The 273,336-nt window shown below is 49.2% G+C and overlaps 79 protein-coding genes and 4 non-coding genes across 83 annotated transcripts; 44 read left to right on the plus strand and 39 right to left on the minus strand.

The window, feature by feature from the left end:
* Positions 1-2,109: 2,109 nt before the first annotated feature.
* ColSpa_06350 (sorbicillinoid biosynthetic cluster transcription factor 2) lies at positions 2,110-3,755 on the plus strand (the record flags this gene model as incomplete). Its single annotated transcript, XM_049272562.1, has 4 exons — positions 2,110-2,446; positions 2,559-2,671; positions 2,733-3,470; positions 3,528-3,755. The coding sequence occupies 4 exons, from the start codon at positions 2,110-2,112 to the stop codon at positions 3,753-3,755; spliced, it is 1,416 nt and encodes a 471-aa protein (XP_049128519.1).
* A 3,410-nt stretch (positions 3,756-7,165) lies between these two features.
* On the minus strand, positions 7,166-8,092 carry ColSpa_06351 (uncharacterized protein; the record flags this gene model as incomplete). Its single annotated transcript, XM_049272563.1, has 1 exon — positions 7,166-8,092. One exon carries the CDS (start codon positions 8,090-8,092, stop codon positions 7,166-7,168), a length of 927 nt encoding a protein of 308 aa, XP_049128520.1.
* A 1,146-nt stretch (positions 8,093-9,238) lies between these two features.
* On the minus strand, positions 9,239-10,417 carry ColSpa_06352 (FAD-linked oxidoreductase sorD; the record flags this gene model as incomplete). Its single annotated transcript, XM_049272564.1, has 2 exons — positions 9,239-9,803; positions 9,954-10,417. 2 exons carry the CDS (start codon positions 10,415-10,417, stop codon positions 9,239-9,241), a joined length of 1,029 nt encoding a protein of 342 aa, XP_049128521.1.
* A 1,245-nt stretch (positions 10,418-11,662) lies between these two features.
* ColSpa_06353 (uncharacterized protein) lies at positions 11,663-12,031 on the plus strand (the record flags this gene model as incomplete). Its single annotated transcript, XM_049272565.1, has 1 exon — positions 11,663-12,031. One exon carries the CDS (start codon positions 11,663-11,665, stop codon positions 12,029-12,031), a length of 369 nt encoding a protein of 122 aa, XP_049128522.1.
* Positions 12,032-12,161: 130 nt separating this feature from the next.
* On the plus strand, positions 12,162-12,875 carry ColSpa_06354 (putative 6-phosphogluconolactonase; the record flags this gene model as incomplete). The annotated part of the gene is made up of 1 exon (XM_049272566.1): positions 12,162-12,875. The coding sequence occupies one exon, from the start codon at positions 12,162-12,164 to the stop codon at positions 12,873-12,875; it is 714 nt and encodes a 237-aa protein (XP_049128523.1).
* Positions 12,876-13,387: 512 nt separating this feature from the next.
* ColSpa_06355 (FAD-linked oxidoreductase ZEB1) lies at positions 13,388-15,348 on the minus strand (the record flags this gene model as incomplete). The annotated part of the gene is made up of 4 exons (XM_049272567.1): positions 13,388-13,561; positions 13,617-14,519; positions 14,570-14,975; positions 15,041-15,348. 4 exons carry the CDS (start codon positions 15,346-15,348, stop codon positions 13,388-13,390), a joined length of 1,791 nt encoding a protein of 596 aa, XP_049128524.1.
* A 4,355-nt stretch (positions 15,349-19,703) lies between these two features.
* On the minus strand, positions 19,704-21,104 carry ColSpa_06356 (NADH kinase pos5, mitochondrial; the record flags this gene model as incomplete). The annotated part of the gene is made up of 2 exons (XM_049272568.1): positions 19,704-20,247; positions 20,440-21,104. 2 exons carry the CDS (start codon positions 21,102-21,104, stop codon positions 19,704-19,706), a joined length of 1,209 nt encoding a protein of 402 aa, XP_049128525.1.
* A 2,216-nt stretch (positions 21,105-23,320) lies between these two features.
* ColSpa_06357 (glucan 1,4-alpha-maltohexaosidase) lies at positions 23,321-24,805 on the plus strand (the record flags this gene model as incomplete). Its single annotated transcript, XM_049272569.1, has 1 exon — positions 23,321-24,805. The coding sequence occupies one exon, from the start codon at positions 23,321-23,323 to the stop codon at positions 24,803-24,805; it is 1,485 nt and encodes a 494-aa protein (XP_049128526.1).
* Positions 24,806-26,625: 1,820 nt separating this feature from the next.
* Positions 26,626-28,975, plus strand: ColSpa_06358 (peptidase S41 family protein ustP; the record flags this gene model as incomplete). The annotated part of the gene is made up of 2 exons (XM_049272570.1): positions 26,626-27,069; positions 27,131-28,975. 2 exons carry the CDS (start codon positions 26,626-26,628, stop codon positions 28,973-28,975), a joined length of 2,289 nt encoding a protein of 762 aa, XP_049128527.1.
* Positions 28,976-30,637: 1,662 nt separating this feature from the next.
* Positions 30,638-31,858, minus strand: ColSpa_06359 (uncharacterized protein; the record flags this gene model as incomplete). Its single annotated transcript, XM_049272571.1, has 1 exon — positions 30,638-31,858. One exon carries the CDS (start codon positions 31,856-31,858, stop codon positions 30,638-30,640), a length of 1,221 nt encoding a protein of 406 aa, XP_049128528.1.
* A 1,673-nt stretch (positions 31,859-33,531) lies between these two features.
* Positions 33,532-35,148, minus strand: ColSpa_06360 (acetylcholinesterase; the record flags this gene model as incomplete). The annotated part of the gene is made up of 1 exon (XM_049272572.1): positions 33,532-35,148. The coding sequence occupies one exon, from the start codon at positions 35,146-35,148 to the stop codon at positions 33,532-33,534; it is 1,617 nt and encodes a 538-aa protein (XP_049128529.1).
* Positions 35,149-42,989: 7,841 nt separating this feature from the next.
* Positions 42,990-45,070, minus strand: ColSpa_06361 (dehydrogenase citC; the record flags this gene model as incomplete). Its single annotated transcript, XM_049272573.1, has 4 exons — positions 42,990-43,541; positions 43,601-43,746; positions 43,805-44,834; positions 44,978-45,070. The coding sequence occupies 4 exons, from the start codon at positions 45,068-45,070 to the stop codon at positions 42,990-42,992; spliced, it is 1,821 nt and encodes a 606-aa protein (XP_049128530.1).
* A 2,502-nt stretch (positions 45,071-47,572) lies between these two features.
* On the plus strand, positions 47,573-48,130 carry ColSpa_06362 (uncharacterized protein; the record flags this gene model as incomplete). Its single annotated transcript, XM_049272574.1, has 1 exon — positions 47,573-48,130. One exon carries the CDS (start codon positions 47,573-47,575, stop codon positions 48,128-48,130), a length of 558 nt encoding a protein of 185 aa, XP_049128531.1.
* Positions 48,131-50,788: 2,658 nt separating this feature from the next.
* On the minus strand, positions 50,789-50,869 carry ColSpa_tRNA_176. The gene is given in 2 exon segments: positions 50,789-50,823; positions 50,834-50,869. It is a non-coding gene; the product is annotated as a tRNA-Gly (tRNA).
* A 3,019-nt stretch (positions 50,870-53,888) lies between these two features.
* On the plus strand, positions 53,889-54,708 carry ColSpa_06363 (uncharacterized protein; the record flags this gene model as incomplete). The annotated part of the gene is made up of 2 exons (XM_049272575.1): positions 53,889-53,929; positions 54,021-54,708. 2 exons carry the CDS (start codon positions 53,889-53,891, stop codon positions 54,706-54,708), a joined length of 729 nt encoding a protein of 242 aa, XP_049128532.1.
* A 3,078-nt stretch (positions 54,709-57,786) lies between these two features.
* On the minus strand, positions 57,787-58,629 carry ColSpa_06364 (pathogenesis-related protein 1A; the record flags this gene model as incomplete). Its single annotated transcript, XM_049272576.1, has 3 exons — positions 57,787-57,811; positions 57,864-57,966; positions 58,053-58,629. 3 exons carry the CDS (start codon positions 58,627-58,629, stop codon positions 57,787-57,789), a joined length of 705 nt encoding a protein of 234 aa, XP_049128533.1.
* A 4,259-nt stretch (positions 58,630-62,888) lies between these two features.
* On the minus strand, positions 62,889-64,448 carry ColSpa_06365 (sphingosine-1-phosphate lyase; the record flags this gene model as incomplete). Its single annotated transcript, XM_049272577.1, has 4 exons — positions 62,889-63,506; positions 63,560-63,847; positions 63,902-64,215; positions 64,304-64,448. 4 exons carry the CDS (start codon positions 64,446-64,448, stop codon positions 62,889-62,891), a joined length of 1,365 nt encoding a protein of 454 aa, XP_049128534.1.
* Positions 64,449-65,257: 809 nt separating this feature from the next.
* ColSpa_tRNA_168 lies at positions 65,258-65,329 on the plus strand. The gene has a single exon. It is a non-coding gene; the product is annotated as a tRNA-Thr (tRNA).
* A 1,012-nt stretch (positions 65,330-66,341) lies between these two features.
* ColSpa_06366 (uncharacterized protein) lies at positions 66,342-66,915 on the minus strand (the record flags this gene model as incomplete). Its single annotated transcript, XM_049272578.1, has 2 exons — positions 66,342-66,680; positions 66,748-66,915. The coding sequence occupies 2 exons, from the start codon at positions 66,913-66,915 to the stop codon at positions 66,342-66,344; spliced, it is 507 nt and encodes a 168-aa protein (XP_049128535.1).
* A 1,345-nt stretch (positions 66,916-68,260) lies between these two features.
* ColSpa_06367 (sterol uptake control protein 2) lies at positions 68,261-69,993 on the plus strand (the record flags this gene model as incomplete). Its single annotated transcript, XM_049272579.1, has 4 exons — positions 68,261-68,422; positions 68,533-69,024; positions 69,071-69,344; positions 69,395-69,993. The coding sequence occupies 4 exons, from the start codon at positions 68,261-68,263 to the stop codon at positions 69,991-69,993; spliced, it is 1,527 nt and encodes a 508-aa protein (XP_049128536.1).
* Positions 69,994-71,205: 1,212 nt separating this feature from the next.
* ColSpa_tRNA_175 lies at positions 71,206-71,311 on the minus strand. Its single transcript has 2 exons — positions 71,275-71,311; positions 71,206-71,241 (listed from the first exon to the last, which is right to left on the minus strand). It is a non-coding gene; the product is annotated as a tRNA-Met (tRNA).
* A 2,163-nt stretch (positions 71,312-73,474) lies between these two features.
* On the plus strand, positions 73,475-74,440 carry ColSpa_06368 (SH3 domain-containing protein; the record flags this gene model as incomplete). Its single annotated transcript, XM_049272580.1, has 1 exon — positions 73,475-74,440. One exon carries the CDS (start codon positions 73,475-73,477, stop codon positions 74,438-74,440), a length of 966 nt encoding a protein of 321 aa, XP_049128537.1.
* A 23-nt stretch (positions 74,441-74,463) lies between these two features.
* ColSpa_06369 (uncharacterized protein) lies at positions 74,464-74,688 on the plus strand (the record flags this gene model as incomplete). The annotated part of the gene is made up of 1 exon (XM_049272581.1): positions 74,464-74,688. One exon carries the CDS (start codon positions 74,464-74,466, stop codon positions 74,686-74,688), a length of 225 nt encoding a protein of 74 aa, XP_049128538.1.
* Positions 74,689-75,542: 854 nt separating this feature from the next.
* ColSpa_06370 (26S proteasome regulatory subunit 4) lies at positions 75,543-76,997 on the minus strand (the record flags this gene model as incomplete). Its single annotated transcript, XM_049272582.1, has 3 exons — positions 75,543-76,049; positions 76,096-76,902; positions 76,956-76,997. 3 exons carry the CDS (start codon positions 76,995-76,997, stop codon positions 75,543-75,545), a joined length of 1,356 nt encoding a protein of 451 aa, XP_049128539.1.
* Positions 76,998-79,423: 2,426 nt separating this feature from the next.
* On the plus strand, positions 79,424-80,296 carry ColSpa_06371 (ubiquitin-conjugating enzyme E2 15; the record flags this gene model as incomplete). Its single annotated transcript, XM_049272583.1, has 3 exons — positions 79,424-79,683; positions 79,800-80,045; positions 80,122-80,296. 3 exons carry the CDS (start codon positions 79,424-79,426, stop codon positions 80,294-80,296), a joined length of 681 nt encoding a protein of 226 aa, XP_049128540.1.
* A 3,198-nt stretch (positions 80,297-83,494) lies between these two features.
* ColSpa_06372 (uncharacterized protein) lies at positions 83,495-83,716 on the minus strand (the record flags this gene model as incomplete). The annotated part of the gene is given in 2 exon segments (XM_049272584.1): positions 83,495-83,551; positions 83,567-83,716. The coding sequence occupies 2 exon segments, from the start codon at positions 83,714-83,716 to the stop codon at positions 83,495-83,497; spliced, it is 207 nt and encodes a 68-aa protein (XP_049128541.1).
* A 1,919-nt stretch (positions 83,717-85,635) lies between these two features.
* Positions 85,636-86,238, minus strand: ColSpa_06373 (putative permease; the record flags this gene model as incomplete). The annotated part of the gene is made up of 1 exon (XM_049272585.1): positions 85,636-86,238. The coding sequence occupies one exon, from the start codon at positions 86,236-86,238 to the stop codon at positions 85,636-85,638; it is 603 nt and encodes a 200-aa protein (XP_049128542.1).
* Positions 86,239-87,299: 1,061 nt separating this feature from the next.
* Positions 87,300-88,009, plus strand: ColSpa_06374 (protein hob3; the record flags this gene model as incomplete). The annotated part of the gene is made up of 3 exons (XM_049272586.1): positions 87,300-87,445; positions 87,501-87,559; positions 87,615-88,009. 3 exons carry the CDS (start codon positions 87,300-87,302, stop codon positions 88,007-88,009), a joined length of 600 nt encoding a protein of 199 aa, XP_049128543.1.
* A 528-nt stretch (positions 88,010-88,537) lies between these two features.
* Positions 88,538-89,245, minus strand: ColSpa_06375 (mRNA-decapping enzyme subunit 1; the record flags this gene model as incomplete). Its single annotated transcript, XM_049272587.1, has 1 exon — positions 88,538-89,245. One exon carries the CDS (start codon positions 89,243-89,245, stop codon positions 88,538-88,540), a length of 708 nt encoding a protein of 235 aa, XP_049128544.1.
* A 1,166-nt stretch (positions 89,246-90,411) lies between these two features.
* ColSpa_06376 (type II inositol polyphosphate 5-phosphatase 15) lies at positions 90,412-93,477 on the plus strand (the record flags this gene model as incomplete). Its single annotated transcript, XM_049272588.1, has 1 exon — positions 90,412-93,477. One exon carries the CDS (start codon positions 90,412-90,414, stop codon positions 93,475-93,477), a length of 3,066 nt encoding a protein of 1,021 aa, XP_049128545.1.
* A 2,304-nt stretch (positions 93,478-95,781) lies between these two features.
* Positions 95,782-97,308, plus strand: ColSpa_06377 (uncharacterized protein; the record flags this gene model as incomplete). Its single annotated transcript, XM_049272589.1, has 1 exon — positions 95,782-97,308. One exon carries the CDS (start codon positions 95,782-95,784, stop codon positions 97,306-97,308), a length of 1,527 nt encoding a protein of 508 aa, XP_049128546.1.
* A 723-nt stretch (positions 97,309-98,031) lies between these two features.
* On the plus strand, positions 98,032-98,747 carry ColSpa_06378 (uncharacterized protein; the record flags this gene model as incomplete). The annotated part of the gene is made up of 2 exons (XM_049272590.1): positions 98,032-98,531; positions 98,648-98,747. 2 exons carry the CDS (start codon positions 98,032-98,034, stop codon positions 98,745-98,747), a joined length of 600 nt encoding a protein of 199 aa, XP_049128547.1.
* Positions 98,748-101,384: 2,637 nt separating this feature from the next.
* Positions 101,385-102,197, plus strand: ColSpa_06379 (uncharacterized protein; the record flags this gene model as incomplete). The annotated part of the gene is made up of 2 exons (XM_049272591.1): positions 101,385-101,715; positions 101,947-102,197. 2 exons carry the CDS (start codon positions 101,385-101,387, stop codon positions 102,195-102,197), a joined length of 582 nt encoding a protein of 193 aa, XP_049128548.1.
* Positions 102,198-108,002: 5,805 nt separating this feature from the next.
* Positions 108,003-108,275, minus strand: ColSpa_06380 (heterokaryon incompatibility protein 6, OR allele; the record flags this gene model as incomplete). Its single annotated transcript, XM_049272592.1, has 1 exon — positions 108,003-108,275. One exon carries the CDS (start codon positions 108,273-108,275, stop codon positions 108,003-108,005), a length of 273 nt encoding a protein of 90 aa, XP_049128549.1.
* A 1,115-nt stretch (positions 108,276-109,390) lies between these two features.
* ColSpa_06381 (UPF0587 protein) lies at positions 109,391-110,574 on the plus strand (the record flags this gene model as incomplete). Its single annotated transcript, XM_049272593.1, has 3 exons — positions 109,391-109,399; positions 109,468-109,581; positions 109,636-110,574. 3 exons carry the CDS (start codon positions 109,391-109,393, stop codon positions 110,572-110,574), a joined length of 1,062 nt encoding a protein of 353 aa, XP_049128550.1.
* A 15-nt stretch (positions 110,575-110,589) lies between these two features.
* ColSpa_06382 (uncharacterized protein) lies at positions 110,590-112,512 on the plus strand (the record flags this gene model as incomplete). Its single annotated transcript, XM_049272594.1, has 1 exon — positions 110,590-112,512. The coding sequence occupies one exon, from the start codon at positions 110,590-110,592 to the stop codon at positions 112,510-112,512; it is 1,923 nt and encodes a 640-aa protein (XP_049128551.1).
* An 812-nt stretch (positions 112,513-113,324) lies between these two features.
* Positions 113,325-113,507, plus strand: ColSpa_06383 (uncharacterized protein; the record flags this gene model as incomplete). Its single annotated transcript, XM_049272595.1, has 1 exon — positions 113,325-113,507. The coding sequence occupies one exon, from the start codon at positions 113,325-113,327 to the stop codon at positions 113,505-113,507; it is 183 nt and encodes a 60-aa protein (XP_049128552.1).
* A 729-nt stretch (positions 113,508-114,236) lies between these two features.
* On the minus strand, positions 114,237-114,440 carry ColSpa_06384 (uncharacterized protein; the record flags this gene model as incomplete). Its single annotated transcript, XM_049272596.1, has 1 exon — positions 114,237-114,440. One exon carries the CDS (start codon positions 114,438-114,440, stop codon positions 114,237-114,239), a length of 204 nt encoding a protein of 67 aa, XP_049128553.1.
* Positions 114,441-114,787: 347 nt separating this feature from the next.
* On the plus strand, positions 114,788-115,232 carry ColSpa_06385 (uncharacterized protein; the record flags this gene model as incomplete). Its single annotated transcript, XM_049272597.1, has 2 exons — positions 114,788-114,858; positions 114,920-115,232. 2 exons carry the CDS (start codon positions 114,788-114,790, stop codon positions 115,230-115,232), a joined length of 384 nt encoding a protein of 127 aa, XP_049128554.1.
* A 1,854-nt stretch (positions 115,233-117,086) lies between these two features.
* ColSpa_06386 (uncharacterized protein) lies at positions 117,087-118,103 on the minus strand (the record flags this gene model as incomplete). Its single annotated transcript, XM_049272598.1, has 2 exons — positions 117,087-117,700; positions 117,887-118,103. The coding sequence occupies 2 exons, from the start codon at positions 118,101-118,103 to the stop codon at positions 117,087-117,089; spliced, it is 831 nt and encodes a 276-aa protein (XP_049128555.1).
* A 1,654-nt stretch (positions 118,104-119,757) lies between these two features.
* ColSpa_06387 (uncharacterized protein) lies at positions 119,758-121,001 on the plus strand (the record flags this gene model as incomplete). The annotated part of the gene is made up of 3 exons (XM_049272599.1): positions 119,758-120,209; positions 120,290-120,515; positions 120,675-121,001. 3 exons carry the CDS (start codon positions 119,758-119,760, stop codon positions 120,999-121,001), a joined length of 1,005 nt encoding a protein of 334 aa, XP_049128556.1.
* A 2,091-nt stretch (positions 121,002-123,092) lies between these two features.
* ColSpa_06388 (ankyrin repeat domain-containing protein 50) lies at positions 123,093-124,715 on the plus strand (the record flags this gene model as incomplete). The annotated part of the gene is made up of 1 exon (XM_049272600.1): positions 123,093-124,715. The coding sequence occupies one exon, from the start codon at positions 123,093-123,095 to the stop codon at positions 124,713-124,715; it is 1,623 nt and encodes a 540-aa protein (XP_049128557.1).
* Positions 124,716-127,983: 3,268 nt separating this feature from the next.
* ColSpa_06389 (oligopeptide transporter 2) lies at positions 127,984-131,160 on the minus strand (the record flags this gene model as incomplete). Its single annotated transcript, XM_049272601.1, has 10 exons — positions 127,984-128,277; positions 128,337-128,586; positions 128,650-128,826; positions 128,890-128,964; positions 129,016-129,116; positions 129,175-129,254; positions 129,309-129,986; positions 130,042-130,239; positions 130,299-130,812; positions 131,104-131,160. 10 exons carry the CDS (start codon positions 131,158-131,160, stop codon positions 127,984-127,986), a joined length of 2,424 nt encoding a protein of 807 aa, XP_049128558.1.
* A 2,303-nt stretch (positions 131,161-133,463) lies between these two features.
* Positions 133,464-135,277, plus strand: ColSpa_06390 (uncharacterized protein; the record flags this gene model as incomplete). The annotated part of the gene is made up of 3 exons (XM_049272602.1): positions 133,464-134,143; positions 134,172-134,289; positions 134,354-135,277. 3 exons carry the CDS (start codon positions 133,464-133,466, stop codon positions 135,275-135,277), a joined length of 1,722 nt encoding a protein of 573 aa, XP_049128559.1.
* A 34-nt stretch (positions 135,278-135,311) lies between these two features.
* ColSpa_06391 (uncharacterized protein) lies at positions 135,312-136,114 on the plus strand (the record flags this gene model as incomplete). Its single annotated transcript, XM_049272603.1, has 3 exons — positions 135,312-135,479; positions 135,525-135,608; positions 135,662-136,114. The coding sequence occupies 3 exons, from the start codon at positions 135,312-135,314 to the stop codon at positions 136,112-136,114; spliced, it is 705 nt and encodes a 234-aa protein (XP_049128560.1).
* A 3,112-nt stretch (positions 136,115-139,226) lies between these two features.
* ColSpa_06392 (uncharacterized protein) lies at positions 139,227-139,644 on the plus strand (the record flags this gene model as incomplete). Its single annotated transcript, XM_049272604.1, has 2 exons — positions 139,227-139,247; positions 139,312-139,644. The coding sequence occupies 2 exons, from the start codon at positions 139,227-139,229 to the stop codon at positions 139,642-139,644; spliced, it is 354 nt and encodes a 117-aa protein (XP_049128561.1).
* Positions 139,645-144,079: 4,435 nt separating this feature from the next.
* Positions 144,080-144,905, minus strand: ColSpa_06393 (putative oxidoreductase YfjR; the record flags this gene model as incomplete). The annotated part of the gene is made up of 2 exons (XM_049272605.1): positions 144,080-144,500; positions 144,562-144,905. The coding sequence occupies 2 exons, from the start codon at positions 144,903-144,905 to the stop codon at positions 144,080-144,082; spliced, it is 765 nt and encodes a 254-aa protein (XP_049128562.1).
* Positions 144,906-148,627: 3,722 nt separating this feature from the next.
* On the plus strand, positions 148,628-149,471 carry ColSpa_06394 (FAD-dependent monooxygenase OpS4; the record flags this gene model as incomplete). The annotated part of the gene is made up of 2 exons (XM_049272606.1): positions 148,628-149,032; positions 149,100-149,471. The coding sequence occupies 2 exons, from the start codon at positions 148,628-148,630 to the stop codon at positions 149,469-149,471; spliced, it is 777 nt and encodes a 258-aa protein (XP_049128563.1).
* A 185-nt stretch (positions 149,472-149,656) lies between these two features.
* Positions 149,657-150,356, plus strand: ColSpa_06395 (6-hydroxynicotinate 3-monooxygenase; the record flags this gene model as incomplete). The annotated part of the gene is made up of 3 exons (XM_049272607.1): positions 149,657-149,798; positions 149,851-150,075; positions 150,130-150,356. The coding sequence occupies 3 exons, from the start codon at positions 149,657-149,659 to the stop codon at positions 150,354-150,356; spliced, it is 594 nt and encodes a 197-aa protein (XP_049128564.1).
* A 618-nt stretch (positions 150,357-150,974) lies between these two features.
* Positions 150,975-152,260, minus strand: ColSpa_06396 (lactose permease; the record flags this gene model as incomplete). The annotated part of the gene is made up of 4 exons (XM_049272608.1): positions 150,975-151,208; positions 151,269-151,673; positions 151,749-152,080; positions 152,137-152,260. 4 exons carry the CDS (start codon positions 152,258-152,260, stop codon positions 150,975-150,977), a joined length of 1,095 nt encoding a protein of 364 aa, XP_049128565.1.
* A 416-nt stretch (positions 152,261-152,676) lies between these two features.
* On the minus strand, positions 152,677-153,142 carry ColSpa_06397 (high-affinity glucose transporter; the record flags this gene model as incomplete). Its single annotated transcript, XM_049272609.1, has 2 exons — positions 152,677-152,785; positions 152,844-153,142. 2 exons carry the CDS (start codon positions 153,140-153,142, stop codon positions 152,677-152,679), a joined length of 408 nt encoding a protein of 135 aa, XP_049128566.1.
* A 2,378-nt stretch (positions 153,143-155,520) lies between these two features.
* On the minus strand, positions 155,521-156,312 carry ColSpa_06398 (uncharacterized protein; the record flags this gene model as incomplete). Its single annotated transcript, XM_049272610.1, has 1 exon — positions 155,521-156,312. The coding sequence occupies one exon, from the start codon at positions 156,310-156,312 to the stop codon at positions 155,521-155,523; it is 792 nt and encodes a 263-aa protein (XP_049128567.1).
* A 1,392-nt stretch (positions 156,313-157,704) lies between these two features.
* ColSpa_06399 (MFS transporter fmqE) lies at positions 157,705-158,727 on the minus strand (the record flags this gene model as incomplete). Its single annotated transcript, XM_049272611.1, has 1 exon — positions 157,705-158,727. One exon carries the CDS (start codon positions 158,725-158,727, stop codon positions 157,705-157,707), a length of 1,023 nt encoding a protein of 340 aa, XP_049128568.1.
* Positions 158,728-160,476: 1,749 nt separating this feature from the next.
* Positions 160,477-161,013, plus strand: ColSpa_06400 (uncharacterized protein; the record flags this gene model as incomplete). Its single annotated transcript, XM_049272612.1, has 2 exons — positions 160,477-160,823; positions 160,869-161,013. 2 exons carry the CDS (start codon positions 160,477-160,479, stop codon positions 161,011-161,013), a joined length of 492 nt encoding a protein of 163 aa, XP_049128569.1.
* Positions 161,014-161,542: 529 nt separating this feature from the next.
* Positions 161,543-161,872, plus strand: ColSpa_06401 (uncharacterized protein; the record flags this gene model as incomplete). Its single annotated transcript, XM_049272613.1, has 2 exons — positions 161,543-161,561; positions 161,631-161,872. 2 exons carry the CDS (start codon positions 161,543-161,545, stop codon positions 161,870-161,872), a joined length of 261 nt encoding a protein of 86 aa, XP_049128570.1.
* Positions 161,873-163,234: 1,362 nt separating this feature from the next.
* ColSpa_06402 (extracellular exo-alpha-(1->5)-L-arabinofuranosidase) lies at positions 163,235-163,986 on the plus strand (the record flags this gene model as incomplete). The annotated part of the gene is made up of 2 exons (XM_049272614.1): positions 163,235-163,904; positions 163,928-163,986. 2 exons carry the CDS (start codon positions 163,235-163,237, stop codon positions 163,984-163,986), a joined length of 729 nt encoding a protein of 242 aa, XP_049128571.1.
* Positions 163,987-164,824: 838 nt separating this feature from the next.
* ColSpa_06403 (heterokaryon incompatibility protein 6, OR allele) lies at positions 164,825-166,455 on the plus strand (the record flags this gene model as incomplete). Its single annotated transcript, XM_049272615.1, has 2 exons — positions 164,825-166,377; positions 166,398-166,455. The coding sequence occupies 2 exons, from the start codon at positions 164,825-164,827 to the stop codon at positions 166,453-166,455; spliced, it is 1,611 nt and encodes a 536-aa protein (XP_049128572.1).
* Positions 166,456-166,939: 484 nt separating this feature from the next.
* Positions 166,940-168,941, minus strand: ColSpa_06404 (N amino acid transport system protein; the record flags this gene model as incomplete). Its single annotated transcript, XM_049272616.1, has 7 exons — positions 166,940-167,214; positions 167,369-167,664; positions 167,715-168,133; positions 168,242-168,374; positions 168,432-168,523; positions 168,577-168,612; positions 168,669-168,941. 7 exons carry the CDS (start codon positions 168,939-168,941, stop codon positions 166,940-166,942), a joined length of 1,524 nt encoding a protein of 507 aa, XP_049128573.1.
* A 206-nt stretch (positions 168,942-169,147) lies between these two features.
* ColSpa_06405 (uncharacterized protein) lies at positions 169,148-169,342 on the plus strand (the record flags this gene model as incomplete). Its single annotated transcript, XM_049272617.1, has 1 exon — positions 169,148-169,342. One exon carries the CDS (start codon positions 169,148-169,150, stop codon positions 169,340-169,342), a length of 195 nt encoding a protein of 64 aa, XP_049128574.1.
* A 2,149-nt stretch (positions 169,343-171,491) lies between these two features.
* On the minus strand, positions 171,492-172,763 carry ColSpa_06406 (meiotically up-regulated gene 113 protein; the record flags this gene model as incomplete). The annotated part of the gene is made up of 1 exon (XM_049272618.1): positions 171,492-172,763. One exon carries the CDS (start codon positions 172,761-172,763, stop codon positions 171,492-171,494), a length of 1,272 nt encoding a protein of 423 aa, XP_049128575.1.
* A 2,320-nt stretch (positions 172,764-175,083) lies between these two features.
* On the plus strand, positions 175,084-176,169 carry ColSpa_06407 (methylsterol monooxygenase; the record flags this gene model as incomplete). Its single annotated transcript, XM_049272619.1, has 3 exons — positions 175,084-175,094; positions 175,157-175,412; positions 175,525-176,169. 3 exons carry the CDS (start codon positions 175,084-175,086, stop codon positions 176,167-176,169), a joined length of 912 nt encoding a protein of 303 aa, XP_049128576.1.
* A 1,868-nt stretch (positions 176,170-178,037) lies between these two features.
* Positions 178,038-178,784, plus strand: ColSpa_06408 (uncharacterized protein; the record flags this gene model as incomplete). Its single annotated transcript, XM_049272620.1, has 1 exon — positions 178,038-178,784. One exon carries the CDS (start codon positions 178,038-178,040, stop codon positions 178,782-178,784), a length of 747 nt encoding a protein of 248 aa, XP_049128577.1.
* Positions 178,785-180,510: 1,726 nt separating this feature from the next.
* Positions 180,511-181,224, plus strand: ColSpa_06409 (uncharacterized protein; the record flags this gene model as incomplete). The annotated part of the gene is made up of 3 exons (XM_049272621.1): positions 180,511-180,694; positions 180,752-181,068; positions 181,123-181,224. The coding sequence occupies 3 exons, from the start codon at positions 180,511-180,513 to the stop codon at positions 181,222-181,224; spliced, it is 603 nt and encodes a 200-aa protein (XP_049128578.1).
* A 673-nt stretch (positions 181,225-181,897) lies between these two features.
* Positions 181,898-182,173, minus strand: ColSpa_06410 (uncharacterized protein; the record flags this gene model as incomplete). The annotated part of the gene is made up of 1 exon (XM_049272622.1): positions 181,898-182,173. The coding sequence occupies one exon, from the start codon at positions 182,171-182,173 to the stop codon at positions 181,898-181,900; it is 276 nt and encodes a 91-aa protein (XP_049128579.1).
* Positions 182,174-182,181: 8 nt separating this feature from the next.
* On the minus strand, positions 182,182-183,702 carry ColSpa_06411 (high-affinity methionine permease; the record flags this gene model as incomplete). Its single annotated transcript, XM_049272623.1, has 5 exons — positions 182,182-182,341; positions 182,394-182,568; positions 182,630-183,082; positions 183,134-183,373; positions 183,444-183,702. The coding sequence occupies 5 exons, from the start codon at positions 183,700-183,702 to the stop codon at positions 182,182-182,184; spliced, it is 1,287 nt and encodes a 428-aa protein (XP_049128580.1).
* A 911-nt stretch (positions 183,703-184,613) lies between these two features.
* On the minus strand, positions 184,614-186,036 carry ColSpa_06412 (taurine hydroxylase-like protein SAT17; the record flags this gene model as incomplete). The annotated part of the gene is made up of 4 exons (XM_049272624.1): positions 184,614-184,785; positions 184,865-185,170; positions 185,235-185,721; positions 185,781-186,036. The coding sequence occupies 4 exons, from the start codon at positions 186,034-186,036 to the stop codon at positions 184,614-184,616; spliced, it is 1,221 nt and encodes a 406-aa protein (XP_049128581.1).
* Positions 186,037-186,519: 483 nt separating this feature from the next.
* On the minus strand, positions 186,520-187,865 carry ColSpa_06413 (monooxygenase aurF; the record flags this gene model as incomplete). The annotated part of the gene is made up of 2 exons (XM_049272625.1): positions 186,520-187,335; positions 187,584-187,865. The coding sequence occupies 2 exons, from the start codon at positions 187,863-187,865 to the stop codon at positions 186,520-186,522; spliced, it is 1,098 nt and encodes a 365-aa protein (XP_049128582.1).
* Positions 187,866-191,661: 3,796 nt separating this feature from the next.
* ColSpa_06414 (major royal jelly protein 1) lies at positions 191,662-192,663 on the plus strand (the record flags this gene model as incomplete). Its single annotated transcript, XM_049272626.1, has 1 exon — positions 191,662-192,663. The coding sequence occupies one exon, from the start codon at positions 191,662-191,664 to the stop codon at positions 192,661-192,663; it is 1,002 nt and encodes a 333-aa protein (XP_049128583.1).
* A 1,983-nt stretch (positions 192,664-194,646) lies between these two features.
* On the minus strand, positions 194,647-195,615 carry ColSpa_06415 (uncharacterized protein; the record flags this gene model as incomplete). Its single annotated transcript, XM_049272627.1, has 1 exon — positions 194,647-195,615. The coding sequence occupies one exon, from the start codon at positions 195,613-195,615 to the stop codon at positions 194,647-194,649; it is 969 nt and encodes a 322-aa protein (XP_049128584.1).
* Positions 195,616-198,341: 2,726 nt separating this feature from the next.
* Positions 198,342-198,674, minus strand: ColSpa_06416 (uncharacterized protein; the record flags this gene model as incomplete). The annotated part of the gene is made up of 2 exons (XM_049272628.1): positions 198,342-198,582; positions 198,658-198,674. 2 exons carry the CDS (start codon positions 198,672-198,674, stop codon positions 198,342-198,344), a joined length of 258 nt encoding a protein of 85 aa, XP_049128585.1.
* Positions 198,675-199,670: 996 nt separating this feature from the next.
* Positions 199,671-200,468, plus strand: ColSpa_06417 (superoxide dismutase [Mn], mitochondrial; the record flags this gene model as incomplete). The annotated part of the gene is made up of 4 exons (XM_049272629.1): positions 199,671-199,718; positions 199,769-199,821; positions 199,882-200,284; positions 200,346-200,468. 4 exons carry the CDS (start codon positions 199,671-199,673, stop codon positions 200,466-200,468), a joined length of 627 nt encoding a protein of 208 aa, XP_049128586.1.
* A 2,626-nt stretch (positions 200,469-203,094) lies between these two features.
* ColSpa_06418 (uncharacterized protein) lies at positions 203,095-204,192 on the plus strand (the record flags this gene model as incomplete). Its single annotated transcript, XM_049272630.1, has 2 exons — positions 203,095-203,108; positions 203,184-204,192. The coding sequence occupies 2 exons, from the start codon at positions 203,095-203,097 to the stop codon at positions 204,190-204,192; spliced, it is 1,023 nt and encodes a 340-aa protein (XP_049128587.1).
* A 440-nt stretch (positions 204,193-204,632) lies between these two features.
* On the minus strand, positions 204,633-205,532 carry ColSpa_06419 (flavin oxidoreductase hxnT; the record flags this gene model as incomplete). Its single annotated transcript, XM_049272631.1, is given in 4 exon segments — positions 204,633-204,887; positions 204,903-205,034; positions 205,065-205,186; positions 205,511-205,532. The coding sequence occupies 4 exon segments, from the start codon at positions 205,530-205,532 to the stop codon at positions 204,633-204,635; spliced, it is 531 nt and encodes a 176-aa protein (XP_049128588.1).
* Positions 205,533-211,098: 5,566 nt separating this feature from the next.
* Positions 211,099-211,338, minus strand: ColSpa_06420 (uncharacterized protein; the record flags this gene model as incomplete). Its single annotated transcript, XM_049272632.1, has 1 exon — positions 211,099-211,338. The coding sequence occupies one exon, from the start codon at positions 211,336-211,338 to the stop codon at positions 211,099-211,101; it is 240 nt and encodes a 79-aa protein (XP_049128589.1).
* A 5,146-nt stretch (positions 211,339-216,484) lies between these two features.
* On the plus strand, positions 216,485-217,201 carry ColSpa_06421 (quinate permease; the record flags this gene model as incomplete). The annotated part of the gene is made up of 1 exon (XM_049272633.1): positions 216,485-217,201. The coding sequence occupies one exon, from the start codon at positions 216,485-216,487 to the stop codon at positions 217,199-217,201; it is 717 nt and encodes a 238-aa protein (XP_049128590.1).
* Positions 217,202-217,431: 230 nt separating this feature from the next.
* ColSpa_06422 (3-dehydroshikimate dehydratase) lies at positions 217,432-218,457 on the minus strand (the record flags this gene model as incomplete). Its single annotated transcript, XM_049272634.1, has 1 exon — positions 217,432-218,457. The coding sequence occupies one exon, from the start codon at positions 218,455-218,457 to the stop codon at positions 217,432-217,434; it is 1,026 nt and encodes a 341-aa protein (XP_049128591.1).
* A 6,489-nt stretch (positions 218,458-224,946) lies between these two features.
* On the plus strand, positions 224,947-225,135 carry ColSpa_06423 (quinic acid utilization activator; the record flags this gene model as incomplete). The annotated part of the gene is made up of 1 exon (XM_049272635.1): positions 224,947-225,135. The coding sequence occupies one exon, from the start codon at positions 224,947-224,949 to the stop codon at positions 225,133-225,135; it is 189 nt and encodes a 62-aa protein (XP_049128592.1).
* Positions 225,136-225,616: 481 nt separating this feature from the next.
* Positions 225,617-226,537, plus strand: ColSpa_06424 (pentafunctional AROM polypeptide; the record flags this gene model as incomplete). Its single annotated transcript, XM_049272636.1, has 1 exon — positions 225,617-226,537. One exon carries the CDS (start codon positions 225,617-225,619, stop codon positions 226,535-226,537), a length of 921 nt encoding a protein of 306 aa, XP_049128593.1.
* Positions 226,538-228,225: 1,688 nt separating this feature from the next.
* ColSpa_tRNA_174 lies at positions 228,226-228,312 on the minus strand. The gene is given in 2 exon segments: positions 228,226-228,260; positions 228,276-228,312. It is a non-coding gene; the product is annotated as a tRNA-Glu (tRNA).
* A 3,263-nt stretch (positions 228,313-231,575) lies between these two features.
* Positions 231,576-233,433, minus strand: ColSpa_06425 (MFS transporter prlL; the record flags this gene model as incomplete). The annotated part of the gene is made up of 5 exons (XM_049272637.1): positions 231,576-231,848; positions 231,910-232,173; positions 232,228-232,770; positions 233,166-233,195; positions 233,251-233,433. The coding sequence occupies 5 exons, from the start codon at positions 233,431-233,433 to the stop codon at positions 231,576-231,578; spliced, it is 1,293 nt and encodes a 430-aa protein (XP_049128594.1).
* An 8,553-nt stretch (positions 233,434-241,986) lies between these two features.
* Positions 241,987-242,262, plus strand: ColSpa_06426 (uncharacterized protein; the record flags this gene model as incomplete). The annotated part of the gene is made up of 1 exon (XM_049272638.1): positions 241,987-242,262. One exon carries the CDS (start codon positions 241,987-241,989, stop codon positions 242,260-242,262), a length of 276 nt encoding a protein of 91 aa, XP_049128595.1.
* A 4,651-nt stretch (positions 242,263-246,913) lies between these two features.
* ColSpa_06427 (delta(14)-sterol reductase) lies at positions 246,914-247,595 on the minus strand (the record flags this gene model as incomplete). Its single annotated transcript, XM_049272639.1, has 2 exons — positions 246,914-247,026; positions 247,097-247,595. 2 exons carry the CDS (start codon positions 247,593-247,595, stop codon positions 246,914-246,916), a joined length of 612 nt encoding a protein of 203 aa, XP_049128596.1.
* Positions 247,596-249,380: 1,785 nt separating this feature from the next.
* ColSpa_06428 (uncharacterized protein) lies at positions 249,381-249,890 on the plus strand (the record flags this gene model as incomplete). The annotated part of the gene is made up of 1 exon (XM_049272640.1): positions 249,381-249,890. One exon carries the CDS (start codon positions 249,381-249,383, stop codon positions 249,888-249,890), a length of 510 nt encoding a protein of 169 aa, XP_049128597.1.
* Positions 249,891-273,336: the final 23,446 nt, after the last annotated feature.

Genomic DNA, 273,336 nt, shown 5'->3' on the forward strand with positions numbered 1-273,336 from the left:
GCAAAGCCAGAAAAGGTTCCGAACGTGACTTGCTTTCCTATCGGAAAGTGAGACCTCATTGCTCAAAACTTGTTGGGGTTGGTAAATGTGACCTCCAAGTGTATAAACCATCCGACAGGCAATCGAAAGGAACGACTCGGCTTCTTGCCAGAGACCGCTCAGCAAGCGCTGGACATGCTGCAGACTGACTTCAGTGGACTGTTTGGTATGGATTCCTGAGATAAAGCTCACCAGTATGATCACTGCTTGTAATGTCGTCAAACTTGCATTTTGGGTTAAGTGATTCAAAAGAAAATGCGACTTGCGTGCGTATGAGTCTGTGTGTTCCATGGGAGTAGATCCAGGTAGGAAAGCTATGATACTGAGAACAGCAAATACACACGCCTGGGCTGATAATCGTGCTGGCGGACAAAGGCCATGGTTGATATCTTCATAGGCTAGATCAATAGTCTCTCCAAAGAGGATCGTGTCGATGAGAGGGAAGTTTAGTTGGAATGAAGACTGGAAAAAGAAGGCGACAATCTCTCGACATATATCCTGATCTGGCAATTCAAAAAGCTCTGGTGAAAACTGTCCATGCGATGTGGTCAGTGACGAGGGTTTGGCGGTGAAGATATCCAGCTTGGTCCAATCTGGAACCTGACCGGTCTTAGATGAGATCCACAGACGACCCTCATCAGAGAATGCGTGTACACCTCTGAAGAACCAGTTTGGTCCAATATGGCTTTCAGATTGGAGTGCCTTCGAGGTTGATATCGTTATGCCACTGGTATACCCACGAGTTTGTGAAAGAATGAGTGGAGTGTGAGAAGGTTCGGGAAAGATATGGGACACTGAGGCTGCTGTGGTGGGACTTCCAATAGCTCCCGTGTTCGAATCGGAGAGCGAGACTGTCAGGTTTGGATCGCTGAAGCTTTCTCCTTGAGTCGCTTCTCGTGCATTTGCTCGGGACAGCGCATCCTCAAGTTGCCGGATACGCTCGTTCAGACACTGTACGTCGCTCACAGCCACTCTGGTACGGCGAATCAGCAACAAGACTTGACGTTTGCTTCACGCAGAAAAAAAAATCCTCGTAGTACTACACTTACTTGGTGCGTTGCTTCCTCCTCGGTGCTTCTCGGTTGAATGAGCACACAGAGCCGTGGTGACCACACCAGTCGCATGGAGGACCTTCTGCAGGAATAGAGCACTGGATCTGTGTGGAGTTCGGACTCAGTAACCAATCATACTAGCAAGATTGGTGCATATCTGCTGAGAATGACCATGGCACATACCTTCCTGCGATAACATACGTCGCACGCTCGCTTTGGTGGCATTCTTGGAATTACAGTGTGTGCCTTGCTATATTAGTGGTCATCGTCGTGAGGCCCAATGAAGGAACAAGCTGGGCAGACGGAGGGGCGAGGCTCCGTCGATGATGAGGCCTGAGCTTTCGGAGGGTGGAATCGTGACTAAGCGGAAGCGGTTTCTCGCCCAGCTTCCGATGACATAATACATCAGACAGGGATGATCACCATTTGTCTTGTCAGTATGATACAGCTTGTTCTTAAAAAACGTAAAGAGTTTTAGTTCCCTCATACGTCAGAGTCTGCAAAGTCACTTTTCGGACTAATAACAGATCAAGATAGTACTGGCACTGAAATCCCATCTATCAATATAGGCATTTTGGTCGATGTGAGCAGCATCCGCATCTGGCGCAAGCAGGCTAGGATTGGAGCTTGCAGCAAATGGAGGCGGAACCCCATGAGCCTCCGTCTACCCACATAACAATAACTCGGTGTAACATGGCGGACAGTGGGGCCATAACTCCGATAGCTTTAAATCCCTTGCACGGAACCCATCACCGCCGTGCCCAATTACTGGGAATGCTAGGCTCAGGGTTGACTTCACGTTCATTTGCTACTAGAGATCGTGTTTATTCACCGTATGTCTGGTTTTAAGTCTGCAAACGTAATCTGGTTGAAATGTCTAGATTACCTACATCGTCCGCCCTCAAAAGGACACGGATCTACTACCTCAAGGCCCCAAGCTCTACTCAGCTGACATAACAGTTTCTCTCCGTTCGTCGACCAATCAGCTATCTCACTCTCGCTTTCGTGGCCAAAGACAATGTCTCGACCTCTTAGTAATGAAGAGGTCAATCGGCTCAACGAGCAAACTGCGCTCCTTGGCAACCCAGGAGACCATGATGATGGCTCGACTATCGTTATCCACGTGGCTCCTCGCATAACACGGCAACTCTACCTTTCGCATTTGTTATCCACATGGAATTCCCGCATGTTCGAGTTTGGTGCTGTGTTGTACCTCGCGACTATTTTTCCGGGCACTCTGTTACCCATGTCGTTATACGCACTCACTCGAGGCCTCTCAGGTCTGGTGTTGGCCCCAATGGTTGGGCATTACATCGATAACAATGACCGTCTAAAGGTTGCTCGGGCATCAATAGGTGAGCTCCGCTTCTGCCTCTGTATTTATTGGTGGTTGAGCCAACTTCTTCTCAGTTTTCCAAAGACTTGCTGTCTCGGCTTCATGCGCTGTGTTTTACGTTCTTTGCACAGGCCTGCCTCTTGGCGAGTATGGCCGACCGGGCCTTCTCGGTCTCCTCTCTGTGTTGGCTTGCGCCGAGAAGCTGTATTCTATTATCAACATGGTTTCAATAGAAAAAGATTGGGTAGGTTTGAAACAAACCGAAGATTGTAAAAAATCATCTTTTAACAGATTTCTCTCGCCAGGTTGTCGTCCTTGCCAAGGATAGCACAGAAGCTCTCGCGACTCTGAACGCACAGATGCGTCGGATCGATCTTCTCTGCAAACTGCTAGCACCTCTTATCATCGCTTTCATTGATGGAATCTCTACAGAAGTCGCCATCATTGTCAATTTTGCCATGAACATAGCGTCGGTTCTGGTAGAATACTACGCCATTGCGAGGATATATAACGACGAGCCCGATTTGCAAGAACGCAAACACAAGCCGTATTCCGAGCTTCCACAGTTTGACCCGAACTCAGACATTGGGTTGCGGTGTGCTGATTTAGAGTCCAAAATGTGGCATGTGTTCAAAAGGTCTGTGTCGGACTTCGAGTTTTACTTCAACCACTGCGCATTCCTGCCCTCATTCGCAGGATCTCTGCTCTATTTCACCGTCCTCAGCTTTGCTGGTCAGATGGTGACGTACCTTGTTGCGTCTGGCTACAACACGACATATATCGGCATTGTAAGGACTATCAGTGTGGTCTTTGAGGTGTTGGCCACATGGGTAGCACCTTGGCTTGTTGGCCGGATCGGACCAGTAAGAGCGGGTCTCTGGTTAAGCAATTGTCAAGTGCTGCCGCTCATCAGTGGGCTGATAGTCTTTTGGGTGTTCATGCCGAACCCTCTGATTTCAGCAACAAGTCTAGTCGTTGGCACCATTATTAGTCGTCTTGGTCTCCGAGGCTTCGACTTATGCACACAAATCATTGTCCAAGAGGTAGGAAGACCAAAACTTAGTAGTAGATGTCCAGTACTGACTTAAGTGGCGCTACAGGAAGTGGAAGCTGAAAGTCGTGGCCGATTTTCAACCATCGAAGCAGCCTGGCAAAACGCGTTTGAGCTCCTTTCATATCTTTCAACTATTCTTTTCTTTAGGCCTACCCAGTTCAAATGGCCCGCTCTAATTTCTGTGATTGCTGTTACTTCGGCCAGTCTTGCGTATACGATGTACGTTGGCCGTAGAAGAGGTCATCTGATTCATTTCGAGAAGTTTGGTTTCTAGCAATGCAGTTCTAGGGTCATAGGGAGATCATATTGCTGTGAAAACTTGTATGAGAATAAGATAGAACATAAACTCTCGGCCAATGCTGTCTATTCACGTAAGTCAATAGAGATGGTACTATATTGACCGCCCAAACCTCAAACGTCGTCAAAATTGCCGCTCATGCACTGGTTGGCTCGCTTTGCTCATTCAGCCGCGAGTAGAGGCGAATCTGCTGCAAAATGACACCATCCTCTAAGATCGTCCCCAGCGATCCCATCAGCCACGGCATGCTTGTGAGGAGATATTCCCTGTCTTGCTTGTACGCAATAACGCTGAGCCCATATGTCAAGTTACCAGTTATCGACAAGAGCAAAAACAAGGGGGCGAGGCCTGGCAGGAAGTTAGCAACAAAGAATGCAGTACCTTGGGTGTTAAACCAACCCTCGCAGGATTTCCCTCGGTAGTTCTTGATGATCTGGGGTATGCGAGCACTGGATTCGTTAGTTGTAAGTCGAAGCATACTCCACAACCGGATACCCTTACCAGAGGTAACAGATAGCCCAACAACCCCGAGAGCCGAGCCGAAAGACTCCGAAATACCTTGGGTCCTTGTAATGCTTACGCTTCCGGAAGGCTTATCGCCTCCAAGTAGACCAACCGTACGAAGTATAAACCAGCCAGTAACTCCAAGCAGCTGTACCGCTAGAATGCAAGCCACGTTGAAGCGCCAGTCATGAAGAGTTCTTACGGCCTCCACAGAGATCTCCTTGTCTTCCTGAAGTGCGACGACCGATTCGCTGCCAGTTTCTTGGGGCGACCAGAAGCACTTGGATCTCCAGAGGAAAGCGAGGGATCAAGTAGCGGCTGGCATTCGGGGGATTGTGATGTTGTCGAACTTGACCGTTGTAAATTGTTGATCTGTTGTTTGGAGTTATAGTAAAGACATTGGCAAATGAGCGTGGAGTCCGAAAAGCAGAGGTAGCCTGTGACCGCGATGCTTGCCGGAGCAATGTGGTTGGCCAGTCCACCTGTACCGGTTATGACGAGTATCAGTTAAAGATGAACGAATTTAGAGTCAAGATGCCAAGCCTTGGGGTATGGGAAAGCTTCTCACCCAACAGATTGGTGACATCGCCTAAGAGCCAGATGAAGAGAAATGCCATAGACAAGCTATCGGCGCTCTTCAATCTGTAATTGGCAACAAGCTGTGGCAGCTAGGTTCCATCAGCCGACGAAGCGAGGACTGAACCCTGCAATAGAACCGCTTACCAAAAGGCACAAAAAGGCAGCCATGCTAATGCTGCCGAGGATCTCGGATGCGTCATCCCGCGAGATAAAGCTCTGGGCGATTGGCGCAAGCCGGCCAGAACTGACAATGGCTTTAATTGAGAACATCGTTAGAGAACCGTGACAGTCATAAAAGGACAATTAGCAGCGAAGCTTTCGAGCATATAACCTTCCTTCAAAACGCAAGAGGAGGACCGTCGTGGGTATGAGCTCAAGTCTTGTGACCAAGAGAGGTTGCAACTGCGGCAGGCGCGCTGTTATCAATGACGATAACAGATTGGATTGTTAGTGTTTGCCATGTGCCGCTGTGGCTGACTCATCTGAAATTAGCAGGGTGACCCAGGCATTGTCACCCGCGCATAATTCGGTTAGTGTTCCTTGCCCTAGTGGATGTACAGTTGGTCACTAGATGCGAGTCGTCGTTTAAAGCTGTGAGATCAACCATTCCCGCGTGCGCTAGCAATGGAGTAAACAAACCAAATGCGGACAGTTGCAGCCGGGCGCAGTGTTTTGACATCGCTATGCAGTTTGATGCCATTTTTAGATGTACTAGTATAGGTAAACATTACATGCTAACATCTACTGATAGCAGCTACCAAGGCGCTGAAACTTGTGAAGATCTTAGCCACCGGCAACAACTGGTAAAGAAATAGTAAAAAGCCTGCAGAGCTGTCGAAGGCCATTGAGGATAGATCTACGTGCAATCAAGCAACAGACAGATTGTCAGATAGAAAGGAACTATTTCCACTCAAACACCTAACTCCACGGGTACATGTTTCCCTTGGCCCTTTCAGCTTCAACTTGCTCTTCAACCATGTCGTGCAGTTTGTAGTACTGCGTTAACAGCTCCGTCAATCTGCCTGTGGGCTCAGCTGCAACTAAAGTCATTGCGTTTTTGCGACCGTTCTTGGAATAGTTGCCATCCTTGTCTTGGAGACTTGACGCCAGTTGATACACTTTTTCCGGTTGATCTTTCCAGAATTCCTGTAGAAGCCCGCTGTTCAGCAGATTGGTTTTTATGACATGGCGGGGCACAGGGTACACTCCTCAGTACTCACATCTGCCTGCCTTACAATGAATGGCGCCGCTCTGACCAGCTCCCAATCTTTCCGTGGACGGTATGACGTCCTGGAAATGCCGTGTGCACGGCAAAGAGCAGCGCTTGCGACAGCCTCGTCTTCGGGAGTCTCAAGGGGGCTTCAAGAAACTCTCTATAGATTTCAAGCCATTTGACGTCGTTTGCTACGAGGATGACCTCGGCGAGCGCGGTCTGAGTATTTGCAACAGGTACCTGCTTCCATGAGAACTCGGAGATTAACCTGTTAAACTTATTGACGGCGAATTCCGCTTCTGTCCCAGCTTGCTTTCGAAGACTGCCCTGGAATTGAAATCATTCTTCAAGTCAGTTGAGTGTATCTTTCATGGACGTTGATATGTGCATTTCCTAGAGCTGAAGATTTGGACAAACTGTAAACTCATCATGCTGGGTTTGAAAGGCATTCATTTCCTCCCTAGTAAATTCGTACTCAACCATGTTTACGAGAGACTGTCTGTGGGCAGTTCTCAGTATTGGCTGGTCACGTCGACCAGAAAGAGGCGCTGAGGTGAAAAAGGCTGTAGACTCAGAATATAAATGCAAGGAAAATTGCGAGGCGAGAAAATTTTGTAATGATTAGGGCAGTTGTTGACGGACATGTTCAACACACTTTGGATTGGATGGTAAAAGAACGCATTGTCTGCTTGGCTTTAGTCGATGATTCTATCGCCAAAGCACCGATGACGCGTAGTGATCCAACAGGTTTCTAAGCGCTGTGAAATGGGGGCTGGCAACGCTTCGGGACTTCCCCCTTGCAACGCCACTGACTCGCTTATGACTTCAAAGCACAACTACTGAGCACTTTGATCAGTTTGCTGACCAGTTGCATTGAGGTTCTGCATAAGTTGTTTTCCCCGGTAGTAGCACTAATGAAGACATTTACACGCAAGCAAGTCAGTTGCGTGAAATGTGAAATTACATGACGCTGCCCGACCAGATAGTAATCGCGCGAATTGTTGAGCTTTCAGACGAAGTGACCATCGCTAGGATGTCTGCCATTCCACGATGGTTTGGTATTTCTAATTATTCGCTCCTTCTCGTTAACCTACGACAAGAGGGTAACGTCTCCAACGACAGGACGATGATCGCTAATGAGCATACCATCAACGTTGTTGTTAAGGATCTCATACCGCTGGACCGAGTACTTTTTCGCAGCCTTGGGTCCTAGCCAGATAAAGTCGATGCGGCTACCCTGTTTGGTAGTATCGAACGAAGTGTACGTCAGCTGGTTGGTACCAGCCCTTTGGTCTGGTGTAGCCAGATTATACAGCTCCTCCACAAAGCCCAATCCCGACAGCGTCTTGTATGCATCGCCATTGGGGTCCGAGTTGAAGTCGCCGGTCAGCGAGACACCCAGAGGGCCATATGTCGTCTGCACGGCTTGGATTTTCGACACGACAACCTTGATTCCCTCGGAGCGGGCTTGGGAGCTAACATTGTCCAGATGTGTGTTGGCATGGATAAACTTTTTCCCACTGGCGATGTGCTCGAAAACAGCAATGGTGACGATGCGTCTACTGCCGGCGCCCCAACCGAAAGACACTTGGTCTGGCGTGGGCGACAGCCACTTCGTCTCCTCGTACACCAACTTGAGCGCGTCGGTGCGATAGAAAATCGGGCTGTATTCTCCAGACTTCTTGCCATCGTCGCGCCCAACACCGATATGAGCCCAGCCGGAGCCGAGGCCGCTTTGGATGTCTTTCAGTTGGTTATCGAGGACTTCCTGGAGACCAACGACGGTGACGGCACCAGACGGTGCGCCGGAGGCGGCCTTGGAGATGGCGTCAATGACGTGAGGTTGACGGCACCGGTTCTTTGAGATTGAGCAGAAGAGATCCCACCATGGCTTCTCGCCTGTTTCACGAGAGCCAGCGTCGTAGCGAATGTTGAAGGAGACTACTCGAATCGGCAGGCCTTGCGCCAGCACTGTTTCGGTGAGGAGGATAGTTGCGAAAAGAGCCTTTAGCTGCATTTTGAGCGAGTTACGAGCGACTGAAATCAGAACAAGGGCATCTCGAGGTGACCACGTTTTATTCCACGTTCCCAGCTTCGAAGAGGTCTTATATACACTGTTCCTATCATAGGGCCGCCTGCCAAGACCACTCTGCCGAATAGGCAGGTAACTCAAAAACTACTAACAAGGATCCCCTCCAAATGTTACCATCCTTGCAGGGTTCACAGCCCATCATGGATACCCAATTTGCACGTGGGTAGCATTTGCTGCGTGTCGATTCCAAAGCGGCGGTTGCTCCATGCGAATGGGGGTTGATGTCCGCTCCATGCCCAGAATGCACCCTTCAGAATTGGTGGGATCTCGCTTGTCATCTGGTAGAGACAAGCCTCTTCCTTGTCCATTGGGTACGCTCGGGCAACCTTAAATAGCAAGTCTATTGAGAGTCCACTCACGGTTTCCTATTTCCGTTGGTCATAGGCGATCCCCGAGTCAGAATCCTCTATTTTAGACACGCGAGGTTCACACATATTTACTGAGTCAACCATTGACTCGTGTCATATCATTTCATACATCGCTTAATCCCTCAATGTGCCCTTCTGCTATATTGCAAGTTCTCTATTGCTCTCTGTTTACAGCGAATGGTGTTCGTTCAAGTGCACGAAACAAAGCTCCGGCGCACCAGCTTCAATCCCGAGCTGATACACGTACTGGTCTCACACTCTGAGGGAAAAAGAAAATTTCTTCTGGATCAATCTTCTCTTTAATCTCCTGCAATTTCGCAAGATTTCTCCCCCAATATTTCACTTGCGCTTCATCTTGGTCCATATTGGGGTCTGGGTAGTTGAAGTACATCCCAAGGTCCCCTGCTCAATACCTGCGGTAATGTTCCCAGTAAAGTCCTGGAGAAACGAGAAACCGTCTCTGGGATAAGTTGCGGACACGTCGACGCGGTCATAAAGTTGGTACAGCAACAGTCTGTTTCGGTGCGCGTATGCCGACGAATTAGCAGCGATTCGAGTAATTGCCGAGTTCTTGCCTCCGTGAAGATCTACTTGGATATACCAGTCTCTTTTTAGACTCTTGCCAACGGTATACCAGTAGCGGACGAACGACTCGACTTGTGGGTCTAGAAGCTTGTCTGTATATAAACTCGAAGAGTAGAAATTATCTTGCTGTACAGGTCTCAGCAGGTGTACCAACACGGATTGTGTAAGTGAGATAGCTAACCTTCTGGTAGTTGTCTTTCTGATCAAGAGCCAAACCGTTACCAAAATGCTGCAGGTTACCAAACCAGTCTGTCGTTTGCGATGTGGTCAATCGTCCCCCTATTGTCGCCAATAGCGGATCAAGTACAGTCTGTAGATCTGTTTTGTCACCATAAAACATTCCTTCCAGGTTTGTGAAGCGTGGTGTGATGAATAGTCGCATGTTAAGCTCATTTGGCATCGTGCTGTCGGCCCAGTCTTGCAGCTTTTTGAAACCATCAATTGATTTCGCTGCATCCCATTGAAGTGTGGCTAAGAAGTTCGTAGCCTGTTTAGGGGCATCAAATGTCTTGAAATAGAATTCAGAGACAACGCCGAAGGAGCTGCCAGCACCCTTCAAAGCCCAGAAGACGTCTGGGTGCTCGGCTTCAGAGACGATGATGACACTACTATTAGCGAGGACGACCTTGGCCCCCACCAACCAGTCCAGAGCGAGACCCTTGGTATGTGAGCTCATACCATATCTGGAAAAGTTCTCCAGTCAGTCGGCTTCCAGCCGCACACCGTGAACTTGTGGTAGGGCTTACCCACCGTGGAGAACGTGACCACCCACACCAACACTGCTTTTTGTAAGGTGGTTGACAAGAAGCGAAGACTACAGGTAGTCAACTCACCCAGGGCATGTTCCGTGACTTATTGCCTTTCCACCTTGCTTGTACAACTCGCTCGCCACGTGACCAAGTCTGCTTCCCCCCTGCACGGTGGCAATACCGGTGGCATTGTTGAGACTGACATTGTACATGTGGTCGAGTTCGAGCACCAGGTGTCCGTCCTCACCCCCGAAGCCAAAGTTGGCGTAGCTATGGCCGCCGCATTTAGGGGTAACTTTAACGCCGTTGTGTCGGCCACATCGGATGGTTGCTTGGATATGCTCCGTCGTGAGAGGAACAGCTACTGACACTGGTACAAATGGAATCCTGACGTTGAATGGAGCTGCATCAGTAGCCCACTGAAGAGTACCCTTTTCATCGTATGGGACTTTGGCTGCGGCCAGACAGTCGTCAATGATGGATTTCTTACTCAATGGAGAGGCAGAAACAGTCAGAATTACCGCAATCAAGGCGATTCGTGCGATCATCTTAGCTTCAGATAACCAAAATCATGTATTTTGAATTAGTCCAGCCTCGGAAATCTGACCTGGGCTAGCCCAATGCTTTATCGGCATTCAGGAGTCAACATGGTTTGGATGGCATGGTTCTGATTTTAGAGTCCTATTTTTAAGATAGCGTTTTTGTTCAGGCTAAATCTTTTTTAGGTGAAACTTAGACCGGGTCGTTCGAGGGTCTGATAATGTCAATCGACGACTGCTACTTTTGGACCTCCGGGTTGCCAACTTGGGTTGTTGAACATGATGTTGAGATGGGAACCAGAAGAGGTATTGGTGGGAGTGCTATACATCTCGCAGTTGCAAACAATTATTTCATCAGGGCTGCACGAAGCTTTAATGTAGAGTTCAAGTTCAGTTAATTAAGAAGATTGACTGTTGTGACCAATAGGGGTTGAATCGCTCTCCTTGATCGTCATATTCCTGAAATCAAGCTATTTAGCTACATGGCAAACATTTTTAGGCTATTTCAGACATTAATCTATACCACGTATATCAGTTACTTGTCGAATTATGGTCGTACGTCAACATCGAACAGCCATCATGAAAACATGTGCCGTGTTTCTAGCAGTCTGTGTTTGTGAAGTTACATTTGCCGATCATTTGCTTCTCCGGAGATACATGACTATTAATTTATCGCAGGAAGCCTGGCGTCGAGCAATCTTCATCATTTCTTTCATGTTAGATCAAGTTTTAAGCGTTTGTACAGTCAGCTGCGATCAAGACCCACAGAGCATTGCTATGAGTTATCCGATGACAGCTGGTGGAAATGAATTGATTGCATCATTTAGCCCCAACGCATACAGGGTAATATAGGCTTACAATTAGAAGCAAAATCGAGGAGTGGGATGTTTAGTGTTAATCTGATCTGCAATTAGCCGTGGCCCGGCTGTATAGAAAACCACGCGATCCGCCTTCGATTTCGGTACTGTCTTCCGCAATATTACTCAATCGGGTGCCTCGGAGGATGCACTAGCCCGTATTGTCTTACAATGAAACGAGGCAATGCTTTTCAGGAATGGCGTTGTTGCATTGGCACTGTAAGAAGACAGTCTCGTGTTGATGGCCGGACACGAGACTTTACGAGAAACTCGGACAAGTAGTGACTGCCTCTCGTGGGTGTTGCTTATTGAAGTAGAGAAAACAGTCAAGAAGATAGAACGTCCATCCGATGATTTCCGGAAGATTTCTGCTACATGCTAATATACGGTTCGCATGATGGTTAGAGTTGCTTTCGTTTCTATCTGCCTGGCAGCCATTCCCGGCGCCATCGGGGCCACTCTCATCGCTTCGCATTACAGCGGCCAACTGTACACTCTCAACTTGTCGTCCACAAACCAGCTTACTATCGCAAAATCAGTCAGCTCTGGAAACCGCATGCCAGCATGGCTCGACCTCGACTCTACGTCAAAGACTGTCTATATTCCCGACGAAATCCAATGGGGCCAGCCGCTTCTGAAAAGCTTCTTGGTCGCAGCTGATGGTAGCCTGACACCGAAAGGCCAAGTGCAAACGGCTGGTGGCGAGCTCCACAGCACGCTGTATGGAGGATCGGATGGCAAGGGATTCGTCGCTTTAGCACAGTAGTGAGTCTAAGAGACATGTGATTCAAGATGGTATTATGTTGACGCTAGTAAACAGCGATGCTTCGACGATCTCCACTTATGCGCTCCCACTGGGCGGGACAGGTCAAGCTTTGCAGAAGTTGTCGTTCAGCATGTCCCAGCCGGGCCCGGTTCCATCTCGCCAAGATAAGCCTCACCCACACTCCGTCTTCACCGACCCTTCTGGGCGTAATCTTCTTTCAGCGGATCTTGGCGCGGATCTTGTCCGCGTTTTCAGCATCAGCGGCACAGGGACACTCACCGAGTGTCCTTCTTTCAAAACCGGCTCTGGCGACGGACCTCGTCATGGAGCGTTTTATACTCAGGGCAACACGACGTTTCTTTTCACTGTCAACGAGTTGTCAAATTCGCTCACATCCTGGTCGGTCACCTACCCAACTAACGGCTGTCTCAGTCTTGTAAAGAAACAAACCATTTCCACATTCCCGGCTGGAAAGATTGCCCCAACAGGATCCAAGGCAGCCGAAGTCCACGTTAAGGGCAACTTCGTGTACGTGGCAAACCGGTACGATCGTTCTTTCGGCTCGCAGGAGGACTCCGTCGCGACGTACACCATCGATCCTTCGTCTGGTCAGGTTGCGTTCGTCGAGATCACGAGTGCCTTCTCGTACTTCCCACGAACCTTTTCCATCAACAAAGCCGGGAACCTGGTCGCGATTGGAGGGCAGACAAGTGCCAATGTCGCTATAGTCGAAAGGAACGTCGCGACCGGCAGGCTTGGAAATCTGGTTGCAACACTTAAAGTTGGTAACCCAGGAACTGTGAACCAGGAAGACGGGCTAAGCGCGGTGGTCTGGAACGAGTGAATGAGTGATGTGCAAAGACAACAGGAACACTGGCGGTCCTCCTCAAGTTGCACACCGTAGATTAACGCTAGTCGCCCCCATTCGGGTTACCCCAACTTGAAAGGGCATTATAATAAAGGCAATTAATCGATAGTAGACATCCTCTGTATCAAAGCGCCGATCTGAATGTAAGCATATGACTGAGTTGCCCCATTCTTAGGCTGTCTACTGTGGGCTATGTCTATAACTGACAAATAGGAAATTTTGGAGAGCTTCCTATTTTCTGGATCAACTAATTGATCCAATGAGAACCTACGTAAGAAGAATGATGGTAGTTTGATAAAAATAGGAGATAACCAAGCATCGTGTTGAGGGATGAAAATGTGCGGCGGGGGGGGGGTTCGGGATGCCTGGATGCGGGCGATCAAAAACAATTGTATTATCGCAAGTTTCAATGGTCCGAGGTTGTTGTTTGCTTTCACAGGTGGTATCTATAAAGACCAAATCGTATTTCCGTTCTTCCAAGAGCAAAATCATTTCGCTTTACAAAGTCGGTTGGCGTAGTCAACAACACTCCATTCCTCGCTTCCGGGAGTGGACCACGAGAAGAAGACACTGTTGGGATCCCACTTCTTTTTGGTGGCGACGAGCTTAGGGTAGATTGGTCCCCAAAAGGCGTCTTGCCAATTGTTCATAAAGGCATAATTCTGCAAATGTTAGCCTGGTCCGGTACAACAGTAGATGAAATGTTGGCAGGCCTACCTCGTTTACGTAGGCGAGTCCATTGGGTCCGGCTTGCTTGAACTTCTCGGTGATGGTGTTGGCCATGAGATCGTTGAGTGCCAGCTTCGTAGCCCAGGTCGCATCGAGCGCCTGTGGTAAGATGGCCATTGTTCGCATCGTAGCTCCCCTCCATCTCGGGTGCGTCGCGCTCTCGGCCTTCTTTACCTTGTTGCCCGGATCGAAGAAGTGGCTGATGACGATGCCGAACTGGTTCGGTGCCGGGGCCAGAGCCAGTTGGATTGCTGCGGCGATGGCGGGTTGGTTGTTCGCCATGTCCTCATGCGTGAAAACCCAGCCGCCCGTCAAACCGTTTTGAGCTGCAGCCTCTGGTTCGAAGATGTCGTGGAAGAGGGTGTAGTAGTCGGGGTACTCTTTGACGCCAAAATCGTAAGGTATTTTTTCAGCGTCGAGGTAGGACAGAAGTGGCTGTACAATGGCAGTCAGTTCTCTGGCGGTCTTGTTCATACCCATAATAGGTTGTACGTGCAACGCCCCCCCAATCACCGCTGGGTATAACTCGTAGATGCCGTAAAGCCCGTTGTCGACCAGGTAGTTTCCGAGCTCGTGGAGCTTGTTGACAGCTTTTGTGACCTGATCAAAGTTTGCGCCTGTGGTGCCGTTGACGTTCAGATATAGTGCTGCACCGGGAATGGTGTCAGGGTATGTCTTGAGGGTAACAGACAAGACAACTGCGTAGTTGCCGGGGCCGCCACCCTTGAGCGCATAGTACAGATCGGGGTTGGACTTGGAGTTCGCAGTGATGAAGCCGCCGGATGCAGTGAGAACCTCGAAAGAGAGTGCTTGGTCTGCACCAAAACCATAGTTGCCGCTCAGGGGCCCGTGGCCGCCGCCACCGATGTAGCCTCCCGCGACTCCCACAGTCTACGCACTGGTCAGTAGAGCACCTAGCAGGCGATTTGTTTGAGACGCACCTCGCACTCGCCAGTGACCACATTCTGAGGCGGGTTGCGGGCACGCGCTGCAGCAGAGATTTCAAAGCCCTGGACACCAGCCCCGATGGTGATTGCAGGGCCATTGTAGTCCCCTGGGCCTCCGTACTTGTCAACAAAGGAGATGTCCTTGAAGTTGTGTGTGTTGATAGCCAATGATCCGGCGCCTGCACTTCGGCCTTCGAAGTCGTGGCCCGTGTTGCGAATGACTAATCGCAGGTTGTTTGACTTTGCAAAGTTGACACCAGCTTTGACATGATCCTTCGTCCTGGCTATAATGACGAACTCAGGATAGTTGCCAAGAGTACAGGTTTTCGTGGGATCAGTGGTGAGTTCGCAGGTGTTGTTGCTTCCCCATGTCCAGAGTTGAGATGCTGGTTGAGAAATTCTAGCGGTTCGTGGTCAGTTCTCGGGATCCATTTTGCCCCCTTTTGAACGAATTGCTGGACTTACTGCCACCTCTCGTCCGTCCATTTTGCAGTTGCCTCAGCACATTTAGCGGCATCATATGTTGCTATTCCGCGATACTGATTGTAGCAGACGGCTGCTGGCGGGATATGCCTAACGAGGTTCCCTCCCACGGTCTTGTTGAGCTTATCCCAAGCGTTGGCCTTTGGCCAGCAATCATCTGCCGGCGAGCATTTGCACTGGTACTTCTTGCCGTTCTCTTGATAAGGAACAAGCTTGTTTGTCGAAACAGCAGTGGCGAGGAGAGAAAGACATGCCACAAGAAACAGATTGGCAAGCGAAGTGCGCGCCATCTTACTCGAAAATTTTGCGAATCCAATCGATTACGATTATGAACCTGTGCTCGAGTTGCCTGACAAGCAGGCTGTTGTGAAACCGTGCCCTTCTTCGACATTTTGTATTCGAGCCCGTATGACACTAGTTTCTCGGTGTAATCGGCGACCTGGAAGCCACCGGCGAAGCTCCTCGTCGCAGTTTCAAGGGCGACTATGGTTTAGCTGCATGACCTGCGCTGAACTACAGCTGAGCCAGTTATTAGCATCAAGGGAGTGAAGTGCCGAATGGAGATCTAGATTTAAGTCGGTAAGGGAGGACAGACTCCCGAGGCACAAGCAAGTCGGGCGTCAATGTCAGGGGTGTTGTGATAGTCAGCCGCCATCTAGTACTGTATCAGCCTCATGGCGGAGAGGTTCAAAGGTCGGAAAGATGGGGAGAAGATCGGTGTGGCAAGAGTTGCGGAAGAAACAGGGTTGGCCAGCTAACTAGCGCGCCTGGTTCTCACAACGGCGTGGAGCGAGGAGAGATCATGCGATTAGTTGCAACTCAACCAGTATGACATGGAGCGACACAAGTGGCTGAGGCAAAGTGCCGAGCAAATCGGGGTAAGATTTAGCGTCCGATGACGGATACCTACCTGTACCGTAGCAGGTCGGCAACTCCGCCGCCAGACCTGGTCTCTGGGCCTCACAGGGAGCACAAGGTGAAACTAAGCAACCATTGCATGGCAAAAGTGATACCCTGTGGTACTGCGTGGCAGCGACAGGGAGCATAAAACGAGTTAACCGAAAGAGACGAGAAATATGAACACAGGGGGTTCCAAGACCAACCAGTAGCGGTTTGTGGGGAGACAGCGGGTCAGATTTTCAGCTCTTGCAACAGAACTGCGGGTTCAGAGTCCATGCTTCCGGCAGGCATCACGAAATTGGCATAGAAAGCTGCGCGGAGGTCGGGGGTGATCCATCCAAAGTTACCAACATTGGGGTTGATACTGACCCCCCATCCTGGCTCGGCACAACCCTTTCTACGTTAGCGGCGCATACCAACGCACGGCACAGCGCCGACTCAGAGGGGGTAATCGGGCCAACCCTGAATTACCCCGGTTGATTCTGCAGCATGTTGACCTTCGTGGCCAGCTCCAACCTCGTGCCGTGCTCCACGGACGACGAGTTTTGCTAGAATAGTTTTCATGTCGAAATCCCAAGTCCACTTGTCAAGCTAGTGGGTCGCTGTTGGAGGCGCTCATAGCACCCTTGACTGATTGCGCTTACCAGGGCCGTTGGGTGCGGGCCGAGTCAGTTGGCTGGATGGTTGGCTACATGGCCAACGTTCGAGAACAAAGAACACGACTTGAAAGTTACAAACAGAAGCTGGGGCTCGCCGGGACAGCGGCGATTGGCATGTGTACAAACATGAATCAATTTAAGCGAACATTGCAATGCCAAATCAGCACCTTAATTAAAAGGCAGCCGTTCGTTTCGAGAACATGCCCAGAGGTGCGCCAAAACCCTTCGGCGTTTGTACCGCGCCGAAGGGTGCTGGTTGGTTTCGGCCGACATGTTCAGTGACCAGGTACAATAGAGTTCGCCGAGCAAATTCGGCATCGGGATTCCACTCTGACTCGGGACACCGAACCACACGGCGACGCAATAGAACAAGATGGATCCAATGTCCTAGCAGTTAGTATGGCTGAGAGCACGGCACATCCTATCCGGATTTTGTGGCCGGGTGTACCCACCTATTGATAGCCGTCAAAGTCTCATCTGGAAAGATAAGCTTCCTGACAGTTGCTGATTCAGCCCAATTGAACCAACCAGCGGTTGTGAACTACAGCTCGAGAGGTTAACGTTCTCGGCCGTTTCCCAGGAGAGTAGCCACCACCAGGGCAGCAAGAACGGTAGCGCAACGACATGAGACTCGGTGGACTAGGTGCCACATTTGATAGTACAAACGGGTCATCAAGGCTTTTGGCGATACGGAAGGCACCCACAGGCTTGTAGTCGATAACCAACATGAACAGGAGTAGTTGTGGCCTAAAAGTCCGAGGTCAACAAGCGAGTGTTGATTTAATTTCCCAGCAGAAGCACTAGCTCACGGACATTGCCAACCTTTGATGTCCGTCGGCCAAAAAGCACGGCGCTGGTGAAAGTTCAAAGAGGGTTTCAAAGGAGCTCTAATAAGACATTAGAGTGCGTATTGCTGCGAAACTTCCGGTCTGGTATTGCACTGTCGGCACCTCGAGCAGTGACAGAGGCACTTGAAGGACGACACAGGATTGGTACATGTTTAAAACCGATAATGTACAAGAAGAGACAATACTCTAAAAAACGACTCGAGAATCAACTTGTTGGGGGGGGGGGGGGGGGGGGGGGGATGCGTGACACAGGCATCCTGCAAACGTTTTCTGAATGGATCTTCAAAATTATGCTACAACCTATCAACCGCTTGGTCTAACTACCTCGTCGCAACCATGCATTTACACAAACTCTTCAGTCATCTACTGCCGCCGGAGGATAGGTACAATTAATTTGAACTGTGGCACAAGCCTTTCCCACATATTTTCGTTGACATTCCTCATCGGCCATGATTGATTGGCGAAGAAACGATGGTTATGGAATGCTTGGAGGCTAATTTCCAGTTCCAATGCCGCACACAACCTTACCTCGACGAACTCCGTCTCTTCCAAGCCGCCCCAAGTCTTGGGCCTACCTGGGTGACTACGCTCGCACCTGCCACAAGGGGACCCATCGTGGGGCGTATCGAGATAAATGTGCATCTTCTCACGCAGGGCATCATCTTCTACATTGAACCCGTCAAAGTCGACAAGGTAGAGCTCCTGAAGCGCTGAGAAGACGTTTGTGAGGATCCGAAGATTCTGGACCCAGTCGTTCTGGTGGCTGGAATACATGGTCATGGGAAACGGGAGATGGGCAGGTCTCCGGAAATGGCGTTGAGGGGTATTTGGGTACCACACGTTCCCATTAGTCACAGAGGGAGGCCAGTAGTTGGGTATTTGGCCATTGAGAAGGTTGCGGGTCCCCTGCTGGGCCTCCAGTTGCCATGTATGCCCAGAATCCATGCGATTGTAAACCATTGGGAGGCCTTTGTCGTAGCTCATCGTGTCCCAGTTTACTATGTTCATGGCAATTGAGGTGAGCTGCTCGAGTAGCGGGTCCCAACTTACTTGCGGATGAGAACTACTCTGAGAAGTGTACAAGAACGGCCCTATGCTGTAAAAACTTGGAATGTGGACGAGGACGAGGTCACTCAGGTTGCAAATGTATGGGTCACCTGCTTCATGGTTAGGCGTTCTCTCCTCGTATACAATTTTTGTCAAGCTCCAACCGCCCTGTTTCTGTGGGAACGGATCAAGACGTCGGCCTCGCTTCACGATTTCCCGACCCTGGCGGCTTGTGGCCGCAATTGCATCCCTGGACGGTGTCGGGTTCGTGCTACGACACAAAAACCTTCATTCCGGGTGGTTCATGAGAAACTGGCGTCGGAGGGGCCAGAAGGTGATGTAGTTGGGCCGAGCACGATAACACAGGCACCCTGGAATCGGGGGAACCCTTGGGCAAGCGTCGGTCTCATGAACCACTGCCTGTCTAAACGAGACAAAACGCATGGTGGGTGTTTCGGGGTTGAAGGCAGCCTCGAGAACCATGTCGTGGACCTCGCCGGGCAAACTTTGATAGAGGGAAGCGGGGTCCCGCGATGCGCTTCCTGCTTGCAAGCTAGTTTGAGAGACACTCGAGTTGGAAGGTTGAAATTGTGCACCGGGGACGCCCAACTGACTTGGCCCCACGGTTGTGCTACGGAATTGATTCGTTCTCTTTTGTTCAGGCAGTTCTGTCGTTGGATCTTCCGACGAAGACTTATAAGTATGGGTACCTGACATGGTGTTGACAGCTAGACAATTCTTTTGCACAAAAATACACAGACCACCAATGTTAATGTTAATGACTTGATGTTTTGGGAGCGAGTATGGTTTTGCCTCAGACGCCGTGAATTAGTGACCGGTGTTATATACACCGACCATGTGAGTGTTTGCAAGTCCTGAAAACAGATGGTTTCTCCCAAACTACTGTTGTCATTGTCTTTGATTTTGTTGACTCGTTTGCATTCTTGTGCTGCTAGCTATTCAGCTGGAGACACCATTCACCTGGATGAAAGGCGGTATCGGACACTGATCGAAGAAAGAGGTCCTCGACTTCTGCTGCCAATTGCTTTTGTGAAATCGAACAAAGACGACCATCAGCAAACTATGACGTTCCAACCCAACTGTCCAAATGTTGAAAACCGGCGCCCATGCGCATGCCGCCAACGCCTTTAAAGACTTTTGTTTTTTTACGTTCGGGTATCAAAGTAAGATCTACTGTCCTCTTCCGATCGGGTAGTTGAACATCAGCAGGCCGTTCAGGCCACCTACCCAGCCATCGTCGTCGTAATCCGATGCATCACCCTTACCTGGTCCGCAGATAACGCACGGCACGCCGCCTTTCCAATCGCCGTCAGGGGACTCGCCAACCATCTCACCTTCGACGCGGATTTCAGTGCCAATGCCAGCACCGGCGCTTCTCTTGCCATCAATGCTGACCTCAAGCTCGCCATCGCGGTTCTTGCTGCTGACCTTGAGCGTCACCTTTGTGCTCAGGGGCAGGACCAAAGGTCGAAAGCTCAGGCTCCTGGGGCAGATGGGAGTGATGAGCAAAGACTTTACGAGAGGGTGGATGATGGAGCCGCCGGCACTGAGGCTGTAGGCCGTCGAACCCGTTGGTGTGCTCAGAAGTATGCCGTCCGCCACGGCTTCCGTCAAGAATCGGTTGTTGAGGTAGATGTCGATGTGGGCGAGGTGAGGCTTCGGGCCTCGATGGATGAGAAGCTCGTTAAGGGCGTGGATTGGTTGCGGGATGTCTCTCTTTGTTAGGATTGTATCCTCGGGGGGGACTGCTGGCAAATGCGCCTGGGATTTCGTTGTCGGAAGCAACTGACTGTTGATGTTCTGGCCATTGTTGTCATAGACGCCGACCCGCAGACGATGCCGGAGCAATATCTTGGCTGCTCGGCTCTGACCCATGCTCTTTCCTGGAGATGCATGCCATCCAGACTGGCCTCCATTATTGATATCGTGTTCCTTCTCTCCGCTTGCAACTCTGGTGTGTGGCGACAAGAGATCCTCGACGGCGACGCCACTGCCACTCATGTATGCCTCCCTCCAAGCCCGCTTGTACTCCTCAAACTTCCACTCCGCAAGAAACCCAATTGTTCCAAAGTTGAAAGCTAGGATAGGTGGCACCGCAGAGTACATGCTAAAGTGGCTCGCAGCACGCAAGATGGTGCCGTCGCCGCCCAGCGTCGTGATCATGTCGATCTTGTCGGGAAACGTGGAAGGATCACAGGTGTGGATAGGGAAGTTGAGAGATTCGTGCACCATTTGAGCCACCCTGGGTTCAAATATCAGGTTCAAGCCCGAGTATGTGCTGTTCAGGTGCTTCGCAAAGTCGATGGTCGCGCGGAGGACTTGGGGGGATCGCAGTTTCGGCATCAGGAGGATGTTCCGCGGTGGCGTCGGCCAGTGCAAGGATAGGAGACCAGAGGTTGAGTTCGGAGGGTCGCGGTACTTTGGGATAACCCTCGACGGTAGCGAAGAGACATCGCGGATCTCGGCCGCCCGCGCGGACGCCGTCGTGGAAAAGTTCAGCGGCCGAGACGCACGAGTCGGCGCCGCAGCCAGCGGCCAGGTGCAATGACGAAGTGCTCTAGACCCAAGCATTCTAACGGGAACAGTGGTTTAGAGAGACAGACAACAGGGACAATTCTTCACCGACTGTTCACGGTCGAGCGTCGCGCTCCGTAACCGATCGGGGGAAGCGCGTCGAGTCGATGCTGTTGCGTCCGGTACGGGATTGTGGAAAGTCAGGTCTGGAATGAATTAGCAATGACGACAATGCCATTAGGCAGCCCCACTCGAGCTTTTTGACCGAGCTACACCGAGCTGACTCATCACCCGAAGCCACCGACCTTCGGGCTCGGGGAAACGCAGCCCGCCGTCGCGGACAGAGTCTCCCCTATGTAGCCTCGGGATACTTCTCAGCAAACCTCATTGCATCGCGACCCTTGCAGAGAAAGCGGCGGTTCAACGTTGTTAGGTCGGGCGTTATGTCTGGGCTCTAAGACACTGCGTTTATTTTGTATTCTTACACCGACGTCACCACCCAGTGTGTATTTCTAGAAACCAACAAAGGATCTCGACAGTCCTCAGGGAGTGGACTCTATAAGCGGGCGATGGAAACGACGTGTGTATTCTGGTTTCATCAGTCTCCTTCGCAAGGATGCCAGAATACTTTGACTACGATTTGCTAGGCGAGGTATTCGAGTCTGCCCCGACGTATTGCAGTTTATGGTCAGGTCCGGCGTAGCGAGAGGGACCTGTTCGGCGTAGGTAATCGATCGCGTTTTTCGACTGTTCATCAGTACTATGTTACCTACACGGTTTATAACGACGAGATCGTATTGCTCCCTGCAGAATCCCCGAGCTTATGGATCACGACTGATGTCTAAAACACGATAGTCTTGAAATCTTACGGTTATAACTCAAAATCATGCCTTGGCAGGAGGGAAGAATCCAGCTGACTTAATACCAGCTCCGCTAAAAATATTTAAAGCCATGAAAGCCTGATGGATAAGAAGGAACAAGCTAGAAAGGTAATCTAGGCTTGAGTAAAAAGCTCTGTATGCATATAATACCGTTGAACGTCCGATTGTGGCGACGACGACGAGTCTAATACATACCGAAGAGGCCAAATAGCCAGAAGCGAACAATTGCCACTTGTCGAATCACCAGTGCAGTCACAAGGATGGAATAATATACAACAATCAGCTTCGACTCAAGCCAAAGGCTCTTTGACCATTGTGATTTTGCCGCGGGCCTCGATAGCCAAGTTTGGCGTCCCCACAAGCACTGGGCTTCTCGATCCGAAAACCAACACTAGTTATCCTCCGAGACAGACCCTACTCGATGCAACCTCCGAACGCTTGCGGATACGTAAGGGACGCATTGAGACCATGACAAAGCGATAATATGAAAGCGAAGGTATTGTACGAGACTGTTGCATGAAGTGTGATTTAACAACTGAGTTGTTTCATCAGCAGCTCTCTGAATTTTCTGGCAATGGACCGGTAAATAGTGACAAAGATGCTGAGGGTTTTCCATATTGTGTGCATCCAGAGCCCAGTCATGCTCGACTAGACCCAAATAGATACCCCATGTGGATTGGCCATAAGGTGTGACAGGGATCAGCAACTCCATCAGGTACCAGATGTTGTCCTACCACAGGCGAATTCATTCGTTGAGGAAGATTCCTCTTGGAAGCGAACCGAAAAAGGAAAGCGCCCATTTGCGTGCTATGGCCACTCGTCAGGCCGAGTATGTATGACAGAATTGTGCAATTAGCGTCAAGGCCGAGAATGCAAAACGCGGAACATGAACGCACGACGACGTCACAAAGGCGTCCGATAAGCAACAGGGGTAAAATTTCCCAACCAGCTGTAATGGCTTTTCGCCATGTATAACGCAGATTTCCCTCATCTCTAGCGCCTTTGAAGCTGCAGCACGGCGGAAGCCAAACCTGCTCTGCCGCGCGCGCGCGCTCATGCAGGCACCGACATCCTGCTGTCTGAGTTTTGACGTATGACGGAATGTTTTTTTCACTGTCTTTCTTTACCGCATTACCATTGTCTTCGCCCATAGATTTGTCTCTTGTAAACGTTCTCAATTCCTGCTTCGTTCAAAAAAAAAAACCAGTCTTGCGAAACTTTTCGTGCAGCGCTACAAGAACAACAAAATATACACTCCAATAGACGGAAATAAACCAGGACAGCAGTCATTATGGGCGACAATGGTAAAGCAATATGTCTGTTTCACCTCGCGCAATCTGTTCTAATGATCTCCTAGACCACGGCCAGGAGCCCACCCGCGAAAATGACACCATGTTCCAAGCGTTTGAATGGAATGTCCCTGCCGACAAACAGCACTGGAAGCGTTTGACGTCAGCCATTCCCAAGTTGAAAGCTATCGGAGTCGACAACATTTGGCTCCCTCCTGGTTGCAAAGCGCAATCTGCGGATGGGAACGGTTACGACATCTATGACCTCTACGACCTTGGCGAATTCGACCAGAAGGGTGGCAAGTCCACGAAGTGGGGTCCTAAAGAGGAGCTTGTAGAACTTTGCAAAGTAGCCAAGGAGAACGGCGTTGGTGTCTACTGGGACGCCGTGTTGAATCACAAGGCTGGCGCAGATAAGACTGAGCGGTGCCGCGTTGTGGAGGTCGATGAGAACGATCGCAACAAAGAAGTTTCAGACCCGTACGAGATTGAAGGATGGTTGGGATTCGACTTTCCAGGCCGAGGAGACAAGTACTCGAGCTTAAAGTGGCACTGGGAGCATTTTGGCGGTACCGATTGGAACCAAGAGAACGAACGCAAGGCCATCTACAAGATCATGGGAGATAACAAAGAGTGGTCGCAATCGGTCGGCGACGAGCAAGGCAACGCGGATTATATGATGTTCGCCGATGTGGACTACTCACACCCGGAAGTCCGAGAAGATGTTAAGAACTGGGGTGTATGGATCACGAAGGAACTTGGGCTCAAGGGTTTCCGCCTTGATGCAGTTCAACACTTTAGCCAGACTTTTACCAATGAGTGGATCGACAACTTGCGCGACGAATGTGGGAAGGACATATTTGTTGTCGGGGAGTTCTGGACCGCAGAGACAGGGCCAATGATGGAGTGGTTGGAGACCATGGACCACAAGTTCTCGCTGTATGACGCGCCACTCGTCTACAACTTCAGTCAGATCAGCACCACCGAAGCCGGTGATCTGAGGAAGGTTTTCGACGGAAGTCTCGTCAAAGAAAAGCCCATCAACGCTGTCACGGTGGTCATGAACCACGATACGCAGCCGGGACAGACGATGGATACCAAGATTGAGGGTTTCTTCAAGCCGCTTGCGTACTCACTTATCCTGCTCCGCAAGGAAGGATACCCGTGTCCGTTTTACGGTGATCTTTATGGCCTGAACAAGGACTCCGAACCGCCTTCGTGTGGAGGAAAGCTCGCTGATCTTATGCTTGCTCGTAAGCTCTACGCTTACGGATCTCAGGAGGACTACTGGGATGACCCGAACTGCATCGGCTTCGTTAGGCGCGCAACATGGGACAAGCCGAATGGTCTTGCCTGTGTGATGAGCAACAAGGGTCCTGGCGAGATCCGCATGGCTGTGGGTCAAGAGCACAAAGGTGAACGTTGGACGGACCTGCTTGGTTGGGAAGAGGGCGAGGTCGTGATCGACGACGAAGGTTACGGACTCTTCAGATGCCCGGGTATTTCGGTATCTATATGGGTAAATAAGGAGGCCGAGGGACGCGAGAGGTTCCCAACAAACTTCGACTCTAACATTTATGGACATTGAACCAGAATGAATTGGGTCTAGACATATAATATATTCCCTTAATGTTGCAGAAGATGAAGTTGTTTAGTAATACGATTCGATGTTTCCCGCGGAAGATTGAACGCAACGACAAGATGCGAGAAAATATACGCAGCAAAATTGTTTAGGATCACATTATCGAATGGCCTGATTTGAATGCTCAAGCACTCGCAACAGCACCATAACTCAAATGATTTCCCAGAGCTAGAAGCCATCGAAGAGTTAGAAACTCTCATGCCCATCAAGCACTTGATATCCAAAGTTTGTTGCAAATCGGAGGATGGAATTGCTGCCAGGTTGCCGGTAGTGCTGTACAAAAAGTAATGGCTGAACTTAACGAAGCAGCGTGGCTGCCAATTCGAATCCTACCGGCTCCTGTAGGCAAAGCCACACCCAAAAAAGACACCCTACTGAGTGCATTTCAAGGCTGAAATGCATGGGAAAACCAGCCAATGCATCCTATCATCATAGCTAAGTACGGGTACAACTCTACTACATGTTTCGGGACATCTGGAGGCCGCCGTTCAGCGCGGTGCGCCTTTGATCAACGTATTCTGTAAATGGACGGCTTCTGAAAGCCATTGGACTCATGACATACTTTTCCGGATCGGGCTTTAGTACATCTGGCTTCGGTGCAAGTAGCACTTGAAACGTAATTATTAAGCTAGTCTAGACTAGGCAGACTGGGCAACAACATTCAACATTAAAGCATTCTTCCCAAAGGTCAATGGTGTCATTTTGGAGAACTCAAGAACGTCTTACATACCTCAGACCAGCTGTGAGAAAGAGGTGCTAGTTGAGTCATCTAAGTCGATCCTAATAAGATTCCTGACGTACCTGCTGTGGTCTTGTTGGAGCGTCGGCTGGTCACCAACACTTTTTGTGCCTTGTGACTAAGACTAACATGAACACAATGCTTTCTTTACATGTGCTAATGCCGGTATAACTTTTTCGGATGATCTTCTGACGTAAATTCCTCACTCCGTTTTTGCACGATCACATCAACACGTGTTAGCGTACGTGAGGCCATGGATGTCTTGCTTGCTCCCAACGCATGTAGAATAGGCATGTTCTTGTCACATCTACCAAGACGGCCAAGCTTGAAAGCTTGTGAAGTTGAAAGCCGTTTTCAGCACAACATTGCGAAAATTCGAGCAGATGGAGTGCGTTGAGGGAATGGTACCGAGGTCTTCGTGACCTCTAATGGCATGATAAATTTGAGACAACATGGTTCATAACCGAAAATAATAATTATCATTCACTTGGTTGTTAGATAAATCCTTCCGGTTCCATGCACCGCCAGCCGCAGATTCGATTAGCTCGCTGACACAAAACTCCTTCCATTAATAGCTATCGCCCATGACAAGCGATGGAAAAAACTAGGTTGAGGCTGTGATCAGCGCCATCTGTGCTGATGCCACTAGCGCTGACTTGACAAGCTCAGTCACTTTTTGAACTGCATCCACTCTCCCTCGCCGGCGTTCTCCTTCAGCCTCAGCAACTCTGTTTTAGGCCACTGGGGGTTTGTCACGGTTCCCCAAGTGCACTTGGTCGTTGAGGGCTTCTGGAATGGCGCCAAGGATCTAGCGCTAACCTCGTCTTATGTCTGCTCAGAACATTTACACCATCGTATAAGACCCTCCCGTCCTGACAGATTCTTGTCACAATGATCCATCCCTAGCAACTAGCAACAATTAGATGCGGAGAAACAATAGGTCTTTGACGACTACATAAGTTTGTTTTGTGTGCTTGACGTTGGACGGTACCAAGCCCTAACGCTGGAGATCACATCGCTTACACAGATGCGCTCGTCACTGTTGCGGGCGCTCGCCCTCACCGGCACGACCTCAGCTGCTGCTGTGACGTCAACACAAGCACAAGCTGGCATTACAACCACGGCAATTCAAGCAGCATCCACACCAAGAGATGCCTGTGGCATCGCGCAATCGGCCGCCGATTCGTTTCTCTCAGCAAGACCCAGCGCCACGTCCGTTCAGCTTCCTCCTACAGTGGCTTTTGATTGCCTGAACTTGGTCCCTGTTGACAAGCAGAAAGACTTGGATCTTCTCAACTACCTCGAACCATACATCATGTTCCAAAGCACCTTGGAGCCTCTCACCGACCCTCCCGAGGGATACTTACTCCCTGGTGTCGACGTCATCGGTGGAATTGGCCAAATCCGTGCTAAACTCATGAAGGATGCTTACATGAGTCAAGTGGAATTCTCCTTGGATCTTGCGCGAGTTGTAAGCTCCACCGCTATTCTTCCCAGTCTCGTCATTGGAATTCGACTGAACACAGCTACAGTTTGCCCAAGCATCCGACGGGCATTTTGATTACAATCCCGCACTTCTCAGTGTCTTCACCTTCCGCAGCTTGACCTCCCTGGTCTCCGTCTCCGATGATGGTCTGAGCGTACCAAGGGTTTATCTTTACAACGATTTCGCCAAGTCAGCTATCAACGACACAGACGTGTGGGACATCAAGAGCATCGACAACGTTCCCATCACAGAATGGCTTGAGGCACAATCGTTCCAAGTCAACAGCCAAGACCCAGACGCCAAGTACAACGCTCTGTTCAGAACCAACGCCGCCAGTGACTTCCAGGGCGGAGGAAATTATTTTGTTCTGCGGTACGCTGGAGAGGCTCCAGATACTCAAGTTATCAAGTTCACTAACGGCACTGAGTACACGGATAAGTTGGTTGCCATCGTCGACAAGGCTTTAGTACCCTTCATCGGTAGTCCCGAGTCTATTCACTCGAAGGTCGAGCTTCCGCCTACCACTACCAGTTCCGCGACTAGTGCTACATCGTCCGCCTCCCAATCTTCAACGACGGCGACACCTACCTCCACAAAGATTCCAGGTTACCCCTTGCCTGTCGTCAAGCACGCAAGTGATTGGATCTCCGGGTATTTCCTCAACGGCAGCAATTATGAGGACACTGCGGTCCTCGTCGTTCTCTCTTTTGCTCCATCAGACCTTGATAACGCAAACGGGACGTTCGAGATTGACGAGGCCAGACGGGTTGTTGACGAGTTTCTCGAGGAAGCCAGGGAGGCCGGCAAGACGAAGCTTGTAATTGATGTCCAGGCAAACGGTGGCGGATTTGTGGCTGCTGGCTTCCAGCTTTACAACCAGCTCTTTCCCAAGGCCACAGACGTCTGGGACGGAAACCGGCTCCGCGCCCATGAGGCGTTAAACGCCCTTGGGCTGACTGCCCAAGAAGTGTCCCCTAGGGTTCTTGCAGACTTTAACAAGGCCAATCTCAACGAAAGCCGTCAACCCTACGAGGAGTGGCAGGATCTTTTCGGTCCCGAGCTGATCGCAGGCCAGAACGTTACCAACCTCTTGCGCTACAGTCAAGATGCGTTCCCCTTCTCCCCGAGCACGGGAGACCAGGTTTTCGATCCGCAGAATATCGTGGTTGTAACCGACGGAAGCTGCGCATCAACCTGTGCAATCTTCACTGGACTCTTGATCCAAGAACAGGGCGTCCGCACTATTGCTCTGGGAGGCCGTCCCAGAGAGACTGCCATGCAGGCAGTTGGTGGAGTCAAAGGCGCAGAAGTACTCACGTTTGTCACTCTACAAGCGGTCATTAGGCAAACTGCCCGTGACGCAATCCGGGCCAACTATCTCGATTATTTGAGGGATGCTTTTGATGTTCTCCCAGACGTAGGAGAACCTCCTCTGCTACCTAGTCTTGCTAGATCTGGCGGCAAGTTCAACTACCGTAACGCTTATTCGCGTAAAAATGTCGACGGATACCCACAACAATTTATTTACGAGGCTGCAAATTGCCGTCTTTTCTATACCACTGAAATGATTATCGACCCGGTTGCCGCCTGGACACGTAGTGCCGATGTCGCTTGGAAAAATGCCAAATGCGTCAACGGATCAACTGTGAACTCTGACAACACAATCGGCAATGATCTCGTTCCGTATAATGCAAAGGTCATCGGTTCGAATCTAGAGTATGAGGGGCCTGGCAGTCTATTATACAAGGGCGACTACGAACCGCCATCACCATACGTTGGGCAACAAACCAGTAACAAACGATCAATCATTGACGCTCTTAGCCCTCCTGAAGACTTCGAGTACGAGTTCAACAAGTTCAAGATTGGAAGCTTGGACGAATTTCTTGGCTAGAATTTCTTGGACAGCTTTGAATCCGAATACAAGAATGAGATGGGCATCAGCCATGCGGCCCAGAAGCGATTATTGTAAATACCGGGAGCTAGTGGTCATGACTTCAAATAAATCATGGCCAAGATGTTTTGGACAAGATCTTGTCGAAATACAAGTGAACAGTCACTCCTCACACGTTGTTATTAGCTAGGCGCTTGTGAATAACCACAAAGTTCACAAAAACTAGCCCTAGGCCACTTTTGACGTTCATTGCGTAAAAGAATTGAGTGCAATAAAGAAATTCGTAAACCAAATCTCCGACAAGGAATATTGATAAAATAATGGTTCACCTAGTAAAGTTTTGCAAGACAAATCAATACTAGATCAGTTCAATCTGAGACTGGTGATTAAGCACCTACAATGCATGTTCAACAACGACTTGCTCGCTACTTTGACGATCAACCCAATTAATAATCTACGATCAAGATCAACAGATAATGCTTGGCATACGTTCACCTCAGATTTTTAACCTTTCACTAAGGCCAAGCTCAATGCCAGCGTTACTCCCTAGCGGCTCCAATCATTACCTACAGCATATCAACCGGGGACCATAAACTCCAAGGGACTCGGGAGCAACCAATACTGGGTGAGATGTTAAGCTACGTATGGTTTAAGCCAAGACAGTAGCCAACATCAACTCTGATCCTCACTTTGTAGGTTTCTAGAGGTGCCACCGACTTCAGACTGTAAATGACCAGTAATCTGAAGCGGTTTCTTGCTGGAGTCACTCTTTCAAACCTGCCACAATTCACTTGGGCCATGCTTTCAATTACACGCCCACACTAACAATGTTCCTATCTGTTTCGGACATTAGGCATCCGACAGAGATATTGACTTGTCATTAGCAGATTTAATAGTCGGCCCAATGCTGTCAGTTATGGTAGCTATGTCAGGCGAGTCTCAGTGTCGCAACAGTTTTTCTGGATGCTCTACCGATGTTTCAAGAAAACAGCATCCGAAACCTAAGACACAAGATTATGATTTGACCGAAGTCGAGCATCGGTTTAAATGCAAGGATGGTCTTTTTAATATATTATTTTTCCGGAAGGTCAAGTACTTTGGCGGTCATCGTCTAGCTAATTTCCACTCTACCCGGAAGCAGGACCCTCACGAGGTAAGTATTGCCTTACTCCGATCCCTCTTACCTACATTTGACCAACATTTGACCGACCATGTGTCTCGCAGCAAATCCTAATTCCAAACTTCAATGGAGTAGATCCGCAATTTGATGCCACTCTAACATACTATGAGTCTCTCCTCTCGGAGTGTGCTAGCACACTATTGGCAGCATTGAATCCCCTCTCTAACCATAAATTCCCCTGATTCCGGGAGCGTTGCCATCTGGCTGTTCAGCTGAACTCTTTTTCTGTGCACACGGCCCCGAGCAGCTTGGATCATCGAGGGCTATATTTGGGACGAACTGTTGTCAACTAATTTTGATCTGGTTCATGTAGTCATGTTTAGGTAGTGATGCATAAGGCAACATTATCAAACTTTCAAGATCCGCAAATGTGAGTTTCTTCAGGTTCATAATTATATGTGTTCTACGTTTCAACGCCTTGTTCGTTGAGTTATACATTTGGATCGATAAATCGCTCGTGCTCTAGGTATTTGTAGCAAGCCCTATGGCCATATCCCATAAACAAAGGGGTCAACGTATGGATAGTCAGCTTCCATGCCCATGATAATACTATACTCATCTCGCAACAAGTCTGATCCCTCATTCCCATAAGCTGTGTACTTGCTAAGCTCGTGTCTTCGTAACGCTATTGTCCAGGGAAAACTTGAGTGCGCGACGCCCATGAACGCGCTCGCCTTAAACATTACCATGAAGTCTACCAGGCCCTGCTGGTCAAACGTAAGGCCATCGAGCTGCTCTCTGTCAGGCCCTTGGAGCAGATCATGCTTAGTGACCACCGTCACGTTCCTCTTCTCGGATTCTGACCCAGCTGCGAGGCGCTCATGCAGTCTTTCGGCGAATATGTCGACCACGGTTTGGTTTCCTGACGCGACGTAGACAACGTTAAGACCCGTGCGCTCCAGATTCTTGAATTGCTCCTCAAACTGATCTTCCATCCGCGAAAAGCGCCATTCGTCCGGTGTCCAAGCGGATGTCGCATCCTCTTCGAGTCGCAGGTGGGCGCCATAAAAAGCGTTTGGATTGATAGCTACCGTCGGATCGATAGGCAATGCGAACCTCTCTTTTAGCTTGAAAAGAATCTTGGCTGCCAGAGCTCGGGTTTCGTGTCGGAAAGACAGGATTTTGCCGAATTCGTGCACGAAAGCGTCGCCATCGTCGCGAACGGGATATTCGAGGAAAGACTGCTCGATCTTGACGTGCACCGGTGCATCCGGTTGAATGCGGTCCCTGACGGACATTTGGTCTAGCCAATTGTCGAAGAATTGCCGCCATTTTCGAGGGTACTTCAATCCCTCCCTAGGGTGGTCTGGCTCGAACTGGTCGCCTATCAAACTCAAAGGCTCCCCTATTCGACGGTCGTAAAATGGGAAGTCTTCTGCGCGTTCGTATATCCGCATCCCAGGGCATCCATTTGTCAAATGGGTAACGAATGCCTCATGATCCAATAGGTAATCGAGAGGAACCTCTGTGGTAGTTTCGATGTCGGTAATATCTTTCGCGTTTCGCAGTGCCATTGAAGGGACAACAACCGCGCCTCCGCCGTTGATCGCGTACCGGACGCATTTCAAGATCTGGTTGCGCACCATTCCAATGCCACCATGCTGTCCTTCGCAGCTGAACAGCAGGCCGGGGCGGAAACGAGTACGAGAGCAAATCTGTCGAATAGGCTCATAGTCGATTGGGGCGGGGTATTCGACATCCATGGCCTGTCGGATGAATGTGGTCTCAGCATCTTGCTGGCCTAGCGCCTCGTCGAATAATGATGAGACTGCGTCCGATAATACTTCGTGAACGCCCAAAAGACGAAGACTCCAGACGAAGATGAGGAGTACAGCGAATAAAAAGCACACCAGGGGACGGTTTTGACAAAGCATTGCCGCTGGTTACAATCAAGTGACAGCGATAATAAAAAACAGGTACGGAAGCGATCGAAAACAGGTACTGAAGCGACGGAAAGCCAAGAAATGCCAAGAGAGCCAAGAGATGAATTCAGATGAGATTTCTTTTCCAGAAATCCCACAAAAGCCGGGTGGCCAGAAGATCCCCCAATGTTGTGTGGGGAGACTGGAGCATCCGGGGCCTTGCCGATTGAGGTTTCAGTCTTGTTTCGAGCCACTGTTAGACTGTAGTACCGATATTTGGTCTACACCAAGGCGATTTGGTATTTGTCTGCATACCTCCACTTTTCAGAGCTTCACCACACAGCCACATCAGGCCCCATACTTTCAAAAGTACTACTCCACAGAGGTACATCTTCTTCTGCTGGCGACTTAGTAGCCCCTACGCGTCTACGCATGCCTACGCGTGTAATATTTTCGTTATTGACGGGTTCCCTAGAGTTGTAAATACCCTTGTATTTAGCTTCAAGGATTGAGATTCTTATATATGTGCTGGCATACAACAGCACGTAGCTAATAGACTAGCTAAAGGACAGAACAGAAGTAAGACAAAGGCGGTAGGACAAGAAAAAGGGTTTTTTGGGTAGGATCTACCTACGCATGTGCTGAGCAAGACAAATCCAATGCTGCAGAGGACAAACTGATTAATAAACTAGAAGTCACGTAGGCCACTGTGGGACTGTTTCTTTTCTGTTGGCTAATTAATCAAAACAGCTTCTCGTCCGTTGTTGGTGTTCCTTATGTACCTCTGCGGGATAGTACTTTCAGTGGGAAAGGCCTGATGTGGCTGATGTGTCTTTGTGGCGAAGCTGCCAAAAGTGGTTAGATGCGGCTGCCCGCATTCCTCTTCACTCCCGAAGTTATTGTCAATGAACGCCGCCTGGCGCTTACGCCGCGAGAATAAATGTGAAAATATCTTGTATCATGAGGAAATAGGCTTGTATCGTCTGACCATCATGCACGGAAAAAGGTTATTAGCTGTCAGACCTATGTGGATAGCTTAACTTGACTGCTCACAACCCAATCCGCTCGCCTCGGTGCCCTCGCATCTTCGCGTCTCGGATCGTCGCCACGAGTCATTCTCCCCGTGTCGTGTCACAAAAGACTAACTCTTTCAGCATTTCCTTGAGGTCACCTGGAGCCGACCAGCTCAGCTTGAGTTCCAGTTATTCTAGTCTCCAAACCCATGCTACAGGTTACGAGAAGATAATGCAGGGCCTTGCTGATACGCTCCTTCGCGACTTGAACGCACTCAAAGACGGACTTGTGACTATCGCCTAGATACTCTTAGTACCCTCTACTAGTAAAGACCACCCAGCACCTTTTTCTATTAGATAGATCACCATATCCTCTGAAGACGCGATCTATCAGAATCAGTCTCTTGCCTCAGCTTCTGTTAACAGAAACCCCTAGTGTCGGTTCGCTGACCGTAACAACTGCTGGATGATTCCAAAAACTGAATCTTCTGGGGTACAGGTCTACGGGAATGGATCGTACTCTCCAACCCCATTACACACCCCATCTATCTCCACCCCATCGATCCGCTGCACCGCTTTCCCGCCTGCTCCAAAACGAAGTACATCCCCTCCATTTGCCTCACTAACAACCTGTGGCTTCCATCCAAATTTCTGCTGCGGGCCCTGATACGGATCCTCCGCAAACGCCATGATATGATCCTGCATCGCCTTGCTAACCTCGACCTGGAATTCCGTCGTTGGCGCTACATGATCCAACAGCCCGTACGTTCCAAATACCAAAGGCGTCTCGCTGTTATGGTATGCGCCCAGCCAACTGTACACATTCAAATTGGGAAATTCGCCTGCGTATTGAAACCGGAAAACGGGAGCTTCCAACGTGCTTAGCTGGTTGCGAGCGACGGTGGCGTTGAGGCCTGCGCACACCCATACGATGTCTAGATCCGTGACCTCCGGCTGCCATGGGCCTTCGGTCAGGTTCTCTTTTGGCCATGGGACCAGCGAGGAGAACTCGTTGGCTGTCAAGGAGATGAGGGTCGGGCGGTGCGCGATTTTGCCCGCCGCGGCGCGCGCGTTGTAGTCACGGAAGACGATACGATCATCGGGGACAACGCTGAAGAATAGAGCGGGTGTCTCTTCTCGGTCGCCGTACTGTCCGAGAAAGTTCGTGATCTGTGCAAAGGATACTCGGCGCATGCAGTCGAGTTCTGCCGTGCCATTGAAGTCCTCGCAGTTGGCGCCGCAGGGAGACTCGCAGCCTACGTGCTGCGCTACGAAGCTAAAGCTGAAGTACGTTGGATCCTCATCAATCCCGGAAGGTACGACTCCCGACTCCAGATAATAGGATTGGGCAATTGGGTCGTCATGGTAAGCATAGGCGTGCATGTCCGCGCTGACGGAGCCCGCAGACCGGCCCCAGTGCATAATGCGAGATGGGTCGCCACCAAAGGCTGCGACATTGTCGCGAACCCATTCGAGAGCAGCTCGCTGGTCGAGAATGCCAAGGTTTTGCTCTCCATCAGCCAACCCGCGCGCATTAGGAAAGCCGAAGATGCTGACGCGGTAGTTGATGGTGACGATGATTGCCGATTGCGACCGCTCGACCCACGATGTTGGAATTTGCCAAGGAAGATTAATGCCGCCCATCACGAAACCACCGCCTGTCATGAAAAAGAGGACTGGGAACCCCCCTTTAGGAGGCGGAGTCGTAGGCGTCCAGATCGCCAGGTAAAGGCAGTCTTCGGATGTCGCTTCGCCTACCAGACCCGACGAGTCGTTCTGGCCGCCATTGTAAATCAGATTACCCTTGGTCAGAGGTGTGTTCCAGAGAGATTCGACTGCCGTCACGAACTGGGGGCATGAAGGCGGGAACTTTGTCGCATATTGATGCTTGTGCGAGGGCGGAAGCTTCTCAGGAGGCAGCCAGCGACGCGACCCGACAGGAGGCTCTGCGAAAGGAATGGAGCGCCATTGCCGAGTATTGGGGAATTCCGGATCGATCACTCCTGTAAAGGTGCCAGTTGAGATTTGCACAGTGAGGCTGTCGGAGTGCGAAACGTTGCTGGCTGCTGAGCGAACGCTAGCCACCGATGCGAGGAGCGGCAAGATGGCGAGCTTCATATTGATGTAGGGCAGCTTACTGACTTCAAAGTATCTGGAGCAGAGCACTTGAGGTATAAATACATCATTCCCTTATCAGTCCTTGGCTTTAGTTACCCCGCTCCGTTCCCGTAATCCTGACCTCTTTCTAGAAGGTGGCATTGCAAAACCATGTGGTCAGCAATCCTTTGAAGAAAGAGGCAACTCTAGCGAGTATCTGAAGGATACCGAACCTTTGGTGTTAGCACTGGACTTGAAATGAAGTTGCCGGCCGGGTTGGTGCTTTCCTAGCTCTCTTCCCAGTTTGTCTTATATACATGTTATGATAACGATGAATCGGTATTCTAGTCTGTATATCCCTTTAACGATATGCTTACATGCCGTGAACAGGTCAGACAGTACTATGCTGTAAACGTGAACGTCTGAGCTGCGAGTCTTGGTAGGTGATAACCACCTATAGGATCAATTTTGTGCAAGAAGATAGCATAGGTGGGCAATCTGCATAACCTTTGTGTAATTATACCTTGAGACATTTTCGACTCTCTCCAAGGTAAGTTTGCACTATCTAGCATAGCCATAGCTGCTCGTTTATATAATAAAGTTTTCCCTCTCACTGAGTCTTTCTCTCTTCCTTCCAAATCTCCTTAGCGTGCGAGGACAGACAAAAAGTAGCGGATAGCCCTAATCGGTAAAATTCACTAAGATGCGTAAATGAAAGACTAAATAGAAAGAATGCTCTAATATTGTTTCGAATGAGGCGCCGCAAACTGTCAAGAACCTCTTGACTTCTCCATGTGCTTTCTTGGTTCGGTGCCTGAACAAATAGCACCGTGATGAAGCTTGACGCAACGACAAAACTCAGTTATGACCCTATGACAATGTTAGCGTTAAAAGTTGCTTCGTTACTCAATCGCCCAGATGAGTCCCCAAACTCTCCAAACTGTCTGGATAAAAGCTTTGAAACAAATGCAAGAAGACATTTAGCTTAAGTCAAGACGTATTGGTGAAGCCCCATGAGGGTAGCTTCTTGCCCAACGCCATTGTCTCCGAAGTCCAAAGTAATATCACCGAGTTCCGCAAAGTCCTAGTTCAATTCTTCGAACGAAAAAAGAGGGGGTTCCCTGCTGGTTGCTCTTCCTAGTCTACATTGATGATGGGAGGCGGCAGTCGAGGCTGTACGGTAGGGCGCCAGACCGCCCGCCAGACATAGGTAACAAGGGTCAAATAAGCGAACTGTATGGAAGTCGGGCTGTTATCTAAGGCCAGTTTATGGCATCAGACTCTCCTAAAATAGTTCTTAGGATTAGAAGATTAGACCGCCACGTACTGGGAGCATCAAGTGCCAGCTTCTGGGATGACCTTCGAGAACTGCGAAGGCTAGTATTCAAATGATTCTATACTCGAACCCACAAGACTGTCAACTCACTGTACGCTCTGCTGTACGGAGTCCGCAATCAATGCCAAGCTAGCCATTCCCATGAACGGTATTTGTGTCTCAGCCTCTGCATGGTTGCAAAATCAGACGAGAGTAGTTCGCTGGCATCCCATTCTCTGTGATGAATATATGGTGGTCGACCACTCGGTAGCGACAGAAACTTTTCTTCAATATAGACCGCCCACCATAGTCTCCGACTGACTCTCTTTTCATGAGCAGGTATTCCCATCATCTTGCATTCTATATACAGCCCGAGGTTATGGGCCAAACCAACCATGGTTCCCATGAAGGGGCAAACATCCCCAGTATCTGATACGGCGTACCGCATTTCATTGTCCTTGGTTTTGTGTAGATACAGAAGCATGGCTAGGAGAACTGAAAGATGTGAATTGTGTAGATTTCGAAGAAATGAGCTTTGTGCGATGTTCCAAATTTCGCTGGAAGTCACTTCATCGTGCATGAGGGGTGCTGCCGGTCGCTCATTAGTCGATGTGAAAGGTAAGGCTGAGGGGTAGATTGCAATTAGAAGATGAGTAGGCATAGAGTATATGGTCGCAACGTCTGTAATTCGTTCATTTGAATTTGATCCCAGACTTGCTCGGGATATAATTTGTTGGGGGTGCGTTCGCTACCAGGGTTGGATCAATGGCTTTGTCCTTCAGCTTGCAAAGAGTCGGATCACTTCATAGGATCATGTCATCAAACATTACGTCGCAAAAGAAGATCAGTCAAACAGCGCCTTTTCCGTAACTTTCAAGTACAACTGACAAGGAATAACCTGATATTAGTATTCTTCACGCATTAATTCCAACCCAACTGGAAGCCTAGGGTTCCATAGCAGGGTCAATCTAGACGCTCTCCAGATATCGGCGGCATGTGGCGCGTTAATAATTTGGGAGACTGACACGCTCGGGTGTCTAAATGTTTCAGGCCGTATTGATGTTGGAATGTTAGAGCGGCATTACTGTCGCATTTTGGCAGCCCAGAGAAAAAATCTCAATAAAATGTGGGTAGGTTACGGCAATGTTTCCAGGGCAAAAGGATTAGAAACCTCATCATGACTCGGATCGCTCATGTATGAATGAGTAGTTAGGGCAGAATAATAGGTAGTTGGTTCATCGGTATGCCTATTGGCCAAATCATCATCATAGGGGCAGTAAGTTGAGATAGCCTATAGTTAGGTTGGTCGTAGCAAGGTCAGGGAAAGTCCGACTGTGGTTAGTCTAGTCACGTTTAGATTATGCTCTCACAATCTCCCGACGAGGCCGACTTCTGCATGGAAGCTAGAATTCTCGTCAAAAAGCTTGGCACTTTGGCTTAATCCAGTGTCTAGATCCATGGTTGAGCCAGCCCAAGGAATTGATGACAACCCGCCTGCGAGTCAAATGATGATCGAGCAATATCGAGCAATATATGTTGTAACATCGCGAACACCCTGGTTTCTTCTGTACCACTGGGCCTTGACAATAGGCTAAATTCAGCGTTGTGTAGTCCAGGCTATACCCATGTCGGTTTGGTTTGCCATTGTTCCAGATGGCGTCTCTGACTCGCCGACTCTATCGTTCAATTGATCCATTCAAGACGAAAGGCACAGCTTGCTAGCGTTATAATGGCAACTTGAGAGCTTTAGGCTACTCGAACTGGTCAAATGCAGTAGGAGTACCGTGATAAAATTTTTTTGGTAAAATAGAACAACGAAGCCCCTCCTATGTGAAGCAAACACATTACCCGTTGTGGATCGACTTTGAGCAACTTGGCAATTTGGCTCGGGACACTTGGGCCGAAACCCACTAAGCACGGTTCCATCAACATAGGAGGCGGTCGCATCCGTGAACTCCAATTAATAAACGCAAACGGATTCCCCCAATTGAGTAGGTCGCAATCCAGCTTATGAGGGGTAATTTTGGACCAAAGCATGGGGAACGACCACCTGAGGCTGGTAGAGGTCTCGAATACAGTAGCCTCACACTCTCCGTTGAAGGATCAGCATTGCAGCAAGTTAGTTCCGGCTCTTGAGTCCGACAGCCTGGTAAAAGAAGGTAAGGTCGATCTGACAGGCCTTTTCAGACCAAGAGAACCATATCCTTATGTTGGGCGGAGTGCATGAGACTAGAGGTAACTGCAAGCGGCTATGTCGATTTCTCGCAGTCTGACAGTTGCTCGTGCATCCATCGCGCGTGACTAATCAGCCCACTGTCTTCTATGTCTACTAAAGGATCGTAGCGATTGCCTCAACATTACAAGTGTGTCCACGTTATCCACTGCGACCGCCCCCCCCTTCGGCCAGTTCATCCGAAAATTTCACAAAGGCCGGACCTGGTTGGACCCAGACGTGCTGATTCCCCCATTGGGGTATGTATGCCGCGGACGAATAGGAGCACCGTGGCGCCCAAATCACCCGAAAGTGTGTTCCTTTTTTTGTGATCCCCCCTCTCGCTGCAGGTGGGCGCTTCACGTTAAGTAAAACAACGTTCAAATTACATTGCACGTCATAGGGAGGGAAACAGGTGCAAGCGCTGCAAGTGCCTGCAAGAGCGGTCATGTCATCACTTTGGGAGCTCTACCAATGACATTGTTCTTATTTGAAACAACGCGTTAGCTCACACAGTTGGCGCGCTTGGCTTAAGATAGCAGACAAGTTTACTTCAAACATTCTAGCGGGTCCAAGGATGCACTTCCCGGGGTCAGTGGGTCTGCCGTAGACCGAGACCAACACGGAAAGATCACTCGAACCCCGTCTGACGCCACCGACCCCGGCTTCTCGACATGCGGCCCTTGGACAGCAAGAGATTAAGGAAACCTGCCTGAGTGGGGGTCTGCCTCGTCTTGGACCATCGTGCAAGAAAGGGAGGAAGGACGAAAGGCCCGCTTCGTTGGAAAGGGCAAGGGAGATATAATATTGATACCAGCCAGAGAGCCTCAGCACTCTTCCTTTTAGAGACTCATTCATTCTCTCTCTTTGAACGCTGAGCTGCACTTTGGTTTGCATTTCTTCTTTACCTAGTCACCGCTAGTACGGTACTGTCATTCATTTCTCACCTTGTGGACCCTAGAGGTTACGTTCATTCACTTCTTACGTGTTTGTTCCCTTTTTTGAACAGACTACGAGCCAATCTTTCCATTACAAAATTAGAAGAAACTTGAAGCGATCGCCACAATGCGCTCGACACTCTCAGGAGCGGCAGCCCTTCTCGGGCTTGCTGGATCAGCGGCCGCCCAGTTGCGGTCCACGGCTTACACCGACCCTCAGACCGGAATCGACTTCCAGCGCTACAAGCCCGATTCCTACCCCTACAGCTTCGGTATCGCAGTCCCAGAGACCGTCGGCACTGACTTCATTGGTCAGATGGTAGTACCCATCTCGGCGAAGGGTAACTGGGGTGCCGTCTCGTTGAAGGGAGGCATGTTGAACAGTCTGCTTTTCGTGGCCTGGGCCGATGGCGAGGACATTAAGACAACCTTCCGTATCGGTAGCGCCTACGCCAACCCCGATGTCTATACCGAGACCGAAGTCAGCGCGGTTCCCATCGCCAACGGTACTTTCGTCAACAGTACTCACTTTTCCTACACCTTCCTTTGCGAGAACTGCATCAACGACAAGACGAGCCTGACTGGCGAGTCTCCCATCTTGGGCTGGGCTTTCTCCGACACCAGCCCTTCCCCTGCCTCTGATCCTGCTGCCGCCCTCAACTATCACTCTGCTGGTTTCGGTCAATTTGGTCTTGACATTGCTGAAGCCAAGTCGGCCAAGTTTGATACATGGTCCAAGTTCGCCAAGGCCGTTGAGGCTGCCCCGGTCCCCGGCAACGGCACGACTACTCCCGTCCCTGGCAACAGCACCCTCCCTGTTCCTATCACCTCCAACACCACCTACGACGTCATTGTCGTTGGTGGCGGGCCTGCCGGTATCATCGCTGCTGAGCGTCTCGCCGAGAAGGGGGTCAGCGTTCTCCTTATCGAGCGTGGCCCTGCCAACACCGTTGCCCTTGGCTCCGACATGGCTCTGCCCTGGAACGATACTCTTACTCCCTACGACATCCCTGCCCTCGGTAGCTCCCTGACCAGCTTGTCTGGCACCTCATTCTGCAGTGACACTGCCTCCACCGCCGGGTGTCTCTTGGGAGGATCCAGCTCTATCAACGGACTGAACTTCATCCACCCCCCTGAGCACGACTGGCAGCGCTGGCCCGCGGGTTGGAACTGGAAGGACGTCTCCGAGGCCGCCTCTCGCCTCTACGAGCGTAACCCAGGTACTACGGAACCTTCTAATGACGGCAAGTACTACGATGATCTCACATACAAAGTCCTGTCTGGCCTTCTGAGCGCCAAGGGCTGGTCCGAGGTTGACTCCATCGAGTCTCCCAACAAAAAGGAGGCTGTCTTCTCTCGCCCTTCGTGGTCCATCAAGAACCACCTCCGTGCTGGCCCTGCTCGCACTTACATGCCCTTCGCCCAGCAGCTGCCCAACTTCACCCTCAAGCTGGAGACTAAGGTCATCCAAGTCATCCGCACTGGCAGCAAGATCACTGGTGTCCTCACCCAGGCCGCTGACGGCAGCACCCAAATTATCAAGATCAACCAAGGCGGCAAGGTTGTTCTTGCCGCTGGTGCCATGTCTTCCCCCGTCTCCTTTGGAACTCTGGTATCGGCCGCTCTGATGCTCTGGAGATTGTCAAGTCTGGTGCTGTCAGCACTGGTGTCACCCTTCCTGACGAGGCTGATTGGATCGACCTCCCTGTTGGTCACCACCTCCAGGACCACGCCCAGGTCGCGCTACAGTTCAACTCCAAGACCAACTTCACTGCTTACGGGTTCACCGCCATCGCCTCTAGCCCTGTCAAGTCTGATTTGGAGCTCTACGAGCAGGGTTCCGGTCCCATCACCCAGGCCGCGCAGCGTATGCACCTCTGGACTAGCGCCGAGGGTGCTGATGGGCGCACTCGCTACCTTCAGGGTACGGCCAGCGCCATGGCTAGCGGTGTCATTACCGTCAAGGCTTTCTTGACCCACGGCACGTCCACCCTCGGTGAGCTTGGCATCACTGCCTCTGGCAACACCGTACTCAATACCAAGCCTTGGTTGGTTGACGCTGCGGACCGCAAGGCCATGTCCGACTTCATCCAATACTGGCTGGATATCACCAGCGGCAGCAACTCTACCCTCAGCTATATCACCCCTGGCGCCACCCCTGAAGATATCATCGGCGCCAAGATGATTAGTGGCGACCACTGGGTTGGCAGTGCGAAGATGGGTACCGACGACGGCCGCAAGGGTAACGGCACCGCTGTTGTCGACCTCAACACCAAGGTCTATGGTACCGACAACCTCTTCGTCGTCGACGCCTCCATTCACCCGGACCTCCCTACTGGTAACACCCAGGCCATCATCATGATCACTGCCGAGCACGCTGCCGAGAAAATCGCTGCGTACACGGTGACCGGTTCCAACTCGACCGCCTCGGAGACTACCAAGTGCGATGGGGCTACCAAGCGCTCTACTCGCCGTTCCATGCGTTTCAGACGCAACGCCCGCCTTCACTAAATCATCGATCCTCAGGTGCTGAGTGGGTGCGGTTGACGACATAGCTCTCTCGAGTCACTTTAACGTACATTTTTTGCTTAGACTTGTGTATAAAGTTTCTTCCCATTCGTAAATAAATTACTTCTAAATCAATTTGCCAATTGTCTTTTCCGCTGTGCATGTCGGGCAGTTTTCTCAAATGTAGATAGTGTCAGCTCAGAGGTTGACAGAGGTCGAGCATTGGAACTGATGGAAGGTAGGAAATTTCGACTTGAGGGTGACCCCAAGCCGTTTAAAAGCAAAGGACAATAGGGGTAAACATTTTTTCATTTGTGATGTTCTCTGCCAAACTCAAGCAGTAGTATGGTCTGCCCATGCACCAAAGCAAACCCATCACCTAGGTATTTCCCGAACTGGCCCATAACATGCAGGGCAGCGAGGTCAACTGTCATTGCATCTCCATGCCCGAATCCCTACTACCTAATCTTGAAGCAGCCTGGTACGACACGTCTACCATGCGCTTAGATGAGCTGGGATTGAGGCAGGTTCATTGAACGTCAAACAGCTCGGGAGCCCAGGTCAGTGAAGACAAGGCAAAGAGATTTGATCGCAGACAGGAATCATAGCAGTCGGCTTCGCGTATCAGAGTTCTTGGCTAAGGGGAACAGTTTCTGCAAGAGATATTAACGGAGCAGTGCAATATAACTCCACTCCGATGAGCTGGGTGCCTTTCGCTCAGTAGGATTGTTAGGAATGGCTACCAAAGGCCCAAGCTTGGTGGTGTCACAGGCGAGAATTAACTAGGGCGATAGTGAGCCCCCGACAGATGATTGACGGATCATTATCATTAGCATTAAGAGCTTCTATGCTTGTGTCTAAAGAACTCCATGCCTTTAACTTCTTTCATCTAGCACGCAGCATCGGCAATGATGCGTTCGGCAGCAATCTCAGCAATACCGTAAACGGCAGTCTGAACATGAGCGGAGATGAGAAGGGGAATAATACTGGCATCAACCACTCGCAGGTTGGACGTGCCGTGAACCTTCAAGTTGGCGTCGACGACACCTCCGTCCTTCTTCGGCAGCATGGAGCATGTTCCAACGGGGTGAAAGATGCTCAACGTGGTATTGAGGGCGAACTGCTTCCACTGTTCGTCGGTCTGTACAACATCCAAACCGGGCTCGTACTCGCTTTCCCAAGTTGACTTCATGGGCTCTGTCTGGGCAATCTTTCGGCAGTACTTGATGGCCTGGATGGCAGCCTCGAGGTCGTGCTCGTGAGCGAAGTAGTTGGGGTTGATGATGGGCTTGCCAGCGGTGTCAGACGGGTTGATGTGGATCGAGCCTCGGCTCATGGGATGCATGATGGCGGCGATGAGAGTGAAAAATCCCTTGCCGAAGAGAGGTGAGGTGGCTGCAGGGTAGCCCTTGACACCCGTGTAGCCGTCTGAGAAGATTACCTAGGACCGATATCAGATTCGACATCAAGTTCTTAACATCGTAATTGAAAAATTCTTACCTCGAGCTGGGGGATGGACGGGTTGGACATGAACTCTAATTTCTTCTGGTCGACGATACTGGGATCCTCACCGGCAGCCTCTTCGGCAAGAGCAACCATACGCGAGTCGTTACCAATTACCTGAGCCCACGTGCTGAAGGTGTAGCCTAAAGAAGGATTGTAAGAATGAGTATTGTCAGGAAAAGATGTGGCATTGCTACTCACCAGATCCAGTGTAGTCATAAAGCGAGACTTCGCCAGCATTCCAGAGGGCCAACTGCTCTGCAGCAAAAGTGGCGTTGCTGCGAAGGATATCAAACGAGGTGTAGTTGGGTTTCAACTGGTAAGAGCTCTGAATGCGGAGGTGATCTTGCAGGTTCTCGCCGACACCGGGAAGGTCAATGACTTGGTTAATGCCAGAGGCATTGAGAACCGAAGCTTGGCCAATACCAGACAGCTCCAGCAGGCCTGGGCTTTGGATGGAACCAGCAGAGAGAATCACCTCTTTCTGAGCTTGTATCACAGTTCCGTCCTGGAGAGTTACACCAGAAGCTCTTTGTTGAGTCGAGTTTGCTGCCACCTTCTCTAGGTTGACCTTAGCAACAGTTGTGTCGGGAAGGATGACCAAGTTCGAGCCGGCGATGGGGACATATGCGTTGGCACTGTAGGACCTGTTGTAGTGCGTAGGGTCGATGCTGCTAGGCTGGTACATGACGCCAAGGGGGTTCCCTCCCAGTGACTCTAAGTTGGTCTTGATACCCAAAGAGTTCATCGTTGGGATCCACGTGTTCTGATGCTCTGGGATGATCCTATTGATGACAGCCTTAACCGGGCCACTGTCGCCAACGCCCTCGGAACCGTATGTATCGGTGTTGATGCCAGTAAAGTTCTCGGATTTCTTCATGGCGGCGATCATCGTCTCCCAGTTCCATCCCGGATTACCGAGAGCCTCCCAGCTGTCGTACTCGGCGATGGCCGCCCTGTCATAGGACATGAGGTTGAGAGCGGAACTACCTCCAAGGACCTTGCCCCGGTTAACGGTGAAAGACCGGCTGTTGACATTGAGCTGGGGCACGGTGGTGAAGTTCCAGTCGTACTTGGTAGCCAGCGTCGTTCCCTTCATACCTGGGACGTTGATTTTAGGCTCGTCCCAGACCGCGGGTCCGGCCTCGATCAAGAGAATCTTGGAGGCAGGAAGCCCCTCGCTGAGACGGGCGGCCACGGCTACTCCAGCGGTGCCACCGCCGACGACGATCTGGGCAGTAAGGTCAGCGTGTCAAGGTCATGTTGCAAGCCGCGCAGTTGCATCCGACGTTAGGGGAGAGGCAAACAGGTTCAGCCACAATACCCCGTAAAGAAAGCAACATAAACATCCGAGAGCAGAATGCAGAAACTTACATAATCGTAGGCATCTCCATAGGGCTGCGACGAGGAGGGCGCACCCAAAACAAGAGCCGCGGAAGCGAAGACGAGACTCGACTTGACAAGCATGGCTCAGACGGTGCAGTGATCGTCCCACACAACTGTCTTGAAATAAGGTTTGGAACCAACGACTCGTTGGCTATGGTCAAACCACGCGGGAGCAGACGGGAAAATACAAGTCAAACAGAGGTGGGATGTCTGCACGTCAGGCCGATTAGAGAACCTCCTAAATGACAAAGTGGAGGGCGGGCGGGCTGTAGTACGTTTTGTGTCATGCAGGAAGAATTTGGGCTGCATCTACCTTTTGTACGTGGCCCCCAAAAGTCGCTCATATGAAGTCGCGTGTCGTTAATCTCAGTAATGCGGATATTAGATCAATAGAACGGCTTTTGTCCACGAAAATGTGCTGGTCAGCGGACGCCCGACCCAGAAGGTATCCTTGTTCTCCGCCCCAGGGCATCGCATCCAAGGTTGGAACGGAATCAAGGTAGTAAAAAACCATGGTTCGGTGGGGTGCCGAGCATCTTCATATGCGCGGGAGAGTCGGAATGTGACAGCGCACAACAGCGTAAGCACTTATACTGGATGTGTAAGCTACCGACGGACACTAGTGCCGATCCAAGGTGCCTCGAAAAAGCGCGAGCTGTCTGCCGGTATCCCAATGAGAGAGGGGAGTTGCGGGGAACCATAAGAGAGAAGAAGAGAATAGCTGACGCGTATGTATAGCCGGCTGCACAGGCTAGGGACGAACTGTGACACCTTCAAGTCCCAACGTGCTGTTGAGGATCTAGCCGCATGGCTGTGCCCGGCGATGCTACCGTTCCATCAACGTCCTCCCTCCCGGAGAAGAACGAGTGTCCGCTGACGGTAACCGAGCTGCGGCGGCCGGTTATGCACCGGGGACTGGCATCATGACTCAGGGTTGTGCCTGCAAGTCTTTCGGGACAAGTCGACTTGTCCTTGTCTTGCAAACCACCCGCCTTACTAAAGCAATCGCTTATGAACCATCCCACAATAACTCCGCGTCTTTCGAAGGCAGCGATGTTTTGACGGCGGCATTGCCCGGCCTTCCCCGTCTCCGTAGGATTTTCGTTTGGAAAGCTCGTCCCTCGCTACCGCTGCCTGTGAGCATGATCCTGGGGTTACCCCTGAGACTCGGGCCATCCCCTCCTATTAAACTTGGGCACCTCCAAATCGCACGATCGAAACTTTCAATCTCTTCCTTGTGGTAGAGCAGAAAAGCTGCCGTCTACAACATGCTAGCCAATGCGATTTCCGTAATTTGTGTTCCACTCTGACACCAGGTATCCAACGACATACGCTTTGCGTGAGAACAGTCGCTCAAGAGATGGTGGTCAGGCCAAGATGGACTAATCAGAGCAGCAAGAAGATCGTCATCAAAGTAACTCCATCTGCTCGACGTGACCAATTCGTATGCAGTTAGTATTGCCGAAACCCACAAATTTATCCATCATCTCTGCCCCTTGAGAGGACCTGCGGCACATTGCGCAACAACCCACAGAGCCCGGTTGCAAGCCAGCCTGTTAGATGTGTAGTCGCGGCGTGAAGAAAACCCCACATTGGCCCAGGGTCCTTGATCAAATCCTGACCTCCAGGACCAGCTGGAATGCAGGGGAGTTGAGGCCGCTCAAACTCAATTTGCAACCAAGCAACCAAAGACGAGATGGCAACGGCGGGCTAGTCGCACCGATTTGGACGAGGGGAAGCGGTGCTTGTGCTGCCCTCCCGGCCTTTCAGAATACGAGAGATCATTTTTCACGCAGTAAACTTCCGGGCGAGACCCTTTTCTGGGGTCTATCACCTCCACGAACCATGCGGAAGACACGGCCGATACCACATAAAAGACACTTCGGCGAGAAACCAACCCACGATTTAAACTCTGCAGGCACCGTTGCAGCAACCCCTTGCGTCGGCAAGCAACATCGTGCTCGGGGCAGTGTCGTAAAAGCAATGTGCCTATGAGTTCCAGAGGACTGGAAAAAGCTGTGCTTGTCAGTCCACCAAATACACCATCGCGGAGAAGACATCAAATCAGTACCTTTTACCACCCTCCTAACGACAGCCGTGTAAAGACAGGTCGGAACCTCGCCCATCTGAGACATATGCGCCGCGGTGCCCTGACCTCCTTGCTTTGCATACATACTTCGTCCGCACATGCAGGGTTTGTAGAGTTGCTCGCATACATAGTCCGTACTCATTCTACACATTCCCAAACTTCGTCGCAGCTCTTAAGACGATCGTTCCGCCCATACTCGCGTCTTGATGGTTTTAACAGTGGTCCGTTAAAAAAACAACCCCGGGGAGGTAAGAATCGAGCTGCGTCTAAAATCAGATCTGGGCGATCGTCGTTGTGTTTTACCCCCTACAGCAAGTCGTGGGTCGTCTACCCGCTGCCCCCCCCCCCCGTTCTTCGATCTCTCAGACCTTTTATCCAGCGCATGGCCCATCTCTGGGATCCGACACCCTCGTTCCTTGCCTGGTATATCATCCCCGCCACCAGGTCCGAATAGACACCGCGACTATTTTTTCTCATTCCAGAGGGGGTCGACGATGCCACCAGTCACTCCTCCAAATCCGCTGCCGCCGGATGAGAACGTCAACCCGGTTCTCCTTAGCATCTCCGGCGTGCTCGTCTTCTTCGCCATCTTCACCACATCGATCCGCCTATACGTGAGGTTCGCGCTACGACATTTAGGATGGGACGATTATCTGATGGCAATTGTTGCCAGCCTGGGCATCATTCGATACGGCGTCCAGTGCGCGCAGGGCGCGTCCGGCAACGGCAGGCATAGATGGTACATTTCAACAGAGGCCTACGTCCACAACAACATGCTTGGATGGTTCGCACAGATTCTCCTTTTCTCCAGCATTTGTGTCCTGAAATGCTCCATCATGCTGTTGCTGCTCCGCATCAAGAATTCCAGCAGGCTGAAATACTTCCTGTGGGCCGTCATGACTGGCCTGGTCGTGACGAACCTTGGCGTCATCATCATCCTTCTGGCAGAGTGCGATCCCGTCGATGCGTACTGGACAGGAGTAGGCAAATGTTGGGATGCCAAAATACGAATTTATTCCATTTACTTGACCATCTGTGAGTTGATCACATAATCTGTGTGATACTTTAGGGCAAAGCTGACGCAACTTTCCGTAGCTTACTCTGTTTTGACTGATCTGCTGTGCTCGTTTTTGCCCTTGGTGGTTGTCTGGCAAGTCCGCATCCCGTTAATGACGAAGCTCTCTGTCGGCGGTCTAATGAGTCTTGGTTTAATGTTGGTCAAGTTGAACTTGATTTTTTCTTCGAGTTTCATCCTGCTAACAACCTGGCAGTGCAACCGGCTTCGGCATCGCGAGAGCAGCTTCGCTGGGCCTGAAAACCTCCGATCTGAGTTGTACGTGTTTCCTCATGCTCAAGAGCCGCAGGAGCCACCACTAACGACTATATATGTAGATGTCTATGCCGTAACCGCAATATGGTCGAACCTCGAGCTTTACCTTGGAATCATCGCGGCAAACCTGGCTCTCTCCCGATCTCTTTGGTTTTATTTCTTCGGGGAGAAACAGAGCCCGACGTTTCCATCCGCCTACGGAAACTCCTCACATCGATCACGCTCTGCGTATAATACTAGCCGCTTGCATGGAGACAACGTCGACGCCATGGACACCTATATCCGTTCCGAACGAAGGCCATCCGTTTCAAAAAGCGACCACAGCGACATCCCATTAGAACCCGGCATCCAGAAGAGGACCGAGATTTGGATCTCTGAAGAGGACGCCGAGAGCGATAACCCCCCGTCGGCAACAAGGAGAATATCAAAACAGACACCATTGTAAGGAGAGGTAGTCTTTTGCAAAGCACACGCAGCTCAGGAGGAGCTTACGCATTTACGGTGTTGGGAAAGCCTCATGAAAGCGTTGTTGGATACCCGGCAGAAGAGGCAGACGCGACTCGTAGCTCACACACTCAGAAGCTACCGCCCTGTCTTCTTTCGCCCTGCAATTGTGCTTTGATGCGTTATTGATGTGGACTACCTATTTGGAGGATACGATAAATAATGAGAATAATGATCGCGTTCCCTGTCCGACGTCGAATCAGGGAACGTTCAGCATGCTCAACTCACGCTCTTGGCTACGGGTCGCGACCTCGAAAGCGTCTGTTTCGTGTCAAAACGCACAGCATTATCCGCAGGGCGGCGCAGGCAGCTTTGCGCAATTTGAACCTGGTCTGATTTATGGGGCGTAGAGGGAAAACGTCTGAGCGCGAGAGGAGAGAGCCTGGCCGAGTTCAGCCCTCCAGGATAATATGACCCCATCGGCTTTCTTCAGCTGGCTCATGTGCCAAGTGCGGCCCTCGCTGTGGTTGGTTGCCAGAACTTTTCTGGATCATTTCTGATTATGTTCTGCACATTGAACAGGGTATAGAGCCAAGCAGTTTCGGACCTGCATTCCCTCACTCTAGTATTCAATCTAGGCGAGCTTCGCCCGTTGAAATACAATAGCGAAAAAGGGAAACTCCACCGCCTCCCACCGGCCGACCGACAGGGATAGGAGAGTAGGCCTGCAAGGGGTCGCGTACGTCTGCGGACTTGCTACCTAGCACGGTTATTGCAAAAGTCGGCCGGAACGGATCATGTAACGTGGTGCAGCAGATAGAATAGTCATGGCATCGAACTGATCATTGTGGTATCCAAGGCAGAAGATGATTGAGTCAAGGTTTGGGGCATTCGGTCTTTTCCACACCATCGGTGAAAGTAAACGAAGTCACGGCAGTGGATAAGTGTTAAACTTCTGTGTCTTTCTGATGAATGGTAGCAAAACAATACTGCAGCCATGAGCATGGAGCTAAAGTCTATTAGTTAGGGTATGTGCAATTATCAGGATTTCATGTCGTACATGTGTACCCGAGAAGACGACCCGAAGCTTTTGGGGCTATCGTCTCAAACCAAGAGCCTAGTTCCCTATTTTAGCTTTTAGTATCGTCGGTTATCGAGTAGCCGGTCCAATGCGGCGAGTATCCGACCGGTACGAGTCCGTCGCATGGCGCATATCTTTATTTGCTTGTAAGCCTGGTCCATGTACACTGTTCGCCCTACTCTGACATTATTCATCCGCGCAGTGGACGGATAATGGCCCGACTTCCGCCATTCTCGATTACACGTTTGGGTTTGAGATCAATTCTGCTCAAGCTGTATACAATACCGCGCTTGCTGAGAAAAGCGATATCTCTCATTGATGAATCATGATTGCGTGGTGAGTCCGGATCTTCGTTTGTGTATTGGATGAGTGAACCGATGCTGACTACCTACCCTTTGACGATGACCCCATTCATTTTTAAGGATCGTCGTTCAAAGTGTAAAAAGAAACTCAACATCTAGGGATATGCTTTGCGTAGTCTGATGAATAACTAGGTTCCGTCCTCATCGGGTGTGTGTGCATCTGCAGCTAATCAAGTCCCGAAACGCGGGACAACGCCCAGCCCAAGCGTGAAAGCGATGGAGCACCGCTTTTACAGAAGCCACCGAACGTTGCTGCCTTGTACTGTCGAAAGGCTCTTGCTAAGAATATATGTTCATCTTTGCTGGCATTAAACAGGGAAATCACCAGGTGCAACGGCAACGCACACTAAACAAAGTCCCTGACGGCGTTGGCATCGTCTTGTGTCTGATGTGGACTTCTAGATCTGACATCTTTAGATCAATCACCATGAAAAAGTAAAGTCGACAAAGAGCGAGCAAGCAAACGTAAAAAGGCATAGGTGCAAAACATATGTGCGCCGAGGGGGAATCGAACCCCCGGCTCCCCGACACTGCTTGATGGCAACGGAGAATTTTACCACTAAACCATCGGCGCCCATCAACTACGGTTACGTTAAAGGTTGGTTATATTGAGAATACATATCATGATGAGCTCAGCAACCAGCACGATGACATGACATCTCACGTGCTTTTTTGCTTGAGCCTTCGATTCGAAACATATCTAGTCACGTCTGGAAGCTCTAGGCTATGGCCAGAAAGTTTCCGTTTGCCACTATGTACTAATGATCACCGAGCTCCTGTTTGCACTATGTGCGTAGCAAAGGTAGATTTAAACTATTGAATATGCTGCGTTCCATAAGAGGCTCATCACGTTAAGAGATTATCTAGCTGGACAAATGTCGCATTTCTAAATCATCTGTTTACTTGTGGCTAACCGCTTATGTCCAAAGGACTGTCATACAGACAAATGCCGGTCATCGCAAAGCTGGCCCTAAAGGTGGTTGTCTATTGTTCAACAATCGTGCATTTCTCTTATGAGTCTCAGATAAGGTGTACGAATCAAGCTTGCGGATTGAATGATTGAGTAGTGAACCGTGGTTATTCAGCTACGAACATGAGGTTGAAACAGTCCAACATGCGGATTGACGTAATAACAGAGTGCGGCAAAAGTAAAGTAGGGATCAATTCATGAACCGATTAGGAATTACGGCATCGCAGCCGACACGGGTATGATGTATCAGATTGAGAAACACATATTCTAGGGAAACTAGTCGTACTGGATTCAGCAAAGCTTGATCTTTGTACGGTCTGAAACGGTACTGTTGACTTCTAGTGAAGGGTGCTTGGTATGAGCCGTTAATATGGAACCATTGAGGTATTCAGACCTGGACAATAAAAGCAATTTTTATTCGAGCTTCACTGAAGACGTTCATAATATGGTAAAGTGGTTGCGATTATCTTTTACGGGCGAACCTTAAGTTAAGACGGACTCATTGCATCGTCCGATGTTGATCGTCCAGTCTAATATTGACCGGCTAAAATTACCTATAGCTATGGACAGCTATCATCGGAGTGTGGCTCCGTGTCTGCACAAAAAAGATGGGAAAACGAACAAGAATACACTGACATGGGAATAAGGGACAAAAACTAATTTATACAACAGAATCTTGGATCTTATGGTCCACTTTCTACTTGCGTCAACTTTCAATAACTGAAGCTCTCGAGGTGGTGGGAAAGGCAAGATCTTGTCAGCGACAACGTCGCCAGGTCTTGGGTATTTTAAAGTTTGCCATACCTAAGTAAAAATCACGGCCGATGGCTTGATGGCTTTTTTCGTCGCGATCAGCCGCTCGAGAGAACCTCCTATCGAACCTATTGTGGCCAACAGCAACGAAAAGGCGCACTCCGTCCACACTGCCTTGCTCTAAAATGCCATCAATTGTAGTTTGACTTCGTTCCAAAATACACGTCGTGTTGACGTCTCTTTTTTTTTAGGTCAGTGGCAGTATGTGGATGCTGACATCGTCACGAATGACGGCTGTTCGCAAGGCCGTGATAATATCTATTCTACTGGTGGTGTCGCCTGATAGGGAATTACACTTTGATGTCAAGCTTCCAAATTGAAGTTATTGTTTGAAGACGGCCCATCCAAACTAAACAATATCCCCCATATTATCTTCTGCTTACGTCTGTTCGCGTTAACCCCCCACACTGCAAGGCAGCACAGGAGTGAATTAGGTATGGACTTACTTTCAATCACTCCACCAATCGATAGATGAGAACCCGGCACAACTCATGATGTTCCACTCAACTGTAAATTGAGAAATTCAGCCTTTCTTTTCTGTTCTCGTTCAGCCTTATCACTTTTTTATGGTGTGTTACTCAACAGGTGCCACGCCTCATCTGTCATTGTGTCACCTGTAAGGCTGACTATCCGTTGATTGGGTGCTGAGCCACGACGAACGTGAGAAGGATGCCCGGCGCTTTTCCTGATTAGGATAATGAAGAGGCCAAGACCTGCACTCCGCCACTCCTTCTTTGCCCCCACCACGTTATTTCCAGGACTGGTTTGTCCCATCAGTATTAAACTCAACCCTGGGCCGGCGCGCTGCACACCGCAATCTCGCTTACTTCCAATAGCCCAAAGCGTCCAAGTAACTGTTATCACGAGCACAGATGATGAACTTTACATCAAAGCAGATGGCGGTAGCCACAGCGACCCCAGCGCAAACAACGAGCGGCGGCGGCAGACGACAATGTTGGGAGTGCCAGCGTCGGCGGCTGGTCTGCGACTCGGCACGTCCCGTCTGCTCGAAATGCAAGATTAGCGGCGTGGTATGTCCTGGGTACGAGGATAGAAAGCCGTTGACTTGGCTGGCTCCCAATAAAATCAAGACGCGGACATGGAAGCGCAAAAGCCCACCAACCAGTAAAAGCGACGGCGCCACGAAGAGCCTCCAGGATGGGCAAGTTGAAGTAGCCAAGCTCCCTAGTGGAAAGCAACTGCTCCATATTTTCCCTGGGCACGAGTTTCGCACGGAGACCTGCGACATCATTGAGGCTACTCTCTACTGTCAGTCGACCCCCTAGTTGTTCATGTAAAGATGTATGGTGTGCCAAGTCACCGCGTTTGACCGGATACTGATAAATGGTGCCTGCACTGCAGGGAACGAAGGAGTCTACCCAGCTTTTGCCTCGAATCAGCTGAGCCAAAGTCCATGGGTTATACCCGTTTCGTACGTCCATTACATGCAACCTTCCATACAGCACGCCCTGGTTGCTATGGCCATCGAACACCGTATGACACGTATATCAAAGAAAAAGAATGACTCTTATGTGGCCGAAGTAAGAGCCAGGGCTTGTGAACATCGCTCCATTGCAGTTCAAGCCTTGAACAAGGCAATCGAGGACGAACGTACACGAATCTCGGATCTGACACTGGCCGGTGTTATCGTGTTTCTCTATGGTGATGTACGTTTTATGCACCTTCTCATACACTGATGGCAGGCTGATGTCGTATGGCAGCTCATGGCATCTGTGACGGCTTCTAACTGGCGATTCCACCTGAACGGGTTCGCGGCCTTAGTATCTTTGCGTGGTGGGTGGGAAGAACTATGCCGAAAAACACCCGGGCTCAAAATCCTGGTCCTCTTCGGTAAGATGTGAGTCCGATCATCATCTAATTTTCTCATTGTCACAATCAGCCGCATTGAGTAGCACATCCTGACGCCGATCAACCTATGCAGTATTGAAAATTTCGCCAACACGACCAGTCCTGCAGATGATCAGATGTCTCCAGTCCCGAACTTCGAGTTGAGGGACCTGATAGCCGACGCGTATGAACTAGGCTACTACCCATTTCTTCCATGCCCTACAGAGTTGTTCATCGACATTATCCGTGTCAATCGCCTTCGCTTCCTAGCCGCGCACGGAGGTGTCACGAGCACTACTGGGTCAATTCAGTCAGAAGCTGAAGACCTTCTCACAAAGATCATAGGTTTCTCCCCGGAAACCTGGTCCGAGACCAAAGATAAGTCGCAGGAGGATCACTTGATGATGGCGCAGGTTTATCAGTCCGCCGTGGTCCTGTTCGGCATTTCCTCTCTGGAGAGCGCCGGCGCGATCCTGCTCTCGGCAGGCTGGGCGGCCGTCAAGAAGATCCACTCCTGCAGGCTGTTGAGACTCCTCGAAAAGACCGCCGCTTCATGTGTTCTGAAGAACTGCACAGCTTGGCCAATCATGGTGGCCGGTTTTGAAGCGAAGAGCGGAAAGGCCACGGCCCGAGCCTTCATCCTGGGTCGACTGGAAGAGGAGAGCAGGGCGCTGGGTGTGTACGTGCCACTGGCTGCAAAGGGGGTGCTTGAGAGATTTTATGCTTCATCTGGCAATAGCTGGGATGACTGCTTCGACTCTCCCTACGCGCTGATCACGTAAAGTGTTCAATGCTCGAGTGAAAGACTCAGTTGAGGAAACGCCTTGACTTTGAAGGATGAATAATTAGGCGGTACACCAGATCCACACCGATGGAGGATACTTTTTTAAGTAATATTAGATTTCAGTAAGAAGAATCAGATCCTTCGAACCCTCTTATCATGCTGTCAAAAAAAGCAGCATCAACTCCTTGAAATTGCCAGTCTTCCAGTCCCTCCGGATTCCCTGAACCCATCAGCCGGGGATTTCCAAGTTCAAAGAGCCACCTCGCATCGCCATTGTAGTCCGTTTGCAAGCTTACGCTTTGAGCTATTGGACTTGGCGACTCACTTATCCTCGTCGCAGTTTCATTACTTGGCCCTGCTCCCGTCAGAACGCCGGGTTCCAAAGATGCGGTATTCGCTAGTATTCCGTTCTCCTGAGGTATACATCCTTGAGCTCGATTAGATGGCAACCAAGGCTCGCGAGATGGTGGGGCATCGGGTGAGATGGTCACCGTCCCGTAAGAGGGGATTTTAAGCTGTAACACATTTCGAGCGTCTCCAGTATGTGCTTCGCCCGGGCCACCGGACGCCGGCGTTGACGTCGAACTGAGGCTTGCGGTGAAGGTAGAGCCCTTGGCGGCGTTAGCTTCAATGGCGAGCAGACTCGTCAGGACGTCGGCACTCTTCATGGATAGCATGTCTGTGGATTTGGAGCTGCCATCGCGCATATGCCCCAGTGCTTCTTCTACCTTGTCGCGGTCCGTGTGGCGCTGGTGGGCGAGAACATCTCTTCCTCGATCACGCCTGCGCGCGTCGATGTGAGCCAGCAACAACGTCATTGCCGCTATGAGGGCTGAGAAGTCGGCCACGTTGGGGATACTGGAAACACCCTGGGCGTTGCGTATAGAAAGAAACCTCGCCAACACCTCTCGACTTGCGTCCACGCAGGCCGACCTGCTGCTGCTGGCGGCGCCATCTTTCGAATGCCGAAGCATGAAAGGAAGGTGAATCTCGATGATGAGGAAGAAGTGGATCAGCTGGCCACACAGACGCAGACTTTGCCAGGCCGTTTCTAGCGGATTACCGGGCTCTCTGATAAAGTTGGGAATAGTCCACCACCGGGGGGCATAGTTGCAGCCGCCACCTGCAGCTCGCGGTCTAGAGCATGGGTGGTCTCCATGCTGAAGGGAGATGAATCTTGCTCGTTTCTCTGGATTACCTTCGCAGCAACTTCGCAATGTAATTTTTCGAGCATTCCAAGGGGGTGACTTTCGATATGTGACCGCGTTGATTCGTCGGTTATGATTCTAGCGTCGTAGGTGCTACTCGGCAGGCCCAGGAGTAAGCATATGTAGCGCTCGAGATACACGAGACGGAACCAAACGAATCCCGTCAATTTCGATGGTTTCAGATCCACGCTCTCTATGGTGGCCGGGTCATGGGGTCGATGAAGGCCCATCAGCTGAGCCACCGATATGGCTCGGCGGCAGGACAGCAGTGAAAGTCTTGGCTTCCCGCTATTAGCCAGGTATACGGTCTGTAGGACTATGCATTCTAGGGCCTCGATAGTCCCCATGAGTGTGTTGGTCTCACACACAATGTCGATCGCGGTCTCGGCAAGTGTCTCCATTATTCGAAAGGGTGTTTTCGATACACCCGAATCGTCGAGGCGTTTTGTGGGGACTCTTTGGAGCATCGTAGCTACCATGAGCATCTTCTTTGCGAGAAGTACTGGATGCATTGGCTCTCTGAGTGATGCCATGAAATGTTCCACTGATTCAGGTTCTAACGAGTCCAGGAGGCAATGAGGCAAAAACATCAACTGGAAGGCTAGGTCAGCGTCGGAAGCGAGCTTGTAGATGACCTGGCAATCCTCTGGTGATGGAATCGCAGCAGTTAGTTTTCTGCTATATGTCAGAAGCTGGGAGCTGGCTGAGGGTCCAAGTTTCGTTGGACTGCTTTGTATGAAGAAGGGATCCGGTCTAAGCGGGTGAACGTCCGGATGTTTTTGCTGACTTGCGGGATCAACAGCCACCTTCGAATATAAAACATGGTGTATTAGCAATGTTCTTCCAATGGTACTTTCAATACACTCATACAGTTGATGTGCTAGCATCCGAATGCAACGTTGAAAAACCATGGGTTTCTGGTTCAGCAGGCCCCTCGACAACATGTACCGGGGAGCATGCAGTGCCTGGAGCTTCCGGCCTCGGGCCACAACTTCTTTGACGATCGTTTTCGGGCGAATTTGACATGGGTGCGTCAAGCTCGTCAAGCCGGCGGTAAAGTCGCTCAACCAATCGTTCGACACGGTCCAGCCGGTCGCCCAGACTCCCTACCGGAGCCGGAGCCTTCTTGGCCTCTTCCTTGGGAAATTCCTGACTGAGGCAGGTCGATCCCTTCTGCCAACATGTCCTACAGGTATCTCTAGGACCATTGTCGTCAAATATGCAGCGGATCTTGCGCCGGCGGCACTCCCAGCAGCTCTTGGTGCCCTTGCGGACGGATCGGTGTTTTCCTGCAGCCCATTTCTGCGAGGCGGTGGTGGCCCTGACGTTAATGTTGCCACTCTCGTTAGCATCCATCGTACGATCCCTGTAGCCAATAACCGCAGGAAATTTCGTCGGAGCACTTGGTCAACTTTACGGACGGGTGGTGAAGTCGTTGATTGAGTGGGATTGGTGATGAGTTTCGAAGAAGTAAGCGAAGGTCCGATTCGTCCGCCGAGATTCGGACGAACTGTGCCCGGTGGGGCCGCTGCACACTGCGAGTTACTTTGCAAATTGGCGGCGAAACAATTTCGGTAGATAATACCATTGCGCAATGACTTGTGAAGATATTCCACTATTCTAAGTAACACTTAATGATATTTTCAAGCCATGAGTTGGGCCACCCGAAACCAACTCAAGAATAAGAATATTTGTTTTACCCAGAACACACACGACTCTTACATCAAGCTTCGACAGCTCAAGTCCACCAAAACATAAAACTGTGACGATATGAAGGTAAATCCAGCCTAACCAGCGTATCATTCCCATTGCCCATGGTTTCATGCGAGCTTAGTGACACTCACGAATCCTAAGAGGAACATCTGCGCTCAACTAGTAGGCGTCTGGCCAATGCTGTGGAACGATCAGTCACCAAACATATCAGTGCACTGGGGAGTCAACTTACTAGTTTCCAGGAGGATAGTAGCGGCCAACAACATAGGCCGTGCCCTTTGCATCAGTTGCAAGAGCAAGACCAACCTTTTGGGTGCCCTTCCAAATTGCTTGGGCTGTGGTCTTGTTAGTGGTGTTCGCAGTGAATAGGAATTTCCACAGGGCTTACTGTAGTGGCCATAGTCATGATAATTAGGCGTACCATCTGTTCTGATGGGCAGGCCGTCGTACAACGACTTCTCATTAAGCCACATCTGGGCAGCGTTGGTGTAGTAAGTAGTGGTGCCGCCTGACATCAGGGCCAAGTTCTCTCCCTGGCCATCCGGGTTTGCGTCGTGCACCAGGCTCCCGACGGAGGTGAGATGGTCTGCCCATGCCTGTGCGCTCTTGGCGAGATCGGCATCCCATACCAGGGGTGCGTTTCCAACTGCGGCCCGGTATTGATTGTGGAGGTCAAGGGCCTTTTGCTGGTCGGCAGTCAAACCCGAGGTTGGGGGAGTAGTTGGAATGGTAGTGGAGATAGCTGAAGAAGTCAGGGAGACGGTGGTGTATGAAGTTGTGGTCGTGTTGGCTGAGTTGCTTGACGCTGCAGAGAGCAAACCGAACACCGTTGTGGTGACGGTGAAGGGGGCGGTGACAGTGATGGTGACGGGGACGGGCGTGATGGAGACAGTGACAGTAGTACCGGGGAGGAGAGCTTCAATCTGGGGAAGCGCAATAGCCTTGGCATGAACAGCCAAGAGGCTCAAGCCAGCTGCGGTGTTGCCGGAAAAGCGCATGTTTGCCGAGTAGGGATGGGCTTGCAGAATCACTGGGATGTCTGATGAATCGAATAGATACAGATTGAAAACTACTGAAAGCGAAGATGATTGCTTCCGGTAAAAGTACCCCAGAGCCAAAGGGGCAATGAAGCAAGTTATATAGGATGCGTCAAAGATGGTGTTGCAAAAAATGCTGTAGATTGAAAGAAAACAAAACAAGACTATATTTTCTTAATCGCCTACATTCTTTCGGGACGTGGGAGGTTAAGATTGAGAGAGACTTACCGCATTCATCAACACTGGGTTCGAGACAAGGCCGGTCTTTGATGCGCAAGCCACATTGTCCAATTCATTAAACTGTAAGACAAAGTGTCTTGACTTTTCAAAGGAGACTTGCAAACCCAGCTAACCACATTTTGTCGTTTCTGCTGACTACCGGTAGATACTACTACCACCACCTATCGCTTTTGGCAATGGGGCGGCAGTCGCCATGGGTTCGGCCAAAGGGGACCAGACCAACCTGTCGCAAGACGCATGAGGCGTTGGCTTGAGGCAGGACAGCAGCGATGCTTTCAGTCGCGATATCTTCAACCCCTCTCCTATCCATGCCTCGAGGTCATGAAACAACCCCAGTCCCCTATGGAATTCCCATCTTTTGCCTGGGCCCAAAACATCTGCGTTCCAGATCGGCGTGTCCCTCGTAAGTGGCTGAATTTCCGCCCTCCAACCAGAAGAGTTGCCGTGCTGTAGCAAGCTTCGCCGGATGTGATGATCAGCACATATTGCATAGGTGTTTCTGATCTCATTGGTATGTCAGGGGCGCACGCATGTCAACGTAGTCCCCCCGTCATGCAGTCCTCGCTTGGCGATAAACTTTTGCAAAACAAATAACCTTAACCTGCGGGAAACGCCCCAATTCAGACCCCTCGTTTCGTGATGGCAGCTCGCAGCTCTCGAAGCTGTCCCTGAATTGAGTGCAGTACATCCAACTCCGGCCCGACCGCCTGTCCCGAGCCCTAGCTCCTGGACGTCGTTCTGTGGCGCATGGTACCGTCTCCGGACGAAGCCGACGTCTTTCTGACGATGTGGCCCGCCCACATTACGGCTCTTTCAAGGTCAATCGACCGGTTGCCCGCCAACAAACGGGAGCCAGTTGCATAGCTCTTCAGCTCTTCAGCTCTCCGGTGCTACAGCAGTGCTAGGCCCGCCACATGGGCTCGCGCTGGAATGTGCGCCTAGCCTTGGGGAATGGAAGCGCGCCCCCGGCTATGTCCGCCGCCGGGGGGACGAGCGGAAACGGGGGAAGCGTGGAACAATTCGGTTCGGCGTTTGTCCTGATGGGAAATATAAAGGCCGACAGGCAGGGCGGCGCCTAGCAACCATGCAACACCGCAGCGACCATCCGATAAGCGTGCGGCCAGGAGTCTAAGGACACACACATACACACAATCAGATTGTTTCGCTATGATAGGCAACAGCATATCCAGGAGTACTTATTGGCGGACGGGGTTGGCAAGACTCTAGGCAACCCCCATTTACGGCCACACATCATGATGCGACCGACGTGGAGATTTCACTGAGCAAAGTATCACGGAGCATCACGCACCAATCATTTCTGTGGACATGTCCTCAACGCGGACTAGCTCGGTCCCTTTCGGTGTCGCCTCCGGGCAAATGGGGGATGAGCAAAAGATCCTTTTTTTTCTTCCTTTTCTTTTCCCTCTCTCTTGTAAAAGCCGAACAGTAAGCAAACCTACGCGGTGCTGCCTGAGCAGGCAGCGGTCGAATCAAAAAGGCAGCCGTTTAACGATGCGTAAACATGTGGGGGGTTTTTATCCAGACCGCAAAGTCACTCTCTGCCCGGGCCTATCCGGCACGAAGCGAGACGCTGTTGGTCCCTGGATAGGGGTTTGTTGTGATTTATGGGCATACGTATCTATAAGATGACCATCTGTCTTGAGTAGCGGGGTAAATCTCTGCACTTCACCACCAGCTTTTTACTATCCACTCCATTCTCGAAATTCATCATGCGTGAGATTGTGAGTTGTACCTTGCCATGTACCTTTGGAGTCATTGAATGACTGCTTACCTGAGGACACAATAGATTCACCTCCAAACCGGCCAATGTGTACGTATCTTCTGCTCCGGTTTATGAGCCTTGATTGACGGTGATTTCGTAGGGCAACCAAATCGGCACAGCATTCTGGTATGAGGATGAGAGAGTCGATGCATCATCCAGGAGATGTGACTAACGCTGCTCACTATTAGGCAAACCATTCATGGCGAGCATGGCCTGGACCAAGATGGAGTGTGAGTTTTACCTCGATATATCGCGACGAACAGTCGCTCCCTGAGCATCGTGTTGACCTTTGACAGATTCCGCGGCACTGATGAGCAACAATCCGAGAGACTGAGTGTCTACTTCACCGAGGTAACTTGATGCAGCCGCCGCGCTTTTTCTCCCTGCTCTTTTCTGACCTGATGTAGGCTGCCAAGCAAAAGTATGTTCCTCGTGCAGTCTTGGTTGACCTTGAGCCTGCAACAATGGATGCAATCCGTTCGGGCCCCCTCGGTGATTTCTTCCGCCCCGACAACATGGTCTACGGACAGTCCGGCGCGGGAAACAACTGGGCAAAGGGCCATTACACCGAAGGCGCCGAGCTGGTCGACCAAGTCCTTGATGTCGTCCGTCGCGAGGCCGAAGACTGTGACAGTCTGCAGGGTTTCCAGATCACGCACTCGCTCGGCGGCGGCACCGGCTCCGGCATGGGCACCTTGCTCATCGCCAAGGTCCGCGAAGAATTCCCCGATCGCATGATGGCGACCTTCTCGGTTCTGCCGTCTGCAAAGGTGTCCGAGGTCGTTGTCGAGCCGTACAACGCCACCTTGTCGATCCATCAGCTGGTTGAAAACTCGGACGAGACGTTCTGTATCGACAACGAAGCGTTGTACGATATCTGTCGACGCACCTTAAAGCAAGCTCATCCGTCCTACGGACATCTCAACCACCTCGTGTCGAGAGTCATGTCAGGCTTGACGACGGGCTTCCGTTTCCCCGGACAATTGAACGCCGACCTTCGCAAGTTGGCTGTGAACCTCGTCCCCTTTCCCAGACTTCACTTCTTCACCGTCGGCTTCGCGCCGCTCACCTCCTCGGCCTCCTTCTCGAACCTCGGCGTTGCCGAGCTCACGCAGCAAATGTTCGACCCCAAGAACGTCATGTTGGCGTCCGACTTCCGCGACGGACGCTTCTTGACTTGCTCCACCATGTTGTAAGTGCATCCTTTGTGTTGCTTTGTGAATTCTTGCTAACAGACTACAGCCGTGGCAAGGTGTCGATGAAGCAAGTTGAAGACCAGATCCGCGCCATCAAGACCAAGAACTCGGCCAACTTCGTGGAATGGATCCCAAACAACATCCAGACGGCTCACTGCTCCGTGCCGCCCAAGGGACTGGCCGTGTCCTCGACATTCATCGGAAACTCCACCGCAATCCAGAACAGTTTCCGCAGGGTCGGCGACCAGTTCAGTCTCATGTTCCGGAGAAAGGCCTTCTTGCATTGGTACACCGGAGAGGGCATGGACGAGATGGAATTCACCGAGGCCGAGTCCAACATGAACGATCTGGTGTCCGAGTACCAGCAGTACCAGGATGCAGGCATGGACGACGACTACGCGGAGGAGTATGAAGATGAAGCTCCCGCTGAGGAGGAGTAAGGCGGCAAGTGTTTTACACTCCCACCAAGATGCGCGCTGTCCTTTGTACCAAAGGTAGTCGATGGGGTTGAAGGCATCGCCGATCATAATGCATACTTAATGAAGCGAAACAAAGCGAACTTTACACGTGATTATATCCAACTTGATTCAGCACCATGATAGTAATGCTTCTTGCGTCGCTGATGCAACTATGAAGTTGCCCGTTGCGTCTGCTTAGGCTTGGCTTGCAAGTTTTGAGACTGTCTCCAACTCCACGGTCTTGTACCCCACTAGAAGTCAGCTTCTCCGCGAATTGGCGATGTGGCTATTGGCTGTGAGAAGCAAGGGTTTCCATAGCGGCCATGATAGATGGCCAGCAGTGTCGTGTCTGCTTCCGAGCAGCGGGACACTGTCTGTTTCGAATCGGGCGACACGGAGTTGGATGTAAAGTTCATCATTTACTATTTGACGGGAGTGACGGGGACCAGATACAGCAGCTACCATTGAGTGACTGAGAAGTTTATATCCTGCATGTGACTCTAAGCCAACTACCGATGAAATACAATATTGCCTTCGCGCGGCTTAGTCAATCTGCTTCTCACAACCGATTCTGTTGAGCAGCTCCTTCCGGTCGCTTTGGCTCCTAGAAACCCTGACACCACTCGCCCTCGAGCTGGGTTCCCTCTTGGCGTTGCGGCGCTCCCATGCCTTTAAGTCAATGGATTCTACGCCGACTTCTTCCTCAATCTCCAACGTCTCCAACATCTGGTACTCGACCTCCTCCTCTGCTTCTTCGTCCTCGACGTCGCTCCTGACGTCTTCGGCAGAGGCCCCCTTCAACACGCGGCATGTCACCCGGATGATGAAGAACGACCACACGCAGATGACAACCTCGAGGGCGAGGAGAAAGGTCAGAAAGCCCTTTGTGATGCCGTCTGTCATACACACGGTGCCTGCGGGGTCCACGAATGGCTCAATGAGATGGGACCAGCCTTCTTCGGGTGCCTGGTATGGACCCACGACGTCCTCCGCGGGGCCCCGGAAGCATGGTTGTTTCAAGCTCCGAGGTAGGTCGTAGCAAACGCTCCAACAGACCATGAGATAGAAGATGTGACGCGTCCAAATCCACACCAAGAGGAACACGCCGAACACCACGTCGCAAAGGGTGGTGAAGCCGACATACTTGAGACACTTGGCCAGCTATTGCGGCTATTAGCAAAAGTCATGCGGAAGGTCGCTTCTACAAAACATACCGGAAAGATCAGCTCGATGACGTCCATGAGGATCAGAATTAGGTGGCCGACCCGGGTCTGGTGATAGGCGTAGCATGCGGCGATGAGGGAGATGGTGATGGCGTGGTGAACAATCATTTCCCAGTAATCCTTACGGCGAGCCTCGATGTTCACGGAAATGACCTGCTGAGCCCAGTATGCCCATTGCACCAGGATGTATGCCTTCATCAGGCCATCGAGCTCCCTTTTCGGCCAATCGGCCCAGAGCTCCTTCAGGTTAAGGTAGTATGGCGAGATGCGATAGAGGTACTAAACACCGGTCAGTCATGGGAGACGTCTGAGGCGTAGGTCAATGGACAGTACCATTCCAATCGGCCAAAGAACGCTGTAGTAAGCCAGCATCCAACCCTGTTCTGAGAAGCGCGTGACATCCTTCTTCTTCGATATACCCCAATGTCTACCAAGAGGTGCAAGAACGTGCCGCATCAGCGCCGCACGGATGCCGATGGAGAGCATGACACAGAATGCGACGAAGTAGAGGTCATCGTGTCCCGCTCCATATTTGCCCGTGGCCGGGTTGTAATATGAGAGTTTCAAGAACTTGGACGTGAGTGGACGCGCCCCGGGGATGCAGAAGTACGTGAGAAGAAGAGGGATGATGGTATAGAAGGCAAGACCTGTTCAAACACAGTGAGATCCTGTAAGCATTGAGTCGACCTGGGTTGAAGGATTGAGGCGGTAGGAGGGGCTTGACTTGCGACATACCAATCTGATTGTCAAACAGCCACTGGGCCAGCTCCTTCGTGCGGCTCTTCTCACTCCTTTTCATCTCTATGCGCGTGATCCTAGGCGGTCTTGGTGTGACAGACCCGCTCCTCATACGCGTGTTATCGGTGTTGAGGTCGTCCATTATCATTGGCTCATTGACGGAAACAATCGGTAAATCAAAGCAAGGCTTAGCGCTCCAAGATGGATGCCAACGAGGACCTATGGTTTTCAGAAAACTCTGTGTGATAAACACCGTTTTGTTGAAGGAAAACTCTCCCGAAGCGCGTGTCGCTTAAAGTGGTAGGTAGTATTCGGACGCGTCCAACAGGGTAATCTGCCCGCTGAGCGGTTGGATCCTATGTCGCATCGTAGGGCGGTGAGGCATGTCCGCGGGATGCCGAGATGCCACAATATGGAGACAGGAGCTTAAATTAAATTAATCCCTTAAGCCTGGAGAAGGGTCCGCCTCTAGGCATCCAGGTCTCCATGGGGGTATGGGTTATGGCCGCGCAACTCCACTGCGTTCGTTAGAATAGTTTATTGACCAAGAGCACCACGTCCGGGTAACATCAGAATGTAGAAATTCATCTGTAAAACTAGCTATGCTATGGATTTTACGTCGGAAGTTTCTAGTCATAGCATGTTGAACTGGAAATTGGTCAGAAGTTTTACTGAATCTGTCGTTCTCGATCGCAACCATGCAAATGCTAGGGGAAAGACGAGTCAAAGTTGCCTCTTCAGAGCCAATAGAAGCTGGGCATTTCTTCAGGTGGTAGTTGACGAGTCATCTACGCCAATCGAAGAAGTAGCCCCAGCAGGCCATGGGCTTGTGTGACCCTTGCTGTAATATCATTCGTTGGCCTCGTAAGAATTGTGAAGCCAGCGTCTGTCGCATCGTGTATGTGTGTCAGATACATATCTGCTTTTTTGAAGCAAAATGTTATCCAATTCGCCAGCATGGCCAAGTGGTAAGGCATCGCACTTGTAATGCGGGGATCCTGTGTTCGATCCACAGTGTTGGCATTCGCTTTTTGTTTTGCTACAGTTCCCTGATGATTTCCCAATGGTCAGTCATGTTTGCATCGAAATGAATTACTTTATTTAATACTTTAAACCTGTAAGTAACTTAGCACCTGTTCGACTTTTGATGCACAACGTAGCTCCGCCAGTCTATAAAGCGGGAACATCGTCCGAACACTTGCATAGCCCGAGCTGAAAGCCGGGCTCAATGACTCCTAGGCCGACATTGACACAAGCTGCAATAGCCTCCAAAACATCATGAGTGTCTACCTCAACGGAGCGCCAGCTCTTCCCCTCATCAATCCTGCACCATACTTGATATTTCTCTTACTTCTCTGTTAGGTAGTCCGAATTTGATCTGGCTGTTCGACCAGTAAACTCTGTCTGGGCCTGAGTTCCAGCGGGAAAAGCACTGGTGACATCATGACAGGCATACCTACATTCAGCTAAAGGGTCTGAACCTCAGAAATAATAGCAAGATTTGCGCTATCGAGAGACGTAAAGCTCCGTCGCCATCGGCACAAAACGGAACGCATGATGCCATGCCTTCCCGGAGTTTGCAGTCGAAGACAAAACTAGGTTGAGCCTATTGTGAAAGGCCTTGACCAGTTCGCTTCAACGTCGCGAAGGTGGAGAGCAGCTCACTGGCTCTGGTAGGCAATGAAGACTTCGTCGTGGTGTGGCAGGTAGGCCGAGTTGGTGCAACGCCAAAAGTCCAGATGTGATGATACCCAGCAATGGGACCGACGTGGAATGTAGAGCCCCTTCCATGTGTCTCGGGATGAGACGCTCGACTGTATCGAAGGATCAAAAAGAGGCAAGCGTAACGTAGAAACAAATAACAGTTGCATTCATTCGGCATCGCACCGACTGCTAGCACCGCATGTAATCCTTTGGCGCCACTCGAACCATTTCAACAGACCATATCCCGGGTATCCGTCCCAATTCCAACGCCGAACCATACCCCTAATCGCTATAGAGCTTTGCACACGTATCCTTAAGACAACATCCCCTTTCAGTTGTACGACTGCGCATGAACGCCGTCCTCGTGCTTAGTGACGGCGTACGTCTTGCCGTTGGGCGCGTCCACCTCCAATTCGCCCTTAGCACGGATGGGCGACATCTCATACAAGCGCTTCGCAACAACGAAGCTGCCGGCAGCCCAGACCCAGACGAGAACGGCGATGGAGCAGGTGAAGAAGAGGGTCGGCACGAGGAAAAGGAGGGCGACACCGATCCAGAAGAGGGAGAAGACGGCGGCGGCTCCGAAGGCGAAGGCGATGGTCGAGGCGGAGAACGAGACGAAGACGAGAATGGGGAGGAAGGAGAAGATGAGCTGGGCAAGGAGGAAGGCCTGGACGTAGTCTATTAGCAATTGACGCAAGTCAAGAGGGGGGGCATCAATTGGAGGTCAGACGCACAAAGAGGAAGGGCTGCTCCTGGGCAAAGTTGTAGGCGTTGCCGTAGGCTCTCTGTCGCGTGTCCTGGCTGACAACGCGGTTCATCTGGCGCTGGCTGTATGCGAAGACGCCGGCGGCGTTCTCCTTGGCCGAAGCCTTGATATCGTTGTAGTCGTTGTGCGACGCCATGGTGGGATAGTAGATGTTAGCGGGGTTTGGTGTTCGACGGAGGGTCTTGATGTGCGGCAGGGATGTTGAAGAGAAGAAAGATGCGAAATGGGGGTAAAGTCGACAAGTCGGCGAGGAAGAATCTGGGTTTTATCAATTGGATGTCACTCAAGGGATGTCGCAATGAAGGGGACGGGTCGCACTGAGGTTGGGCCAAGGGAGGTCGAAGGAGAAACACTGCGAGGAAAGGAGGGACTAGACGGCAAGCGGCGAGCGGCAGGCTTGTGACGAACGAGTGATGGAGAATGTACGAATCGGCGGCTGAGAATGAAGCTGCTTCTGGTGCAACTGGTGCTAGCTGCTTGGTGCTGTGGGTTGGCTTCTAATGCTGACGTTGTCGCTCCTCCTTGGCTGAGGAGGATCGGAGCTTGGAGGTAGGTACAGTACTTTCTCAACCCAGGAGAGAGACCCTTCGCTTCTCCCCAGTAGTAGGTCCGCCAGGTCCCCTCAGCCCAGGGCCCAGGAAGCGGGAGGTCGCGTTCCGCAGGGGCGCGTCATGCAAGTCACAATTTAACACGACGTGCCTGCGTTCAGCTTGTTTCCCCCCGGAGCTTCCTGCCGAGGTGGGGGGGGGCGCCACTTCACCTCGAAGTGTGAGTGTACCAGCCGAGTAGCCAAGCCACACATGTCTGTGCACCAGCCACAACCTTGACGGACAAGCTGAGGCTTGAACTCTGAGGCACGTACCGCTTGCTGCACGCTGCAAGGAAGTGGAGCTTGGGCCACTTGCATCCGCCGTCCGTGCGCGGATCCTCAGAAACCCGACGTTGCTGTCCGTTACGGACCGTTCGTCACCGTTTGAGGGGGAGCAACGTCACGTGCTGGTGTCGATTGACACGGAACGGCAGTTGCTCCAAGCTCCATGTGTGCGACAACTCTCTCTCGTGAACTAAACCCTCCTCCCTGGCTCCTGCGTCGTTGATCTGCTAAATCTGTCATGTCCAATCTTTAATCCTACTCTCCGTTCACTCGACCTTCCTGGGCAGGACTCGCCAATCGGCATCAAAATCTCTACCCGCCTGCGTCATATTGCTGCATGTGCGTGGGTCTGGGTCAGTCCATACATAGTAGACCACGACGTGGAGTCCCGTGCGGTGCGACGCTTGGTGTTGGCGTATGCATCTGCTTGCAGACGGGCACGGCAGTATGAGCGGAGAGCCGCCAGCTTCAGGGATCAGATAGCGTTTGAATTGCAGCTCGTCCAAGCGCCAAGCCATTCCTTGAGACAGCTCGTTCCAGTCACGTCACTCCAAAAGGATTCCATTCTGCTCATTTCGGAGCTCTTCACTGTAGTCACCTCAATGCGATGAACGGCGCGTCACAGAGGACTTCGCTCAAGGCGGAGGTGACGGCTGTAGAGAGCGGCAGCGATCGGACAAAGCAGATGAGGTCGGCAGTGCGCGGTACTCGTATAGGTCACAAGAAGTCGCGGAATGGATGTCAGCAGTGTAAGAAACGGCGCGTCAAGGTGAGTTCGGCGGACATATCGACCATGCCGGGGGCGACCGCCAAGCCTTGAACCTGGAAACTCAGTTGCTGAGTCGCGGACGTTGAACCCATCTCACTAACCACATCTAGTGCGATGAGAACCGCCCGTGTCGTAACTGCGTGCGACACGAGGTCCAGTGCAGTCTCGTCCTAACGCCATTCGCGCCTCATCTGCCGCCAGTTCGCGAGTCGCCCAAGCCATCCCTGGAGCCCGCGAACACGGCGACTCCTGGCAGTGTTGGGGAAGCCTCGACAGCCAGCCGCCCGGAAAGCCGGCCTGGGAGATCTTCGCCGCAGGTCTCATCGTTGAAGGACAAGGTTGCCGCGATCCAGGGCCTGCTGTCCGAATTCTCAGCTGAGGTGGATGCTCTGCATCACAGCGACCGCAATAGCTTCACCGAGTCAGCCTATGACTCGACTCGGGGCGATTTTCGAGATACTCAGAGTATCCCAAGGGCCGACTGGATGGTTGACATGCAGCTCGTCCACCATTTCACCTCAGATACGGCACATACCCTCTCCGAGAACCCAGACTTTGTGCATCTCTGGACGACAACTGTGCCGCAAATCGCCTTTACCAACGTAAGTCCAGCACCATTCGTGTCGTTCTCCCAACTAAGCCATGTAGGACTTCCTCCTCCATGGTCTCCTGGCCGTAGCAGCCATCCACATCGCCCACTGCAGCCCCGAAAAGAAGGACGAATACGCTACCATATCGGCTCGCCATCAAAACGTCGCCCTCAGCAAGTTCTCGCCTGGGTTGGCCGAGATTGGCGAGAAGAACGCCGATGCATACGTACTACATGCTGTATGCATCTTTCTTCTCAATACCTACTCCATCGCCAACCCGAACGGCCCCATCACCTCCAAGGACGTTGCTCAGTCCTTCATTCTGCTGCAGGGTATGTTGCCACTTGGACAAATCTCCGGCGTTTGCTAAAGCTCCTTCCAGGGATCAAGAGCATCCTCACTCTCCCGTTCGCCCACCGATATATCTCCAACGGGCCACTGGCACGTTGGCTTTACCAAGGCGGCGTTGAGCCCGCCGTAGGAGGCAACTATTCTTCCAAGATTGACGACCTTCTCAACCTCACACGCAGCATGGCGCCCTCGGACGATACCACGACCTGCCAGTCAGCCCTCGAGGGCCTCAAGATCACTTTCGCGGCAGTCTCCACGCCCCAGCACAGATCCGGTCTAGTCTGGCGATGGGCTGTCTCCCTCCCCCAGTCCTTCCTCGAGATGATCAGCCAGAATCACCCAATGGCTCTCGTCATTCTTATGTATTATGCAGCGCTGGTTCATGCATCCGAGCGGAACATGTGGTATCTCGTCGGCTGGGGTAATAACGTAGCCTCTGCCTTGGATAAGGCCATCCAGGAGCCGTGGAGGGAGTGGATCCAGTGGCCATTGAGGTGCATTCGTGAGGGCACTGACATCCGGAAAGCCGAGCCGTTCAAGGCTGTGCCGGTTGAAAGCCTCCCAAGACCGCAGCTCCCCACCGTCAACTTCAAGATGGACTTTTTTAAACCAGGCGAGCCGCCTTCGTGAACCATCAACCTCGGTCCGTCTTGAGCCGACTTATGATGTAGGAAACAGACTCATCATAATCCCCAGAGCTCCTCTGGGGAGACTCCTCATCAATCCCGTCAAGGAGCTGGCAGATGTTGTCACACTGGTAGACGACGCTTCCCGCCGCCGTTGTGGAATATCATGCTGAAGGATCATTCCTTTAATATATCGGGTATCTGTCCTGCCTCGCGAGAAGTGTGTTGGGCAGTGGCCTGCATACTTGCCATGAGACTATGGGCCAAAAGCCCACAGACCGCTTTAGCATGAACTCCTGTCACACTAGCTCCGTTGTCAGATAAGCAGACATCGGCAACAAATTTGGCTTGCATCTGAGGATAATCTAGATTTACTGGCCAGGTTCGAAGTCTATGCTTCTTGCCTTACTCTACAGAGGTATCGAAAGCACCTTCTGTCGAATCATCGCCCTTGACCAACCCTATCCGACGAATCGGACTGGCGGCCACACTGAACTTACGGCAAGAGTCAACAACGCAGATATCCAGGCACCATAAAAGGCTTAATTCGCTCCAATCGGCCTGCGGACAGAAACCTCAAAAGCCAAAGAAAGCCGGTTGGGCCTGGACAAAGTGGGTTTGGGCGAAGCCCCGTGTGGAAGATAATAAGAGATCAGAATATGGCAACTTCGGCTCGCCATCACATATACCCTCAAACTTATACTTCGTACCTCGAAGTTTATGTCGTATCGCTACAGTGGTCTCGCTTGCCCTCCTCTCAGACGCTCTGTTGTCAAAATGGAAAGGCTAGACCTTCAAAGACATCACCACTGCAAATGCACTTCGTCGCCTGTGCCGTCACATAGTCTTACAGCATCTCCTGTCTTGTAAACGGTCTTTATTCTAGACTGAAAGTTCTGGAGGCGGAGGGATCATTCGCGGACTGGCCTGTGTGAGGGTTGAGTTACCCCAGGCGCATCCCCCGTCGCCGTCTTACAATAACTGGCGTCGGTGGATGGCCGTGGCGATGGAAATCCAGGTTGAGACCAATTGCCCTACGACGTGTCGCGATCGACAAAGAAGGCGTTGAAATAGACGCACGAAAATAATAGTGTGGCCCAAAAAGAATGAACAAATTTGGCTGGTCGTTGCGGCATTGGAAAACTGGGAGGCCTTGACGGCGATTTGAAAAGGGAATGCAATGGCAATACCAAAAAGCACCCAAAGCAAAAGTAAATGTCCCTAGCAAGGCTCGAACTTGCGACCTTTGGATATCCCGACCTGGAGGCAGGGTCATATGTATGAATATGAGACCAACGCTCTACCGACTGAGCCATAGAGACATTGTTGCCAAAATCTCTCTATTTGAAAAATAAGTAGGTGGTGTGTGGAGCGAGTCAAGCTCACAGTGGATTTCGCCTGGTTAGTGCCAAATTGTGGATTAAACCCCGTGACCCAGCCGGGACCCGCGAGACCATCGGTATGGTATAATGCGTAACCTAAGGGGGCTAGGTGTGTAGCAGACGCTGACAGTGACGCCCTGCGACAAGGACCGGTTGAGCTACACGACCCAAAAGATCCGTCAGTGCTTGCACGCATGCAGGCCCCGCTATCAGCACTGCTTATATGCCCTTGTGACCGTACATCTCTGGCTGGGGGAGTTGTGCTGTACACTAGGAGTCCGCACTCGCTCCACACCTGGGGGCTGAGAACCCGGCGTGTGGTGTATGGCGCACTTAAAGCAGTCAGTCATTTGTTGCTCTCATAAGTTTCGGGCCTCATTTTACGTTGTCTTAGCTGGATTTCCGACTCAAGGACGACCCAGGCTTACTGTAGCAGATACTAATGTGTGGAAATGCATGCTCTTGAGGAAACCATGCCCCGTTACGCTTCATGTCGTTAATTATAGCAAACACCAAAACCTGATGAAGCTGACCAGCAATGTGACAACGCAGATCACTTTGAATGTGGCCATTGAACAGCGTAGTTGATTGATGCTATTTGTTACCCTTAACACTCTCTTAATCCATACAATGTATAAGCCTAAATCACCACATCTTCTATAGAAATACTGCTGTGGTTATATTAAGCCAACATACTCAATTCCAGTTTGATAATTGATGCCATACCTACCCACACCAGGTATCCGGAAACCTCACAGTTCACATCATAACAGTCCTGTTCAGAACTAGTTACAGACTTGGTGACATCGCAAGATGCGTATCTGGGTGTCTTCGAGGTCTTCCGGATTTCTGGGATTAATATTGTTACACTATTGGGCCGTAGGTCCTATGGTCTGGTTTCTTGGTTGGTTGCCATGTTGTTGGTCTCCCCAGTGCTTGCTGTGCGTAATAAGGACCAATGCACGAAAGAAAAATAAGAAAACACCGTCATACTGAAACAGGCGGACACGTGCTGTGACCGGCTTTGGATAAAATCTGTCTATTGGCTTCACTGTTTTTACCCATGAAAGATTGAGGATACTATCTCACAAAAGGTTATCTACGAGCAAGACCCTCTCCTCCACGCTTCGGCCTCTTGCCAGTTACACAAACCACCTCCACGGACGACGTCCCGGACAAAAGCACATGCTGGATCAAAGTGTAATGAAGCTCATAGCTAAGCTTCTCTTTCACCGGTAGGGTACCATCAATCATCAAGACCACGACTGCACTTACGCGTATTGACAGGCGGCCGAACAGAAAGTAAACTCTGCCTTGGACCCCTAGCTTTTCACGATGACTGCGCCACAACGACTATCCCCCCCCCTCCGTTGACACTTTTTTGTCCTGTTGGGGATGGCGGACAGCTCCATTCCGTCTCATCTTGAGTCCTAGGCCCTGTGCTTTCTCAAGAATATGCAAGGACATCTATGAAACGAGAGAAGGTGTTCAAGCTTTTGGCTGTCACCAACATGGGATGGTTGATGCCTCCCAACGCCACCTTTGTGCGTATCTTGCTTTGCTGGATGATTGGGCATCCATCCTGAGCGTCTTGTCTTCCCGTACTCTCTTATCTCCAATACAGATATCTATATAAATGGATCATTCGCCCATTCAGCTCTGGCCTACTAGATGGGCAGGCACTGCGCCGATGAGCTTGAACAAGACCCAAGACCCAAGGTTCTCGACGTTCCAACTCTCAGAGTACGGCTCATTGGCGCATCCGTCTCATATCACAAACCTCTAGGTTCACTTCTTGGACATCCCCCGCCGGACGAGACCTCCGTGACTTCTTCCCGAATTTGCAAATGCAGCGTCATCCTGGTCTTTGCGGTGTTTGGGATGGGGAATCCTTGATGATCGCCTCCCGGTGAAATGTGCTTTGACGAGGAGGTATATATCAAGCTCGCGAGCTCTGCTTGGGCCAAAATCCTCTTGATCTCCTTCAGTTTGGCAGAACTGTCGAGGCAAAGCTCGAAACACTACCCATTGTTGCCCATGGTCAGCACCGTCGATCCTTTACGCCATAGAAAACATCACATCCATCACTCCAAACGAGCCACCATGCCCTTTAGGCACAAACGCAAACCTGCGGCTGAAGAGCCGGAATCTCAATCCATTCACTCCTCCCCAGACACGTCCTCATCCTCTTCTTCCGCGGCCCGCTCCACCCTCTCCCGCCGCCTCTCCCTCTCCCGCACACTCTCCTCGCTGCGTCCCAAACCATCCGACCCCAACTCCCCTCCCGCCGTCAGCCCCCCCAGCCGCGGCATCGGCGCCCATGTCCACAAGATCACAACCACAGCCGGGATCCCTTTCAACAAGGCCGCGAACCTCGTCGGCGCAGAGGGATGGTTCCCGCAAACCATGCCTCGCGAGTGCGCCAAAGCTGCTCGCATCCTCCAGTCTTTTACCGACCAGCCCCTCGGCGACACGGAACCGGCTCCCTCCCACGGCCGTAACGAGCCCTTCCATCCCCTTGGGATCACCCGCCGCTCCGTCGTTGCGATCCCCCACCAGGTCCTCGCCCACTGCGCCGGCCTCGCCATCTTCAATACCCTCCGCGCGGGTGCCTACATGGGCTCCCTCGCCGCGGGCTCTGGCCTCGTTGTCGCTCGCCGCCCAGACGGGACCTGGTCCCCTCCGTCGTCCTTCGTCGTCTCCACGCTGGGTGCGGGTTTCATGTTTGGCCTCGACATCTATGACTGCGTCCTGGTGCTCAACACCGCCGCCCAGGTCGCGGCCTTTGCGCACCCGCGCGTGTCGCTCGGCGCGGAGACATCCATAGCCATCGGCCCCGTGGGCACGGGCGGAGCCGTAGAGGCGGCGTTATCAAGGACCTCGCGGTCAATGTACAGCTACATGAAGTCCCGCGGTTTGTGGGCGGGCGTACAGGTCGACGGCACCATCATCCTCGCAAGGCAGGACTGTAACGGGGTGGCGTACAATGACCGCAAGATCTCGGCGCGGAGGATCTTACAGACGCAGGCGGAGTGGCCTGAGGGTCGTTGCCGCTGTGGCAGACGCTGATTGCGCTTGAAGGGCGCTATGCAATGGACCCGGATATTGCGAGGGAGTTGGCGATGATGGGGCCGCCAGGAGATTTAACGCCGCCATTGGAGGAGGACGAAGAGGATGATCCTGCACCGGCGTATACGCCCCGTGTTGCTCCGCAGTTACGATCGAATTACGGCGGCGAGGAGGGTGTTATGGATCGGAACAACAATGGCGAGGGGCCGATTCTGGAAGATAAGGAAAGACTTCCCCGGGCGGGCTAAATGAACGTATGCACCTCTGAATAATGAATTAATTCGAAAGCGTCAAACAATTGCTTCCGGGCTTATCTTACTCTGGACTGTGGCTGGACGCAATGAACCCCAATTCGAAGCATCAAAGTGCTAGGTAGACAGGATGTTCAACTCGTATCCATCTTCACCAAACCGCGAAACAAAACTCCCTATCATCACTCCCAGGGTCTCCAATCCATGAGGTCCAGTTCAATTTGAGTGCGGGGAACCCCAAACCCAAGCTTCGGAACTTCGCCTCGGTGTCCAGGGATGTCCTTGGATCTCTCCAGCTGTACATGCTAGGATATCTTCCCTCCAGCAGAGGGCTAGACTCCGGATGAAGCCGAGGCTGGTTGGTATTTGACGGTAAAGTTCATGTGGACAAACGCATCTGCGTCTTCTTGAATTGCCATGATGCGGCCCTGTAAGCTATTCCATCGTCGAGACCACGGCATCCATCCCATTCAAATGCGGGGGTGGGAGAGTCTTAGTAAGGGTCATTTCCATTGCTGTCGACGCCGACTACCAGTAAATTTCCCGGCAAACGCCTGGCGTCAGTCGGCATTCCAGATAGAGTTAAGCAGCCTTTCTCCGATGCTTAACATAGTTGCAGCAATCGTTAAGTTCAAGGACATTCGGGATGGCCCCTTTTTTGGAACTGTACGTGGCGACGAAATCTCGAAGTATCCCTTACCAGCCGGTCTCGTACAGGAATCACACTCACGAAGCACGCGCAATCGACCCCCAGTGTCGTTAATCAATGCCGAGTCAACGTCAAGGCTTGCCTTGACATTATCTATCGTAGCCCCGTCTAGCCCTAGCCCCGTACAGTCGTCATACACTAACTACAAGTACAAGCCCTCAGGCTCACTCTCCTGCTTGGTGCGCAGGACTCTCTCTCTGGCAGAGCGGAAGTCGGCCATCTGCACGCGCATACGGCGCTCACGGAGGGCCAACAGACCGGCCTCGGAGCAGATGGCCTTGATGTCGGCACCGGAGAGGTCGTCCTTCTGCGAGATGAACTCCTCGAGGTCGACGTCGTCGTTGAGCGACATCTTGGATGTGTGGAGGGTAAAGATCTTGCGCTTGGTGTTTTGGTCGGGATTCTCGAAGAGAATCTTTCGGTCGATACGGCCGGGACGGATCAGGGCGGGGTCGAGGGTTTCGATCTTGTTGGTGGCCATGATGACCTTGACGTCACCACGGTCATCGAAACCATCGAGCTGGTTGAGAAGTTCCAGCATGGTTCGCTGGACTTCACGCTCACCGCCTGAGGTCGAGTCGTAACGCTTTGTGCCAATAGCATCGATTTCGTCAATGAAGACAATCGAAGGGGCGTTCTCGCCGGCAACCTAACATTATTAGTCATGAGCTAGAATATCAAGGGGTCCAACATACCTGGAACAGCTGACGGACAAGGCGAGGACCATCACCGAGGTACTTCTGGATAAGCTCACTTCCCACTATACGCAGGAAAGTGGCAGAGGTCTGGTTGGCGACGGCCTTGGCGAGCAGCGTCTTTCCGGTACCGGGAGCACCGTATAGAATGACACCCTTGGGCGGCTTGATACCCATCTCCTCGTACAGCTCGGGATGCAGCAGAGGCAGCTCGACCGACTCTCTGACTTCCTGGATCTGCTGCTCCAAACCACCAATATCGGCGTACGACTCCGTCGGTGCCTTGTCAAGCTTCATCACACTGACGAGGGGGTCGGCATCGTCAGTCAGGACACCGACAATGCTGACGCTCTTGTGGTGTAGCAGCACACTGGCGCCGGGCTCTAGCAGGTCCTTGTCGACGAAGCTCATGATGCTGACGTAGTACTCGGGACCCGTGGTGCTACTGACGATCGCATGGTCGTCGTCAATCATCTCCTCCAACGTGCCGACTCCCATGGGGCTGCCACGCATATCGTCGACACGGCCACGCTCGTCGGCCATACGGTCGACATCGCCCTCGGGTCCGATGGCGGCACCCTCTTTCGCGGCCTTGGCCCGGCGGAGACGCTCCTGGTTTTCGACGTACTCCTCCTCGAGAATCAAGTGATCGTGGATTCGCTGCATTCGTAATAGGCGGAGTTTGCATCGGCTGGTGGGGAAGACGGCGGGGAGCTTTGCAGCGGCGCTGGTGCCGGCCGCCTTTCTCTTCTTGCGGCCGACTCTGGTGGTAGGGCGTGGGGGAGGCTCGTACTTGGGCTTCTCCTTCTGCATCGCCAATCAGCTTGTGAATATTTGTTTTTCGATTCGATAACGCATACCTTCTTATCCTTCTCATCCTTTCCATCGCCTCCGCCACCCATTCCTGACTGATTTTGACCCTGCGTAGCTGTTAGATCGAGGTCACCACGTTTCGGACTGCAATGCGTACCATCTTGCCACGGGGAGCTCCTGGAGCTCACTAGGACTGTTCAGATGCCTTCTGTGTGTCGACGGTATTAAAAACAGGTGAACCTCTGATTCGGTGGGCTATCGAGGTATCGTCAATGAGCTTGTGATGATGATGAGTGTAGGTGGATTCCGGAGATGGAGATGGAAGCGCAGGGGAGCAAGGCAAGGCTGCTACTGCTTGCGTAGGTAATCACAGTAGGTACAGCGTACCTCAGCACAGGGCACCGACTGCTGCAGGCGGCAGAGAAACGCGACGCTCGCCGGGTCTAGGCCGGATTTGGCAAAGGTGGTCACTGGTCACGTGAAACAGCTGATGGCTTAGTTATCCTTGCTGAGTCAGTAGTCCCTTCCTCTGCTTCAACAACTCAGCACTGGAAGCTGCAAGCAACGGAAGTCGCAGGATCTAATGACGACGAAACGCCTAGGCTGCACAAGAGTCAGCAAGATCTTCTTGAAAGACCTCCCTTTTCTTTTTATCATGTTTCTATCAGAAGCAACGGGTTTACTAGAGAAAGCAACGGTATTCATTTAAACGATGGGGATTGTTGAACTCAGGTGAACTCAGGTACAACTGAGGTAGTTAGCTGTTTGCCCACGTTAATAGCATTGAAAACTAGATCAACCACATAGCTATTAGGAAAAGAAGCAAGCATTAGAACGATTTCCGCTAGAGGTTTCTTTTGTACTCTTCTGCCCTTAGTTATACTGACTCTCGTAGCCAGCTATTAAAATTACGACTTTCGAGTCCAAGGTATACAGACGGGTGGTTTTGTACACAGCCCACACAGCTCTGAAACTCGAGCTCTGAGACGATGCCCAGGTGAAATGTCGTCCGACTCCGTTGCCATCTGAAGTAATGACGCCTATTCTGCTCTGCCTGTTGCTTGTCAGGTTAGGTCTGAGACTGCAATAAGAATTAATCGTTTTGAATTCCAGCACTGTTGAAGGTATGTTCGATGCCAGGCATGACAGATTAGATGGCTACGTGTATGGCTACTTGAGGGTTGTGTTACTTCCTTCTCACAGAAGAGACATGGACTAGAACTAAGCGAGTGCACCTCTGCTAAGTGTACACCAGGAGCTGCTGTAACCTGTCATATCGATGCCAACGTCAATGGACCGAAGGTGTGGCAACAATACCGTTTGTTCATGTTCACGAAACTCTAGTTGGTTCTGAGGGAAGAACATTGCATTGCCAGCCGAATGGTGAGCCGAAAAGGGCCAAACACAAGGATGTGGTCAGGCGAGACTGAAGGATGGCAATGTTGTGGTGGTGATAACCTTGGGATGGAGCAGCCTACTGTAGCTTGATGTCGAAAATCTAAGGTAGCTAGGTATTTGAATAATTCTTTGTCTCCGCAACATGATACGCTTGGGCCTGTTGAAGCCTCGTGATCTTAAAGTGTACTGAGACACTGCAACTCATGTCGTGGAGTCGGACACCGCTCGGTGTGCAGCCTCGACATCGTCAAATAAAGGGATCCGGACTGACTCTTGTTATTGGTATTGAGCAAAAGCAGATGCACAGTGGCGAAAGCGAAACGAGAATGGCTAGCCAACCTATTCCTCCATCCAGCGTTGACAGGGGCCGTCTGCCTGAGCTGGTTTTGCAACTCAAAGCTGCAAGACAAGCAAGGTTTGCTCCTCTTGATCGAGTCTTTCGCGTCTGTGTAAGTGAGGACTCGGCGTCGCCGAGTGTCATGGCGCATTCTCGCAACCGTTTCCAGGGCTTGCACAGCAGATTCCAACCCCTCTTTCCTCCAGGCTGTGGTTGAAACTCATACTGATCAGCTCTCTTCAAAGTCTGTGACACTGTGAGTGAGTGCATTTATGCAGAGGCGTCCTCCGCCGTTGAAGCAGCTATCGGGAGGTTGACTTTGACGTGCCTGATAACATTCCCCGTTGGGCGCTTTTTGCGCCGTCGCAACCCCGCCCTGCCCGCAGCTGTCCACCCGCTGTAGGCCAATGAAAGCCCCTGTGTTTGCCCCTTCCAGGCGGCCCTGACAATCCAAGGGCGCTAAATTAGCGGCTTAGCACGGACATTCCAGCATCATCTTTCTTCTTTCCGAGGGGAGGGGCACGTCCACCGTCTTCGGCTCCTCCCCTGCGGCCAGCGTACATGCCTCAGACTCCCGACCCGAACAGCCCCTCGTCCACGCAACTTTGTCCTGCACTCACTCTACCTTGCCGACGAACACAACGACTCTACATATTCTTCCCAGGCCACGATCCAAGCCCAAAGGCAACGCACGCAATACTCACCCGAGCCTCATACTTGACGAACACACTTCTTCGGAGTCCACGTACAAGCCCGACGAACCAGAGAAGCACCGGCATGATGGCGAGCCCCAAGGAGAGACGCATCGGCAAGGAGCTCATGGACATCCGCGCAGACAAGGACAACTCTGGCGTCTTCGCGTACCCGATTGACGAGTCCAACCTCCTCCACCTCAAGGGGTCGTTCCCCGCTCCTCCCGACACCCCATATGCCGGCGGCCAGTACGAAGTCGACATCAAGATTCCCGACAACTACCCCTTCAAGTCCCCATCATCAAGTTCGATACCAAGATTTGGCACCCCAATGTCAGCAGCCAAACCGTATGTCTCGCCCACACAGCCTCGTCACTCCGCCACCAAGCATTTCGCCTTTTCTTCTCTTGCCACTCTCGATACTGACTGGAACAGGGTGCCATCTGCCTCGACACTCTAGGCAGTGGCTGGTCTCCCGTGCAGACCATCAAGACCGCCCTCCTCTCCCTCCGCATGCTGCTCGAGTTCCCGAATCCCAAAGACCCGCAGGATGCAGAGGTCGCCAAGATGATGATCGAGAACCCCGAGGGCTTCGCAAAGAAGGCGCATGAATGGGCTGTCAAATACGCTGGCGCTCCGCCTAAGGACTTCGACACCACTAAGTGGAAGAAGGAGTCCGCAGCCGAGGCCAAGGCCAACGACGAGAGCAGGTGCGTTCCCACAGGCCGCCGGATGCATACGATGTGCGGTAGTGGAGTGTAAGGGCATAGGCTGACAGAGTTGCAGGTACATGGGCTACAACAAGGAGCTTGTCGACCGCTTTGTCAACATGGGCTTCGAGGTTGATGCCGTAGTTGACGCTTTTGTCTTCGTAGGCATTGACCGCAACAACGGTGCGGACTACGAGCTGGAGGAGGCGTACATGGGAGACATCACTGCCCGGCTTCTGGGCGAGCAGTAATGGCAAATGCTCGACGCCGTGTTACCCGACGATTAGAATGGCACTATCCGATCACAGCAGTCGGTATCATTCGATCCAAGGGAGACACAGAGAGCAGTCACAAACACACCAAATCACGAGACAACGGGCGGCATTGCATCGGACAAGGAGTTGGTCTTACATTAGACGGAGGCATATGGGGGATCCTGACTTTTTTTCTTTCTTGAATCTTCTCTTTCAGCGGCCGTGCAGTCACACGGGCTTTGACATTGCGGCAGAGTGTGCAACCCGAAGTCGGCTTCAGGAAATGCTGCCTCTTGAATGTCTGGCTGTCCACGAGAGTATTAGCTTTGACTACGACGTTTCGAAGGTTCAGCCGGGGTTAGGCGGGAATAGGAATGTTTGGGGTTTGGAAGGGCATGGAATTTCGATCTGCCTGGGCTTCGTGCCTCGGGCAATCCTGCATCAAGGACACGGCGTTTTGGGCGCAGGAGAGAGACTTGAGTTTATTGGCTCTGAATTTTCACATTGTTTTCGTTACTGCGAGTATTATGTAAAATACATTGGCAGCGTTTTTCCCCCCGTCTCGTCTTGCGTACATAAGTAGGTAGCATCGACCTCAAGAAAATGGCAGCGACGCGGTCACATCTCTAGCAGCATCGCATTGCATCGCATCCTTTGCTCCGGCTTCTGCTCCCCATATTTTCTGGGCCGCGGCCGCTTCCCCTCGGGGTTCGGAGACGGGGATCCTTGCAGGTCTTGCTCGGGTGTGGATGGGGAGTCGTACGACGGCAGGGCCCTACATGCCGAGATGGCGCGAAGGGCAACGAATGAGAAGCGGGAGAGCGGGTAGCGAGCGGGTTTGCATGCGGTCAAGTGGTTAAAAAGCTTGAGGACTCGAGATACAAGACGTTACGGGGGAAGATGGTCCTTTCTTTCCGACATAAGAGGGCCTTCAATCATTCCACCTTTGTTTGCCTCGCCGCGGTGTCCTTTGCCCAATCCCTCCAGTCTATATCAAGTTGTTATTGGGGCCAACATGTTTCAAAAACACACAACGCAACTCGTACGATGCAAAGGGGAAATCCGCCTCGTGAATCCTCCCACGCCGAGAAACATTTGTCCCCATATTTCCGGCGGCGACGACGACGCTTTCAGCACAAAAGTCTCTTCTTTAACATGTTACATACACAGCTGAATCCTCCTCTTCACAGGCGCACATGTGCGCGGCCGGGGTTTCGAGAGAGAAAAACGAGCTTTACAAGAGGTCGCGGCGGACGAACTCGTCGTACAGGGCCTTACCGAGGCCAGCGGGGAAGGCTCGACGATGACGCCGGCGGACTTGAGGGCGGAGATCTTGGAGTCGGCACCGCCCTTGCCGCCAGAGACGATGGCACCGGCGTGACCCATGCGGCGGCCAGGAGGAGCAGAGATACCGGCGATGAAGGAAACGACGGGCTTGCCACCGTTGACGGTGTTGTTGGCGCGGAGGAAGTCGGCAGCGTCCTCCTCGGCGGAACCACCAATCTCACCGATCATGATGATGCCGTCCGTCTCCTCGTCCTTGAGGAAGACGTTGAGGCAGTCGATGAAGTTGGTGCCGCTGAAGGGGTCACCGCCGATACCGACGACGAGGGACTGGCCGAGGCCAGCCTGGGTGGTCTGGTTGACGGCCTCGTAGGTGAGGGTGCCGGAACGGGAGACGATGCCGATGCGGCCGCGCTTGTGAATGAAGCCGGGCATGATGCCGATCTTGCACTGGCCGGGAGCGATGATACCGGGGCAGTTGGGGCCGACGAGGCGGGTCTTGGATTGCGTCTTCAGCATGTTGGTGATGCGGACCATGTCTAGGCGTCTGGTGAGTACTTGAAGCTCAGGGGATCCCATCACTGCTCGGGAGGGATGGAAGGCCTACCATGCTGGGGGATACCCTCGGTAATGCAGACGACGAGGGGGATCTCGGCGGCGATGGCCTCCTCGATACCGGCGGCAGCCAGAGGGGGGCTATTGTTCCATGGTCAACATCCTGCTCAGTGATTGTTTTCATATCGCAATGACATACGGGACGAAGATAGCGGTGGCATCAGCGCCAGTCTCCTTGACGGCCTCGCTGACGTTGCCGAAGACGGGAAGACCCAGGTGCTCCTGGCCAGCCTTCTTGGGGTTCGTTCCACCGACAACCTTGGTGCCTATACGCCCATTGATATCAGTCTCGGAATGTTTCCAACGTTCGCGTGTGCGTCGGCGCGCGCGCAGCGATTAGCTACGCAATTGCCTCGGAGTTATCATTGCGTACCGTAGTCGATGGCCTGTTGAGCGTGGAAGCTGTTTCGCGTAGAGCACGTTAGTAAAATAGCTCTCTTGACACGGCTTGCGCGGGCTCTAATAACAGATATCGCGAGATAGCCAGCCCCGAAACAGGGGGGTTTGTTCGGCCCTCGGTCGTCGGAGGAAGATAACACCACTTACGTTCCCTGCTTGCCAGTGAAGCCCTGGAAAAGCACCTTGGTCTCGGAGTTGATGCGCAGGTTGTCGATGGTCTTGGAGTAAGGGCCAGCCTGGGACACGCTGTATGCGCGCTTCGCGGCCTGGTTGAGCAGCTTGCCTGCCGGCCGCATCTGTCTCAGGGACTGCATCTTGGCGGTATATGTGTGGTGTTGTAGATGTTGCGAGAAAAGCGCAGCTTCAAAAAGAGCAGCGCCAATTAAGGAGAGGGAGGGTATGATCCGAAGAGGGAGATTCGTTGGAGTAAGGTAGAGGAGGATGCGGCTATCGTGGAAAAAAGAAGACAGCTGCTGCAAGCAATTCACGTCACTTGCCGAAAAAGAAGGGTCGGACTGAACTGGAAAGAGACACACAGCAAAACTTGAACCGAGCTCTCTGCGAGACAACCGGGTCTGCAGCGCGAGCCACGAGGAGCCACGGGGGCCGGCAGCCCGGGAAAACCCGCGCCAGTCGGTAGTGCAGATGATCCGGCCGGACCAATCGACACCGCGGCAATCAGCACGAGCGACAGCTGCGACGGCATCCAGTCCAGGACTGCAGGGTACGTACTGGGTATGGCATGGGAGCTTGATGTGTGGCGTTGAGATATCATAATGTGGCTGATTACCCCACCATCCAGCACCTTGCATTTGACGGTCCCTCCAAAATTTCTAGGTCAAGAACCGGACGTCAATTCCAACTGTGACTCTATCCGACGGCTCGAAGCGACGTGGGCTACACTACGGCAGATAGGCGAATCGACCCGACAAACTCGTAGGCATCTTGGAATCTCTGCAGAGAACTCACCTCGGCCAAACGGCCTAGCAACCAGTCAAGATGGCCACCACCACCGCCACCGTCACTAAGTCTCGGTCCAAGAACGATAACCTGCCACCCGAGAATGAGCGCTTTCTGCGATGCTGCGCCGATATTGCCAACGCCCTGATCGAAGACCATGAGGCTGTCAGAGACCCCAAAATTCCGCACAAGGACCTCAACCTCAACGCCCTGCGCAACAAGTTTTCGAGGAAGCACAAGCTGGCCAACATCCCACCATTAACTGCGATCATCGCCGCGATCCCCGAGCACTACAAAAAATACATCTTGCCAAAACTGATAGCCAAGCCGATTCGTACGTTCTTCCCCAGGTTTTAGGATTTCGAAAGGGTCTGACCAGCTTTGTAGGAACATCATCAGGTATCGCAGTGGTGGCTGTCATGTGCAAACCCCACAGATGCCCGCATATCGCTTACACCGGCAACATCTGCGTCTACTGCCCCGGCGGGCCCGACTCCGACTTTGAGTACAGCACACAGTCCTACACTGGATATGAACCGACGTCGATGCGAGCGATCCGAGCACGATACGACCCCTTCGAACAGGCCCGCGGCCGCGTTGACCAGCTCAAGTCCCTGGGCCACTCCGTCGACAAAGTCGAGTACATCATTATGGGCGGTACTTTCATGTCCCTGCCGGTGCCGTACAGAGAGGACTTTATCGCCCAACTACACAATGCGCTCAGTGGATATCAGACATCCAATGTTGACGAAGCTGTGGAAGCTAGTGAGATGAGCAACATCAAGTGCGTCGGAATCACAATCGAAACGAGGCCGGACTACTGCTGGCAGCCCCATCTGACGGACATGCTGCGGTATGGCTGCACGAGACTGGAAATCGGAGTGCAGTCACTCTACGAGGACGTTGCGCGAGATACGAACCGCGGACACACTGTCGCAGCCGTCGCCGAGACGTTCTGCTTGGCTAAGGACGCCGGATTCAAGGTTGTCAGCCACATGATGCCTGATCTGCCCAACGTGGGCATGGAGAGAGACCTGGACCAGTTCCGAGAGTATTTTGAGAACCCGGCGTTCCGCACTGACGGTCTCAAGATCTACCCGACCCTCGTCATCAGAGGCACTGGCTTGTACGAACTGTGGCGAACGGGTCGTTACCAAAACTACACACCAAACGGCCTCATTGACCTTGTCGCTCGGATCTTGGCATTGATCCCGCCATGGACCCGTATCTACCGTGTCCAGAGAGATATCCCCATGCCTTTGGTCACGTCTGGTGTGGAGAATGGCAACTTGCGAGAGCTGGCGTTGGCGAGAATGAAGGACTTTGGCACGACTTGCCGAGATGTGCGAACGCGTGAGGTCGGAGTGAACGAAGTGAAGAACAAGATTCGGCCCAATCAAATCGAGCTCGTCAGACGAGACTACACGGCCAACGGCGGATGGGAGACGTTCCTGGCATACGAGGACCCGAAGCAGGATATCCTTGTTGCTTTGCTCCGTTTGCGCAAGTGCACTGAGAAGTACACCTACCGTGAGGAGCTTGTTGGACAGCCGACTAGTCTGGTGCGAGAGCTGCACGTGTATGGTACCGCGGTGCCAGTGCATGCCCGAGACCCGAAGAAGTTCCAGCACCAGGGTTTCGGCACCCTTCTCATGGAGGAGGCCGAGAGAATCGCGAGGGACGAGCATGGCAGTGAGAAGATTAGTGTCATTTCTGGTGTAGGTGTGAGGAGTTACTACGCCAAGCTCGGATACTGGCTCGACGGGCCGTACATGAGCAAGTGGCTCGATGGCCGGCCTGGACCTGATGAGGCTACCTGAAGATGCCCTAGGGACCTTTGACGATTCGACGGACGCGAATGCATGACCATGAAGAACATTGCGTTGTTCGAAGCCAGGCGCGTCCGGCACCAGAGATGCAATCGCCTCTGGTTGATGGCCGGGGAATAGTCTACGCTTTAAGGGCTCGGCTCTCCGAAGCTGCGAACCGGCGTGTCAGGCTCGCGGCGCAGCGTCGAGGAGGGTGTTGGAGCAGAAAGAAGCTCCACGGGTCTAGGGTGACTGGAACCACGGAGGGCCTCATTTCCCAGCTGCAGCCGCCAACTTCTCCTCCCACGCGAGAAGGCATTCGAGGGCTCCTGATCCTGCGTTGGCCTCAAGGGCAGACCACTGATGCCTTGACATGGGCTTGAGCACATAGTTAGATACAGTAGCCTTCTCGCGCTCTTCCGGCCGCCCAATACCAATGCATATCCTCGCCCACTCGGATCCCGGGTAGTCTGCCTGGCGAAGACATGCGTTGACGCTCTTTACTCCGTTGTGACCTCTGTGACTGCTCTTCCACTTTCTCGTCTTGACGAAGCCCAGCTCCTCCTCCAAGTCGTCATGGACGAGAATGAGACTCAGATCTGCCGGATCACGCGTACCGAGCGTCTCCTTCCACGCCTTGGCGACCCATTTGCCGGAGACGTTCATGATGGCGGGACTCTGGATCATGGCGTACTTGGGGCCGATCGACGCCAAACATGAGCTGCCGCCGAAGCGACCCCTGTGGAAAGCTGGCTGAGAAGGTCCCAAGAGTTTCTGGAGATGGTTAAGGGCGTGGTGGCCAGCAGAGTGAAGTGTGTTGTAGTATGGTTCAGGGTTTCCCAGGCTGATGAGCAGGAAGCGAGGGGCGGCCATCTTTGCTGATAGTTCAGATGAGCTGCTGGTAGTGGTGGTGATGGTGGTGGTGTGAAGGGTGAGGATGAAATTTGAAATTGGGGCGGTTGTCAGAGAAGCTTAAAGGGATTGGAAACAATGCTTGGAGATTCTGTTTTGGTGATATGTATATTCCAGTCATGGATTTATAATGGCGGGAGTGAGTCCATATGCACAACCGCGAAAATATGGCGGACAGCATTTGCGCACTCCCTCCGAAGGCTGCCTGCAGTGCTGCGCCACATACTTGCCGGCGCTAAGACGAACTAGCACCGAGCCAGGAGCCGTGGCGCAGTCTGCGCCTCTGTCGCTGACGTCGGTTTCCGCTGCCGGGCGCTCGTTGGGTTTCCCCAGCCTGCATTGATGAGTGATTCGTCCGCGCAATCAAAACCTCCCCGGACGCATTTCCTTTCTTTCCCATTAACCTTTGGACGACGAAACGGCCTTCACACGAACGATACCCCGCGAACCACCCAGCGATCACCACACACCGCCCGAGCACACTCTCCGACTACAGAGTTTTTTGTTTTGTTTCCCCCTTACAAACACTGAAAGAGTAACACATCGGAATTAGACCAAGATGTCGTGGGCAGGTACGACTCACTCCTATGGATGACCCCTCATTGCTCAGCGCAAGTCGGGCGAGGAAAACCGGTCTGGACTGGACTGACGGAACGACGGCAGGCTTCAAGAAAAATGTCAACCGCGCGACGACGCAGGTGATGATGAAGACGGGTGAGCCCCTTTCCTGCCCAACCAGCGGCCGTGATGCGAGGTTCTGATCTTGGCAGGTCATGTGGAGAAGACCAACGATCGAGACTACGAGGTTGAGGAGAGGTGGGCAACAACACCCCCAGCTAAAGATCCACGACGACAGCGTATACTGAGACTTTTCAATGCAGACGATTCAGAACCATGGAGACTGCTTCGTTACGGTTGCAGAAGGAGGCGAAGGGATACCTGGACTCATTGCGAGGTGTGTTTGTGGCGGTGGTCCGTTCTCCGGCCGACGATGGCGGTGGGCTAACCCAATATGCCAAGCCATGACTGCTTCCCAGATGCGCATTGCCGAGACGATAGACGCCTTTTACGGAGACGCTGGAGCGAAGGACGGTGTGAGCAGAAGCTACAAGCAGGCCGTGGAGGACCTCGACGCGGAGACGATCAAGGCGCTAGACGGTCCTTATCAGTACGATGCCTACCGCAGTCTCGACCACGCAGGACCAAACTAACTCTCGGCGCAGACAAACCGTCCTCGAACCAATCTCACGCTTCTGCGCCTACTTCCCCGACGTCAACGAATGTCAGTACCCCCGAGGAACTGCCCCGCACCCGTAGGCGCTGACCCCACCATCTAGGTATCAAGAAGCGCGGTCACAAGCTCCTTGACTACGACGCGCTGCGCGCCAAGGTCAAAAAGCTCGTCGAGAAGCCCGACAAGGACGTTACGAAGCTGCCGCGCGCCGAGAAGGAGATGGAGATGGCCAAGGCCGCCTACGAGCAGCTCAACGAGCAGCTGTCGACGGAGCTGCCGCAGCTCATCGACCTCCGCGTGCCGTACCTCGACCCCACCTTTGAAGCCCTCGTCAAGATCCAGCTGCGCTTCTGCGCCGAGGCTTACAGCCGTATGGCGCAGGTGCAGCAGTACCTCGATGCCGACACGCGAGAACAGTACGCGCAGGGCCAGCTGGACCAGCGCGTGGAGCAGGTGTTGCAGGAGATTCGGGAGCTCAGCATCAGCGGCACGGTATGAGCGAGGCGTCCTTCCATCCTTGTTCTTTGGAGTGGGGTTTCACACGACACCTTTGTGGTAATGGGCGCGGGGGGGTTTTACGGGCATGGTCTGGGATGGGCCAGGCTTATGAGAGGTTGTAATAGAAAAAGGCCTCGCCTAGACTTGCGAGTCATGACGGGGAACATCACGAAAGCCCCATGACGACTTTGCATCATTGTATGAAAAAAATGACTTGTCTTTCTTCTTAATCAAGGGTATCGCTGTTTTACCATTGCTCTCTTTTCCGGAGCCCCCCCCTTATGCAGATGATTCGTCAGGTTCGTGATCAATATAGACTATCCTCATGCCTTTTCACAGCGACATGCGCGTGCCTCAAAGCGGAGTACACTTTAGCAACAGCTTCGCCATCCAAGGTTGAGGTTCCCTAGGCTGATAGGCCCCTCCCTCTCGATTCCTGTCCCTCCACACATCGGGATCCTCCACCACGCCCCAGCTCTTCATCACCAGCGCCCGCTCCTTGGCCTCCGCATCAGAAACCACGAGCTCCTAGCCCTTGACCCCGTTCTGCGCGCCAAACAGGTCGCTCAGGCTCAGCCTCCTCCCAATGGCCTGCATCGCGGGGCCCACCTCCTCCTGCTGCGCGGGGGCCCCGGCGACGCCCGCGCCGGCGTTTTGCTCCTCTGCGATGCGGACGTGCTTGAGCGTCTCGGCGATGAGGGCGGCGTTCATCACGCGCGTGTCGTCCTTGTCGGCGTGGATCCAGATGCCCATGACCTTGTTGCTCTCCTCTTCGCCCCGCAGGCGGAAGATGTAGATCTCATCAACCACCTCGAAGTCGGCCACATCCCCCAGGTCGAGGATCACATTCTCCAGGCCGCGGCGGTTCAGCACGAAGATGCAGGCGCGCGGCGCCGCGGGGACGGCGCCGGGGGCCGGGTCCTGCATGCAGAGGAAGTAGGTGCCCTCGATACCAGTCTTGTCCCAGCCGGGCAGTGAGGGGTTAAAGGTGTAGACGACGGCGTTGGCGGCGATGGAGAGGGTGGAGTTGATGGAGGGGAGGTAGCGGCGCAGGACGGAGAGGTTGAGCTCCGTGTTGGTGCGGTTGAATAGGGCCGGGTTCGGGACCGGGACCGGGTGGGAGTCGACGTAATGGGCAGCGTCGGATTCGTAGTCAGATTGCACAGGACGGGGACCATAACCGGTTGCGGAGGAGTGGCGCGCGTGTCCACGTTTGCGGGGGGTTGGACGGGACATTGTGGTTGGATGAGATGCGATGTGGGTGATGGGTGTTTGGTGGAAGGCGGTCGGATTCCAAACGTAGTGCCGAGACGTGCTTGGGTCGTTTTCTCTGTCGATTGGTGATGATGGGAGTGGACAGGGTATCTTTTAAGCAGTTATCCAGCGGAGAGTGAGGGGCTGGTCGTGGGTGTGAGTTGTGGTGATATTGGAGCTGTGGAATGGGATCGTGAGTTGTCGATGTCAGGCTGAGCAACAAGATCGCAGCACAACACTTGCCGAGGGTGGGCCCGAAACAGCCTTACCTTATCGCCCTCTGTCCCTCCCTTATCGGACCTTGTCGCAACAGGTTAGCCGTGTCTACCCCGCCAATCCCAGCGCGGTGGCAGTGCAGAGTCAGTATGCAGAAAGGGGGGGGGCCTCGAAGTAAACCCCCTGTCATTCCAAAGTCAGTGGCACGGCGGCGTTTTCAGCGGTGTCGCATGCCCTGCTGCAGTGTGTGATGTGATTGACTGCGACGGTGCAACCTCGAATCATTCAGAGGCCCAGAACCCGCACGTCACTGGTCTCTGTTGTGGATATGCGAGAAACACTGGCTGGCTGAAGTCTCCGTTCCGTCATCTTCAGGATCCGGCCCAGATCCCGGTGACAATCCTTTCCCCCACCCCAACTTTTATGCCTTTTCGTGCCTGGTCGAGAGAGAGAGTCTGCATCTACCCCTTACTCCATCTACACTTACACTTAATCCGCACTTATTCAGTACATCGTGTCGCCGCCCCACCGCTTTCTCCTTTCGCGTCGTGTCGAGCTCCGGCTCGTCCGCACTTTTCTGGGGTGGTTTCATCCGTTTCTACCTTGGTGTACGCGTCTCTTCCGACCATTCCTCGGCATCCGTTGTCCCTTTAGTCCGCATAACTGTCGCCATCCTGGTCCGTGACCTCACTTACGGTGACTCGTAGCCACGCCGGAATTGCCAACATCATGCGCCGGGCGTCTCCGGACTGATCGACGACCACCACACCAAAAGTCATAGGCGTCCCAGAACGGCCTCGTGTCTCACCCTCCTCCTCCTCTCTGCCGCTTCCCGAGTGCGGCACTCAAAACCCCGAAGCTTCCTCTCCATCTCGAGCTCGAATCCCTAGCCAACTCGACCCTAGCAACAGCGCATAGCTGGGCTTCCTGAGATGGCGCCCTCTGAGACCATCCCCTCGACGACCTCAGACCCCGTCGACCTGACCTCGACGCCGCACTCTCTGGCCCGCGCCGTCTACGCCCGCCGCGCAGAATACGTCCGCCCCCATCGGATCCGTGTCAAGATCGGAACATGGAACGTTGCGGCGTGTCCCGGCACCGACAAAGATCTTGCGAGCTGGTTCGTCGACGGATATGGCCTCGACGCGACCCTTTCCAAGCTTGACGTGTCTGACCACGACACGGTCGAAACGAACCCTCTGCCCGCCACCAAAAAAGAATCGGACGACCAGGACCCTAATGCCTCCGTGCACCTGGTCGGGGGGGACAAGATTGGGCTATACGTCTTGGGCTTGCAGGAGATCGTCGACCTGAACATGGCGAGGGACTACATGACCCGCATGTCCTCCGACCCGGCGCCCATGAGAAAGTGGAAAGAAGCGCTCGAGGACGCCATGCCAGAGGGGTACGAGCTGGTCGCCGCCGAGCAAATGTCCGGCCTGCTGCTGCTAGCGTATGCTTCCCCAGAAGTCGCGCCGACTGTCAGCAACGTAAGCACCGTCTCGGTAGGGACGGGTCTGTTTGGATACCTTGGGAACAAGGGCGCCGTAACGACCCGGATGCTGCTTGGCGAAACAACCCGCATGGTCTTTGTCAACTGCCACCTTGCTAGCGGCGCAGAGCAGACGTACTTGGACCGGAGGCTTTGGGACATTGGCCAGATCATGACTCGAACCCAGTTCGACCCCATCAACCTGGCTGGGGAGAACGACGCCGAGGCGGAGAAGATTGGCGATGAGGATTTTGCGTTCTGGCTGGGCGACTTGAACTTCCGTGTCGACGGCCTTCCCGGAAACGATATCCGCCGACTGCTTCTGCTGCATACCCGCGGAGAATACGATCTGGACAAGAAAGGCCGGAAAGTCATTGCGGGCGAGGAGATTTTGGTGGTTAAGAGCTCCAAGGGGGTTGACAGCGACGATGACACGTCTACTGTTGACACTAGTCTGTCGTCGCCTAGCTTCGATGATTCGGCAAGCTCCTTGCCAGACCCCGACGACTTTCTGCCAGATCCCGGTGAAGACCCTGCCTCGTTACAGGCAACTCTAGACTCCCTCTTACCCCATGACCAGCTGCGGAGGGTGATCAAGGAGAAGAAAGCCTTCCATGACGGGTGGCGAGAAGGCCCAATCACCTTCCTGCCATCGTACAAGTACGACGTCGGTACTGTCAGTCTCTTTGACTCGAGCGAGAAACAAAGAGCCCCGAGTTGGTGCGATCGCATCTTGTACAGAACAAGGAAGGACAGGGAGGAACACGAGCAAAAGGTGAGGGACGCGGAGGAGGCAAAGAAGAAGGACGAGGAAATGACCGCGCGGGGTATTGACCACGCAACGGACGACGACGACGTCCTCTTCAGCTACGATCCCGATGCGGACGGCGAAGAGCTCCCAACTGGCGAGGCCGGGCTTGATTACGACGAATACGAAGAAGACAACAACGAGCCGGAGGAAGTCGTCACGAAGGAAGGCTTCACAGACAGGATACAGCTCGACATTTATACCTCTCACCAACGGATCGTATCGTCAGACCATAAACCCATCATCTCCATCTTTACGCTCGACTACGATGCGGTTGTACCTGACCTAAAGGCCAAGGTTCATGCCGAAGTCGCAAAGGAGCTTGATCGGGCCGAGAACGAGGGACGGCCGCTGATCACGCTTATTCTCGACAACCAGAATACGCAAGTAGAGGAAGAACATGAGTCCATGGGCCTCGGCGAGGCTGTCGATTTTGGCGAAATTGGCTTCCGCAGCAGACACACTGCGAGCCTGACAATAGCGAATACCGGCCGAGTGCCGGCCAAGTTCGCTTTCGTCGAGAAGCCCACGATTGAGGAAGACTCGGATACTTCCAGCCCACCGGCTTGGTTAAGCTCATCGTTCAAGCGGACAAGCAGCGAAGAGAACGGTGAAGAGTCGCCAGATCTTGGCAGTGAGGTGACGTTGGAGCCGGGCGAGACGGTCAGCGGCGTTCTTGAGGTCTACGTCAGCGACATAACTCACGCACGAGCTCTCAATGATGGCCATGCGTCACTGGAAGACATCCTAGTGCTTCGGGTAGAAGACGGCAGAGATCACTTCATCCCCGTCCGCGCATCCTGGCTCCCGACATGTTTCGGCCGCTCGATTGACGAGCTCATCCGCGTCCCTGACGGAGGCATCCGGGCTTTCCTCCAGTCTAGAGCGGACAAGGGGTCCAGTTCCATTCCGTACGACCTCGACGTCCACTGCGCCGCCCCGAAAGAGCTGTTCAAACTCACAGAGGCCGTCGAGGTCATGACGGCTCGCGCCATCGCTGATGCGAATATGATCGAGGAGCATATCATTCCTGTCGACAAGCCTGGTTGGCCATTCGACGAGACGGCGTGGCTTTTCAAAGACCAAGAGTCTAGGGACAGCCAGATAGTTGCCCTGATTGAGGCGCTCGACAACGACAAACCTCTCATCGATGCCCTCCCTGTCGAAGTGCCGTCTCTCTATCGACTCGAAGTCCTTGCCGAGGTCCTGCTCCTCTTCCTGAGCGGCCTCACCGACGGCATCATCACGGCTGCCCTCTGGGCTAAGATCGAGCTCGCGATTCCAAGCCTCGGCAGCGCCGCCACGCGCTCGTGCTCCGAGGTCGAAGATGACAAGACCTCAGTCCTAGACATCCTCGCCATGGCGCCGAACCACAACATTGCCTTTGTATTCCTCACAGCGACGCTGTCCAAGGTTGTCGCCGAGCTAGCGCCCATCTCGAGGTCCGAGGCCGAGGCGCTCACAATGCCGAGGCCTAATCGCCGGAGTCTGAGTTTCAGACGGCCGACGGGCGGCAGCGCGGCTGCGGAAGCGGCGCTAGCGAGGAGGCGGACGAGGGAGAGGAGGGTAGGCGAGGTCTTTGGCAAGGCGGTTTGTCGTGTGGGCTTGCCGGCGAGGGATAAGGAGAGGAAGGCGATCGAGGAGAAGATGAGGGGCGCATTGGAGATTTTCGTGAGGAGGCCGTTGGAGGACGGATGACTCTGAGGCTGAGTGGGCGCTTAAGTTTTGAATGATAAAACAAACGTAGAGAAATGATACCTGCTTGTACGACTGTTACTATTTCTCTCCTTCGATGTGTCGGTCTGAGTGTATTCATGTGTTGACTTCTGCCCCGTAATACATTAGGATGATGGTCCTCGGCTTTCACAAGCTGAAGGCTTTCCCAAAGTGCTTTTAATGCTGTTCTGCCACAGGGCTGACTTTCGGCTAAGTTGCGTTGGTCTAGTTGCAACGCACTTTGGGGAGCGGCTGCTTCGGACGAAGAGTCCTTTGGGTTCGGCATTGGTTTAGCAATGGTGATCGAAGCGCACCATTTAGAACTTGGACTTGGGTTATGGCGTAACCTCTTGACTGGGGCAAGGCGACCTTTTCTTGTTTCATAGCCGAGCATGTCGCTTGGTTAAGAAAGCAGCTTGGCCCATTTTGGATGACAACGTGATACTGGTCTTGATGCCTGCCGGACCCAAAGAGCACTTGGCTTTGTGGGAGTAAACAATCCCGGCAAAGAACATCAAGGCTGTACTTTGTGTCTGGAAGTTTCTCTGTTTGCTTGTGGGCGTTGGTTCATCGAAGCGATGTGACGGAAACGCATCCGGTCTCAAGACCCCTGACTTCCTGCAAGGATGTGGAACAACTTGCAATGAATGTCCCGGTAGAACGTCGGAGTTTGTTACTCTTCGTTTTCCCGTGTTTGTTCTACGATTCTCTTTGAGACGCAATCCTCGGGCTGACACTTTAATGTAAATCCTTTGAACAACGGGAGACTTGACAGATGCCAAAGAGAAGAGAGGCTCCGAGCTACAGGGATCAATATCACAAAAGGACGAACGTCTTTGAAAGCATCTCTAAAAGGGGTTTTCGATATAACTGCCCATAAAAAAGAAGTACTTCAGAGTTTCAGGGGTTTGTAGCTAATGTATCTTATCGCAACGTTCGTTCGATTTGTCACGTAGAGCTGCTTGAACAGGTCTTGAGATAAAAGCGTGCGGGAGAAGATGAAACTTGACACAGCACGTGGTGTTCAGTGCTTGGTTATTGAGTAACAGACGGCAACCATGCCCAAATTTTGGTATGTATATCAAAGAGGATGTATTCAGGAGATGAGGGTGCTGCTTGAGGGACATGGGACGAGCTGTCGAGCCATACATGGGAGAGAAAGGCTACAACTTCCAAGGGTATCGACTTGGGCCAGCGAAAGCTGGGTCTAAACTATTCGGGAATGAGACCTGCCCTTAGAGACAGTTTGATAGTCTTGAGGAGCGTCCGGGCACCCTCAAGAAAGAGCCTGTGGCTCGGCTAGAAGAACATCCTAGTGGACCGAAACGCCATCTTCCACTTTAACTCGTTTGTCACACTCGAGCATATATGATTCAACACTGCATCCATAAAGAAAAAACGATGTGAGATTTTAGATTTCGACAAGTTCGAAGAAATCATAACACCACGTGACTCTTCGTCGCTTAGCGATTGGAGCAACTGTTCGATCCGACATCTTCTGAGTTATTTCATAACCCTGCAACTGTACGGCTTTACGAATGACATTTCTTTCTCTCAGCTGCCTTTTATACAAACAACATCCAGATGTAGAAGGTGTTGCTCAGTTGAGTACATGAACGGAGCCTACAGAGAAGATGAATGCGTTATGGATTGGGGTTCAACTCTTACGAGGGTGGAACGAACGGCACGGCCGTTGGTGTCTAAAAAGGTTGACGATTTCGACTACGCTTCTGCCAGATGGGACATTGAAGTTGTGAGGCAGAATGGGATGGTATTCAGTGGATTCAAAGGCTAGTTCAGGTTATAGTAAAAACGAACAGTGGAGCAGTGTAGTTGACGGACCATACCAAGTGTATATAGAAATACAGTCCTCATGAACTAGCCATGTCTAGCGTTCATATGAAGGCTCCGAGTGAACTGTGAGTATTTCGTCAAGTAGCTATAGGCTGGCTCCTTCCTTCCATCAGAAGATGGCTCAAAATTCACTCTCAAAGCTCAAGATCTATACCCTTTGATCCCGACTTTCACTCCTTCTCAATCCCTCACTTCTCACTTCCCACTTTTCACTTCAAAAGAGCTCTCCTACTTTCTCTCCTATTTCATCTTTCACTCTAGCGAGGTTTCAGCTTCTGGTCTCTTTGAAGACTCGCTTCGCTGCTGTCTCGACTTTTGACCACTTCATCTTCATCCATTATCTTGCACCCCTTGGCCGTCCCAACTCTTCTTTCGGAATTCTCGCTTTCCCGTCTTCTTTCATCCCAGATCTGATATCACCCCGCAACCGCGATGGCAAGGATTACCGATCTCTCGAATGAGCTCTTGCTTCATATCGGCTCCTTTCTCCACCTCCGCCTTTCGGCCAAGCAATTCTTTCGTGCGCAACGCGAAGAAAAAGGACGCGAACTTATCCTACATGAACACAGAGCTTCCTTCCTGAACCTCTGCGTTGTGTCGAAGCGGTTCAACGGCGTCTTCACCAGGGAGCTGTATCGTTTTGCCAGCATTCAGAGTCGCAACGGCCCTCGTCAGCTGTTATCACTCCTCCGCCTCCTTCGATTCAAACCCGGCTTATTCCACTGCATTGAACGAGTTTATCTAGACCTCAGACCAGCCCCATATGGCGGCTCGTCTCTCAGCCACACACAGATGCTTCCGATGAAGACCTGGGCAGAAGAGCTAGGCCTCACCGTCGACAACAATATCATGACGACACTGGCGTTGTGGCAATCACACGATGGGAGAATTCTGTCGTCTCAGTTCTCCCCAGAGGAGAGACGAAACTTTTGGCAAGTAGAGCAGAACAGTCTCGCTGTTCTTGCGGCAATCCTCCTCGCCAGCCTTCACAGGGCTCAAGAAGTCGCCTTTTCGACGACCGCCGGCGTTCTTCGTCATATTCCAGTCTGCCTGGGCATTGCTGGCAGCCAGAGTAATGCGCCGCAGGGCAACCTCCTTCCAGCGCTAAAGTCACTGGTACTGCGGTCCGCGGGCACGCAAATAACAGACATCGAAACGCACCGACTCTCCCAAACCGAGATCCACCACCTGACTGCAATGTGGAAGAGCATCTCCGAGGTATGCCTGAATGAGATCTGTATCTCCCAGGACGAGAACATCGACGAAGCCGAGAAGCCAGAAAGCCGTGTCGCCAGCCTTATTTTTCAGAATGTTCATTTCCGTCACGGCGACAGTTCCATCGAAACTCTCTTGGTTGGCTACCGTAATATTTCAAAGTTTGGATGCTATAATACCGGCACCATCTTTCATCCGTTTGGCTTCTTCTTGCCTACACCCCGCAGGCTCACCGATGCCTTGGCTAACGAAATTCGAGCGAACAAGCTGAAGAGCCTCTGCATCTACATGGATCCCTTTCCGAAGATTGATACCTGTCGGGTAAAGGATGTGATTAAGGAGGAAAGTAAGGCATGTAAGCCACTGGAAGCTCTAGGCAGTCTAGAAGCCTTCTCCAACCTTGAGCTCCTCTATATCGACAAGTGGAGCTTCAGAAACGGACCCAAGACAAACGTCCTTGTCAAGCAGAGAAGCAAAGCAGGCGATCTAGTTCAAGCTGAAGTCGAGGTGCACGACGTCATTCTCACACTTCCTCATTCACTGAGGTGGCTCGCCGTGGGCGGCTGCACCGATGGAGTTACGGGAAGCGTATCGTGGTTTGCAAACAACCGTCGAAGTATGCCCCATTTCTACGCGCTGGCGATACGCCGCTGCAAGGCAGAGGGTTATGAGGCCCTGACCAAAGAGTTAAGAGGGTGGATAAAGTTCTCAGCCTGCCATTTTGTTCCTTTTGAACTCTTGTGAGTGATCGGTACTCGGATACATTGCACACTCCCGCCTTTCGCTCATCCTATCTCGCTAGTAACTATCGCTAACAGGAACTGGTGGCTGGGAAACTGTTTGAGAACTGAGATGAAAATACACAAAAGGTTCGGTACCTTTCAGTTTGGGATCGCCGATCAATGTCGAGGCGCATGATGCGGCTTGGGCGGGAAGTGAACAGTGGATGAAATCGGGGCACGCTGGGCAGGCTGCATCGTGGATGGTCTGGGCTAAATGATCGAGGTATTGTGGCTACAAGGTGTATGAGTTTTAAAGTAGCTAGCGAAAGAAATCATCATAACTGACGTCGTTCCGGATACTAATTTTACAATGCCGTTTGCATAGGATCGCAACAACATTGGGCGTGACGTGAGGACCGAGATGCATGGGTCTGCATCGCCGGGCGAGATGCGCCGACCGATGCGGGGACTGTGCCTTGTACCTAATGCGAAATTCCTTAAGAATATAGCATCTCATAAACCAAAGTGGCTTAGGTGGTTCGATGCATATGCGTGGCACATCCGTCCTGTCTCAATGCAAGTCGCCTGTGCCGTCGTGGCCCGCCTGTAGGCGGTCTGGATTTAAGACAACGTCTAACAGCCTTCTTTGCCCTTTCGATTCCATTCCACCCTGAAATCCAGTCTTGCTTCATCTTCCAACCTCCGTGAGAGCGCCGATGACACCAGTTTCCCGACACTACCAACCATGGCAAAGCTCACAGACCTCCCAACAGAACTCCTGCTTACGATTGTCTCCTTTCTCAGGAGCAACCAACCCGCCAAGAAACGCCTCCTCGACGCTAGCGTCAGCAGAAAGCGCAACGTGCTCGCAAAGACCCTTCACCGTGAGAGGTCCTCCGTAATCAATCTCTCCAGCGCCTGCAAAACCTTGCACGAGGCGCTAAAGACGGAGAGATACCGCTTCGTCAGCATCCACGGACACAACAGTGCCCAGAAGCTGCTCTCCTTGCTGCGGCTCATCCGTGTACGTCCAGAGATTGGTGAATGCATCCAGCAGTTGCATCTGCAGCTCATCCCACTCGCATGCGATGTCACATCGGTGAGCTTTGAGCAACTTCGTTCTCTGAAGAGCTGGGCGGAACCAATCGGCGTCACAATTGAAGACACAACTCTGTCGAACGCACTTAAATACGAATACGAAGAAGATCTCGAAAACTCAGGATATTATGGACACAGCGCCAATAAGTATGAACACGACAAAACATGTCTTCGTATCCTTTGCCTCATGTTGTTCTATTATCTTCGGGACGTCAAGGAGATCACTTTCTCAACATCTTGCGAACTATTCTCCACCCTCCCAGATCAACTCAATACCAGTCGACCAAAGTCACATTCATGGCCAAGCAGCCTTCCATCTCTTCGATCAATGGCATTCGAGACCAACCTGCCCTCCTTGGGTGAATCAGATTGTATGCGCTCTTGCGACATTGTAGCAATGACCGAAGTAGCAAGGGGCGTCTCCGAGGTCTATTTGCGCGGCTTTGGCCTCTATCACAGTGCAGGGATGACATGTTCAAACAACCATCTCCAGAGCCTTGTTCTGCAAGACGTTTATATTCCTCACAGAAAAAGCTCGGTGTATGTCTTTCTAGAGTCCTGCAGGAACCTCTCCAAATTCATCTACATAAGAAGCAACAACATCCATCAAACCTTTGAGTATTCAATACCCTATCCATCGAGAATTCAAGAAGCCTTGAGAAGCAGCCGGAATTCCTTGAAAACACTGTGCTTCTATTATGGCCCAAATCATATGGAACGTGAGATCGACCGGTTCTTTGATTCTTTTGAGAAGTTTCCCTGCTTGGAGAACTTGTGGGTTGACGCTTGGAGCTGTGGATGGGCTGTAGGAGACAATATCGAAAGCGACGTCGAGATTGAATCCGAATCCAACTTCGGCGAGGAGGTAATAATACCAGCCTCCGCGACCAAGCTGATTCAGAATCTTCCCCCTTCTCTGCGGCGTCTTCATATTGATGGTCCCGTTGACCGCATTTACGACAGCCTGAGATGGCTCGCAAACAACTGCAGAGACGGGATGATGCCCCACCTCAAGGAGCTGGCTTTCGATGACCTAGACTCCAGAATAGCATCTGAGAAGCTCAAGGTAATGTTGAGGGAGGTGGGGGTTAAGAAATGTAGCGTAGACACGAACCTTATTATGTGGTGAGGCAAAAGGCGCCACCGGCACCTCAACTCTAATCAAACAAATGGCACGGCTGTGCAAGAGCTAGTACCTTGGAAATGACCAAGCAGACAGGAGGATTCCCAGAAGGATACTTAGACAGAAGCCTTTCATGATGACGGGTACGCCTGGGTCTGAATGATAATAAGTCCCCAAACTTTGGCAACGCCCAGTAAATACTTCAGGGAAACGAATGGCCTGAGAAGTTGTATCGATTAGACTTGTGATTAGATGACACGGTATTGTTAGCGGAGACGACGTTGCGATACGACTGCCTCTCGGATTCAAACGCCAGGTTCAGTTCGAAGTGGTACCTTTTAGCAGCCAGCTTAGGATATGAGAATGTAAAAGGGCTAAATCGCTTAACTTCAAATACTTCGACAGATCACAATCTGACACTCTTTCGTCTCCCAACTGGTCATTCTTTAAACATGCCATGGTCTCGCCACTTTGTCATCGCGTCGGTCGAGTTAAGGAGAAGGCTTGTTTGGGCGGATGCTAATGGAGCAAAAAGAAAAAAGCTCTGTAGGAAAAAATATCGTCGTTTCATATAATCTGCATCTCGAATGGTGTTGCTAGATAAATGCAACCTACTTTTCTGAAGTATGATCATTGCTAGGTTGATTGTGAGGCGGACATGGACTCAATGCGCCATCGAGTAATGCAGCCACCTGCCCAGCATGATGACTGTTGGCGGCCTGCATCGCCACATTCGACGTCAGCCTCATTTTGCTTCAGACAATAGGACACGGATATTAAGCCGACCCCGTAGAACGTCGCATAGTGGGAGCACCTGTGCAGAGATCGATCCCATGCATTGAACCTTATCCGCAAATAGAACGTCTTACGAACTTCTCGTCGGAGATGTTGCACAGGCACGGATATGGCAATTATCTTCTGTTTGAGCTGAACTGAACCGTGCGCATCCCACAATTTTTGGACGAGATGGGGTCTAATAAGCTCAACTGTCCGCTCGCTCGTGGATCCTCATATGCCAGATTAAACAACAGCTTAACAGTCGTTCTTCAATTATTGTGTGCGACTTTGATAGGTTTCATACGAAAACGGAATTTAGGGCAGGCAATTACTCTAAGATTGGTTTTCTGGCCGTAATAAACGTGTCACATAAAGTTGATTGTAAACAGGACTAGGTAGTAAAACCTCTTCGAATAGTCTCTACTAGAAAGTGAACGCAATATTAATCCATTCATTACGTTGAATTCAATCTTGTCGTATGTCTTATAAATGTCAAGAAATAATACTACAGAAACCCCAAAGCAACTAGCCTAATATATTACGACTAGGCTGCAAGCACGGCTTAGAGAAGGTGGCAGTATTACAAACATACTGCAACAACAGAGCAGAAACAGAGGTCTCTCATCCATAACTCGCGAGTGTGGCAGTTTACTTTTTCTCGGATTGCCCTTGGTTCTGGTCATATTCTCCAAAATCGTATCCTTGCATAGGCAAAACCGTCTCCTTGCGACGGCGTCTGCGCTTGCGCCACATGAGGAAGCCGCCCAAAAGGATGGACAGTGTTACTACCAGTCACATTGAGTCAGCGATTTGTTATACTGTCAAAGCGTAAATTGTTGGTGTTAGAGGGCTTACATAGGAGTCCCAGCATGCCAACAACGGCCCCAACAATACCGGTGAGGAATGGGTTACCCTGGGTCATGTTAATATTGATGCCCGGTTGATCGAGCTTTCTTCCTCCTCCACTATTACCACCCTCGGCATTGGTCAAGCCTGCGTTTTGAGCGGGGAGAATTGTGGCAACCACTGTAACGGTTTCGGGAGCAAGGGTAACTGTCACAGTACTTGTAGGACTTCGAACTGGTGGCGTCGATGGTGGCATGCCCGGAGGCGGTGGTGGGGGCATGCCCGGAGGAGGAGGTGGTGGCATGCCCGGCCCCGGTGGCGGCGGTGGTGGCATGCCCGGTCCTGGTGGCGGTGGTGGTGGCATTCCCGGAGGCGGAGGAGGAGGGCCTCCTGGAGGAGGTGGTGGTGGCATTCCCGGAGGCGGAGGGGGAGGTCCTCCTGGAGGAGGCGGGGGAGGAGGGCCTCCTGGAGGAGGCGGTGGTGGCATGCCCGGTCCTGGTGGCGGTGGTGGTGGTGGTGGCATTCCCGGTCCTGGTGGCGGTGGTGGTGGTGGTGGCATTCCCGGTCCTGGTGGCGGTGGTGGTGGTGGCATTCCCGGAGGCGGAGGAGGGCCTCCTGGAGGAGGCGGTGGAGGCATGCCTGGAGGAGGCGGTGGAGGCATTACTGGAGGTGGCGTTGGTGGAGGAGACGTTGGTGGAGGAGACGTTGGCGGAGGTGGCGTTGGTGGAGGTGTCTGGTCTCGCAGTGGAGGTTCTAATTCTTCACCAAAAGGAAGTGGTTTCGGTTCTGGTGGGGTTGGTGGCAATTCTGGATCAGGTCGTGGAAACTCGTCAGAAGGAGGCGGTGTTGCAGGGCGTGTGGCTGTCAGGAGACTGGGAGGAAGAGGACCGCCCGGAGGAGGCGGTGGTGGCATGCCCGGGCCCGGTGGCGGTGGTAGTGGCATGCCCGGGCCCGGTGGCGGCTGTGGTGGCATGCCCGGGCCCGGTGGCGGTGGTAGTGGCATGCCTGGTCCCGGTGGTGGTGGCATTCCCGGAGGACCAGGAGGTAGTTGTCGCCTTTGGTGTTGACTACCCGTGTTGAGGTTCAACATTGACGGGGGGGCTTCCTCCGAGTAACGGAGAAACCAGCCATTTTACCAGATAGACTCGATATCTATTCTGATCCTGCTTTGATGTCAGTGGATGCAACAAGTTCGTCGAATCTCGACCACTACATGGGATGTGTAGTATTAGTTCATGAAGATTGATCTAACGGCTTGGACATACTGTAAGGCAAACGCTCAACGAGTCATACTATTCGGCTGTGGTCCGTCGACTGAGGTGAGGTAAAGTGTCCAGTCGGCTCGTGTAACGATAAAGATGTTGATGAACGACGCGAGAATCGAGGCTTTTTATGGATAAACAAAGTAGGGCGAGACGGAAATAGGAAACGGATCTTTGTGGTTTACATCTCAAGGAATTTTACCTTTTGGGTTGCGGATCTATTCTTGGCATCCCGCGGGGGAATCCTGTCGTCGGAACTTTCCTATCACCCCGCTCGTGCTATGCTCTTCGGCGTCGGGGACGACGTCTGAAGTTCGGCGCCTCGCTTTCCAGTTTTCTCACGCTTTCCGGCCATGAACCACTCACTCTGGATTGGCAGCTGTGAAACAGAGTCAATTACAACATCTGATGAGGGGGGAACCTCCAGCGAACTGCTAAAAATAGGTGTCTGCACATCCCTTTGCCCCGATGCAAGTGTCGCTGCGAGGTTGATAGAATATGTCCCGCGAAAGTTTCTTGTTGGAACTGAGTTACTGTAAAAGAGGGGTTTGGTAACAAGAGCTTTGCTACCAAGGATAGAGAACGAAAATTTTGTCAGTCCAGGTTCTGCCGTCTCTTGGCGATCTGAAAGAAGAGGCCAAGACACTGGACAGACGTCGGATCAATATCGACGCATCTAGGGCGATGACCACTGAGAATAGCTGTGGTGACTACGTCAGGAAAAGGTTTTCTGCACAGACTCTGCTAATTATGGGAAGAAGTGGCTCACTTGTCTCTCCTTCGCTTGGTCATCGGCGCCACTGAGCGATCAAAGCCTCATTCGGAGATCGTTTCCGTGGCCATAACCAAGCTGCCCGAAATACTCTATAAGACTCTAATTCAATGTTTCAATCTTTGTTTGGCGTCTTTCCAATTCTGAGATAAGGTTCATCTGGTCTCTTTCAGGGGTCGATGATCGAAACTAACCCGGTTCCAGACGAGTCACGAGCGTAGCCTGGAATATGGCCACCGGGATTACCAGCTCGTCTCACTTCAAAAGATGGAAGCTATGACATGTTATTTGCAGATCAATACAAGGAAATGAACACAGTACCACTCCTTCGACCCTTTTCTGCATCAACCTGATATTTGCACATTTGACGTTGAGAACAATCTGTCCCTGTTTTCATCAAAGAGTACGATGATGCGAGAGCACCAGCACAGATGATCAAATGAGGTTGCGAAAACAATTCGAGCGGCAGATCTAACAACGACGGTGCGAGGCTCTTGCGTACAGTCGCCTTCTTGAAGTTAGCCCTGTAAATAGCTTTTCGCTCCAGCTTTATGGTTAGCCGGGATAGACCCGCGCGGAACCGTTTCCACAAGTGGTTTGTTGATTTAAGCCTCTTTTTACCTAGAGCGAGCAAAAGCTTTGGCCCCACAAAGCCATGGGTATCCTAAACAGCTCAACTTTGCATCAAAAATACACGAGGGTCTCGCGAAAAGCCGTTCAGTTCGCGTAACTTGCGATCGTCTGGTGTTAGCAATATGTTTGGTCGCTAAAATACACTTAACTAACGTGAATGTTAACCAAGGGGTGGCGTATTGTAACTAGTTCGAGTGATGCCTGCCTAGGGGCAAGCCTGAGTTTAGCGAGATCAGCTCGCAACCGCATCTCGGCATCTGCTTCGTGGGGTTTTCAAATACAACTTTAACGCAGGTAATTATAGATATTTCTGACTCATGTATGAACGACAGGCTGATTAGCTGAGTGTTGGTCTTGCGCCGATGCCTAGCCACTGGAACACAACGTCCGTCTAAGTTTCCTGATCCAAACGCCTTTGTTCGTCATGAATGAACTCGTCAGCTCGGATCCATACAAAAAAATGATTATGGTTTCATGGTTGTCATTCTCAATCACTCGGCATTTTGTCGTCCATTCCAATCAGCCCCTGAGATGCTCATTCAACACACTTTCGCTCCCACCTTGACATGCATGTTTAAATACGCGTCGCAAAACCGATGGTTTGATCCTCAGCGCATTTTTGCTCCTCTTTGTATTACCCTATACTTGTCGCCCCTAAGTCGCCCTCTTTGAGCAGCCGAAAGGGAGCCAGAGTTGCTTGCCTTCGCTATATGGCTCCTACAATCTCCCAGATCAAATCCCCACCGCTGTGAATTTAATTTACGTTCTTCGAGGCCTTTTCCAGTGGGATAATTCGAGCGTCTGGAGTGTCTCAGATTGGGTGACAGAGAGACGCTGGGTTGTTGACCTCTTGCATGGTTGGCAGGTTCGGCTGCGGATACCGCTTTGGCCTATGAACGTCTCTGCATGCCGGTTATCCTGATCGCTAGGATCTGGAGTCCTAGTCATACACTAGTCAGTACCATTTCCCTATTATAGCTTGCGTTTATTGGTGAGTTTAATCTGCCCGTTAGCTGACTGCGGAGGTGTACGCGTGCGCCAAGGCGGTTGCTGTTCGGGCGAGAAGCGGGGAACTAATCTATGTTGTTGACGATCGAAATGGTTGTTATGATGCAGAACTCAGATCGAGATTTTAGCTGTGATGAGAGTTTTGCGTTTGGTCAATGCATTGAACCGGGAACGATATCAAGGGCCTGAACCTTTTAGGTGAACTTTATGAAGACGAGTCAGAGAAAGACTTGCTCATTGCTTTGAAAATATCTCAATCTGGCTAGCCCTTCAAACTCAATTTTCTTGTTGACCCAAGGCAATTGAACATACCTTTCCCACGCGCTGAGAGTATCGACCGATCACGAGCATCATTATGGCCGACCAAAAACGTTCTGGCGCCACTTCTAAGGACAAAGTACGCGGACTAAATGGGGGTTGGATGTCACATAGTTTTCAAGCACCTACTCGATCTGGTAGCCTCTTTTACCGGGTTGTCCGGAATTCCGCACTTGAAGTAGTCCGATACGCAACGCCGCCACCACCACCATCACAGTCCACAGCTTGACTAATATACAGATCAGACTTGAAAACCTGGCCAACCACTTCACTAGAGACATCTTCCACCGAAACAATGTTGAGAAAGTATATTCCTTGATGCATGAAACAATCTACATGATTGTGTTTTGGGAACTGGTGGTCGGCCGTTAAGGTGGAATAGGAGGAAGATGGTGGTTTTCGTAAGGCATACGGGGTTCGAAGGAGGATGCTTTTTCAGGATGAGGCCTGATATTGAACGAACAAGATGAAGATTGGAGTCAATAATACTTGGCTCACTGTCTGTTGTTTTAGTTGTTGACCTCTCTAAAACCAGCTTACGGACCATGGTATGGCTCAGGATGTTTGAATTATTTCGACCGAAACAGCCTTGGACCGTCCCTCATCCAGCATCAACATTTTAATCATGTTCAAACCCGCGGCGAGATCACCAGGGGCAAGTCGCCGGGCTTTCCGTGAGTTGTGCGCCACGGTCGACGCTCAATGCCTTGGCGACGTGGTGTCCATCAAATCCAGCCACAGGCCGACCCAGCACTGAAACAATGACGTTCCAATACTTTCAAGACGTTTTAATCGTCTCCGATGGCTGACGTACTATATTCATCATCGGTTTCCATGAAACATTTCCAAACATGGGAGTCTTTGTACTACTTCGTGCAAGATCTTCGGCTCTGACCCTGACCCTATGGATGTGACAGTGACATCTCTAATGACAGTGTCGAAGATTCGAATCATTAAAGGTCTTAGATATTCACGTCCAGAAATCTGATACGAATCCTCCTCAATACCTCAAACCCGCCGGCTTGAAGCGATGGCAGTACGTCTTAGAAGTAGAACGAGGTCCCTGTTGCGTCAGGCACATAATCATCTCGACCCTCGCTCGATGAGGTTGGAACCCGAGGAAAAATCAGACACATGGAAAAGCTTTGAGGAAAATGGGAGTAACGGTGGATAACGAAGTGATAATGTGTTCGGGAAGATGCGCTATATAGGCCATCTGGATGAATGGGTACAAACAGTGACTGCGGAGTTGTGAATGCTTAGACAAGAACCGACATAGTATTCCGATGCATTCTTAGACTCTACCAACCAAATCTCAAGCGGCATGTGGCCAAAAATAGCCGAGTAATCAATCAGTTCATCTTGCCCTTTGTTGTCGATTTCGCCCTGCTGGCCTTTTCTGATCAAGTATCTTGTTTCCTATACCTGAGAAGCCTGACCTGTTCTTTTTCGACAAATCTGTGGCACTCTTTGAATGGTTTCGCAATGGCATAAGATGAGCCCGGTGTCTTGCACACCCTCTTCCCTAGATAAGACTCCCTGTCTGCCTCTGATACTTGGGCCCAGGACGGATGCTGCTGTTTTGCCGCTGTGAGGACAATCAAGTCTTCGGGGTCAAAGAAGGCGTGGCCAAAGTAAAAGTCGATTTGGTTTCTTAGAGCCTCCCCCAAATCACCCTCAACTATTGCTTTACCGATGATTGAACTTCGCCACGGCTGAGCTGAGTCATTAATTAGTCGAGCTACTAGGCCCAACCACTCATTCAAACCAAGAGAAGTTGTGAAGCGTCCTTGCACAAGAAGAACATCTCCGGACTGTACGCATGGAGTGAAACGCACTGATACCTGGAAATCCTTCGACCGCACATGAATTTCAGACGGAAACTTGTGTTAAATGGGCTTGTCGAATGACGGGTCTGGTGGTACGGGCCGTTTGCATTCTAGCCTCCAACCGTGAGAGTCATTGTAAATTATGCGCCATGCCAACCAGAACATGCTTTGTTTCTTGAGGTTTCTTGAGGAATGACGTTGTATCGGTCGGTGCCTCATCACGACTGATTGTTTCATTGGTACACCGCCTTTGGCGAAGCGCTTCAGCAACCTCAGGCGTTTGTTTGGTCAACCCCAAGGCAGGTATCAGCCGCACTCTCGGGTTGTAGAACTCCGGTGAACCGCCCATAAGCTCGGGCTCAGCAAGTTTACGCAAAGTTTGCAGGGCGAGGTCGAACTCCGCTATGGTATAATCGGGCTTGACCGGTTCCACTTCTCCCCAGTTGACCAAGGCAGAAATAGCATAGACTCTGTGTCGCGGATCCAGGCAGTCGAGGCCGGAGGTCATCCTTGCAGCCTGCCCCGGAGGGAATAGATCGGCATCTGAATGGGTAGCGACTTCCATATGACTTTGAGCGAGAAGGTCGCTCATAAGTAAATGGTCAAGTTTCCCTTCGCCATAACGACGAGTCCAACTAAAGACTCGGAGGGCAAGCTTGAGGTCTGTCCAAAATCCAGGAAAGTTCTGACGGAATTCAAATTGACAAACAACAACGCGTAGTCCATCAAGGATCTGGAAGGGCACAACGTCTTCACCACAGCAGACACCGATTTTTTGCCCAGGAAAGTTCCTGCATTATCCAGCCCCGAGTGAAATATGGCCGGTTGAGGAAGGAGGAAAAAGCAGCAAACAGTCTCTTTCGCCGGTTTGTAGACTTCAGGCCGAGTTTTTAGTTCATGCGAAGCTGACGAAAGAGGTCGTCAGTTGACAGGTCGACGCGCCACTTTACTGCATCGAATGAGGTCGGTTGCATGTTGGCCCAGGAAGCCGCACAAAAACGAACTATTATCGGCAGACTCTCCGACACAAGCCAAGAAGTTGGCAGCATTTCAGTAGATGTTGCCCATCTTTCTAACCTGATGGTTCTTCTCAACATCCTGTTGATTCATGCAGATGGAATCGACCCAGAAATGGCATTCGTCTTCGTCGTCGAGACGACTTGAATATGCCTGCGTCAGAGCATAGAAGCAGTTTTCACCAATCGACGCCTGCTGGCCGTTGATAATGATGCATCTCGTGGCGCTGACGTCACCCCAAGTGTATGATATAGCGTGATACTGAGGGGCTTCTTGGGTGGGCCATGTCGTAAGCTCGCAGCTCATGCTTTGAGCTTCGCATGGTTGAATGATTTTGAGAAGCTTGATTTCATTGTCTGGGTCGGACAGTGTGTCGTATTGAAACAACTTGTGTGTTGCGACATATTTGACATCTTGAAGACTTTTAAACGGGCACGGAAAACAAGATGAAAGAGGGTTTTGCCCGGCTGTGCGGTTGTGAGCAACGAAGATGGGAATGAAATAGCCGCGGTTCGGCGTCTATTAAAGGAATTGAGGCATCTAATTACTTCTCATGATTTACATGAGGCTATGGTCAAGTGTCAGGTGATGCAAGAGCGCGAATGTGTGGCTGGAGGAGGCTGCGTAGCGTGCCAAGCCAGAACATGAGGTCATTCAGGCTTGGAAGCCGGCGGCCTTTTCCCCCATTCTATCAACCTATGTATAGCTGATGGAATCACAGAAAGAGAGGGATAAGAAAGTCCTAATCGTGCCTTGTCAGATGCCAAGCCCGAAACAGGCAACGAGGAGGAAAGGGAGAGTCTGACATGCAGACATGAATGCAACGTAGTTTTGACAATTTGCTTTCCTGCTTGCTGAGGGATCGACATGCGTCTTCAGCCTCGGTCGCTGCACCGGCCACACACAACATGTAGATCCATCGAGAAGGGCGTGGCGATGAGGAACGGTGGACGCGAATTAATAAAAGTAGCACGGCAGCATGTGCTTCTCAGATAAGCCCCCAGCCACAAGCCACACGTGGGATGAGGTAATCTGTCCTGAGTGCCACACTTGGGGTCCCTAACGTCCGTGCGCCGACATTATGCAACGTCGGCAAGCTGCAGCAGCGTGGGTGGGTACGTACCTTAGTCCTCCCACCTGGACAGGGCCGGAGCAGCAGTGTACGGTACAGAGTAATTTAGCAGCGCGCGGTCAAGTCTCGGAATGTCATTTCGCGACGCCTGACACTCGACACTTTATGCACCGAAGCTCTGTCTCCATTTCTCTCACCTCGCTTCATTCTCCCCTAAACCACCTGTCCTCGGCTACCGAGGGTGATTCACACACTCTGCGCCCACCAATCCACATCCTTTTCCAAAGCTTGAATGCGCGAATAACCTCTTTCTCTCGACGCTGCTGGAGATGCCTTCGGTGTCAACACCATGGACTTTGTAAGCTGCCCTAACACTACCACCCCGGCTTGGGCTTCGGGGACGTGATTCCTGACGATGCATAACAGTGGTCGCGCCTCCTAGCCGGCACCTCGTTGTCTCCCTCGGCCCATCGCAAAGAAGAAGCGAAGAATCCAACGAAACGCTTGCACCGCTTCGACAAGGAGTACAATCGTATTTTGGTAGGGAGCTCCCTCTCTTAGCATAGTCTTGTTCGGCTGTTGATAAACTTCCAGCAAATCTGGCGATCTTCGTCCAACCTCGCCAACGATGTCGATGCTGCCGAAAACCTTGAGATCCGCCTCCAGGAGCTCACAAACATCCTTACCGACGAGTCCCGACGACCCCTCCCCCATCCCTGCATCCAATATGCAGCGAAGAAACAAGTTTACGTGCCCATTGGCAAGATAGCGACGACGTCCTACAACGAATGGATAATCAAGGAGGCTGTGCTGTTTTTCGCAACTCTACTCGAGACGGAAGAGGAGGCATTTGTCGAGAACACTACCTTCTCCGCCAGCCTGACGAACCTCCTTGTTCGCATCACTGGCGTCAACAGTGTCCGTCTGGGGTCCGACACCGAGGCCAAGGTTGTTGAGCTGGCTTTTAACATCACCACAAAGATCCGCCTCAACCGGGACATCCTGCACGCCTGGTTCAAGAGCCACCATGATGGGACCCCCAAGGATCGTCCACAGGACGAGCACGACGCTTTCGCTGGGCGGACTCAAAGACAGGACTTTCCGCTGTTTTACATCCTGATGGACTACATCCACCACGAGGGTAAGGTTGGAGACTTTGCGAGGACGGGCCTGTTATATATCATCGAATCGGCATCGAGCGACGAGTCTCTTGAGCAATGGATCGTCGAAAGCGACCTCTCCACACTGATGGCAACCGGCTTGGGTGCGCTCTACAGTCAGCTGAGTCGCAAGCTTGTCATCGACTATCCTTCTAACGACCTACCTCCTGTTCTCGCATTATCCGATTACCAACACCCGACCTCCACCTTTGAGATCATCAGCTCATGTTCCCCCGACTTCCAGCTCCATCTCGAAACCTTCCTGTCCCATCTCCTTTTCTGGCAGGATGTGCTGGACCACTGCAAATCGGTGGAGGTCAAGCAGACGCTGCTGGAACACTTCCAGGTCATCTTCCTGCAGCAACTCTTGTAACAACACTTTATCGTAATGAGACGGTTCTGCGCTGACCAAGCATCTAGATACCCGTCCCTGCTGGAGTCGTCCGATATTGACGGCGGCTCGTCTGTCGCCGTCTTGACCTATCTCCGCCGCATCCTTGAGTCCCTCGACCATCCCGACATGATAAACCTAATCCTCCACTATCTACTCGGCTTGCCGGAACACGTTTCCTCAGACATGACTGGCTCGCGTGCTTCCATCAGTGCAGCCCGCAAGCGCAAGTCAATGGATCTTGCAACGATGTTGGCCCAGACCAAGTCCGACATCACCGCAACCCCTCTTCTCTTCAACTTGGTTGATCTTGTCCAAGCCTGCCTGCGTTCTCACAACCAGCAGACCATTCGCGTGACGCTTCAGCTGGTCTCAGCCATTCTTAGAAGGCACCATCGTTATGCTGTCAGCACGCTGCTGCGCACCGAAGCCGTCCTAGGGGACAAGATGCACAGGACAGTTGGTGCTCACGACCAAGAGGTGGATTACCTCATGAGTTTGGCAGGGTCCATCGGTGGGCAGGACAACTTTGACGAGATCTATGATAACATCCTGAAAGACACCATGTCCCGGCTCGAGAGCCACCCCTGCTCGTTGAAGCTCGTGGCGCCCAAGACATCCACCAACAACCATGACCTACCCGCAGTTCCTGATACACTCCCTGGGGCGCCACGCGACGTGCACGAGCACACGCTCCGCCCGGATGACCCGCTGCTCAACTCGGTGTTGGATCTTCTCGAGACGTTCTTTATCAACCCGGTCGACACAAACCTCTCACTTACCGAGGCCATATTGGACCTGGCCATCTGCGGGTACATGACGCCAGAGGGTTGGATGATGCGCAACCCACACAAATACACTTACGAGGAGCAGCCGCCGAGTCCGATCTCACCCGACGCCTCGACCACGTCGTTCAGGCCCCGAACGGATCCTGATTCCACGACATCGGCCGAACAGCAGACCCTGGAGTCTCTCGATGCTTGTCGTCGACGTCCCATCTGGTCACAGTCATCGCTGCCTCGTCTACTCGTCGTTCTTCAGCAGCTGTGCAACCAGGTAGCTAAGTATCGTGAGACGATTCCCCGCTTCGAAGACTTGCTGCAAGGGCGAAGGGAGGCGTTCCAAACGGCAGATAACCCGCGGCCACCGCCGCCCCCCTTGCCACCACGTAAGCTCACACCGCAAAAACACACTTCAACGCACACCCCGGAACGCTCTAGTCTAGACGAAGCAAACCGCAGTGGGTCTCCGGCGCGTCCATCAGGTCTGGAACGATTTGCCCAGCGCTTGGTATCGGAGCTGAGCACACCCAGTCGAACAGGAAGCCCAAGGGGAAGAAAGAACAGCAGAGGGTCGAGCACAGCAAGCCCTGCCCAGAGCGGCATGACGGGCGGATACGGCCTTTCTACGCCGACATCTCGGCCTGTCCCCCCACCAAAGGACACACCTGGTAGCTATGACAATTCTGGCCGAAGCACAACGGATGAAATGGCTTCTTCGCACACGCCCAGAGACCCAGTGGCCAGCCAGGCCGCGGCGTTTGCAGCTATAGATCAGAGCATTCTCGCGCGCAAGGTCGGAATGCCAGAAAAGGTTGAGGCTATCCCGCTGGATCTCGGGAAAAAGAAGCCGACGTTGCACATGCCGCCGCCGAAAGATGACGAGGGGTCTCCAGAAGACCAACAAGATGTGGAACAAGACGCAGAGCAGCAGACGGACGGCGCCGAGGCGGAACCAACTGGTGACGATACCGTCGAGGCCAATACCCCCAAGAGAGATAAGGAGAATGAGAAGGAGAAACGCAAAGCGTCGGTGTCTCATGTCATCACGAACGTCATTGTGCTCCAGTCGTTCTTGTTTGAGCTCGCGGCCCTGATCCAGGCGCGCGCGGCGCTTTTTAACGAGGTTCGCTATGCGTGAATTTGCCGGATGCAACCATAGACCAGGAACCAGGGGGAGAAGTTCCTCGACGCATGTACATAAAAACAAAACACAAAACACAAAATATTCATTGGTACCCAGTCGCCTTGGCGCCTCTTGTTTGCGGTGTTCGTCACCAGATCTGACGCGAGCGGCTCCTTGGGCTTGCTCACGAGACATTGTGAAGAGGCTTACCCGCATCATGCCGCATAGCCGCTCCAACGATACTACTACAGTTGTGATTCGGTCAGATGCGGTGGGTTCCATGAGGATGGTGAGGCAAACTAGTACGCGGTGCTTGGTGGTTTATCTAGATGAAGATGCCTAGGGAGTCTAAAAATGGGCTGCGGCATGGTCTTGGATCTGCCGAAGGGCATATCCATGGATAACGGCTGAGGTGCGCTACTGCATCGGCATGGATCCGGGGTGCTGGACGTCCTGGCGCAACCGCGTGGCGGGCGATCGGCTTGGATGCCGAGCCCGGCGCCAACTGGGGATGACCGTGGTCCAATGTCATCGTTGGACTGCGTCTCAAATCATCGCATGAGTATAGACGGCCAAGACCGGGGATAAGAGGAGCGGGTGAGCGATTTTTTACAGTCTTCGGACTGAGCATGTCCTCTCGGGTTCGCAAGCCTTCTAGAAGGACAGAAACCACTGGGGTGCCCGGCCGAGGGGTAGGGGCGCAGCGCAAGATGAGAAAACAGGTCGGTCTCTTTGTCACGACAATGAGACGGGTTGTCGAGCCCTTTAAAGGGGTTCTTGGCGATGCAGAGAGCAGTTTGGACTGAAACCTCAATTACGGGCAAACAATGTCGATGAACAAGAAGGAAGGTTTAAGGCTTGAATCTATCTGGCGACGGTTGCTGGTTCAAGAGCAGAGTTTGGGCGACAACCCGGGCGGCTCACTTAACTCTAAAGAGAAGATTGTAGAACTGCCGCCGCCAAAGTACGAAGAAAAGCGGGTGAATGACTTTGTGCCATTGCACGACTAGGTAGGGCCGTAGGCGGCGCTTCAGACGAAGTGGTCGTCTGGTCTCGTCATGTAAGTTTTCTTGGCGTTGCCGGTCTTAGGGTGAAGGTGGGGGGCCGGCTTGCTGCATGGGGTCAAAAGGACGGGACTTCTGAAGCCCCATCAAGAGTAGGGCAACGCGGCGATTTGCGAGTCGTGGAGAAGAAGAGACGGAGAGGGTTCTGAATCGGGCGAGGCAGACGGCAGAGTGTTGTGCCCCCCTCTGCCCACATGTCGCAGCATTTGAGGAGAACGTGTCACGAATTGAGCGGCTTACAAACTCCTTTTAGGGTGTGAATCGGGATGACCGGACGATGGGATGATGTTGGAGACTCGAACCGCGTGGCTTTGTCTTGATGGGCTGTCAAGGCAGACGAGCACAGACGAGGCGAGGCGAATTCAGTCGAAAAGCACTAGTTCGTTTGTGCGTCTGTATGCTCGGGTGAGCAAAGTATGTGTATGCGTGGCACCTGGTATTCTGACAGAGAAGAACGTTGAAAAGCAGGCAGACCAAGATCTGAATAGTCTGCCAAGGTTTAAGGCGAGCGGGTCGAGAGAGCATGTCTGAATCCGTGGACTTATTTTGCACGACTGAGAAGGCGTCGAAGAAGGGAAGCTCGCCTCCCGAGAAGTCCGCCGTGTGTACCGGAGGTTGGCCCGTGGTTCGTGTGGATTGTCGCGAACTGAAACTCTGGAAACGCACTTGCGAAAGTTAGACTCGAGCATCCCGTTGCGTGTATGCCTTGACGGGATCATCCTTGACGCCGTTTCCCGAAGCGTTCGATCTGATACCACGCAGGCGGAGCCTTGAACGGGCGCGCCACGTTGTGATGCGACGCAAGGCAGCGGGGACATAAGTCGTCCAGCGGCGGTGCCGGGACACGGCATCCGGGGTACTGAGCGTTGCGATGGGCATCGAGGTGGAGATATAGGGAAAAGAAGACCAGGGGGAAGAGGGGAGTGCGGATTGGCAGAGACGAGATAGATAAAGGACGGCAGGACGTCTGGTCTTTTTTGGGTTGGGTTTTTCTTGTTGGTTTGCTGCGTCTAATTTCGGACGATCGACAACATTCACTTCCAACGACAACACCGCGATACTAGGCATTCCGCAACTCTATCCCACGGACCAAGCGCCAATCATTGTATACCGTTCAACTCGCACTTGCAGCCACGAACACGACTACCACTGTAGCGTGAACGAGTCTCACGGGTCAGGAAACACCAACACCCACGACGATACGCAACGTTGAATTCCAAGACAAGATGAAGGTTTCTGCTATTGCCGTCATCGCCACCGCCGTGGTCGGCGTCACCGCCGTCCCACTCGAGTCTGGGTATGCCAGAGCCCCGTCTCCATGTACCACAGAAAGGACAGAAGCTAACACGAGTCCGCAGTCCCATGGCCAGCCTCCAGGCCCGCGCCGCGGACGCCATCGGCGGCGTTGTCCACTACATCCGCAGCGAACAGGCCGGCACACCCGTCGTGCCGGAGATCAAGCGCTCGCCGATCCGGTTCCACAGCGGCCTGGACCACGAGAACGCCATCAAGCGGCGCAAGAACGGCGACGGCAACAAGAACGACCCGCCGCCGCCGCTGAACCCCTTCGTCACGGGGTCCCAGAAAGAGAAGCGCTCGCCGGACCTGACGAGGAGGAACCCGGCCGAGACGTCCGTGCCGCCCCTAGCGCCCTTTTCTACGGGCGAGTAGCGGGCTCTCAGAGTCTAGTGTCCTTGCCGCTCTCGACAACATGACAAGATTGTCTCCTCTTCCCAGGCAAGATTCGACCGAGAACGACCACTCTTCACCCTCCTGACCGGGCTGGAATCCGCTGGTGACGATTGAGGATTTGAAAGCTGGGTTTTCCTTTTTTGTCAAACGTGTGGGGAGAAGAGCCGACGGGGAAGGAACATTGCGTTACTTGTTTTTAGAGTGGATGTTGGGATGCGCGTTCCTGGGGAATTGATCTTCGATTCATTGTATATCTTTCGAGCCGTTATTTACGACCCTGCTTCTGAGCTCTTCTGTCTTCTACCAAAAAGTGATGTGACGAAACGTGATGGGAGACTGCGCAACTCACTTGTGGTCTCATTCGAGAACGGGCATGGGCCAAAGCTAAAATGGCATGTCAACTACCTAGAGCCTTTTATCCGCGAGACGTTTCAAATAAAGAAGTCGATAAATGCCGGCTCGAAGCCCATGGGGTGGCGGCAAACCATCCAGTCAAGTCTGGCTGTTGATCATGGTCATAAGATCGCTTTTGGGGCGGGGAAACATCTTGACGAGAGCGATTTCCACGGCCCTCAAACCGCTTTTTGTCTGCCGCAGAGTCTCGTTCAAGGTTCTGCCCCGCAGCTGGACTACCGGCGAGCCGCTCGTGATTCTTATGTCATTGCATGTTTCGACTCTGGAGACCCAGAGGGTGGCGACAACTCCGCATGTCAACCATGTGGCCTGTCAGGTGTTTGTGAGAGACCTTAAGCGGTCCCTACTGTACTGATTATCTTCTCGAGTTGTAAATGCAGCTGAGCAGTTGAGGATGATAGTCGTGTTGGCTACTGTTTGCATTGCGATACATATTTACTCAGGTTAAGACGTCTCATTGACTTGGCGGGAACCAACCGCTCATCGTTGATATTCTGGATCCCAGAACCTCTTGGAAGGTACAGCTGCTCGATATAGAGAGGTATCCATCATAAAAACTGGGCCATCAGCGCGACCCCTCTGCCCCCTTTTTGATTCCAGCCGAGGCATACTGCCGCAACACAAGAAAGCTTGCGTCTCTCCCCTTGGTACTCGTTATTCCATCTGAAACCGGTTTTCATCAGGTACTCTTTGACTTATGGCCGAAGTTATTGTTGTTGTCTAAAAATCTTGTAACATATCTCTAATCTATCAAGGATAATCAAGCTGCGTTCCCAGGGTGTCTTTTTGTACTTCGTTACGCCAACGGTGTTGCCTTGAAATGGCACCGGTACATCTTGAAACCGAGTTGATGAAGCTGGTTCTTGCTTCCTGTCCCTTCTTGAATGTGAGCTTACTGGCCTTTTGTGCTTAGGCGCATGAGAGTGGGTTATCTGCAATATAGAGAAAGCCAATCGTATCCTTGGCCTCTATTTCTTACCACCCTGAGACACGTTATTAATTCACCCGGCAGAGAAAGTAAGTTGGCCTCTGTCCCACGTTTCGACCAAGACCATCGTTTCTTCTAAAGCTGCGGCAAAAGAGAGCGAGACACTCAAGACTTTCCTGGTGGATGAAACCAAACCTTTGTTGTTCGTAGGAAAGCCAATTCTTGCATCGAGTTGTTTGAAGTGATGCTGCCTCGAAGCACAGCGGCTGTTGGAAAGTGTAGTCACGAGTCAGGTTGCATGTACAGCAGCATGGTCACAGTGAGCAGTCAAGAATGGAGAGAAGGCCAAGAGCAGATAACTAACGAGAGTAGTAGACTTGCCGCAACCTTGTGTGATCCGGATGGTAGTTTTGAGAGAGCCAGCAGCTTATTCCCTCCAGATCTACGCCGAATGACTCCCACCGACTGCAATCTTCCTATCTCTCTGTGATTCACCATGAACTTGTTACTCTTTGTTCGTACCAATATCCGTCCTTTTCATTGTCCTCAAAACGTCCGCCCCTGTCAAACTGAGTGGGGATGCCGCAGGTAGTGTACTCAATGGCCTCCTCGATGCAGCCGCGGCTGTCTACGCCAACATCCCAAGCGTTGTTGCGCAAGTTGATGTACACACCATATCCCAGCTTGCTGCGGATGTGCTTGGAGTTGCAGTTGATGAGCGAATAGCCCTGGTTCAACTCTTCTTTGGAACAGCGAGCGCGGACGGCGGCAAGGAGCTGGTCGCACCAGCATCGGCTGCCCTGGCCCGTTGGGCTGATGGCAATCTTGTAGTCAAGAAACTTGCCGCTCTTACCCTGGTACGAGACGTAGGAGCAGCCTACGTCAACAGACTCAATGGGGGACTTGTTGACGTTGTCGCAGGTATGATCCTCACCAAGAGCAGGTGGGCAGCTGCCGAAGGATTCTAGACCTTCTATAGAGTTGTTGTCCCTACCTGAGGCGAGGGTGGCTACATCCTGGTTGACGATGGTGGGAGTGTTCTCGGCGCGATAGCCGATGTTGATCGTGCTAGACTCGACAGGGAGGCTTGTGGCATAGATATAAGCTGCGGAGACTTCTGGCTGGATCTCCTCTGGAGCAGACGCCAGATGGGGGAGGTTGTGGGGAGGCTCAAGCTCAAGGGATCGTTTCCACCAGCGGGAGCGGCAGATACTGGTCCTGTAGCACCTGCTGAGGAGAAAGCGACAATAGAATAACCATGATTATGGATCATGACCAGTGCTGGGCCTACCGTTCGTTGACCCAGTAGTTGAGCTCGGGCCCCTCTTACACATGTTGTCCCTGATGACCTGCTCAACGTTGAGGCGCCACTCGCCGAACTTGGGAATAGGCTTGGGCAGGGTGAGGACGACAATCATGCCGTTTCCATTCTCGTTGGATTTGTAGGAGCGATCGCAAGACTCTTGGCGGATGTGGTAGTTGATGGATCGTTGGACCTCGTGGAACATCATGTCGCACCACTTCGGGCTCGTCTTGCCGATGGCGTTGATGCGGATAATGTATTCCAAGTGGTTGTCGAAGCCACAGTTCTCCCAGGAGTAGGAACAGTCAATCTGCGGCGTGATTTGGCGACGGAGAATATCGTCGCAGTCGTGCGGGGGGATATCTTCGCGAGACAGGACGTTGTCATCAGTGCTCATGCCCGGCTCAATGTTGTCGAAGACCGTTCGGTTGCTACCAGTGTTCGAGAGCGTGATGTATTCGACGGGATTGTTGCGCACCATGCTGAAAGCATCAAGGGCAAGAGTCGCATTGACGAGGACGCAAGAGATGAGCATCGTGGCGGTCGTAGTCATTGCCTTGACGGTGTGTTTATATGCGCACGAGGAAAGAGGGGGGGGAACTGAAGCCAATTCCCTCTGCTAGAGTAGAGGATACCACCAGAGCAGAATTGTAGGAAATCAAGAGGGAAACTTGCGTGGAAGAAAGAAACTCCAGTGAGGAGTTGGATGAGTTGAGAAGGTGACGAGAGTGGAAGGACGGCGAAAGTCTTCCTGGAGTCACCTTTATTTACTAAACTCCGGTCAACCCTGTAAAAGAGCTAATTCAAGGTGAAAGCAGGCAAGTAAGGGAAAGAGCAGTTTCAGATACTAGCAAAAAAGGGAAGTAACAGTCGAGATGCGCAATGATGCGGACTACGTTGAATACTCACCTCACTCTCCAGTTAGACAACACATTTTCACTCGATCCATGGTTGATACACAAATGTTGGCTGGAATTAACGTTGCATCATGGGTACACAGTATGGAGTTCGGCATTAATTGGAAATGTTGGATTGGAACAAAGTCTTTTGTCTGAAAGATCACTGTACAACATAACTCCAGTCAACACACCCGCCAATGTTGATGTGTTACTATGCTGTGCTACGTGATTTTAACGGTGCCCAGGTAATCATGTCTTTGATCCGCCGAATCTTTGCTCAGAAAGCCCGTTTACCCAGTTTTTCTAGTTGGAACGAAGCAGGTTTTTCAGGTGTGGTGTTGTAGCATACAGTTAACTCATCAAATGATTTGACAAACTCTGTTTGTTAGGAGGCTTGCAGCAAGAGTATGGAAGTTTTGCTTATCGGGATTCCTTTAAGCACAAACTACCAGGTCTTGTCGCCTCTCCCGACAGCCAGTCAACTGGGATACATAAGAACAGAATGAGCATCCACCATAGTTAGAGTCACAAATGCCTTCTAAGCCGTATACATGACCATATCAGCCTTCATGAGGAAGAGCTTTTTTTTGAATATGAGTGGAAGAAACCTGAGCTTGTTCACGTCCCAGTACTGTGTAGAAAAAGCATCTAACGCCTAATATTCTGAAGAAAAACCCGCCCCGCCCCATATTTGGTCTCCTTGAAAGGCGGCCCAATGCATCGACGTCGTTGCAGTAACAGGAAGTGCACTGCACTTGGGTCATTTTAGGATAGTACATGACTGTTGGGACCTTAGCAGCTGGGCTCTGCATAACGAGGCTGGAACCCCAGTATGCTGTCACGTGGTTGTAGGCGTCAGCATCATCAAGGAACGATACGGAATCATGCAGGAACCCCCTTCTTTACACTGCGCTGCCACTCCTCATCCTCCCAACAGCCGCACCCGGAACGCGTATCGCAATGCCACACGATATTTGGCCAGATCTTGGCCTTTGGTCCAATACGTTTGGGCTGGTCATCGCGGTCATCGTCTGTTTAGCAGCATTTGCAGTTAGCCGCCGGCCAGCCCCAACTGCTCAGTCCGCTGCAAAGAAACCGAAGCCTTCCAAAAGCCTGACGTTTCGTGTCGACGACATCCCAATCGAACACGCCGAAAACTTCGATCGCAACCTTCAGTCCGTGGCCGAGCTGGATGAAAGTTTGCGTGGCGCTGCGGTTCCTTTTGTCCGTCGTTCCCTGGAGCGCAAGGACCAGGCATTTATGTGTGCCACCGTCTTGACCACCACACGTCTTTCAGGAAAGGAATTGTGTACGCGGTTATCCCAAGCTTCAAAGGACTACCACTACAGCTATAGCTGTGACTTTGACGGCATTACGCCTATGTTTGAAGACGTCAACGGTGTAGCGGTAGAGTAAGTTTCGGTTACGTTAGCGTTGTTCCACACAGTCCGTCATCCCTATGGCATTGAAATCGCTAACCCATATCTCGCAGTATCATCGCGGTGCCCGGCCTCGGAAGCCACGCGCTTGGGTCCTGGAAATCTACCAACAGCGATAAGGTCTGGCTGCTCGACTTCTTGCCGCACGATGTGCCCAATATCCGAGTCCTACTCTATGGGTACGACACGACGCTGCCGGGCAGCCTTTCGAAGCAGTCAATCGAAGACTTGGGTGGAACACTTGTGGAGAGAGTCGTTGCCTTCCGTGCGAGAGACGGCGTAAGTCGATCCGGGAGAACTGCGAACCTTTGCTGATATTCAACAGACAGCCCGCCGGCCGCTTATCTTCATTGGCCATAGCCTAGGTGGCCTTCTTATCAAAGAGGTGCGGTGCTGTTTTAGCCCGTTGTGACCGCAGTATACTGACTGTTATTTTAGGCACTAATTCGCGCTCGCAAACGGCCCGATGGCGCTATTGCCGATCTTGCCAAGGCTTGCTACGCTCTCCTATTCTTTGGCGTCCCGAACCTTGGTCTTCGCAACGACCAGCTCAGGACCCTTGTTCAGGGCCAACCCAATGAAGCTTTAATGCACGATCTGCTTGTCGACAACGACTCTGAAGCCTCAACGTTTCTCAAGAGACTTGCAGATCAGTTCTCTGAGAGCTGTAAGAATCATTATCGCGTAATGTCGTTCTTCGAGCGCATGCTCAGCCCAACTCTAGAGGTATGCCACTCTTCTACAAAGCTGATGGCGCAAGTTTAACTTTGATCTACAGCTTGATGAACAGGGGAACTGGCGAAAAACGGGTCCGCCTTCTTTGCTGGTAACAGACAAGTCTGCCACTACCACAGGCCTAGTGGCAGTGACTGATGAAGATAACATCCCCCTCAACACGGATCATTCAGGGCTTGTCAAATACAGCTCCAGAGGCCAGAGCGACTACACTATTGTGGCAATGAGAATCAAGGATTGCGTCGCAAGGGCAAGGCTGGACGTACCTAGACTATTTGCCGAGCACAGTATGTTCCTTCTTGCAGTGTAGAAATACACGACTGATTATGTAGCCTAGGCTTTGAGCAGGCGCATTCGGAAACAACACAGGCCTGTATGAGGTCACTGGCATTCGAAGAAATAGACGGTCGGCATAACGGCATTGATGCTGCTGCTGCTGGTACCTGCGAATGGCTCCTGAGGCATGAGACCCTCACGAATTGGACTCGCCAGGACCGGGGTCTAGTCTGGATCAAAGGCAAACCTGGGTCTGGCAAGTCGACTCTGATGAAATACGCTCTCGAAAAAGTCCCGCCTCTTTGTGGGTCGCGGCCGCTGGTTCTTTCTTTTTTCTTCCATGGCCGAGGTCATGAGTTGCAGAGGTCGCTGCTCGGCCTCTTCCGATCTCTTTTACACCAGCTACTGAATCTCGTTCCTGGCGCACTTTCCGACTTGATAAACACGTTTGAACACAGACGCAAAAGTATAGGCGAGGCTGGAAGGGACTGGCAGTGGCATCTCCCAATGCTGCAAGAGCTTTTTCAGTCATCACTTTCGAGAATCCTGAAAAAGCGTGCACTTCTCGTTTTCATCGATGCACTAGATGAGTGTGGAGAACAGCCTGCTGTGCAGCTCATTGAATATCTCAAGCATTTACTTTCCGATCTTTCATCAGCAGACCTACAATTTGCCGTCTGTTTTTCCTGCCGGCATTATCCCATCATTGAGCTTGAAGGTGGATCAACGATATCGCTTGACGTGGAGAACAACGGCGATATTGATGTGTATGTTCGAGCACGTCTATCATTAGACCAAGACTCGGACATCCAAAGCCTTTTGAGTCGCCGAGCACAAGGGGTCTTTATGTGGGCCCATATCGTCGTCGACCGTGTTTTACAAATGAAGCGCCGTGGCGAACCGCTTGGTAGAATCAAGCGTGAAATCAAGCGGGTACCACAGAAACTGGACGACCTTTACTACGACCTGCTTCAGAATGTAGAAGACCGTGCCGGAACCACACGGCTAGTGCAATGGATCTGTTTTTCAACTCGACCGTTGACAACAGACGAGTTGCCATGGGCAATGACGATTGACCCATACAACCCAGACCAAACCCTCACGGATTGCCAGCGATCAGATGAATTCATTGCTCAAGATAGCATCGATAAGCGAATCACATCCTTAAGCTGTGGACTTGCGGAGTTGGCACCTTCCGAAAGTTCTCGCGTTGTCCAGTTCATCCATCAATCAGTCAAGGACTACTTCATCGAGCGGGGACTGCTGCTTCTCGATAACAGGCATGTGACAGCCAAATTATTAGCGCCAGCCATCGAATGCCATTTATGTCTTCAGTGTATCAAATACTTTAAAATGGTCGCTTCTTTACATACCGAAAGTTTCCGCGAAGAGGATATCGCAAAGTTACCCTTCTTGACTTACGCAACAACGTCTTTGGCATTGCACATAAAACAGAGCGAACCAGCGGAAATGTATGCGAAAGAAATTCTTGACAATATTTGTTGGCCGTCAAATTCCATCGTGGACCTATGGGTGCTGGCAGACAAGGCAGTTGAGAGATGGCTATGGAAACGGCTGTCGAGGGGAAGTACCTTGGTGCATATTGCATGCAAATACAACCTACAAAGTCTCTTTTTGCAAATACTCCTGGAGAGAACTGAGATGGATTTCGAATCGAAGGATAACAACGGTCAAACGCCGCTATCTTTGGCAGCTGAAAATGGACACGAGGCAGTTGTCAGGATGCTCCTAGATACAGGCAAGGTTGACGTTGACTCACGGAGTAATGACGGCCAAACGCCGCTATCTTGGGCAGCTAGACGTGGACACGAGCCAGTTTTCAAGATGCTCCTAGATACAGGCAAGGTTGATGTTGACTTAAAGGATACATACTTCGGCCAAACGCCGCTATCTTGGGCAGCTGAAAATGGACACGAGGCAGTTGTCAAGATGCTCTTAGATACAGGCAAGGTTGACGTTGACTCACGGAGTAATGACGGCCAAACGCCGCTATCTTGGGCAGCTAGACGTGGACACGAGGCAGTTGTCAAGATGCTCTTAGATACAGGCAAGGTTGACGTTAACTCGAAGGATAACAACGGTCAAACGCCGCTATCTTGGGCAGCTGAAAATGGACACGAGGCAGTTGTCAAGATGCTCTTAGATACAGGCAAGGTTAACGTTGACTCGAAGGATAACAACGGTCAAACGTCTCTATCTTGGGCAGCTAGACGTGGACACGAGCCAGTTTTCAAGATGCTCCTAGATACAGGCAAGGTTGATGTTGACTTAAAGGATACATACTTCGGCCAAACGCCGCTATCTTGGGCAGCTGAAAATGGACACGAGGCAGTTGTCAGGATGCTCCTAGATACAGGCAAGGTTGACGTTGACTCACGGAGTAGTGACGGAAAAACGCCGCTATCTTTGGCAGCTGAAAATGGACACGAGGCAGTTGTCAAGATGCTCCTAGATACAGGCAAGGTTGACGTTGACTCGAAGGATAACAACGGTCAAACGTCTCTATCTTGGGCAGCTGAATATGGAAACGAGCCAGTTTTCAAGATGCTCCTAGATACAGGCAAGGTTGATGTTGACTTAAAGGATACATACTTCGGCCAAACGCCGCTATCTTTGGCAGCTGAAAATGGACACGAGGCAGTTGTCAAGATGCTCTTAGATACAGGCAAGGTTGACGTTAACTCGAAGGATAACAACGGTCAAACGCCGCTATCTTGGGCAGCTGAAAATGGACACGAGGCAGTTGTCAAGATGCTCCTAGATACAGGCAAGGTTGACGTTGACTCGAAGGATAACAACGGTCAAACGTCTCTATCTTGGGCAGCTAGACGTGGACACGAGGCAGTTGTCAGGATGCTCCTAGATACAGGCAAGGTTGATGTTGACTTAAAGGATACATACTTCGGCCAAACGCCGCTATCTTTGGCAGCTGAATATGGACACGAGGCAGTTGTCAGGGTGCTCCTCAACACCAGCAAGACTAATATCAACTCCAGGAACAAGATTGGTCGCACATCGTTATCTTTGGCGGCCGGGACAGGAAACGAGACTGTGGTCAGATTGCTTCTTGACGCAGACGATGTCGATGTCAACTCAAGCGACAGTACTGGCCGGACGCCAATTCTCTGGTCCGCCAAGAAGGGGCATGTGGAGGTGGTGTCGTTACTCTGTGGTAACGCAACCGCCAACATTAATGCCGAAGACGAAGAAGGGTTCACTCCATTTATGTGGGCTGTATGGAAATCTAACAAGAAGGTTGTTAGTGCCCTCCTCCAGACTAGACGTCTTTCACAGCAACATTGTACGGATGGATTATGTTATCAGGCGTTCTGGTTCTTGTTGTCAGATGAGCTGGACGAGTTTATGGTTAACGCTGGCTTAGTTATGGGGGATGACTTTTTCGGGTTGAGGACACTGTTTTCCGACCCATCGACACTATCATCATAATGTCAAAATAATGTAGACCTGCTGGAAGCGAACATATGAAGAGGCTGCCGTTACCTATCAGCTTTCAGTAAAGTTTTCCTGTTTTAGGTAATCTTCTTCCACTAGTGATGACGATTTGGAAATTTACTGCTCAACGTTTAGAAAGCTTCCACAAGCTTAGGCTATCTAGCCGTATTAAATATGGAATCCTTCTTATTGAGTTATATGTGCTTTTCGGAGAAAGAACTTGACATCATTTCTGGCAACTGATCCAGATCCGACTTTGACTGCGGATTGGTTCCGATGGTACTGGACCGTCAGCGTCGCGACGTCTTGAAAGAACTAAAGGAAAGAAGGCGCTACCTAACGAGAATCTATTCACAGAGGTTGCGGATGCCGGTGATGCCATTCGATCTATTTTAAACCATTGGTATTGTTGGGTGGGATGTCTGGCATTGCCTTTTCGCCGACAAAAAATGTAGCTATTTGGCACCTAACCTGTAGCACTGGTGGTGCATAACGCGGTGAGAGGAAAAGTACACGGTAGTTTCCAGAGTGGAGATAATAACAGTTTTTCAAACACCAAGGAATGGACGATATTAACATTGATTTGACACGACTTTTTTTCTAGCACAAACGGAAACACCACTATTAATATTCGACCGCAAGTGTCTTTGCGTAACGCTTTCCACAAATAAGCTCACGTGCCTGATCCAACATGTTCTAAACCCCTTTTCCCGAGCTCTGTTGCTTCAGCAACACGTGATGTTAAAGGACTTGATATCCAGAACCCGCCTTCCACGTCATACCTTCTTGTCAACGTCTCCCGATTCCCATTAGTGTGTATCTTCTGAACGCTCAGTAAAACGTCTTCCTTGGGCTCACCAGCCATCTCAATCCATAATTTATGTACTCTGAAACGGCCGGGAAAGATGGGCACAACAGTATCCGGAGAGGCTCTTTGGTCGTCCTTCAGACCATTTTGTATTCCCCTTTCCTCAAGTGTCATGATTTCCCTGGCCACACGGGCGGACAGCACCGCATCCCAGATTCCTTCATGACGTTGCCCTAACAGTAGTAGTTCCAGTGCCTGCCGCCTGATTTTGGGAACACGGCATTTGATTGCGGTATAGAACAAGGGAGGGATGAGAGCGATATCAGCAGTACAGTCGTCCTGGGGAACGTGCGAGCCAGGCGTATCTGCTGCGGGCGTCGGCATTGCTGATGCCTGAACTGTGTCAAGTATCTCACGTGACAAGGAGACAACCGACCCGAAATGACGGGTATACAGATCGAATATCAACTCGTTTCCTGGGTTGAGAGAAGTGTTGGTGATGACATAGGCCAAAGTGTGATATATCGGTAATTGTCGACATACAAGCCTTTCGGCGTCTGATAACTCGCTCCAAGTTTTGGCCTTAAAGACGTCGAAACATTGAAGCCATACCTCCAGATCATTCCGCAGAGTTTGTTGTGTAGCAAGAAGCTCGAATATGTCGGCCGCGTCTTCCGCTAAGCTTGTCACGCTTCCTTCCTTTTGAAGCTGGTAGGCTCTAAATAGTAGACCATCCAGACTATGACTTGCATCGCGGGTTGTCTGGAATGCTTGAGGCATCGAACGCCAGATTGAGGGCGTTTTAGAACCACCTCCCAAGTAGAACTGATTCGTGAGGAGGGCTGCCTGTAAATCAAGCCGGGGAAGTTCTTCAGCAAACCAGTCGTCGGCCGGATCTGTCACCGATGCCGATGCCGTGCTTCTAAGCAAACTGCCCAGCAACTGAAAACTATGCCCGAAATGGAGGAAGCCGGTCTTGTACCGTTTTTGCATGAGCTCCAAGCACAGGAATGCCGTACAAACAATAAGGACAACACGTATAGACTCGGTATCTGGCCTAAGTAAGTGCGACTGAAGAAGTGAAATGGATTTGTTGTAGTACTGCAAGCGGATACGTTCCGTGATATCCGAGGGCTGCGGCTTCCGTTCGTTGACGTTGCATGGTTCCATGATCTCAATCTCCCTCTCATGGACCGCTCCCAGAGCGAGCACAGCGTAAAGCATGGCTGGCTCTGCTGAGCTTGCTTGGAGGACAAGGTCTATCCAAAACGGCGAATTGAACACTCCGGGCAATGTTCTGGATGTCTCACGGACGAACCACTCGAAGTGACGCTTTTCCGGATAGCTCAGCTCGGCAAGACCGGCATGCGTATTGCAGCGTGCTATGGGGGGAATCGGCGGCGAGGCCAACGGGGACCTGCGGCCCGCAAAGCGGGTCTTACCGCCGTCCGAATAACCACCGCACACCTTGCCCATGACGGTGCATCGCCGACATGATGGTCTAGTCTCGTCACACTTCACTCTTCGGGCTCTGAATGATGGTCAGGTAAGTTCCCCGCGTCTGGGTTCCTCAGCAAGAGTGAAAATACATCGAACTTACTTGCAGGTTGAACAACCCTTCTTCACCTGCGCAGGAGAGCGACTCTTCGTTCCGGAGTAACCGGGTGGGGTTCGGCCACTACTCATTGCCGTAAACTCTAAGGGTGGAATCGATATCAACTGCAGGCGCTAGAGCGATGGACGGCAGTGGCGGTATAACGCGGGAGACGGACGCCATTCGTCCTGCCGGCAGAATTGGGGGTGGAGCTGGGCGACACCTAGACCTGATCTTTTGTACACAAGGCAGAGGATATGGAGTCGTGAATCGGGAGAAGAGGGGCTGACATCGAGGCAGCTTTGACGCACAACACTATTGTTCCAGGTGGCTGTTGATCGGTTAGCGATGGTCCGTGCTGATTGGTTGTTGCCACTATAGTTTCATTGCCCCTTTTCTGGGAGCTGGCTCGGGTCAAAGTCTAATCTCGCTCGACAACTAAGTTTCGGTGAGCCTCACCGAGTCAAAACGCTGTGTCGGCATATGTATCACGGCTTGACAGATCTTACGACGACTGAGCCACGAGGTGCTCAGTGTTGAGCAGAAGTGACAGAAACTGAGCAAGAATAAATAAAGAACGCCTATGCACATCATTGTTTCATTATGACGTGTCCACCATTCGTCCAAACACTATGGAATAGACCCCTTTGAGGCATCCGATAGTCAGTCCTTATACGAGCAGAGTTACTTTAGGGGAGATAGAGTATTTCCTGATAATTTCAACAACCTCCCATGAGTGGCTCCAAGACCGGGCACACTCGGAACCCGATCGTTCCCCTCAGCAAAGTATGATTTGAGTACCTTTTTCATGTGCACTTAATGAAACGCGATCAGGTATTGTCACAACGCTCTGACCGACTTCAGGCTGCGTAAGTTCCAATCCGTGGTCCGAAGTACTCGCCTTTGGGCAACTCTAGACGTGTGCAGGTCGTGGCTTCGCATCCGCTTTCTGAGTCGTTGCCCCACCAGTGTATCTCAAACCCGTGAAAACTGACGGCAAAGAAGATGATGACACCGGCAATGGCAATACCTGTCGAAAACGCCGCTGACAAGACGTAGTTGTATTTGGACCAAAAGGCGAGGTAGCGCTGCCGAAAGTACACCATGCTCAACCAACCAGGAAGAACAGCAGGCCACATGTAAGCAATGTTGTACTAAGAGTTTAGTCAGCACTGGAATGATGACATCTTGTCAACATGGGTTAAGAACTTACGGGAGACCAGCTGATACCACCACTGAGGATCATGACGGGATGGATCTTCGAGAACCAATGTGTTCTAGGGAACTTTCTCTGAAAGTAGTAGAAGATGAACGGTACAGCAAAGCCAACGGGGAATGCCGACAACAGCGCGGTGTAGATACCGCCTGAGCCGAAAACCTTGCGTGCACCCAGGCTCCCGAACAGCACAGCAGCTGTAAAGTAAGTGTTTACTCCAGGGCAAGTGAACCGGTCTTTCTGGTTCCTAGAGGCGGACGAATTTTGTTAGAAGTTGACATCTTTCGAGTATATTTCAGGTAACACTTACGTGGAGCAGAGATCAGGGATGTTCTCGATCTGGAAGTTCATGACGCCAGTGCATACGAATGCCGAAACGAAGACGGCCACAACCTGAGCGGCAAAGGTGTGGCGCTGAGGAATCTTGAGATAGTGCGCCAGCTTAAGGTCGTTGGCAAAGTCGAGTGCGTGAGCCGTTGTGACATAGCTAGGCGCAAGTCAGTTGCGTATTGAGACTAAGTTGAATGTAGAATCGGCTATTTGCGCTTACCCGAAGCACTTGAAGAAGTTCATAGCGAGAGCATTGCCAGGCTCCCAAGCACCCCCAATAAACTCGGCGAGAACGCTTCATAGATCAGCAAAGCCCTTCCTTGACGAATTGATCAGGGGTCTTTACTTGAACTCGACCTCCATTCCAGTGGTAGCGAAGATGATACCAGTCGGAATGACAAAGACAAGGGCGAGGGCGATACCGAAAAAAACGACACCGACGCTAGTCTGCATAATCTCATTACAACCTGCCTACCTCCTACTCGAGGGTAACAGCACCACTTACCTCGGTTGGCCATGCAGCAACGGCAGCTACACCAAAAGCGATGGCAGCCACATTGAGAATGAGATACCACCATTCGGGTACTAGACAATGTTAATGCATTTGAAGACGTAACGTGGTATGTGATGTGATCATACCTTCGGGGTAATTGGACATCATCCTCGTGTGGACATCTTTGAAGTCGTTCGAGGCTTCCTTCTTGAAGCTGCGCTTCAAACTCCGGAACCCAAGAGCAATATCATGTCGGTGAAACAGAATCGCATACGAAACTGTAGCCGCGTAAACAGCAAAGAAGTAGTAGTACATGGTAATGCTACTAGCAGCTAGGTAGACAGGTGAGTAAGCTTGGTACTTGGCCTCATCAAGCCACCCACGGCTGTCAAGGACCTTGGAGACGTTATACGAGCCACCAAAGTGGTTGTACATCAGATTTGAGTTGATGGGAAGATACGCGGTGTTGTATGCATTAGTCCAGTAGAGCCCGATGATCGTGATGCCACCCAAGAAGACGCCAACAAAGGTATTGAGCGTGACGCGGAAAGGAACTACAAGAGGCTGTACTACGTGAGTTGCAACGTTCCAGTCGAAAGTGGGCAGAGGGTTGAAGCCCAGGCCCTTCTTGACTCCAGTGATGGCGGTCAGAGTAAAGTTGTTGGGTGCGATCCACGCCAGCCAGTTGAATAGTGAAAGGGCACCAAAGATGTAGTCGGGGAACCAGAACCAGACAAACATGGCGGCAAATGCGGCCAAGAAGAAACGGTATCTGGACATGTTGTATATTTTCTTGAAGGGTCCAGGAACTGGATGGTTTGCCTCTGCAAGCATTTGTTAGTTCTGGTTTGCGCCCAGATGTTGCGATGGCCGACTTACCGTTATGGAGAGAGCTGTTCAGTGCAATTGTGGCCAGCGAGGCCGGCCACAGACAGAAAGATGGGTACACTAGAAATCTTCTGCAAATACCAGCCAAACCAAAGCCCATCAGGTTAGTTGATAGGGCCAGCAGAATTTGATAGCTGAATGACTTGGCATATTTTTGACCGAAGTACCGATCCATCCACTGGGTAAAGACTAACACGACAAATCAGCAAAATTGTCATGGTATTGCTTATCAGCGTAAGACAACTTACTAATGTATCTAGAACTCGGTAACGTCTTCCCAACACTCGCCATAATCGAGATAAGCATATGCTCCTTTTTGTTGAACGGTCCAGGGTTAAGACTATGTCTGACTCCGAACAACGTAAACCCGATATCGGGAAGCCATCTCTCCGCGGCTTTTCCAACAGGATACGCTAACAACTGGACCACCTCAGCACGGAGAGATATCGATGGCTGGCGTACACTGAAAAGTTGATTGATGAACGCAATGAAGACAACGAAAAATAGGCCAATAGTCCAGGCGCGAATCGTGCTCACGGGAAGGTTTACGTCGTCATGCGAATCAACTACGGCGCGAACCTCGGCGTAGGGGCTGTTGATTGTCAAGAGGGAGACTTCGATCTTGGCTTCAGAGATCTCGTGAGTGTGCGAGTCTGGGTTGGCGAAGATATCGGCATTGGAGAGGAACTCCTTAAGACGCTCGAGGGCACCAGCGGGGAAGTTAGGATCGAGGCCGTGTTGGTGAATAAGTCTTTCAGCGGACTATGGAAATCTGTTAGAGCTTTGAATTTGATTGGGAGCGGTTACATGCCTCCTTGGCCTCTTTGAGGGAGATTGTATTAGAATGTTGTCTAGCCTCGAGCACTTCTTTAGGAGTTGCGTTAAGTTGTCTTTGTCGAGTCAATGACCACCGCCAAGAACTCGAAGTGTTCGATGTCTTACCTTGCAACTTCTTCAATGGACAATTTCTCATCGACGCTTTCCCTCTGCTATGATGTTATGGGTTATGTAGATAGTAGAGATAACTTGTTGAAGGCTAACCTGTAGACTCACATCGGTAGGGGTAATGATGTCGATAATATCGCCTTTCTTCTGATTCAGGGCACCCATGATAGTTAACTGCCAAGCAAAATGGCAACAGAAATCAGGCAAATCTCTCAACGTACGGAGAAGACCCCCTTGCTATACGGACAAAAGGCAGCTAGTATGAAGACAGCGTCCACTTCGAAACCACACTGGGGATGTCCATTCTTATTTGCGTCTCACTACATACAAATTGTAACTTTTGAAAGAGTAAAACCGATGTACATCCGGGGCTGTAGAGAGCTGGTGGCGTCAAGAATTGCACGGCGCACATCGCGCTGATGTTTTCCCGAGTTGGTAAACGGCCACCTACTCTCTGCTACGTTCTGGGTAATTACGCCAGCTTGGCGAGGGTCGTCCGCCTCAACTGGCGGGTTCTGCTGACGAACAATATCCATGTACGTGCGATAGTAAGTCGGTGTTAATGTGGAGATGGCTCGGAAGACATTGAAGGGGCGCCATCGTATGATTGGGGAAGATTCCGGGAATGACAGTCGAATTCAGACTCTCAAGCCGGGTTTACCGGAGTAGCCCAGATGGTGTTGCAAGCTTATCAAACAATTTGCTAAAGCTTCTTAATCCAGACAAGAATTAGCCAATGGCGTTACTGAGTACGCGTTTGCATCATCTGCCAGTAGGATTAGAAGCAGTGTCTGGCCCCTCGCTTTCGGATTTCTTCTTCGCCCTGTAGCTGGCCTCATGATTATCTGCTCCGACTGGCCCCGTACCTTACGTAGCGAAAAGCTAGATTCGTCCTACCTGGCCGGCTGCGTAACTGACTACTAGATTATGGTGGGACGGGAGAATGGGAAGTGGGCGGGTCTGTCAGTCGCGTCATCGGGATGGAGAATGGCGGTTGCGGTGCAGATAACAAAGCTGGACAAGCGCCTTGACAGGCAATTAGAATTGTCTGAGCTCTGAAGCGTTCAAGTACTGGGCTAGCCGAAGCAAAGCATTGTCCCGTACTGTGGTAGTTTTAATGTCGGCACAAGACCGACTTTACTCCCACAGAAAGGGATCACGGATATCGGAAGTAGACCGCAACGATTGCCATGGTCACGTCGGTTATTACCGTCACTATTGGGGAAATGCTAACATATACATGAAGGCGTGCAGAAGTCGCTGGTTATTCTGGGAAATGCTATTTCTGACTTCTTAGGCTGGCTTGTATGCGCGGGGAGCTTCAGAAAGACTATGGATGATAACTAAATCAGATAAACCTTCGTCCTTTCTTCCTTCGGTGCGCCCTTGATAGGTTCCATTGAAGCCATCGCTGGGATGTCAGACCATAAACCAACAATCCTTCAAGGTTGTGACTGATGCTGCTGCTAGCACACCCGCCCACGAATTTGTATAGCCTTCTAAACAACAAGGGTAATTATAGTGGGTTCTTATTTCGTCCGAGTTGTCACTGGAGCTACGTAAGATGTCTGATCGGTCAGTACTTACTTTGCCCAGCAGCCACAATCCGCGGAATGTCAAAGCTCAAAGTCCGTGATGATAATGTCAGCATTGTGTTCCAAATCTATGTGGGCCATGCTCGGCTGACGTGCTTAACACCCATGTTGACGTCTCTGGAAATAAACAACCGCCAAGACGTGGCCCAACCACTGCGAAGTCGGGAGAATTAGCGGCTATAGCACAAGACGTGATAGGACCCCTCAAACAGCCGTGCCAGCTCGTAATGACTTAGATTAAACATCGACAGACCGAGGCAAAAAAATTATTCGCCGTTTTGTAGCACATTCAATCTCGACCTTTGAATCTAAACAAATTGTCTTTCATACTGCAAAATGAGATACAAAGATGGCGAGGCCTTTGAAGTGAGCCCTCCTCCTTACCAATATCAGCTACCTAGCCGACGCTTCGCAATTCGCAAGCGTCGAGGGCATCTTGTTACTCTCGTGGGAATCGTCGCTCTAGTCATCTTTCTATCATGTTTCAAGAGTGCTACTAGGGCACCGACAACATACCAGCAAGATCTGTTTCGAAGAGGACTGCGCCAATGCAGCGAGTATGCCCTTGACCTTGCGGTGCAGAGGTCGCCACCCGAGAATCGGTCAAACCCGAGATGGAACTCAAAGTCTGGACAAGAGCATCCGATTGTCATTCGCAACGCAACTCTTTTTGACGGAGAGACGATACTTTCCGAGGCCGTCGATATTTTTTTCGAAAAGGGAATGATAAAATCAGTGTCCGAGGCCCAATCCCAGTCCTTATTTCCCGGGAATGTCGTGGTTTACGATGCAAATGGGCGGTTTGTCACTCCGGGCCTCGTCGACATTCACTCCCATCACTTGGAACTACCATTCTCCTCAGTTTCTGCCAACATGGATGTGAACGAAAAGCCTGGCTTGGGCCCCATCACCCCTTTTGTGCGCGCCATTGATGGATTCAAACCGTATGATCCAGCAATCAAGATCATTGCTTCCGGCGGGGTTACGTCTTCGCTTAACCTTCCAGGCTCTGGGAACATAGTCGGTGGCCAGGCATACTTAGTGAAAAATCTGCCCCTAGCTGGGGAGAATGGTGAGCCAATCGTCGAGGAACTACTCCTTGAGCATGGCTTGCCGAAAGAGAGTCGGCAACGCTACTTGAAGATGGCTTGCGGCGAAAACCCGAAGCACATATACGGGCATACCCGCCTTGGTAATGCTTGGCTTCTCAGAGAGCATCTGGATCGGGCTAGGAAACTCAAGAATAAGCAAGATGCGTGGTGTCGAAGTGCTGATGATATTGACGCCGGCAGTTTCTTCAAAGATAGCCGAATCTTCCGTTTCATTGCAGACTCCGGAGAGTTGCCGGTGGATTTGGAGCTCGAGCCCACCGTTGCTCTGTTGAGGGGCAAGTTCAACGTCAACATCCATTGCTACGAGCCTGAGGACTTTGAGCGAATGCTGGATATTCTACATGAGTTTGAAATTCATCCGCAAGCTTTCCATCATGCTCTCGAGGCGTGGCAGGTTCCCGAATTTCTCAAACAACAGGAAGAGTATAGCAATCTGATCCGGTGCAAGGAAACTACTGACATCCTTCAGAAACATCACTATTGCTACCTTTGCCGAGAACTCATTGTTCAAGCACGAGGCTTATGGTGCCAATCTGCGCGGCCCCAAGATCCTGGACGATCATAGCCTTCGCGTAGTGTTGAAATCGGTACGTTGCAGGTGCTGTCCAAAGTGAAAGATCCGTGATCATTATGTTGACATGTGCTTCAAAGGACCACACCGGTGAAAGCAACAATGCCAAATACCTAGTTTACCAAGCTGCTGTCTCTCATTCTTTTGGGTTGTCGAGTGATAAGGCCCTTCAGTCTGTAACTTCTATTGCCGCTAGATCCATTTACCAGGATCATCGCATTGGCTTCGTCCGGCCTGGGTACGATGCTGATCTTGCTATCTGGGACTCCCACCCGCTCTCAGTTGGCGCAACGACTGTCCAGGTATTTATAGACGGTAGAGAGATACTAGAGCCCACAGCTTCTCTCAAAATTCTCAAGAACCCAACCAAAGAGACCGACCTAGTTTTGCCGAAGTCTCGTCCTTGGATTGATCAGGACCAGAAGCAGCTAGTCTGCAGCGAAGCTTTAGCTGCTGAATCGCGAATTGTATTCACTGGTATAAAGGGCTTTCTGCTTGAGAGTCCTTCTGCCGACTTCAACACGGATTCTGAGGGAGAGGCTGGCCTTGCCATGACGGTGTTCAATGGAGATATAACGTGTCTTGGACCCAAGGCCAAGTGCCTGCCGTCTCAGAAACATGAGAAAGTCCTTCGAATTGACTTGAACGATGGCTACGTCACACCTGGCCTCGTTGCATTCGGCAACAACATCGGCATCATCGACATTCCTTCAGAGTCATCCACAGGCGATGGATCCCCTGGCCGCAATGGAAATGCTCTGAACCAGCAAAAAGATCTGCACTTCGCCAAGTATGGCATCCATTTCGGTGGGAGAGGATTCGGTCGAGCAAGGGTCGGGGGCGTCACTAAAGTGATCACGGCGCCAACTTTTGCGGGAGGGGTGATTCAGGGCGTGAGTGTGGGATTACGGACAAACGAAAACTCGACGATACTGGGAGGTGGTATCTGGAAAGATGAGGTCGCTCTTCACTTTGCTGTGGGCCAAGAAGGGAAAGGTCAGTGAGCTGTGGATGTGTTTCATTATGGGAGATACTAATATGCCCGTGCAAGGTGACGATACGCCGACTGTGTCGTCTGGAATCGAACGTCTGCGTCAGGTCCTCGAGACAGGCCAAGATTCGCCTGCAAATCCCGGCGACGCATTTTCGCAGGCTACGAATGGTTCCCTTCCCGTCGTAGTATATACTGTTAACGAGGTGGGCTTTGTTTGTTGTGTTGTCGGCATGAAGTACGCAAGCTGACAAAAGCAGGATGATATTTCCCAAGTCATCCTCCTCAAACGGGACTTCCCCTCCGTGAACCTTGTCATTTTCGGTGGCCATGCTGCACCATTAGTATGTTATTTTGACTCATTTCAATAACATATCGTTGAACTGATGAAAACTAGGTTGCTAAGGAGCTCAGCGAAGCAAAAATTTCCGTCATCCTCACCGGCAATCGCGGTGCGCCAGACAAGTGGGAGAAAAGGCATATCTTCGCCGGCCCTCCGCTCTCTCCTAGTCCCGCGCAGGTTCTGATTGACGCCGGTGTTCCGATTGCGCTCGCGGTCCGGGGCGATTCCAAGGTCCATGGGTTGGCCCAAGAGGCGCAGTGGGTAGCTAAATTCGCCAAGTTAACGGAAAAGGAGGCGATCAAACTGGTTTCAACGAACTTTGAACAGATTCTCGGATTAGAGCGATCAACTCAGGAGACTAATGCATCGGCCATAAAGAAATATGCGGGTGACTTTGTGGTCTGGGACGGGAATCCTCTCCGTGGGGAGGGGAGCGTGGTTCTGAGCGTCCAAGATGATGGAAAGATCGGGGACTGCTGGCCAGATGTCGAGGGTGCCGTACTTTGAGGTCAGCAATGCAGCTCTTATCGTATATGGCACTGAATATGGACGAATGTGTGGGATGTCTAGGATGTATGGGACTCTTCTCAATCGTGGAAAGCAGGGTAGAATGGACATCGAAATCCAGAAGACTAGGAACTCGAGGACCTTCAACGCTTTGCATTACTCCGATCCTTCCTGGATTGAATTTAATAAACCGTTTTCTTTCGCTTATTTCACCTAGCTTGGCCCAACTTTCGAACATTTCTAGCCTTGACAGCTCCAGCCAAGTTTAATACCACTGCTCCACGATTTCTCGCCGTCTACTGTGTCCAGTTTCGGTCTCACGACAAATTTTCTGGAACCCGAACACTTGTTGTGGTTTCCCCAGCAAGAACACTGTGTCAGATCGCAATCAATTGCATGGAGAAATTCTATAATCTGACTAGCATTTTGCTAACCAGAAGCATTCTTCTGCAAAATTTTAGACACTCATCATCAAAATTAACGATGAACGGAAAGTGAAACTGTGTACGTTGTAAGGCATACGAAAAACTCCGTTTCTGGGCCCTAAACTCATAGCACAGTAGGGTTTGTCCACGTACCCTAACTTCATCTTCAGGCCAACTGTCGAAATCCGATGATTTGCAGTTGAAAAGAAACAGGATGATTAAATTTTATTGGTACTATTCGGCACGTTTTGCTGTAATCCTACTGTCGCTCGATGAGACACTCAGGGGCTCTTAGCCGTGCGAACCTTTAGATTGAAGTTCCATGGGGTAGGGTCCGACTGGCCGTGTGAGATTCGTCAAGGTACATCGTTCATACAGAAAAAAAGCCGGCTGCACTTTAAGATTTATTAGTAAGAGCGTGCACTATCAGAGAAGCCATTCAAAAATAATGGAGCTTAAGTCTGTAATCACAACAATTGTCAATTCTGAGATTTCGGAGGAACACTGTGTAACCTAAGATGGAATGCTTAAGGTGACGTTGCAAAGACAGCATGTCATTCATTGGCGGCAGACCAAATAAGAGATGAAAGTAAAAGTTCCTTACGAAACAATAGAATCTCATGACCGTTTGTACCATGAATAAGTTTTCCAACATGGAGGATAATTACTGATTCCGACAGATCATCCTTGTAGTGAACAAGGCAGTTGATATGAGTATGGATGGTGACACTCCGTGGCATACGAGAACCTTGGCTTGATGCACCTTGCAAAGCATATGTAAGCTATCGCAGTCGTCGGTGGTTCAATCGATCTGGACCTGCTAGTGGTTCAGCTGAGGCAGCATGGCTTGGACTCTTCATTGCGCTCATGCTAACGTGGAGACGATGAACAGATCTTACGCCAAGGTGCAAATCTTTGTTCGTCCGAGTCCAGACTTCGCGTGGCGAGAAAAATTTTCCCTAGAAACGTCATCCATGATCTTTTCGTTGTTGTTTGATGCAAAGTTACTGGTGTTTTTAGGTCGACAGACAGTAAGCCAAGTCTCTTGGACGATGACATTATTCATGCAGCGCTCCCGTTCGAGCTGTCAACGTCCCCACCAAACCTTAACTTTATTGAAATGATTTTTGCTGGACTAAGATGGCCAAGAAAGCTGCGCCTCACGGAACATGGGCAGTGATTTATGAAACTTCCGAATCTGCAGCTCAGATGTTCTCTGTGGCGATGGTGACGTTGAAGGCTGAGGGATAAGACGTCTCAGGCTGGTTACCAATATTAGTTGGAACAGAGATTTGTCGTCGCATCGAGCTTTAGCCAAGGTCAAATAGCAGTCCAAAAACCATTGTGTTGATTATTATTCTATACCTAAAAGAGCTGGAATGAAAACAGCAAGGTCCAATCCACGGTGCAAGCTATCGAATATGATCATGAGCAAAAGACGCTCAGCGGCAAGAAGATAGGCAAAAAGATGCCATCGAGCCTCATATGGATAATCTTCGAGGAGTTAATTTCTCAAGATACAGTTTGTGACAATTTGGTTCAGTCCGTATAGAGTTTACGAGCCATTCCCCGCATCCACCACTGCTACTTGGAACCTCAGCGGGACCCCAGCGTGGAATCTTCCGGCTTCGAGTACCACTATTCAGCATTTGCCGGGTCACAAAGTCTTGGGAGACTCGGTGGATACGATTCTCCCGTCTTTGTCAACACTAAGCTTATCATCATACCAACGTTTCTATCGCCGTGCCAGGATGCCGGCATTTCAAAATCCTGCGTTTCGTTACATGGATGTGATCTGATGGTCAGTTGCAACCGCGTCAAGCCGCTGATAGTACTGCTACAAAATCTAAACCTCTGAAATCTTGACTGGAGATTTTGAGACAAGTTCGAGCACGATGCGCCTTGAGAAATCTCGCGACAGAAACTCTGGATTGACATACGGCAGACCACCTGTCCGGAGCCATGACGCTTGAATCGTTTCCCGACCATATCTGGATGCCGTATCAGCCATCACAGTTGCATCGTCCAATGTTGACCAAATACATCTGAAGCAAGATTTTTGTATAACGCTATAGTAAAGATCATTATGCATACCGCAGGCTGCCGAGGAGACTAGCTAGCTAAGCTGGGCGATGTAACTCAGCACGAGAATCTCGAGGATTGATCTACCATTTGATTCGTAAGCTGCCGTTCCTGCCACGTCTTTTACTGGGAAGTGGAAGAAGCTTATTTCGTGTACCTTCACTTCATGTCCGGTGTTCAGGGCTGCACATCGGTGGATGCGTTGTTCTATTTCCGGCCATAACCCAGAAAGTGGTGATCATAATGAGAATAGCCGAGCACATAATAACAGCAATGCTACGCCGGCTCAACTTTGACTCTTGAAACATATAAAGGCATTGGAATATCCAGTCCTGTACATGTTGTTTGAAAACATCATCGCATTCATCAATTCCATTATTGAAATTGTTTTCAACCCAAATTCGCCACAACTACACTTGTCTATTGGCCCCAACTCAACATGCTTGGAATCGCTTGGAGACATGCCCTCATTGGGCTGCTTCTTATGGATTCTTTGGGATCAGCCCTTGTGGTGCCTCCAGGAGCTGCCATTACGAAGTCAGACAAGCTTCCGACGAAGAACCGACGTGAAAGCCTTGCTTCTTACAGTGTTGTTTCTATCCGAGATGACGGCGATAACGATGATGGTAAGCACGACAAAGAGAAAACGGCCTCTAGTTCATCACAGGTAGGCTGACAGTTTTTTGTCAGATGGGCCGCCGCCGCCGCCGCGACGCCCCGGTGACCGCCTACCAGGGCCACCGCCTCCTCGGCCAGATGACGACAGCGACCATGATGACGGTAGGTGTCTGCAAGCAAGAATACATTGACGCAACTGACGATTATCTAGTGACCCGGGAAATTAGAAGAAATGACCCACCTAATCCACCTAACCCGCCTGATCCTACCAACCCTAAGCCTCCCGACAATCCCAAGCCTCCTACCAATCCCAGGCCTCCTGACAATCCCAAACCTAATCCCAACCCACCTGATCCTAACCCAAGACCACCGTCGAACTCTAACGACGACGATGATGGTGAGTAATATGCACGGTAGATTTACATGGTGTATACAGGGCTAAAGCATAACCATAGATCCTACAGGTCGGCCAGATCACGACTGATTCTGTGGCAATTGACCTATTTGTAAGTTGGGACCGTGCTATATTATTCTCATCAAGGCAATGGATTATAAGAACTTGCAGCAGGTGATCTGACGTCACAAATGAACAGTTCGTTCCTGGATCAAGTCAAGGCTGTACCAAGATCTCAAACAATAGGGCCTGGGGTTCTTCATCGTTGTACGCAAGTATCATTCGCTTTTCAAATTGTCCAGACATATACGGATAGCATTGGTCATCGGAAAGATCATTGATTGGAAAATACGCTGGGCAACGCAACCTACTGTCGTTTAACTTAGCTTAGTCTCGAATTGTATTTGTGATTCTTCCGAAAGTGTCACTGTCCCATCATAACAAATGCATGTGAAGAACTGAATTGACATCCAAATCTAAGCTACCTCTTAGGAGTTTCGACCTAAGGACAGAATTCTCTGATTAAGATGGTTCTGAAAAGGTCCTTAATATTATGATTGGGCCTATGGCCTTGTATCGTGTTTGTGGAACTTTTGTTGGCATTGATTCTCATTTTGGCCCGGCGCCGTACCAGCCAATGGCCTTCCGTTACATGACTACAGCAATTACTTAGACTCTGAACTACGACCCCAGCATTCTACCTTGGCCGCCAATGGTATAACTAATCAAACTTGCACTCAGGCGCGCCGCCAAGACACTCCGACTTCCGACTCGTCCGCCCCGCCAGCCGCCTCCGAAATTGACATCGACCGTGACGTCCCCGGGCCGAAACGCCGCCAGCAACCAATCCGCCGACCCGGCTCAAATGCTATCACAGTCCTGCTACCGTCAATGAAAGCTCTGGACATGTTACAGCTCAACCTCGCGCCATTTACGTATCTTCGCCAGCTTCTTGTGGGACTCATCCATCCCTTTGATGACCTGCGCCGCCGCATTCATGACGTCTTAAAGTTATTGCATGTAGCCAGGGCTCGCAAATCTATCCAGCTGATCCATGGCATTTGTCTTCATTAAAGAAAAGTTATCGATCTTATCGCGTACCTTTATGTCCGGTTTGTCCCTCATGAGGAGCTTCAGACCAAAGATGGCCACTTTACGCCTTTGCTCGCTCAGCAGCAGGATGAACGGCGTGTCTTTATCGATGGCCCTAAGGCCAAGGTCCTAGGCCAACATTCCTGTTTTTTTAGCATCTCTACAGACCGCTCTTGGAGCGTAATAGTCTATAAACTGTGGCAGGTTCTACGGATTAGAGACGGTGGTTCTTGAAGTCATCTAGAGGTTTTAACACAGAGTTGTTAGAGTTTATTAACTTAGGTTTGAGCATAAGCCATAAGACAAAAGCCCAGTTTACAATTGGGCTTTTGTACACGTCTAGTCGCATCAAGCTTTTGCGCAAGGTTTCTGAAAGACATAGACTAAAGCTATCGACGTTCAGAGCAACTCACGCCATAAGGTTTTCAGAACCTTAGTGTTAGGTTCTTTGGACTGAAGCCATCGCTGTTCAGCGTGGCCTAAGCTGCAAGGTTTTCACGACCTTGGTGGGAGGCTCGTTGAATCGAAGCCATCGTCGCTTTTCTAACGTTAATTAGTCCAGCGTGACTCAAACGGCAAGGTTTTCATAACTTTGGTAGTAGTTCAAATAAAACTATCACTGTCAGGGTTATAGCTGATGCTTCTGCTTGCCACGGTTGAAGTGAGGTCTGGACCAGCAGTCGTTCCACGCTATGGGGTATTTCGTACCGTATTGATATATCAAGATCTAGCATAGGCCAGAGGTGCTACTATATTAGGTTATACGTACTATGACAATTTTCTGTCCAGGGTGAACTATACTAGACCGCTTATGGGAGGCTAGAACAACAACTTAAACTAAAAATATTATGATTACCGAGTATACTTCTTTGATCTGTAAAATAAGCCGAGTCGACTTATTTGATGTCACCCGTCATCCGTAGCAAATGAATTATCACATAAGCTAGGGGGGATCGTAATAGTCAATATCCCACCCAAAGGCACTAGACCGCTGACGAAGTGAGCCGTTGACAACCATAGCCACAACAAATAAACAAATAGGAAACCGATTTTAGTCTTTCTACGTATCAAAAACGGTTCTGGAAAATCTGTAAAGCAAACTTGTTTAGATTAAAGTCAAACATTCTCCCTATGAGTCAACTTCAACTCATGTTGCGAGATATTGCTGCATCTAACAGGATTCTCGGCAAGTCATTTGAATCCATCATTAACCATGTAGAGCCTCATGACGTAGGTTTTGCATCTTATTCATGATATCAAGTGATGCCCAATGCCATACGATAGTGCATTTCGTCGAACGCCAAATGCGCAAGGCCTGGGAAAGAATTTACGAACGCCATTTCCATCGAATGACAAGCCTGATAGCTCGGCAAGGTTACAAACCATAAAACAACCCTAATTATTTCAAATCTATTGCACTCGTCATCAACAGCATAATATTACAGGGTTACTCTTGCCACATTATTATTGGCTCCAAAATAAGCCTCCCCAGTCTAGAATTTGTTTCAACTGGAGATGCAGCTTTTCTCGGCTTATTTGCCGGTTTTTCTTCTGGGCAGAAGATTGCGAGCTCGTAAAAAGCTTCGCATAAACTAAAGGCCAGGATGATGGCAGGAGCCTCGCACGATCCGCCCAAACCGACACCAGACGGACCAAACGTACTGAACGGGCCCAGGCTGGCTCCATTGGCATCTAATCCTCCCATAGTCTTACCTTAGCAGTCATCACCGGTTAAACACTCTCATGGTCAGTCTCCCGATAAATCTGCCATCGATTCATCTATTATTAAATAGTACAGGAGTTTGTCCTTAACCACCGCTCGCGGTAGCAGACGACCCAGCCGGCAACTCGAGCAGTTTCAGAGACAACTATCCCGAGGAGCGAGAAGCACCAGATGATGTACGGTATTCCTGCGTTCTTCCGGTCCGAAATTAAGCGAAGGCAAAGAAATGCAGTGTTGCCGTAAGGACGGGTGGAGATTTGGCCACATCCATCGCATACCGGCACAAAAGAACTGAGCGGATTGTCTACCCGAAGCGTTGCATCGAGGCTGACTAAAGAACCGAATAACGGAAGATTATCACCAATATAATCTCCAAGGCAGAAAACACGTTTTGGTGTGTCCCAGTAATATTTGGTCTTGCCTTGGAGGGCTTCCGCCAGCGAAATCGTCTCGAGTCTGTTGAGTAGATGGTTTGTGGACTGGCAATTCCGAATCCCGTTCTTGCCACTGGAAAGCTTATGGTCGAATGGAAGGTCTATATAGCTGCTGCAGACAGAGATAATGAGATGGAATGGGTCCAATAGGCTCAGCCATCTAGGGAGGTGGTCTGAAACGGGAGTCTACGGGCGGCATATGCTAGGCTAACCACCACTGGCAGTCCTTGAGGGACTGGTACAATAGCCACTATTAGACTCTAGGGCCCTTGAGTGCATTATCTGATTAACACACTACACCAAAAGCATCACATCGATCGTCTAACATTTGTCAATAGTTTGCTTTTATTGTTGTTATTGTTGTTGTTCTGCCTTGAAAGATGCAGGCGTTCTAAGAAGTATGTTCCGCAGCAACGCAGCATGTACCTATTGATTGCGGGTATTCATACTAACTTGGTCTTGTCAGACCTTGGCAGTGCTTCGCCGTTCCATCCGAAAGGACTCATCCCGATACATAATCTCCACCTGGGCAAGGATGTCAGAATGATTCATCGTCGCTTACGTTATATTTTCCATAGCGCCTCAGCTTCCAAGCCGGATTTCTGTAACACGTTTCAAAGGAGTTTATTGGGATCATTTGCTATGAGAGGGAATGATTCATTGTGACTGCAGACATATGCAACAAGCATCTATCCCTTGGTAATATGGTTGAGAAGACTCAAACATCGAGGAGACAAGCTGCCCAGGTCCAGCTAATCTTATATAAGAACTGCATGTTGGGACGGACTCGGGGTAGCAAAAGTTTATCAAATCGGCTAAAATATACAGTTGATTCTTTTGCAACGCGCTGTGATAATATATTCTCTCAGTACCCTTCTTATGCTCTAACTATATTGCAATCGAATGTCAAAATAAGCCTCCTGAGAAATTGGGTAAGTTTCCTCTGCCTTTCCCCTATCTAAAAAAAATGATGAGTAAATGTTTTGCCGATCGGAATTGCTCTGCTTTTGCAATGCTATGAAGACCGCTTCAGTCGACATCGCCTGAATTAAGCCTCTACCCCTACATTCCTTAATTAGGCTTGACGTATATCATGCTAATAACTGATGTGTTGTATTCAAGATGCAAGACGGCCTCTCAAATTAAGTCAACCCTAGTTAAACTGGCCAAACGTTCGGTGTCAACAATGGGCATCACCTATACTCGAGAGCTATCTCTCGTCTTGACGAGTTGAGTTTCAAATGATAACCCAGACTCCATTCTTAAGACCCCATACATGGATGAGGAGTCAAGTGGCCTTCTTTCACCGTCCGAGTACCTTGTCGCCTCTGAAAGATGTTTGAAAACGACCTCACCAACTTCAAGTCGGGCGCCAGCTCTCTCAGCACAGTCAATGCCATGGCCAACGTCTTTCAAAGCCAGTGTCAGATCCGACCAGGGTCTCTCGCCCTGTGATGGCATGTAAGCGCCTGACGTCATGCGTCTTGACATTGAGAGAGCCAATGGCCCGTACTGCTGTTCGATAAGATTCTCCATCGCCTCCGTACCAAGTCCAGTCTTCTCGGCAAACACGTGGGCTTCAGCAACAAGTTCCATCATCCCGGCTGTCATAAAGTTTCTATGAAAGGTAAGTCTAGTCTTCATTGCTGAACTTACGGAAAGAACATTACTATACTTACCCAGCTGTCTTCATTATACCAGACTGCTGCACATCTTCGCCGAGCCGGATAATACCCCTTCCCATGACGCCGACGATGAATGGGCTAATATTCTCCACTGCATCATGAGGTCCGGCGATGATCCACAGTAGTTTTCCCTCTGCAGCCACAGGGCTTGCGCCAAAAACAGGTGCTGCGACAAGGTTTGCACTTCTGTCTGCCAGACGGTCTCTTGATTTCGCGGACGACAGAGGATGGACGGTGGAGGTATCCACAATGATTTTGCCAGTCAAGTTGAGTGGTGCAGAGTTGTCGAGGATTGCATCCAACGTTGCTTCAAGAGCAGCATCATCGCTGAGGGACATGAAGATTATATCCGTATTGTCCACAAGATCTTTTACATCAGGGCGCGCCACCCCTCCGATCTCTGACAGAGGAATGCCGCGTGACATTGTTCTATTGTGATACTGCAGGTGTGGAGCGTCGAGTTTGACAAGATGCTTCTGCAGGTTGGTTGCCATACCAAGGCCCATTGATCCGAGACCTATGACACTCGTCAGCAAACAGGCTTAGGCTCAAAAGCTGGATTCTAACCAATCCACCCTAGTCGGGGGTGCGGGGTTGGTGGAATTGCACTGGGCTCGTTTTCCATGACTGCTTGAAAGGCGATTACGGACGTTGGTCAGATGATGATGTAGTAATAATTGGGCCGATGTTTGGAGGATTCGGACCTGCTTGTTGATCTGGCACATATGCACAGGTTTGAGAGAAGAGGACTTTGAGTGGGACTTTGAGTGATCGAGGTGGTGAGTCAAAGGGCTGCGAGCCGAAGATGGCTCGCCATCAGTACGGTGGTACATTATCAGCCCCACTTTCGGTTTCTGATCCGTCGGCGGCGACATCCGAAGTCTGGTTTTCAGACAAGCACATCTGATTTCATGCTCAATGAATGAATGTCGTGCATGCTATCATGCTCATTTCTTCTATTGTAAGATCTCAATCTAGAAAGTAACTGGAGTCATTAGCTTTTTGGTGGTGCTATCAATGATAACCATTTTGGACTCGAGTTCGCAAGCCGGTGCCAGAACGGTTCAATTGCTCTACCAATACTTAACAGCAACTACATATATGCTCAACTATAACCACATGCGGCGCTTCTTGTCACTTATTGAGCTTTTTTAGAAGGGTACCTATGGTTTCAAAACGAAGCACCTTTTCTTCTTCGTGTTGTCAAGACGTGCAGGGTGATCTGTCGTGCATCACAGATATCAGGCAGCCACCCGAGGCCGTCGCTTTGCACGGCAGCCTGCTGGCAAGAAGAAACACGACGACGGCAGGTTGAACTAAAAATAAAATAAAATTAGTTTTAGAACCAAAGTAGCATTGGGATTGCCTGTATGTGGGTAGCTCGTGGGAGAAGATTCGATTGCATAGCTTACACCTCCAGACAGGTGCAGTCATTAATTAAGGATAAGACTGTAGCGCCAGGGAAGAAGTGACTTCAGAGAGGGACATAAAAGTCTGGTCTCGATAACCCCTCAGTTGTCTCCCCCAAAGCCTATGCGAGCCGTCGTCCCAAAGACTGCCGACGTGTCCTTGTAGCAGAGTGAGCTACAATGCGTCGAACCTTCGGAAGCCCTCATCCCCAGCGAGCGACTGAGTGAGCGTCGAGGTTTATGATTAAATGCTCATGTGAGTCAGGTATTCCAAACAGGTAAAAGTTACATGACTCGATTTCGACATACACGGCTCTTTCGAATAGTCGAAGGGAACTGAAGTCGGCGTCAACGTAACGGAAGACTGCGTTGCACGATGTGAGGCCAAGATCAGATACGGGAACTTAGAGACCACAGCAACGGCATTGGCAGCGTCGACAGCGCCGACGATTAGAGTTTGACTAAAAAATTTGATTATGTCAAGCTCACTAGCCCCAAGTTTTCCCAAGCCAATTTCCCAATGTTACTTCGGCGGACGGTGACCGACAGAAATAAGGTTTACCGAAAGTATCGTCCTTTTGTCGTGGGCCTCTCCATTGTTTCCTGCTAACAGGCGTTTGATGTAGCAGTCCGAAAGATTACAGGCGCCATGTTTACCACATTTCTCTTATTAAACGACTTGGGGAGGAGAAGCAATGCTGTTGCGACTTTCATAAGAGCTTGCTAGACTAACACCTTATATAGGAAATTGCTCTCGATCCTGTGCCAAGGTTCTCAGCCTGATAGTACTTCAGTATGAGTTGTTTTTCCTGAGAGAACTTAGAGCTCTTGATCATTGACAGATTCATCTCGTGAACTTAACCTCCGAGATTACGACGCCATACACGAAAACCGCATGTAATCACACCGGAACGAGTACTCCACCGAGCTAGAAGCGCTTGAGGTACGTCTACAAGGCGCGCTCCCCTCGATAGTGCATTGTGTCTCATAGCGCTTCCAAGACATCTGAGAACAAATAACCAAATGACCAAAGACGAAGTACTGCTGCGGTTCCTCCTTCACAGGAAAAGCATTTAGGTTAGCAGGAACAGTCTTGTCTGGCCCCGAATCAATAGGACGGCTTTGAACCGACTGACCTATGGAAACGAGGAATAATACTTTCGCCAGTCAAGCTATCATGTATCAACTAACAGCTCAAGGGGATATAATATCTACGTCTTTCTCTCCGAACACTTTCCAACCCAGCGCGAGTAGTCGGTATCGACAAATAACAAAGGGCTTTCATCAACCGGTTTTGCGACTTAGCAAGGGTCTGCCCGCAGTCCCTTGGTCATCCGGAACTCCCCGGCTGCCACGGCAAGGGTGCACGGCCACAACGTTATTAGGCGGATCTTGACCCTGGGTCTACTTCGGCGCTGGACAGGTGGCCACCGATGTGGTGTTGCGGTCATCGAAGCAACTCAGTCCCGATTCCGGTCGCAATCTAAAAAATGGACGAGTTTGGATGGGGATCTTTGTATGGCCTTTAACGCTCTTCGACACTTCCGATCCCTTCCGGGCCGCAGCGTGACGTCGCTTTCTAGGTCCGTTGCATTGGCAGAGCTTGACGAGGAGCTGGATAGCCCCTTGACTCATACATGAGTGAAATCCACGCGTTAGGGCCAAGTCAAGTCCGCCAAGTTATACCCGAGAATGTTGCCGAGATGATCCGAATGAAATCTACCTGTTGGAGATGAAACTGGCTCCCACTCCCAATGGTGAATCAAATTTTCTCCGACGTGGGCTCAACGCAAAGCCGATGGACATGGGTAGCTCCAGAAAGCTCCAGTCAAGTTCGCGTAATCCAATAGGGTCACTCAGGGACAGATCCGACGCGTCGCCACTGTGGTGGAGTTTGTTTGACTTCCCCTGGTCATCTCGTCGGACGGCGAATCTCGCCGGTGCGGAGTGCCAGAATCCCGTAGAACCGAGAACGAGTTACCACGTCTAATATTGTCAGTCGAGCTCATTTTCTTATAGTGCGAACTTTACCGGAGGTTTGATCAATGGACTCTTTCATCTCTATCCTTCGACCCCGAAGAACGCAAAGCGCAGCGGACAAAGGATCTGCGAATTGCAAAACCATCGCCAGTCTTCCACTCTGACTTCCCTTGTCAACGTGTCCAAGCTCGTCTTTCTCAGTAGCACAAATGCCAAGTGAGGAAATCATGTCTTGCACGGCAAATGATCAATTCCCTGTCTTTGTTTCTCTTCAATTTCGTACTGTCCATGCTTACACCCTTGGCCATATCCTCAGGCAGATGGCAGATACTCCTGGATTTCGGTCACCGTCCAATAGCTATGTGCAATGCTGGCCGTCGGGTCCCGATCCTAGGCCCGTCCCCATCAAAGAGCGGGTTGCGCCGCAGATCTGGTCCTTTTGGCGGGGAGACTGGTCGTAACCCTACCGTATCCTTGTCAGATGCAGGCAAATGCAACGGCGCCATTCCCCGTGTTGGTTCTCCTGCTGAGGACACCGCAGCAGAACGTTTTCTCTCTTGGCTCCTTCACTCCCGGGCGCGTTAGCTCGCAGACCTTCAACATCGCATCTGTGATACCCAGGGCAGCACTTGCTTTTTTCCCTTTCCCTATCCCGCAAACCGACTAGCGCCATGCTCGACGTAGTCATCGTTGGAGCTGGCATCGCCGGCCTCTCGGCCGGTATCTCTCTTCGCCGCGCGGGCCATCAAGTGCGGATTTACGAAAGATCCTCGATGAACAACGAGACAGGCGCCGCCATCAACCTCACCCCGAACACGACAAGATTCCTCACCCGCTGGGGTCTCGACCCCGAGGCACTGGGCTTCGTCAAGGCCGGACCCATTCACCTCCATGATCCCGCGACGATGGAGATTACGGCGACCGAGTCCCATGCCGACAGCGGAGAGCTCTTTGACGCCGATCTGTGGTACGCCCACCGCGTGGATCTGCATGATATCCTCAGGAAGATGGCGACCGACTCCGCAGGCCCGGGCGTTCCCGTCACCATCCTTGCGAACTCGTCGGTTGTTAGATATGTGAGTGTGGAAAAGTTACTGTCGCTTTGTTTTTCGTGAGTTTTCTTGTTGTACTGATATGCTACAGAGTCCCGACCTGCCGGCCATACACCTACAAGATGGCGAGGAGGTTCGAGCCGACCTGGTCGTGGGCGCGGATGGCATCCACTCCATCGCATGCGAGACGGTTCTCGGCCGCACGAATCCCCCATTACCACCCAATCACTACAACTCTTGTTATCGGTTCCTAATTCCTGCCGAAGTCCTCGAGGAAGACCCTGAGACCAAGTTTTGGAATGAGAATGTAGATGGACTAGTCCGTCTGTTTCCTGATGACAAGACCAACCGAAATCTCATATCATACCCGTGCCGCAAGTATGTATCGGAGAACCAGGCTAGAAAGGACATGCAGCTGACGAAACAGCAACAAAATTCACAACTTCATCGGCATATCTTTTGATGAGGACATGATGTCAGCTACCCGTGAAGGTTCGTTCTTTGCCGCTAGTTGACATGTCCAGTCTCGCTAATGTGGCTATGCTAGATTTTGAGGCGGATTTCGATAAAGCACAGCTTATTGAAAAGTTCTCTGGCTTCCATCCTAGCTTGCTGGCAGTGATCAAGTATGTTCACAACAGAACCAAAATGGCACTATATTTATCTGACAACCACTGCAGGAAGGCGACTGACATCAAGCGGTGGCCATTGTTGTACCGCGCCCCTGTGCCAACATGGCACAAGGGCAAGATGGTCTTAGCCGGTGATGCAGCCCATCCAGTATTGCCTCGTAAGTCATACATCTGCTGAAGTGTGGGCGTTTTCCCTGACATCCTACTTAGATCAAGGCCAAGGCGGTGCTATGGGTCTTGAAGATGGTCTTGCGTTGGGTGTCGTGATGGCTGGGGCTGCAGATGCCTCAGACGTCGAAAAACTGCTTGACGTCTACGAGAAAATCCGCAAAAGCCGTACCAGTATAATCCAGTTGCTTAGCAACGTTGCAAAGAATGATTCTCACCTCGTCGAGAAAGAGCTCTTAGAATTCATGCCCAAGGAGGATATTCCCAGTATGTTGCATCTAAGCCACCACTGCGAGACGTCCTGATCTAACATGTTGGCAGAAACACAAAAAGAAATGTTTATCTATAACTTTGAATACGATGTTGTGGAGGAAGCTATCAAAATCATGGAGGAATTTGACCCGTCGTTTCATCTTCCCCACGACTTCTTTGAGGATGACTCATTCAACATGGCCCATGTTAGTGGCGAGCTGTCCAAGATGAGCGGGTTTATCACAGTCGAGACTTGTATTAGCGTTGAGACGGAGGAGTCCACAGCACAAGTATGATTGTATGACTAGTTGAAGGAGAATAGGCGGCGGACATCTAAGGCAGGATGGGTGTCGTCGCCTGGTCGCTACTTTTTATTGTGATTCTACACGCAGTTGCTTGTATTCCTATGTAAGGTTGACGAAAGACAGCGATACGTCGAAACTGCATACAAAGATAGCGTAGGAAATCGAATTTGCCAGATATTGTGTGAATCCTCTACTTGGAGCCAGGCCTTGAATATTCAGCAACCCTTTTGAAAGACTAAAGAGTCACAGAACTTGGCTTCAGTAACTAGCGTCTTCATTCAGCTTTTGAGCATAGAAATGTTGCGCTTGACTTAAGGAGCTGGACATAATTCACTGTTTTACAACGTTATGTCACATTGAAATCACACTTCGGAAGACACATAGGATAGCAACAGACCAATAGCTGTAGTAACCTTCAGGGAGTCCGAAAATCAAGTGGAAACGGATGGCTTGATATTAAAAGTAGATTAGATCACAATTCAAGGTCCTTATGTCCACTGCTTAAAGCATCTTGGCAATGGCTGATACAGATGCGAAATTGAACACCCCATCTTCCTATTTCTCCCATGCCGCCATACCTGCGACTACTTACTAGTCTTTGTATGTGTCTCAAGTCCGCTGAGTTCCATTGTTTTCGACAGAGTGGTCCACGGTGTTTACACCCTCGGCAGTCTCGCTGTCGCGGCTAGCGTTCATCTGGTCCTCCTTCTCGATCTGTTGGATATCAAGCTGAGCAACGTTGGCATCCGGACCGTCGATGACTTTGACAAGCTCTTCCAAGGTAGGGCCTTTCGTCTCGACATATTTAAAGAAGACGAAGCAAAGCTCCAAGAAGATCCAACACTGTATCGCTTTATTAGCTGCAAGGCCCATAGAACATAGTTTCAGGACTGGGTGGGTTACCGTGTAGATGAGGTACAGCTTCCACGTCTCTCCCTCGAAGAATTTGAGGGCCACGGGATTGGCGTAGTTGTTCAGGGTAAGCGCCGACTGGATAGCAATGTTAAGAATCATCAGACCCTTGGCTCGCAACTGGTATGGGAGGATTTCCACAGCATATCCAATCAGCAGACCGGACCACGCAATGGCGTAGGCGACGTTGAAGACCCAGATGAAGAAGATCATCGCATGGTTTGCGCCCGGAGACCCGTACTCTTCGTAGAGCGCGCAGGTCAAAGTCCAAAAGATGAAGGTACCGAACATTCCTCCGGTGGATGTAAGGAAGATCGGACGGCGGCCGAACTTGTCAACCATAAGGGCAAACGTGATCGAAACAATGAGTGATACCATTGAGGAACCAGCAGAGAGCTGTTGGGAGAGCAAGGTTTGTCAGCATGATAAGAAACGAAGAAAAAAGACGACCTCGAGGAGTATAGAACTCACACCCAGCTTAGCCGTCGAGTTTGTGATTCCAGCATTATCGTACAAGATGTTGGTGTAGTTTGAGATGATGGCGTTGCCTGACCACTGAGAGAAGATACCCAAAGAAATCAAGATCATCAGCCTGTAGCGGTTGCCAGGGCTGCGGAAGAAGTCGAGGTAGCTACTATGTTCCTTCGCTACCCGCTCCATCCTGATCGTGTCTCTGATTTCGCGGTACTCAAACTTGACGGTAGGATTCTCGGCGTCTCCATTAGCATGGTACTTAGCAAGAATGGTCAGTGCCTCGTCAAGCCTGTCGTTCGCGATCAAGTATCTTGGCGACTCAGGTACCCCTAGCGCCAGGTAAATCAGTACACTGAGAGTCTAAAGCCTATACAAAGAGACTCACAGTAGATTCCGACGATCTGAACGACTGAAGGAAGAGCCTGGAGGATTGCAGGGATACGCCAGGACCACTGATTGTTCATGAAGTCGGTGCCAAAGCAAACCCACGCAACAGCTTCAAAAGTCATCAGTACAGTAGCCAGATAAGGATTCGACATCAGTCAGATGTCCGTACTTACTGAGTGATCCTACGTTCCAAAGACAATTATAAACCTGTGCGACATCAGCCTTTAGTCTTTTGACACCATCCTGGTTATCCAGGCTGTGGCGTTTTTGTTGTTGACATCATATTTTCACCCGATTTTGGCTGGAAGATATGGTGGATTTGGAAGAGGATTCGTCTGAAATGGGGGATTTCTCTGTCTAACGTAGCATAATACTCACAGTGGTAAGTCTAGCGCGATGCTGCGGATGACAAATCTCGGTAAGTAGCATGGGCGAAGCCATCTGAGAGAATGAGTTGCCGAAGCCTAACAGCACGCGACCACCCATGAAGCCTATCGCTAGGTTAGTTATACCCATCTCAAGCTATTGTGATGAAGAACTAACCGCCCATGTTCTGGCAACAACCCTGAAGCAAAGCACCGGCAATAGTGATCACACCGCCGATGACGATGGGGAGTCGTCGACCAAAATGGTCGGTGAAGTAGGGACTGTATAGGACCAAATAAGCACTTTTACCGATTCATTATAGTGTGTTGAAGCGCTTACACAATGGGAATCGAGCCCAGACTGCCAATCTGGTAGAGCGCAGCGAGAAGACCCAAAAGGTGATTGGCGGGGTGATCGAAATAATCCTTCCACGAGTCAAAGTTTTGCACCGAGTTGAAGAACATGCCATCGTAACCAGTACTGGCTGAGCCAATGCAAAGAATAAAGGCATGCCAATAAAGCTTCCGCAGACCGGGGTCCTGGTACCAGGTAACATGCTCAAACTTAGGAGCCTCCTCCTGGGCATGGGCAGTCGCCTCTTGGTTGGGCTTCGACCCTTTGAGCTTCGAAAACACCATGACGGTCAAAAGTGAGAGATATTGAAATACTATGAGAGTAAAGATGGTATCTTCGGCGACGTTGTGGAGCAAAACGACCGCGACTCATGGACTCGCGAGCTCTGAAGACTAACACTCCGCTCTAAGACTCGACTGTGGAGATCCCCAGTTCTTATATCTGGGGAAAACATGGTCCAACCTCTGAACCCCGGATTATCGGGTGACTTTACCGTCTCCTGTTTCTTGGGGGCCGGTTGATAGTCACATGGTGGTCGCTCTGGGTTTTGGATCCGGAGAGGCAAGCAATTTTACCCATTGGAACCAAGTGATCCGGATTAGCTGATAGATGCAGTCTAATTTGCAGGCCCAAGCCGGTCCAAGAGGTGCCATGGAAGCATCCAAGAAACAACCCCGGCTACACTGGAGTCGCGAGACGCTGTAGGAACCATACAGAAACGTCCATTGAGTGGCAAGGCTGGCAATTGTCGAATCACATCTGCTGAAGGATTTAGCCGGAATATTCTTGGACTGTGGAGCGCCATGAGGCCAAGGCTGAGCTCTTCAGGTTCTCGTTGGAGAACCGAGACTCTGCCCAGTCTGCCAAGTGGTTGATGTGGAACCGCGCGCCATGAAATCGGCTGCTGACCCGAAGACGCACAAGACACACAGCATGCGGTGACTGCTACGGCCAGAGTTTTTCTTTGTGCCATTTCGAAATGGTTGCGCCCTTCTGGCAGACAAGAAGGAAAGGACGAACAAATGCGATGTGCTCGTATTTAGGCAGATTTCAAACTACTCACATGGCTTTTGTGCACAATCTTCAACACCTTGGCTCAATTTTCGAATAGTTTGAAACAGTATGCTTTCTGTCTAAATCGAATACCCAGTAAGGTAACAAAGCCACTTTTGTGAAACGCTGTGGTCGAGTCGGCGCGTCTCCACAGCGCGAAAAGACGGAAACTCATCCGCGATATGATACACAGTAAGAACTGTTCTAGACACGTAAACCACGTGCAGGAAGTGCCGAAGCCCTGTGAGTGTCCGGACTAGTTCATCATTCCAAAAACGCGAGTTCTTGCGGAAAGAGATTAGCTTTCTCCTGGAACCCTGCGTATCAACTAGCGCTGAAGAATCTGAAGGCGGAATTCGCGGCTGCTTCTGTACTGATACTGTTCAATTGGGAACAAGAGGTAATGTTGGAGACCGAAGCATTAGGCGTGTTTCCGCTGTAGTTCTATCGCAGTATGGCGATGACGGAGTACTGTAGTCACAGCTTCTCATAAAGCACTGTGCCAACAGAATTAACCTACGAGATATACGACAAGAAACTGCTTGCAGTAATTCGTTATTTTAGGGAGTGGAGACCTTTTTATATTAGAGGGCACGAGCTCGGCGATTGCATTAATAACGGACCATCGTACTCCATGACGACCAAGACGCTGAACCGAGGACAAGGCCGGTGACTAGAATCTCTGTACGATTTAGCCTCAAGACTTTATAATTGCGGGAAAATAGGGCGCGAAACCTGATACCCTGACTACGTTTGAACTTATTGTCAATTCTCTCTGCGTTTTACTCATGGGGCCACTTTCAATGGAGCTTATTCAAGCTTTGGAAAGTGTCCTTCATCTATATCTCCGTCCGTTACTGGGGTATATATGTAGAGCATTGTATTGTATGTCTAGGTGGATTCAATTTTGATCACGGAGTCCGGGGCGAGTTGAAATGGGACTTGTCTATATGTGTAAAAATATAGTAGAAGCAAAAGGAAGGAACGATTGCCAACATGTGATGGTTCCGGTGCAATGTTCATTTCAACTGATGTATCCTGCTCTACCGAGATCAGAAACAAAGAAGAAAAGGGATAGACAAACAATCAAGGTGCTCAAGGGATTGAGTAATTTTGTGCTCAGGCTTCGCCATAGGTAGTGGATCGCACTGATACACAACAACTTCCCCTATATAATGATTGCTACTGACACGTATAATGCTCACTTGGTGGTGTCTACCTGACAGTTACATTTGAACAACCTCGTCCAATAGTTGTGGCCGGTTAGTAATCGTAGGAAATTCTTTCTCATGGCTGATGCAGTGAGTCCCTGCAATGGGTTTTAGTGGCCCCTCCCACTACCTACCACGACAATTCCCTTTTTGCCGGTCTTGGTATTTACGGGCCGCAGAAGTTTTCTGCAAGCCGGCGATTATAGTTTGCGGGACATCAAAGTATGACTGTCTCAGAATTTACGGAATTAATACGCTCCAGATGCTCCTCCACCGCCTGCCAGAAAGGGTAGTTAGCCAATAATCATCGCAACGTAACTATTCGAGAGGAAGCAACCCGCACAATGGTGACGTACCAGGTCCCCAGGCCCCTATGAACCCGAACTCTTTCGCCTGCCTTATCTTCCTTGCCACTGATGTTTGCGCCAGAAGTCAGCTGCCATACTAATATCAGGAGGGATAAGGGCCAGTCCCGAATCTAGATAATTACCTCCTTCGATCCCTTCGTACACTTTTGGGGCATTGACAACGCTAAACTCCCATACATGACAGCACCACAGGGCTACGAGCATGTCAAATTGGCCGCGCGGCAGGGCTGCTGTTACAATCAAGCTGTGTCGTCGCTTGTCCGTTTTGTCGTCATGCATGACAGCCACAGCGTTCCCTTGCGCATCAGTCCATTCGCGTCCGTTGGTGGCGAAGATTGCGACGCCATCCTTATAGAACTTGGGAATGCCGTACCCGTTGGTTATGCCAGAAATATCAATGGGCACGGCGGTCGCGTGCGCCGCCTTTCCTGGGATGAACCAGCTGCTCTTTTTGATCCCTAGGGCTGCGGGGTCTGGGAGACGCTTGCTCGCGCGTTGGATGAAATACCGCGGTGCGTCGGCCGGTAGTTTTTCGTGGCCGCCCGGTACCGAGCGCAAGTGCTTCAGGTCATAAATATGGCGTTCGCGCCCCGAGCCGTCCCTGTTGGGTTCGACGCGCGACAGTTCTACCTCCGTGGTGATCTTTGAAAGGTTGGCGATGCCCAAGCTGAGGCGGTACAGCGACGGGGAGTCTGGCGTCAGGGCGTGAATTGCCTGGCCTGCGAGGACGAGCGTCGTTGGTTGAAAGACATCCTCACCAGGTAGCAAAGACTCGTCGTATGACGGAAGAGTCTCATCAATCGACTCCGTGGTTTTTGACATGATCTTGTCGTATGACCCTGATACCAGTCAAGGCAAGGTCTTATAAAAGCTGGATCTGAATTGCTCTAAAATGAGTTGTAATTGGGTGCGAGGGGGGGATGCAGCTTTATGGCACTGAGTACACATAACAGCATGTCGACCATATGCAGTGTTGACGTGGCTGTGTTGGGGGCTGCGTGTAGTGCCAAGATCTGACAATGGAAATGTCGAACAAAAAGGAGAATTCCTATGGTCAGAGATCTACGCGTCGCTTATATATTTTTTCACTGTCTCTCCTTTGAATGGAGCTTGGAGTGCCAAGTTTTCGCGACTTGAGACTGGCTATGAAAGATAGTTATACTATTTCTCTTGTTGTTTTTGCACGCCTCGTAACCTCCTGCCAGCGTGGGCCGAGGTTTGTCGATGGGATTTCTGCGACGTACTTTTGCGATAATGCGATGACCCGTCAGCTGTCGATTGCCTTGGTGGGGAAGGCAATCGGGCAATCATCAGCCTTGAACGTTAGGATTGGTCAGGTGTTACTTCCGAGCCTAATATTGCGGACCTTCCTAGTGGGTAATTTGACGACTTTGTAGCTGACTAGGTACCGCAGTATTGCCCCTCTCACTAGCGTCGGGCGTTCATTCGAGTACTTTTGTATATTATCCTGGGTCTTTCATGTACCCCGGGTAGAGTGATATGCCTAAACTGCCGACTGCTTGTACAGTACACCTTGAGTCTGTTCACCCAAAGTGACTGGACATAAAGCAGCCTTATAGGAATCATCTCATCACCGAAGAGGCGTCTACACCACCTAATGAGGTCTGCGAACAGTATCTAAGGAAATTTTACATAGTCTATTCGGTTATCCTCGCGTCTGCGTTGCTTCATGTATCTTGTGAGTATGGACCCCCGAGGTCTTGGAGGCTTCTCGTTACATCAAAAACACATCCCTACCTGGAGTCTTCCATATAGATCCGATAAAGATAAAGAACACCAACACCGAAAGTGCGTTAAGACAATAGTCTCTCATATCTGTGATTCGTCCGTGTGCAATACGTTGGGCGACTTTCTGGTTCTAATGAACAGACTCCAGGGCACGCCCAATATTTGACATCGTCACAAAGGAATCAAACTCATCGATAAAGAGAACTTCCATCACGTCGCGTAAGTCATCTAGTCCAATATCAAGAATTCGACAAGATCTAGTAAGAAAGCCTCGTATGATGTCATATTGCAGTGTAAGTTTCAATTCCAAGTCCCAGAATACAGCGTCAATTTTAATCATGATATCCAAGCAGCAAATAATTATCTCATTTCGAGTCAGTATCCTCTCTCCATCTTTCGAACCCTCGAGCGGGTAATCTGAGGTTGAACATGTGGTCAATCTCCATCACACTTCTCCCCTTCATCTCAGGCAAAAAAAAACCAGCAGAGCGCTACTCCTAGGGCACACAAGAGGACATATATGAAACCTGTCTTGGCACCTAGCTGACCAGCGTCAGGGTTGTAGGCGTAGGGAAGCACGAAGTTCATCACTACTGATGAACCTTGCTGTGCTATACCACCAATTCCTTGTGTCTTCGCTCGCAATCTCAAGGAACCCGTCTCACCCATGATGGCGTACGATGCTGGCCACACACTCATGCCACAGACGACAATGATGAGGATGCATCCTCCTGCCGTGATGTATGCGACTGCTGGGCCTTGCCAGATGCCCGAAATACCAACAACGACCCATAGAATGGTTGAGATAGACAAAGAAACCAGGGTCACCTTTCTTCGGCCAACGCGGGACAGAATCCAGAGGCCAAGACCGTTGGCAAAAGTACCAGCCACAATGCCACCGATGAGAATCATGAGACTGGTGCTGGACTTCATGCCAATGGTCTGCAAGAAATAACTTGACTTGGAGATGAGGTCAAGACCGAACAAGGCTGGCAAGAGATTGGCCATGACGACGATCATTGTTCTCCGGCGGTTAGTGCCTTCGAAGCAAGTGACGTAGTTGGCTCCAGCAGTCATCTCCTTCTCCTCGGCGATGCTAGCGTGAACTCTCTCTAGGACCTTCAACGCATCGACGCGAGGCGCATACAGTTTTCGTGAGGCCTCAGCCGCTCTGTCCGACTCGCCGCGCTCTTCCAGGTATGCCGGGCTTTCTGGGATGATGAGGGAGAGGATGAAAGGTGTGACCGCGAGGATCCACTGAGAGCCGAAGGAGGCAAGGTAAGCAGCCTTAGTCGGCACGTCGTTGACGACGTATACAACGATTGAGCCAAGAAGCTGGCCAACGAGGTTACCCGTCGGTACTTGCCCCATTGCTGAGCCGCGCAGAGCAGTTGGCGCCGTCTCAGATATGTAGGTCATGGCGGTAACCTTGAGGATGCCGATGGAAATACCCTGAACGGTCTTGCCGACGAAAAACATAGCTCGCATCGCGTTCAGGTTTGTCGGGAGGTACGAGAAGAAGATGCCGACGACACCAATAGTGCAGATGATTGCGCCCGTCCGCAGACTCCATTTGCGACCGACACGGTCTTGGTACTATCCGGCAAAGACAGAACCGATGGCCATGCTCAAGGGAATAGAAGCGCACCACAAAGAGACCCAAAGTGATGGAATGATTAGTTTGCCCTCATACACCTCGCCATAGTCCCTCTGAAACGGTTTGACGGCGACGATGGCGCCAACAATGACCGAGATGTAGCCCAGCCAATGATAACGATGGTGAGAGACAGACAGTACGCCACGATTTTGGGATACTGCCGGATGGCATGGCCTAGTGGCAGCTTCTCCTCCTCCACGTCATGGCTGATAGACTCGCTGCGTGTTGATGTCATGAGAAGCTTCGTCGATTCGTCTCGCGTTGTTCTGATTTCCGATGGCCCCAAATTTGGTATCCGTCCGGTTGTGGTGCCTAATTTGGAAATGCTGCTGTGTTCTGCAAGCTCGATATTATCGGTCACGATCAAATCCCCGTCGGTAAGGCTAGTCTTATCGTGAAAGGGGCCCATCGCTTAAGTGAAGACTGGGCAAAAGACATTGATCTGGGGTGACAGAATCGGGAATAGCTCGATGCACGTAAAATGAAATGCCCTTTTATGCTTCGGCAGTTCGTACCTTGTCGGATAGATTGCACAAACGATACAACACTGATTTCTATCTGAATTCGAACTTGCGTGTTTACAAACTGGAGAGATCATAACCTTCTTAAGGCTCCCGTTTCTCATTGCTGCGCAAATCCTACGTGCTTCAATACATGCATGCCTGCTGCTAGTGTGTCAACTGCAACGGTGACACAATACCAGATATGAGAGTCTTGTTGAAAGGATGTCGAGGCGCAGCACGGATAAGCGAGGACAAACTAACCTACGGAATAATGGAGGTGCCTAGAATTCGGTTACGACATTTTTTGTGAAAGATTTTCGACAGTGTGCAAACATCAAGTGAGTTTGCTTTCTGGCTGCTGCTGTACTGCGGTTGAAAAACACCAGACGTCTTGGCAATCATCGTCCGTGTCAGAAAAATAAGTACTCTTGAAAGATGCGCGGTGGGATTGCGCGGCGCAGCTTAATGCCCGTTCCCTCACTGTAATATGTCCCCCTAATGGAAGTAAGCACCTACGGAAAGGGGACGGGTACGGACCCCAATCGTCAGTCTCGAGCCCTATCGTAACGGTCGCGCTTGATGATCCTACCGACTGACGTTGTCACTCTGATTGGAAGTTCAGTTGGCATACCTACGGACACGGATACGGGGCAATCATCTAAGCCACCTACTTATTCCATGGCGACCCGAACACCGTCGTTCAACAGCATCGAAAGGACTACTACATCAGGTAAACCGGTAAGACAGAGTGCACAGTTTCTCTGGGCGCCATCAAATCGAACCATTCTCCAGCGGTACACTCGGAGACTAGATAAAATATCGGTCTCAGGACTACTTGAAGGATGGTGGTGGATTTTACCGCCTTACACTAACGACTTCTGCTATATCTGGCTCATTCCTGAAGTTGATACAGAGCACTCGTTACCGCAAGGATAAACAATCCTTTTACCCGACCTCGATAGCTACCTTTCCTTCTAAAGCCAGACCAGCGACACTACATTCCACTTTGACACCAATTTTTATCAGACACTCGAAACTTACAACAAACACGATCATCTCTGGAGCTCACAACGCAACATGGACTCAACCCCCCTTTGCCACATTGTGGCTCCAGTCGGCTGTATGGGCTATGGTTTCGACGAGAGCCTTGTGGAACTGGAGCTGGCACAACTCGCACCAAGCAATGTTCCGACTGCTATCATCCTCGACGCAGGTTCGACAGACAGTGGCCCCGAAAAGCTGGCTCTTGGGACCACGACTGGCCCACGCTCGTCATATGTCAAGGACCTTACCAAGCTATTGAAGTTGGTTCACACCTTTCAAGTGCCGTTGATCTTTAGCTCTGCTGGGGGTGACGGCTCCAATGAACATGTAAGGTTGATGGAGGAGATTATTGAAGAGATTTCAGCAGAAGAGACAAACAGGTAAGTTTTACTTCGCTTCTTAGCAGCTTTCTCTTACCCCGGTAGGCATTACTCTTTCAAGACCGTGTCGCTCTTCTCGGGTATTGATAAGTCTGTTATTCTCGATCGTCTGAAGGCAGGTTGTATTACGGGATGCGGAGCGTGCGTCCCAGTCTTGACGGAGAAGGACGTCACAAATCTCCTCGAGTAGTCGCGCAAATGGGACCAGAGCCCTTTGTTGACGCTATGGAGGCCACACCTGACTTCAATGTCATCATCGGAGGGCGAGCATACGACCCTGCACCTTACGTTGCCTTATCAATGTACCAGCTAAAATTGCAGCATCCAGCCCTCAGCCCGGAACAGCTCGACTCGTGCCAGGGAGGTTTTTTGCACATGGGTAAGATTATGGAGTGTGGCGGGCACTGTTTCTCTCCAAAGTCGCATGGAGCGGTCGCAACTGTCTATGTAGATGGGACTTTCGATGTACGAGCAATCGCCCCTGGTTCACGCTGCACACCTCTGTCGGTTGCTGCCCATTCGCTTTATGAGAACACGCGGCCCGATATTTTGCGAGGTCCGGGAGGCGCTTTGCATCTAAACGAGGCCAATTACAAACAGCTTGAAGACAAACGGACAGTCCGCGTCTGGGGAGCAAGATTGTTTCTTCAGCCTCTTACGGCCAACCGTATCAGCTCAAGCTAGAAGCTGCACGGGTTCTGGGTTACAGGTCTATTGCCATGGGCAGTATGAGAGATCGTAAGTCGATACTCTGCCCTATGTTCAAGAAAATGCAATGGGATTTATGAACGGACACTCATAGCATAGACATTCTTGTTCAACAACTCGACAGTTTCCTCGTCTCGGTCAAAGCATATGTCAAGCAGCAGCGTCTAAATGTGCCCGGAGACTGGGACATTGACTTCCACGTTTACGGCAAGGGACAGAGCACGCCCACTGGGCCAGGTGAAGTGTTCCTCATTGCGGAAGCTGTTGCGTCAACCCAGCAACTCGCAACGGGTGTTGTGTCCACAGCTAGGATCGCCATGATCGTTAGTATTACTCGCTAAGTGAAGCACATCGCCGTGGCTGACAATCTTGACAGCATGGGCCCTATCCAGGTCAAAAGGCAACCTCGGGCAATCTTGTGTTTGGACTTTCCGGGAAGTTGGAAATTGAGACAGGGCCTTGTGCTCAATTCTCCGTATATCACCTCATGGACTTGGAACCAGGTGAAGAAAGACTCTCACCTTCTTTTCCAACTGGAAAAGGAGAGCGTCTCATCCATTCTTACGTCTCCGTCATTGGAAAAGGGCAAAAGGCTAGACAACCTGATAGCTCAACAGAGGAGATCAAATATTCCGAGTCCAAAAACTCGAACCGCCACACCAGGACAGTCATTCTATCCAAAAAAGGAAGTAGACGATCAGAGCGCTCTTAACCGTCAGCCAAAAACACTTTCTGACATCTCGCGCGTCCTCCGCTCCAAGAATGCGGGTCCGTACGAGATCACCATGGATGTCATGTTTGAGTCGGAAGCCGTTTTCGAGACAGTCAGATCGTCTGGAATCTTATCTGCGGAAAATGTAGCCCATGCTTTGGGCATCAGCCAGGAAGACATTATTTGGCTAGGGTTCTTTGCACCAGCCCTTGCGTTCAAGGTAACGATACCACGCTTCAGGGGTGGAAAAAAGGCTTCAGCAGGAAGCTTCATGGAGAATGATATTCATGGCTCGCAGCAGCACCTGGGACTCTCAACCATGAAATTGCCACAAGGGCTTCTGTCTTAGTCGGGGAAAGGTTTTGTACAGATTCCATAATGTAGATTGAGGCAAGTTCATTTCGGAAGAGAGTACCAGAGGCTAAATGTCACCTCAACACGTAGCCTCCAAGAGCAAAGGGACCTATCTACATGTGACGACGAGTCATGATCTTTTCGTCAGTTTTTTGGCGTCGCTTCCTAACCAACAGGAGGTTGTCGATGACTTTTGCATTTTTTCTGGACATTCCAACATGATTTTCTGAGTGAGTCGGAATCGCAGCTGCTGCTTTCACAGTTTATGTACTATCCCAACCCGGGTATAATGGTGAACTCTGTCGAAGACTCAACCATCCGAGCTCCAGGCAGAGTTCGGGGTTCATAGACGCGGGGCAGACTGTGCGGAGAGATGACGCAACGACCAGGATGCCCAGCTTCGTCCCTGCAGATCTCCAACTCCAGCCGCGAAACATCAGATGACTTTGGCTGAAACGCCGGTGACGTTCCCGTGGCCAAAGCGGCGCAGCATTTCTCTTTACCTGGACATGTCCAACACACTTATCAAAGCCCTCCGTGGACGAAAGAAAACACTGCTGTTGATTGACCTGGGAGAGATTGCGTGCCCGAGACACCTTAAAGACTCTTGGCCAAGCTTCCAGCAATCCAAAGCACGATGTCCAACCGAACTATCTGCGACGTCGACACGCCAGATCCCTGGATCGTGGCCGGCAACGGCAAGTTCTACTTCACATTCACCCTCGACAACCGCATCGAGATCTGGGCCTCCCACACGCTTGAGAACTTCCACCAGTGCCATAAGAGTGTGGTTTGGCAACCCGCGCCGGGCAGCCCCTGGTCCGTTAACATCTGGGCGCCGGAGCTGCACTACCTCAAAGGCTGGTGGTACATCTATACTTGCGGCGCGCCGCCCGGCGTCGGGAACCCGGGCCACCGGACAACAGTGCTCCGGTCGTCGTCGCAGGACCCGATGGATGCCAGCGCATGGGAGTTCCTCGGTCCGCTTAAGGGCATGCCAGACCACTGGTCTATCGACGCGACCGTGTTTAGCCCCAACGGGCATGATCTGTACTGCTGCTGGTCTGGGTGGCCCATCGGCGACACGTCTGATACACAGCAGGACTTGTTCCTGATTAAACTCCGCGTACCAGAAGAGGCAATCACGGAGACGCTGGTCTGCATCTCCCGGGCCGAGCTGCCGTGGGAACGTCCGGATGGGGGCCGTCGCGGGGTAAACGAGGGGCCGACGTGGGTGAACATCCCCGGCGTATTCAGCGGCATCGTGTACTCCGCCGACGGGAGCTGGACAAGCGACTACAAACTCGGTTTGTTGCCTCTTGTGGGACAGGATCCCCTCAGCCCAACGTCCTGGGCAAAGAGATCAACACCACTGCTCGTCAGCCATGAACGGTGTGGTGGTCCATACGGGCCAGGGCACGCGAGCTTCCTGCCGAACCCACACAACAGAAGTCGGGTATACTGCATCTATCACGCGACGGCCAACTACGGCGAAGGATGGGCGAACAGAAAAGCGAGAGTGATCGATATGGGACCGGAATGCTTTGGGCCCCATGCGCATTCTGTATGTTGCGCGCTGGAACGACATGTGCCAAAACATGGCAATGGCAAGCCACGTAAATCATCGTGCATCATGTCATGAGATAGGCGACTCCTTGGTAGAGGATGATCAGACCTCCGATCTTACGGGGAAGAAAGGAGAGAGTATCGGGGAAGTATGCAAACCTCCCAATGATCGTCCCAATTTAGTGCAGTGTAACCATGATTTGGCTGCTGCGTCTCTACATTGATTACGTATGTTTGGGTCACTTTTGGTGAATTTGACGCGCATCGTACCAAGAATATTGAACTGTTCAGAGAAGACTTACAGAGAGTTCTGCGGATTAATCGTTCACCACTCTTTGCGAGATCAGCAAATATTCCTAAAGTTCACAATCAGTATCACAACATCACCCCCCACCAATACATCAAGCATGACTAACCTTCCAGTACACCGCAAGAGAGTGTCACAGCGATGATGTGAGGAGTAATCGACCGGGACAGCTGCATGTGACCTGCAGGCCAGCCTGACGTGGCTCAGCGGTGGTGGCAGTGTCAGCAGCTTACTCCGCTCCTTGAGGTCTCATCACTCTTGGTCCCAAGTCTGACATCTGCCTGATACTCCTCTAAATCGCTGGTTCATCATCGTAATCAGCCACCGCCACGACAACTATTTGGTTTGAACACAATGGTTCGCAAGATACTTGATAGCACATCCGCTGGGGCAGGCTTGGTTTCTGAGCTTGCCTCAACTCGCAGCGGCATCGAGTGTGTTGAAGATGTCGAATACCAGTACACGCCACTAAAATGGGACGAGATCCGCCTCATAGTCCTCGAACCAGGCCTGACCTCGCACCCTATCCGCTGTCGCATCACAACCTCCTCCCAAAGCGATACTCCACCGTATGAGGCGGTATCCTACACTTGGGGCGACGACACGCTCATCTCACACATCCAGATCCTCAACCAGCCGACCCTCGCCCAGCCACAAAGCACCACCCTCGCGATACCGAGCACCTGCGCCGCCGTTCTCCGAAGCCTACGACACCCCTCTGACTCCCGACACCTCTGGATTGACGCCCTATGCATAAACCAGACGGACCTTGCTGAACGAAGCGCCCAGGTGCGAATCATGCCGCAAATCTACCGCGCTGCCTTCCAAGTCGTCATCTGCCTCTCCGCCCCACACTCTGCCGATGAACGATACGCGCAGGCGATGGACTTTGTCGCTCGTTGCCGTTTCCAAAACACATCTCCACAGATGAGGACCGCAGTAGAGCACCTCTTCCGACACCCCTGGTTCACCCGCATCTGGGTGATCCAAGAAGTCGCCAAAGCGCGCTACGCGACTGTTTTATGCGCGGACAGATCGGTGCCGTGGTCGAACTTTGCGCTTTGCGCCAGCCGCCTCGGATTGGACGTCCCGGTATTGTCGCCCATTCGGCGGCTTCAGCATAAGCACTGGATGAACATGATTACGACGGAGCAGTTTGTCAAGGCCGTTTGCATGGCGACGGCATGCTCGTGTAGAGATGACAGGGATCGGGTGTTTGCGTTCCTGTCGATGTATCCGAGCATGATGGGCAAAGAGCAGATTGAGAGGTATCGAACGTCTGGGAGCGCATGTGGACCAACTTGGCTACGAGCGAGGAGTTTGGGTGTCAAAGACGATGCGTCTAGAAGGGGCCTGGCGTCAGAGTCGGCAGTGGATGACCCTTCCGACAATCAAGTTGTGGGCGGAGACGAGGATGAAAACACACCGCACCGTCTAACGAACTATGCCCACTCCCTCGAGACCGTCTACACGCACTACGCGATGCTACTACTGAAAAACCTCGGCCTTGACTTTCTCTCCGCCATGCAAGGCCGGCCAGAGACAGACACTCTACCAAGCTGGGTCCCCGACTGGCGCGTCAACCGGGAGCGAACAATCCTGGCTCACCTCCCTTTGACCGGTTTCAATGCCGGCGGGCACGTCGAAAATCAGGCTTTTCTGGTTCTACCTGCCGCCGATGCGCACTCGAAACCAATGCTCAAGACCAGTGCAATTCGCGTCGGCATTATCAAGTATCTCGGACAACCCTGTGATATAACTCTATCAGAATGGGAAAACATTGTGTTCTGCGGCTGGAGGGGTTTAGCCGAAGACGCGGCAAAGTCATTGGAACCTAAAGAAACCGAGACACAGATTCTGTCGGCATTCATTCAGACAGTCATGACTGACTCGGACGGCGAGTTCGAGTGCGCTCGACATGCCCTAGTTCAAAGACTCTCGGCGGGATTCGAAGGGGGGAAAAGAGGGACAAGCAGATTAGCTGAAGGTTTAGACCCTGAAGCATTGGAGAGGTTGCATGTGAGCTGTCACGGTCGAAGACTGTTTGTCGCCGAAGACGGGACCCTGGGCCTGGTGGCGGACGCCAGTCGAGAAGGAGACATGATCGTGGTGCTTCCAGGGGCAAAAGTGCCGTACAGTTTCCGTCCTCGAAATTCCCTACGAGATGGCGCGGTCGAGTTAATCGGCGAGACTTTCGTCTCTAGTGTAATGAATGGCCAAGCCTTGTCGGGAGTTGGTCGTGGGTCCACGGCAGATATCTACGTTAGCTGAGAATAGCATCATCTCCTCTGCCGTAAAGTCTGTTGAACGCATCACATAGTCAAAGCACTTGCATCGTATATGTATTCGTAGCTCAAGCACCCCAAAACACTAGTGGTATCGTTGCTTCCATCCCTCCCCATTACCCAGCATAGTTACGACGTGCCATTACGCAGTAGCATTATAGCAGCATTATCTTTCTTAAGCATTTCAAAGCCCATTAGAAGCACAACCGAAAGGCTTGCCAACTGTACCCGCTCGGAATTCTTCAATGATGCCCTCAACACTGGCATAGGTTCCAGCAGTGAGGAAAAGAACACCAGTGAGAATGATGATGACGTTGAGACCCATGGACGCCCAGTCAACAAACTTGTTCTGCTTCGGAACCCCAGCGCGGTTGTCGGCACTTCTCATGCGGAAGTAGGCTACTCCCCAGAAGATGAAGCCGAAGAAGGAATCGAACAGAGACGACATGAGGGAGAGGACTGAGGCTTGTTAGCAAGTTTCAAGAGAACGGAGCAGCAGACTTACGAGAAGAGAAGAAGGGAATCAACTCGGCAATCAAGAAGGCCAAAAGCCAAAGCGCCACTGTTTACGTATTAGTTAAGAAATCTTTAGCAAGAATTACTGTGTACTCACGGAGAATGGTTGCCCACGAGCCCCAGCCAATGATGGTGTGCTCGTGCAGGTGCTTCGTTCCCTTGAAGAAGCGGAAGAAGAGAAAGCGAGCCGAGACACTGGCGTACAAGACACCAAGGAAGATGAGAGTCGGGATCATGAAGGAGAATGCCACCTTCTTGTAGACCTCCTCGAGGGAGCCAAAAGCAGGAGCTGTCATGTACTGGTTGCCAACATAGGCGTAGACAACGGCACCAACGATGCTGAAAACGATAATTTCGCCAATCGTAACAGCCCAAAGAGCCTTGGGAAAGTCGCTGCAACAGTTAGCACATCCATGCGTCGCCAGACGAGGTTTGCTGCTTACCGAGGGTCCTTCATCTCGGCAATGAAACTAGGCAGCGTAATTTGACCGATGAACGTATAGCTAATGTTCAAAAAGGCGTTCATGCCGGACACAAATGTGGTTGACGCCAGCGGGAGGGCCGTGACAATCGGGTTGCCGCCGACCTGAGTGACGCCATTCTTGTCGACGTACGAGGATCGAGGGTCGTAGCCGGCAGGATGCAACTGGACACCGGCGAAAATGGCAGCCAGAAGCACCGAGATGAAGGTGAAGGCCGCCGAGGCCGTGCCGGCTTTCGAGAGCGCGTCGAAAGTGCGGGGCAACGAGGAGACCCAGCAGATGATGGTGACGACGATGGAGAAGACGACAGTTCGGCAGACGACGGGGTCGGACTCGGTCATCGTGTTAAGGTACTTGGCACCGACCAGGACGTGGAGAGCCTACAAAGTTATCAGCATGGCATTCGCTCAACAGAGTCGGACGGCGGACCTGGATGAACTGCAGAAAGTTAGCAATCTAGTTGGTTGAATTAGGACATAGAGACTCACAGTGTTGTTCAAAATGAACATGACAGCAGTGGCATACCATGCCCATTTCTTGCCCCAGAAGAGCATCTGACCAATGTCGCAAACGTCTCTAACCTCAGGGTGCCTCAAGCAAAACTGCCATAGAACCAGAGAACTGCGTATTGATGTCAGAATAAGCGCTTGTCATTGTTGGGGAAAAGGGACCACATACGTGTAGAGGACAATGAGAGCGATAACGGCGGTGAGGATCAGTCCAGGCACGAGCCCGAGGATGCTGTATGACCACGGGAAACTCATGATGGCCTAAATGGTCAGCAAAGAGAGCCAGATGCGACCGAAAGTGCAGGAACACTCACCAGGCAAATGTACTCAGAGAAGAGCAGGCCGGCAGTCTGCGTCTCGCTGTTAGCATGTGTGTCGGCGCATGAGGCACTCATTGCGATCCTACCTTTTGCCAACTGCACGTCCTATACTTGATGGCATGTCCGTCTTCCTCCGCGAGCTGCTTCCCCAAGATCGCGTCGGCGCTGTCTTCGCTGTCGGAGTGCTCTCCCACACCCTCAATGCGAGGTGCTATCCGGGGGCCGACCTTGGTCTTGCGGCCGCCGAACCAGGCGCTGAGGCCGGACAGGCCTCCCGTCTCGGCATCTGCGTGGGCAAAGGCGAGCTCGGCAGCGCCCTTGTCGCTCGGAGTGGTCTCGGGCTGACGCAGGTCCTCCATGGCGCCAATTGGGGTTGCGACGATGCGGCGTGTGCGTCTGGGAACCTCGGTGGATTGGTGATGCGCCGGAGTGGACTTTTTCAACGGTCGTCCAGCGGTCGATGCGCGCGATGAGATGATGCAATAATGCAATGATGCAATGCTATGACGACGATACGGCGGACGGATCACAGACGAAGGGAAAGAAGAGATAAGAAGAAGAAGGGATGGAGAGCAGGACGAGAGATGAGACAGAAAGTTCAGAACAGATTCTCTGGCACCAGTGTTGGAGAGAGAGCGCGAGCACGTGGGGCGTGCGAGTTTATGAGGAGGAGCAGAGGCAGAAGATGGGAAAGATCAGCCAGATTCGGTTCGAGGGCGGGTTGCACGTTGCGACTCAATCCCGGCAGCAGGAGACTTGAGAGATACGTACGGTAGGTACTTGCGACCTCGAGCTGCGCTTGGGATGCGGCTTCCTTGCGAGCTAAAAGTATTAGGTAACTGGGCCCGTGGAGGAAACGATTACCCAGAGGACATGCAGGAGGAGGAGCTCGCCTGCTGCCGCGCACAGCTAGCAAGAGGCCGGTACGCGGGGAGGCACCAGAAAGAAGGTGGGATGCCAGGTAGATTCTGTCTTACCCGGGATCGACTCTAGTACGCATGGTACAGTAACGTCGGCGTTCCTCGGCCAGAGATTGCGAGATCCGCCAACAGCGGGATTCCTCCAGTCACGCACGAGGCAATGGAGGTTGTGGCATTGTGGCGTGGATCGATATCAAGGAGAAGGGTCCAAAGGGGTGGGAACCGAATCCGCCTCGGTCAGAAATTTTACGCCTTTCCACGTTCAAGACGCCAAAGGTCAAAAAAAAAAAAAAAAAACAAGGGACCGAAAAGTGTGAAATGGTCTCAGTCTGGCCGAGGTCGCGGAGCACGTCATTGCGGGATATGGGAGAGGGCGGCCAAGGCGGCGTCGCCGCTGGACTCGGCCACGGCAACGAGGCAGAAGAACCCCCAGCGAGTATCTTGCAGTAGTGCGCCTCGACGAGAGGCAAGCCTCCCCGTGAAAGCGCCACGAATGCGCCGTCAACACGACGACACTGGATGCTGGAGAAACAGAGTAGGCTGTCCCGTCCGTCTAGCGACCCGAGTCCCTACACGCTACACTACCTAGACGAGCGTTTCTCACACCCATTCGAGAAACGATTAGAGCCGGTCGAGGAGCCGCCGGGCAACGGGGCCTATCCTACGACAGACGCGGGCAGCTTGCAGTCGTTGAAGAGCCAATTGACTTCCCCAGGCCAGAGATGCAAGCCCAGTGGATCGACAAAGACAAGCATCGGAAGAATGCGCCACCAGAAAAGCTTGCTCGTGCTAGTGACGTCGTCCCCGTCAGCAGTACCCCGGCACCACCTCGCCGCCAACGCGGCGAAATGTGTGGCGCCCGGAGCAGTTGTGCCAGCGCCAAGGGGCAGAGCAGAGGGTCAAGAGATGGCCAAGAGATGAGGCACTTGTCTCGGCGCGGCTGCGTGAGCTTGGCAGGGCGGGCGAGCCGGATGTCTCTGAACGGACTGTCTGTCCATTATCCCAATCCTTCCACATTTCTGACAAGTCTCGGCCAAGACAAACAGCACTGCATCTGCTTGATTGAAAACATACACTACACAGCACCTCTTTGCTTACGTTCCATCGGGCCGAGTGAGCTCTGCCACAGCGTGCGCGGCATGGGGCGTGGGGAGGACCTATGAAGAGACTTCAGGCTTGAAACCGGGGACGCAAGACGCCCACCAACGGTGGCCCCCGTGGCCCCCCCCGTCTCTTGTCTGCCTTGCCTTAGCCTGATGGCCCGTCAGAGGACCAAGGATGCTGCATGCGGCATGGCAGGGTAAGCGGAGAGTAAGCGGTGCGCCGTGGTCACTCTCCGTACCGCACTGCATCGTCTGTGGAATGGGCTGCAGCAATGGCCACAGCCTGTTCAGACTTGAAGGGTGCATCCATACACTACATTGGCCGTTGGCAGAGATGACACCCCAAACCCTCTGCGTGAAGAGCTTAGATAACTTGGTCCAACCGGCTGGGTTTGCTGGCCAGTTAGACGTAGCCATGACACATGAAAACGCAGCAAGCCGTGGGGTGTTTCCCGCCCTTTGAGGATTGGCTCTGATAGTGCGCCGCTGAGTTCGGGATACGGCCGCGATGCTCCAGAAGCATAGGCCGATGGCTGAATTGCGCCATCGGTATTTAAAATTGCATCACGGCAAGGGAATGGAAAAGCCAAATGCTGGTTCGATCACCATTGTACATCCGAGCCAACCCAAACCAGCCGGATGGGTTTCGTCTCCCACTTGTTGAGAAAATTGCAGGGTCCTGTTGATCCCCGAAATCTGTCTTGTCTATCCGTACTCCGTTCTGCAGAAATGTCACTGCGACACTACCTGCATGCAAACACCATCCGTTTGCGCCGTCCGCAATGCAAGTATGCGCGCGAGTCTAAATACAACGCTGAATGATGTCTTTAATCACTCGTCACCTCGTGCCTCTTGCCAGTCTCATCCTTGACCTCCGTGGCACAAGCTACACCTGCGTCTCGTCCCAGTCAGCCCACCTTCGAATGACCTCGTCCACCGCCCCGATGCCCTTCTTGGACGTCTGCACCTCGAACCACTCGCGGTGGACTTGATTGCACCCATCGCACGTTATGGGCCCGGCGTGCAGCCCCATGCCCGATAGCTCAATGTGAATCAGTCGCTCGACGCGGTGAACGTGTGGCGTCATCCGCGGCTGCTCCCCCGAGGCGGCGCTCGCGCCCGGTATGTATGGGTAGTACCGTAGCACCTCGATCTCGTACGAACACTGCTTCGTCCATTGCTGCATGCGGCGCTGCACGTTTGCCGCCCGCCCGATTTTGATGAGCATCTTGTTGTTTCCTGACGCGCCGCCATTGGCATTGCTGAAAGCCGAGACAACGTCGCTCGACCGGCGCTGGCGTCCCGCACCCCGTGCCGGTGAAGGCGGCGCAAGGAGCGACCTTGCCTCCTGCAGCGGCACCGCCTCTTTCTTGGACGTCGGCGTGATCCAAAACATGTAGATGTAGCCTGGCTCCTCGGAGCTGCCGTACGGTCGCGCCAGCTCGGCCATCAGCGCCGAAGCCGTCTGCGGATCGGTCGTCGGGGGGATAAGGGAGAGGTATTGCGCAGTCTGGGAGGTCGACAGAGGCTGCGGCGACACCTGGGAGCTCTTTCGGGAGTGGCTCGACGTGCTCGGTCCCGGTCCACCGTTCGAGGGGGACAGCAGCTGGCTCGAGGGACGGGGCATGGCCGCGGAGCCGCCGTTCTGCACCGGTCGCGGCTGAGGCCGGGGTGCGGACTGCGACTCCTGGACTTCGTCGATGGGTATCTTGAAGCAGAAGCAGAAATGCAGCTCCTTCTCCTTCGTCGGCGGCCGGGTATATGCCGCGGACGGCCTCGAGCTCGTGGGCTGCGGTCTCCCGCCGCTGGGGCGTCCGCCTTGGGGTCGTTTTTGCTTTTTGTTCGGGTTCGAACCAACGTCTACGAGACCGAGGCGATCGGCGAGGGTGTCGATGCTGGTGCGCTGTTCCAAAATGGGTTTGCCGGACAACCTAGGCCCGGGACTCGATTGTGCAGAGCGGCTGGCGGCCTGGTCCTTGTGGTGGTGACAGTAGAGCGACTCTTCCTTGAGGGTCGGCGAGAGCGTCTTGCCCTTGGCCGGCGTGACCGGGTTGCGACACAGGTTTCCTGCCCCCGTGAGGCCTTTGCAGGTCGTTCTTGGATTCTTGGAGTCGGACCGCTCGAGGCGGTCCTCAGGGGTATTGGGAATGTAGCCCATCGTGCGCGCCTTTCGCGGTCGTGTAACAATGGGATTGTTCGTGGTCGTGAAGCTTAATGGCTACTGGGCATGCCGGATTTCAAAAGGGCACGGAGAAGTCTCAGAAAATGATAGCGACAGCAGTTAGACGACGCGTCAAGCAAGGGAAAGACTGGTAAAGACTTGTTGATTAGAAAATTGTCGTGACGAAGCTGTCGACGCGACTCACGACTCTGGTGTGCGTGAATCAAGGCTGCGTCCCCCAAGACGGTCCCACGAGTGACGACTTGCAGATGATGCAGCAACGGCAGCAAGAACAGGATTACCCCCAGAGGCATCCATAGGATGGCTCATCTTGACTGAGGCCCATGTCACGAGGTGGGCGCGGACTCGACATGACTAGGGAAATGACTGGAGGAGGTTGGGCCTCGACGGGCCGGCAACGGGGTCAGAGAACAGGGCATCGAGCCTGCCGAGCCTCTGGGAAGCTGCCCTTGTTAATGTCGACTTGTGCGGTGGGGAGCTGTTGGCGCCAGGACTGAAGCTTGGACTCAGCTGCAGACGCTGGGCGCGATGTCATGATGTGGCAGGACCGGAGTGGCTGGTGGGTTGATCGCGCGCGAAATAGTGGCTGAGCTGCTGCACAGCCCGACTTTGGTGTGGCTTGCCAACAGCTTCTCTTCCCAGCCACACTCCACCGGTGAATCTTCACAACACCATGAATTGCATCACCGTCTCTGCATTTCTGCCTCAATTCAGGTGACTGCTCACTGTGCGGTTCATTCGCTGATAAGAGAGGCATGCGCTCTTCACAAGATCTGTAAGTCAGTCTACCTAGCCTACGAGGTCGGTTGAGGTGGCGTTGCCTACGAGGGGCTATTACGTCCGGAGACACTCTCCAGCCGCGTGGGCACAATGACGAAGACGCCGGCTTGATCGGCAGCGAGGCTGCCAGTTTCGAGCTCAGTCCAGGAATCGAACAGGTCGAAGAGTTGAGTTTCCAAGTCTATCAATCCTGAAGGGTTACGCATCCCATCGAGCCCCATTCCTTGCAAGGGTCAGCATTGGCACACGTAGCAGTACCCTCCGGCCTCGAACATCACATCCACACCGAAGTCCCGGCCCCCGTATGTTCAACGGCTCCGACCATGAGGCCTTTAAAGCCGAGGAGACCCACATCCGCACGGCCTTGGACAAGCTCTGGATATAATTTCTGCATCACGGATTGAATGACGGTCGCGTCTTTGTGGCAGTATGGGGCATGATGGCAACCGGACCAGCGAGTCACTGGCCGAGACAGACCAGTTCGTCCCTCCAACGGGTATCCATAAGGCCAGCCGAATGGAGGGTCTCTCCGGCGAACTCACAGACGACACAAGTGCACAACCGCACCATAGGAGCGATGGCCTTCGTCCCCGTTGGCCAGACGAGTTGCCTACGCGTCATGGCTCGCGACTCCAAGCAGTGATCGATGATTGATCTGGCATGCACCCCATAGCTCGCTGCCAAACTGAAAGCAATGAGCTATTCTGATGATGTCTCCCAGGTCGCCCATATCTCTCGTCTTAGCGAGCGAAAAATAAGGACACAACATACCATTGCCACCTGCTAGTATGTCAAATGGCCGCCTATGCGTCTCCAAAAGTACAGAACCGTGCATTACCTATTCGCAGCTGCCCCTGGGGCCGGTAATCTCGGAGTCACAGACGCAGCGACCATAATCACACCACAAACAGACCATCGGCAAGTGGATCACCCGGAGTGGAGCGGCCTTGGAAAACGGGGCCCCTGTGCCTATTCCAGCTGAACAGCAACGGCTCCGAGCCCATCTGGCCCGTCTTTTGTAAGCCCAGGTGCGGTGTCTGAGAAGGAACAAACGGAAACCAAGGCGATAAGTTGATGTCTTTGATTCGCCAATCTCATCAATTACACATTTAACCAATAGCACGCGCTTCTAGGTAGGTCTTGTATTCGTATTCGGCAGGGTGCACTCCCATTCCCAGTGGAGAGGCACGGATCGAGCTTGGCTTAGAAGACACGCAAGTTTGTCGTACCACGCATCTTGAGCGGATGCTGGTGAATTTCATCGTGCCATCGGTGTCTGCATCCCTGCATCGCTCCTCGAACAACGATCCAAAGCCCGCCGCGTAAACAAGCACAGCCATTGGAACATTAATTTCTACTTTACGTCTCCACTGAATGCGGATGTTTATAATTCTGCAACTGCCCCCTTCGCCGCTCTCATAGACCCATTTGGGCCATGTTACTGCCGTTGTGTCTTGAGTGCAGCATCTCGTCTTTCCTCCAGCCTCTCTCTTGCATTTGAGGTGCGTTTGAAATCATGGCGTCCTGGTAAGTCGCCCGCAGACAAAGTCACCTCAACTTAGAACCGGACCATGGCTTACACACCATAGGAACTCGACCGTCATATTGCCTAACCACACCTATCCCCAAAGCTACCTTGGCGTGCTCGACAATGTCAACAAGGACAATGTTCAGCTCAACTCCATCGAGCGCCTCTGGGCCGCGTGGTACCTGTGGATGCAGAACGATATTCTCGCGACGGGCATCATGACCTTTGTCATGCACGAGGTCGTTTACTTTGGTCGCAGTCTGCCGTGGATCATCATCGACGCGATCCCCTACTTCCGCAGATGGAAGATTCAAAATGTACGTCCTTCTGTTCCTCAGTCAAGCTATGTACGGGTGCATTGCATTTGTATTCTCCTAGTTGCGACTTGATTCCGACCCGTATGATGGACGTCAACTGATCTCCTTCCAGCAAAAGATCCCAACCTGGAAAGAGCAATTCGAATGCGCCGCCCTCGTCCTCTTCAGCCACTTCACCGTCGAGCTCCCGCAAATCTGGCTATTTCACCCCATCGCCACCTGGTGCGGCCTCGACTACGGCGTGCCCTTCCCGCCCTGGTGGAAGATGGCCTACCAGATTGCCGTCTTCTTCGTCCTTGAGGATACATGGCACTACTGGGTGCACCGCGGCGCCCACTGGCCCCCGCTGTACAAGGCTGTCCACAAAATGCACCACTACTACTCAGCGCCCTTTGGCATGACGGCCGAGTACGCATCCCCGATCGAGGTCATGTTTCTGGGCCTCGGTACCGTTGGCTCACCGGTTCTCTGGGTGCTTATCACGAAGGACTTGCACTTGTTCACGATGTACATGTGGATCGTCATGCGGCTGTTCCAGGCCATCGACAGTCACTCGGGTTACGATTTCCCCTGGTCCCTGAGGCACTTCCTCCCTTTCTGGGCCGGCGCAGCGCACCACGACGTCCACCACGAGAAGTTTATCGGCAATTACGCGTCGAGCTTTACGTGGTGGGATTACATCATGGACACAGAGGCCGGAGCTGAGGCTCACCAGCGCAGGCGGGAGAAAAAGTTAGCCAAGGCTAAGAAGGCCTAGTAGGTGGATCGGCGGGCATCCGGGGTGGGACACAAATGGTACCAACCGAGCATGGCGACGGAAAGTGTTTTGAAAGACTCTGGAGTGGTTGGATTTGTTGCGAAAGGGACCCGGCTGAGTATTCATTCCTTTACGGCCGCTACATTGACCGTTATGATGAGTTGTAATCTCACTAGACTTATATCTATTAATGCGACAATCGCTACCATCAATTTCCCTGACGCTGTACATGTATTAACAACTCTTCCATGATAATAAGCCTTGTGATGCAGGATGGCGTGCTTTCTATTGATCGATTCAGCAAGCAAAGCCGCATTCAGTGCGGCAAGGAACAAATGCACGAATCTTAGCTAGACAATTTGGCTACATGTTTCCCTTTACATAATGGTGGAAACGTTAACAGAAACTGGGGATCTTCTGAAGTACATGTCATGCATATGCCCCCAGAGGCAGCAGCAGAACCGAATGCTCGAAGGCTGCGAGGACATTATCGATTTAGTTGCTTCCCTAGCTACACACTCAGAGATGAGTAGCTTTAAAGTAAACGAGGATAAGTATGAAGGTCTAATGTCTACATGCGGACGAGCAGCGGTAGACAGAGTTTGTCGAATGTTGATCACGCGAGCCGTGAGAAGAGTCATTCGCCTAATGATGTTGGTTTATAGGCAGCCCGCCATACCGAGCTACTTGAGGCTTTCTGGGAACGACAAGCAGAGCTACGCACGATGAATCCTTCGGCTGAGGGAAGGAAGAAGATCAAGTTAGCAACACTTGAAGTCGCTGATACACTCGATGAGTTGAACATAAACTCCATCTTTCATGAAACTTAGATGGCTGTTTTGAAGTCATTTCATGTCTCGCTAGTGCATGCTATGTGTTGTCCAAAGACACAATAAGGCAGCTAGAGCGAGGTGATCATATCTAAACAACCTAGTTATTTTACACAGTTGCAAGATCTCATGCATGGTATCTTAAGCATCACATACACAGTATTTCGTTTTCAGAAACATGAATTCCTGATGTCTGGCGAGGTATTATGTAGCAAACATCGCAAAGTACGACAGCAGATGATTGAGAGACCAAAGTGACGTTGCCATAGTACGGCAACTCGGAAACCGGAGTTCAAAGGTAATTAATAGTATATGCTGCACCAGACTGTATTTTTCTCAACTGTCAGACCACCTCTTAGACATGGGGTCGAAGTTCAGAACACGATGGTGATCGAAGTTGATGTTGGCGATCGAATGGATTTTGAAGGTGACATTGCGACATTCATTAGTAGTGGCAAACTGCAGGTCAAGCTCATATTGATATGTGTAACATAGTAGGGACAACACAAGATAACATTGGGCCCTTTTATCTTCCAATGGCTAGTCGCCGGCCAAAGCAAGGGACCAGTGTGTCTGACCACCATTAGGACGCGTACCCTAGTTCTATACAATGCCAAGTTTGCCCGAAATTTGATTGACCATCAGCCCAAGCTCATCACAGGCAACCAAAGTCCTTTGTTCGTATTACTTTTCCATTATGCCCTGCAACGGTGCATCTGAACCGATGCATCCAAGCGATGCGTCGATGCGGCACGCCGTATCCCATTTTAGGCTGTGTCCAGGGGCAAGTTAAGATTAGCCAAGTGCATCGCAGGATTTTCATTGAGAATTTCACGAAGCACGAGAAGAAAGAAGAGGTGGTCTCGTATGAGAATTGAATTAAAGGTGACGTACAGCCCGTTGAACTCGTCCCGATGATAATCTTTCTCGTCCTGATGTCATCAGTCGACTTTCTACTGCTTCGCCGAAAACTGCGGCTCTTATATCTTCAAGCCAATCATGTCAACTTTTAAGTCTTATCGACACAAGGCTCGAAACATGTTGCGCTACTTTCTTCCTATCGTGGCCGGCACGGCCGTATTGGCTAAGACTGATATAGAGGGCTGCACCTCCTTCACCTCGACCGTCACCATCGACCCCTCCCCAGGATATGGAAACACCTATGAGACCGTCATCTGGTACGTCCCCGACACGCTGGAGATCTGTAAGGGCGTCGACTGCGGCGGCGGCCGCGCACCGCCCCGCAAAGTCCCTGGCTGCCCAGCTTACTCCGGTACGGAGACCATCACCGCTAGCTTCCTCGCGGCCAATCCAGCCGCCAAGCCCACGGCCGCGCCTAAAGTTCTCACTACGATGACAAGCGGGACTCACAATGATGGAAGAAACACAAAGGTGAGCGTGACACCGACGCGGATCATCACGATCGTCACAGTCGCCACTGCGTCTGGGTTTACGGGAGACGTCAAGTGGACGGGGCAAGCAAGCGGCACGGAGCATGTGTCTCATTCGCAGGCTGAACAGAGCGGTTCTACGGGTGGTGCGCCAAAAGATGATGGGACGGCGGTGACTACGGATGCTGCTGCGACAGTGACTACGGAAGCTGCTGCGACAGTGACTACGGAAGCTGCTGCGACAGTGACTACCGGAGCGGCGGGTGCGAGCGGTACCCAGGGCGGAGCGGAGGGGGCTTTGAGTACGGGGGTTCCGGCGGGGGCGGGGCCGACGGCTCGTGCGGGCGTGGCGGCAGCCCTCGGTATCGCTGCCGTCATTGTAGCGCTTGCATAAGGGAAGGATAACTGGACTTGATTTTGTGGCACCAAGGGTTGATTCGTATTGGTAGTGCTTGTTGGCGCGGCTCAATGTCATTCATCGTAGGGCAATCCTAATCTCCTACGCTTGGCTTCATTCGTTCACTTCCCAAATTAATTGTGTCGGTCTCGACGAAACTTTGCCGGATCAATCTTGGTTTACCTAAGGTTTGCCTATCGATATTGGCGTTGATGGAGTTCCTTGTCTGGTGATAACCAGCCAGAGCCAGAACTTCCAAAGTTCTTACAGGCATAGTAAGCTAATACATGTCATGAAAGGCAAATAGGTCGGTGTCTGTCTGTCCACTAACCCACCACAGGAGACGTGGCGCATGTTGACTCCCCCCGCACATTTTCGACCGGTTGTGCTATAGCTCAGGCTCAAAAACTTCCCTCTCTTTCGCAAATCTGAAAATCGTAACCAAGAAGAGGAAAACTCAAACGGACATTGACACTGCTCAATGATCCACCGAAAACGGCGTAGGGCTTTTGGTGAAGGCGCAGCACATGTTAGCTTCAAGGGCCAAAGACCGGCGTTCAGGCCAGGGGGGAAAGCCTGCAGTCTGGAGATTTTGGTCTTGGGGAATGCACAGGAAATTTGAAGCGTTGTTGTTCTTGAATAGACGTTGATGACACAACGCGCTTTATTGAAGTTGAACCGTTTCTGATGCTGAGTAATGCTCCCACGCTCTGGTGGTACTCATGGCTGTTTGTGCTCCGTCAGGAACAATCTTTGACACACTTGGCAGGATGCCCGTCTGCAGCAGATGGCCAGCCCTGTAGTGCTAGTTTGCCTTCAACCCGAAGCTTACTCAAGATACAGGATGAACCTGAGCAAGTTTGTTATTATCATGCATTAGAGCATGATCCACTTAACCACGTCCCGAGGTCCACCAAATTGCTGTCCTCGCCCTGAGGAGTCGAACTACGGAGGGTCAGACTTCAACAGGGAATAAAACTTAACTGTGATCTTATATACCATGGAGTCCATCTGTCTAGCTATTGTGCGATTCCGCTCGATAGTGCTGGATGATTTAGACTTTCGGCTGGGTGGAGGGCATGAATCACGGATTAGACAGAGGCCGAGACGGACGCATCAAGCCCGCCGAAGCCGCCGCCCGCCTCCGCGGCATCCATAGTTTATGCCCCACGCTTGACAGGCCCCCCAGTTCCAGGTTCCACTCAAGCTGTGAGTTTCACATGGGGGATTGGGGCTTTGACGACACGTTTTACCCGCGTTTGTTTGCAATGCGGCCTCTGGCGTAATTGCTAATTGGGCGTTATACCCTGAGAGCCGAATTTAGCTACCGATAACACCCTTTGCACCGGGATGGGTAGTGGTTGAAGAGTTCCTCCTATTCGCTATTCTGGCTACCCCATCATATTTCAGGGGGCATTGTGACGGTCGATTCCTTGTGGCGTTTGATGGCTGTCATGCCGTGTTGCTCTATTATTCGGGTACCGAGTGCGCACCGTGCCGGGCTTAGTTGATCGCCGGCCGCGTGGTACGGCAGTTTTCAACCATATTGAGCAATAATGTACCGAGATAGAACTTATATAAAGCTATGAGCTTTCTTCCATCTTCAGTGTTAACAGCATCAAGACATCGCCATTCAGAATTCAGAACGTTGAACAATCCGTAGACCGGACAGTTCTTAAACCCAACTACTTAGATACCCAATCTATCGCATCCCTTCGACAAAATGCCTTTTCTCGTAGTTGTCACTCCCAACATCCCCGCCGACAAGAAGGATGAATTCCTCGGACATTGGCCCTCAATTAAGGAGGAAATCTCAAAGCAACCTGGCGTTGTTGGCGTAGCCGGAGGTCAGGTTGTCAACGAGAGCGGATCGCCAGTGACCGACTTCAAGTTCCTTCAGACCATAAGTAAGAACCATCACCTAGCACGAACATGGGGCCTACATATCTGACAAAATGCGATAGCTTTCAACTCAGAGGCGGATGACAAAGCTTTCACTGAGTCAGCATGGGCAAAGGAGCATGAGGCCAAGCTCAAGGCTAGTGGTGTTAGCGAGCCACGCATCAAGAAGTTCGAGACGAGCCCACTTCCTAGCGAGAAGCCCAAGACCTTCACCCAGTTCTCATTCCTCGATATTGCCGACGAGAGCAAGCACGAGGAAGCGAAGCAAGCGTGGCTGGATGTCGTTGCCGCTCTTGGACAGTCTGTGCACTTCGGTGGGAAGAGTGTTGGTGAGGGACCGAGTACTGGATTGGGTATCCTGGGTTGGGACAGTGAAGATGTAAGTTGTCCACTTTTGAAGTTCCACCATCTTGATCCTAACAGCTTGACGTAGGAAGCTAAGGCTGCGTTTAGCAAGCCGGAGGCCCAAGCTGCCTTGCAGAAATACAAGAGCTTCGGGCAGACCGTGGGAGTCATGGTCAAGCTCGATTTGTGATAAGTACAAGCGAAAGAGGCTATGTTTCGTGGCAAATGAAAGCCAGTCATGGGGCATTTTGAGGGCAACATAGCTATCAACGTATGAATGTTCATATCGAGCTCTGCTTTGCATCATAGATTTATTATATATACTTCTGGTGGGGTACACAGTTCTCTTTGCTACAGGCTACAATCTGTCAGCTTAACGCTTCTACCGCAGATACTGCCCTGAACCGTTTTGCTTTCCAGTCAGGAGGCGCGTAGTAGTCGCCTGATTCCATCCAGATATTTCTACTGAGAAGTAAGAGTACAGTGAACTGTATCGTTTCATCGAGGCCCCGTAACCACAAATATAGACCAACAGGTCAATATCTTACAGTAGCTCCCTGATCACCAACAGCCGCAACGTCGACCTCACCTTTAGACGACCTTTCCGATTCATTTATATGTCTACGACGCAAGTTGCCAGCATCATCATGCTCAGCATCCCATTGTGCCAAGTCGGAAAGCGGCACTCGAACGAGGCGATGTGTGTTGGCACCATTATCAGAAACCTCAAGGGTCTCAGGTCGAATCCTATAGCCGCGCCACTTTGGCAACAGCCACATCCAAACAGCATAGTAGAGGAAGCAGATAACGAGGCTAATGTCGAAGTAAGTGATGCTATTCCGCATGGTTTCAGTGGCGGGGACTTACACAGCAATGCCGACAACGCAATATGTTGCATACCAGAAGCTGACGTTGCCGGCGTACGGGCCACCCTTTGGTGGCCACCAAGGCATTGCGAGGATGTAAACTTGGAGAAGGATGAAAAAGATGACGGTTACGTGCCAGGATTTGAACTCTGTATGTCCAAGGTTGGCGCGCTTGCGTCGAGTGCGAATGAGGTAGACACCGACGGCCATCGCGAAATGGAAGATGCCGTCGGGATACGTCTTCAAGCTGACGACTTTGGGTCTGTTAGCCATGGCAAGCGTCATGGGAAGAGCAAATGCTGACCAAACTGAAAGGCATCTCCAGCGGGAGGGGCAGCAATCATGACGAAAGTCATGATCCACTTGAGGAGATAGGGTCCGATAGGTGTTCCGAAAGGCTTGGTGTTGACCCAAAACTCCGTCCACGGCAGTACGCCTTGTCTAACGACTGTTAACAACTGGGATAAAAGCTCCGAGTGTCAGTGTTACTTACCGTCCGATCTCACGGATGACGCGAGAAGAACCAATCAAAACTGCAAGGAGGTTGCCAAAAGCACTCAGGAGAACCAAGAAGTTGAGTGCTTGCTCGGCAGGTCCTGTGCCGAAGACCTTGGTAAAGAACACGGCGGCAGCAATTTCTTTGGCGGTCCTAAACTCAGCCTTCGGGACTAGGTTTTATGTTATTGTAAGCGTTCATCCACATCAAGCGATAAAGGATGATGGCCTCACCTGCAGCAAAATATGCAACGTTGCAAAACATGTATAGCACTGAGACGACGACAACTGATATTGTCGCATGGCGTTTCAGCACAGGAATAGGATTCTTGATCTCGTTGACGACGTTGAACGCGTTTGAGTACCCTGTGTATGAGAAGATAACATTGACTAAGGCCGTGGCTAGATCATTACCATTATCCGTGGTTCCCTCAAATGAGTTTCGAAAGTTGGCAGTCGGATCAGGAATGTGATCGATGTTGCCGCCAAGAACGACGAGACCAGTGATGGAGATGAAAATGAGGGTAATGATCTTAATCGCGCCAATGATGTTCGTGGCCCAGAGGGAGTACTTATTGTGTGCGATGACGCAGATAACAGCGAAGGTATAAGCGGCGATAGCAACACCCTTCAGCTCCCAAGGAGATGGGGACTTCCCGGCGATTCTCCATAAGTATCGAGACAAAACTGAGGCATATTAATGGGACTTCCAGCAGAAGAATGGGTCGTTGTTCATACCAATGGCATTGCTACTGCTGAAAGAAAGTAGGACAGACTGTACGGCGAAAGCAATGGGGAAAAAGTGCTTTGGTCGTGGGTAGGCTTGTTCGAGATACACGACTTCAGAGCCACTGCGGTTAGGAAAATAGCTGGCTAGCTCCAAGTAGACACTGAGTCCAGCGAGAGCCATCAAGAAGCCGATCGTCCAGTAGAGAAATGCTAGACCAACAGACCCGGTACCATTCAGAACGGATGCAGCTGTGAGAAAATGTCAGTATCGCCGAACTCCTCGACAAGGACCCAGGTCTCCTACGTGTCGAAAAAATACCAGTACCAATCATCTGATTGACATTAAGAAAGATGACGGTGAACCATCCAACATGATATCCCAAAGGCGAGTGCTTCTCAACTGGCGCTCCAACGGCCTCTTGGTATGCGGCCTTGGATCCGTTTCCTCCCTTCGCAAGTGTATACGCAAGATCTCCATCGCGGATAATGGAGTGTTCGGAGTCGGAGGCCTCGACGTCGATGGCATTGATACCTGCATCCCTGGACCTAAAATGGAACGAAGGCTTCGAGAACACCATGGCCACGGGCTGGTTAGAGATGGACGCTTTAGCTGACTTGAAGAGACAGACGATCCACTGAATAACCGTGTGGGCACGGAGATGGAGGTGGGCCGATCAATAATAGATCATTCAGCTCCAAGGAACCAAAGGAGTAATCACGCAGGGGAGGGGAGCGCGAGATGTCTACAGCGAAATGGAGCCTGTGGATGTTGCGTCCCGCTGCAACGTCTTTAAACCATTGAAACATCAACGGCCGAGCCTGTTGATGCTCAAAGAGTTTCAATGCCAAGTGCCAACGGGATCCTACGCCGTTGTGAACATGGGAAAAGAATGGCACAGCGCTGCTTCGCATCCTGACAATTGCGTAGAGACTGACCTCTGGTTTGTCTGGAGTGCAGGGAGCGGGATTTGACCTTCCTATGTCAGTCGGAGCCAAGAAGCACGCAATGATAGCCGATCATGACGACCGTTGTAGCAAATCGCGTAGACGCCCGCCACGCTTGGGATGTCACAGTGATTCGGGGGTCTGCAATAAGCTAATTTGAAGGTGTGACCTTAAACATACCTGCTATCGCTTCCATCCGATAGGGCCAAGATGCCACAGTTCTTATCTAGGGCATAGGAACCTGGAAAAATGTCACATAGAAGACTCTGTGCCTCATTTGACCAAGTAACCCAACTCGTATTTTGGCGTCTTGGCATGGCTTAGCATTGCACTGTAAAGGGCTATTGGGTAATGGTCACCGATCAGACGCCTATCAAGAAATGTGTTCATTCGAGGGTTTTAAGAGATCTCCTACACGGCCCAGAACGAACAGTCAACAGGGAAGAAGCGCGTATCCATTTCTTCGCATTGCTTTGCCCGACTAACTGCAAATTCTTTTGCCTAGACCCTTGGTACTGATTGCGTGCAAACCCAAACAGACACCTTATGGCCGACCCTTGTTCTTGTTGCCTTCGCTGCGGATGAATGGCTCGAGCGGAAATACTTGAGCCTCAGGTGTGATGCCTTCGTACAGCTGAGCCCATCTCTCTCTTAAAGGCTCGGGCGTCTCCCACGCGTACTCTGGATCGCGCAGCCATTGTCTCAATAGGTGGCGTCTACAAAAGACGTCAAGTCGCCTTGTTAGCACCTCCTTCCCCTTCTGGAATGATTGACAGGTTCGCATGATCGACTTACTGCTGTTCCTGGGTATCGGTGAAACCGTCTCTGGCGTGGAAAATGCCCATGTTGTTGGCATATTGGATGTCGCCCTTCTGGAAGTCCAAGTTCACTGCAAACTTTTCGCCAAGGAAGTGAAGTGTGTCGAGGGCTTCAGCCTGCGCCTCAGAAATGGGAGGGATCTCCTCACTTCGAGGAAGCGCACCGTAGCCTACGAAGTATCGACGAGCATACTGGACGGCCAAGCGCTCTGGAGTTTCGGCAGTGGCAGGTTGGTAGTGTACAAGAGGGCGCGACGTGAATGACTTCTGAGGAGTCCCGAAGCTGGAAAAGTAAGGGTGAGTTCCTTGCTCCAACAAGAGACTGGTTCATATAGAAACACACTTACACTTCAAAATGCCAGTCTTGGGTGAGAGTGTGAATAAGATCTGGGCGCGTGCTAGCAATCTCGTTGTAAACCCGCCCGATGCTCGCCAGTTTACTCTTGCCACCCTCAGCGGCCGTTGACAATGCAAATAGTGAGACGATGTCCCCAGCATCAGTATGAAACACCTGCTTGTCTGCAGTGTAAGCAGGACTACCAATCTGACCCTTCTCTTTCGTGAGCGTTAGATCCTTGATATGCGTAAGTACAACGTCGGCCGGTTTGCCGTCGTATTGCCTGTCTTGTCGACCGCGCTGGGGCGCGATGTGCGACGACAGCCCTGCATAAATAATAATGTTTTCTTCTCTGGTGTGTTGTTCAACCCGAAGCCCGCGGATAACAAAGAAACCGTGACCGTTGTGCAGCTCATAGGACAGCTTGCGAAGTTCAGCATGAAGGTTTGGCAGCGGAAAGGTCTCTTGGCTGATGTGACCAAGCGACAAACCTAGCGCTGGAGTGCACCTTTTGTTAGTTGCAAACAAACAGCAAAGGTTTACAAGTCAAACTCACACTTGAAATGAGCTAGTGCTGTGTCAAGCTCGTCCAGCTGTTCCGGCTTTAAAACGTATGTCCAATCATATTCACTGGCCAGCGTCGCACCGTCCCAAACCAAGTCGCTTTGAATTCGCGCTGGAAGGCCACCGGGCAGGGTCTTCAAGAGACCGGGTTCCTGGGCTCGGCGTGCCACCCGAGCCTGAAACTTTTGGTAGTCTGGTGCATATTGAATGTCTGGCTGGACGGGTCGGGCGACGGTGACGGTGGTCATGGTGTAAGACTGGGAGATTCCTTGGTTTGCCTGATTGGAACGGGAAGTGAGCTATTCTCAAGCCGACTTCTCCGTCTTCATTCTAAATCGTCCGTGGTGCACTCTTTGCGCCGAGTGTTCTTATGTTTCATGGTTCTGGAGAGTGAGCGTGGGCTGGGGGGCCATCGGTGATGGCGACATTAGGCTTCCGAATTTCGTGCCGCAAAGTGGGGGAAGTGCTCATCCAAACGGCTCAGAAGAAGCCGATCATCTGATGACGTTTGAATCTGACCACTTACGTAATCCAAGCCGAATTCTTCGGATTCGAGCTAAGATGGCGTGCATGTTGGAGTCACTGGGGTCTGCGCGCTGTGCTTGAGCTTAAAGGATTTCTTGTGCAGGGGAAAATGGAAGCCAGCAGAGCAACCAGATCACCGGGAATGGTGTATGACAAGTCCAACTCCCTTAAGAAGCAGGCTGTTTGAAGAGACAGTAATTCTTTTTTCACTTTGACTTTGGACTGTTTTCTTTCTTCCACTTCTCAGCCATCTGATTCACCTCATCGTTTGTTTTGAGAATCTGTTCCCGCGCTCCAGACCAAGGTTTCCGGCCCCGCCCAGTTTCGAAAAGCCGATAGACCGCTGGCTCATCAACGCCATCCATGAGCAGATTGTAGAATGTGCGATCGTTCCACCAGAGCTTCCATGCCTCAAGGCTGAAGCACGCCAGTCGATCCGTTACCCCAGTCCCGGCAACCTTGTTTACCCACTCGTAGTTCTTACTGCCAAACATCCGGAACCCCATATGGGGCACCGGCCCGCGTTTAAGGGTACTCACAATAGTGTCGTAATGGCTGTTGATGTCTCGCGCCATCTCTTCACGAGTAGGTAGTGGAGCGGCTCCGCTCCAAATGCTAGCGAGGGCCATCGTTGCGAGATCGTTCAGTACGAAGGTTGGCTTGGCTAGGAGGAAGTGACCGATTACTGCGAGAGACTCGGGGTACTGCTCAGAAATGAACCCACGGTACAGACGGGGGAAGCTGACGTGCGGGTCTTTGTATCTTGCCGCGTTGATGCGCTCGTAATGATCAGGTGCTTTGGTGGGATCAGTGGGATCGCCAGCATCCCTGAGAAGAGAGAAGTCGAAGTGGTATCCTGTGCAAATGATAATCGCATCGATATCATGAAGAACAGTACCATCAGTAAAGGCCACAGATCTGGGGCCAGTGACTTCGCTGACACCCTGGACACTCTTGGTAACACCGTCTCTGAGGTTTTCGGCAAGATTGCTGGAAAACACGGGGATGCGATGTTCTGCACTCTGCAAAACTCGAGGGGCAAGAAATGATGGGTGTTGGCTCAGCCAAGGGTATGCCTTTTGCCGTGCACTGTCCAATGCTTTGGTAAAAAGCATCGCACAGCCCCTGGGCCACCAATCACCCAGACTTCGAATGGTTGACATTACTCTGCGAGACATGCCATGATCGAAAGCTTTCCCTTCAACCATTTTGGGCAACTGGACTACTCTTAGTAGACTGCAAGCAGGGCGTAAGATGTTCCGTAACTAACCAAGTAGTATTGACCACGGTGGCTCATGTGGACAGAGCGAGCCTTGGCTTTCTGAAGGAAAGACTGTGTGTCCGCGCCTGTGGCTCCGACACCCACGATTAGGACGTTTTTTCCTTCGTATCTGGACGGGTCCTTAAACTGCACAGAGTGCACTGCATCGCCCTCAAACTTCTCGATTCCCTTGATATCAATCTTGTGGGGCGTGCTGAGCTGGCCGTTCGCAAGAACAAGGCGGTCAAAGACGTGTCGTTCGTCAGTTTGACTGGCAGCATTTTCCTCCATGTTTTTGACTTGCAAAACCCATTTGTTATTGACTTCGTCTCTTTCAATCTTGACAACTTTTTTGCAGAATCTGATATGGGGAAGAAGCTCGAACTCTTTCGCGTAAGCTTCGAGGTATTGTTCAATGTCTTTAGTTGTAGGGTGTGTCGGGGCATCTAATCATTGCATGTTGTATCAGCTTAACATGTTATAAAACACTTGAATGGACTTAAGCGACTATATATCTTACCTTTCGAGAAGGGGAAGTCAGTGAAGTGAGACTGCAGTTGTCATCAGCACGCTGGATTGCCAGTTCTATATGCCTTGACGGAATCCCACCATCTGCTTTGATGTATTGAACGTCGTCATTGGAAGCGCAGTATTCTGATCTGTTCTCGGGGTAAAATGCCAAAGTCCACCGATGAATTGATTCTGCTCGAAGGCGGTGACACTAAGACCCTGTTCCTTCAAGTTCTTCAGCGCCAGAAGCCCCAAAACACCAGTGCCAATCACCGCAACATTGTTTCCCACTGGTGTGCCTGAAAGACTGGTTGCCATATTGTCGGACACTCGTAAAACGTCGGTTGGTGAAGCTTGAGAGTTCGTTTCTGCGCTGGCGTTTGGAGCGATCGAAATGTTGATAGTCCGCGTTCATACTAGCGATCAAGCTCGGGGACTTTGGGTTTTTAACTTAGTACAATCTTAGACTCCAGAGATAATCTTTTGAATGGCCTGAGTTTTCAGGTCCGTCGGAGACATTTAGTCTGACATCAGCATCCCTCGGCGAGTTCTAGTGGCTGTGATTGGAGGTCTGAACTTGCGCTTTGGAGGATTTATATGGTGCTAACTTATCTCGTCAGCCCTTGGGTACCTGTTTGGATAGTCAGTTCGTCTCTTTGCAGTTTTCATTGGGTGAATATCCGAGCCACCCAATGATTACAGACGGGGGCATCTACTTGTCTGAACAACGTCGCATTCTCGACCATGTTATAGCTAAGAAGATTCTTTCAATTTGGCAATCACTCTCTTCTCATTCCCAAGAGCTATTAGCGAGCCAGTATCCAAGGTAAACTCATATCAAATTGGCTGACGGAAACTTTTCGTTCCAGAGTATTCGCCAAGCTAGGATTTCAGGGCACGCTTCAACATCAACTGCAGATGACAATGAGGTATGGGTTTCGAAGTCGACATTTGCATCCCATCTGGAACTATAGTTACACGCAGCATGCCTCAAGTATTAAACACTCTTGGCTATTATCGCTGAACAACAGCCTAGGAGGATCAGAATGATATGTGAATCTCAAGTGAAGTGCCCGAATCTTATGTGAATCCCATGTGAATGTTACCTTGTAATTACCTCATAGTACTAGTTCAACGCGCACTCTTCACCGTAGAAATGTCTGCTCAAGGCCTGAACAGGGTGCACAGAATGGCAGAGAGTGCCTGCTCATGCCCCGAATCGTTACCTTAAAAATCTGACCGACTGTGTGGCAGTGTGAAGAAAAGTTACTTAAGAAAGATGTTCGTGTTTGGCAGATTCAATATAGAACGTTATTCAATCTTGGTCGCCGTTTTTTCTGTAGCTCAGGTGATTCGAGGATTGCTGTTGGCGGGATCACTTACATTCTCGACGAATGGTTCACAATCTGTGCTCAACAAGTGAATACTCTCGTAAGTCTATGGTCAAGTTCGTCCTCGTTGTTCGTGCTTAATGTAGCATGTCTGGACGAATGTGGGTCATGTAGATTTCTGATACGGCGACATGCTCGTATCCAGAGCCAAGACAGCGTGGGGCCGGGGTCTTCGTCTCAACTGGCCCCTGATATCGTTTCATCCCAATTACTCAATGGCACCACCCCCTTTAAGCTTGAACTTTTGGGGATTGTAGTTTATAAAAGAGTCCCAAAGTCTCTTTGATCTCATGCAACCTGCGAGCGGGCTGTTCAATTCATTTACCACATTCTTATTCATACTGACCGGCCAGAGATTCGTGACGTGCCCAAATTCCCTCGTCTCATCCCTATAAAAGCCGCGATCAATCAACTCTTACCATACAACAATGAAGTTCTCAGCGGTCCTACTTGCTCTTGCGAGTATTACGGCGGCATCTTTTGCTGCACCTGCACCGAAATCTGTCCCTGCGAAGGAACATAGTGGCGGTAGGGTAGTTCTTGATGGCGCTCAGTGCAGTCCTGTCCAGGGCCGACTCGTTTGCGATGATGGAGTGGGCAATACGTTGTAAGTTTTGAACATATCGAAGGGTTGAATTTCTTTTTTGACGTACTATTGCTTATAGCTTCGCCGATGACCCTTTCTCGTCGTAGACCTCGTAGTATGGGACATTGTTTGGGGCAGTCGAATGGTTGTTGTTCGATCAGTCGATGGAAGAGTCGGCGGACACAACGTCTTCGGCGGAAGAAATAATTAATGAAGACAAGTATTAAAATACTCAGTTCTCATGTGCTTGGTGAATGACGGCGAATCGTTTACTACATTTGCCATCAAATTGTCGTACATCATATAATTATACCAACATGTGCATGGATTTGATAATTGTCAATGGCTCAGGTCTGAAATCAATTCGTTTCATCTTTTAATACCACCGTTTTCGACAGACATTCTTCGTCCAGTCCGCGTTGCCTATCTTTGTTACATCAATTAACGGAGGCTCCAATTGGAGGAAGCAGTGCCGCTATTTCCGTAGTTCCATGAGAGAAGCTCGCAAGCCTTGGAATGAGGTATCCCTTTCCTCCATTGGTAAAGCCATGGCGTGAACGGTTTTGGTTTCAAATCTGACAATGGAATATCCTGACGACAGCCCGAAAGCCAAAAAGACAAGGAAAACAGCGACATCGGAAAAATTGTTGCGAGCTATGTACCAATTAATCGAATCTGGAAACAAAGCACGAAGTCATAGTCACAAAGCATGCAATCAAGCTGGGCAGGGGTCATCGGAATTTTGAATGGCGATTGGATTTGATGGCCATCATCAAAAAAAATACTGTTGTGAAACCTTGGCAATGCTCTTTTCATAGTTAGCGAGGTGGCTACCCAAGACGTACACATCGTTGGCGAAAGTCAACGAATACGCATTGCAAATAACCTAAATAAAAACTAAAGGAGCCGACTGGGATGAGAAAGCTATAGACAATGAATGGTTTTAACTTCAATATGCAACTAGACATCAATGATCAACACCGCGATCTTCCATGGACGTAAGTTTGGTAAGCGATCCACTGAAATGCCGGCATCCCCGCATGGTGATTTCATCGACTAGTAATCGCTGATATCTAGCGCCTCGGCAAATAACAAATTGTCGGTAACATACATAGCGAAGTTCAGAAAGAGACTGGATTAGACATACATAGGAATTCATGAAGGCAGCGGCCACTCCCTGTCCTTAGTGCCACGCTAAGTAATTGCTTGTTTTATTATCAAGACGATGAGGTGATGTGGCTATTCGTCATGACCCAAATGTGTGAATAACAAGTCCTGAATGCCTAGTGATCAGCAAGTGTTAATGCTGTTACAGCACCCTTACTTGATCATACCGCGCGTTTATTATGCTAGATAATTTGAAATCTAACAAACGTCACACTATGATCCGATCCGTATTTGCAGCAATCGCTGTTTTGGCAGGAGTAAGAATCTCCAATGGGCAGGACCTAATTTTTGACTCTGGCCATGCTGGGCCATCTCTGGAGCTTGTGCATCTGTACAGCGATCAATGGCCTACAGGTTAGCAGTGATCTTCATTCGAAACATATTCTTTTACGCTAATTAGTTATCAGGCATTGCTGTATCGTCAAGTGGTCGGATGTTCTCCAATTACCCCGGCGGTCTCGACCCTAACAACACTAATGATGGTAACAATGGGAAATACACGGTCGCGGAGCTCTTTGATGGCAATATCGAGAGACCATACCCGACTACCGACTTCAATAACCCGCCAGGCGGAGCCATCAATTTCACCACGACACCTCCGACAGGCGCCAACTATGAAGAGCACCTAATCGGTGTTCAAAGTGTCGTCATTGACAGCACTGATCGCCTCTGGATCTTAGACACCGGTAGAGTGCAGACGCCAGAGGGTGTACTCGTCACAGCGAGTGTCGGTGGCCCAAAACTGGTCGGTGTTGACCTGACAACCAACTCAGTCATCAAAACCATCATATTTCCGGACACTGTAGCGTATCCTGACAGCTACCTGAATGATGTGCGTTTTGATATCAACCCAAGTTTAACCGACAGTGGAGAAGGGGTCGCATACATCACAGACTCATCTAACGAGGGTCGAACCGGTCTTATCGTTGTCGATCTTGGCTCAGGAAAATCATGGAGGCACCTTGACGACAGTCCGTACGTGCAAGGAGATCGGCAATTCCTCGCCTTTGTATGGGGACGTGAGCTGTACGCCAACCAGCCTGGCAAGCCAGCAAGCCACCTAACTTTTGGCGCCGACGGCATTGCTCTTGGAGCAGACGGTAAGAATCTCTACTTTGGAGGCGTCGGGAACAGGTATCTATACAGCATCCCGACCGAGCGTCTCCGCGACAACGGACCTACTTCTGAGATCCGAGCACAAGCAGCTGTCGTCACTGAGAGCCACAAAGGGCTCTCTGACGGGTTTGAGACTGACACAAACGGCTTTATTTACCACGGCAACTTCGAGCATAACGCACTCAACTTCTTTAACCCAGAGAATGGGACTGATCAAGTCTTCCTTCGCGACCCACGGATCAACTGGGCTGACACGGTATGCGGCTATGAGGCGGTCTCAAGCTCCCAGTACAGTGCATCACGGACTAACCGAGCGTAGTTCTCCGTCGCGACAGATGGATATATCTACTTCACTAACAACCAGCTGGCATTCGGGCCTGGTATATATCCCGGCACAGATATACGACAGAGACCATTTTCGTTATTTAGGGCAAAGCTTCCCAATGGTGGATCAAAAATCGGATGATCATCAGGCCTCAGGAGAGCTCACTTTTGAAGCATGCTTAAGGGGAATATAGAGAGCCTAAAGTCTTGGTTTTCTTGTGCATCTGCGAGCAACGCCAAATCTGGCTTTTGTTTCTCGTTCCTATTTTTTTCATGAGTAGTAGACTCGAGTATCAATCAAACAATTAGAAGGTTAAGATTACTAGTCTTTGTGCTTTGGCATGCCTGAATATCATTTTGAATAAGTTTCCAAACTCACTACTGGCTTTAAGCTTTTTGATGCGGATTAACACAACATCTCCATATCCTGCATTAGGCAAAATCAATACTAATTCACTTTGGCTTTTAGCATTTGATGATACAGAGATATCTGCTTCTACCAGCTTAGACAATTTGTCTCACACACAGCTTGCTTTCAGGATCTCGTTGTAGCTTGGCGCTGTCCACTGGGTAGGAAATTCGCTTCATGTTATTCAGTCTTTCCCTGCAACAGTAACTCGTCTGCTACCCTCAATACTCTCAACTAATATGAAATTGATCCTGATCAAATCTCGATTCTCTGAGTTCGTGACTTACCTATGCTGTATTCTTCAGAATTAGGGTGATGCACCTTGTCCAACCAGAAAGCCGTATCATACCATGCCTAAACACGTCAGCAAAATATGCAGCGCGCTAAAATCAGACAAATAAGACGAGACACCCAGATGCGCCTAGAAGCTTTAGACATGATTTTGTCTGGCCGGTTTGATTCTAAGGTGGACTTCGTGGCTGATCTCTCGTCTGCTTCAACAACGAAGACCCTATCCTATTTTCAAATATAAACCAATTCCTAGGTCTTTCCTTTTGTTGACCCGTACCTTTGACCCTCTGGCCTAGACCTACTGTGAAAATGGCCAATCTCTTGAATCTACCCATAGAACTTTGGGAAGGATCCTCTGCAAGCTCATTGTATGGAGTCCTCAAACGACTGGATACCTCCTCGCGGCACAGGTGCTTGAAGAAGGTTGTTTACATGTGCTGGCGGCCCTGTCACAAATGTGCCACTCTCTACACCGCATTATGGAGCCTTTCCTGTATAGACACATAAGGTTGACTCATCGCCACAGAATTCATCAAGTCATTGCCCTCCTCCGGCATTGGCTTCGCCATTCCGAAGTCTCAACATGTACACGGACTTTGACGACCTATTGGGGTTACTCAGTTCTCGGAGGTTCGATCCCTCCATTTGTCAGAAAGGTACCTGGGCACAGGTGCACAATGCATGTTGAGAACACTGCCCAAGGCACTCGTGGAGTTGAAGATAGATGATGACACGGACACCTTACAGCAGGTGGGCACCGCAGATTTTGAGGCATTAATACTCCAGGTCCAAAACGAAGACTATCTTCAGCTAAGGGAGATAACATTGAGCACATTATCCAAGGTGGAAGAGTAACATGAGATGGTGCAGAAGATCTTTGTGGATGCAGGCCTCACGTGCCACCTGAAGTAGTTCGAGACAAATCCACTCCAGCTGGAAACGAAATCCTACGTAATCCAGCCTCGGTGGCGAAAAGAGAAACTGGAAAAATTGCGACCACTGCATGTTTCTTGGTTGACAATACACTGGGTAGCCTCGTTAGAATTTGACTAGGAAAGCTTTAATGGTTGGTAGTAGCTAGGTCGAGAGACAGATAGAGAGGCACCCCTGCAGTTACAGCTACAATGTGCTTGGTTTGGTCGTCCGTAACGGAAACTTGTGCAGATATATTATTCATTTAGATATTAGCCTAACGAGTGTCTAATCTTTACTGTCTATAATGTGGTCATGTGTTTCCGATCTTCATTATCCAACGTCTTTAGTTTTGATAAACACCATTTAGTAGGTGTATACCTGCTCAGGTCCAAGGTTCCCAAACTGTCCAGAGCCGAAGGGGTTAGAGGGAGTGGTGGTGACGGGCTTGCCGTTGACATCGGGAACGCCGAACCAAGCGATCTCCTTGCCCTTGACAACAGTAATGACAGCGAAAGCAGGAGTAGGGTCGACGACGTAGCCCCAAGAGACCGTGAACTCGGAGCCCGAAGTGCAAGGTTGGTTAGACCAGCTCTCAGTGGCAGCGTCGGAGCCGGGCATCCGGATGATAGTGCAACGCTCAGTCTCGCCGTTGGCCTCAATCGCGAAGTTGTAGTCGCAACCCTGGTTGCTTTCGCCGCAGTAACGGGTCATGTCCTGGATTATCCACTGCTTGCCCTCAACGGGCTGGGGACTGGGGTATGTGGCGGTATTGCCGCCGGATCCGGAAATTGGCGTGGCAGTAGGTGCTGCCGTGGCCGAGACAGTTGGGTACGTAAAGTACGAGGAAGGACAAGACCCCGGATGAGCCGGATTGCAGCCTCCCGGGATGCCGGCAATGGAAGTGAATGAAGGCGCCGCGGAAGCGGAAGCAGTCGGGTAGGTGAAGTACGAGGAAGGGCAGGAGCCGGGGTGGGCCGGGTTGCAACCACCGGGAATACCGGCGATGGAGGTGAACGAAGGTGCAGCGGAAGCGGAAGCGGTCGGGTAGGTGAAGTAGGAGGAGGGGCAAGATCCTGGGTGAGCTGGGTTGCAGCCACCAGGAATGCCACTCGAAGTCGGCTTCGGCAGGTTTGCAGTTGCGCTGGCACAGTACTCACGGAGGCGAGCGCTGTCTTCGCCGAGGCAAGATGTGAGAGTGCATGAGCAAGCAACCTCAAGGGTTCCGGCGGCGATACAAGTCTTGTAGGCGTCTTGGCAGTCGTCGCGGCGGCCTAGAGTTGGAGCCGCAGTGGCGGCCGAAGCCATGGCCAAGGCGATGATGAGCTTATTCATCGTGGTAGAAATGCAAGGGGTTGGGAGTTTAAGATGAAGGAGTCGGTTGCTGAGACGGAGGAGATTGTTGTTGCTGGGCTTGAGTATGAGTATTGGAGAGAAAGCACTGCAACGAGGCTGTATTGCTGCGATACTTATATACGGATTTTACCTCGCTTCAAAAGGCTTCCTAACTTTGCATCCCAACTCAGACCGAGCCATCAGCAACCGTGATCATATCGTGTGCATGACAGCAACAGCCTCCATCTGTGGAGTCGGAAAGGCAGGGAAACCTTCTAGTTGTTCGTATTAACTAGCTGCCCACCTCGTCTTTGCCGTTTGCCCCATCAACTAACCCGTTAAGGCTGACAGCTCACTGGCCCCACGAATCTCATGATCTCATTTAACCAACTAGCGTCTAGAGACCCCGTATTTGTGGCCGGGCTTTGACAAGCAAACTGGATGAGGACTGTCCCAAAATGGTTGGGCCCTTCATTTAGCGGGGGAAAGAGGCTCGTTGAGAAAGACTTTTTTTGACGTCAGTAGCATGCTGAAAATAGACCCTAGCTCAGGACTTGGGACCCTTGATAGAAGCGGACCAATAATTACACTGATTATCTTCCAAATGGTTACTGTTGTTGGCGCTGCCGATTGCTGCCGAAGAGCCGATCGCCTGGGCTCCACCTTCCCGCCAACCTACTTGCTGGGTAGAGGGGGCGCCGTCGTAAACCGTCGCACCGGGAGTAAACTCAGTTCTCATTTGCGCCCCCCAACAAGCGAGTCAGGATACGGTATACTACGGACACTTTTTCGGTCAATCTCCAGGAATAGCACACGGTTGACTATAGGCTTGAGCATACAGAACCACATTTCCAAGGTTGCCCCCAACGATAGCTTCGCATATCCAAAGCCATAGAATATTAGTTTAGGCCCCAAGTGCATCTTTGCAGTCTCTCAAAGTCGTTAGGCACCCAATGGCTAAGAAGTCGAATATGTTACTTGAGACGGTCATCGGCTATCTTTCTTGATGGAAAATCTGATTGTTTCCGTGTTGCCGAGACGTGACGCCTGCACGATGACAATCAATGGTCTACTGAGGCAAGAGATAGGAGGCTGCAGGGACCAAAATCCGTCGGTAACACGGATTTCATGTTCATGGCTACCGTAGAGTCCTAGAATTATTGAGGATGGACCGGCTATGGCTTTCAACGCCTTCTTCATTTCTGGCTTTTGAACTCCGCTATACGAAGCGAGCTTGTCGAGTGACCACAACACAAATTTATTTCCACAAACCCATGGAAATAAAGCTATCCTAGCTAGAGGTATCGTTCGACTGCTTGATTGCGTTGCCCCCGTCAATGTCTTTAGCTAGCGCAATTAAGTCCCAATGAATCATTTGTTAGCCAAGCCTTTAGTAAGTACTTAATTATCCTTTACACCAAACCAATTTTACCTTGCTCCCCATCCTTTCCGTTCATCTTCACTTTCCCCAGTAACCTTGTTCATTATGAGTTCCTAAGTTTCGGGATTGTTGGCCGACTCGAAGCCTTGAATCACCCGATATCTGAAGGTTTGGAACAACATACTAAAACTATGACCCTGCACAACCCTACAACTTCAGGAATCAATACAACAAAGACTTTGTTTCGCAACTGATTGATTTCTTGTTTAAATACAAGCCACTTTGTGTCAATACAAACCTGTGTTGTAATGGGTACATTAGCTACAACTACTGTACAGCAACTACGGGTCCACTTTGCGCCATTCACCACAGTTATGAGCCAAGCTTTGATGAACCTAGGACCGTCTCTGGCTTGTTCAGCGGGAGCCTATTCCGTATCAGATTTCACAGTGTATACAGCGAATGACATGGAAATCTCAGTACTTACCTATCGGCCGAAGAAAAGCACCTCATGCTTTCCGCTGAGAAGGAGGTGCTGGGTGACAGTCTTTAAATCTTACTATTACCTCTAGTTACGGCGACAATACCCATTTTAACGGTGAGAAATGATGAAGTTGGGTGTTATGTTGAAATGTTGGTGATGGGAATTTTCGAGTGGTTCACGCTCCTATGGTATAATCCTACCTATCTCGAAAGACTAATTAACAGTGTGATCGAATATATGGTACCATTCCCCAAATATGAGGTTTTGATGTGTTATGTAACATGATGGAGTTATAAGGCCAAAATAATTGATTTGGTTTGCATCGAAATCACAGCTTGGCTCAGTGCCGGCGGGCGGCGAAGAAAAATAACGATATTTGTTAGCTTTGCAGCCTTTGGGCCTGGTGGGATGGTGGTTGATGGAGATCATTCCAGGTCTGGTAGGAGTGAATAAGCCATCCCACCAGTATGTGCGGATATTTGGGATGGGACTCACGAATGAGCATGCAGAGAAACAGACAGTGGCTATGACGTAAAGGCTTTGAGGCGCAAACGCCGCTCCTGGTACACACTCGGATTTATTGGCCGGTAATTTACCAATTAACGGTCACCATAGAGCACTTCTAGGTGATCAGAACCATGTTCCCACGTGTGAAGCATCTCGAAACCCAGATAAGGACTAGACGCTACTATGTACATTAATCAAATATCCATTTTTGTTTCCCGACTCCTTGCTAGCAGCCAATATTCCCCTGAAAATGACCATGCTCATGCTAAATACCAACCTGACCCCAATTCTCAGTGAACCACAAACTTATATGAACACCATTTGCTAAACCCTAACAGGAGCTTTTTCTTTCCATCAAAGGGAGCTCGCAAAGTTGAAGCCAACAATGCCCTCCGCACAAGCATCCTTCATCTCTGACTTAGAAAAGACCGAGACTCTCCGACCGATAATTCCGTCATCGCCTACTTGCAACGAGATCGGGCTTCGCAATGCCAACTCAACCGTCGAGCCGTTCTCGAGTATGGAGGCACCTGAAAAGGCAATGCGGTGAAAGAGGCCGCAGTCTTCTGCGCTTCGTGTAAAATCGCCGGACTTGCTGTTGGAGTCAGGTCGCATCAGTAAACGTAACTAAAAAGTCTTGTGCACTTGATGCTGCGTTGATGCAACTTACTGGATGACGACAACCATATCGGCCAATGACTGCAGGTCACAGTCGTTGCCGCCTGTAATCCTCGCATGTGTTGCGAAAGGACTCGATGGCTCGCCTGGAGTGTGAAATGATAGATCTCCCTGCAGCCTGGGAAGTGTTCTTGTTGCTTCGGGTTGACTGAATGGCTGGTTGAGAACCGCCAGAGCGCCTCCTCGAGGTTTGGTGCAAGTGTCTGGGCCGCACATATTGGCTGAGGCAGCTAAGTTGAAAAATATGATGCTGTTTTTGAAATGGATTGCTGCTAGTGCAAGACTTTTCCTAAGTTTGGAAACCCTCAAGTCCCTCCTTCGAAAACTGAATGTATGGCATCTATAAAGGCTGTCTTCCCACTTGATAACTCCCTCAAGGTGCTCAATCTTCCTCAAGATCCCTGTCATCCTAAAACGAGCGCGAACGGGTCCGGCCCGGGGCGTCGCTAACAGTAGATTGACCAACCATGACTCGGGTTCACCCTAGAGCCAGCAACTGAGCTCCCTGCAAGTACGGTTTCGGATGAGCAAGTTAGAGCATAATTGATCATGTTTACGCCGAGTGCTATTGTGCATCGTCGTAAAGTCGCCAAATGAGCAGCATGAGATATTAGTATCAATGATCCATTGCGGAATACAGCATAAATAACACCGAAAAAAATAATTAAGAAAAACCTGGAGGACGTTGATGCGTATCATGCCCCCACTGTTTGATAACCAGTGCATATCAAGATGAGCTGGTCAACCTTAGGAGAAAGGGAACCATCAAGGTGCTCATCACATCATCAGCCTCGACGGAGAAAGAAGTTAGGCCCATGTATGCCGAAATGATGAAATGTGCTCACCGTTACCCCTCTTTCCAGTGACTTGTGCACTCCTCTTCTCGCAGTTACAAACGCTCTATCCCTCCATCAACCTCTTCTCCTAAACCTCAGTTAACATCCCTCGGAAACCAGAATACAGCCAACACCAAAAGCCGACACCAAATCGGGTCTAGATATCACAATGGCCAACTCGCAGTACACATTGCCCAAGCTCCCGTACGCTTACAATGTACGTACTGTCGTCCAACTAATAATTGTGCACGCTAACCTATCTTCTAGGCTCTCGAGCCTCACATCTCAGCTCAGATTATGGAGCTGCACCACAGCAAACAGTAAGAGAACCGATCGCTGGAAAGTAAAGAAGAATAAAGCTGACCTCGAATTATCTGCAGCCACCAAACATACGTCACAAACCTAAACAAGGCCATCGAGACCTATAACGCAAATCCTCTCCAGAACCGTATCGCCGTTCTGGCGGCCCTCAATTTCAACGGCGGTGGTCACATCAACCACTCTCTCTTTTGGGAGAACCTATCACCAGCCTCGAGCCCAGACGCCTCGCCCGCCACGGCACCCAAGCTGATCGCTGAGATCACCCGCGTCTGGGGCAGCGTAGACAATTTTAAGCTGGCCTTCAATACCGCGCTGCTGGGTATCACCGGTAGCGGCTGGGGGTGGCTGGTAAAGGACGATGTAACGGGTCTCAGCATCACCACGACAAAAGACCAGGACCCCGTCACCAAGGACGTGCCCATCTTCGGTGTCGACATGTGGGAGCACGCGTACTACCTTCAGGTCCGTAGACACTAGCAAGCTACTTTGTGGAAAGCTAATTACTAACGATTTTCCGGTTTAGTACCTCAATGGAAAGGCGGCGTACGTCGAGAACATCTGGAACGTCATCAACTGGAAGACGGCGGAATTGAGGTTCTCGGGTTCTCGAGACGACGCCTTCAAGGCACTTAAGGCGGTCCTCTAAATGACTTCGTTTTTATCTCAGGAAAGCCACAGACAGGTACCAAGGCAAGGTTTTCTTTGATGTGCATGTATTTGTGCAGAAGCAAGGGGCCTATTACAAACATATCATTTTGTTTGGGGTGATCACAGTCTTTGACGTAGTACTTTCGGTTCAATATAGACGAATTAACATGGCCGAGGATTAAACAGAGACGGGCTCGAATTTGAAGATACCGTGTCGCACTGTGATCAATCGTCGATAATGCTACCCGCCTGTGTGACCCATACCCGTTTGGCATTGGTAATCCCCTTTTCTTGTGAACTCCAAGACAGTCTCGGCTAACTGAAGGTTTAGTGGCACCGACTTTCAAGCTCCAGTGCTCGAAGTTGAGCTGGTCCTGTCGTGCGAGGGATGAATGTTTTGGTCACTGTTGGTGACTAGGACGAGTTGGCGCGCACCAGGTTTCTCACCAATTCTCATTCATGCGTCAATGCAATACCGTCGCGTGGAAAGAGTAGCTCAATGTTAGGTCAAACAGAAAAGAGTCGGTCAAACACGTCTCATCCCGAAGGAAGAGCATACACCCGAGTCCTATGCTATGTTCCGAGGGTCATCAAAGATGAACACAGTTAATGCCGGGTGTAAGACGGACACACGCAACGTGTGATTGAATGCAAACAGAAGTTTTGCTCCCGCATGAATGACGAAGACTGCTACCATCTTCTCTCGGTTAGAAATCTCCGAGTCCTTTACTAGACTCCCCGTGCACTTAGCGACACATCATGGTAACCCTATAGTCTTCATTGTTCCCTTCGTCATCAACGACTGACATTTGACTTCAATCGAGTGGGATCTCTAATCAACCTGTCTGCGCCAACCGCTATTCCATGATCCAGTTTATGCAGAGTCAAGGATTCAAGACTTCGGGTATTTGATTATGAAAAAGTGTGTGTTTAACCATCTTAAATTGCCGGAAACTGGCAGGTGTCTGGATGCTGGTACACACGCGATGCAGGCGGTACTTGCTGTGCTACACGGCTTTGTTGAAAACCAAACCAAATGTTTACCCGGCATCACAATACAAAAGATTCCTCGGCACAGAGTCTCTCGTATTTTCTTCTTCCTGAAACATAGTGAGTCCAAGCCTTTGGAATGTGTTCGAGCTTCGTAGCCTGGCCCTTTCAAGGCGGCTGAATCTTGTCTATTGTTATCTTCGGGAAAGCTCTCTATAAAACAAAATTAGCACCCTACCTGCTCGGTTTTTCGTATATTTGCAGGTGACAAGAAGTTTGACATTTTGCCACTTGCGTTTACTCTAGCGACGGATTTGTGTTCCTGGGAATATGTAGGACGGGCAACCGCAGCTGAAGTCAGATCATTGGAAGTTGCCGTTATCACGCCTTAGATTTCCAACCAACCCAGACTGTTCAAAAAGAATCTGCACCTGCTTGGGATCAGCTGGGAGGCTGCATACTGCTGCGAAGATGTTACTAGCAACTGGGCATCTTGTCGGCTCTCGAACGGCTGTCAAGTGGGGAAACAGACCCCAGCTAATGCAGCTTTTCCACGTCTCGGCTTGCTCTACCTACATACAGATAGATTACAAGAAATGGTAGGTTTGTACCTGTCTTCCGTAGTTTGCGCCACTCCCGCATGGTGCAAACCATTATTGTAGAGAAGCCAAACGGTTTTATGAAAGGGACATCATGATTTAGCTCGGATAGAGAGGCGGTTCCCTGGCCGAGAATTCCCACCAATCACGCCATTGGTGGGACCCCTTCACGCAAACAACGTCAAGCAGAAGAATGGAGTCTAATCGGATCGAGACTACCGAGACCCTCATAATGAAGTGATGTGCTGTTGGTCCGGGCGGCAGCCTGCAGGCAAGCCCTTACCGAATTCCATTCTAGTTGAGGAGGGCCTACCGGCTTACACGATGAGAGTGACTGCCAATCTTCCCGTTAGCATTGGAATTGTGCATGCTCAAGCAGGCTTGCGGCATCATCCATTCTAGACAGACACAGGTCGAGATTTCTTTGATATAAAGCCATCGAGCTATTGATCGAGTGAGGCTCTATCTTTCTAGTCCTGCAAACATCGACTGTTGCGACATCACACTCGTTTGATACTCCAGTTTACTCGCTCAAATGGTTCGCCCTTCCTCCCGCTTTGCCCTCTTGGGCCTTGGGTGCGTGTTTTTATTCAGCTTTCCCTTGATTAACGCTGACTTTGCAGTCTTTCTTTGGTAAACGCCGTTCCAAAGGCCAACTACCTCATTCCTCGCCCTCCGGAGACGGTCACTCTCACGACTTGCGGCTACCAATGCGCCAGCACCGTGACTGTGACTGAGACGCTCATTAATACCGCACCGTACTTCCTTACCTGCGAGCCATACAGCACCCCTGTGACGACTGGGCCATTAGGCTCCTTGACTTTGTCCTCCAGCACCCCCCCACCTCCACCCTTTACGCATATCAATACGACAACTTGGGCATCATCCAGTACCGCGCCTCGAGTCACTGGTACTACTAGCAGTCTAACTCATTCGTCTTCGATTGGAACAACCATCAAGATATCAACCCCTGGAGTCACGGTGTCATCTCAGTTACCTAGTGCTAGGACTCCCAGCTCGTCTTTCATATGGACCATGAACGGTACCTCGTAAGTGATCTCATAACTCTGGTAAATCTTACATGTAATGTTTCCTGACGATCATAGGTCTTGCAGCCGCCCCAGCTCTTACAACTACGGGACAGGCACCGCTGTAACTAGCATCGCGAGCGCCAAACCCTCAATTCCCTCGAGCTTATGGAACAATTCCACGAAACCCACCACGCGCACCGTCACTCGCACCGTTGGGACCATTGGCACCGACTCGTCCACTACGGCCAAGATCCCGATACCTACCGTCCCTAGCATCAGCATTCCTCCTCCGCCGGCCAGTGTCACAGAGTTTGATTCCACCACGTCTCTTGGTCCCTCTTACACCATCACCACGTACACTACCGTGAAAGTCATTAACACTACTTTCTCATCCCAGCTCCCAGGAGCATCTACAATCTCGCGGTCCGCCTTTCGTACGACAATGAGAACCACCGTTGTGGTAACCATTACGAATACCGTCCCACTTAGTACCGGCACCGGATACATGCCCACCAACAGCGGAACTGTAGCCTCCAGCAGGATTCTCTCGCTATCGTCGAGTAGCTCCATCTACCTGTCCAAATCACTTAGCTATGGAACCACTTCTACTTCGAACTGGCTCAACACGACTTCCACCGTCATTGGCATTAGCACTAAGTTGACGTCCTCCACGGAGACAGCTACCACGGATGCGGCCTTTAGCTCTAGCTCCAACGTGCCCTGTGCAACAGACACGGGGTCAGCCTCCAGGTCTTCTGTGACGCTGGGGACCACCCTCTCGAGTGCTTTGCCCAGCCTGGTCACTCTTAAAAGCACACTAAGTCTAAGCACCAGCTCCGATAAATACGGATATCCTCCCTCCCCTTCTCCGGAGACAACAGTAGATAGTGCCAAGCCGAGTATCGTCCCGAGCAGCACCTCTGATATTCCGGGTGGCTACGGATCCGAGGACTCAACTTCGTCGCTGGGGACAGCTGTCTCAAGTGCTCTACCATCATCAGTCACACACTCAATTCTAAGTGTCTCGGGTGATTACGGAGACTACCCTCTCGATTCGAAGGAGTCGACCTCGAGCGGGCCCGGTACCACAATTGCAAGTTGACTGCCGTCTTTGACCACCCCATCAGTGTCAAAGACGCTGCCTGCGCCGACTACTCTTGAGACCCGTAAGTCTGATGGGTATACTTCGACCTCGGTTTCCTACACTAGCTACGACTACGGCCACTCTCTCGGAACTATTTGACTTTTTTCGTAACTGGGACGGCACACATTGAGTGACAGATGTTTGGTGGTCGGGATTAGACAGACCATGGGTGGTCGAGGTGGCATGAGGCCGGAGTACAATCTGTTGATTCTCTTCTTGACTTTCGTTTAGATTAATTTTAGTATCAAGGACTCGGGGGATCCACTGGTGTTGTCTTGCACGATGCACATCAGGAGGATGGTAAGCACTCTAGTTGTGAGATCATGCCTGAAGAAATTTATTGTATCACACCGACTTGTGCCTCAATATCGTCATCACTTCTCTGTAGCTTTTTGATCCTATTGGGCAGTAGCCTCCTCCTCCTCTGTTGGATAATCAGTGTACCCGGCTTCTCTCACCCTGTCCGACGAGCCGACGAAACGACTTCGGTCATAAGCATGCAGTGGCGCGCCGTTCTTGAGACGAGCGGGCAGGTCAGGATTGCTCACGAACCATTTAGCGAATACAACTGCATCCCACCCTTGCTCTAACGCCTTGTTGTGATTTTCTGAGCCCCACCCGCCGCAGGTAAGGGTTGGCGTGCCCTTCAGGATCTACCGGAAATGAACGTTCGAGACTGCCGGCAAGCTCCAACTGCGATAGAAACCGTCCTTCTCCGCTTCGGAGTCAATACGGTCCAGTCGTGGCTCGATAAGATGCACATAAGACAGTCGATTATCATCAGCGTAGGCTTGAGCAACCTGGGTACACAGGTACCCTCAGGTCTCTACGCGTTCTGTGCCGCGGGTGTGATTGAAGACTCCGGTCGGCTCTAAGCGGATGGCAACGTTGAAGGGACCGATGGCCTTTGCCACAGCTGAGACGAGGTCGAGTGGGAACTTTGCTCGCTTTTCTGGACTGCCGCCGTACGCATCCGTTCATATGTTGATGTTTGAGTGAAGGAATTGATCAAGGACTGAAGGCTATGTCAGTGGCGAGCAGGTTCAAACTAGATAAATAGTAAACTCACGGTTACCGTTGCCGCCATTGATTTCAACTCCATCAAACCCAACTTCCATGGCAGTCTTTGCTGCAGTGACAAAGTCGCCAATGGTGCGGTCAATATCTTCCTGAGACATGGCTCGAAGGGGATGACCCTTGTACGCCACCTTCTCCCTCGTGACGGGATCTCGAAACGGAAACTTCTCGTCATTATCCCATGGCGTTGCAAACGCACTGTATGCTGTAGATCCCGTCATTTGAGGTATTGTTGCCCGACCAGCGTGCCACAGCTGCGCGTAGATAAAGCCGCCCTTATCATGAACGCCCTTCACGACCCCCGCCAGCCTTTAACTTGAGATGGATGGAATATGCCGGGCACGCCTGGCATTCCGCTTGCCTCAAGCGAAGGTGGGATTCCCTCGGTGAGGAGCAGGCCACCTTGCGAAGCCCGTTGCGCATAGTAGAGCGCAACGGCATCATCGGGAAGCCAAACTCGGTTCGGCTTCTCGGGCACCCCCTCTGTCAGTAGCACTCCGCGATTACGTGTCATCGGGGCCATGACAACCCGGTGCTGCAGCGTGATGCGCCCATAAGCGATCAAGTGGGGTAAAAAGGGTTGATGACATGGCGGTAACAATGAGATGTTGAGGCAGGTCAATATGATCTCGACGGCATCAAACGAACAATGTGCCGCATATTATCGTGGTCGTAGTAAAGATAAAGTGCACAATTAATTAGACACTTCTCGCAATATTCAAGCATTACGAAGCGCTGGATTGCTAGGGTCCAGGAACGATGTCACCATCTCTTGCGTCGGCCATTAGGCATTCGGTCAGGGTTGCAGGCTACTGTAAGAGACGCGCAGATTCTAGTAAGCCATTACAAAATCTTCCGAGTCCTCAGCTCTTTTATGCTTTCCTGCCGAATCAACTTTGGCCTTGCCACCTTTTGTATCGCGATTACAAGCTCACTTAAGATAGTTCCGGTACACTATCTGCTAGCTATGGTTTTGGATTGTGTCGCTGCGGAAGCCAACGCGGGACATGCATGAGATACTCTGCTCACGCAGTCATTCTCGTGGTATCATGAACCAATGCCAGAGTACCTGTGAACCCATCGGATTGTGGGATCCGGGTATTTAAAGGACGCAGGTGCACAGCAGTTAATGAGGTTAATGATGGCGTCGGGTTGTGATGTCCAGATTTCGAATACGGGCTGTGGCAAGGCGCGTCAGTCGACGAGGAAGGCAGGTGAGGGACACAATGTTGGTAGATTTTCTTAGATCTGGAAACGACCAACATCACGCTGAAGGACCATAGTTCTTACAACCTTTGCCCATCCCGCAGGTTTTCCATTTTCTACGGTCTCATGGAGAAATCGCGACGCGATCCAACAGAGAAGTGGAAAGGGAAAAGGAGGAACATGATGCTCTGACCAAGCATGCTGACTAAGACTCTCTTCAATCGATGTTCATTTCTCAACGGGTAGAGCTCGTCGGTTATTTACGTTCTTGTCTTGGAATTACGGTCTCGAATTGGCCCGCGGCGCCCCCTTTTCGTTGGCCGATCCAGCTTCCATCAGTACAAGGTTTGTTTTGCGGCCCAAACTTCTACAGACTTGACCTGACTAATATCTCGACGTAAGGTTCTCGTGAGCAGGCTAGTGCCAGGGACAGATGGTTGGCTAGAATCTTGGCCAGCAGGTTTATTTCTTCGGATGACAATGCCCATAGTGTCAGAGTTTTGCAAGATTTCACGTGGATAGAGTGTTTGCGGAACGATCCCTGCCGCCCAAAATGAAGTTTCTTGAATTCGGGCAGGTTTTTCCATCGCTCTGTATCATCTGGCCGCAAACGTTCAAAGAAGCCAGAGCTGAAATTCGGGGCACTGCACCTCACCAGGACTCACAACACAGCGCATCTCATTGGTTGCATGAGCCTGTCGACCTACATGAAGCTACTTTGTGCAAATTTATCATTGACATATAGCCATGGCCACCTGGTCTATTCTGATGCTTCCATGCGTGTCATCTAACTGTGAGAACAACCAGGATCCAATCAACTTGGTTGTCCTCTCGCGCTTCTAAATAGTCAAGTGAATGGCAGAGAACCCAACCCGAACGCCACACAAATTGCAAAAGTCCATTGTCTAGCTATACTGCTCAGCGAGATACATTAGTCTGGTCGTCCCATCAATAGTAACCTTTCCGCGAAAGGGTCGAGTGCTATGACCTGCCAAGAGCTCACTAGCACCGCAAAATTTCGGAAATAGCTCCTGGATTTGCGGCTGAACACTTGCCAATACCGCTGGTGCAAATCTCTTTCCTACCAAAAGGCTTGGCACAAGCCACTGGGAGCTCTAACCAGGCCGCAGCAAGCTGTGGCTCTACTGAGGGACACTGAATGCGTCCAGAATAACTCTTGATGCAGAGCGCTGTGGCGTTTTGGCTAGGCCAGTTTACATATTTGCTTGACATATTTGTGAGAGGGCCTGACGGACTGTGCTAACGCTGTGAATTCTAGTGCTTCCACATATATCAATAGCAGCTCTTCGCAGTCGCTGCACGTCTTAATCTCCAGTCTTGTGTCGTTACTATCGTGCTCCTGACAACCTCTACTATGAGATTCCCAAAACTCATTCTCGTCTTCCTGACGTTGTACACTAGAGGATATGCTCAGGATCCAAGCTCTCCGTCCACTCTGATTGAAGCAGCGACTTCTGCAGCAGCACCCGAGAGCTCGAAAGGTATGAACATGGCTCCGGGTCCTACACCCTCGTCGCGGCAAGGGTTTTTGCCAATATCGAGAACTTGATCAAACTAACAAGTTACACAGCACCCGACTCCAACAGTCAGCCCATCAGTCAATCACAACCGACCTCCGTGCAGCCTATAACAAGTGCACTTCTGAGCTCCGCCCAGCCTCCCGTAAGATCAAACACCCCTTCCGCGAGCAATGCAAAGTCGGTCGAGGCTTCACCAGTGCGAGCCAGCGGCAACCAACTGCCAACTTCTGCACAGGTGGACGCCCCCTCGAAAGCATCAGTGCCTCCTGAAAATTCTGGTTCTCCAGGACGGACAGCCTATAAAGAGGAGCCCCAGTCTGCGACAGTATCAACTCCAGTGAGACAACCCTCGCTTGCGGGGGCGCCAGCCTCATCGAAAGGAGACCAAAATGTCAAACCATCACCGAACATTCCAATATCTAACACGATACAGGGCACTCAGGTGCAATCTGACTCACCCAAGGCACCCGACAACACAATATCCGGTCAGACACAGGCATCAGTTGCCGCTACCACTGATGCACCCCAAATTTCTGGAGGTTTAGCAGGGAATGGCACTGCTCAAACTGCAACGGCTCGGTCGTATGTCTCATGTATCGTTCACGCCGAGGACTTACTGAACTGACCATATTAGAAGATCCGGAGCCGACTCGCTTGGTGCTGGCGGTGTTACGGCGACGGTTTCGTCACCAGAGCTTGCTACCACTGTCTCCTTCGCCGCGCAACCTTCTGACGGCTTCCGCGTAGTCAACGAGACCGCGGTGGAAGCTATGCCCGAGTCCACTATACCGGCACCCCCTGATGTGGCGACAGTTGATCAACTCGACGCCGAGCTTGCCGTGAACATTCCTGACCAGGGTATCGATGAGAAGAACGCCAAAGCGATTGCTGTCCTCGAAACGGCATATTTCGAGTACTTTGTCAACAAAGACCCGGCGCCAGTGGATATAGGGAAAATATCGATCCCGGCCAATATTTCACAATGCCAGAACAAGTACTCGGAGAAATTGACAAAGCGGAAAGGCTTCGTTGACGAGGTCCTGGACTGGGTGCCACTCATGACGAGGGATCTTCGAGGTTTTGATAATTGCAAAGCCGTTGACTCACTGGAAGTCGGAGTCTACTTCCACTACATGAGAGCATCGCCAACAGCAGCTCGTCCCAATGAACTGGAGGCTAGGGTAAAGGCGCAGGTAGATTGCCTCAACCACGCACCAGCAGTTGTCAATGCTGACACCAAACAGGTCGGCGCTCTCAATGAGGCATTGGGGGCAGTGAAGATCAACTTCCGCTTCATGGCACTCAACTGGTGGGAGCCGAAAGCAGACGAGGACTGGTCAAAGGTCTCCCGACGCGAAAATAAGCTCAAGGACTGGCAACAACGAACTCGCGCCCCAGGAAAACTGGTGCTCACGGTCTGGCTCGTGAACAGCCTTCGCAGTGGCGATAAGGATGACCAAGAACTAAACAGTGTAAGCCCACTACTCTTTCGATTTCACTTGCACGTCGCAGACATAGACAGAGAACTGACATGCAGGGAAAGTACGCCACGTTTCCCAACGAGAAGCTTGACGAGGCAGACGGAATTGTCATCGAAGAGGCGCATGTACAAGGAGGCGATGCGACGACACTTATCCACGATGTTGGCCACTGGCTCGGCTTGGGCCACACATTCGGCGCAATCGGCCAGGAATGCAACGACCAAGGCGGCCTAACCAACGCTACTCAAACATCTGGCAATCGCGACGTTGTGTATCAATGCTCGCAGGTAACCTGTGCCGGTGGACCAGCAGTGGAGATTAACAACTACATGAGCGTAAGTCCCTCCAATTACCGCATCTCGGCGTGTGCTACTGGAAGATGGCGGCACTGACACAGCTCGTTATGTAAACAGTACTCTTCGTGCCGAGGGAAAACACCACGGGACGGCTTTACCACGGACCAAAAGGCGAGGATGTTTGCGAATGCGCTACAATTCCGTCGAGGGTACGAGTCGGGAGAGTGCATGCCGGACGGAAGGGCTGCTGTAAAGAAAAGGTCGAGCATGCAAGAGCTGCTGGATGGGAAGTGTCCAGACATTGACAAACAGGCTAGCATCCTGATGAATGAGCCGCACAGTTCAGGAAAATCACTTTCCTGTTCGCCAAGCAGGCTTTGGGCTGTAGTTGCGACACCGTGGGCCCTCAAGATGTTGCTTTTTTAAATCCGTTGCTGTATATAAATATCAAAATATATAAACGTTCTCCAATTATTGTAGGATAGGACCCGTCGCGGTGATGTCGATGATACTTCAACCATCCTCAGAACGGGTGACTGTAAATAAGCGAGCCTGATCGACCCTGACATTATCCTGCATGGTGTTAGTTTCATTTGAAGTCTTGCTTAGAAATCATGTCAAATAGACATATTAATATTATGTACTAGGCTGCTTGCATTGTGTTTTTGCCTACATGCCTAGTCCCAAGATGTCCCCAAACATAAAGCCACGCAAACTGCGCCAACTATTGCGAAGCCTATGCTTTACTCTTACAACATCAACCATGATTCACTTCATTCCACCTTTTGACCTCAGAAAGGATTCGCCAGAGGCGGCCTTCGCCATTACAAGCTCAGAAGGACGAAGACTGCAGGCCTTCAATACAAGGGTCTGAGACCCGCTTAGATGGCAAGAGCACCGAGAAGGAGCATGGCCAAACCTCCAATGGGGGCAATGCCAGCAGCGCCAGCCGGAACAGCAGAGGTGGTGGTCGCGGTACCGTTGCTGGTAGCAGTGGTGGCAGCGCGACTGCTGGTTGCAGTGGTGGTGACAACACCAGTAGCAGTCGTTGAGCCAGACACGGTGGTGACGGCGGTGGTGACGGGCAGAGACATTGAGCCCTCGGCCGAGGTGGGAATGCTCACGGAGGCGGCGGCTGAGGAGGCAACGGAGGAGGCGGCACCACCGGCAGAAGCCGCGGCGCAGAGCTTGTCGGACGCGGGGAGCACCTCGTCTAAAGAATCGTTAGTTGCTTGAACACAAGGTAGTCCGGGTTGATGAGCGTCATAGCATACTCAGAGCCTTGTCAACGCCGCAAGCCGAGATGACGCAGCTGGTGGCGGCAGTCTGGATAGCGGCCTTGTTGTCAGCCTGGCATGTGCAGGAGTAGTCGCCCTCCTTGCAACTGGTGGCCGAGGCAGTGGCGTCGGTCAAGCACTTGCGAGCGCACTCGGGGATGATGGTAGGGTCGACTTGAGCGGCGGCGACGGCGACAAGAGCTGCGAGAGCGAAGGAGTACTTCATCTTGACTGCTGCGGGGTGATGATGTCGGGTGGTGAAATTAAGGTGTAGTTCGAGTTTGGTTAGTGATACAGCAGGGGACAGCGACTATCAATTTGACTGAGGCAAGTGAATGTGGATGAGAGAAGACTGAGCAGGAAGAAGTATGGAGCTGGGGGAAACAGGGCTTTATGTAGATATGTGAACGGATTGTTGCACGCAGATGCCTTTCGTCTGTTTGGGTATAGCCGGGTCTATATCTGAGTTGACATGGAGGTCAAACACGTAAAATGAGGAATTAAATTGACCTGGTTGGCTGGTCTGACCAAGCTGGGAAGAGCCAGACAAGCTCAGGGTGGACTCTCTCCTTTTCTCTGCTTTCCCCCCATCCATTCTCCGTCAGTCAATACTTACACACGTACCTGGACTAGCCAGAGAGGGACCTGGAAGTGTGAGCGCGTGCGAGGCGAAGGAGCCTGGGGAGGGAAGTGGATAACAGAGATCTTTGCATAGGAGCGGTCGCTAGTTCCGGATGGAGTCGTGCATGTTAATGCGCGCGTTGCAACAATATGATGAAAAAAGCATTGAGCGACAACAAGGCCGACCTCTCGGTACGTAGTTCCCCGCGCTATCCCCGGTCTGCGAGTGGTCTGCGGGCCTCAGGGCTGCGCTGGTGATCGCTTGTAGACAGGCGGATTGGTCGGGCTGGGATACCGGATTGGATAGTTTCCTCCGACGGGACGGGGACCATCTTAGGTCAAAGTAAGGCCTGGAGCTACCTCTGTTGGTGCTTATTACAGGGGAGTTTGTTGTAGTGGTGGTGGTGTGTGTGAAGCGCTTGACAAACAGGTCTCCTTCGGCATCTTCTCTTGCTGGACATGTGAAGGAGATCGATTCTCTAGAAAGGATGTGGCACGATGCACGTTGAACCGGGAGGCTTTGCAGAGTTGGGAAGCTGGATTTCCCAGATTCAGCCGGATGTAATCCCGGAGCCGTATGATCCATCCCAAATGGTCTTTTGTACGACCCTATACCCCGGCTGGGCGTTGCTGACTAGCGGAATTGAGAACGATGTTCGTTGGAGAGATGTTGAGGGCCTCCGACTAAGGGTAACTCCGTCCCAAGGCAAAATGTTTTCTGCCTTTTTTCCGAGCAGGGAAAATCTGGGGTCACTAATGGAAGGCAGCGGGAGCGTTTCTTAGCTACAGCGAGTTGCTAGGTGTTCGGCCCATCCGTTGACTGGTAACTTTACGAACATCGATGCCAGACTCTAGAGTCAGACGAACCTTGGGTCCTGATCAGTGTCTCTAATGAAGGTTTGGGGGCTGTTGAACTTTGATAAGTCATTCCAAAAGTTGGCTGAATGTGGCTGGGCGCCTCCGTGATCTCCAGCCAGCCCAGTACATCCGAGGTCAGGAACCAAGGCACAGCGTTGCCGAGACACTGTCTCCTCGTATTACGAGAGGCGAACCAGCTAGAATAGCCCCAATGCCACGCTGAGAGGCGAATGGAAAGGATGGACTACCACAAAAAGGCAGACAAACAATCAAGAAGTGGGCAGATGCAGGAACACGGCAGCTACCAGAACGCCGTGATTCCTCCCTCCACCAGTTTTCAGACAAGGTGACATCCGTGTGTCACGGCTGTCATGATTGGACAGATGACACCGCCACCTACGCTAGACTGCGCACCTTTTGTGCTGCTTCTCTCAGGCCACTCCCAATGGTGGGCATGGCGAGAGACCCAAGAAACCCAACAGAGGTGGGGGAAGCAGTGCTGTTTTTCCCGGGGGGGATGCCAATTTCCCCCGCACGAAGCCATTCCCCTTTGGTAAAGGGATGCTTGGTTGCCCCTGGTTGATGGACGCAAGCCCGCCGAGGCGAGTATGCTTCCTTTTCCAGTCTTCCTGCTGGAAAAACGAACGAAAATAAGGGGGGGGGGGGGGAAGCATCTGACACAAAAATAATGGTATTTCTGGCTATCAGCGACGAATCAAACATCAAGAATGCAATAGTGGCTTTTCCCATCTGTATGCCTTGACACTGGCATTTTTTGGAAGAAAAGCAAAATGGCCCCGTCACCGCTTCTCACATCACCGCAAAATATTGAGCTTGTTCAGACCGATTAGAGCTGAGGTGAAAGTTTTAGTCGGCGGTTAGCCGACTTTGATTCAACTCTAAACCACAGCTAGCGACAGGCCAGACGACTTCTCGACAGGTCCTCGATGCTGGGCCCTGGCTGGGTGAGAGAGTCCCAGTCCGGCCTTTTGCTGGGGCGGTGCAGGGATGCGCTGGTGAAGTGCCTCGACGAATCAGCCGAGCAAGCCGGCCTATCCATTTCTGCCTCTTTTCCTCTTGCCATCTTCTCTCCCCCCAAGGCCAGCCTGGGTGCACGCTCTAGCTAAGTCCGCTGGCGAAGAGGATTGGTCTCGATAGTCGCCACCGACGCGTGGTGGCGCTGAGCAAAGATCGGGTCAATGACCCTGTGCCACGCTCCAAATTATATCGTGTCTCTTCCGATGATTACTGGGTGACCTTCTGGAATAGCCTTCTCGGCGTTGGGCGACCTTTCCCGCCAGCTCGTCAGTGACAGACATGTCATGGGACGTCCGAAAGGGGCTGGCCTCTCTTCATCTCGCCTCGCGGCACTCACGGCACAATGGTCTGTGAAGTGATGGGGCCCTCCCTGTGGGGAGGCTGTTAGGGCTGGTCATCAATCCAAACTTAAGAGCCATATTGTCAATATCTCCTTGGCGTCATATTGCTCGTCGTTGTTGGCGTTTCTCTGCCGTCTCGAGAGTATTTTACTTTGTTGGGGAACTTGAGTCCTGTGTCATTCAAAATTTGGCAGAATTGGCTTGCGGCGCAACTGCCTGCCACTCGGTACACTCGTAGGCCCTGAGCGGGAAACATTGACGTCGTAACGGACATTTGGGGACCCTTCTGACGATCCGTTTGACGTTGAAGGCGATCATTGGAACCCAAGGCTTTCCGAAGCTGGAAGCTGTTGGTTGCACCGAGGCTGCTTGTGACAGGCACTCGCCGCAGCGTAGAAGTCTAGCTGCCCAGTTGCCGCCGTTCAATGTAGGAGTATGGTGACGTCTATCGCGACCTCGAGTTTTTCGATTTCGCACACATCGAATCGGCCCATTGGGGCTTTGGGTAATCGCTCAGATGCCATGTCGCTATGCCGCAATGCCGGTTCTCGTTACCTTTCATTCCTTCTTCGTTATCTGTCAGCTTTCATCTTGGTGAGCTGCTGTATCTTATTGCTTTTTCTCCAACGATCCTAGGATCCATCTGCTGGAACATTGAGATCCTAATGCAGTCGCTGCATACCTATTTCCTTGTCGAACACGTTCCTTTTTCGAGTTTACCGGAAACCCGGACCAGTTGTTACCGCATTCTGTTCGGCCCTTTCACTTGATCCGTTTCACAAGCAGTATCACCAGAGAGCCTCTTAGCCGTTTTTCTTTTTCCACCGTAGGGACATCGTGGTGTCGATAGGTATTTGCAGAGTTAGTCGGTGAATGAGTGTGCCTACTTCGCGACCCTCGCATTGCCGAGTTAGGGTCTTTAGGTGCATCGTCAACCGGTGCCAAGCGTGACATTACAAAAGAAGATAAGAGTCAGAAACAAATCCAAAATACAGACATCGGAGGGTCAGCATCCTTATCAGAACGCCCAAATTACGGGTTTAAAGAGTTTGCGTACGTAGCTGAGCACATCATGATGCAGGTATATGAGGTCAATCAGGGGTGTGGGTTGTCAGGGCATAATAGGATCAAATTAGAGCAAACAAAATGCTGGGTACATCATAACGAACTACCAAAGACTCTCAGAAGTTGGAAAAATTCTAATTGTGCCCTATAGACTGCTGTCCTCGGATATCAAGATTTAGAGCTGTATATTGCGACGGCCGACATGAAAATCAACAGCGAAGCCAGAACGTACGTTGACTTATCGGTGGCCTAGACTGTCAGTTATCAAAGATACATGACGGATGTTTCTGTCTGGAGACCGAAGTCAAGCCTGGGTTTACCAAGGGAGGCAGTAAGGTGGCAGAGACCTCAGACGAACAATCTTGACGGAGATGATGTGGTGGTTCCATCACCGTATGGCCCTGTGTGACATATTGCAATGGTTGTGGGCTTTTTACCGGACAACATATTCAAATGAGTTCATCATTTCCCCTTCGTTTTGCGCCATCTAACACAACACACTCTCGTGGAGAAATCAGCGCAACTCGAACGTGACCAAAACACACAACCAACAGGGCACATCAGGCCGATCCAACTTACCTTCCTCCAAGAACTTTACAATAGACAACAGCACTGACAGTTTCAATGTAATCAACTCGAGGCGACTGAACAAGAAACACGACCACTGCACGAACGACTCGTTAGGAAAGCTCGAGGTATGCAAGGAGTTTAGCGGTATGGTTGAAATAAACGGCCTTTCGATACCCCGAGAGGCCCTGTACTATTTTTTGACAATAGGAAGTAGTTTTAGTATCCGCTAAGGTAGTCAAGAAGTATTATATGAATTATTCCTTTTTCAATTCATCTCTAATTGAAGCCTAGTTCGGTAACCTGGCCTCCTGGCCCTGCTATACAGTGCTTTGGATGGAATGGCACCAGACACAACTATTATTACCGTTCAGAAACTGCGTGCAAATAAAAGCTTAAAATAAATTAAAGACTGGAACCGAACAAATCGTCCGTGGTCCTTTTTTATCTTGTTTTATGCTTCATAACTGCTCTTGTTTGTCAGATGTATGCTAGCATAGTTTCTTGGAGTCCGGGGGAATGATACATTCCAATGGCGGCAAAATTCTTTTCCGTCCAGGCTCACTACTGTCAATGCGTTATCAACACTTGAAATCCAACTTGCGATCATAGCACGGCAGCTGCAACAAACGAAAAGCAAATTTCCTATCACTTTTGCTTAACTCAACTTAGCGAAAGACAATCATGGAAACGACTGCTGCGCCAGAGAGAACCCTCCACCTTGTGGGGATTGGTGTCGGCCATTCCATCGCACCGCCCATGCACAACGCGATCGCAAAATCTCTGCATCTTCCATGGAAATTTTACGCAACCGAGTGTTCGACCATTGATGACCTTCTTGCTCTGGCGCGGAAGGAATCCACAGCAGGCTTGGTCGTCACGATGCCGTACAAGAACACCATAATGACGCGCCTAGACGCCATTGACGACCTTGCAAAAAGTATCGGGGCTTGTAACAACGTCTACCGTGACCTTCAAGCACCGGAATGCCTGCATGGCACCAATACAGATTGGCTTGGGGTGAAAGGTTGTCTCCTCGAAAAAGGAGACCACCCGGGCCCTGTGCTGTACAAGCCTGCGTTGATTATTGGGGCCGGCGGTGCAAGCCGAGCTGCTGTCTACGCCCTGCACACACACTTCAGGGCCTCAGTCATCTACATCCTGAACAGAGATGAAGGAGAAGTTGTCGATCTCGTTCGCGACTCGCAGCGTTTGTCACCTCCGCCCAAAATCATCCACGTGAAGGAGGGGGAGTCGAAGAGCTTGGAAACGCCGTACTATGTCGTCGGCACTGTCCCTGACTTGGAGCCCAGTTCGGCGTCGGAACTGGCTGTGAGGGCATCAATGGAGGACTTTCTTTCCAGGCCGGAGAAGGGAGTTTTGCTGGATATGTGCTTTAAGCCGCGGCGAACCCGTACGATCAGGCTGGCAGAAAGTCTTGGCTGGCCGACTGTAGAGGGGACACACGTTATTGGATACCAGATTGAGGAACAGTGGAAGCTTTGGACTGGAGAGGAGACGATGGGGAAGCTGGATAAAGACGGTGCTTGGAAGGTGTTACTTGAAGTAGCGGACAAGAGCCCAGGTATCAACTTCTGAAAAGAGGGTCTTTAGCGAATTCGAACTGTTTTCCTGTACGGAAGATGAGCCTATGACGCGTTGTAGCTTTCAGCAGCAGTTAAACATGAATCTCGGTGATGCCAATAAGAGAAATACATTCAACGATTCAACGGAAAGGTCACAACTTGTGAACAAGAGGACATCTACTAATTCCTGTGGCCCTTGGGATAAGTCACACCGAGTAAATCTGCCACTTCTCATTTAGTCCTTCACTGGTTCAAATTCAGGCGCTCAGCAAACTTTTTCCAAGCCTCTATGCCCCTCCGTGCGTGCTCCACGGGCACCTGAGCACCCTCTTCCGACATAGTCCTGGAGAATAGCTCCATTGACACCCAGCCCTTGTACCCAAGACCCTCTATCAAAGCCCGAGCGACATCTTCCACTGGTAAGTATGCTCCGCGATCCGTTTCGTAGATGAAAGTTCGCGCGTTCCGCGACCAGTTCATCCGCGATGGATTTCCTTCAATATGAAAGGCATGGCCCTTGATGAGGGGTGACTCCATGCGCTCGGCATCAATCACTTGGATATAGAAGACTTTCGCTAGGTCAACGTCGCGCACCAGCCTTTCCAACGACTCCTTCAGATCTGTATCTGCATTCGGAGTCTTTCCTGAAGGGGACGCTGGATCGCCCCAAACACGGCCAGCAATGTTGAAAGTGTCAAGACAGAGGCCGAAATTGGGACGATTAACTTTGCGCACCACTTCCCACGACTTCTCCCACGTATCAATCCACGTACTCCAGCAGAGGCTCTCATAAGCGAAACGTATTGGTGGGTCTTCCTTGGATCCACGGTCTGCGAGCTCAACCAAGTCGCCAACGATGGCATCCATATCGCCTGTGAGCTTTTCGGCAGGAAGAAAATTGGCGGGGATCTGAATCGTGTTGGTTCTCAGGATCTTGGCGAGCTTGAACCACACCTTGATCTTCTCAATCAGGCGCGCGTGTTGCTCCCGGTCCAATAGACCTTCGTAGAAAAGAAACGGCTGGAGGCCGACAACTATCAAACCTACGTCGTCGAGGGCTTTGCGTATGTGTGTCGCGGCTGTAAGGAGCTGCTCGGTGTTGGGGTCCTCGACACCCTGGAGTTCTTTGGTCACATATTCAAGGTCCTCATAAAAGACTTCAATACCTTGAAACCCTCGTTTAGCGGCCTCAGCAGCTTTTTTGTCGAACTTATGGTGCCAGGCGCGGCCCAAAGAGGCAGAGAGAATGGCGGGGCGGAAGGTAGCCATGCTGGCCATGCGCAATCTAAAGGATAGGAAATGAGGTCGAACGCTCAACAATGCAAAAGACAAGAAGATCTCAACGACATGTTACGGACAGCAGGAGCCAAGCGTCATCGCGTCCCATTGTTTGCCAGCCCCGCATAAGAGGAGCCGAGGTTACTTGACTCTCGTATGGTGTGGGTAAAGTCAAACATCTAGATGCTACTAAGCGGGAGAGCTCATTTCCGGATCACACCCGGAATGATCTCCGGGATGTTACACATTTTGTGGGTGATCCCAAAGAAGACTGGTAATTCCCAGGAGCAACGCCGGCTCTGTAGTCATCTGAAAAGTGCTCATAATACATTGCAATTGCTCTTGCGCGAGATAGAAAAACATCAGTTGCTGTGCCACCATAAGTTGTTTCTCCAACAATTGAATTGAGCTTGGGGTTGTTATTTGCAAGGAAGCCGAAGAAGATCTAATTAAGCCGTGATTCGAAGGTTGTCAGTATTTTAGACAAATTTGAGATACAGGTGGGAGCAGGCGAAGTGGAGAACGCAGCGGATGGATCACGAGGATCTTTTGATCTGATCATGGCATTTGTATTGCGGTTGAAGGATGTCCCGAGACGTATCTTTGATATCGAACCCTGCAGTTTGAGCCATTCAAAGAAAAATTACCCCATGGTTTCTAAAAACTTATCCGGGCTCCTTGTCGAAAAACGACTGCAGATCAGATGTAACACCACGAATAACGCCCAAGTGTTCCATAAACTCTGGAGGGTTTGCCGACCTGTGGATTTTATTAGCAGAGCGCTGCAGCTTTGAGTGAGGTATTCTAACCAATCAGCCGAGTCCAAGTTGGCGAGGCTTTGGAATAGCTCGTCATTGTCCATGTCACCAGCGGTGGTGTCCATCACTTGATCAAAGTTGAATGCCGGACTCAAAAATGTCTCGTGCAACGGGTGTGGTATCGTGTTTGACCTGAGAAGATGACTGGACGCCGCACCATGATGCATACTTGGCTGTCGATGATGGTTTGAACGGTGAGGATTCAACGGAGTGTTCACTACCCTAGATTGAGCCGTCGGTATGGAGCCAACGGTGATGGCAGTGCTCATTTGAATCTCGTGATTCGATGACCAGGTATCTAGTTGCGAGTCAGTACCCGACCCCTCTTCCATGGTTATCGAACCCGTTGCCTTCGAGTCTCGGTTCTGGGAATTATCTTGGAGCATGCGGGCTTGTAGTTGTTTCCTGTTGACGCTGGAAAGAGATGTACGCAGTCTCTGGAGATCCTCATTGATACTGACATTGACTTGCAGACGCATCTGGAAGCCTAGCAACTTGTCGAAACAGTAAAGATAGATACTACAAGTTGGCGGTATGTAGCGGGCTCCCATGGTTTGAAGACGTTGATGTAGAAGTGTGCCTTGTTCTTGCATGTTCGCAAAACTGCCGCTACTGACAAGATCTTGTCGGATCATGAACCGGCGCAACTCTTCTGTTCTGAATGTTTCAAAAACGCTAGCACATGCCAGCTGAAGATTGAGCTTTTGGGGCGCCACTTCAACCTCGTGGCAAGTTCGATTTTGTGGAATGTTATTCTGACTCCAGGTCCGTAAAGATGTGCTGAGGTCCTGCAAGCTCTCGACTCCCTTCTCCTTGTTCTGTAGCCTGATAATGTCATTGAGGAAGGCAACTAGCTCCACCAATTGGTTGAAAGTGCTCAGGATCTGTCCTGGAGTTTGTCTAGGGACGAACACGCGGCCTTGGTCGTCCTTAGATTGCCACGGCTCCCATTCCTCCATTGAGTCCGTAGAAAGCATGCCAATTCTCGTCAAATCCGTTCGTTGGAAGTACGGACGCGAGTTCACCCAGGATGCTATGAGTGTGTCCAGAACAAAACAACTCAACAGTGTCCGCTTCGTCCCTTCGGCAATTTGCGTACGAATGTTCTCCAAAGTCTCCGAATGGAAGACGGTTGCAGCAGCATAGGTGGCCTGGCCCATGGCAAGCCATGCGGCGTTGCGGTTGCCACGATCGAGTTGTAGAATTGCGAGAATGAGAAAGGTTCTAATGTGACCTAGATCATACTGCTCGATGTTTTCTGCTAAAAGATTGACGGCTCTGTCTCGAAACAGTTCTACAGAGTCTCGATCCATTCGGCCTTCAACGCTTTGCGAAGAGTATGCCATTATCGCCCACAGAAATGCGAGATCGCCTCTTGTCATGCCTTCGGGGGTATCCGAGATGCCATTGTGGTTGGCTACCATGTAAGCTAACCGCAAGAGTTCATGCTTTTGGACGAGAGGTAGCCATGAATGTGTGTTGGCGAAGTATATATCCAATAGAGACGTCCAATTTTCAGGGAGTTGGACGTTGTCGCAGTGAGAAAGCGGTGTCTGGTTAGGAACAGTGTCCATACCATCATCAGGGCAGTAAGCTACGGAAGTAGTTGGCGAGGTATCATTGGTAAACAATCGTCCAGTATCTTGCTGCATGAAAGATGCTGAGTTGTCAACGGAATGACTATTTCTTTGTGTGAGAGAGGTCGTATTTGTAGTAATTGGGTTAGATGTATCGGAGGTGATGTCGGTTTGGGACGATTGTTCATCCAGGATGGTTGCAGTCAGTTTCATGGCTTTGTTGACCCCAGAGTCAAAAGTCCTCGAGGAACTACCATCTTCGTCCCCTTCGGCTGACTCGACATTGGATAGCCATTTCTCGACTTGTTTCAATACATCGCTTTTACGCCAAACATCAACCAAGAACTCCGCAACGTCTGCCTCTGGAGCCATGTCTGACCTCCAATCTCGTAGGCGAAAGGATGGCTTTTGCGCATTACCGTTCAATAATGCAGCCATCCAAGATTCAGAGTGTTCGATAGTACTGAGCATCATGCCGAGTACGACCTCAATGGCGCGCACATATCCGGTACGTAGACCACGCTTCTTTGGGGGGTTGTAGTTGCATGTACGTCCAGTATCCACGCATGAACCACAGGATGGGCGACCACCGTCGCAGCGATCTTTACGTTTCCGACATTGGTTGCAGGCTCTGGTCACTCTCATACGGACTCTAGTATGTGAATGTGTAGCCGCATCATCGGAGTTGTCGGCATCGGGCCTTGTCCTTTTGCCCCGTTGAAGAGTGTGCGTCCTATCGGGTTCGTCGTCGCCCGTTGATTGCCGGCGTAGACGGCGTTTGTTCATGGTCGTCTTCGACTCGATTGGGATTCACCAAGATATCTCTCACTCCTAGAACTGGCTGCGAGCGTCTTTGTGTACTGAGCATGGAGCATATTCCGGCACTCATGTTCCAGGCGACGTCACGGGGTGCTGAAGTCACGACCCCACTTGATCGAGACGGGTAGTTGTATATAGCGGGGTGAGCTATTTCCAGCTAAAGACAGTGATTTCGAAAACATGTAAATGGTATGTATGTATGCGGGCCAACTCCCTGACTCGTTCCAATGAAGCTTGCTATGGAGGATACTTGATTATATACTCGCAAAGCACCTTACGTGATTCGAAAGCGCAGTACTCATTTCTACTTCATATAGCCCTTCCATACCACCACTAAGGTTAAGCTGGACACATGAATTTAGGAATCATCCGTCTAATGTATTATTCAGTCCGTCCTCTTGAATCTTTTATGGAGGAGAGATTCCCCGCTTAAGATTGTCGACCTTATGGGGTTTAATCCGATTTGGCAGGTCAGTCCTCTACCCCTCCTCTGCTTTGTTGCATATACTCGGCAAATTCTATAGCACCGACATAACTGGATATCTGCCGGATATGAATTTTCCCGCCGGTGGATTGACTTCAGCTGGCAAGCCTTGTGCCTAGCTAGTATTGTCTTCTACATTAGAGCTGAATCCTAGTCAAAGGGTAAGCATTTCATCTGGATCTGTCAGTGCTCGCAAGTGGTAGTCCCATCCTATCAAAGAACCAAGATCTAGGACCTTTAGTCCCGCCACACCGATCACAGGCCCGAAGCAACTTCAACACAGCTCGATGGACCGATGATGAGTTACCAATGTCGTCCCCGTCCTCCATCAACCTTGCGGCAACCTCAGCTGAGTCGCCATCCGGCACGACAACTCAGCGCGGCTCTAGAGAACCCCTCGAATTCGCGAGCCTCCCTTTGAGCAATCCGAATTCTCAGCGTTCGCCATTTTCCCAAGCCCAATGGCAAGGGTTCAATCCTTCTCAGCGCTCCTATGCACCGGATGTATCAATCGCGCTCGTGGGCATTCGTGGCACCGGAAGGTCAACCCTGGCTGTGATGGCATCCAGCGCACTTGGATTCCGCCTCCTTGACGCTGACCAGCAATTTTTCCAGACCACTGGGCAGTCGCGTGCGAGTTACAAAGCACAGCATGGCGCGATTGATTATCGTAGGGAGGAGTTGAAGCTTATGCGCTCCATGCTATTTGACAATCCGACCAGAGCGATAATAGTGTGCGGGCCAGGGGCTGTGGAGAGAACCGGGCAGGCTTGGCTTTCTGAATACTCCCAGAGTCATCCAGTCATCTACGTCTTGAGAGATGCCGAGGAAATAGAGAGCCACCTCAAAGTTTGGAACACCGATGCAATCTCTCGCCTTATAAGCCTCAGTGGGCCAACTCATCGGTCGCTGTCTAATTTCGAGTTCTACAACATCTCTAATCGCTTTCTCCAGGAGACCGATGAAGCTGCAGGCTCCGGTTCCGGGTCGCCCAAATCTCTTACGCTGAAGCGTGTCGAGGACGATTTTCTCAAGTTCATTTTCAGCATTACCCGCCGGGCCCATCAAGGCTCGGGAAATCAAGCCAGTGACGGCCCGGCTTCTTTACCACCTGAAAGCAGGCCATACACGTACGCTCTGAATCTGCCCTTGTCTGCGGTAGAGGCTGTGGGGTCCCGGCTTCGAGATATACACACTACAGCCGACGTAGCAGAACTTGTAATCCCTCTCCGGGACATACGCGGCAGGGCACCCATCTTCGACGATTGGACCGCCAACTATCTCAGTCGGCATTTCTACGCTGTCAAGAGATATACAAGGTTACCCATCATCTTAAACATCCAGACAGACAATACGCATATCACAGAAACGATTGATACTGTATCCAAGCCCGATCCCAGTTACTACTCTCGCCTCCTGAACCATGCTCTTCGTCTCGCTCCCGATTATCTGTGCGTAGACCTCCGGGCTGGGGATGAGTTGTTGCGCAACATCATGGCAGCCAAGGGCGCCACCAAGATTATCGGCCATTACCTTGGCAACTCCGCATCTCCAGATGGGTGGCGCGACCCGGATTTGACTAACAAAGTAAGATTCGCAGAACTGATGGGCTGCGATATTGTTCGGGTATGCCGAAAAGCCGAATTGCCAACGGATAACTTTGAGACTCAGCACTTCATTCACGAAGCTCAAAAACGGAGCGCTGATAAAATCCCACTCATTGCTTACAACACTGGCCGACTTGGGCGGATGTCATGCTTTATGAATCCCACATTCACGCCCATTACGGATTCTCTGTTACGAAGTATCGCTCCAGGGCATACACCCCACTGTCTCTTGACTATACAGGAAGCGCAAAGAGCCCTATACTCATCCTTCCTCCTCGATACCCTGTATTTTGGGATCTACGGTAGCAACGTGTCTCAAAGTCTGTCTCCAGCGATGCACAATGCGGCGTTCAAATTTTGCGGCATGCCTCACGAGTACAAGATATTCCAACAACCAACGCTCAACGAGCTCCGGCGGCTAATATCTGACGAGAGCTTTGGTGGCGCAAGCATAACGGCGCCATTCAAGAAGGAAGTCTTTGCCATTATGGATTTCACGAGTCCCGAGGCCCAAGCAATCGGTGCCGTCAATACCCTAATTCCACTCCGATCCAGCAACATCGACTCCTTACTTCACCGTAACAGATCAGGCCCGATAGCTGCTCTGTACGGCGACAATACGGACTGGATAGGGATACATACGTGCGTCCGCCGTAATCTTTCACCAATTAACAACGTTAGACGACGGACTACTGCGTTAATCGTCGGCGCTGGTGGCATGGCGCGTGCGGCAATGTATGCCCTTCTCCGTCTAGGCGTCTACAACATTTTCATTCAAAACCGCTCTGTTCAAAACGCAGAAGAGCTGGCCAGGCATTTTAAGAGGCAGCACGAAAGAAACGAAGAAGGTAAAAAGTCTTTATCTGGCACGAGCACAGAGGAAGCAAACAACGTTGCAATGTCTCCTGTGATTCGAGTGCTACCGACAAAGGAGGATCAGTGGCCAGAGGATGCTGACTTTCCAACAATCATAATTTCTTGTATTTCAACACAAGAAGTCGATGGCCGTTCATCTGTAGACACGAGCCTCTCCCCCAGTTGGCTTGGCAGTCCAACTGGGGGGGTCGCTGTCGAGGTAGGTCTCTCTGTAGTTCTTGCCTTTCTCCAACTACTGACGCGGTGTAAAGCTCTCGTACACACCTATAGAAACACCACTACTAAAACAAGTTCGTGAGATGAGCGATGACGGATGGATTGCTGTCGACGGTCTCAAAGTTCTTCCAGGACAGGGCACGAGACAATTTGAGCTCTTCACGGCGCGAAAGGCGCCCCGGAGTGTAATGCGCGAGGAAGTCCTACGAGCATACGAGGCTAGGATGATTGAGCAGACCAAGAGAATGGCTAGCGGGGCAGACGAGAGTTAGCATAGCAATGATATCACAGGGGGCCTTAAGCCCCGTCCATCGAAGAGTTTCAATCATAACGGAGTGGTTAGTGTACCCCAGTCAAGCCGGATAAACAGCTTCGTACGTCACGGAAACCAAGTTCATCCGATTAATAGCGCTTAGTGACATTTCAATCCGTTTTGGACCCAGCGAGATAGAGCGAAAGTGGGCGGCAAGAGCGGCAAAGGTCTTTTCCGTCGCATTGTGATCGCGCGAATACAGTATACCTAAGCGCTCGAATTCGGGTTAATCTGCATCTCGCATCACACATATCAACGTTCTCCTGTCGAACCGGCGGTGGTAAACTTTCTCTTTCAGCAACAAACAATTCATTTCTCGCCGTGAAGCTTATCTACAATCACTGCTCCCTTCACACATTGGAAAAAGCACAAAAAAACAAGGATTTGTTCCCTAGACTTACCTAGAAGTTTTTAAACAAAGAACCTAAAGTGAAGACGCAATGGGATCATCAGAGCAACCTGATAACAGGCCGGAGAAGGCCTTCTTCATCTTCGGTCACAACATCTCGCACACCCTCTCTCCAACGCTACACAACACAGGCTTTCGGGAGCTTGGTCTGCCATATCAATACAACATTCACCAAACTGAGAGCGTCGATGAGACGGTTGAAAAGATCATCAAACGGGACGACTTCGGGGGCGCCTCAGTCACTTTCCCACACAAACTCCAGATCGGTAAGCTGCTGGATTCGGTCACCCCCTGCGCCGAAAAGATCGGAGCGGTCAATACCGTTATCGTCGACGAGAGGTCCGGTAAAAGGTGCCTCTTAGGAGACAATACCGATTGGCACGGAATTAAACGATGCATCGAGAAAAGCGGCGTGGAAGGTCTCCAGTCTTCTGCAGCGTTGATACTTGGCTCTGGAGGCGCAGCTCGGGCTGCATGCTATGCCTGCCTGGAATTGGGTATCTCCGAGGTTCTAATCGTTAATCGGACGACCTCAAAGGCACAGGCCATGGCAGACCAGTTTCCCAATGTCAAAAGCCACGTTATGGCAACCCTGGATGGCGCTGCGACAGACAGAAAACAGCCCGAGAACACGGAAAAGGCACCTATTCGGGTCATCATCGCTTGCATACCGGCTGATGATCTCAGCAAGGACAAGATCCCTTCCGAAATCTTTACAGGGTCGGAAACCGGTGTGTTGATCGAGATGGCTTACAGACCCCAGGTCACGGGTATGATGGCTAGGGCGTCTTGCCACGAAGGCTGGAAGGTGTTTAGGGGAGTTGATGTTCTGGAGGAACAGGGGTACGCGCAGTTTGAGTTGTGGACTGGGAAGAACGCTCCTGTGCCGGCGATGAGGGCTGCCATGCAGGCCAAGATTGAGCAAAACGAACAGGCCAAATCATCCATGTAACCCATTTCCAAATGGTTTCTTTCACAATAGACTGTAGAGTTTGCTCGGTCGGTTGGCTGGAGACTTACATTGAGTATATGGAGACCCTTTTCCATCTTCCTCATCCAATCTTGAGAGCGTCATCGAATATGATCGCAGGCACACGAGTAGAGGCTCATATACATGTCAAAAATAAGAGATGGACCTAGTATATTACTCTAAACACACCGTCATATGTCTATACTCTTTTCCTCAGCCAAACTTTCGCCTGCCAGTACAGGGGACCATGCTTTTCAAGGTTCGGCGTGTCAATATGACGACGATGGCCTGGCAAATCTAGCAGTACCTTGACCCCCATTGTAAGCTCTTGAAAATACACAAGATACCTGTAACCAGGCGGGTAAGTTGCTAGCTTCTCCTCATCAATCTTTGGGAACTTAGCCGGGTTCGTCGGGATGACCTTGTCCTTCTCATACCAATGTCTCACCAGCCGCGCTCCCCAGCGGTTGCCGACCTTTTCAAAGAAGAAGCAAAATCGGCTATCACCTTCCACGTCAAAATCGGCGCCGTCAAACTTGAAGCGCTGAGTAATTGTTGCCTTGAGCTTGGTCACAGCGCGGATACCTTAGGGTTAATGTCGGTTCTGCAGCCGTGACAGCGGTGCATGACAAAGACACCTTTGTCCATGCCCGCTTTGGATGTTGTGATAAAATCTGTGAATGGGACACGGCCAGACCATTTGTATATACAAAGGCCCCTGAGTGAAAAACAGATTCAAAGTTTTCCCACTCGCAAACGTCTTTAGTTGTAAAATTTCCATCAGCGTGGTGTTGGAGGGTAGATGACTTGCCAAACAGTAAGATGGCCATCCCTCAGCCAGCTCTCTCGATTTAAGCCTTTCCAAGACAGGATGATCTAGTCCATTGTTGCGGATGGCATTGGCTAGGCGGGATCCGGCAGGGAGACTGTGGAGATCGGCCATTCTGATTCGTCGTTATTAACAAAGGTATTGAACTAAGTGTAAGACGACCTCGACAGTCAATGGTAGACATGGTTTCATGATATAAAGAATTGGTATTTGAATCAACTGGGATCGGCATTTCCGAGCAAGCCGGACCTTCATCGGCATCCGGGAGCTTTGTGTCCGCCATTTTGCGTGCGTGCGGGGGAAGCCACCCGGAAACCCCAACGACACGGATAAGGCAAAGACATTACCCGGTTTAATGGATATATCTGTATGTATTGCCTGTCCGTTCCTGTCGTATTTGATTCGGGGAGGGTTGGTGGAATTGTTCAATTACTTACCACTTAAAGCGTTTGCTGCATCTGAAGTATCACCACTCTCTCGGAAATCTATCAGTCACACTGTCTGGGGTAACTGACGCTAATGCCACTTACTATCTATCGTCACTAACCACCCCTACGGCATATATAGACACAGATACGCTTTACTAAAACACAAGGCCAGTTTCTGCAGACCTGAAACCCTTGCAAACACCGTTCGTTAATTACCACAGCAAATCGCTTTGATCAACAAGCTGATCTTTGAATAATAAAACAGCCTGCTTGCTCTAAGTCATTCCACGTGTAGCTTTCAGTGCGTTCATTGTTAGCTCGCTTTCAGAAGAAGGCTTTCAAAGACGCCAAGGTAGATGATGAATGGGCCGGCGGGCGTCTGCATAGACCTCGAGGGAAATTCAAAAAGGTAGTTCCCACACCGAGGTTCGAACTCGGGTCTCTCCGGAACGCTTCAATAGAATGAAAGCGGAGTATCCTAACCACTGGACTATATGGGACTGTAGCTGGTACCCTATTGGTTGGGCGAATCCTTTACAATGCTAAATATTCATCATTGAATCAATCAGTTTTTGCTGCAAATCCCCTCTACTGTATCTATGCTACTTCCTCAGTTCTTTGCTCAGGTTAAAACGGCGTCCTTCAACAGAAACTCCTATCTTCTAACAAAAACATCTAGTAGGCTTTTATGGTATGTAGCATCTATGTAGTACAACTGGGAAGTCTATCTATCCTGTGCATAGAAACCCACTACTCCGTACCAGTAACCTTATAAAATTCATTCTGGAATATTGGCAGAGAATAATCCTGCCAGATAAGAACCGGTAAAGATCTATGAACAAGGTTGCCAAAGTTTGGTGCCTAGTTAAGTGCTAAAAATCGAATCGGTTAAGCTACGCCACCTTATTATCACCCCGGAAATGTCAGGCCGGAGGTTCATTATACCGAGAGTTATATCTTTCTTACACAAACGCTCTATAAAACTTGTACCTGCGACTGTTGTCATCTTACATGGGGTCGGGAAACTGCACATATTCGTCGTCGACTCCATCCATGTAGCCCCGAAAACCATGTGACTTTGGTCCATTGGAAGCGGCATTACAACCTCTACGGAAAATAGAATGAGTTTTGACATATATGTCGAAGAAGAAGGACGTAAGAATTACTCAGATGCGGCTGGTAACCTTTGCTCATGCATAATCTGCCATCCCCCGTTTACGAGGGCAAACGCCTTCCTGAAAACCTCATCTTGGTACAAAACCAAGCCTTGGTTGATCAACATTGCCTTGAACTGGTCATCGCACCTCCAACTGGACTGTGTCTCCGTGTCTTGAACCACATAGGACATTGCTGTAAAAAGCCTCGTATCCCAAATACCATCCCGTCGAGGATAGTTCCGCAACAGGAAGTGAGCCTCCTTCTTCACCGCTGTATCCAAGCAAAAGACGCTAACAGAAAGCAGTGCCCAGCTTAAGCTACTGTCCATAGTGAACACTTCCTTGGACGGATCCACGGAAGATTGCCCTTCAAGTACTATTCTGCTCATCGACACAACTTCTTTGAAGCTAGGGGTCATTGTTGATAAGATTTTTATGTTGCTGTATTGAGATGTTTTGATGTAAATCTCAAATGCCAGATGTAATAGCTCGAGACTTAGCATCTGCAGGTATGCCCATACCTTCTTCTCTTTACTTTGTGTGGCTCTCTCGAGCAGTGGTTCCGAGGCAGTGCGCCACCGGTCGAGAATTTTGCAATATCTTATGATCTGCTCCTCGGATAGCTGTTCGTTGTGATACTTAGGCTGTGGTGGCTGCTGTGTAGTTGCCGTTTCGTCTTCGTCGTCACACTGTTTCATTGCTGGAGGCCCGGGATGGTTTTCGAATCGCAATGCCGAATATATTTTTGTTTGATAAACGATGCGGTGTTGCACGGTTTCCCACCATCGACGGGCTTCGGAAACGTTGCTGAACCTGTCTGGTATCTCATCGACGGCGTAGCGACTTCTTTTCCCGCGGCAGCACCACGGAACCCACGTCTCAGTCTCCTGTGGGTGGTATCCGCTAAAGGTCCACGACTGGAGCGTCAAGCGCTGAAACGCCGACATAACCTCGTCTACCAATTTTGGGGGACAACTTCCTCCTATGCCGTATCGCATGAGTTGATCGAGCATACTGCAGCCGTGGTTGATGTGCGTCAATGCCGCCGTATGGTTTCCTTGGATAGCCTCGAACGTGACAAACAGCAGGCATGATACCAGCGCCCGAGGCATACTTCTCATATCTGACTGGCTAGACCGAATGATCTGGATGGCTTGGCCGTAATGTCGCAAGGCATCCTTCATGAAGGGACCTTTACCAGATGTGCGTTGTCCGCGGCTGTTGCTACCGAGAGTGGCTGCGCCAATGGCAAAGGCGGCATGACGTATAGCGGGTTCCTCGCGGGCGATTTGGGGGATTATCTGGGTCACAAGGTCTGAGGGAAACAGAGTGAACTCCTTGCTAAATTCCATCCAATAGTTAAACTGGTCCTTCTCGAGTTGGTTGGTGAATATTTGGGTTTCGTAGGTGGGCTTGATGAGTATTGGGCAATGTCCTCGCAGCCTGGACTCGGTCGCTATTGGCTTAGAGACGTATCCCTCGCACGCTCTTTTGGATTTGGCACAATTTTGACATGTAGGCCTTCCTTCATCGCAGCGTATGCGTCGTTTTCTATCATTACTCATGGTGTGAGTTTCAGCGCTCCCTTGGGCGTCACTGCTCTCGCCAAGGACGTTTCATTGCACCACTCACTTGCATGTGAGGCATCCCGCCCGGGTTTTAGGAGCATGCCTCCGGTTGGCCTTGGGTCGCTCGGCGAGAGCAAAGGTAATCACATCGGGGGTCGCATTCGGTGGGCGTAGTTGTGTCACTCTGATGGGCGCAGCTTCCGGCATCCTGAAAGGATGGGTTTTCAACGTTCGACCTACGCGACTTGGTACTGCATTGGATGTGATTGCGCGAAGCCTCGGTTTAGGCCGATGCGTCGCAAGTTGGGGGCGTTGGGTAGGGCTGAGTGTTTTAACACTTGCTAAGAGACCGGTCTATTCAGAAAAGAAAGAAAAAACGATTATGTAATGTTCTGAAGTGAGGTAACATCGCTTGTCCACTTTCAGCGCGTTTATCCCTGCAGTTGCTTCGCAGCACAACTCGGCTGAAGCCCAAAAAGGGTCCTCCAATGAATCAAACTCTGGCAGTCACACTACCGCCTTTGATTCGTCCAATGATGGTCAACGGGGTCAGGTATTTGTTCCATCCGCGTTTTCATTAGCTTTGGAACCACCACCACAGCCACATCCACCCTTACGATATGTAGTTGCCTGATCTTTTGACCAGCAAACCCACACTTAAACCTTTCCACGTTAATAGCATACTCTGTTGCATTGCAGAAGGTCATGGAGCTAGCGCTGACGGTGACAATCCTTGAGAAACAGCATCATGAGATTAGGATGTGTTACTGCAACTGCAAAACCATGGCACCCATACTTTCGAGGCGTCATAAATAGCACACGACAGCTCCATGAGCACGTGGCTTACAGGGATTTAGGCAAGCGGTACAATATTCCTTCCTTGATTTGCTGAACCTCGACGATATTCCATTGGTCTAGAGCAAAGATGAGGCCCTGGTGCAATTCCAGGCTGCCCGCCCACGAGGCCGCGGTATGCGGGCTAGCCCCAGAACACCATGAGATCGACAATCAACGACGCGTAAATTTCCGCAGCCTTCCCTAGTAAACGTAGAAGACAGTCGTCTCATCGTTGGAGGCTCTCAGCTTCGCGTTTCGTCTTTTCATGATGATCTTGGCGACCCACGCAAGCGCAGCAGTTGCGATACTGAACGCGGCACTGCTCGACATGGCAATGACGTAACGAGGCTCATCGCTGCTAGGCCAAAGATAAGGTGTCCAGATGAAACTAATATTCATAATCATCGTAACCGCGCTTATAGCGGCTGCCTTCTTCTCTTTGGTCTGTCCGCAGACGCTACCGCACCAACCAAGCTAGAGTTTCTGTTAGTTGGATTGCATCACAGTAATACGACCAAGAGCACATTTCACTTACAATCAGACTGTTGACGCCGTATGTTCCGATAGTGAAGATGACCATCGATGCATATCTGCCGGCCACGTCGAGCGTAGCGCAAGCTGAAACAAAGCCAACTACAGCAACAGCCTTGGAAATGGTGATGTGCCATGTTCGCTCGTTGTACTTGCCGGAGGACCATGAAACAGCAATAGTGACGGCACCAGCGATGAGGTAAGGAGGGCAAGTGAGGACGAGCGTGATGGTAGTGTTGAAGCCAAGGGTCTCGACTACAGTGGGGAACTGTAAATGTGTTAGTCTCGGCTGCAGGTTCACTTGGGAATGAACGGCAATTACAAAGTTCTTGAAGCCATTGGCAGCGAGATGCATGTGGGCCATCGCGCAGAAAATCCACACCATTGGGTCCGCGGCAGCTTGACGCAGACCGTTCCATATGCTGGTTTCTCCCTTGTTGCCAACGGTGTCGAGTTCCATTCGGTTGTAGGCGAGGTCGCGCTCCTCCTGCGTCAACCACTTGGTGGTCTGAGGAAAATCAGGAAGAAGAAAGAAGCCAATAACAGCTATGACAAAGGTCACAGCACCCTGCAGGATGAATAGCCACTTCCAGCCAGCAAGGCCTCCAAGGTCATCCATGCCGTGGAAGATGCCTGCAGCAATGAGACCAGCGAAGGCAGTGGCGAGGATGTTTCCGGTGTACAGGATGGCGATGCGGGTTGCAACCTCCTTACGGGTGTAGAAGATGGAAAGAAGGTAAACGGCTCCGGGGTAGTAGGGGGCTTCTGTGAGTCCAAGGAAAAATCTGGTCAGGAGGAGGCCGGTGAAGTCTTTGGACACCGCAGTCAGGGCGCTAACGACAGCCCAGAGCATCATCATGGTTCCCTGGATTACAATGTCAGCTTCTTGTTATCGTGTCGTCTGGGTTCACATTCTATACCATGTAGCGACTCGGACGGGTTCGAGTAAGAAACATATTTGATGGAATCTGGCCCCTAGATAGTCGTTGTTAGTACTGCGTCCGATGACCGATGTATGTACAGAGACGTACAAAATGTAACCGACAAAAAGAATCGACACGCATGTCTGGTACTCTATAGATCGCATAGGTTAGTCGGACTCGCTGTATACGCGCGGAGACTATGCAGACGTACGAGTACCGGTGAGTTTGAGGTCCTCTTCGAGGTCGTTGAGGCGTGCTAACGCAATGGCATTACGATCAAGGTACTGTATTATCAAGTTAGTATACTTGTGGGCAGGCAAACATCATCCCTACTTACGTTGAGCCAGTACATGGACCAGAGCATCGGCTACACAAAGGTGTCAGTCAATGGAAGATGGTAATTTAAGACGGACAGTGCCCACCATAATCCATCTGTCCAACTTCTTCACAAGGGCAATTTCCTTGGGATCAGTCTTCTCCTGCGCACCGGAGTAGTCGATTCTGCCTGTGTTACGGGGGATGGGCTTTTCAGGGTTCTCATCTTCAAAGATCTGAGGCTCGGTGTCCTTGACCCTGTCGGCCTCTTGGGTGTTGTTGCGAGCCATGGCGAAGAAAATAGGGTGTAAGACTTTCAGAAGTCTTAATGGGATGACGAAGTTCAAGCGTGAATAGACTGGGTGGATGATAACTGGGCGTCGCTGAGCTCAGAGTACCATGGAGACAGAAATCATCTCTCATTCTCCCTATGGGGATGGAGGCTGTTATGTACTCATGAGTGGTGGGGGATGCCCAGACTTTGGACTTCGCAGGACGCCTTTGAGCGCTTCCCCTCCATGTTCTATCTCCATGTCGTGCCCTCGATCGACCGGGGATATGGGTGCAGCGGTATCTGGGGATAGCCACATCATCCACACACGTTCACCATGACACAAAATCAGTTCATCGATTGCCAAGTCACGCCCGATATGATCCGAACATCCAAGAACTCATTGACTCCCAATGAAGCTTGCCCAGGCGGATGACGAATGGATCCTGGGAGGTGCACGAGCAAAGCTACAGCCATATGTACGTCGGCTAGCTGCTATTCTCAACGGTAGGCAGCCAAGAAGGAGCCACAAACAAATCTCTTCTGCTACAGAAGTCGCCGACCAAGAGAAACCAAGCTTGGGTAATGTCACCCTGATTTCTTATGGCCAGCAAGGTGCCCTGGCTCCTTGGCAAAGGTTGGTGTCGACCCAAGACGTTTCCTTTTTCAATACTCTTGTCTTATGGCGTAGTGATATGGACTGCGGGTGAGTGATCAAATTCCCCGGTGGTGTGAGAAAGCATTTTCTTGGCCCTGCAACTTGATGACTCGCCTCAGAGCAGGTGTTGGAAACCTTTCGTCGTTCGTCCAGTGACGAGAGCTAGAAGGACGAGTTAGGTAGAAACCCCGTTCCAGTTCCTTTTCTAGACCGCGCCACAGTCTAACCGGGGCGCCCGCATCATGTCAAGGCGGGCTCGCCTGTTGGGGGCTGTGCATATTGTTTCGCCATCCGGGGTAAGACGGTCTAGTCGGCGGAGGAGACTGGACGCCTTCGAAGAAGGGTCCCACAGTGTTCCCCGCGTTCCTCCCTTGCTCGGTCCTTTTGCCATTGTGCAGTTGGATTGGCGTATAGGGTAATTAAATGGGGCGGAACGACAAAGACATAGGCACGGAAGAGAAAACGAGGGCACGGGGTATCATACGGTCTAGATTCGTGAGCACCACCAGAGGTCGCTGAAAACGAGTTGCATACGGGTTCCAAGAAAATGGCGCCGCGCCAAGCACCTCCAGTCAGTGTCAACTTTGTTCCAATCTTAGCCAACACACTGGACGCGGTGTACTGAGTAGCTCGCTCAAGGGCCCCTAGACGGAGGAATCTGGTGTTGGGACAAGTGATGTGCTTGTGCGACTTGTGTGTCATGTGTGATTTGCCTGCGTTACGTCCCCGTACAGTACTGGGTCAGAAGTCTTTGCACAGCAATAAGAACAACCCAATCAACGGCACAGAGGGGACCCATTAGCTTGGGGTCACTTCACAGTGCACCACCAGAGGTCCTGTGGCTCACCACCCCACGGTAGCTTTTCATTGGTTTATTCTTATTGCTGTGCAAAGACTTTTGACCTAGTACTGTACCTGCCCTCATATCAGTAATAGGTTTCTTCGTTACGCCCTCAATCTTGGCGCGTCTTTTGCCCGTTTGGCTCTTGCCCGGCAGTTGCGCCATGATGACTTGAGAAAGCTTCATTCTGGCGCGGCACGCTAGAAGGCTTGGATTAAGGCTAGAAGTTCAGGAGCCGGTGATGTCACAAATTTCTCAACTGGCTCTAAGGTGTGTAATCCAACTATACGCACGACGCTGTCGACGTATAGCCGGTATCAGTATCCCCAGAGAAGGTATATATCATGGGGTACCCACGCCAACAGACAGCCACCCGAGATGCATCAAAACCATGGGTCAACAACGTATAGCGTATCAAAAGTAGTCCACACTGGACAGACCGTGCTTCGTCTGCAGCTTCTCGGAAGATCCATTGCCTCCCTTGGTGATTTGTGGCGGCCGTCGTCAACATTGACCTCGCTAATGGGCGGTCGGCGATAAACTAATCATGCACTCTGATATTCATGGCTGCATGCAACCATACTACTGTCTGACAACGATGTGGGATCGCAGATGGCCATTGAGGAAAGAGTCTAAACTGCATACCCTTGCGAATTACCACTTGCACCGTAAACCAACCGAATGGGCCCTCATCGCACTGGGTTCAGTCTCATCCTCCGCTAGTTGGGACCCTCAGATTGCGCCAACGAAGTAGCGTCCATGGGACAGAATGGGACAAAATGGGACAGCACGTGGGAGGTAGTAACCCTTGGGCCTGTCGATGAGTCCTCCCTAAAGACGCGTCCCCGGAAAAGTCAAAAACGAGATTGACAGTTGACAGAAGCGACGCGGAGATGATCCCCCGGATCTCGAGCCCCATGGCGGCCCACGTCGGACCCTACTTTTCGGTCAATTCTTGGGGCGGGGCGTGCACCTCTATTTGCTTTGCACTACCAACCCGATACTAAGGTAACGTTCGAACTGGCGCGGCGAGCGAGCGACTCGGTAATTATGAGGCATATACTTCACGTCCTCCCCGTGTGAGGACTGCTGGATTGGATCGTCTACAGCCAAGACACTTGCTGTCTAAAAATCTGATAGCCCAGTGGAAGGCCAAGAGCGCCCAGCGTCAGAAGGCGAAGCTGGGCATGCAGGCCTAACGCTTGCTCTCGGCGTCTTGCTCTCGGCGTCTTGGCGAGAGGGGGGAAACACGGGGGATGGAGCGGTAGGTTGGAAGACACCAACATGGTCAGCTCAGCGGGAGGAATCAGGGGGCAGCACGATACTGATGCTGCAACTATCGTTCATGGCACAAAATGAACAAGCTGAGGCGGGTCTAACGTATCGCCAGATGTTAGAGCCGCGGGGTTACAGTAATTGTACACACGCTTCTCCCACCGTGCAGAAGCACAGGCCAATGCAAGAGGAACCAGGTGTACCGGAATGTCCTCTCAGACGCGGCAATCTTGACCCTAGTATGCCCACTGCGGAATTGAATCGTCTGGGTAAGGGCCTTCTTCCGATAAGTGAGCTTTCTCTTCCTGTCGGTAATGTGGGCGCTCGATGACCGTTGGATGACCCCGTCTCCTCTTCCCCAGCTTTACCCCAAACCGAAACCAATCATCCCGACCCTCCACAACCGGCCCAGCGCCCTAACGCCCCCATCTAGTAAGGTTGGACTTGGATCATGTGTTCAGGTTGATGAGAATGGTTGATCACGGACCGAACTCCGTCCGTGGCAACGGGGGGAACGCCGTGCCAAATACTTGATGGCTAGGCTCGCCGCACAATTGATAGATTGGATGTCCCCTGCGAGCTATCTTTATTTGCTTTTGCAGGTAGAGAGAGGAGACGACAGATCCAGCAAGATCCATGATCCAGGTTGTTCAAGCCAAGATTACGAGTCCCCACATGGGGAAGTCGCATCGGTCCAAGGGAGGAGGTGGGACGAAAACCGGTCGGGAACTTCTTTTGACCAGTGTGGCCGTATTTAATGGGGGCAACTCCATGGTGACATCGTCGATGGAAGTACTGGATACTAACGCACGTATCTTCAGGCACCCTATCACAAACATGCCCTGTTCCAGTGACACAAACTCCAGACAAAATTGTTTGACCGCCATCTAGGTAGCCTTGCTGCAGCGGAGGATTCAATATTACCTCCACCTGCATTCACCATAATTACACTGAACTCTGAATCTACCCTGCCTCTCCTCACCATTACCGAGTATCTCTCCTTGCCCAGAACATATGGACCCGCTACAATGGACTCGTGAGCATGTTCTGTACCTCGAAGAGACATGATTTAAATGTCGGCAGCCAAAAAGAGAGGTCTTCGATATTCGCAGCGCCAGGGAGTAACGGTGAATGTTTCAGTTAATTATCATAATCGGATTGTTCATGGGCATTTGTGCCTGTGGTTACATAAAGACAGTAAACGAAGTGACCAGTCCGGATCAAATCGAGTCGAGATGATCTGCGCCGCCGGCCTCGCCGAAAAGAACGCCCCGCGTTCTGCATCTCCCGGCATTCTGGAGGGAACGAGGTCAGAACCGGTCTTCTGCAGCTCATCCGAGACATTGGGTCCAATTAATATATACTTTTGCCAGCTCATTTCCGAAAATAACGATGAAATACATTACCCGCAGAAACTGACCCCATGTGTCCTAGTCTGCACCTAAAGTCGCCTGATCATGTCAAGAATGAGCTGCCAAATATTGATGTCTGGATGAGTTGTGTATCTCAACCAGAGGCCTTCTATCGTTAGTGACATACGAAAAAGTCAAGCTCTCTGCGCTCTATTCCATCGCTGACCACCATTCCACGCGCTAATGGGGCCCACCAGGCCATGTTGCATCATCATGATACTTGCCCAGGAATGAGATGAGCCACTCATAGCCAAGTTGTGTGAGACAGCGATAAGTTCTATGAATTATCATTTGCGCCGGGATACTTGGAGGAATAATGCAGCATCAAAACCGAAAAAGTCACCAACGATACCAGGGCAGTTCTTTAAAAAGGGTCAACCGCCTTGGAACGTAAAATTCATGATTGGTTTAGGTCAGATCTTAACGTTGTCATTCCATGTGCTTCTTGGTTTGGCAACATCCGCATTGATGTCGAGCCCTCTCGCCGAATCGAGATTGCTGCTATTGGAAGTTTCCAGCTTATGTTGTATTTCGGCGCGGATAATGCTCATTCTCGGCACATGGCTGATCGCTTCTACTTGCATCTCTATCATGCCTGCACGAAGGGTGAACATCGGTCGCATCGTCGAGTTGACGTTGAGGTGACTGACGTCTTTCTACGGGAGATCCATACCAAGTTGTTGGCAACCTGAGTTACGCTTGCAAAAATGATCTTCTGAACAGGGTCGATAGGCCTCTACTGTTACCAACTCACAGATGTGATATGTTACCCTGGTGTCTTTGAGGAGGTGAGAGCTAAGAGACGCCATCATTTGCCCAACGGTCCCAAACCCCTACACGTCTCGTTGGTCACATTTCAAAGCCCAAGAACCGCAACAACTTAGATAGACCCTCTCGAATTCCGCCGTTACTCTAGGGAACCTTGGACCAGAGTTATTGTTCAAGCTTTCCAGAGCAGTTGGCTCTACAGGCCAGGTTTGATCCCTTCAGCCAAGTTAGCACTAGGCAGGGGCTCGAACCTCAAAAGCGCCTCAATCCCCCGTCCCCCTCCGATATACTCCATCTGGGACAGCCATCGAGAACATGGGGCCTGGCTTTCAATTCGTTGAACGCGTCACGAGTGTTTGTGCCTCTTTGTCAAGTACTGCAGAGCCAGTCAGAATACCACTAGGTTCGAATTATCGTCTTCTTTTTGGGTTTGCTGCCATCTCAGCGACGCGAGATTAGTATTAAGTCAATAGTGAGAAGATAGCCAATTTTCCTAGCGTCTTGAGCATTTGTGATATTGAACGATGAGGACTTAGTAGTAAGTTCTAATGATGCATGTCCCGTAATGAATTCCACATAAATAGGTAATACATTTTTGAGACGTGTGATAAAATTTGACTTAATACAAACCATTGGACCAACTTAGCCATACATTGTATGTAGTCTAGACCACCTGGACGCCCTTTGACCTTGACAGGGATGTCACCGACGTTAAATATTCAAACAAACAAAGAAACAACTTAGCAAAACAGTCCCGACCATTCCACATCACGTTGCCCTCGTCAGTTCTGTCGTCATGTGAAACTCCTATGATACCTATCCTCTGATATGTTCCGTCCTCCGGGTCTCTTAATGCTCCGTTCCCCTGGGCTTTGCCTTTCTTGTCGTGTCTCTGTCCAATCGCTTCACCTTTGGGCTCTTAGTCTTTCGTAGCACCAAGGCGAACAGTCTGGTATGGACAGGCCGATACCGCGATCTGTTGCGGAGCTTTGGCCCAGAGCTGAGATGGAAAACATAGATTGTGCTTCCCAGAGGTACGTGGTGTTTTCCAGGTCCCGTGAAGTTTTAATCCGAGGTCATTTGAGCCATAATTCTGCCGTATAGGCCATAGTAGCTTTGGTCAGCAGTCAGATTGTTAATTTTGTCGTCGAGGACTAGGCAAACCAAAAACCATGGAGTTAAAGAGCACAGTTTTACAAGAGCAGAACACGACTATCGGATCCACTCTGGCCCTTGTCACCAGTGCCTTGTTGACAACAGTTCTCTGCTTCCGCTGCTCTGGTTGCTCAATATACCTAGGCGCAAGATTGGGGGGAAAGCTGACGTAGTGGATGAGCGACGTCGCAGACACACAATACTATGTTGGAGCAAGCCACGCTCCCAGTCTGGATATAGATCACTTTTCCCAGAGGCGGCTGCTAGGTTGCGCACGTGCGAGCCCTTTGTGCCGGGCCAACGAGGTTTGGAATGGTATACTGTCGTGTCTCCCATGCACTCCCAAGCCATTTTCACATCACAGAGTTGCAGCATGGATTTTGGGGGACAGGCGGTACTGAAAGACCTGTTCTCTGTGAAGCAAGAGGAATTTACCACGAACGCAACTAAGCTTTCTCAATGCGTCTGACGAGAAGAAAAGTGGGATGATCCGCCGAAAACATCCGTACCGCTTCGTGGCATTCTGTTTTCCAGGGGCTTTTGAAAAGTAACTCCTGTTTGGGCTGCATGATTTGATTACTGCAATAGTAACGTAGGCTTCCTGAACTATTACGGCCACGGTAGATCATTAAGCTTCCAGTTGTCCTCATGTTATTAGATAATACAAAGAGAGTCAATCCATATATAACGAATACCGAGTCTCCGGGTCAGTTAGATCGAATCACGGTGACCTTGTGGCAATGTAGACTATAGGACCCGTTCCGTGTAAGTCCGATAACGACACTTGGTTAGTCGAATGTCGCAGGCTGATACTAACGATTGCTCATATCAGCGGTTTCCTCTAGGAACTCGCATTTAAGCTGAACAGTACCTTGATGAGGCGCAATTGAACGATATCAAACAAGATCAGTAAATCTGCGGTAAAGATTATGGTGGGGTTTGAGACATTGAAAGCTGCTTCCTTCTTGCCAAATCCAACAATGTGAGCAAAAGCAGCAGGGTAAACACTTATCGAAATTGTGTAGTGGACATGAGGTTGCACGTCTCTGTATTGAAATCGAAAATCACACCCAACGATCCTTGATACAAGCTTTGTTCGGAGTTATATGCCGTTCAGACGCACGGTTGCTGTCTGTGAACTTCGCAAAGAGTGCAGTGGAAACAATGGTTGCGAAAGACTGGTTGTATATTTTCAACACATTGCCGACCCGAGTTTTTGCGAATAGTTCGAAACTAATCATGAAACCAGCCACTCGCGTTTCTCAGACATCAGGAGCTGTCCAGAAAAACCAGGCCAGTTTACTCAATAAGTGGGAACCAAGAACCACAGGGCCTGGCGAAGTCCTGGTCCTAGTTATACAATGATTACTAAGTCCCACTGTTGCGCAATCCGCATCGATCAATCGTGGGATCCCACAGTTGGGGATACGAGTGAGATCGGAAGCTAACCAATCAAGTTTATTTACGGCTACATTTGCAGGCCAACCGTCGGACAGGCTATCCAGAAGCGACCACCCCATATGCGGACATTATCCACTTCCCGCGCGGTTCTTGCAAGGCATACGTCGAGGACTTTTGCGAGGGCTTCGCGAGTCCACTGTAAAATGTGTTCGGCCAGAAATTCTTGTTTGCCCGTGTCATAGCGACGGGCTCGAGCCATGAGTCTCATGTTGCGAGTTAGGCTGCGACTGTGGGGTACTTAAACCGGGTTGAGGCGTATCAGTGTTGCTCGAACACCACGTGCTTATCATACACTAAATGTTGACTCCTATATCGCAAGCTATTTTAATATGGAGAAGGTTAAGTTTGGTTACAATATTGATTAATTGACGAGTCAGCGTCGCCAGCTGAGCTACGTTTCCGGTTAGTCGCGCAACCTCGAGCTTCCAAGACTGGGCAACCGCAAAGGGTCGTTGCCAGGGTCTGTTTCGTCAAGATGGAGAACGCTATCCTAAAAGGCTCACTTGATGGTCGTGAGCCGTCATCCCGTGCAATAAGATATCGATCCGTGGATCCGCATTGGATGACGAACAGGAAAGTCGAACTCAGTAAACTGCATTATCCCCCACACGGAGCTGAGATGCCCAGATTTCCCTGTAGGGGTATGTCCAGCCCGATCATTGCTATATCACATCAAAACCGTGGCGTCCCCCGCCCTGAACTTGGGGGAGATTAGGAGAGCGAAGCTCGGCCTTTCCAAACAAATTTTTTTGTTGATATCGTCATGTACGGATGACGTCGCGGCGTGAACGGCAGTCGCAATGGTTTTCCAAATCCCGTCGGCTGTCGATGCAGAAGTCATCGCACTCCTCTGTTATTCGTTCATCTGCTTCTTCTCCAACGTCTTGCTGGTGTGGCTGCTTTGGACGCATAATGACAGGACAAGCTGCAAGTCTCACCGGGTTCTCTCTAGTTTTCGTTGTGCGATCCTGCCTGGACATCGGATGAACTCGAAGAAGCTTCATGAACCGTCAAGCTAACATCGACCACGACACAGACATTGCCTGCATCTCATACGCCACACTCATCATCACCGCGACTAGTATCTGCCAACAATTTTACGACTTTGCTTTCTGGGTGGACATCTTGACGGACCAGTTCTACTTTTCAAGAGAGAATGCCGATAACGCGGAGGTTCAATATAACAAAGGATCACGGGGAATCAAGCTCGCTCTGAGCTACGTCCGTAAGTTTGAAAACTTGAGTCTCGCTGCTAGAGTTCTCAGCACCGCTGCGTAGTTCTGAGAGAGACATTTCCTAATTGTTCATAGGCCTCTACGGATTCACCATTACATCTTCACTTGTTTTTTTCTTGTAGGTTTCTCTCTTTTGGGTTGAATGATCCAGCCGGGGTGATTGCTAATGTGACGCAGTGCTTTGTCTTTAGCTGCAAGCGTGTATGGCTGGTTCGCCGCGACGCCGAGGACGACGCATACCTTGTCTGTTGTCGGAAAGATTCTGCCCGTTGTACTCACCACCCTTACCATCGGCTTATTGAAAACGCCACCGGCTCAAAACTCTTTTTTTGTGTACATGTTTATTGCCAATACCCAATGTCAGTCATCCTATAGATTCTTAATGGTACAGAAAAAGCCTCGGCACTGACAGAATCATAGTCGTTCTCAGCCTTTTAGGTAGCGCTTTATTGCTTCTTATGATCTTGGTCAGATACATTCACTCGCGACGGAACCTCACGACCTGGAATGTTATTTATAGAAACGACGAGTCGTCGCTGCCAAGTAGTAATGATGGAGGAAGCAAGGCGCGGTCAACCTGGCTCGCCAGTGCGTCAAGCCGTGGTGGACGGAGTCGAGCTTACAGCGCTGCTGGAGCCAGCAAAACATATGACAGCTGGCTTGTGATTCGGCTTTCCATTGCCTTTGCGGTCCTCTGGTAAGTTACTACTTACTTTCCCCCCTCCCCGGCCCGGTCTCCCCGATTGGGGACTGACAATCGCACGCAGTGTTTTCGAGTACACAAACGTCGTTCCGCGTATCAAGGCAGCCGGTCACACCATTGATACTGCTCCCAACTTGCAGCCCGACCTCAGTATTAAACGAGCGCGATCGAGCATCCGTGGATACCTCCCCGGCGTCACCCCAAGTCTCGTCGCTTTTCTTGTCTTTGGAACGACCAAGACATTCCAGCAAAAGATCTACGAGACTTTTATCCCGAGAATATTCCAGAAAAACCACAGACAGAAGCGAAACATGTCGATTTCGTTTGAGAACTCGCCGCTCTCTTTGACGCAACCACCAGCTCAACCACCGACTCAACAGCCAGCACAATCACCGGCGCAGCCACCTAATCGTGTTGAGGAATTCTCTCTCGATGACATGAGTCCGAAAGTTGCCCAGAGCTGCAATTATAGCCGGAAATTCACATCCGACGGCACCATGGGTCCGAGGGTTTCCCATGACCATCAACGAAGTCAATCATCGAGAAGCGGCACGCCCCGGTTTTCGCACAGCCATCAATCAAGTCAATCATCGAGACTCGGCACACCTGGGTTCTCTCACAGTCATAAGCCAAGTCAGTCATCAAGACTCGACACGCCGAGGTCCCCACCACCTCCAGTCTATATACCATCGGGTCACATGAGCCCAAAATTGGCAGGGCCGGCTCCTCGAGCAATGAGCACAATGGTCACTCCGAGCTTGGAATCAAAATTTTCGGTCTATGGAAGACCGGACACAGCGAACAAGTCACTTCCAAAGATGCCTATCGACCAATAGATTCAGAGTAGACAGCTTTTAGTTAAGCACGGAGTCGTAGGCGTACAAGAGGGAATGCCAGATACTAGGTTGTCGTTAAATATCCAAGGCTTTCAGATTGATTATGGGTTTGTAATGAAGACAGTTCCATCACAGTGTATTAACATATTATTTTGTAAAGAAACCTTTAGAAGATTAATTTATCACTCATCCTACACTTGTTCTCGCCATAATCGCTAGTACTCCGAAATCAGGGCTGCACCACCTGTCTAATAGATGTAACATCAGGCATTCACTAACGCCATGCACGTCACACATGTGAAATCTGAATGCATTGGTCTGACTGATGTTGCAATATGAATTTGTTTGCTTTGAATGTGCCATTACGCTCTTTCTCTTTTCTCATCGATCGAACGAAACATCCAGTGAAGTGGTTTTGGAATAGGGAATCGGTGGTAGTGCATCAAGTAGAGACAGGGTGATGACTCGTAACAACACATTGCCGTTCAGTTCACTGGGCATGTCAACGTAACAATCATGTTACGTTGAACCAGTCAAACTCATGTCAAGATCTCCGCGTCGCAGCCAGGCATCTAGGCTTTATCGATCGCTTTGTCTACCTGGTCACTGGCAAAGAGCTCATGCCAGCTTTCGATGGCCATAGCGATCCTGGAGCGGTATAAAACTTGCGTTGCTCAGTCTGCATTGAAATTCTGGGATGCTCGAAGCGCAACTCCACGAAAACACTCACGTTATGTAATAAAGCTGACGCGCAACACGACAAATGCACCGCTCCTTATCTTGAATTGCCGGACATCTACCGCGACGAAAACGTACAAGAGAACTCCATAAACCTCATTTTAGAGTTTAGGCAGAAGCAAAAACCCCATCGCTATTATCTGGAGGAGCTCCATCCTTGTGCTACGCATACTTGGGAATCCCTTGTTCTGCCTCTCATGATCCTTCCAGGACCCACGATCAAGAAGCTTGAGAGTAGCATTCTAGCGTTTCACTTTCAGTGCGCCAGGCGACCAAATACATCCTTTCTCATAATCCCGCGGGAAAAAGTGCATATAACGGAAGAAGTCAGCACCAAATGGGGCCCATCAAGTCTACCAAATGGGATCTAGGCTTGTCGCAGTCCGTTGTGCACTATCATCAATCGAGGCTCGGCTACACCAGAACCTTCAAGATTGAGCAGTCGTTGGCGACGGCGATACTCGCCTTTATGCTCTTCTTGTTTTGGCAGTGGCCTAGGCTAGAGGACTGCTATTAAAACGTGTATGGTCTAGCGATCAACACTACCGCCGGGGCCATGATTGATATAACTGGGAAAGACTACATTTTGAATGAATTGGAACTGGAAAGAGTAGATAATTTGGCAGAAGAGGCTACCAAAGAAAATAGTGGGAAGTGTAGACCATAGTTGAGGCAGTTCACACGCACTCAGCGACTCTGGGGCAAGGGGCCATGAGAAGCGTACCAAAGTTTTGTTTCAATGATACAAAAAAAAGCTGCCGAACAAGAGATGCACTCGAGAGAAAGGTTGTGGCACAGGCATACAACCCTAAAAATAACCGAAGTAGCATCCCAAACCGCTGTCTGAACAGAGGGCCCGAGCCACCTTGGAAAAGTGCGACAGCCCCTGTCCGCCAAGATGTGCATAAACATGGGCATCAAAACCTTGGAACCTCTAGTTGTCAAAGATTAAGATGAAGGTACCGTAGCTTTGCCAAAGAAACCGTGGAGCATGATTACCATAATACTATATAGAAACGGTAGCTATAAAGACTGTCCTATCATCTACAGAGTGTTGTCATTGGTTCTGCGATATTTGGGGATATGAGACGTTTGGTGATTATGAAATCTAGAGAATAGCTCCATCATGGGTGCCGCGGTAGCGTAAGCCCCTGGCTCAATGGGACGAGTGGGTAATGATTTCAAGGTCGGCAGTACATCGAGGCTCACTGTAGCTCGGACCTTCTTAGATAGTAGGAGGATACGGTATCTCATTGGAGATAGATGCAAACAGTGTTCCACTGAGGCTCGCTTCCTACATGACCTGTACTGCCATTCATTCGTATACCATAGGAAGGGTCTGCAATGTAATATAGGTAAAGTCTCATAGTTTGTGAGATAAACATGTTTCAAACATATAAGTATAGTATGGATGTGTGTTATTATGAAAGGTGTGACGTGCTCGGTTATTACAGGAGACCCGCCATCTCCTGCTAATTACAAGATGATTGCAACCCTGCTTGGTAATGAATTGCAACGGCCAACTGCAAACCAGTCTTGGAGATCGGCCGTCTTGGTGGCATAGTAAGCACCAGGCAGGATCTTCCACCTGATAACGCTCTTGTACTCCTCCCAGTCCTCTCCATACTTCTCCAAGCATGCAGCGTCGTTCCGTCTTTCGCGGTGAAGCAGAAGAACTGCAAAGTACAATAGGTAGAAATAGGTGAAGACCATACCTCAACTGCGGGCCCGGCCTTGAATCACTTCTTGCCCGTCGAGCATCGCGATGCTGCCAGGAACAGCGTTTCCAATGCTGATGATCTGATACCCAGCGATGCCGGTGGGCAAGCTGAAAGGCCAGCCCTGAAGCCAGTCGCCGAAATAGTCGACATGACGCGACTTGCCTCACCACCCCCCAGTAAGCAGCCTCGTACCCCGTTTTGTTTGGATGAAGGGCATACCCCTTACGCTCGGGTGGTCTGACTGCCTGCGGAAGAGCTTCTTCTGGTTGTTGGCGGAGCGGAATATGTAAAAGCCTGTAGCGGAAACAATGGTCACTCCCGCACATCCAGCCCAGCACAGCTGAACGGGATAGACGGAGAGGTAGCAGGCTTGGGTGGATTAAAGGAAAGGAACCCAAGCAATGTTACCAAACATCAGCATGAAGCCTAACCGACCGTCGGTGATGACTTCCATCATAGTAAGGAGATCAGCCTCACAAAGCTGGCTCTGAAGGATATAATATGTCTGGAAGCCGGTTGTGAAGATGATGCTGTCCGACAGGTAGCCGTACGCACGGTATTGCTTTGTGCAGAAGGCCAAGTCAAGAGTAACCTAACCAGTAAGACCGGGTCGCATCTCTAGCCAGGACTTGAGGTCGACTTCGCCGAACAAGGGCAGAGTGACGCGAGGGGTTGAGCTCGCGCTCAATCCAGAAGTCAGCCTTTGTTGCCGCCGCTGGCCAGCTCGCGGAGCTCCGGGTTGCCAGGCTTCACACTGGAGCTAGCAACATAGACGTATACGCTAATAGTATAGGCCAGGATAATGTTGGCTGTCAGCATGCAGGTAATGATCAGAGATGTAGGTCCAGACAACAAGATCAGCCCCCTGAAAGTACGTACCAATAGCTAGAGCCACAATCTGAACAAGTGTAGAAGTGAAAGCTGTGATGCAGCGATAGTCTAGTACCCTTATAGAGACAAGAGGGGTATGCCTATAGTTGAAGCGATATCTGAGAGGGCGACCGGACTGGACCAACTTTGCACCGAGAAGGTCTTGGGCAGGCAGCACGCAGTATAGAATCAGGCTAAGGAAGTAATAGGCCAGAGTCCAGCCCATAACTCTCCAGCTACAGAACCCCCAAATACCATCGGCCGGCCATGGCGTCTCTGCCTTTAGCTTGTCGAAGGTGAAAGTGGACAGACTGAGAGTGGCAGGGGCCGGGCACCCGGTCTTGTCATTGCAGACAAAGAAGAGAGCCCACAAGAGAGCAGGAAGTCCGAGAATGATGACGGGGGCACCGGGGCTAATGCAGGCGAAGTTAGCCGGTGAATACTCAGGCGGATACCTAATATGATCTCGTGGACCACCAAACTCGTACTTGTGTTTATGGTCCGCCATGACCGCAAGGGAAAACGTTCGACGCAATAGGGTGTCTGCTATCACTCCTCAAGTCAATCGAATACTCCGATCCAGGTTTCGATTGTTTCTGACGCAGTTGTGAAGAAAAAACGAAGAATGGTAATAATATCCGAGCTAATTTGCCTCTGCAGACACTGGTAGAAACCGAAGGAGTGGATTTTGCACAATTTCACCAGCCACCAAGGACACATCTTCCAAGATGGTGGGGAGGAGGACGGTAAAGACAGATGTCTGGTGAAGGAAGTGGACTAAACAGAGCAGAAGGGCTAGGAACCACCCACGTCCTTATAAACTAGACAGTCCTGACCCAAAATATTTGCAAACCCCACCTCCTACAGTGATCAGCAGGGTTGTGTTTCTCTTGAGAACTACAGGTTGGGTATTGGTATTCATGTCGTCGCTTCTATACTCTCCATTGGCACTAGTATGATGCGATCTCGTAATTCTCGGACTACCAGCAACAATCCGAGGTAGTCCCCGTCCAGAGTAGAGTACCATTGCTTCTGGAGGGAAAAGGCTGCTTGAAGCTGGTGTGTTTGTCGTCATACGTGCATGTTAAACCAAGATACCGAAAAGAAAGCCGGCCTTGGGTCAGTGTAAGTGTTGTTTCTCATGAAATTCTTCAATTTTCGATGTGTTGAGGGCTGATTGTCGTCTTACGAACACCCGCGTTTACAGGAATGCTTCTCCAAGGAAGCAAAGAGAGGCGGCCTTTGACGGAGTTTTGGGTATGGCCGAAGGGAGTTGATTACAGTAGAGAACATGGATTTGTTTTGGTTATTTCTGGTTCAGCAAGGTCTAATACGATCATAGAGCCGTGTATATATGGATGACTGATATAAGTAGGCAGGCAATGTATCTCGAAGTCGTGGTGCAATTCCAGTTCGGTAGCCGAAAGTGGGCCCAACCGGCACCGATCCGGTGCGGGCCGTCCAAATCCCCAAGACAGGCCGGGCATTACTTCAGGGTGACGCAAGTCAATGCTGTCAATCGACCTTGAAACGCCCAGGGCTGTTGAGGCTTTATCGGCCTGTTTGTACCTCTAACTTCGTTCAACTTTCACACGACTTGTCCCACCTGCCTCCAGTCAACACCGCATCGAGCTGAAGACTCCCCAGCCTCGGGTAGGTCCTTGCAGATCAGCAAACTTTCTCAACGGCCACCGCACCGTTTCCTGTTGCACGCTGATCGAAGTATGCCCTGGCCTCGCGGATCTTTCCGTAAAGCGCAGCACTTATCCGGAAGCAAAAAACGGCTGAGTCCGCATTCCCGCAATCAGAGCGATCTGCCAAAGGCGCCAGTCAGTGGTTGCCCCACGTTGGGAAACCATGCGGTGAGTCTCACTCAGCTCACTCGAACACGACGAGCGACCATGCGGTAAAGGGGTATCGTTAGGGGCGTTCATCTGATCCTTTCCCCGTTATGGTGTTTCTAACTTGGAAGGGAAATGTCATCCCACCGTCCAACTGAGACATGAGACGAAAATATCGACTTACGCTACGGGAGAATGGAAGTGCCCTCCCCCTTATCCCTCTAGGAATCTGGTAAGGTTGCACGGTCCGACGATGGTCTGGAATTATGTTATATGAGGCACCGAGACAACCCATTAGCCAGCATTCCAGACCAAGATCAAGACCATCTCATTAATCAACAGCTCAACGGTCGCTATTTCCTCCCGCCCGATAGTCTTTCCCCTCTCTCTCTTCCTCAGCAACCAAAACAGACGGTTTTCATATTCAAAACTCGGCAGGAAAATCAGTCAAGATGCTCGTCTCCAGTATCGTCGCCATCCTCGGTGCATCCACCTTCGCCGCCGCGACCTCCGCACCACCATCCATAACGCCCTTCCTCACTGCCTCAGGCGCCGTTCCGACAACCCTCGTCCCCATCACAAAACCAATCTCCGCATCCTCAGGCTTGACGTTCACACTGTCTTCCAACTCATCATCATCGGCGCGCCCCTCGACAATAACCTCCCGTATCGGCGCCACGCGGACAATCACCATCCGACCGGCCAAGACCAACTCGTACGAAGCCTGCGGCGGCCTCCGCGCAACGCCGAAACCCTGCCCGGCCAGCTTCGAGTGCATCAGCGACCCCTTCGTCAAGGGGTGCGGGTTGGCGTGCGACCAGCTGGGCATCTGCGTAGTGCCCATCATGTGTGGCGGAATCGCGGCCATCAAGTGCCCCGCGGGGAAGTTTTGCGTGGACGACCCGAGGGACGATTGCCATCCTTCAAAGAATGGGGCCGACTGCGCTGGGCTTTGCGTTTGAATGAGACGAGACTGTTTCGAAGAGAAGAACCAGAAATTGGATACCTAGCTTGGAGAGTTTAGCGTTGTAAACAGACGTGTTTCTTTTGTGGCATTATTTTTTTCTTTGTACTTTGATTTTGAGGGGAGCAGTAACTTTGATGAATGTCTCTGGATGAAAGCAGAAAGTATCGTCGGATATCTTGGGACATCTATTCTTTGCTGTTGTCTCTTGTTTCGGTGTGATGAAGGCCATGGAAGCCGATGGATCTCGGTGAGCAAATGTGAGGTGCCGACTCAGTAAGATGGGAAGGAAGGAAGGGAACCGTGGGCCATTGCGTGCTCCTTCCCGGTGCATCAAGACTGGTGCTGCCTTCCTCTTCCGAAGATTCTTTCATTCTGTTTTTATTTTCATATTATTTAACATCTGTCGCGATGCCCTCACGCGCATCGCGCAGCCTTGTGAGATTTGCGCTGGGCCCAGATTAACTATTAGTCCAGTCCCTTTATGCAGATCCACCACGCAGAATACGTATTTATTCATTTTAGATAAAGTAATCCTATATATAGAAATAGAAGCCGTTTTCTTTATATCTTTTTTACCTTAAGTAGTAACTTTATAATAGTTATAAGCCTAGCTTATATTACACCTTTGAACTACTATATCTAGAGTATATTATAAGCTAGAAAATCTCTTTTAAATAAACTATTTCTATTTTCTTAAACTAATATCTTTAATATATCTATTTCTATTAAAGCTATAAAAAAGCTTAAGATATAAAGTAATTAGCCTTTATAGTATATAACTTTTTAACTTAAAATAAAGTTAAAGTATATTTAAGAATTTATTAACCTAAATAAACTTAAATAAATAAAAAAAAGTAAACTTAAATATTTTAATAAAATCTTAAATATTTTAAGGATTTTTATTTTTAATAAATTTATTATTAATATAAATCTTAAATAAACTAATAATAAACCTCTTTTAATAATAACTAATTTAAATATTAAAGTTATATATTAAATATATATTTTAAATATTAATATAAAAAAAGTTATTTAGAAATAATAAAAAAAGGTATTTAATATAATTAATATATAAGTAAAATGTTGAATGGATTCTCTCTTCCTGAGAGAACCCGTTTGTACGATCGTACTCGGGTTAAAGTTAGGGTGAACCAAAGATGTATTTTCCGTGATTATCTTCCTAACTACAAGACTTGGCTTTCGTACACAAGATATATGATCTCGTACGTCCCTGAGTCAGTTCGGCATGAATATACTTTTGATCCCCTCAATGGATAACCGAGGGCCGAATATCCAGTCTGTGCCCTCTGCCATGATGTGTGTCCCTGAGTCGTGCGTGTCGTACAACCAGCTGGTGCTGTTATTCCAACACTCACAACTTTTCTTTTGTGACTGCACGACTCCCTGCGGTGTCCAATCAGGTTGCGCTGATTGTGACATCAATAACCTCATCGTACAACCCTGTGGGTTAGGCCACTTGCGTTGTACGATAAATCACCAATATCAAAACTCCAGGCAACTGTCCATTTCCTTCTTGCCTGGTTGAGCAGGCAAGTCACGTGTTGGTGAAGTTCCTTCCTTCCTCGTTGACTTCACTTCTGCTCCTGCTGTTGACGTACCTTCCTTCCTTCGTACGGCAACCTTAGCTATTTAAACCCCTTCTCACTTGTTTTTTTCTTTTCCTCTTTTTCTTTTCTTCTTCACCCTTCGCACGCGTCGTTTTCCCATACAATCGATCAACGACGATCTTTCCCCTTCTTCCTCAATCAACTCCAACAACAACTACTTGTACGTAGGATTTCCTCTCATACGTTTCCTCTTACTGATTCATCAATAGCACCTCGCACGATCAATCCATCATGTCTCTCGCTGCCCCCGGTGGTTCGATCTTCGGCAACATCGGTATGCATACCGATGCGTCCGGTGGTCGTTGGCTTCGTCTTCCGACTGGCAACGCCAACAATCGCGCTCTTCTGTTGGCTCTGGCCATCAACGTACGTTGCTTTTGTCCTTACCTTGTCTTCGTACGTTAACCTTGACTGCAGGATGAGGAGCGTCTCATCATCAACATGCCGTCGCGCGATATCGAGATCCGCGTCACTAGCAACACTTCTGTCCAGCAGTTTGTTGCCAGCATCATCCGCCGCCAGGGCTACTTCCTTGCGGTCTTGGTTCAGTCTCGTGGTCGTGCGGCCATTGCCTGTGGCAATAAATGCGCGACTACTGACTCCCCGCGCTTCCGCCAGTGCACCCGCATTCCCACCTTTCAGGGTGGCGCCTGCGCCGAGTGCGTCTAGCAGTCGCACGGCGCTCGCTGCACCCACCGCGGTCGAGATGTTGATTCGTCCGACAACCCGGGCGATGATGATGACGATGATGACAACGGCGGCCCCAGCAACTACAAGGCTCCCAACGTCACTAATGCTCGTGAGCCTCGTACGCCTGGCAGCAAGCTTGGCAAGAACATCGGCAAGGGCGGTCGCTTCCTTGGCACTTCTGCCAGCCCCATGGTTATCGACAAGGAGTAGTCGCACAACTTCTCTTCCCTGAAATCTCGTACGACAATCAGATGGATCGCACGATATGGTAATTCGGGAAGGTTGTGGATATGGTGGAGGTACGATCCGACATTGATATCGGAATTGGTAGTGGTCAGGTATATCAGATACCTTCTTGAGGTTACACTTCGTTTTCAGATAGTTGGTAACGTACGGCGGTGAGGTCGTACGAATTAATTGTCAAGTGTTTTCTCCTAATCTTTCAACGTACGCCTCGATTCGAATCCTCAATGTGTTTGTTGTAATCAATTGTCCAAGTGCTGAGTTTGGCGATTTCTTGGTGAAGGCGTCGGCAGGGTTATCTTTCCCATCAATCCATCTCACTTCTGAGATCTCTTTCTTTTCGTACGACTCACGTAGACTCATAATATCAATCATAAGCCTCTTTTCATCTGTTGTGCCTAGTCGTACGAGGCACTCGTACAGAGATCGTGAGTCTGAACAGATGATAACTGGAATCCTTGGGAGTTGTAATGTACGAAGGATCTTGGTAAGTGTCGTACTAAGGGATATCCCACTATCAAATCCTGTGGTCATCCCGTACAACTCGCTTGCAAGTACGCTTCGTGTGACTCTCTTGCACTTTGTTGAACTCCAGTGTATAATGTTTCCTTTGATCTGGAAGTCTGTTGTCGTGCGAGCTGTTTCCTCAGCTAGTACGATAACAAATCCAAGTTGTGACGATAGATCTGAGTTGTTTGCAAATGATCCATCCGTAAAGATGTACATCTTCGCACGATGGAGATCAAGAGGGATATATGTAAGACCTCGTGTAGGGTTATCGATTTGCCACTGAAGTCGTACATTCAAAGCTTCAATATCCTTCTTATCAGGCTCCTTAGTTTGGGCTGCAGTTGACAGGTCGTACGATGCCTCTGGTTGACAGATAGATGCGAGGTATGCTCCTCTTGCCCTTTGGGAAACATACTGCTGATGTGCATCGTGCGCATCAGGATCAACGAGTTTCAGGTGCTTTGCCTGGCCTTTTTGAGTAAAGGTAATGTGGTCATTGTGCGATTGAATCTTTCCCCCATTAAAGTCAATTTCACTGTTGGGCGATAAGGTGGTCTTTGGTTTCGCACGAAGTCCTTTCCTTCTCAGCTCTTCTTCTTCTCTCTGGGAGAAGGCAAGTGTAGCAAAGCTAAGTGTATCGTCTGTCTGCATAGCTGTAATCCCGAAGGTATCCGGTCCTTCTGTTGTATACAGCAAGCATGGATCGTACGTTGACTCTGTCATCTTCAGATCTTTCTTGTGATGCTCAGAATAGGTTTTGTACCAGTATAGGCCTGACTCTGCTAGGCCGTATAGTGGTTTCAAGATATGGAGAAGTGTGTTCTTAGGGTATTTGTCTTCTAACTCCTTGGGTAGTCGTGCGATAATTGTCCTGGTTAGACGATCGTCCGACTGTGTATATGCCTGAGTTATGTCTCTGAGTTCCCCTTTGCATTTGTAGTCTCGCACAAGGGTAGGTCCAATCGCAAGTATGAGCCTTTGGCTCATCCGTTGGATAGTAGGTGCCTGGGTTAAGAGTTCTTCTTTCTCCCAGTCCCCATACCCTTGTACGACGAGTCTTGACTTCTCGTACGGCTTAGATGACAAGTTCTTGATCTCTCGTACCATCCGTGTCTTGTAGATACGGAGGTGGTCATGCTCTTTTGGATTGTACGGTACAAAGGTGAAGACTCCCTGGTTAATAAGGTTGTCTATCTCTGTTTGGTCTGACTCTTCGTACGGAGCACCTGGTGTTGTAATCACATTGTCAAGCCGTAACTTTTCTGCTAACTCCTTGTGGTCTTTTTCTTTCTGAGATAGAAATGCTTGATTGGTACGTGGTGATTGTCGTACAGCCCTTCTCTGGCCTTTCTTTGGTCTTCCTCTCTTGTTTGGCTGTTTCTGAGGAATAGGTCGTGCGATATCTGAATCTGACTGTGCTGTGTCTTGATGGTATGGTTTGACATGTGTCGCACGAAACTGTGTAGGACCATTGACCATCTTGACTGTCACTGTATGGCCTTCTATAGCCTGGACTTCGTACGGTCCAGTCCATCCCTTGTTTTCTCTCCATACTAGAACCTCACTCTGGATCGGTAGTGATAGTATGCTCTGGAGGTTAGGGCCATTTCTGGTGTTGATCGCACGATTGATCTCTACTTCTGCACGAATGCTCTGAAGCATTTTCATTGCCTTCTGGATTGCTTCTGCCCTTTGGGTGATTTCGGGCGATGGAGGTGAGTCCTTGTTAATCCTTGGATATGTCCCAAAGACAAGTAGTGTAGGTACGATGCCGTGCGGACCAGCTGTGTCGTTCAATGCCTTCACAGCCATCTGGAGGATGGTTTCCTCGTCCGTGTTGTGCCCAAGCTCAGCATACAAGATATCGTACGCACGCCTCAGAGGAGCGTGAGCTCTTTCTATCTTGCCTACTGCCCAGTGGGCTTCTACTGGCATTTCTTCGCACGATATGCCCATGATGTCGGCATAGTTCCTGAATTCTGCTGATGCGAAGTTTGTACCTGGGTCATGTACGATATGGTCTGGTGGACCAACGTACGTGCTGATCCAGCACTTGCAAAGTGCATTCCACGTATCTCGTGCAGATAAGGACTTCAGGAAGGTGGCTCCTTGGAAGCTTGTCTCTGTGTCGATAACGTGTAAGGCGTTCTTGTCTCTTAGTCGTACGACATCCACAACTATCTCATAGTTGAAGTAGCTTTCGTCTTTAAGTGTGAACTTAAACCTCTTTGGTGCTGAGTCGTGCGATTGACAATGATGACAAAACTTCTGGACCTTTTCTAGAATGTTGATGTCAATGTTGTGATGCCCAGCCTTCTTCAGGAGGTGGTAAAGACGGTCCGTACGAGGATGTCCAAATCGTCTGTGAAGCCTTCGGAGTTGTCCTTCTGTGAAGAACATGCTGGCCTCTGTGCGACTAAGGTTGAAGAATGGGTGACCCCATTTCCGTACGACTGGGATAGGTTTTCCATCCTGCCGTACAATCACGTTGTCGACGTTATTGAAATATGCACCTAACCTGTCTGCATCGTACAATGAAAACAGGAACGGAGTAGGAGCATCAAGGATGTGATACGTAACCTTTCCAAGCTGATTCTCCATTTCCATAGTGCCAACCGATGTGATTGAGTCACTTGCCCCGAATCGTACGTTTGCTGATCCTGGTCCCCAGGATATTGCCGTACGAGGGTTCTCCCGTAGGTATGCAAGGACTTGAGGTTTCCCTACAGTAGAGAACTTCGCTGCTCCTGTATCCCATAGTTCCCCTTGGTACGATGAGATATAAGGATCGTGCAACAAGAATTGACAGGCCTCTGACGTCTTTGGTAATGAAAAGATATCCTCCCCTGTCGTGCGATGGAAGAATGAAGAAGACATTAGGAAAGCTGATGTCTCTTCATCTCCTGTAAATTCTCCCTCCTCATCGCACGATTCGTCCACTGGGTTTTCTCCTTCAAAGTCAAGAAGGTACGAGGCAAAATCTCTCTGTGGTTCTTGTTCAAGTATACCGCATGCCTGAAGGTATTGGTCTTTCGCGCGATTACGTTCTTCGTCCGAATGATTCGTAGACCAACAACCCTCCTTCTTGCACACAAAACATCTTTTCTTAGATATTGCACGATTAAACCTAGGTCGTGATGAAGGTTGACCTTTCCAAGGTTGTCGAGAAGATCCTCTGTTGTCTGACGGTCTATTGTACGATGGTCGTGGGTAACTCTTGTTGTTAGAGTACCTTCTATCCACGAAGTTGATGTCGTGCGACATAGACTTCCTGTCTAAAGCGACTTGTAGTGATGCTCTTAGACTAGAAAAGAATTGCTCGCACGTGTGATGTGCTTTAAGATTGCTTAGAGCAGTTTCTAGCTCTGGTACACCTCTGCACGCTTGGGTGACTTGCGTACGAAGCATAATCTCCCCCTGAAAACCTGGGCCAAGTGCCCGTTGTACGAGGGGTATCTTGTCTAAGAGTATCTCTAATACGTCCATCAGATTCTTGTCTGGATTGTCTTGTCTGACTCGTGCGAAGGATAGACTTGTCCAATCTGTCCAATAGAGAGTGTGGTTGATGTTAGTGTTAAAATGCATTTCTAACATGTTGTACATCTCGTCCCATCTCCTTGTTGGTCCAATGTGATGGAGATAAAACTCTTCCGCACGATCAGCCAAGATATCAGGAAATACTGCATGGTATTGGTCTTCAGTGATCCTGAGGCGTCGACAAAAACTGATAAAGACCTTTGCCTTGTCGTACAGGATATCGTACGGCTTGCCCGTATAATTCCTGTCCTTTCTCCATCCCTTTTGGAAGATTGAAATTGTAGTTGGCTCGCACAATCCATTCTGGACTATTCGTCTTGGTGGTAGGTCATAGATGCTGTCTCCTTGATGTAAAGGTGTTGTACGACCCTGGATTTGTGGAAAACTCTCAACCTCCTGTGTGAATCTTGTTCCAGGAGGTATGTTTCCTGAAGCTGATTGTGACTGCTCTCGTACGATTGATGTTTGAGTTGTCTGTGTATCGTACGGGGGTTCGATTGGCTCTGTTGTTGGTTCAGCTGTGTTTTGGGGTAAAGTTGATTCAGGGTTTCGAACAGGTGTTTGAGTTGTTGTAATCGTACGACTTGGTGTAAGTGCTGTACGAGTAGAAAGCTGTTCTTCTTGCTCATCAAACTTCCTCCCAATCTCCTTGATGAATTCAACCAACTGTTGATTCACATTTCTTATTGGCGGTAATCGGAATCCCTTTAGCTCAATAAGTCGTATGAACTCTGCCCTGAACGCACGATAGACCTTTTCCCATTGGAAGGTAGACCATTCGTTGAAATCTTCGTACAGTGATATTGTCAGGTTTTCCTTTGATTGCCTAAGATGAAGCATTTCCATGTTGATGTACGCAATGTACGTAGTCATCTCTTCTTCGGACGGTGCCTGTGTAATATCGACTGGATTTCCCCAGCGTCTAGGATTCACAGTCTTCTTCCACGTGTGCAGTGGGACTTCGCTCCTTGCACTTATTTCTTCGTACGTTGGCAGGTATCCATCAATGTTGTCATATTGGCTTTGACGATTGTCTTCTGGATCCTCTTGGGAAGCCATGTTGTGTTCGGTAGTCGTTTCGTATCGTACGACGTCAAAATTGGTTTGTTTGGTGCCGTGGCGCACACTTTGTACTCTACGTACAGTACAATAAAGATTCTCGTCCGGTTCAGCTTAGCAGGCGACAACGGGAATCTGTCTTGTACGATAGTAAAGCAAAAGTCGTCTTTATCCTATCTACCCGGTTCAGCTTAGCAGGCGACAATAGGTAGGATTAAGGCTTCTTAGCACAAGAGACTTTCTAGCGTGACCCCTTAGGTATCCCTGAGGATTTCTCGCCTCGCACGAAGTGCAAGACTACCCGGTAGCCCGGCCGTAAAGCCTAAGTCTTGTCTCTTCACTCTTGCTAATCTGTGATTGCACAAAGCAATCGCACGGATTGCCAAGCAACCACTGATCAGTGTTGAATGGATTCTCTCTTCCTGAGAGAACCCGTTTGTACGATCGTACTCGGGTTAAAGTTAGGGTGAACCAAAGATGTATTTTCCGTGATTATCTTCCTAACTACAAGACTTGGCTTTCGTACACAAGATATATGATCTCGTACGTCCCTGAGTCAGTTCGGCATGAATATACTTTTGATCCCCTCAATGGATAACCGAGGGCCGAATATCCAGTCTGTGCCCTCTGCCATGATGTGTGTCCCTGAGTCGTGCGTGTCGTACAACCAGCTGGTGCTGTTATTCCAACATAAAAATATTAATTACTAAATTACTTTTTAAGTTAACTTAAATAAAAGCTTTAATATAAAACTAAATAATATTTTACTTAATACTTAAGATTTTTAAGTAATAATATATACTAAATAACTTATTTAACTAAATTATTATTTAAGAAAAATATTTAGCTTTATTAAATTAAATAGCTTTAAGTATTAATCTATTTATTTAGTTAATAGAATAATAAAATTCTTACTTTTATATAAAAATCTTAAATTTATTAAAAGTCTAAAGTACTTTTATTTTAAGAACCTTTTTAAGAGTAATATTATATAAAATTACTTTATTTTAAGTAACTTATAAACTTATAGAAATTATTTAAAATAAAATAATAAGCCTTTTAATTAAAAACCTAAATAACTATATAATAATTTTAATTAGCGTCTTATAAAAAGACTTATTAGTAGTAAAGTACTATAAAAGAAGACCTAGTATTTATATAACTTTAGTAAGTTATTTTACTATATTAACTAAGAATAATATATATTATTTTTTACTAAAGAACTTAAATAAAGTATATATTTATAGCTACTTATACTATTAGCCTTTACTTAAATATACCTATATAAAAAAAGCCTTTACTAGCTACTTACCTAGACTAGCCTTAATTACTAATAATAACATATAATAAATCTATAATTAAATTAATAACTTTTAGAATATAGACCTTTAAGCTAAACTTACTTAGAAAAAGTAGCTTTAAGTAATTCCTTTGTCCTAGAGAAGAGATCTTAAAAGATATAATAATAAGGCTAATAATAATAAAGATAATAATAATAGACTTAGTAATAACTTACTATTAAAGGTTATTATATATATTATTAACTTTATTTTACTTTAATTAAACCTAGATAAAGCTACTTAAAAAAAGGAAGTTTATAGCGTTTTTACTACTTTATACTTTAGCTTATATGTTCTTTTATATAACACTATATTAGATAACTATAAAGCTATTTACTTAGTAAATAATATATTCTTTTTAGAGCTAGGTATAGTCTAAGTAGTTAAGGAGAGTAATTAATAGGTTAACTTAGGTATTACTTTATACCTTATTTATATAAAAAGTAAATGTATAATTAAAAGGATTCTTAGAAGTTAAAACAAAGTAAACTAAGACTTTACGCTTAAGAATATGGTATACGTAAAGAACTTTTATATAAATATTATATTAAAAGCTTTACTTTATATAATAAGTATCTAGTACTTAGAGCTAAATTATACCCTCTAATACAAAAGGTATTTAAATAGCTTTATAGTTAAGTAACTTATATAAAAAGTAAATATTACTTTTTTTAAATATAAGCCTCTTTTTAACTACTTTTCTTACACATAAATCCTAGTAAGTAATATATTTATAGTTAATATTAACATAATAAGGCTACTTTACTATAACACTTCTATATAACCTTTATACTACAAAAAGAGTACTTACTTAGACCTTACCTAGCTTTAGTACTTATAAAGTAACTACTTAAAACCCTAAGCGCTTAAGCAATTAGTCTTAAACGCTTAAAGGGTAAAGATTAAGGCCTATAAGAGATTAAAATACTTTTATTACTAAATAGTCTATATAAAAAAAGTAGTCTTAAAATAAAGATTAGAATAAAAGTCGTTTTACTTATACTATAAAATTACTTAAGACCTTTTTAATTACCTTAAAGGGTATAATAAGAACTTATAGCTTATAGTAATTAAAAATAAATATACTAGCTAACTCTTTAGATTTCTAAAAGTATTAAAAACCTATAAGAGTATATTTAGAGTTCTATATATCTTTAAGTAGTAAATAATAAAGTAATATAGCTTTACTTTATATAAAATAAAGTAAAATATAAACTATTTTATTATAGTAATTAATAATAATATAAAGTTCTAATAATAGGTAAAAGAAAAAGAAATCAAAGTTAAGACTACCCTTTTATATATAAAGAAGCTAAATAGTAAAACTAAAAGAGCTAACTAGGAAGTAATAACTAAAGGTATTAAACTACTTTCTAAAGTAGACCTCTTATATAAACTATAGGTTAAAGTAATAATAGCTAGTATATACCTTTATAATATTAGCCCCTTTTAATATAATATTTAGTTTTATTTAATTAAAAAAAAAAAGAAATAGTTTAGATAATTTTTTTGCTAATAGTAACCTTAATACTAAGTAACCCTTAGCTAAGACTTATATCTATAATAAGAATAGCTTTATATATATAACTATTAAGTATACCTTGTTTAAAGAGACTAAAAAAAAAACATAGGAAGATAACGCTTTAAGGTAAAACTAAAAAGCTATATTAAATACTTAGTAAGCTATATTTAGAATACTTATAACTTATACTAAATATAAATCCTTTTATTTTAATAGGTTATAATTATATAAAATATAATATTTAATAAAAGCTAATTCTATAAGAAAGATAATATAAAGGTAATAATCCTAGCTAAGGAAGCATAAGTAATTATAAATAACATATAATACCTAAGTATAACTTATAACCTAGAATTCTATGTTCTAAGTATTATAAAAAAGACTAATATTACTTTAATCCTATAAAAAAACACCTTTTATAATAGCTTTTATTACCTACTTTTATACTAAGAATAGTATTTCTAAATAAAAAAAAATAAAGTAACTATAAAATAAACTATATCTAGCAAAAAAAATAGCTATTAACCCTTAAACCTTTACCTAAACCAAGAGATATCTTAGATTAAGAAATTAAAATAATAATAACTATTAAGAACTAAGTTATAGTAAACAAAGATATATTAGAATCTAAGGAAGTTAATTACTTAACTAAGGTAATTAAAGATAAGATTATTATTTATACTAATTTACTTTTAAATAAAAAGAATAAAGTAAAAAAAGAACTAATAATACATTTAGGATTAGTATCTATAAGCTATATTAACTAAAAGTAAAGATTAAGTACTAGTAATTAAAATAGCTTAAACTATAATATTTTAACCTAGTAAAGCTAATGCTAATAAGGCTTACTACTAGAACTAGTAGTAATAAGCTAATCTAATAAGACAAAAAACACTAGCTACCTCTTTATATTTTTATATTTAAAATAAAACTAAGATATATTTTTTAATATTTTTTTATTAAAAAAGTAGAAAGTATTAAACAAAAAGGCTACTAAACACTAAATAATCTATAGTTATATTTATATATTAATTATTTAAGTAAAATATACTTAGAAGATATTAAAACTATATAATAAAAAAAAGATAAAAGAGCTATTATTTTTACTAAAGAACTAAAAAGAGCTTTTAAATTTTCTTTAGTTATATTAGGACTTTTTTTTATAAGTAGTAGTAACTAAGATTTAGAAGCTTAAGCAGATAAGTACCTAGAAGGTAGTAAACCAGAGCAAAGTCGCTTAGAAACTAATTCTCTTAAAGTAGGTTTTCTTATATAAGATAGACTAGAATAGTCTTCTTAACTGTTATAAAGCGCAAATCTATATAAAGGGTAATATGTAAGAAAAGTATTCTCTTAAATAAATATATATAATAACACTTATAGTATAGACCTTTTATGTTATAATAGCTATTATAACTAAATTTAACCTTAAGATACACTAATTTAATATAGTTAATATGTTTCTAAACGCTAAAAGAGAACTAAATAAACCACTTATTATATACTTCCTCCTAGATAGCTTTAAAATACTAAACAAAATCGTTAAATTATAGTATATACTTTATAGTCTTAGAGATTAAAACTGCATAGAATAAAGAAAGCTAGTAAGTAGACAGTTAACATACAAACCACACTAAACACCAAGGTCCTAGTATCATTACAAGTGCACTTAGAGTAACTGATTACCCTAAGTAACTACCCTAACGCCTAGACCATGAAATACTACTCTTTTCAGGTCCTCCTTAGCCTAATCAAGGCTATAAGTAAACCAGAAAAGTATATCCTTTATATCTTATAGTCTATTTAGATTTGCTTTTATTACTAAGTAATATATATATATATATTATGATCTTTAAAGGAGAAGAATACTTTCCTAGACCTTAAAGGTCTAGTTAAGCCTAAAGAAACAAAAAAATAATTACTTATTATATATCTTATTTAAATATTAAAGTAATAAATTTATCTATATTTATCTAAGTACTTATCTAAAGATATTAAGCTTCTTTATCTACCTAGTTATAATATCCTAATCTCTATAATAGTATCTAACTAGAGTTCCCTTTTATACTTAAAAAGGTCCTACTTAGTTATATTTAATTAAGCCTATAATTATATTTATAAGCTAATAAAATAAAAAATAAAAACATAAAACCTTACCCTTTTCTAATTATCCCTTAGTTTTCTTCTTTATATAATATATTAAAAAAAGAAAAGTATAAAAACATAAAAGTAAATAACATATAAAAGTAAAAACTAATCCTTTTTATTATATCCTCTTTAATTAGACCTATAATATTCTCCTAGTAACAGCAAAAAAAGTATCTTAAGCTATTTACCTTATTATAAGCTACTTTCCTCTTAGCCTTAAGACGCTTCTCCTTAAACTTAGTATTCTACTCTTATCTCTAATTATACCGCTTATAACCCTCTTATCTAAATATAATTATAAGTTATAAAAACAGCTACTAAAAGCACTATTATACTACTATTATCTTATAAAGGTTCTTAAATATACTAATATATTTATTCTTAGTATAGTTAATAATAGACTTAACTTTATGCTTTCTTAGCTTATAGTACTACTCTTATATATTAAACAAGGCTTTCTTATAAGTATTTTACTATTCTTTAACTTTTATATATATAATAAAAGCTATATTAGATAATTACTTAAGGTTAAAAAGGTAGCGTAAAAGCATAAGCTTTATAGTAGCCTTAGACTTAGTATTACTAACCTCCTCTTTATTATCTATATCCTAAGCCTAATCAGGCTTAAGAAATAGCCTTACTATATTACCTTCTAGGGTTAACGTAATAGAAAAGCCTAGCTAGTCTTATAGCATACTAGTATTTAAAAAAAAATATATTAAACTAAAGAGACTAGTAAGATTATTATCTTAAGGTACTAAAAAAAATATCTTTTTAATAAGCTTAAAAGTCTTAAGAAAAGTATTAAAGAATTCTAGTATATTCTCCTTAGTCTAATTAGACTTACTAAATACTTTTTATTAAAGTCTTTTATTATAACTATTTAATATAAGCCTTAGCTTATTATAAAGGTCCTTTTTATTATAGTTTCTTAGTTTACTAAACTCTTTAATAACTTATTAACACTAAAAATAGTTAACATAATTAATAATATTACCTCTATTATTGTTCTAAACCTTTATCTAAGTTAAACTTTTTATAATATTAGTAACATTATTTTAGATATAGTATCTAATAAATTCTATTATATATATTCTATAAATCTACTTATTAAGCTATTAAAAGCTAATCATAATACCTACTTTTATATAAATCACTTTAATTAAGTTAAAAGCAGCATTAATGCTCTAATAGAACTTATAAAAATAATCTATATTAATAGTATACTAAAAGGTTATATCTCTATCTCTTTATATACTATTATACTAAAAAGATTATCTAATAACTTAGTTAATAAAAAAGGTAATAAAATGATTAATATAATAGGTAACAAATGCTAAACAATCTACCTTTTAAATCTAGTCCTTTTAATTAAATCTAGCTGTTATAATAAAGGTATTACAGCTTTAAGAAAAGCTATTAGTAACAAAGCAATTAACCTTAGTATCTTAAGCAACAAATACCATAAGACTTTAAACATCATTAAAGGCTATCTAAGACTACTTAACCAAATATCTAACCATGTTATAAATACTAAAAAAGTAAATTTTTAACTTATTATTTATCTATTTTCCCTAAAAACCATCTTACAAAAAGCCCTTACCCTAATAATTATATATTATACTTATAATAAACGCATTATTACTCAGAATCCACATAAAAACAAGTCTATTACCTTAATCAGATAGACCAAGACAATTAGGAAATCTTAGCAGAGTAATAAGGTCTTTAATAGCTAGGTCTATAAACCCTTTAAGTAGCTTAAGGTCTTTAAGATATATATACTATAATTTCTATAGCATCTTAATAGTATTTATAATTTACTTAGTTAAATTAAAAAGATTATTACTAAGATTCTAAATATAGTATTCCTTAAAAAAAGTTTAGTAGTACTCTAAAACCTATATATTATTAGTTTTATTTAGGCTAGTAAAAGTATTCTAAATAACATTAACAGCTTAAAAAAAAATATAATAAGTTATAGATATATATAAATAAGTCTAATTAGGGTAAGAAAGTAAAAAGAAAAAAAGAATAATATATTATTAATTATTAGTTAACTTAAAATTATATAGCTAAAATTAATAGTAGTAATAAAAAAAGAAAAAATAAAAGTTATTATTAATAAGTTTCTTAGGCTTATTTTATAGCTTTATTTCTAATAAATCTTAACTTTATTATAAAAAGAAAATAATTTAAAGTTATTAAAAAAAAAAAGTAAAAAAATAAATATAAAAAAATAAAAAAAATAATTATTTATTTACTTAATATTTATAAAAGTAAATAACTTTTTCTTATTTATAATAATAAATTACTTCTTTTCTCTTAGTTCTTTTTCTCTAATTAGTAAATTAAAAAAAGTAGACTATAATTAATAAAATAAAAAAAAAGAGGCTAAAAATCTTCTTTTAGATTACTTCTTCTTTTTCTCTACACAACTTCACATTACTTCTTAAGCTTTATCTTTTCTATAACTTAAAACTACTTAATAAATTAACTTAACTTTCTTACTATAGCCCTAATTAGATATTACTATACCTCCTAAGTATAAGCCTAAAGCTACCTAGAACCTATAGTTCTTTACTTATAACCCTTTTACTAAAAACAATTACCTAGTTATAACTCTTATTAATACTATAATAAGTTATTTTCTACTCTTTATTAAAGGTTTATAGCTTTAATTAGACAAATTATAACTTCCTTAGTATAATAAAAACTTAAATCTTTAATTAGTAGTCTCTATTATAAAGTCTAGTTTACTAATAAAATTCAAAATAGTTAAACTTACAAAAAATTTACTTAAGCCTTTTAATAAGCTATTATAAAAAGCAATATCCTTTAAGTCCTCTAAAATTATACTAAAACTAGCTTATTTAAGTATTACGTTTTTATTTATACTAGTTATTAGAGTACTTTTAGATCCTTAGCTTAGAAGCTTACTAGTTATATACAGGCTAGCGTCACCTTAGCTATCTATAGCCTTAGTAGTTATAATACTATCCCTTATAAATACTACAAAAAGGGTTAGTAGGCTGTCTAGGCTAGGCCTAATTAGGTTACCTGTTTTATCCTTTTCTAAGAATATGTTTCTTTTCCTAACAAATTTAGTAATATATACTCTAATTACCTTTACTACAAGACTTAAGTCTAATACTACTATTAAGATAAGGACTTTTACTAAAAGTTTAGATATATAGGTTAAGTAAAGGGTACTAAAGAGCAAAAAGCTAACAATAATAATATTCCTTTAAGCATTCCTAATAATATCTCTTCTATTAATTCTATATAGTTCTTTTAGTTTAACCTTATAAAACTTATTAAGAATTAATATAAGAGGCTTTCTAAGAAAAAAAGAAAGTTACCTAGTATCTTAAATAACTTTATCTAGGTATAGAATAGTATTAACTAAAAGATAGAAGGTAATAATAAGGATTTAAACTAAAAATATAAGGTTATTTAATAACTTAGTAGTTTAGGCTTAAGATTTAGAGTAATTCTAAGATATTTCTAAGTCTAATTAGATGTTTCTTTTCCTAAATAACCTTATCCCTAAGTTTATTAATAAATATAATAAGGGTTCTAAATTAATAAACTTTTTATAAAAAAAATATATATAAAATATTATAAAAATAATAATATAATATAAACATTAATAAAAAAAATAAAAAAATATAATAATAAGCTTAATTAAGCTTGTTATGTTATGTTAATATACTATATATCCTTTACTAAGTCCTTAGGTTAAATATTAATTATAAGTCTAAACAATAACTTCTAATGCTTTAGTTCTCTATAAAGCATATTATTTTCTTTTTTAAGGCATAACTATTAAAGCCTTAATTATATTTATATAATGTCTTTATCTTAATTAAAGCTAAGAGCTATATCTACTTCTTAAAGTTTATCTTAGTAGTCCTAAGCTAAAAAAAAAAGGGTTATTTTGTCTTTAAGCTTAGCTTTAGTTTATATAAAATCCTCTAATTCCTAGAAACTAGCATTATTCTTAATATATCTCTTAAGATATTTCCTAATATATATAGCCCTTATAATAAGGTCACTAATAAACGTCTCTAGGTAATATAATACTAAGTTCTTAAACACAAAGTAGACTTATAAAAGGCCTTACTAATAGTATATAAGTTTCTTAGCTTTTAATTTATTAATTATATATTTCTTATTAAAAACAAAAACTAAATCGCTAAACTAAAGCTTCTTTAACTATATTATATATTAATAATATATATTATAGTAATCTATAGATTTTTATTTTACAAAAGCTATATTCTTAACTATAGTCTCTTTATTAATTTCAAGTTATTTAAAAAAGTATATCTTAACAACAAATTTCTAATTAAAGTTATAAACTTATTCTTAGTCTAATATTTTCTAAATTAAAATAAATTCTTTAATAAATATAATTACTTTATATCTTATAATTAAAAAAAAAAATATATAGCTTATTAGTATATAGACTATTATTTAGTTTATAAATAGTATAATAAACATAATTTTCCCTTAATCTCTTTTTCCTTTATCTAACTAAGTTAAAATAGTATACGTAATAGGTTTATAGCCTTATTTATTAACCTTATTTACCTTTAAGTTATACGCTAATATAACCCTTTTTCTAATACTATACTTTTTATTTAAGTAGTCTATAGTCCCTTTGTTTTCTAGTCTATTATTAATAATTATCTTTCTATAAATACTATAACAGCAAAAAAAGTCTTTCTAGATAAAGTTAACAACCTAATTAGAAATAACAGTTCTTACTCTCCTTACTTTAAGCTAACCCGTTATATTACAATATCCCTTAATTAATACCTAGAAACTAATCTACTAAACATTAATAGATATTTTTATAAACAATAATTCCCCTAGGACTATACTAATATACTAATTATCTATCTAAGTTAATTAAACCTTCTAACAGAATAAGTATAACACAAGCTAAACCTACACTCTCTAGTACATATTTTTCCAGATATAAGATACAAAAAACTAATAAAATATTATATTATATCCCTAATATCCTGATTCAATATATACATTCCTAATCAAGTTCTCCTAAATCTTTAAGTTATTAATAAGACGTCTAGAGATTAAGTATTTCTTTATTAGTTAACAATATAAATAGTTATCTTAAGCAAAATAACACTAAGCCTTTATTTTAAACTTCTTAAAAGTATATAGTAGTATTTTATCTAAATATAATAGTATTTTTAAATAAAAAATAATTTATCTCGTTTAGTTAGTCTAGTACTAATCAAAGTAAAGCTATGCTTTAAAGAGTTAATATAAATAAAAGGTCTTTAAAATACTAGATTTAAATCCTCTAAATAATTTATATAATTAAACAAAGTAAAGGTTAATATTAATAAAATCTTTAACCTAATCAAGGCTCTTATATTTCTTAATATTAAATAGCCCTAGTGCTTTTTATAATAGCATATTTACTACTATATTCTTTATCCTTAGTATATACTTAACGTTAAAATTAAAAAGATATATCTAAGTAATTTACTTAGTAATTAAGGTACTAAGAAGATTATAAGACCTTTTATTAAGCTAAGTAACTAGGACCTATACATTAGTTTCTAACAAAAATCTAATACTATAAATATAGTTTTAGAGTTTCTTTAATATCATTAAAACTACTCTTAATTCTAGTTTCTTAAAGTTATATTTTAACTTAATACCTCTCTAAATACCACTTTCATACCTTACTATAGCCCTCTAAGTACTAATCATCTAACTTAGTACTATACCTTAACCTTATAGACTTATATCTATACTAATAACTACTAACTTAGCTTTTAAGCTATAAAATAATAAAATAATTACAAAAGAAGTTATTAGTTTAGACTTAAGGGTATCTATAGCGTTAACCTAATTAGGCCCCTAGGTAAACATAGCATTCTTTTTAAAAAGTTTCTAGAAAAACAAAATAATCTTTAAATATCTATTAACCTATAATCTATAAAACCTAGTTATCCCTATAAATAACTTAACTTTACTAATATCTTTATATTCTTTCTATTCCTTAATCTTAATAATATTTACCTAATTAGAGTAGTAACCTCTAGAACTATAAACATAGTTAATAATAATAGCTATTTTTTAAAGCTATTGTGATTTCTTATTAGCTATTATATAGCTTATTAACTTAACATTAAAGAGCACTATGTTAACATAGTAAATATATTTGTAGATATAGTATTAAATACTAGCCTAATTAAGAAGCTTCTTATTATTATAAGTAAGAATAACAGGGGGTTATTCATAAATAGTTACAAGGAAAAGTAGAGAAGAATAAGATAGACAGAAAAGGTATATATATATATTAACTGTTAAGGTATCGTTATATCTTTTTTTTTTTTTTTTTTTTTTTTATATAAAACTGTCTAAGTAGAGGGGATATCTCTTAGTTATATAGAAAGTCCCTTAGATACGTATAGTATCTAAGTGTATATCTAAGCGTATATCTAAGCGCCGAGAGGTACTTATAGTTTCTCGTATATGTATATATATGCCCGTATATGCCCGTAGATAAGCATAAGCGCCGGCATATGTAATGCTTAGAAGTATATGCGTTTATATGCAGTAGACTGCATTAGTTTGCAGTAGTTTGCATTAGTATAGTTATATATAGTAATATATACTTTTATAGGTTATTTTTCAAGAAGAATCTAGAAAAAATAACTATATATTTATAGGACTTTTAGTTATAGAGTTATAAAGAGATTTATATATAAGAATTATAAGAATTTTACTTCTTAATTCTTAGTTTATATATAGTTATAAGCCCTTTAATAACAATATTATTAAAAAAAGCCTAGTAATAATATAATATAAGGTTATAAAGTATCTAAGTAATAACTCTTATAAACAGTAAGAATAACAGGGGGTTATTTATAAATAGTCATAAGGAAAAGTAGAGAAAAATAAAGGTAGACAGAAAAGGTATATATATATTAACCGTTAAGGTTTCGTTATTTCTTGTTGTTCTTCTTTAAAACTGTCTAAGTAGAAGGAATATCTCTTAGTTATATAGAAAGTCCCTTAGATACGTATAGTATCTAAGTGTATATCTAAGCGTATATCTAAGCGCCGAGAGGTACTTATAGTTTCTTATATATGTATATATATGCTTATATATGCCCGTAGATAAGCATAAGCGCCGGTATATGTAATGCTTAGAAGTATATACGTTTATATACAGTAGACTGCATTAGTTTGCAGTAGTTTGTATTAGTATAGTTATATATAGTAATATATACTTTTATAGGTTATTTTTCAAGAAGAATCTAGAAAAAATAACTATATATTTATAGGACTTTTAGTTATAGAGTTATAAAGAGATTTATATATAAGAATTATAAGAATTTTACTTCTTAATTCTTAGTTTTCTCTTTAAGTTATATCTAAGTTATAGATATAACTTACTTTATATAAAAACTTATAAAAACCTTATATAAGGAAAATTATAAGAAAAATAGTTATAGTTATAGTTATAGTTAAAAACCTTTAAAGGAAAAAAAAATTTATAAAGGGGAAACCTTAGTATTTAAGCTGTATTACTTTCTTTTTAGAAAGTATTTCTTTATTATCTATAGTTTCTTTAGGTAAAAACCCCTTTTTATTAAGATTTATAGTCTCTATAAAGTATTTAAATACTTCTTTATTAACAGATTTAGTAAATATATTTGCTATATTATTCTTTGTATAGATATAGTATAAAGAGACTTGATTATTATAAACAGCTTGTTTAGAAAAGTGATATTTTATATCTATATGTTTAGATTTCTTATGAAGCTCTGGGTTTTCTGTTATACGTTGTGTTGCCTTGTTATCTATTAAAATAATAGGCTTATTTAACGTTATATTTAACTTTAAGTAATTATATATATAGGAAAAAGAGTTATATAGGTATATAGATTCCTTTATAGCTTTATATAAAGCTATATATTTAGCTTTATAAGTAAATAAAGTAATAGTCTTTTGTTTTATACTATTTTAGCTTATTATATTATAGTACCCTAGGGTACTTATATATCTAGTAGTAGACATTCTATTGTCTAAGTCTCTAGCTTAATTAGAGTCTGAAAATATAACTAACTGTGTTAAATAGATTCTCTCTTCCTAAGAGAACCCGTTTGTATAATTATACTTAGGTTAAAGTTAGGGTGAACCAAAGATGTATTTTCTGTGATTATCTTCCTAACTACAAGACTTGGCTTTTATATATGAGATATATGATCTTGTATGTCCCTAAGTTAGTTTAGTATGAATATACTTTTGATCCTTTTAATGGTTAACTAAGAGCCGAATATCTAGTTTGTGCCTTTTGCTATAATGTATATCCTTAAGTTATACATGTTATATAACTAGCTAGTGCTATTATTCTAATACTTATAACTTTTTTTTTTATGATTATATGACTCCTTGTAGTGTCTAATCAGGTTGTGCTAATTGTGATATTAATAACCTTATTGTATAACCCTATAAGTTAAGCTACTTATGTTGTATGATAAATCACTAATATTAAAACTCTAGGTAACTATTTATTCTTTTCTTGCCTAGTTAAGTAAGTAAGTTATATGTTAGTAAAGTTCCTTTTTTTTTTGTTAACTTTACTTTTGCTCCTACTGTTAATATACCTTCTTTCTTTTATATAGTAACTTTAAGTATTTAAAACTTTTTTTACTTATTTTTTTTTTCTTTTTTTTTTTACTTTTTATATATATTATTTTTTTATATAATTAATTAACAATAATCTTTTTTTTTTTCCTTAATTAACTTTAATAATAACTACTTATATATAGAATTTTCCTTTTATATGTTTCCTTTTATTGATTTATTAGTAGCATTTTATATAATTAATCTATTATGTTTCTTACTGCTATTAGTAGTTTGATTTTTAGTAATATTAGTATATATACTAATACGTCTAGTAGTCGTTAGCTTTATCTTTTAACTAGTAATACTAATAATTACGCTCTTCTATTAGCTTTGGCTATTAATATATGTTGCTTTTGTCCTTACTTTGTCTTTATACATTAACCTTGACTGCAGGATGAGGAGCGTCTCATTATTAACATGCCGTCACGTGATATTGAGATCTGCGTTACTAGTAACACTTCTGTCTAGTAGTTTGTTGCTAGTATTATTTGCTGCTAAGGCTACTTCTTTATAGTCTTGGTTTAGTCTTGTAGTCGTGTAGCTATTACTTGTGGTAATAAATGCGTAACTATTGACTCCCTGTGCTTCCGCTAGTGCACCTATATTCCTACTTTTTAGGGTAGCGTCTATGTTAAGTACGTCTAGTAGTCGCATAGCGCTTACTGTACTTACTATGGTTAAGATATTAATTTATCTAATAACCTAGGTAATAATAATAATGATAATAACAGTAGCCCTAGTAACTATAAGGCTTTTAACATTACTAATGCTTATAAGCCTTATATGCTTAGTAGTAAGCTTAGTAAAAACGTTAGTAAGGGCAGTTACTTCCTTAGTACTTCTGCTAGCCCTATGATTATTAACAAGGAGTAATTATACAACTTCTTTTCCTTAAAATCTTATATAATAATTAAATAGATTATATAATATAGTAATTTAAGAAGGTTATAGATATAGTAGAGGTATAATTTAATATTAAGATTAGTATTAGTAGTAGTTAGGTATATTAAATACTTTTTTAAGGTTATACTTTATTTTTAGATAGTTAATAACGTATAGTAGTAAAGTTATATAAATTAATTATTAAATGTTTTCTTCTAATCTTTTAATATATACTTTAATTTAAATCCTTAATATATTTATTATAATTAATTATTTAAGTACTAAGTTTAGTAATTTCTTAGTAAAGGTGTTAATAGAGTTATTTTTCCTATTAATCTATTTTACTTCTAAGATCTTTTTCTTTTTATATAACTTATATAGACTTATAATATTAATTATAAGCCTCTTTTTATTTATTATACCTAGTTATATAAGGTACTTATACAAAGATTGTGAGTCTAAATAGATAATAACTAGAATCCTTAGGAGTTATAATATATAAAGGATCTTAGTAAGTGTTATACTAAGAGATATCTTACTATTAAATCCTGTAGTTATCTTATATAACTTACTTATAAGTATACTTTATGTAACTCTCTTACACTTTATTAAACTTTAGTATATAATGTTTCTTTTAATCTAGAAGTCTGTTGTTATATAAGCTATTTTTTTAGCTAGTATAATAATAAATCCTAGTTATAATAATAAATCTAAGTTGTTTATAAATGATCTATCTATAAAGATATATATTTTTACACAATAAAGATCAAAAGGAATATATATAAGACCTTATATAAAGTTATTAATTTACTACTAAAGTTATATATTTAAAGCTTTAATATTCTTCTTATTAAGTTCCTTAGTTTAAGCTATAATTAATAGGTTATATAATACCTCTAGTTAACAGATAGATGTAAGGTATACTTCTCTCACCCTTTAAAAAACATACTGCTAATATATATTATGTATATTAAGATTAACAAGTTTTAAGTACTTTACTTAGCCTTTTTAAGTAAAAGTAATATAGTTATTATATAATTAAATCTTTTCCTTATTAAAGTTAATTTTATTATTAAGTAATAAGGTAATCTTTAGTTTTACACAAAGTCCTTTTCTTCTTAGCTCTTCTTTTTCTCTCTAAGAGAAGATAAGTGTAGTAAAGCTAAGTATATTATCTGTTTATATAGCTGTAATCCTAAA

This window comes from Colletotrichum spaethianum (assembly GCF_022836535.1).
Source record: "Colletotrichum spaethianum MAFF 239500 DNA, contig15, whole genome shotgun sequence".
In the NCBI taxonomy this organism is placed as follows: Eukaryota; Fungi; Ascomycota; class Sordariomycetes; order Glomerellales; family Glomerellaceae; genus Colletotrichum; species Colletotrichum spaethianum.